This window comes from Miniopterus natalensis, chromosome 2, assembly GCF_054644295.1.
Source record: "Miniopterus natalensis isolate mMinNat1 chromosome 2, mMinNat1.hap1, whole genome shotgun sequence".
In the NCBI taxonomy this organism is placed as follows: Eukaryota; Metazoa; Chordata; class Mammalia; order Chiroptera; family Miniopteridae; genus Miniopterus; species Miniopterus natalensis.
In genome coordinates this window covers 396,372-680,639 of record NC_142082.1, presented here as the reverse complement: position 1 = coordinate 680,639, position 284,268 = coordinate 396,372, and the positions used below count along the sequence as shown (strand labels likewise).

At 54.7% G+C, this 284,268-nt stretch overlaps 5 protein-coding genes and 1 long non-coding RNA gene across 7 annotated transcripts; all 6 read right to left on the bottom strand.

Moving 5' to 3' along the window:
* Positions 1–42,990: 42,990 nt before the first annotated feature.
* On the bottom strand, positions 42,991–94,131 carry MYOM2 (myomesin 2). Its single transcript, XM_087813506.1, has 37 exons — positions 93,971–94,131; positions 83,452–83,570; positions 81,712–81,876; positions 80,162–80,300; positions 79,860–80,017; positions 79,296–79,388; positions 75,629–75,717; positions 75,496–75,546; positions 73,414–73,578; positions 72,697–72,858; positions 71,517–71,658; positions 69,231–69,430; positions 68,535–68,588; positions 67,695–67,822; positions 65,092–65,275; positions 64,153–64,327; positions 63,731–63,852; positions 63,095–63,282; positions 62,757–62,883; positions 60,917–61,095; positions 59,406–59,520; positions 58,381–58,537; positions 58,180–58,286; positions 57,822–57,866; positions 57,179–57,315; positions 56,069–56,213; positions 55,903–55,962; positions 54,073–54,140; positions 53,584–53,697; positions 53,054–53,141; positions 52,491–52,529; positions 49,638–49,743; positions 47,556–47,719; positions 47,050–47,086; positions 45,728–45,750; positions 44,430–44,485; positions 42,991–43,308 (listed from the first exon to the last, which is right to left on the bottom strand). Exons 2-37 carry the CDS (start codon positions 83,556–83,558, stop codon positions 42,991–42,993), a joined length of 4,407 nt encoding a protein of 1,468 aa, XP_087669632.1. The 5' UTR covers positions 83,559–83,570; positions 93,971–94,131.
* Positions 94,132–102,702: 8,571 nt separating this feature from the next.
* On the bottom strand, positions 102,703–105,091 carry KBTBD11 (kelch repeat and BTB domain containing 11). Its single transcript, XM_087814056.1, has one exon. The coding sequence runs from the start codon at positions 104,659–104,661 to the stop codon at positions 102,703–102,705; it is 1,959 nt and encodes a 652-aa protein (XP_087670182.1). The 5' UTR covers positions 104,662–105,091.
* A 21,945-nt stretch (positions 105,092–127,036) lies between these two features.
* ARHGEF10 (Rho guanine nucleotide exchange factor 10) lies at positions 127,037–175,902 on the bottom strand. Its single transcript, XM_087814055.1, has 28 exons — positions 173,446–175,902; positions 166,631–166,786; positions 165,495–165,773; positions 164,210–164,276; positions 163,681–163,757; positions 162,043–162,099; positions 161,550–161,713; positions 159,121–159,237; positions 156,361–156,475; positions 155,132–155,238; positions 153,085–153,162; positions 152,009–152,188; positions 151,755–151,871; positions 149,135–149,227; positions 148,483–148,653; positions 146,190–146,335; positions 145,526–145,686; positions 141,298–141,413; positions 140,582–140,709; positions 140,328–140,428; positions 138,903–139,024; positions 138,107–138,193; positions 136,307–136,527; positions 135,934–136,091; positions 133,851–133,993; positions 132,566–132,740; positions 130,491–130,613; positions 127,037–127,721 (listed from the first exon to the last, which is right to left on the bottom strand). The coding sequence occupies exons 1-28, from the start codon at positions 173,489–173,491 to the stop codon at positions 127,237–127,239; spliced, it is 3,990 nt and encodes a 1,329-aa protein (XP_087670181.1). The 5' UTR covers positions 173,492–175,902; the 3' UTR covers positions 127,037–127,236.
* Positions 175,903–185,968: 10,066 nt separating this feature from the next.
* On the bottom strand, positions 185,969–187,488 carry LOC148093616 (uncharacterized). The gene is made up of 3 exons (XR_015713707.1): positions 187,403–187,488; positions 186,723–186,924; positions 185,969–186,138 (listed from the first exon to the last, which is right to left on the bottom strand). It is a non-coding gene; the product is annotated as an uncharacterized LOC148093616 (long non-coding RNA).
* Positions 187,489–190,497: 3,009 nt separating this feature from the next.
* Positions 190,498–206,265, bottom strand: CLN8 (CLN8 transmembrane ER and ERGIC protein). Of its 2 annotated transcripts, none has more exons than XM_016219151.2 (3): positions 206,214–206,265; positions 197,891–198,555; positions 190,498–192,312 (listed from the first exon to the last, which is right to left on the bottom strand). In XM_016219151.2, the coding sequence occupies exons 2-3, from the start codon at positions 198,431–198,433 to the stop codon at positions 191,989–191,991; spliced, it is 867 nt and encodes a 288-aa protein (XP_016074637.1). In that variant the 5' UTR covers positions 198,434–198,555; positions 206,214–206,265; the 3' UTR covers positions 190,498–191,988. The 2 variants fall into 2 exon arrangements, with proteins under 2 accessions (XP_016074637.1, XP_087670180.1); XM_087814054.1 differs by lacking the exon at positions 206,214–206,265 and adding an exon at positions 205,595–205,684.
* Positions 206,266–224,684: 18,419 nt separating this feature from the next.
* DLGAP2 (DLG associated protein 2) lies at positions 224,685–283,457 on the bottom strand. Its single transcript, XM_016219137.2, has 12 exons — positions 283,392–283,457; positions 267,317–268,374; positions 262,324–262,535; positions 256,817–256,964; positions 256,480–256,699; positions 243,162–243,520; positions 242,085–242,126; positions 237,128–237,213; positions 234,923–235,332; positions 230,655–230,746; positions 225,831–225,983; positions 224,685–224,903 (listed from the first exon to the last, which is right to left on the bottom strand). Exons 2-12 carry the CDS (start codon positions 268,304–268,306, stop codon positions 224,685–224,687), a joined length of 2,931 nt encoding a protein of 976 aa, XP_016074623.1. The 5' UTR covers positions 268,307–268,374; positions 283,392–283,457.
* Between the last annotated feature and the right edge of the window lie 811 nt (positions 283,458–284,268).

Here is a 284,268-nt window from a genome sequence, read left to right as displayed (position 1 = left end):
GGTGACGTGAGACGGTGACGTGCTCGGGGTGGGGACTGTGGGCGCTTCCTCAGAGCAGCAAGTCCCGTCCATCTCAGGCGTCTCCTGAAGCACTCGGGGAGCAGCCGCCACATCACTGCGGAAGTCAGTCTGGACTAGTGACCGTGGTTTTCTGTTTTGTTGTTAAATGTTTTGGGGCGACGTCGGTCAACAGGATCATGTGGGTTTCAGGTGCACGTTTCTAGGGCACGTGATCTGTGTACTGTGCTGTGTGCCCACCACCCAAGGTCAAGTCTTCTTCCATCACCACATATTTGACCCCTTTACCAAGTTTTTTTTTTCTGAGTTTGGGTTTTTTGCACAGTTGGGTGGGGCCTGGAGTTGGGCTCCTGGGCCAGTCGCAGCTGAGGGAGCTCAGCCCTGGGAGCACCTGCCCAGGATGCAGGGAAACGGGTGCACCTTCCAGGCTCCGGTCCCTCACGCTCCCCGTGAGGCCTGTCTCCTTCGCTTGGGGCGCCCCCCCCCCCGGGCCCTCAGGTTGACCAGGAGTCCCCGCCTGCGCGCGTCCCTGGAGGTGGCCTCTCCTGCCTCCCCGTCAGGGGCGTCCTGAGGCGGGCGACGCACAGAAGCTCTGCTCCCTGTCAGTCAAATACGTACAAATACGTTCTCGGTACTTTCTAATTGTGTCGAGGAAATGTTTCCTAAACGGTTTGAGTGAGGTCAACACAATATCAATTATCCAAATCTCTTCTTTTTCCCCACAGAAATTCAGCACTTCCATCCAACATTTCACGGTGATCTGGCTTCAATATCTTCAAAAAATCAGTTTCCTCCTAATTAAGGGGATAATGCCGGCTCCCATTCAGATGCATTCTTAATGAGCAAACTAATTTAAGCACTCACGCTGCTCACGGTCTGTTTTCCTAGACACACGTAATTACCTGGGCCTTTTGTACCTGCCTCTCGGAGGCTGCTTGTCTCTTTAATTTACAATTTGATTTCCGTATAATTTGATATTCAACATTGCTCTGGCTGGCAGGAATATTTAAAATGAATTTGTATTGATTACACTGCTCCTCTGATAAGCAAACTTTAATTCGGTTCCAGAGTAGCAAGAGAATAAATTCCCCATCTTAATATCGCTTTATTTTGCCCTGGCCTGGTGGCTCCTTTTCAGGTGGACATCGCGCTGGGCTCAGAAGGACGGGCCGATCTGGGAACCAAAGAGCTCAGACTGGACACTGGGGGCATGGGGGGGAGCCCCTGAGGTGCCTGGTCACAAGGGCCTGGTCACCAGGAGTGTGGATGGTGGGGACAGGGCTCGAGGGGACCAGGCCCAGCCTCAAGGTAAACTGGCCACCAAGTCACTGCGACGCAGGCAGGTCCTCGGGACTCACCACGCGCTCTGCTCAGCGGCCAGTCTTCCGTGGCTGCTGCTCGGACCCCTGACAGGACAGGGCAAAGCTGGGCTCTCTCTGGAAGGCTGACCTTCCAGGTGGCCCAAGGCCGACTGTCTCACTCTCACCGGCTGGAGCACTGATAGCGATCGACCTATAAGAAGAACCACCGGGCTCATCAGAGTGGGATGCGGGAAAGCGTTTCCGATACGAGCCTTCGCTAAAAGCCTGAGTTCCAGACGGTGGGGGGCGGGGGGACCCACGGCTGCCAAGAGCTGAGGCTGGCTCAGGGTTGGAAATGGAGCCGCAGGGGGAGAGCTAGAATTTACTTACAAAACATACACAGAGGGGTGTGTATGAAACATATATACCACGTCTAACACACCTCATACCTTATCGACTGCATAGCATATATAGTAGGTATGGTGCTACATATAATTATACAATTTAGGATCGCCCTTTAACAGATGCAAAGTTTGGAAGAAAGAAATCTCAAATATTGAAGAACAAACTTCTGCAACACAAACCAGCGCAGGCTTCCCGTTACCTTTAACACATCCTCAGGCGATTCAGAAATTTACAACCTCCCCCCAAAAAGAATCCCATTGTTTTGAATTCCTGAGTAAGGACTTGGTTAATTTTGGTTGGAGCCGCCATGAGAACAGATACAGAAATATATTTCCTTCACTTATTTAGCAAATCCATCCATCTCGCCGTGTTTATTAATTAAGCCACCGTTTGAAACTCCCCACGAGAAGCAGTAGACTTCACTATTTCCTTTGCTTCGTGTCCACCACAGAAAATAATGGCCAGTCAGGCAGCCTCGGTGTCGAAACACAGCGTCGAGGAGAAGTCACGGCCTCACTCGTTAATCTCTCCGTCTGGGCAGCAACTACCCACTGACCTCTGCCTCTGTGACCAGCCCCGTGACTGGGGAGGGGGACCCAAAGGTGATCCAGCTGGTGGTCCCTGTCCTCATGGGGCTTATTACCCGGCAAAGGAAACAGGTGATGCTCAATCCCCATGAACACAAAGAGTGAACAGAAGTAGTTACAGATGAGCCTGTTTCAAAAGCTATCAACACTTCAGGGAAGCGGGGACTGGGCGCGTCCTGTGGAAGGAAGTTACGCCCGAGTGGACCGATTGGTGGCTCACAGACATCAGCTGGTGGAACCGAGTGGGCGGGAGAGAACGCTCCAGGCAGAGGCGGACACGGTGCAAAGGCCCTGGGGCAGGAGAGCGGGCCTCGGTGCATAGAATTTTTGGATGACGCTTAAAGAGAGAATTCCCAACAGCTCAGAAAAATTGTGAAAAAGAGATTAAAGGGGTACAACGGATGCCCCCCGGATTAAAGAATAAAACGTGTGGGAAGGATTTGGTGAAATGGGAAGCTCTACAGGAATGCCAAATCCTTCGACAAATACCTCCCGCTGTCTCTCGAGCCTGATGGGCTCCCAGGACCTCTCAGCCCTCCCTTGCCCACGCCACCGGCTCTCCACTCAAGGTAAGATTAGTCCTCCCCCCCGCCTCTGTGCTGGCCTTGGCCCGACCTCCAACACCACCCTCTGGGGAGACCCTGCAATGCTGCCCGTCATGTGCAGAATTACAGAGCATGAGGCATTTTTTCAGCGGGCGGACGAAACCCAAGAGGGGTGCGCCCGGTAGAACAGGGCGTGCGTCATACATGTCATTTAAAATTACCCACTACACACATTAAATCAGAAGGCCGGAACAGGGGAAATAACTCTAATAATATTTTTATTTAAGCCGCTGTGTCTAGAAATAATCGTTTCATTGTGCATTTAACCTGAAAACATTAATGAACTATTTTACAGTAGGTGTTGCACTAAGTCTTATAAATTCAGGGTGCATTTTACACCTACACAAAAATAACAAAAAGCAACATCTTCACCCCTGCAGGCAAATTGTTTTTTAATTATGCATCGCAGCGTGGAGGGGAGCCTCGGGGTCGTGTCTCCAGAAGCAAAACGCTCCGGCATAGCAGCCGCTCCGTGTGATTAAAATGCTGAGGAAGCGTGCGCGTGCTTTTACTGCCTAAGTCCCCGCCGCCCTTGACTGACTTACCTCTGAATCGCAGGGCGAAGGGAAGAGCAAAACCTGCCTAATTGTGTGCGACAGGGCGCGTCCGTAAATCTCATCAAAATTCACGAAAATAAAGTAAAAATCAGGAATCATTACTTTTTAAAAAGGTTATTCTGCTCAACGGGGCAACTTTAAACTGGAAAAGAGAAAGGAAGACCCAAAAAAGCTTTAACTTTTTAATATGAAGGAGACGGGAGGAGATATCAACAGACCTGGGACTGAGAGTCCACTGAGGTCTGACCAAGAGCCAGACAGATGGACCTGGGCGGAGCTAACTCTGCATAGACGCGTGAATCTAGGTGGGTCTACAGCTGATGATGGTGATGGTGATGATGGTGGTGATGATGGTGATGGTGGTGGTGATGATGGTGATGGTGATGGTGATGATGATGATGGTGATGGTGATGATGGCGATGATGGTGATGGTGATGGTGATGATTGTGATGATGGTGATAGTAATGGTGATGGTGATGATGGTGATGGTGATGATGATGATGATGGTGATGGTGATGGTGGTGATGGTGATGATGGTGATTGGCAGGTATAGAAAGAGAGGTGGACAGATGGATAAATAGATACATACACACTGTAGGCCTAGATAGGTCCAGATATCAAGAGCTATCAGGGTAGATCTATGTAGGGATCTAGATGATGACGGTGACAGGTACGTAAGTATAGGTGATAGATGATAGATAGATAGATAGATAGATAGATAGATAGATAGATAGATAGATAGATAGATAGATGATAGATAGATGATAGATAGATAGATAGATAGATAGATAGATAGATAGATAGACAGATAGATAGATATAGATGATAGATAGATAGATAGATATAGATAGATAGATAGATAGATAGATAGATAGATAGATAGATAGATGATAGATAGATGATAGATAGATAGATAGATAGATAGATATAGATATAGATATAGATATAGATATAGATATAGATATAGATATAGATATAGATATAGATATAGATAGATGATAGATACTATAGGTCTAGATATCAATAGCTATCTAACTATAGATAAGTCTAGATCTAGGTAGATGTTTAGATGAGAGGAAAAGAGGAAGAAAGAAAGAAAGACGTAAGGAGGGAAGAAGAAAGGAGGAAGGGAAGGGAAGGGGAGGGGAGGGGGGAAGGGGAGGGGAGGGGAGGGGAGGGGAGGGGAGGGGAGGGGAGGGGAGGGGAGGGGAGGGGAGGGGAGGGGAGGGGAGGGGAGGGGAGGGGAGGGGAGGGGAGGGGAGGGGAGGGGAGGGGAGGAACCAAACCCACCAGGCCGACCTGGGTGATCTCGATACAGAGCTCTGTCATCTAAACGTCACTGGCGTGCGGTTTTCAGGGTCCCCAAGATGGAAATCAAGAGGAACCACCAGAGAAATTCCCGGGCAGGTTTCATCGAGCTTGTGCTGGGGCACAGGGCACAGCTCGGAGGAAGGAAGGTCCTCGGCTGACCTGCCGGAGGCTCTGAGCTGCTTTCATGAGCTGGGACCTGGGGGCCTGGGAAGGGTCAGGGAGGGGATCTTCCACGTCAGGGTCAGGCCGCTGCCCCCCGTTGGATGCTCAGGGACTCTCTGCGCCTGGGCTGCGAGGAGGGTCGCTCACGCCCGCCGCCCGGGGAGGCCACGGGGCGGCCACACTCCGTCCGCGCACCTGTGGGACAGTGGTTTCAGCACCGGCAAGAAGATGGGCCGTTGGAAGGGAGGCGAGAATAACTAGTCACACTTTCCACGGGGAGCGAAGGGAGCGTTAGCTTTTCTAGGCATGTTTTTCTTCATGTATCAAACGGTCCAATTCAAACTATTACAGAACCGTCAGAGCTGAACTCCGAACACCGTTCTGCTAATTCCAACTCTAACTCCTTTCCCACTGCAGCTTTCTGCCCCCGACTTCACAGATAATAGTATATATAATATATAGTGTCTACAATGTTGAGACCTAAGTAAGAAACTCAACATAAAATCTTTGTATGGAGATGACGGAGCTGCCGTCCTCCCTCTCCTGTTCCCTGCCCACCCTGGGAAACCCAACGGAAGCCCATCCCTCCCTCATCCCTACGAAAAGTCAGTCCCTCCAGAAGTCGGTCCTGGGCCTTTGGGTCCAGGGGTGCCTTTCTCTCCTCTGCACCTGTGGGCTCTGACGTGTCACATCTGCTGTTGAACCTTCAACAGGTGTGTCCTCTTGTTTCTCACATGTTCACCTGGGCTCTTCAAGGAAAGTCTTAGCTCCTTGGGGACAGACAGGCTTTTTCTGTCACCCAAAAAAAACCCAAAAAACCCTTAAGCGTGATGGGGGACAGGCTCACAGCACATCTCAGGTTGGGGTTACATGGATGTCAGGTGACACACCTGTGCCTGCCAGCGTCCCGTCCGGCAGGTTTGGAGAGGACCTCGGCAGGCGGCGTCTGTGAAGGGGGGGCAGGCGTGGAAACCCTCCTGAATTCAGGAGCAGTAACAACGTAGCTCAGAAGCAGCAACAGACTCAAGAAGCAATTAGTCGCAACACTTCCCTGTGATTTATGAGCTAATTACAGGCTTGTAAAAATTCATTAACAAGTTCCATCAATTGTCTTTATTCCTTACGTCTGGATTACTTACACATACAAACTCGTGTTTACGGAAGGAAATGCAGACACTCTATCGCAGCTCCAAGCTGCAATCCAAATCGATGTTTGGAAGCCCACTGATATGGAAATTATACTTTAGTTTAAGGAGTTTTAGGAAACCGGTGCATTTGTTTTCCATGTATGCATTAGATTTCTATCAGAAATGCACTGTGATGTCATAGTTTGGTTCTCAAAGGGTGGAAACTTTACTCACTGAAGGTGGTGGTTACAGATTAAACGTTTGTGTTCCTCAAAACCCACGTTAAATCCTAACCCAGGTGGTGCTCACACTTGGAGGCAGGGCCTGTGGGAGGTGGGAGGCCTTGAGGGTGGAGCCCTCATGATGGGGTTAGCGCCCTTTTACCAGAGACCCCAGAGCTCCCCCTTGGGCCATGTCACGACACAGGGTGATGACCCCGATGTGAACAGGGGGAGGCTCCCACCAAACACCGAATCCCTGGGGCCTGGGCCTCAGCTCCAGACTGTGAGACAGAGACATCTGCTGTTACACCACCCGGTCCAAGCCGCTCTGTGACATGACCCGAAGGACAAGGCTGTGGTCAACAGGCTCGGGGCTGCTGCGGTCGGCGTGTGTCAGACCCAGGGCACCCCAGAGCACCCCAGGACACCCTCACCCTCGGCCAGTCCAGCCCTGGAGCTGAGCACCCATGACCTTGGCAGGGCCCTCTGCTGACCCCCCCTGACCCCCCTGACCCCTTCCTCCCAGTCATCAGAAGTCTATGGGGAGGGGTGGCCTCCCTGAGAACGTCACCCTCATTGTTCAGGGGGCGATGGGTGAAGGCAGCCACACGGACTGAGTTCTGCCAACTCATAAACTAGAATTTCGTTTCTGCCAGGGAAGCCGCGCATGGCGAGCCCTCGGCTGTCGACAGGAAATTAACACTGTGCCCTGACTGAGGGTCCTCAAGCCTGTCTCTCTGGCTTCTTCCTGACACCTTCGCTCTTAGGAAGCGTCGGAGCCAGAGCCAAGCTTGACAGTAAACGAAGCACCAATAACAGGTCACTGCCCAGCGTCCGCGGAAACACAGAGCTGCCCGGCCGGCGTGGCTCAGCGGCTGAGGGTCGACCCACAGACCAGGGGGTCACAGGTCGGCTCCGGGTCAGGGCACAGGCCTGGGCCTCCGGCTCGACCCCAGTAGGGGCATGTGGGAGGCCGCTGATGGATGTTTCCTCTCATCGATGTTTCCATCTCTCCCGCCCTCTCTCTCTAAAATCCATAAAAACATTTTTTAAAAATTCAGTGCTTATGGTGGAAGAGTGACGGCCATCCCGAAAACATCTGTCCTTCAGATAAACAAGCTGCAGGAACACACACCAACCAACAAAAAACTGGGCAGGTTTCCTGGCAAACACTGACTTAGAAAATGCAGTCGTCAAAGAAAATTTTAATTGCATTGGATTTCTCTGCTTTGTGTGGAAATCTGTGTTCCTTTATCCGAACAGGCCCATGTAGGCATTTCACGGCGTCAAGTTTTACTTCACAAAATAAAGGAAAACAGGAAGGGACCACAGGCCGGGTCTGAGTCCTGGACTCCAGCATCAAGATGAATCACATAAAACATTTGTTTCTGGAGCATCAGGTGGCGCATCCTACAAGGCCCCTGGCTTAGCAATTGTTTCCCTCCCCAATAAGCAGAGAGAGAGAACGACCCCCCACCCCACCCCGTTTCTCTCTCGGCCAGGACTGCCCGCGGGCGAGCTGCGGCCTCCCTCCCGGGTACAGCGGGTCTGTGTTTGTTTTGTTTAGTTTAATCCTCGCGCAGGGATATTTTTCCCGCTGCTTTTCAGACAGAGAGTGGAAGGGAGGGAGGGAGAGAGGAACATGGGTGTGAGAGACACGTCGACCGGTGGCCTCCCCACCCGGGGCAGGAAGTGAACCCGCAACCCAGGTGCGTGCCCCTGGCTGGGTATCGAACCGGAGACCCTTTGGTGCAAGGCTGATGCTCTAACCACTGAGCCACACCGGCCAGGGCACATGGGGGGCGGTTTCCATATGAACTGAACAGTCCTCAAAACCTGAGCTGATAGGACTGCAGGCTGGACGGAACAACCCTGTCCCGGTCCCTCGGTGCCGACTGCCACGCGCTCGGTTACTGCATCTCTTCAATAGCGGTCCACGCGGGCAAAGGCGCAGGAGTTTGTGGCCGAGCAAAGCGAAGTGTTTGTAAGGCTGGTGGCCTCACCGCCTGAAATTTCTACTCTAACAGACTCGAATGCTGACTCCTTTCCACCAGTTCCTGCCTGGTTACAGGTTATAGGGGCATGTTTTCCATTTCTTTCAAAAAACCGGGAAAATCATTTTGCTTTCTCAGTAAGTTTCTGTTTTCGATCAAGAACTTCATCACACCTGACGTGGAAATAGTACACCCCAACTTTTTATAATTTACCAAACGTTCCCTGAAAGGGCTAAATTCATAGCTTTTTTTTGGAGCCAGGTATATAGAGTTATTTTGTTTCCTCTCAAAAACAAAGGGCTTAATATTTTTTTCTCAAACTAATCAGTTTTGACCCTAAAAGCTTTTGTACCGTTAAAGCCCCAATACACCAACGCTGCAGAAATTGCAAACAAGCGAACAAAGCACCTGCAAACACCAGGCTCTGTCTGAGGAGCCCCAAGCAGCATTTTGTTCCACTGAACGTGGAGGTGGGCCCGTGGGCCTGTGGATCCGCAGTGGACGACTGTAACCTCAGCAGGTCTCAGCTGCTTTTTCTTGCATATCGGTTTCTCAAAGGAAAGGGAAATAGATTGTCTTGGACATAAAAACCGTCTTCTGAGAGAAGTGCTAATTAATCCAGCAAAACCATGGCTCTATAATGAGATCAATAAATGCTCTAACCCTCCAGACTCCGGATTAGATTGGTCCAATATTTCTTCGTTACATTGATGGGCCCTCCACCTCATGATCTTTAATCGATTACAAACCCTATTACTTATTTATGAACTCATATGGGATTTTACCCTTGATATACTTAGACGTGGCCTGTTTGCAGATTAGGAAAAGATTAATGTCTGCGCTTAAGTGTGACTATGAAATATTTATCTGCTAAACGTAACATTTTTAAAAGTCCTGGCTAACACAACACCCTGTCTCCAGGAACCCTCCAAACAGCCGTCCAGGGGCCGGACTTTGTCCATTGGGCAGCTTTTCCATTTTCGACATGTGGTTCCTCACTTTGTAGTAACAGGATTTATTTATTCGAGCCAATTGACGGGGGGAAGAGCGTGGACGGCCCAGCAGGAAGCGTCTTATGAGCCAGGCGTGAAACTGGCACGAATCCCTTACACTGGCATCCCCTTGGTCGGTCGGCCTGTGGCGTCCCCTGGGTGACCGGGATAAACAGCCCCTTCTTGACATGGCCCCATATTTGGAAACTGGACCAAGACTCTTTTGTAGCCGTGATCTCTTTCCACGTGCAGTTCCATCTGTTTGGCTAAATATCTTCACTCAGACTTTTTAATGGCTGGCAGGCTGGCCAGGAGTTTAGCTGAGATCTCCCAACAGTATTTATGGAAAGACAAAGGAACTGGAGTAGCTCACACAGGTTTGCAAAAGAAGGAAAAATGGGAGAGGAACCTCGCATTGATGCAGACACAGGAGAGCCCATGCCCACAGGGACTTGGGCATCGCCCAGAGTTTCCTCATAACCGTAGCGGGGTTTTCTCAGACTTAATTGCCTTCGACCTTCATTTTCTCATCAAATCAATATTGAAAAATTTAAATTTGAATTTAAAATTGAAATATAGACCCTGACCGGTGTTCTCCGTGGTTAGAGCATCGGCCCCCCCACAAAGGGTCACAGGTTCTATTCCCGATGAAGGGCACGTACCTGGGGTGCAGGTTCGATGATCCTGGGCCCTGGTCAGTGCTCCTGCAGGAGGCAACCAACTGACGTTTCTCTCCCTCCCTCCCTAAAAAATCATTGGGGGAAAAAGAATCATCCGCTTTGGGTGAGGGTTAACATAAAATTGAAATAGAGGCATGTTGAGTACTATTAATAATTCCCCAAAATAAGACATGGTGTTGGTGTTTCCTGTGCGCGCACACACACACACACACACACACACACACACGAGTCACAGACGCGTCCAGTGAACACCCAGCCGTGTGCACACCCGAGCGCGTGCGAGTCTCACGCACAGAGAGGCCACGCAGTGAACTGTGGATGGACTTGGAGGCGCGAGGTCAGAGCCGGGCCACGGCGTCGTTGAACATGATTTACCACCTGAAAAAACGGGCGCAGTCTCTCCCCCTAACTGACATGCTGTGAGCAATGATTTTAAAGATAACGCATGTTTTTTGCAAGTGATTCCCCGGATACTGTGTCCTATCGTCACCGTATTTATCGGTACGTGAACTTGATCCAATTCCTCTCTTGCTTGTACTTAATTCCCACTTGTTCTAGTCGTTAGATTCTGCAGTCGCGTAAGTGACTTAATCCTCCTTGGGCTTGGGTAACACAGCGAGTGGCTGAGGCGAAGGTTGATGGGACTGGTCGCCGAGACCGCTCGCAGGTAACCCTCGGCTCGCGCTCCCTTTGTGGGCTCATTATTTTCCAACGGTTTCAAACGTCACAGGCCGATTTAGTGCTTATTACATAGCCCTGGCCTCACGCTGACCGTAGAAACGCTGGGCCCGTCAGACCCATTGTTTTTATTGTATCAAAAGCTCATTAACAGAGCCGGAAAGCGGTTGCTCCGAAGCATCTTGTTATTGTTTATATTTTGCAGGATCCTTGATGGGGCGTCGCAGCTTCATCGAGGAGATGACGAGGGGATGACCTGGGAAGACGACTTTCGAGGAATCTCTGCATTTTAAAATTGGACGTCAGAAAGAGTAGCCACGGAGGGTCACCTTCTAAATGCCCTCACAGGTGCCCTTCCCCAGGTCGCTCACAACCGCGGTTTCTACCAAATGACCCCGAGCTTCTGGCTGCGGAGCTGGGAGGCTTTGGGAAGAACCAAATCGCCATCCGCAGAATCGCCCCCCACATTCAGGGTTTGGTGTTTTCCATCCACTTTCTGCACAAAAGACTTTCAGTGTCTTTCCCGGGTGCATCTTTGCCACCCTAGACACTCTGGTAGGAGGACTGCAGGGCTGTTCCCACCATGTCCTCCTGGCCTCCCGACTGTCAGCTTTGGTTCCTTCAGAAGCTGAACCGGCCGCCTCGTGCGTCCTGCGGATGAAGCGGGTCCTGGGAAGCAGCCGCCCAGCAGCGTGAAACGGGAACAGAGCCCGGGGTCTCCCATCCCTGCAGCCACCTCGGACCCGCCCTGCAGAGGCTCGGGCCACAGGTGTCCCCTCTGACGGCACCGTGAGGACTCTGGATCCAGCTGGATCGGCCGGCCGTCCTCCATCCGCTCTGAATCCTTGGAAACACACTCACTCCTTCTGTCCATTCTTGTGTTTCCTCCTGCTCAGGCAGGGCTTGGCGTTTCAGTCTGGAGTCTGAATCTTCGGGGCAGCAGACAGGAAACAAGCGCGGTTTCCAACCTGCGGTCTGGAGGCAGAACCCCTCCCTCTGGGAACCTCAGTCTTTGCTCCTAAGGCCTTCACCTGATTGGGTGAGGCCCACCCACAGGGCGAAGCGGAATCTGCTTTACTCAAAGGCATCTGAAAAATGTTAGTTACCTTCTAAGCAATAAAGTCTTTACAGCAACATCGAGACCAGTGTTTGAACAAGCCATGGGGCGCTGTAGCCAGCAAAACAGACCCATGAAATTGGTCAGCACACTTGCGTCTGCTCCCATCTGAGGCGATTCTCCTGGGGTTGTCCTTTCCTTTGGAAGATTCGGAACGTTATTTATCACGACCACATGGACCCGTAAGTCAGGCGGAGTGGGTGGCGCCTTCGAATTCCCCACCTGTTAAGTGCAGCATGCGCCGAACCACTCTGGGGTGAGGCAGAGCTCCTATTTTAATTCGACTCACGGGCCTGCACTAGAGTCGATATACTTAGTATTCATTTATCATTCCCCAAGGAGACAGGAAGAAAGGGGTCTAGGAGGAGCATAAATCACACCCCTAGATAACAGGGACCGAGGCGGGGTCTGGCACTGAGGGACTGTTTCTAGTTTTCAGGCCCTGCAGACGACCCGGCTCCCAGCACAGGTTTCGACGCTCGCGTTCTGCGTGGTCGGGTCACGTGACGTGCTCATCTCTCAAGTTTCTAAGCACAGAAAACAGTTTTTTTCTTTTCTTTCCCAACTCCTGAGAATACAAAGAGAAATCCTCTAACGGCTTCAAAGGTCCTGGAGCGAGATGGGGAGGGGAACCGGGGAACGGCGGGCGCTTTCGGAGATTTGCGTCCAGAAAGAAGGGTGATTGCATCGTGCGCGTGGAGAGAATCGCGTCCTTGCCGGGAAGCAGCTTATTTTATGCTTCTGTGTCCCAAGCGGAGGGATTGGGTTCTGACTGGCTCCGCGCTGCGTATCAGCGACACACACAAAACTCCTCACTGGGCCGTGTTTAAAAGCAAATAGGATTTGGTTCCTTTGAAATTATATATTTGATTTTTTAAATTTATGTATCTTTATTTGCACATTTGTCAGATGGATTTTCCAGTTATACTTTACGGGCTTGCTGTTTCGTGCTGGGAAAGGATTAGCGCCGTCAGCCCTGAGAGGGAAGGGCCCGTCCGCGTGACGTTTGAAGGCAACGCTTAGTGTGGATGCTTCGAGTTCATTCTATCAGAATAAATTATTATTAGCATCTGACATTTCAAACTTACAGTAACAGTCCCTCTTACTGATGCTATTTTGGGAAATCTGTCTGGAATGTGATTGCACGCACATAAAGGTCTGCTTTCACTCACTTTCCGGTAGGGGCTTCTCCCTCCGAAACACATGTTTCCATAAAACACACTGTTCACATTCTGAAATTCTGACCTTGAGTCTCAGCTGAGCCTGCTCTCCTAGGAAGTAAAAATTGTCACAAGAATCTTGCAGAAACTGAGGAACTTGGGGAACCAAATAAAAATATGAGCATTAAGCACAGGAAACAGTGTCGTGTCCAGAAAAAATGCACACGGTAGTTCCAGATGTTTTTATTAATGTAACACGGGTTTAAAATACGCTTTCAGTTCAGCATCTTAAACGCATGGGCCGCACTCTATCGAACAAACTGACAACAAAGAGGTTCTAAGTTTTGCTTCATAGAAATAAAATTGTACATCACAAAATTCAAAATAAAAGCCTCAAAAGAGATGTTAATTTGGGGGGAAGGGAAGGTGGGGTGGGAGGGACATTTTCCACTGACCTTCTAAGACCCCAGGCTTCAGAACCTACGAGGACACGCGATCAGGTTAAACCTCGCTAGCCTGACGCAATCATTATTCAAAGAGTGGAGAGACCATCTCTAAACTAACTCCCTAAGTTAGTGTCTGCTGCGGACAAGCCCGCTTGAAGGGGCTGTCTGAAATTTTCATACAAGAGGCCTGACTTTCCAGGTGATGCTTCAGGAGAGAAGGTGGTGCCTGGCACCTCCACCTGCAGGAAATACCCGCGGAAGGTGGGCTCTAAGACCGTCCAAGCTGTGCCGCAAGATGCCCATCGGCACCAAGCACTAAAGTTATTCGTGTGATAGGCTTATGGAAAATCCCTAATAAATGTTTAGGTTTATTAGAAATATTTTTGATAAAATTATCCCAATTCTACAGTGTCATTTCATATTCTATCGTGTAATGATGAGTCAGAATTTTTTCCCTTACAGGACTGACTAATATTCCACTCAATGCAACTGCACTCTGCCAATCCACCCACTCACCTGTGGACGGGCGCTGGGCTGCTTTCACATTTTAGCAATTGTGGCTCCTGCTGGGATTCCACGGGGAGGAGGGAAGGGGAGACCGTCCCCGGGGTGCGCCAAAGGCCGTAACAGGAGAGCTGTGGGGGCCCCGGGCGGTGGGCGTTCCCACAGGCCCGGCCTGACGCACTCACACCGGCAAAAGGCGGATGGGGCGAGGGTTTGCTGGGATCGAAAACCCTCAGGTTTACTGGGCAATGACCAACTAGCCGGCCGACCAAATGGGCAGCGGCGGTTAAGAGGGGAGCCTTCCTGCCTCAACACCGTGAACCCCCCATTCCCGCCACGGGCTGGTCCTCGCAGCCACACTCTGCCACCGAGGCTGGGTCCCACCACCAGAAGCTGAAGTAAAGGCATTGTCCTAACGTATCGGAACTCATCTTGTGTGTTTCTCAATCTACAACATCAAGGAAACAATGTGTCGGCCTCCACAACAAGACGATTATTTTTTTAATCACAGTATTTAAAGTCATTCTTTCTAAAATGTTCTCATTAAGAAGTTCATTATTAAAAATTAAGTATTTTTCCCTTTAGTAGGTTTTTCTTTTGTTCTATGCCATTTTCGATTATTTCAAGTTTTTGTTTTTAAACGTCTTTCTCATTAGATGAAGGGATAGCTCCTTTAATCTGTCCACCTCTGGTTTAATAAGCCAACCGCAAAGGCACGCGGGTTTTTCCAGAGGGTTTGAGGTCTGAGGACACCAATCATGAAATATGCATGGTGGAGTAGTTTTCAAAGAAGGGCCCAATCTGCATGCAAACTCCCATGCTGAAACTGTAACCGCCTAAATCAGATACAAAGTAATTCAGAAAGAAAAAAAATAGGACATAGCAAACCACAGAGACCTTTCCCAGGTAGCCTTCTGGGGCCCATGAATCAGCTCTAAAAATGAGCTCTCGGCTCCAGCGAGGCCCTGGGTGGAGGGCTCTGAACATCCTTTATGCCAAATGGGAAAACACACAGCCCAGTTCTAAGTTAGAGAAAGGAAGAAAAAGCACTTATTGCCTTGAAATGCTTTTTGGTTTGATTATAATTCAAAGCCAGCCTCTACGGTTACACTTTTTTTGGTTAGTGTAGCTTGTAGCTCAATCCTCAAATCCTCATTTTTTTGTACAAAAGTCAGGAAAATGGCCATTACTTGTCACAAACACATGTCCCCGTGGATGATGTCTGCCTGGCTTTCAAACTAAACTGCATAGCAAGTCCCCTTTCATTCAGGCTAATGATCGCCAGCAGTCTCAGCTGGAAAACAGAAACGTGATCTTGGCGTAGCAAAACCCCGGCCCTGAGCCTTGGCCCCGCCGGCCACATGCTCCGCCGCAGGCGACCTCGGCCCCGCGAATCTTAATCACTACATATGGCAGGTGCACCGACCGATGGACTCAAGATATCTACGTGAAATTAAAATTAAAACGGAAGACAGTCAATACTTTGCTGAGAAATTTAAAGCATCAGAATAAATGAAATTGTAGTAATATGGGGAAAATTTGCATTCACTCATTTGTTTAAACACCTTCAGATGCTCTGGCTCTTTTTGTTTGTTTTTTTGTTTTTGTTTGTTTGAAGGAACCTGCTCAGAACATCCCAGGACCGAGCCTCCTGCTCCTGTGACCACAGGATCTGTCCACACCAAGACCTCCCCTCTCCCTCCCAGCTCCGAACACACTGCACACGCCAGGGCCAAGCGTGCCCTGTGCCCACCCGCTCTCTCCCCTCCCGTCATAACAGGCCAAACCTTAGCCCTCGCTGGAACATGAGATCAAGTCCCACCGCCTCCTCCAGGGCCTCTGGGCCCTCCTGAGAGCCGCGTCCCCCTGCTCTGGGCTCTCCCGGCACTGGGTCCCCTGTCTCTCTGGGGACAAGCCCAGTCTCAAGTAGTGTGACAAATACCAGAGTCGCTCCACTCGCTGTCCTTTTCTGAATGTGTTTCCACAGGTACCTGGTGTGATTCCTCAGGATGCAACTTTAATTCAAGAGACCAAGTGAGATTTTGGGGGGAGGGATGGACTCTAGGGTGTGCTTCAAGGAGTGAGCCGAAAGGAAGTCAGGCCACCCCTTAGAACATAGGGATGAAATGGGGAGGTGACAACTCAGGGCAGAATGGGGGCGAGAGGAAGGTCCGTGGGAGTGGGAGGGAGAAGAGAGGACCCAGGTCAGCACTGAAACCCCAGGCTCTCCTGGTCCCATCGGCTACAGAGGACCTTGGTCTAATCCCGCAGTCTCCATGGCATCGCCCCTCCAAGCTGCTGTGACAGGAGCCCCTCTGCCTGGGACAAACAGCACCGTGGGTCCACTGCTCTGCCACGCGGCTCCCACGGCACATCGGCCTCACCCATCCCTGGGCTTCTGTCACCTGTTGACTCTGTCTCAGCTTCATGGAACCACCAAACACAGAGGCTTGTGTGCTGGCTGCCAGGTGTGACGGCCAATGACATCGCCAGGTGTGACAGCCAGGTGGCCTCACCAGGTGTGACAGCCAATGACATCGCCAGGTGTGACAGCCAGGTGGCCTCGCCAGGTGTGACAGCCAGGTGGCCTCGCCAGGTGTGACAGCCAATGACATCGCCAGGTGTGACAGCCAGGTGGCCTCGCCAGGTGTGACAGCCAGGTGGCCTCGCCAGGTGTGACAGCCAATGACATCGCCAGGTGTGACAGCCAGGTGGCCTCGCCAGGTGTGACAGCCAGGTGGCCTCGCCAGGTGTGACAGCCAATGACATCGCCAGGTGTGACAGCCAGGTGGCATCGCCAGGTGTGACAGCCAGGTGGCATCGCCAGGTGTGACAGCCAGGTGGCATCGCCAGGCGGGAGGCCACCACACAGCAGTTTTTTGTGCTGGAGCAGATTTCATTAGCTCTGCACTTGCTTTTCCTGCCACTGCCATCAATCAACCTAACCTTAGAGACCATGGAGTGCAGCTCCTTCGAAGCCTGTTCTTGCAGCCGGGACTTTATGCAAAGGCCGTGAAAATCAGCATCTCCCGGGATAAATACGGATCACGCGTCCCTACTTCACTCTGATTAGGTCCTAGTTGTATCAGGATAACTGTGCACATAAGTTTCAAATGCTCTTGGTTATTTAGAAGTATTGACCTAGAATTAGTGATAAGCAGAAATCAGCTAAAAAATATATAAGAACTGTCATACCCAGCAATTAAATGAGTCCACTGATAAGTAAATAAAAACATCGATACCCACCTACTGAAACAGTCACTCAGGTGCCTTTCTTGTTGACGCAGGTGGCCAGAGGGGCACAAATGAAAATCGTGTGTAGCCAACATACTATGCTTCGGGAAAGGGGGAAGCAAAACCTAATATTTTGTGATTTATGATTAAGAAGCTTGCCAGAACTCTCCCTCCTGTTTCTTTCAATATTTGAGCTACGTTTTAAGACTGTAAGTTCGACGTTTTGTTTCCTCTTCCGGTCGTCTTGCACGTGGCATAATTCTTGGGTACGGAAATTTAATGATGCGTCACGTCGAATTTCAATACTTATGTCCAGGTGTAAACAAAAGTGCCAATGAGGAAAATGTGAATGCGAATGGACCCAACGCTCCATCGAGAGGCGGCGGCGAGGAAGAGTCGGGGGACAGACGCGAGGGAATGTTACTCGGCCGTAAAAAGGGTGAAATCTGACCACTGGGGACGAACGGACGGACCTGGAGGGCCCTGTGCTGACGGACAGAGAAAGACAAGCCCCTGCGATCTCACTCTCACCTGGAACCCAGAACCCGGAGCAGACGCAGGGCAGCCGGAAGCGAGCTCGTAGGCACAGGGGCAGACGGCAGCCGCGGAGGGAGGGCTGGGTGACACCGTGGAGGGGCTGAGGGGCGCAGACGCCGGGTACAGAAGCGCCGGGGATGCCGAGCTCAGCGCAGGGAGACCCTCAATCAGAGCGTCACGACCACGGGTGGGGCCAAGACTTACTGGGGCTTAACGTGCGTCAGGCTTTGAGGGCCACCTGGCCCGGCCCTAGGCAGCCTGCTTCTCTCCCTCCCTGCGGGCCTGTCGGCGCCCGGCCTCCTCCCGCACCGAGCATCCCTCCCGCACAGCTACACGGTTTCGGGGGGCCATGGGCACGTGCTGGGGTCCCTCACAGGGCTGGGTCTGTTCTGCCCCCCCCGGTACCCAGCCCAGGGCCAGGCCCCGTGGGCACCCCATAAGTTCCCCCTGTGCCTGTGTCCCCGTGGAAAGAGTGGCTGGCGTGTTAGGGGCTGTGGCCTCCCTAGCTCTGGCGTGTCTGTCCCGCGTCCTGTGTTGTTGGAATGAAGCAGGGGCGCGTGGCTGGCGCCGGGAGCCCATTTGTCTCACTCACGCAGCCGTTGTTGAAAGTCTGTCTCTGTTCCCAGGAGCACAGGCAGGACCCATTTCCGACAGATTCCTCTCTGGGCTCTTTTGTGTTTTGTGCATAAGCAGATAAAGCCGGTCCCCTGCCAGCCGGTAGGTTCTCTGTTCCCTGGGCCCAGGTTTTAAATAACAAAGGGGGTGCAGGCCTGCGACCTTCACAGGGAAAACCCCGCCCGGGTCCATGAAACCAAAACCTCCGGCCGGGAGTCCGGCCAAGCCTCCCCTAATCGTTGCTAATTGTCGCTCTTTACGGTCCTCCGGCAGCTGGGAGCCGGCCTTGGACCCGGGCGCCCACTCAGCACCGGGTTTCAGCTGTAACCTCACCCCCTCTGGACACCGCAGCCGGGGACACAGCGCCCGGTGACAGATGTCCTCACGTCAGAAGTAGTTACCAAGTGCAGAAGGTGAGCGGGGGCTGGAGAGGGACAGAGCCCCGGGCTGTGCACCCCACGGCCCTGGCCCTCAGTGCTGAGAGCGGGAAACGTCCTCACGGTGACGACCGTCCTCGCTGGCGAGGACCATCCCCGTGTGAAACAGCAGCAGGATCCCTGGGCCTGTCGTCACAGAGACGCAGAGGAGAGGGGCCGCCCTCTCCCCCGGTGACGTCGGAAGGTGACGAGTGACCGTGCGGCTCCTCCCAGTGACTACAAAAAGCCTGATTAGGAAAAACGCAAACTGCTCTTCAGATGGCGTGACCCCGTCTCCTCTGAAACGGTTCGGAAATCCCCGAACTCTACACCACCAGCCTCATCACTGACCTTCGCAAGACTTGCCTTTCGATTCTGTGTCAGCTGGAAATGCAGCGAACGCGGAGCAGCACCTAACGACGGCACTCACAGCCCCCCAAGAACAATGGCCCGCGAGCGGGTGTCACCCCTGGGTCCCGCGCAGCATCGTCGCCGACGGCTGTCCCCGGGCCCTGAGGGACAGCGTGTCACAGCTCTCTCCAGGTCCGGGTGCTGAGGGTCATCATCACGTTTCATTCGTCACAGCGGCCTTGGGGGAGCAGTAATGCCCGAGGTTATCCTGGGGAGTATCTCACAGAATGTCGAGGTGGCCCCCGGACGGGGGGCTTGGGGGAGGCCGTATCGGCACCCGGGTCTCACCCCGTCACCACCCTGCACCGCAGCTGGTGGGTGGGGCAGTGACGTTTGGATCTCGGGCCCACAGACCCAGACGTGAGGCCTCAGACAAGCTGGTTAACCTCCATCAGCTCCTGTCGTCTGTAAACCGTGGTTAATTCCCGCCAGCAGGGCCGGCTTCGGGCGTGAGACCTGGGCCGTCCCCTCGGTCCATAGTCACCGAGAAGGACCCACACCTGGTTTAACGCCCGGCCGTCCCCATCTTGAGATTCTTCATTTCTGAACAAGGGCACCCCATTCCCATTTTTCAACGTACCCCTCAAATTAGGCTGCCAATTCTGCATCTTAACATTGTGGAGACTTAAGGCAACAGTGTTTCTTAGCATTTAATATACAGCCGGGCACTTAGAGTAATGCCTGCTACACAGCACATGGTAAATAAATGGAGATCTATTATCATTATTATTAATATTAATTATTATTATCATTATTTTAGGCAATTCCTGGGAGAAGCACATGACCCATGGGCAGCTGCCAGTGAGGCATGTGGAGAGTGACCCCTGGAGTGTCCTTCCCTGGCCAACCCCGGGCTTGGAGCGGTTCCTCTAAGACCCCGTGGTTGGCAGAACTGGGTGCCGGTATGAAGGCTTCCCCGGCTCAGCAGGGAAGGGATTAGATGTTTCGCTCCACAAAAGGCGTGAGCACCACCAGGCCGAGGCTTCCCACTGACCTCACTCCGCAGCAGGAGGTGCATTTCCTGAGGCGCCGGGGCACCCAGAACAGGACTCTGTGAAACAGGGCTCACCTTGCAGGTGGGAGGCCACCACCCACTCCACCCACTGCACCAGGCTGGGCTGCAAGGGGGGAGAACCCTCAGGGCCTCAGGGACCCCCGACTTTGTTCCTCGGAGCCACCAGCCTTGGGCACTGCCACGGGGGTCCCTGTCCCCTCGGCAGCCACTCTCGCCCAGTCTCTGTGTCCAGGGGAGGGAAGCCGGGAGGGCCCTGCTGCTCAGGTTATCAAAGGAAGGAGGCACTGTCTCTAGCACCTGCGTTTTCAGCATGGATGTGACTCGCCATCCATGGAGTTTGCTGCACCCGGGTGCCTGGCGGAGTTGAGGGTCCCCACAGTCTGAGGGTGGACGTGGTCGATGAGATGTGAGCCGAAACACGTATGTCCCAGAGAAGAGTCCACGCCCCGTTGGCAGGTGGCATAGCCCTGTAGCCGCAGCCAGGTGCCAGGTGGGGAGCCCTGACCTCAGGGTCCCAGCAGACGGGAGCAGGAGGGGGGGAACCTTCCCGTGGGACGGGTGACTTGGACTACACGTTATTATGACAACCCTGTCCATCCGGACGGAGCACACCACGCCCGCTGCCCAGAGAAAAGGGAGCTGTGTCCTGGTGCGGACCCAGGGGCGCTGAGGGCAGAGGCCCCAGGAAGCGACCACACCCTGGTCTGCAGGGCCCATCCTGACCAGGCGATTCCACAACTGCCTCCTTCGCGCTGGCCCAGAGGGACTCAGAAGACGCTTCTAGAAGCAGTGACAGACAGATAACTGTGATATTCGAGTCGCACACAGCGGCACCGTTCCGTTTTACCTGCAGGTGATTCTGTAGACGTCCCCCTTCGGGAACACGGAGGCGACAGCCTTGGCCTTCACCTTGTCCCACGGAAGGGAGGGGCGAACAGGCGGCGAGAGCACAGCCCGCTTCGGCTGAGGAGTTAGCAGCCACAGAACAAACCACGTACTTGTCCCCGGGTCCCAGCAGTCGATTCCACACGACGCTGTCCGTGAGGTGCTGGGCTCCCTGGAGGTGAGCTCGGAAACCTCCCGGAAGCATCACTGACCCACAATTAACACCCTTGATTTTGCTTAGATTGTCGTCAAAGAATGAGCTCTTTCTCAGAGGCCTATTTTAATAAATAAGGGGGAGAACATGTTTATTCCTGTACCTGCAGGAAGCAAAATTTTACTACGTGGGTCTCCTTCCCAGACACCCAAGTACCTCACACAGACACGTCTGAGCACCTGGGGTCTGTTACTGAGGTTCCTCGGGCTCCTGCCCAGACAAGGTAAGTTCCTCACCCTTAACCCCCGGGACAGAGCTGCATGAGTTAAGAGAATGTAAATAATTCTAGCAAGGGGCTCCGTGGAAAAAAAAAAGAGAGAGAGAAAGAGGGAGGGTGGGAGGGAGGGAGGGGGGTGGGAGGGAGGGAGGGAGGCAGGGAGGGAGGGAGGCAGGGAGGGAGGGGGGAGGGGGGAGGGAGCCTAAGTCCCTCTGGAGGCCCCCACCCCAAGGCCGAGCTGCGTGCCCGGGACCAGTGGAGCCACAGCGGCACCTAGTGGCGGAGTCGGCGGTTGCCGTGAGGCGGTGCTGAGCTCTGGGCAGGGCTGCGAGGGCAGGTCCCAGCCAAACAGCCCCGGGACCAACCAGGGGTGCACCTGGGGCTGCAGGGTGGCCTCTGGCCGCCCGCTCTGCCATTACAACTTCTGAATTATGTTCGCATTTAATGCTACAGCTTATTACTTGAATGCCCTTTCTCTAAAGCGGTAAGAAGTTTGCATTGTAATAACTCCCCTTCATCTGTAAGTGGGATGAAAGCCTCCTAGAGGGCTTGATACTCTAGAAGACGCTGCATCGATGTATCCTCCTGCGGTTACTTCTGCATATTTATATTAGAGCCCAAACACTGTATCGCAGATAAGAAGCCCCACAGCCAGCAGGTCTAATTATAAAATGTTACAGAAATACTTAAGTGCACAGCCTGATAATGCGAAAGGGTGTTTTGTCTTATCTTAAAAACAAAGTAGAAAAATGCCAGTCTGAGGTTATTTTGTGAATTGGGGGGGGGGGGGTTAAATGTCAGAAAAGACACAGTTTTTCAAGAAAGTATTCATATGTGTGTGAGCGTGTGTGTGTGAGAGCAAGTGAGCGTATACATGTATGTGTGAGTGTGTGGAGTGTGCATGCATGTGTGTGCATGTGTGTATATGCATGTGTTGTGTGCCTGCAGGGGAGATCAGGAGAAGGCGGAATGATATAGGACTATTTTGACTATAACAGGAAACCCTAATCAATTACTTAACCAAGATAATATGTCTTATTTATGTAAGTTTGTCTCTGCTATTGTTTGGTAAACTCCAACTGTAACTTGGCACTGAAATCCTGAATACGCAGAGGAAAGAACTGCGTCCAAATTTAATCAGGATGACAAGTGGTCCAACCCAGGGCGCAGAGGGGGCTCGGAGGTGGGCTGTGGGGTGGAGGGCAGAGCTGAGGGGCGAGGCTGGCTGATACAATCAGAGGCTGAACCTATTTCCACATTCAAAATTTTCTCTTACAGCTATGTTTTGAAGAACAGTTATTTAATATCTATAATGATAGCATTGCTTAGGTTGGGAGTTATTATTTAACCTAGAAAATTGTAAAAATATTACTAAGACTCTTACAGAAATATAAGAATGTCTAACTCTCTGGGAGTCTGTCATAGATACTTAATAACATTTGTAAAGGAAAACTTTTGTGTAAAAATATGCTATTGACAGTAGACACACACACACGGTCCCACTAGTAAATGTCCTAAGAAGTCTGCCCTCTTCACAACCTGGAACAGAGTAGGGCTGCCAACCAACCCGGGGGTCAAATCTGCATTTCCCATTTTCCGATCTCTGAAACGTCCGTCAGAAATGGAATAAAATGCAGCTGCAGGACTGTTTTCATCAGTAAGTTATGTCACGACAACACTCATCAAAAAGTCAGAATGCCTGAAAAAAAATAACTTAAACTTCCAGCTTTTGAAAAACGCTACATCTCACATGCATTTTTCTGTGATGACAACTATGCTGGGGCAAATGCTTCACCCCTTTTAATGAATAAATGTGCATCTAAAAATCCGTTAAGACAGCTGATCATAGTTAAACTCCCCGTTTTTCCGGCCCGTGTGCTCTGCACAGTTAATCCGGCTGCTGCGATGTTTGCCTGGGGCGACATCCACTTTCGTCGGAAACGTAACGATTCCATTCACACAGGCCCATCTGTTCCCAGCTGCTCACAGGCCAAACCTTGAACGCGGGGCCCTGTCGTTTCCTTACCCTCACATCCCCTGTCACAGACCCACAAAAAGTTCCGAGTCCACAGCCACGAATCAACTACCCTGTTTGCATCGATAATTGAAAGGAAACCGGGGGAAATGACACAAAAATAGTTTGTTTTTTTTGTTTTGTTTTGTTTTTTCTGATTATAAAAATAATAGATATTTATTGTAGAAAATAGTTTTAAAACTGAATATGGTTCCTTCCGGAGCCGACGCTCAGCCGAGCTGGTGAGATGGCGGCCTAACCAGACGTGCGAAATCCAACTGAAACATTAATCTGGTTTCAGAGGTTTGCTGGGCCCCAGGCTTAGTCTCAGTGACTTAAAAACAGGGACTGAGCCCTGGCCAGTGTCTCAGTGGTTAGAGCATACACACACCAAAGGGTCTCGGGTTCGATTCCTGGTCAAAGGCAGGTACCTGCGTTGCAGGTTCCATCCCTGGCCCCGGTCGAGGTGTGTGTGGGAGGCAACCAATGGATGTGTCTCTCCCCCCCCCCAACTCTCTCTAAAAAACATCAATAGAAAAAAATTATCCTTGGGCGATGATCACCAATAACAAAATGAGGGCTCGATGGTCACTCGAGCCCCGCTCCGGGCTGCAGTAACGGGGGACTCACCAGAGATTCTTATTTCTCTCAGTCCTGGAGGCGGAAGTCCAAGATCACGGCGTCGGCCGGGCTGGTTTCTCCCGAGGCCTCTCTCCTCCGCCCTGAGATGGCTGCCTGCCCCTGTGTCCTCACGGCTGTGCCTCTTATAAGGACACCATCCTACTGGATGAGGGCCCACCCTGAAGACCTCATTTAACCTTAATTATGTCTATAAAGGCTCTGTCTCCAAAAGCAGCCGCTTTGAGGGCTGGGGTTTCAGCACAGGGACTTGGGGAGGGTGGGGACACAACTGGGTCCCTAGCAGCAACTCTCTCGGGGGACCTGGCTTTCTGTGCCTCCCCTTCCCACCCGATTGTCCTGGTTACATGCTTGGTTCCATTCGGCAATGTGAGCACGGGGCCCCCCACCGGACCGAACCCCTTGAGAAGGACTCAGCACCTTGGAGGTGGGTCCCAGTCCCAGGGGATCCCCCCCGGAGCAGGAAACAAACGCTGTTGCTGTAAAGCACGGACTGTGGAGTGGACAGCAGGGGACCGAGGGAAACATCGGGGCAGGTGTGAGGCTATCAAGGAGGCTCACGTGGCCGAGACCAAAGCTGGAGCTTAGACGCTCGGCTGAGGAAGAGTTAAAAGCACACACAGCGAAAGGGCAGCCGTGCCCGTGTTGCTAATGTGCCGAGATACACACATTGTCCCGGCCAGCAGGCGATGCGCAGCCATTCTGACCCCTTTTTAAATTTTCTTTATTGTTGAAAGTATTACGGATGTCCCCCGTTTCTCCCCATTGACCCCCCTCCTCCTTGCTCCGGCCCCACCCCAGTCCCGCACGCACCATTGCCTGTGCCCATGGGTCATACACACATCCTTTGGCATCTGGAGGCAGATGCCAGTCTCACCCCCGGGCCCGCTGCGCTGTCGTTTGAAACTAGCTCTTCTGAGTCAGACCATCGGAATGCAGGCCTGTGCCCGGACAGTCAGGGTAAGGAATGCTGCTCAGGAACCCAAATGAGCTTATTTTAAAGAAATTCAGCAATTCCAAGAAGCCTCCCAGAGCACCCACTAAATAAAGGGCACTGTTCTCAGAGGTAGAACAAGTGACAGAGTTCACAGACCCCAGAGGGGTGAACATTCGGTGATTATCAGGAACCTGAATTCTTTCTTCAAAACATCTGCTGGCCCTCCAAGCACCTTCACATCCCTGGCTGAAGGGAGTGGAGAGACTGCGCCCTGAGCCGTTGCAGACTCGCTGGGGACACAGGGATGGTCAGCGATCACACTCCCCGCTCTGTGGTCGGCATTATGGCCTGTCCTCACCTCACAGAGGCGGCGTCAGCCTGCAAGGAGTCACTACGGCTCTGGGCACAGTCACCTGGTCCTTGCTGACCTCTGGGGTAAGGCTGGAACTGACCGCAGAGGCCCCAAGGCAGCCTTCCCCCTCGGGCCTGCCCAGGGAACAGGCTGCCTCATCAGGCGAGTCCAGAGGCTGCAGGGAGGGGGCAGCTCATTCCTCTGAGATCCTGCCGCCTCCCTGCCACCAGCATGTGCCTTTAACATTTTCAATAGGTTTGCAGAGTGTAATAAACACAAAATGGGACTGCGGTCATGTTTACTACAAACACATCATACAGCTGCGTACAATGGCACTTTGTTAAAAATCTACAGAAACATGGGAAGTGATCCCCAGGACAAGGAGTGAATTCCGGTCCAGGCAACAGTGTTGGGAAAGAAATTGTAACACACAGTAAGAGAGATTGCAGATGGTGTCCTACACAAGTGTGTGTGCACACGCACACATACACACAAACGCACGTCTACACACAAACACACAAACACGCACACATACACACAAACGCACGTGTACACACACAGAACACACAAACACGCACACATACACACAAACGCACATGTACACACAGAGCACACACATACACTCACACAAACACACATGTGTACACACATGTACGCACAAACACATGCACATCCATTTAATAAAAGTCTAACATTGTAAATACCTGCCCATGCAACCTTAGATGCAATAATAGTGGAAACAAGAACCACAAATGACAATTTCATAATGTTAAAGAAACCGAGCCTGACATTAATTGGTCACTTTCTCTGTTGAAGCTGCCTTCGAATGAGCACCAGCCCTGTCATTCTGAACCTCAGTGTTTCCGTAATTTGAAGAGAGAGAGTTGAAGGGTTTTTTCAACAACTGCTTTGTATTCTTATTAACAGTCAGTTAAGGAGACGGAATCCATTCCTGATCTGCCTGAATCTCTAGATATTTAGTCTCCGGTGAAGCTTTTCAAGCTGCTAAACAATCTAATTTGAAAGTGAAAAGATGAATTTATAACGTGGCTCCTATTATTCCAAATGAGAGCTAGGATCCTCTGTGCCATTTCATTCCATCTATAAAGCTCAGATCACTCCTAAAAAATACACCCACTTCTTAACCGGTTTACCTCTCAAAACATACATTTTCATGCATGAGCACACATGTGCGCACACATGCACATGCATGTATACATGTGTGTGCACTGCATGCATATAGTTGTGTGTGTTTTATGCATACACATACATGTGCGTGCACACATGCAGACAAGCACCCTGACACACATGAGCAGAGGCTCACACCACAGACACCTGGGCGTGTCCCAGCCCTGTTTCCCTGCATTTGTCCCAGTGGCAGCTGTGCTGCCCAGGTGGACAGAGACAACTGCCTGGTCCATCCACCATGCACAGGGAGGGAGGCAGGCCAGCTCCGAGCGGGGGCCACACCTGCCTGCCCACCAGCCACTGCAGCTAAAGACCATCCGAGCCAAGCAAGGAAGGCTTGGGTGTCAGGCCAGGTAAGAGATAGATACATAGATGATAGATGATAGATAGATAGATAGATAGATAGATAGATAGATAGATAGATAGATAGATAGATAGATAGATAGATAGATAGATAGATGATAGATAGATAGATGATAGATAGATAGATAGATGATAGATAGATAGATAGATAGATAGATAGATAGATAGATAGATAGATAGATAGATAGATAGATGGAGAAAGATGATAGATAGACAGATAGACAGACAGACAGGAGATGATAGATAGATAGATAGATAGATAGATAGATAGATAGATAGATGATAGATAGATAGATAGATAGATAGATAGATAGATAGATAGATAGATGATAGATAGATAGATGATAGATGATAGATAGATAGATAGATAGATAGATAGATAGATAGATAGATAGATAGATAGATACATAGATGATAGATAGATAGAGATAGATAGATTAGATAGATAGATAGATAGATAGATAGATAGATAGATAGATAGATAGATATAGATAATAGATAGATGGATAGATAGATGGGTAGATGGATAGACGGACGGACAGACAGACAGACAGACAGACAGACAGATAGATAGATAGATGACAGATAGACTACGGCAGCAACAGGACAGGGGCTGCACTCAGCTGCCTCCGGCCTTGCGGCTGAGCCAGAAGAGAAACTGAAGACCCAGCCAGCACCGTGTGCACGGTCTGCTCTCCATCACTGGGCCTCGTCCTGCAAACGTCTGTTCACAGGCAGTCCTTCCTTCCTCTCCCACGTGTGACACGTCTAGTTATGAGCACATGCATCATCCCAGTGGGCTGAGCAGCACGGTGAGAAACCAGTCGGGGCTGAGCGGGGACGGACCTTCGACGTGAGCCTCTGAGTCTGTGGTCCCTGCTCCTCCAGAGCCAGCCCTGCATCCGGCCATGTCTTTATTTACCTCTGAGCTTTCCTCCGCCACAACCTTTAATGAAACGCTCATCTCTCTAAGCTCGATGCTGGATTTCTGAATCCATGAAATCCTCTCCATCCCACAGGGATTATCAGGATCCACAAGTCTTGTCCGGTTTGGTTCAGGCCTTTATGTTTGGGCTGCGGCTTTAGGAATGATGTTGAGTGATACGTCCAGTCCCCACACCAGCCAGACAGCGGTATGTCTCCTGGCCAGTCAACCGCACACTGTAAGGTCTACGTTTATGGGGTGCAGTGTTTGCCCTGGCTGGTGTGGCTCTGTGGTTAGAGTGTCGGCCCAAGAATCGAAGGGTCCTGGGTTCAATTCCTGGTCAAGGGCACGTACCTGGGTTGCAGGTTGGATCCCTGGCCTTGGTCAGGGCACATGTGGGAGGCAACCAATCGATGAGTCTCTCTCCCTTCCACTCTCTCTAAACGCAATGGGAAAAAGCAAATATCCTCTGCTGAGGATTAACAACAAAAATTAAAAATAGGGTGCAGTGTTTGCTACAGCGACCACCATTGATACCAAAACACCAATGTGTTTCCATCCTGTAACTCAGAATAAATATGTGGGTGTCATACACTGAGGTCTCGGATGCAGATTCATTTCTGATTAAAATCTCAAAAAGGAATGGAAGCCTTTAGCGACACCTGCTGAAGTCCCGACTTGAGTCGGGAGATGCTGGAGCCGAGCCGGGTGATCCGACCCAACCACAGGGCTCCGAGGGGGAGCTGCCTTGGGACAGAAGGACAAGGTGACATTCCTGCAGCCACAGCTAAACCGTCTCCCAGGTTAGTCAAGGGATGAGGGGAGAGTCCCCTGAAGACAGGACCCGGCGTGACGAGCTCCCTCTTTGGGGTTCTGCTCTGGATGAGCAACTGCAGGTGTTTTATTTTCATTATTTTTATTCCTACGCAGAGAATTAATCTTTCTTTTTAACCAATTAAGCTAAGCTTCTTCATTGCAAGGAATCTCATTAAAATTAATGGTCTCATCCTGCTGGAATTTAATCTCGTTTTCTTTATTAAAATGTTTACGTGGTTAATGCCTTCGAGAAAGCTGAAAGGCAGAGTAATTCTCTCCCGTATCCTCCCCATCACCGGTGTTATTCTAATGTCTTTGTTGTGAAAAAGCACTTTTCCGTACTTCCCACATTGAGAAGTGTTACTACAGCTCACAGGCCTGAGGAAGTTCAAGCTGCAGAACATGGAACCCCGGCTCACAACGCGGTTCCCGTGGCATCGCCCAGTGCAAGCTGCCCAGGCGGGGCTGAGCGCCCAGGCCAGGGGCGGGGGCGTGGCCTGGCCGGAGTGGGCGGGGGCTTGGCGGCATGGGCGGGGCCTGGCCAGAGTGGGTGGGGCGGGGCTGCATGGGCGGGGCCTGGTCGGAGGGGGCGGGGCTGGTCGGAGGGGGCGGGGCCTGGCTGGAGTGGGCGGGGCCTGGCCCCGCAGAGCAGGGACCTCCAGGCCACAAAGCTGAACAAGGGACCAACCTTGACCACAGGCTCAGCGACCACGCTGTCAGCTCAGACTGTCACTCATTCGATTTCTCTCCTGCCTCCATAATCTGGCGTGAAATGACTTGTCGTTTCCCCCAAGTGTCCCTAAATCTTGGTCCCCATGGCATCTTCCCTCCTGCCGTCAGCACAGCCAGTAGGAGCTTTGCAGCCCGATGACACGGGGCACAGCCCCACCGTGGGACCCAGGCCAGCGTCCTCAGAGGACAGAAGCACACCCCTGGCCCCTCCCGCCTGCTCCCTGCTGACCTCCCCTCCCACACACCTGGCCACACTTGTCACCTGTCACACCACCCCCTCGTGATATCGGGTGTGAAGGAAGAGTCAGACCAGGACGATGACCACCCCTGAGGCTGGGGGAGTTATTTTAACTTCTCAAAGCTTCCCTTTCCTTATCGATACAATGGGGGCTCAAGCGGTATGACCACCGGATCACTGTGGAAATGAAATGAGATAATACATGGGAATAACTTAGCAGAGTCCTGAGCAGGTGCTGTAAGTGACAGGCAAACATTTAAAGCGGTGATAGCACAAAGGGTCTCCGGGGTCCGCACTCCTAGGTCCTGCCTGAGGCATCTCTTCCCCTCCGGCTGGGAGGGTCCGATGGCCGGTCCCCGCCTCTCCTACAGCGCTTTCCTCACCGACCACGGAGTAAGGGGACCTGAATCTCACTCTAGAACCAGCAGCACCCTCGGAGTGTGCGGCCTGGAAGCAGAGACACACCCACGTTACCTCGAAACAAGGCCAATGGATGTGTTGGCACAGGGCTCGTGTTGACTCAGCAAAACACCAAGCGTGAAAACATGGGGGGAGGAGTATATTTCAGGCTCATATTTTAAAAAGAAAAGGGTTTTTACACTGAAACACTGCGGAGTCGCCAGCATCAGATGTATCCTTTAAAAGGGAGAGTCAGTAAAAACCCCACCACCAGGCAAAGCGGGGATTAAACCACGCGCATCAGGACAAGTGGCGCTGAGGGGTGGCCCCTTGTCACAAGTTTCCCACATCATGGGGGGTTTTCTGGGAGGAGGGAGCAGCCTCTGGCTTTTCCCCCATCCCAGCTCCACTCCCCGTGGCTGCTCATTAGCTCCGAAAGGCTGCAGAGGAGAGGGAATCTGAGCCAGTCAATCTGGCTGCTTGTTAGTGGAGCTTGTCAAATGCTTGCTGGGTGGAAAGTTGAAATAAACGGGGAAAAGTCTTCCGAGCTGGATGGATTTCGTTTTCGGCAGCCATCCCGGCCCATTAGCATGGGTAATTGAGAGCCGGCTGCATTGATTCCCGGGTAAGCAGAAAGCCTGCAGGGAAATGAGAAGCTGATTCCTCTACATCTCCATTTAGACGCTGAGCAAGAGCATCCTCGGAAGCATTACGCTGCTTAATTCTGAGCAAACCAGAGTGGAAATGAGAAACGCTGATGAAGACATCTGATAGTTCATGATGAGGGGAGTCTCGGTTATCAGAGAACTGAAAGCAGGCAATTGTCCTGGTCTCGGGGAAGAGCCCCGGAGAAGCGGGATGCAATCTAACTAAGGAAATGCTGAAAGCAGAAATTAAGTGGGAGATTCATTTACATCTAATGTGCTATTCAGTAACACCCAATGTGTCAGGGCTCCGACTCTCCTCATGTCTCCCGGCCCACGGGTCAGAGCACTCGGAGAGTTAGGAGGGGCTGGGTCTGTGGATGAGATTCTGCATGGACCTGATAATTACTCTGAGTGACTTTGATGCCACTGAAGGGCATGTTCTTCTGTGTGATCGCACTAGTTTTTATCTTACAGGTGAGAGAATTCCACATGCACAGACATTTTACTCAAACTCTCCATATTGTTGGGAGAAGCAGATAGAATTCACACCTGTGGAACCTGGTGATTGTGGGGACAGGTGTCAGCATCACCTCACTTGACTCTCGAAATGACATGATAACGCAGGTTAAAAGGATCAGCTATTTCCACTTTATATGATACTGGTAAAATAAACTGGGCAAGTTTAGTATTTAAACATTTAGTATTTAAACATTCAACATTTTATTAAAAATGTTGAAACAACTTGCTGCTTCCCTACAATCTGGAGTACCGATGACTGAGCTGGGAATGGAGATCCTTGCAGACTCGGGACATAAGGCAGCATGGAATCGGCATCGTTTTTACAAATTATGCAACAGCGTTATCAAGGCAGCAGCCAGAGGCCCGTCCTTAGCGGGGACTGCAATGGAGAGACCTCCCACCTTGGCCCCTCTCTTCCCTAAGCCCAGCCCTCCTAGATTTAGAGGCGCCCCCTGCTGGCGGGTCCTCCACGGGGACTGCAATGGAGAGAGGTCACACCTTAGCTCTTCTCTTCCAGATGCCCCTCCCTTCCAGGCTCAGAGATGCCCTTGGGGGCAGGTCCTCACTTGGTTGGGACTTCCTCCAGCACCCGTGACAGATAACTGGGTGGAATTAGAGGGGGATCAATTGTGGGCCTGGCCTGGAAGGCTCGTCCCATCTTAGGAGAGATGTCCCAATTAGTCTGTAGGTGAATTGTAGCTGGATTCATAACCTTTCCAATCCATCGCAGGTTGGGAGTGGATAGTCTAACCTGGTGATTTTTTTCCCCCCTACTTAAGATCAGGTAAGCAAAAGAGACATTAGGGATGAAATGCTCCTGTAGTCCATCAGCTCAAGTTTGCCAGCTCAGTCGATAATGTATGCCTCAGGGCCAAATGAAAAGAGAGAAATTTTCAAGTTTTTATAGACTATCAAACTCCAAACTGTCAACAAGTCCTGATATGAATCTATTTTAATTTATGTGTTCTCTGAGCTGCTTAGCTTCCAAACTGTTGTACTTAAAGTAAAAAGGGGATGTGAGGCATATTGATGAAACAGCCTAAATAATTTGGAAACTTGAATGATTAGAAGCCAACTGCTGTTGGTAGGGAAAGCTGCCCACTCTACCTCCAGCCAATTACCTCCCCCCAATGCCAGGAGGGTATTCTCTTTTCCCCAGGAAATCACCAGAATCATGATGCTGCCATGGGTCCTGAACACAGGTGTTTCTTGTACTCAGTTAATTTTTTAGTGACACACATTAGAAAGCACAGGCTTGGCTCTTGACCACGGTCCACCTTCTCTGATCTCTCCATGATCAACCACAAGATGAACACACATTCTGTCTAGAGAGTCAGACAGACAGTCGGGTGTGCCTGGAGAACACAGACTGTCCAAGGAGAGGACAGCGGTCCCCGTTACTCATGGTGGTCTGTTCTGGGACATCCTCCCTAACACTGAATGAGTGAACTGGAGTCACTGCTTCCAGTACATGTAGGGTTAGGTCCTGTGAGCATCCAGTCGTGTTTCCATCAAGCACTCAATGCACAACCTGATTTTACATGTGTTTTTGTTAAAAGACACTTAATTTCACATATACTGTTGATTCATTCACATGCAACTCACCACTAACAACACTATGACTGATGCCGGAGGAAGGAAGCTTACCCACCACCCCCACCTTCTCTACAAGGTCTTCTTAGCCAATGAACACAAGTCAGCACGTGGTGCTGCGCTTGGGGGTGCTTCCAACAGCAAAGCAAAACACCAACAAAAACCACAGAAATTCACAAAAACTGGCACTAAATAGACCACGGAAGGCCATTTCTTCACAGAATGATCGGGAAGACAAGATGGCAGGGTGCCACCTTGCTCAATGCCAGCTGGGAACGGGCACGTTGGGCGACTCACATTTTTTGCCCCTCTTAGCGTGTCCACACATGGTCACAAAAATGCCAGGAGCATTGATTTCCATTTACAGATAATTTTACCCACTAGGCCAATGTGGAAGAGAAATTTTCAAACAATAAGAACCAACCATAAAAATAAGTCTAGACCTTATGTGAAGGCACTGCTAATGCAAAGATAAATTACAGGTAGGTAATTTCAAAACCTGCATATTATCCGTCACCCATAACATATTGAAAATACCTTCTGGGATATGCCTGGCAGCTGTTCAAACCTGAGGCCTGGATTGGCCCATGTACATTATTTAAACCATCCCTCCGTCCTAGATTCATTACTGTACTGGGCTAAGTAGGTAGACATGGGCCACCTGTTGGAAGTTGGGAGGTGGAAGGAAGTGAACAGTGGTCTCCACTCAAATATCACCTCCTCAGAGAAGCCTCCCAGACCACCTCATCTCAGGTCACCTCCCTCCACCCCACCTGTCCCCCTGGCCCTGTTTTTCTCTTCCTCTTGGCCCTTAAAAAAGAAAATTTTAAAAAGAAAAATCAAGTAGGATTTATTTTTGAGATGCAAGTTTAGTACAACATCCACAAATAAATTAATGCAACACATCACATAAACAAAACAAAGGCTAAAAATCATATGATCATATCAGTAGATGCAGGAAAAGCATTTGACAAAATTCAGCACCCATATTGTATTGAATTTATTGGGGTGACATTGGTTAATAAGATAAAAACTCTTAGCAAACTGGGAACAGAGGGATCATATCTCAACATAATAAAGGTCATATATGACAAACCTACAGCCAACATCATACTCAATGGGCAAAAACTAAAACCATTTCCTTTAAGACAGGGAACAAGACAGAGAAGTCCACTTTCACCACTCTTATCCAACATAGTACTGGAAGTCCTGGCCACAACCATTAGACAGGAAGAAAACATAAAAGGTATCCAAACTGGAAAGGAGGAAGTACAACTGTCATTATTTGCAGATGACATGATATTGTGCATAGAAAACCCTAAACACTCCACCAAAAAACTACTAGATTTAATAAATGAGTTCGGCAAGGTAGCAAGATACAAAATAAATATTCAGAAATCAGTTACATTTTTAGACACCAATAATAAACTATCAGGAAACTAATAAACAATACCATTTACAATTGCATCAAAATGAAATAAAATACCTGGGAACAAAATTTAACGCAGGATGTGAAAGACCTGTGCTTGGGATATTATAAGAAACTGAACCAAGACATTTAACTGGAAGCATATACCATGTTCATGGATTGGAAGCATTAACATCATTATAATGCCCACGCCACCCAAAGCCATCTACAGATCCAACGCAATTCCCATGAAGATACAGGCGGCATATTTCACAGAAGAAGAACAAATATTCCAAAAATGTATATGGAACAAAAAAAGACCCCGAAGAGCCACAGCCAAACAAAGAACAAAGTTGGAGGGATCACACTACCTGATATCAAATTGTACTACAAGGCCATAGTAATTGAAACAGCCTGAAACTGGCATAAAAAACAGGCATATAGATCAATGGAACACAACAGAGAGCCCAGAAGTAAACGCAGGCCTTTATGGTCAGTTAATATTTGACAAAGGAGGCAAGAGCATGCAATGGAGTAAAGACAGTCTCTTTGAGAAATCGTGCTTGGAAAACTGAAACTAGGCACCTTCTGACAAGAATAAACTCAAAGAGGATCAGAGACTTAAGTGTAAAATTCAAAATCATGATACTAGAAGAGAATAAGGGCAGTAAAATCTAACATCTCTCTCAGCGATATTTTTTCTGATATATCTCCACAGGCAACAGAAACAAAAGAAAAAAATACACAAATGGGACGACATCAAACTAAAAGCTTTTTGCACAGCGAAGGAGATCGTCCACAAAACAAAATGACAGCCCACTGAATGGGAGAAGGTATCTGCCAATGATACATCTGATAAGAAGTTAATATCCAAGTTTTATGAAAAACTCATACAACCAGACACCTGAAAACAAACAACCCAATTTAAAAAATGGGCAGAAAACCTGAATAGACACTTCTCCAAAGAGGACACCCAGATGGCCAGGAGGCATAGGAAAAGACGCTCAAGGTCACCAGTCATCAGAGAGGCCAATTAAAACCACAATGAGATACCACCTCACACCTGTCAGAATGACCGTCGTCAATTAAGTCCACAAACAAGTGCTGCCGAGGGTGTGGAGAAAGGGGACCCTGGGCCCTGCTGGGGGGAACGCAGACTGGTACAGCCACTGTGGAAAACAGTACGGAGGTTCCTCAAAAAATTAAAAATGGAGCTGCCTTATGACCTAGCGACTGTATTTTGTGAATATATCCTAAGAATTCAAAAGCACCGATCAGAAACAATACATGCACCCCTATGTTCATAGCTGTGTTAGTCACAACAGCCAAGATACGGAAACGGCCCACGTGCCCATCAGTAGACCAGCGGATTAAAAAGTCATGGCACATGTACACAATGGGATTCGACTCCGCCATAAATAAATAAGGAAATCTTACCTTTGTGGCAGCACGGATGGACCGGGAGGGTGTTACACTAAGTAAAATAAGTCACTCAGAAAAAGACAAGTACCCAGTGATCTCACTTATATGTGGAATCTAAAGACCATTATAAATGAACAAACAAAACAGAAGCAGACTCACAGACACAGAGAACAGGCAGATGGTTGCCGGAGGGGCGGGCGCTGGGCAGCCGGGTGAAGCAGGTGAAGGGGCTGAGCAGATGGGTAGCCATAAAATAGCCGCGGAAGGTAAAGTACAGCACAGGGATAGGGTCAGTCCTGCTGTGATAACCATGCCCGGTGCCAGGTGGGTCCTGGAAATATCAGGGGGACCGTTTTGTAAAAGTATATGATTATCTAACCAGTCTGTTGAACACCTGAAATTAATACAAAATACTATTGAATGAAACTATAATTAAAAAGTAAAAGTTAAACGAAGGCGGAAACCAGGAGGCCCAGCAAACCCAGGCAGCGTGGACTGCAAAGGTGTGTGGAGACCCACCTGTGGCCACTCCTGGGGTGGCTGTTCACTCCCTGCCACACGTGAAGGACCGTCGCACGGGCCTCGGGCTGGCACTGACGTGGGAGGCAGACCCCGGCCCGGCTCCTCAGGCCCGGGGCAGGTGCAGGCCTGGTCTTCTCAGCTCCAAACAAGCGTTACCCGGACATTGAAGACACGTGGAGCCCGTGAGGCCCTAACCAATCACGGCAGGAGAGGCGCGGGAACGGGGCCTGGGTCTTCGAGACCAGCAGTTCGGCAGTGCTCTCCAGTAACTGCCCGTGGAAGGCCAGGCTGAATGTAGCCAAGATCTAAAGTAAACAAGACAAAACAAAAAATAACCTTACTCGGTGCTGATGCTAAACCAAGGTGAGCAGATAACGGGCTGATAAAATCCTGAGTGAAAGGGAACTCAGAGGACCCAGCTCCTCACATCGACCCACAGCTGCAGGGGTGTGGGCTCAGCTGCCAGGACACTGGGGCCCGCCAGAGGCCACGGGAGGAGCGTGGTGTCCCCCAGCTCTGCGCACAGGGAGCTCACCTTGGGCTTTCTGAGGAGCTAAAACGATCCAGTTTGAAATCACCTCCTGTCTCCATGGTGATACGTCCGCTCACAGCCTTTCCCTCCCTTGGTCTGTGCAGCACCTTCCGGAGCTTTACCTGATCTGAGCCACAGAGAACTCACACTGGCCCTGGTCCTTTCGTAAAAACCTCCCGGTGAATTGGGGGGAGAACATTGTGCATTTTCAATGGTATTTCCTGCAGCTATCAGCCTGGATCTGCACACAGTAGGGACTCTGTCCATTTCTGCTGAATTGGATTCAGAAAACAACTATCATTTTTCTCCATCAACCTGGCTTCCCTGCATAATACTTCAATATCTCATCGCAAAAACAGCCTGTAAATACGAGGAGAAGTACCTTTGAGAATGTTAAAAATTCTTGAGGGGTAATTCATGGATGTTTCTGTAAATAACAGATGGGACGCTGTTCATACTTGGCTGGAATTACGGCTCCCCGATCGGCGTGATTTGTGGGGCTGTAATCCGGGCCTCCGATGAGTCACGTCGCCTGCGTTTTCCTGCAGGCTCCTCAGGCCCACACTCAGAAAGGAGCGTAAATCTCCCAGGAGCAGCGCGGCTCAGCTCGCTGCGGGTGACCGAGGCACCGCAGATGCATATTCATGGATAAAGAGTGATAAAGGGGGGACAGGGATAGAAGCTGCGTGCGGTCATCGAGGGGCTGCACCGTGGGGCCAGCGCTAACTGCGCAGGGCTGCTTCCCAAAGTCGCGTGTTGTTCTTCACTGACCCTCTGCCTGTTCTCTCCTCTGTCGGCTCCTTTTCTGAAAACCGTTACGCTCAGTCGCTCCTGAAGGACGGATTAGGATGATGAATCGTCACGAGTGCTCAGGACTACACGCACAGCACTTTTCCAGATACCTGCATGTTCTGCGTTTCCTTCCTTTGTTTATTTGTAACAAAATCCAGTCTTGTTATATGTACATTGTGTATCAAGTTTCTTTTCATTGCCACAGTGTATCTCAGACAACCCTGTCTTTTCATCACCAAATTTCTGTGCCTGCCCTCAACTTTACATCCATGGGTCCATTTGCATGGGCTGCATTTTTTCCTGCGTTTTTTCACTTGTCTCATCTCTTCCCCTCTGACCCTTAATCCACTGACATTTGCTGTCACTCCCACCCATCATGGACACGTGGGAGTGACAACCTGGCCTGTGCTCAGCTGCAGTGTTCTCCTCCCACCAGGATTACGTCCAATCACATTCCCACCTGCGCACGGGTACACTTTTGTGTAACGTTTGTATAAAGCCTTTTTGATCAATATTTTCTTATCAAAAACGGGATCCTTCTGTCCATAATTACCTTCGCTTTAGTCATTCAACAGTATTCTGTGGCTCTCCCACTAAATTGACTGGCAGAGTTTGAAGGCAAGCTTTAAAAAAAAATTTTTTTTTAATTTCAGAGAGAGGAAGGGAGACAGAAACATCGGTGATGAAAGAGAATCATCAATCTGCAGCCTCCTGCACGCCCCCTACTGGGGATCAAGCCCGAAACCCAGGTATGTGCCCTGACTGGGAATCGAACCCGGACCTCCTGGTTCCTGGTCGACGCTCGACCACTGAGCTATGCCAGCCAGGCTTGAAGGCACATTTTGAGGCTGTGTTTGCCCTTCCTGGTCAGTCGTTTCTAAAGGGCTCTTTGGGTCACAAGGTTATTCTGAACACCCTTGCTCCTGTAACCTTTCATAGGACCCTGTTTCTGAGGGATACAATCTCAGAAGTAGGTTGCTAGGTTACAGGGCATAAGTGTGTGTAATTTGGATAGAATGTGGAAACTCATTCTAAAAAGTAGTCTAACAATTTATATTTCTGGCAACAATGTACATATATTCCCCTTTCCCCATCTTCCTGTTAGTAGTGAGTCTAATTGCTGCTTAAAATCATTACCAGTTTGATGGGTATTAAATGATAGTTACTTTAACTGGAATTTTGCTGTCTACTTGAGATTTTGAACATTAGTTCATGTGTTGGATGGTCATTTGCTCTTCTGTAGCTAATTTGCCTATATTCCTACTTTGAGTTTTTGTTTGAATTTGTAAGGACTCCTTGTATGTGACATCTGTTAACCATTTGTATATCTGCTGTGTTGCAAATATCTTTCCATATCTATCCCCTTTTTTGACTGTTTATGGAATTTTTGTCATACTTCCACATTTCTTTCCAAGCTTTCATGTCTAATATTGTCTAAGGCAGTATCTCAAAACTCAAAGCAGTAATGATACTTTGGAAATTATTTTTAATCTTAGGAGCACAAGATTTGATTGATTATAATCCTTAGTTCGTGAAAGAGTCTAACTTTTGTTTCAAGAACAATCCTCTTATATTTACTTACTTAGGTATTTAGTGCATTGCTTTCCTATAATTTTATAACTTACCAATCCAATGTGCAAACAAGAGCCAGTCCATTGACAATAACTGCATCTCGGGGCAGGGTTGCCCTCTCCCATGTCCTGGAGGGGCAGGTGGACAGTCTCACGCTTAGTGTGACAGGCTGGATGGGAGCCCTGCGCCTAGTGGGTGTCCTTACAGACAGACTTCTTCACTGAAGTCTCTCCTCACCTTTTATAGTTTTTTTTTTTTTTTTAAATAAACACCAAGATGTCAGACTGTATCCACCAATATGCGCTAACTCGAATGTTGATCGGAGTGAGATTCATCATCTCCACTTAGATTAGACTGTGGGCTGCCCTTTCCTAAAATAAAAGATTTATAAATCATTTTAATGACATTTTAATCATTTCCTCCTGTTTCTTCATTCAGGGCATTAATTTGGGGGGACTTACAGGCAGTACTGACGGTTGCACGAACTTGAGCGGATTTTAACCCCGTTTTAAGCCCGTGGAAACTGAGTCCATTATGTGTCCTCTCTCGTCCCATTCATTATTTAACCACCACAACGGGGCAATTAAAACAAAAACCAGAGACCAGGAAAGTTTTCCACATTTGTTGCAACAAAGGGTGGGAGGCTGCCAATGACCCCTCCGCCAAACGTCCACTGTGAAGAAGGCTTTTTAAACATCCAGGACACCCAGGGCTCCCCTGAGACCCAGGCCCTTCCCGCTCATGCCTCCCTCTGGGCTGGAAATGGTCAAGGCCGTGACTTACTGCTTGAAAAATGGGTGAGGCCTCTGCGCCCGACATGCCCCTTTGAAACATGGCATATTTAAACCTACCCAGAATCAGCGTAGGCATAGATCACATAGTTTTATGACTTCACCAACGTAATAAGAGCCTTGTAATACCTCGCAAGGTATGTTTTATTCCTTCTAATGCGTATCACGCAAAGATTAAGGGGCCACATTACTGCCTTCAAAGTGAACTGCCGTTTCCTGGAAACAGTCGCTGGCCCGACCTGTCCTTGTCACCCCGGTCAGCGCGATGCTTTTAATAATCGTTGAGGGGTTTGCATCTGGAAGATGGATCTGGTGTGGCCTCGGGCCAGGCGCAGTCCCTGTTCTCTGAGCGCCACCTAGAGGCTGCACGGGCCTGAGCACCCACAGAACTGGCCGCCACCAGGAGTGACCCTGCCGTGAACCGTGGACTCCGGGCGGCGATGATGTCAGCAGGTTCATCCTTGGTAAAAAACGTCCCATCTTGTGGGGAGGTTGAGGTGGGGAGTCTGTGCCATGGGGGGGCAGGGGGATGTGGGAAATCTCTACCTTCCTCTGAATTTTGCTGTGACCCTGAAACTGCTCGAAAAACTAAAACCTACTAAAAAAAATTATATGACTTGAAGAAATGCAAAGCTATTTCATTCTTCACCATGAACCACAATTCTTAAACAAAATGGCTCTTTAAACTGAAAAATACGTGAGTTCTGTTTAACTCAATAAAGGTCAGAAAGAGAAAACCCCGGCCTTCCCGGCCCAGGCTGTGACTGGAAACCTGCTCCTCTCTGCCAAGACAGCAAACTCAGCTGACCTTCAGAGCAGGTGCAGGTCGTTTCAAATATTCCTGCTGACAGTCCTCACCTGCCCTGAAAACCTGCCCAGCTGGCTGTGCTTTTAGGGACATTTTAAATTTCAGGGTTTCTTTTATTACCTTAGGAAAATACAACACAATATCACAGAGTTCGAATTGGCCTCAATGAAAATATTTAGAATATTTAGAAAATATTCTAAACCAGCAATTTTCAACCATGTGCCGCAAGAATTTTTAAAACACACAACACCTGCCTGTGTAGTCAGGGCCACTGACCTCTTTCCCCTCAGATTGTCAAATAAAAAAAATGACAACAGCCAACACAACAATATCCGTCCCGTGTGATTGAATCAAAATCATACCTATCTTTCTGTCGGATCAGCAAAAAATACCTTTTTTGGTGTGCCGCAGAATTTTAGTAATTAGTTTATGCACCATGAGATGAAACAGGTTGAAAATCACTGCTCTGAACCATCAAAGCCCTTTCTGCCATATAGCAATGTGTTCAAGATAAAACCAAAATATTGAGATAGGATCCTTGTGCCAGAGGAATTTCAGCCTCTTTCCACAAAAGGAAGAAAACTCTGAAAGAAAGGATGTGCTGATTCTATATGTTATTTAAAATTTCACAGAGACCTTCCAGAGTCAGCCGAGTTTAAATTCTCCTCGGTGGCCACTGCAGTGATCACGCCTCGTGCGTGTTTCCTTTCCCTTTTAAATCCCTACTAATTCCTTAACACACTTAAAAAGAAACAGCCTTACGTCCGGTCCAGATGTCAGCATACGTGAACCTGGGGCTCAAGTTCCCCCACAACCCCATCAAAATACGACTCAACTGCGGAACAGCCATCACTCAGAACTGCCTGAGGTCTGGCTGAACCGAAATCCCGTGACCGAGGACACGCAGGGGCAGCCACACCGACGGGCGGGAGGGTGGAGACAGGGACCAGGCTGGCTCCACACCCACCTGCAGGGGTAAAAACCCGGAGGGACATCTCAGCTGCGGAGACCCCCCGAGGGGCGAGGGGGACCAGCCCTAGGCCAGCCCAGGTTCCAGAGCCAGGAAGAGACGTCCCCCCAACTTCCGATGTAAAAACCAGCGGGATAGAGGCCGAGCGACACGGAGGCTGCTGGTGCCCGGGCGGTTCCCCTTAAAGGGCCCGGGCGCTGACCGCAGACTCACTCCCTCTGAGCTCAGCCCTGGGGCAGCAGCTCGAAAGGAACCAGGGGCCCACGGGGAGGAGCTGAATTGTCTGGTATCGGGGTGCGAGCGGGAGGGCAGCTTTCTCCCGGGCAGAGAGAGCGGCAGAGGCCACTGTCACCACCGCCAAGCCAGCGTTAATGAAACGGTACAGGGTCTTCTTTAGGAAGAAGGGAAAAAAGATAAAAAATACGAATAAAATGGCAATGAATTCATACCTATCAACAATTGAATCTAAGAAACAAAATAAACGAACAATCGGGACAGAAGCAGACTGATTGATACAGAGAATATTTTGAAGGTTCCCGGGTGGGAGGGCGTTCGGGGGATGGGGACAGGTGGAGGGACTGAGCGGCCCAGGTTGGCTGTTACAGACCAGTCACGGATTCAGGGACAGCACAGGCAATGCCACTGTGATAGCTGGTGTCAGACACGAGATTCATCAGGATGGTCACTTAGTAAGTTACTTGGTGTCTAATCTGGGGTGTACGCCTGAGACTAATATAATATTGTATGTCAACTAATTGAAAAACTAAAAAATGGTTTTTAAAAAAAGAAAGAACATGGCCACCTATGCATTTCATTTCCCCCTCCCTGGCACTTTGGATCCAGGATGTGAGAACCGCTCGGTGTCCCCTCAGTCTGCACAGGTGCCCACCTTCCTGGGGACTGTCATTCTGTGGGTGCCTCCCCACCAGGTCCCATCGCCGGGTCACCAAGCCCTGAGGAGTCAAGCTTTGGGGGGGCCTCCCCCAGGCTCTCAGGCTGTAGGGCTCCCGGCCGCGACCCTGCACCATAATCGTAACTAATCGGGCGGGGTGGTGGACACAGTCAGGTAGGGCTGGTACCTAGCAGAACCACAAGTTGCCGCTTAACGTTTTATTAGTTGGAAGCAAGAGAAAGCAGAGTAACCAGGTAACACAGGTGTCAGAGTCTCCGGCCAGGATGCTGGAGCTGCAGGATCCTGTCAGCAGGGAGTCCAAGCCCAGGCGTGGGCAGGACGCTGCTCAGAACCCGGGGCTTTCCACCCCGATGGACCTAAACTAACGCTGAGCAAACACCAAAATTAAAAGCATAACGCAGGCGCCCTCTGCGGCCACATGTGGAGTCCCTCGGGCCGGGGCACGCACTGGGCGCGGCACACCGCACGCCTGGACCCCGGGCGCGGCCTTCACTGCGCCGGGCCGGAGGAGGAGGCGGGGATGAGCTTCGGCGTGGCCTGCTGGGGCGGCTGCACGTCCGGGATCGTCTCCCCGTGCTTGTACACGCTGACCGTGACGTCGATCTTCTCGCCCCCGTACTTGTTCTTGACGTTGATGCTGTACTTGCCCGAGTCCTCGGAGGTCACGCCCTTGATGCTCATGCTGACGAACTTGGCCTGCTCCACCTTCACGGAGAAGTGCTCGTTGAGCTCGAGGTCCTGGTCGTTCTTGAACCACACCACCTCGGGGTCGGGGTTGCCGAACACCGTGCAGGTCAGGTTCAAGGTCTGCGGGAGGGAAGGGGGGGGTGGAGAGGGGAGCGTGAGAAAGACAGAGGTCAGGCCCCTCTGAATGGCACTGACCCTCACATCATTGAGTCAACATGCTCTTTATATATGTAGGCACCCGCCACACACTGGGGTCCCCAAACAGCAGGATGCAAACAAGTGGAGTTTCATGCACCAGCTTCTGAGAAAAAACCAATGGTAATATCTTCTATTCATCCTCAGCTTAAACCCGGGGCCTACGCCAACTAAAGAATTTGAAGGTAATCAAATGTATCTACGTCTTACAGTCGATGTTTTTAGCATGTTTCTCAGTTTCCTTTATAGTCAGACTTGTGGACCCTCAGGCAAAGCCAGAGAACACACTGTCCTATAGCAAGTCGGACGCAGCAGCCATTGTGGACTCAGTGAAACACGCTTGAGCCTGAGTAAAGTCAACCCCTTCTGATTTCTCAATGACGCCTCTATCCTGAGCCCCAGGACTGTTCAGCCTCAGCTCTGGGCTTCCCTTAGCTGCTACAGAAAAGGCCTACACACTCTTGTATTTTGGCTTAATAAAGCTCTCTCCACTCTCTCTGCTCCGTGACACTGAGCTAGAGCTCCTGCAGCATCCAGAGGGGTGTGGGTTAGATGTCAGCAACTCCACCGGCAGGTGCCCAGTTAAAACTCCAGTGAGCAGCTTCCAGTACATATTCCAAAGTGGCCTTGGAGCTCGGAGAGAGATTTCTTTTCCATTTCACATTTGCAGAGGGTGGCTCCCACCTTCACACAGGCAGGTGTGTCCCGTGGCTATGGGTGTGGCCCCCCCATCCTTGGTTCATTCGTTATTCCCCTGACCAGCCAGGACCAAGGGCCTCAGGACCCAGTGGACACCCAGGCACAAGACCAACAGCCCCACAGCACCAACGTGTGCCTGGGGTCATGCAGGTGGTGTCTGTGGATTCAGAATATTAAACACAAGGGTTACCAGAGGCAGTGGGGACAAGTAGGATGTGAATAAGGAGCCCCAGTCGCCCAGAGGCTGAGTGACAAGGGCCCACTCCCCTGCTCCCTGTGCGGCCCCTCACTGGGGCTGTGTCCACTGCTGAGCCCAGGTGTCCCGGTGTCCGGCTGGCTGTCCTTACCTTGCCTTCCATTATGGTCACCACGTCAGGTAAGCCACCAATCACCTTGCCACGATCTGTAACAGGAAGGGACTCAGCTGAGAAAACCATCAACAAGGGTATTCCCCCTCCCGGCTCCTGGGAGCGGAGTGTGTACACAGCCCGTGCAGTGGAGGGCTGAGCATGCGTTGTGAGAGGCGTGTGAGCGGATACAGTGTATCCAGTGGAGGATGGAGCATGCGCAGGGAAGGCTGTGAGAGGCTCCAGACAAGCATGGGGTGTGAGTGGACACAGTGTATCCAGTGGAGGACAGAGCATGCGTAGGGAAGGCTGTGAGAGGCCCTGGAGGAGCATGGGGTGTGAGTGGACACAGTGTATCCAGTGGAGGACAGAGCATGCGTAGGGAAGGCTGTGAGAGGCCCTGGAGGAGCATGGGGTGTGAGTGGATACAGTGTATCCAGTGGAGGACAGAACATGCGCAGGGAAGGCTGTGAGAGGCACTAGAGGAGCATGGGGTTGAGCGGGGCTTTGAGGGCAGAGAAGGTGCACCCAGGGCTGAGCTGGGAAAACCAATCAGGCAGGGAAGGGGCCTCTCTGTGTGTCTGGAGAGTAGGATTGTGGAAGGGTGGTGTGTTATGTAGATACTATTTTCATTTCCTGTATATTATGATGTTTGACATCTTCAAAACCTCCCTGACTGGAGAGAGATGCCCCTCCCAGCCCAGCCGGGAGCACAGCTGGGCACCTAGGACCTGCCCATCAGCCATCCTGAGCCAGCCCTCCTCGCCCTGCCCCACACTCAGCAGGTGACACTCCTCCACCTGGGTCACCGGGTGCCAGGCAACCAGGGACCACACCCACAGCCCAAAGCCCCAGAATCGTTCAGTCCAGCCCTGAGTGTCCCCTGCCCCGCCTGCTGTTCTTGGGGAAAGCCCAGTGAAGGCCGTGGCCTACCTGCTCCCCAGCCCGTCTTCTGCCTCCTGACCCCACCCCCAGCCCAAGTGCTTCCCACACAGCCTGGCGTGTTTCTAGAACCTGCAAGTGTAATGAATGAACTGTGTTTCTGAGCCTCCTGTCTCCCCTCCTGTGGCCGCCCCTGACTGACCATCTCGTAAAACAACACAGGACAGGTGGGGGATGGCAGGAGGGATGAGGTGGGGGGAGGGGCAAGGCGCGGTAGGTGACAGGGTATATTGGCGGCATCAGGAGGGCAAGTGAGCATAGGCTCTGCCATTTATCATTCAATACCCAAGATTAATACCCTAAAGCAGGGCCCTCTGCCCTCCCACAACAATGAACAAGATGTTCCCTGTACTTACTCTTCTCTGCAAAAGCAGCTGCCCTGGAAACCCAGAGGGAGGGGAGAGAACAGAAAGAGAGTCATGAGAAAACGCCATGGACACCAGGCGTCCCGCAGGTGAAGGGTCAGCTGGGGGAAGTGGGGAGGACTGCTTTCTCTCAGGACACACCCAGCTCCAGGGACCACATCTCTGCATTTTCCCGATGCCCCCACCACCCATTCTCAGAGGGGGACGCCCTGTCCTTCAGCGGTTAAAACCCACAGAGGAGCTTAGCATTCAGACTCAGAGGCTGGAGAGATTTCTTTTTCCGCTAAATTCAGCAGATTGCACTGGAGAGCTTTAGAATTTTTCAAAATGTTGCTTTCTAATTTATCTTAGTCATGTGTTCATCCCTGCAACTGATATTTATTGAATAACCTAATTCAGGCCAATGACTTCTGTTTGGGATGCTCTGAAATTCAGACACACACTTAAAACCAGAAGTTATTTTTTCAATAGCTGCTCCAGAAATGGACTATTATTCAGCACTGAGAAGAAATGAGCTGTGAGGCCAGGAAAAGACATGGAGGAACCTGAAATGCACATGACTAAGTGACAGAAGCGGATCTGAAAAGGCTACACACTGTGTGACTCCAACTCTGACATCCTGGAAAGGACAGAACTATGGGGACAGTAAAAACATCAGTGGTGGTCAGGGTTGGGGTGAGGGGTGAACAGTTGGATCCCAGAGGATTTAGGGCAGTGAATCTACCCTGTGTGGTACTAGAATGATGGACACAGGTCATCACACATTTGTCCAAACCCACAGGATGCACAACACAGAGCGGCCCTGGTGTACACTGTGGACTCTGGTGATGATGACATGTCGGTGCAGGTTCATCAGTGGTGACGAATGTCCCATCTTGAGGAGTGTTGATGGTGGGGAGGCTGTTCCCGGGGAGGGGGGGATTTGCCTTTATCTCAGTTTTGCTGTGAAACTAAAAATGCTCTTTAAAAATAAAGTCTTAAGTAGAACCTAAACATATAACTTTTTGAAAAATTGCTCTTTGTGATGTGTTGCCATAATTATCACTATTTCAGAAATTCGTCATTTTAATCATTTAGACCAACCCAGGGTTATCACGACCCTAGGAAGTTAATCGACAGATTCACTTACAGTTCAGAAGAAGGCCTGCCCTGATCCACACAGACCTGCTTAAAGTGCCATTTTACCCCAGTTCCCAGGAAATGACAGGCCTCGGGTCACCCACGCGCCCAGCAATGTCCCCACACTCAGCAAAAATAACCACGAGGCCCCTGAAGCCCCGGCGCTAGAGCAGTAACCCATGAGCAAAGCTTACTTGAGCTGCTGGAATTCGGCAAGGGCTTCGTCGAAAGCTGGAAGGAAACATGTCAACATTACCAATGGTTTCAATGTGCTCGGCTTTTATCCACCAGCTCAGAGGCTCCGCGGGTGAATCTGCCTCACGGAAGCTGACAGGCAGCCAAGTGAACACACTGATTCTTCAGAAATGATTTCTCCAAGTGAAAAATCACCAGCCGGTGTGGCTCAGCGGTTGAGCATTGACCTAGGACCCAGGAGGTTGCCGGTTCGATTCCCTGTCAGGGCACACGCCCGGGTTGCAGGCTCCTTGATCCCCAGCAGGGGGCATGCAGGAGGCACCCGATCAATGATCTCTCTCATCACTGATGTTTCTCTCTCTCCCGCTCCCTTTCTCTCTCTGATATCAATAAAGACATAGTAAAAAGAAAGAAAGAAAATCACAGAGCCAGGCTGCTTCCCCCCAGCATTCTAAGGGGATCTCTACAGGCCAGATGCCTAGATGCTAAGGAACAACCATCTCACCTTGACCGGACAGGTCGAGCGAGCGCTGATGGTTGTCTTTTCCGTCAAAAATCTCAAAGGTGTATTTCCCTTTGTCTTTCTCTGTGGGCTCGCAGATCTGCAGCCAGGCCATCTCCTCGCTGCCTCCGATCCTCATGTGCTCGCTGGACGAGATCTTAGCATCTCTTTAGAAATAAAAAGCAACGGGAACATCCTTGAATTCAAAATCTCAGTGATCTGCATGGCACTTGTGGGGCAAGAGACTCGGGGGTGGATGGGAAACCTTGTCCGACTGGCCAGCGCTTCTGCCGCAACAATTTTCCTGGATATTAGTAATTTTCTTTTTCAATCCTCACCTGAGGATATTTTTCCCATTGCTTTTTAGAGAGAAGGGAGGGATGGAGGGGGAAGGAGAGAGAGAGAAACATTGATGTGAGAGGGGCACATCGATTGGTCGTCTCCTGCACGCGCCCTGGCCAGGGCCACAGATCAAAGCTGCCGCCCAGGTACGTGCCCTTGACTGGGAATCGACCCTGCGACCCTGTGGTGCACAGGACGGCACTCTACCTGCTGAGTCACACCCACTAGGGCTGGGTGCTAGTAATTTATTAACTACATCAGTAGCTCAGCTCTGAAAAGCTTCTAAAATTAAGCATGATACTTAGATTTTAAAGACACATTGTTATTTAATCTATGCTTCTTGGTCACAATATTATAGACTTTAAAATAAACGGTATGGCATTTTTTCCTTTAAAAATTTTTTTTTTATTGCATATGATCTAGCGATTGCACTTCTGGGTATAAACCCAGAGGAACTGAAAGCAGGGCCTCAAACAGACACGTGTGCACCATGGGCACAGCGGCACCATTCACAGCAGTCAGCAGGCGGAAATGACATAAATGTCGGTCAGTGATGGACAGACAAGCAAAACATGGTCCATCCACTCAGTGGAATGTCATTCAGCCTTAAGAAGGGAGGAGCCCAGCCTGGCTGGTGTGGCTCAGTGGTGGAGCATCAACTTAACAACCTGGAGGTCAGGGTTCGATTCCCCGTCAGGGCACATGGCTGGGTTGTGGGCTCGATCCCCAGCAGGGGGCGTGCAGGAGGCAGCTGATCGATGTTTCTCTCTCTGTCTCTCCCTTCCTCTTTCTCTCTAAAATCAATTAAAAATAAACACTGAGATGAAAGCCAGCTCTTGTCTTTCTCTCTTATGAAGACACCATGAAACTTCTCAGCAGTGGACCCTGCTGGTCTCCAGGGTCAGTACTTGGACACTGGAGGTCTGGCCCTTCGTAGATGACATATTAACTTCACCTCTGAGAACGAAACCCTCTCTCGGAAGAGCAGTTTTGCTGAGCTCCTGTTTGTCTGCTTCCAACTCACTCTGAACAGGTTCCAGCCCTCCTGTGAAGTGGCACGTTCCGCATGCCTGGGTACATTACTCAGCATCTTCACCCAGACACAGCGTCCTCGCTTATGCCCGCACCTCGGAAGATTCTCATCACCCTCTGCTGAGTCCATGTCACCCGTAACACAAAGCATGCTGGCTCCGCAGTAACGTCGGCAGCCGTTGCTTCCTCAGAAATTGGTCTCTCACCCTGACCAGTGGCTCAGCGGAGGGAGCATCAGCCCTGCACTGAAGGGTCGAGGACTGAATTCCAGGTCAGGGGCACGTCCCTGGGTTTCAGGTTCAATGTTCAACCCAGGGGGCGAGTGCAGGAGGCAACCAATTGATGTGCCTCTCTCACTGATGTTTCTCTCTATCTCTCTCCCCCTTCTCCCTCTCTCTCTACCTCCCTCCCATCCACTCTCTAAAGAGCAATGAAAATATATATATGTGTACATATTATTTTATTATATATATTATTAAATAATATATGTGTGTGTGTGTGTGTGTATAACCTTGGGTTAGAATTAACAAGAAAAAATTGGCCTCTGACCCCGTCAGGCATTCTGTACCTGCCTCTTCCCTTTTCTCCTTTAGCCATGCTGGTCCCCGGCCCCGAGCTGAAGCTGGTCATCATTTATTGGAACTATGGGGTCCGAGAGCACAGGCACTGCCCTCATCCACGGCACAGCCAGTCCACGGCTGCAGGACTTACTTGTGATACCAGTTCACCTTCATCTCCTCGGTGAAATATTTCATGAAACACTGCAGTCTGATTCCGTCTGGGGTGCAGAGTATCTTCAGAGGAGAAGCGGACATGCCTGCGGAGAGGGAGATATGCTTGGATCTATGAACCGCAGACTTGCCACGTTGGTGGGAGCCACATCAGTGGGAGCCACGGTGGTAGCCACGTCGGTGGGGGGCCACGTTGGTGGGAGCCACGCCGGTGGGAGCCAAGTCTGCAGAAAGGGTGCTATAGGCAGGTCCTTGCCCACCAGCCACAGACGTGATCCCACATCCACGCATTGCAGTCTGTCAGCCCCAGATCCTTCACACTTGTCCCATACCACAGTCATTCACTAAACAAGCATCTGCCACAGGAGAATTATTGGACAAACTCTGCTGAACACTGTAAGGAACACACCATTTTTTAAAAAGAATCAGCACCTGCCCCTTAGCAGCTCAGCCTGCGAGGAGGCGAAAGTGTGGGGATGGCTCTGTGACCCAGGAAGGGCTGTGTTCATTGATCCAGAACCCAGGATTGCAGAAAATCAGCAAACGGGACAAGGGAGCAGAAAGGACCCAGGAAGGGGCCAAGGAGACACAGGATAAGTCAGTAAAAACTGGGTAAGGGGGGAGGAGGCAGAAGAACCCACAAGCAAAAAGAAAAACCTCAGTGAGAACGTCCCCACTGAGTCTGGACTACGGACTAGACTGACCTGGTCTGATGGGGGCGGGTGGTTTGAGGGGGGTCAGGAGGCAGATCATAAACAAGCAGCCCATGATTACGGCTAAAGCTCTGAACTTGAACCAGGGACCGTACTGTGTCGAAAACTACAGAATTTGTATAAACTCATGGTATTCCCTCGTGTAGAAGATAATATTTCTATAATTGGCAAAAATGAAAGAAAACAATATGATGACACGCCATGGATGGGGTGTTGTGGAGAAGAGGCCTGTTAGCCCTCTACTCCACAACGTCGGAAAGCAACTGGAAATTTATATCGTGACTCGAAAATACTCATGGTATTTCTATATCATAGTACTTGTGGGAGCTCAGTCAAAGGAAATAATCCCAAATATTGAAAAAGCCTTTCTTTGCCCAAAGATGTGCGCTGTGTTGTTTTTTATGACAATGAAATGTTGTGCGTGTCTCACAGGGAGGAATTTTACTCCATGGTCCAGGGGTCCCAAGCGCAGGTTAGGGGCAGGGAAACGAATTAAACCAACAGCCACGGGGACACCCGGCCTCCCCTCCTCTTCTCTGTCCTGCTTTTCGTGGGCTCAAGGAAGACAGAGAAGGAGAGTTAAAGATAGAACCAGAGGAAGACGTGGCTGGGAACCCAGGGTGCTTGGCATGCCCGAGATTTGCTAGGAGCCAGGAACATAGCTGAAGCCCAAGGAGAGCAGCAGAAATGCCTTTTACAACCCTGTCTCCACCCTGCTCTCTATAGAATTTTGTCACGTGCGTTAAAATCGGAGGGGAGCCCGGCCAGGCGTGGCTCAGCGGTTGAGTGTCAACCTAGGATCCAGGCGATCGGGGTTCGATTCCCGGTCAGGGCACATGCCCGGGTTGTAGGCTCGATGTATGACTCTCTCATCATTGATGTTTCTCTCTCTCTCCCTCTCCTTTCCTCTCTCTGAAATCAACAAAGGTATATTTAAAAAAAAAAAAAAAAACTCGGAGGGGAAGAGAATGGACTGAGACCTGAGCTCCCAACCTGGCACCGAGAGCAGCCGACGACACACCTTAAACACAGAACTACAGAAATACGGTCGTCCAGCCAAAGGCCGATGGTGGGAAGTTCAGAGAACACGTGGAGCTGGTGGGCGATCAGGAGCCCAGAGGTTTCCCAGTCCAGCAGCGAGGAGGGAACAGCGTCCCGAAGAAACACAGAGGGACAGAGGGAACAAAATTCCAGAAAATTTCTCAGCACAAATGCACGAATCACGCCTGGCAGTTTCTCTCAATACAGAAGGGCGAGCCCTGCGAACGGGTTAAAATGTCCCCTCGGAGGCAGGCAGCTCCTTTCAGCCTGACAGCCAGTGGAGAATTGACCTTGTGGACCACAGAGAAGACAGGCCCACGGACTCACGTTCCAAGTAACCAGGTCACAAGCCTGAGCCCCAAGAGCGATGCCGACCAGGCCGACAGTAACCAGCAGGCCCGTTCCCACCGCCTGATTTTACATCGACTGCACCGTCATGGGGACTCACTGCAAGGGCTCAAGGAGCATTTCGACTTTTGCTAAACAGCATTTCACCAGGCAGAATTACGTGCGTGATGATGTCTTAGAAATGCAGGTCATGTGAAGAGGAGAGACTCCCGAGGCGTTAGAGGGGACGTGGGGCTCGGAGGGACCCAGGAGCTCAGCTGCCCCTCGACCCTGCGGGGAGTGAACTGAGCGGCTGAGATGACACCGCACAATTTTCATGACTCGCTTGTCGTGGGAACACCCCGTGGTCTCGTCTAAGATTCTGCAAAACCAGTGCTCCCCCAAACGTCCTGTCGGCTCCAGTTAAGGGGGATACCTCGCACTCGACGGCTCCTCCATCTGCTGTCTCCCTTTCAGCTCAGCATGGAAAGTGCAGAAACGCAAGGGGCCCAGTCACACGGGACGCGTGATGAACAAGCAAGGTTCATAAGACAGATTCTAAACACGATGCTGAAGAGCCCGGCAAACACCCTCGAGGGGCCGTCGGATAACCAACGGCTGTGCCGCTCCCTCTGGGCCCCTGCAGGACGGGCCCCTCGGTCCCCTTAACTCCCTGCAGGGCTGATGCCCATCCTGGGAAGCAGGGATGTTTGCCCCCAAAATGACTGGAAAATGGAAAGTCATTTACTCACCGCAGACTCTGCTCATCGCCAAAACCATGTCCTCGTACACTGAACGGAGAAAGCAGAGGCACCGTTACCGCCGCAATCTTATCAGAGAGCCCCCTCTTCGCCTCTAACTTGACACAGGAAACTGAGATGTTCGTTTGGGAAAGGACACATTGAAAGGGCCACATTTATCCATAAAAGGCTGGCGTGTGTCATAAATCCTCCCGGCCAACTCCCTTCTTAAACAAGGAACAAGAACATTTCGCTCAACAGACATCCAACAGTGCGACCAAATCGCTTCGTCGCGGTTTCGACCATTTTAATGGCATCGGAAATGGGGGGAAACGCGGCTGATGATCGTGGACCAACATGATATTTCACAGGAACCCAAAAATAATAGCCTAGGTTTTCCTAAAACACCGAAACAGCTTTGAATGTAGCGAAAGTACAAATCTATTTTCTTTTACTGTTGCTGCTAAAAAACAATGGGTCCGATAGCCAAGGACACAAATGAAGGGGCCAAAAGAAAGTCTCGTCCCGTTGGCAAAACGGATTCTCCTCGGCAGGACAAAGGAGGCCTCACTTACGTTTTCCCGACACCTCGAGGACAGACACGTCCTGACCTCTGTCGTCCTTCAGGGTGGCCTTGTACTCCCCGTGGTCCTTCTTCGACAACTACAAATAGAGCACATTCCGCAGGCAGCTAAAATCAACGTCACAATATAAAATGTAATACCCGCTGCCCGGCCAGCGTGGCTCAGCGGCTGAGCATCGACCTATGAGCCAGGAGACGGCAGTTCGGTTCCCGGTCGGGGCACAGGCCCAGTCCCGGGCTCGGTGCCCAGCAGGGGGTCTGCGGAGGCAGCCGATCAACGGCTCGCTCATCGTTGATGTTTCTCTCTCTTTCTCTCTCTCGCCCCTTTCCTGAACTCTCTGGAATCAATAAAAACGTATTTTAAAATGTTTTCAAAAAGAAAATGTAGTAGCCGCTAACACAGTCCCTTTGCAAACTGTGGAAACCTGGGATGCAAAGGGGGAGCTAAGGCGGCACCTACGAGCCGTGGGAAAGCCCCGTTCCGTGGCTCCTGCGTGGCTTCTCTGAAGCACCGCGACGCACCTTCGGTATGAGCAGCTCGCACACGCCCCTCTCCAGGTCGGGCAAAGTCTCCGTCTCGTACAGAGCATCATCCTTCAGCCATTTGAAGACTGTTTCTTTCTTGGTGTTTGCAACCTGGGAGACAGAAGCCTTAGGTTCAGTATGCGAATCACTCCAGCTCGTAAGAAAAAAGTCCCTTTCGGTTTTTAAATCACAGATCTTAAAAAGAACCCCCTTCTATTATAGACACTCAGAAAGAGGCTCATGGAAGAGCCGTCAGTCCTAACAATGGCAAACACGTTTCTAAGTTCCAGCTTCTAAAATAATTCAGCCCTCGCGCTGGCACCGAGACAACACTGAAAGTCTAAGAACCAGAACATTCCCGGGACCCAAGAGTCGCTCCGTCCGCCTGCACCTGACCCAACACCGTGCACCTCACCCTCCGGGCCTCCCTGGAGGCTCCCAGCCCCCAGAGAACAAGTCCCACCTTCTTGTTAGACCTGATCTCACCTTACAGACAAGGCGGACTTCACACTCCTCTGTAACATCCCAGTGCAGGTACTCGGCGAAATGAGGGCCTGAGGGGGGGGGGGAGAGGTTTTGAAAAGTAAAACAGAATAATATATATTATATATATAAGCACATGTATATGTATGTGTGTATGTATGTATATGTGTGTATGTGTATGTGTGTGTGTGTGTCTATTATGTATATTTGTGTGCATTTGGGGCAGAAGGAAAGAGCTGTTCGCTATGAACCGAGACAACTAGTTTCCAGGCTCTGAAGCCGACGTGTTGGGGGCTGACTCTCCGCTGGAGCCTGATTTCCGAGTGGAAACGCACCGTCTGGCCACTCTCCCGCCAACATCTCTTCTCCACTGCTCTTTAGAAAGGAGGAAATCGTATTTCTTTCCCCAAAGCATATGTTTAACTACAAGCAGATTTGGAAAGTATTTATCGATATCTTTCATATAAATATATTCTACAAAGTTAAAAGTCCATACTGGAGAAACGAGCGAAATAAATATTTTTTACTATTAAAAATAAAAATAAAAACAACAAAAATAAAAACGTCTTGGTGTTATATTTTATAATTCATATTCTAATATTTTCAAAAGGCATAGAGATTCCGTATAAAAAACCCCATTAAAAAATAAGCCCTTGGGTTATTTTTCAGGTTCTAAAATGTATCCATTTTACTTCGTATCTAGTGAGCGTGCATTTTTTAACACCATATATTTAAAATGTACTGTTTGCAGTTAAACAGTTAAAACATTTAAAAGCTGAAACATTCCCATGATTTTAAGCAAAACAGCACGTTCCTGGCCATTGGAATTGCTTCTGCTGCCCACACCTCAGAGCCTAACAATGGCCCCAACTCACCCACCTCTGTCCCTTTTCCTTTTTCGTCAAAATGCTGGGCCCCAGCTGGACGTTTGGGATGGACGCCCCCACCCCCCGCTGTAAAGTTGGTTCCCTGTTCCCGCCCCGTGCGGGAGGCAGCCGTCAGCGTGTCTCTCACATCAGTGTTTCTCTCCCCCCCCCTCCACTCTCTCTGAAAAGCAATGGAAATAATATCCTCGGGTGAAGATTAACAAAACAAAAAAATTTCTTATACAATAAATAAAAAATAAATAATAAAGCCCATCAGCTAAGCACTGAGCTCCACCTAGGACAGTGCTATGGATGCTACAAAAGATACAGGAGCTCAGGGTCGGATGCGCCAGAGGAGCCCGGGGGCGTCTCAGGGCGTCTTCAGGCATGAACCCCCATTCTGAACTCAGAGTGGGGGCCCTGGGAGGGCCAGACCACAAAGAGATGACCGTGTCGGCGAAAGGAAGAAATTAAATAAATGGGTCAGCGCGTCCAAAGCGCTGTCCTGGGCATGGAGGGAACAAATCTGGTTCCGCAGGAGGAGAGCCTCAGCCATCTCCCGGGCGGGTGGTCACCCGAGAGTTTTACGGGAAGACCACCTGCCAACAGAAGTGAGTGGGCAGGAGAACTGCCTCCCAGCCGCCCACAGAGGAGGCAAGTTAGTCAGCTGGCAGGCGGCACGGAGCCCGGCCAAGCTGGTCGCTCCCTGGGCCCAGACAGGCAGCAAATGTGGGCGCTGAACCGTAGGCTCTGGGGTTTTAAAGGTAGAAGAAAAAAAATCCAGATGAAATTAAGGAAAATGACAAAGAACAGGAAAGCTCCTGGATACCTAGAGACAAGAAGTGGTCTGGGTTCCGGCTCATGAAGCAGATTCAGTACCGGGCATGGCCCAGCGTTCGCTCTAACTAAACATCCAAGCCCTAAACCTCCGTGTTGTGCGCGTGCGGGCGAGCATGCGGACACCTACCCTGTTTCCTGAGGAATTCTTTTCTCTGGAACTCGGCCTCGTCCAGGACGGCCTTGAACGCTAAGTCCAACATGCAAGGGGGAGAGAGACGTGAGACACGTGTGCTCCTCTCTGCGGCAGCACCCGAGAGAAGTTCCTCCTACGGGCGTAACCCCGTCTCGCCTACCGTCTCCGATGAGCACCAGGGAGGACTGGTTTTTGGCTTTCCCGTCGTGAATCTGCACCGTGTAGGTCCCCTCGTTCTCGACAGTGAACTGATCCATCACCATCTCGATGATGCCGGTGGACTTGTCACACTTAATTTTGTGCGTCTGGAACCATAAAGGAAACAGATTCCACAGTGAACCTCCTTCCTCCAGGTTTCTCTCTGTCGTGGGCCCGTTCCTCCAATTCTACGTCTTAACGGATTGGGACACACGAAACCCAACAGGTCACATTTTAATCCCAACAGGCTTGGATTTAAGACTCCTGGTCTCTTATCTAACCCAGACCCGATCTCTGACCACGGCAGGAGGCCAGGGTCACCCACCTCTCCTTCATCTTCTCAACCTTCCGCCCCCCGATTTCTACACGTCAAACGGGGGCAGAAACACAGTCAGTGGTGACTGTGAGTGACCAGCAAAGCAAAGCCGGCCCTCTGCCGAGACAGGGCACCGCACAGATACACACAGGCACTCACACACACACACGCATATACACACACTCACACATGCCACACGCTCACAAACACTCATATACATACACACACACACATGCATATATACACACACATATACACACACATGCCACACACAAACACTCATATACACACACTCACACACACGCATATACACACACATATACACACACATGCCACACACAAACACTCATATACACACACTCACACACACGCATATACACACACTCACACATGCCACACACTCACAAACATATACATACACACACACACATGCATATATACACACATATACACACATGCCACACACAAACACTCATATACATACACACACACGCATATATACACACACATATACACACACGCCACACACAAACACTCATATACACACACTCACACACATGCATATATACACACACACATGCCACACACTCACAAACACTCACATACACACACACATGCATATATACACACACTTACACATATACACAAACACTCATACGCACGCACACACACGCAAAAATGCACGCATGTGCACACATGCACACACCCACACATTCGCACACACATACACACCCCCACACACACGGACGCACTCACCTCGCTGTCAGAGACTTCTCGGTCATTGATAACAAATCGGAAGCTGGCATCAGGTGACAACTGCTCTGCCTGCAGCCAGAAGCGGACTTGGCCCCGATCGAAAATCTCATAGGCCAGTTCCGACTTCAGCGGGATGGCTGCAGGGAGAAAGGAGACCGCGGTCGGTAACGTGCGAACCCGCGAGAAAGGAGGCTGCTCCTTGCGGGGAACATCCCTGCTGCTTATTAAACTCCCCAAGGACGTGAGGCCCAGGAGTAGTGACATCATTACGACGCCCCAAAGCAAGAAAGGCAGCCCTGGGCGGCCTGTGGTGCCTGGAGCCCGCGCTGAGGGTGCTCCGGGTGCTGGCAGGTGGCCTCCAGCCTTCTCGGTGGGCCCGCGACGCAGGGGGCGCCTTCTCTCCGTGTTCAGGGCGATTCAGCAACAGAGGCTCCCCTCGGACCAGCAGCCACACTGAACCCCAAATTCAAAGCACCCTCTACACAATGAAAATTTCTACAAGTTTCAGTCACAGTTGGTATTGGTTTTAAGTGAACGGGTGACAAGCCTGTGGGCTGGAGCAGGACATGGGGCCGCCCCTCCCCAGTGCCCCTGAGGGCCCCCCCACCCTGCGCAGCCTCGGGGCCGGGCCGGGCTCACTTACTGGGATTTTTTATCTCGTTGCTGAGCGCCATCAAACGTTCCAGCTCTACAAGGAAGAAAGTCGGGTCCTTGGTTCGTGTGTACGTTGCATCAATTTTAGACATTTGCTAATATTCTCCTTCCCAGTCGCCAGGCTACTGAAATGCAGCTACAACTTGGGGACTTTACCAGCAGGATGTGACCAGACTCCAGACCCCAGAGGTGGTTTAATTTCTACCGTAATTTTTGGCTGCTATAAACAGTCCCACCCCCAGCCTCCAGCAAAAGCCCTTTTCCTAAGCAAACAAGTTCCAACACGAGTGCCCGGCCCCGAAAGTGCCCTAAACCCGGCAAGGCCGCCTGCGTGCTACACGCATTACCTGCTTCATCCAGGACGAAGCTGGAGGACACTCCATCCGTGTCGCTCACGGACACCGAGTAGGTCCCCACGTCCCCTTTCTCCGGGTTCTTAAAGTACAGCTTGGAGCTGGGGGGGGGGGGGGGGAGGCAGGGGCGCGAATGGTTAGGGCCCGTCCGCTTTTCTAAGGGGGTCACACTGCCACCTGCCAAGCGCCACTTACTGGTCCCCGACTGTCTCGACCTGAAACTTCTCCGGGTCCGAAATCTCCTCGTAGGATTTGCACCACGTGAACTGGGAGGCGTCGGTCATCTCCGGGCAGTCGAAACTCAGGTAGATGTTGCCCTGCTCGTCGACGCCGGCGCTGACCTCCTTCGTGCCTGCGGGGCGAGGACCGAGGTGAGCGCGCGGGACTTAGGGACACGCTGTCCCGTGGGCGCTTCTCTCGGAGAGGGTGGCCCTGGGCGAGCCGACCGCGCGTCGAATCGTCAGCTTTGTTCACCATCCTCCTGGGACATTGCGGGGGGAAGAGCCGACCGCTCCAGGGGGCACACGGATGGGGGGGCTTTGGGTTTTGTTCCAAGTCATCGCATTTCTGCATTTTCGTTCATTTTCTTCTCGGCGTCCAGGACTCGTGGAGGGAACCCCTGGGGGCTGCCAGTCCAGCCATAAAGACCTTTGTCTCTCTGTGGTCACCCCTCACTCTCCTGGGGTCTCTCTGCGGTCACCCCTCACTCCCCTGGGGTCTCTCTGCGGTCACCCCTCACTCCCCTGGGGTCTCTCTGCGGTCACCCCTCACTCTCCTGGGGTCTCTCTGCGGTCACCCCTCACTCTCCTGGGGTCTCTCTGCGGTCACCCCTCACTCTCCTGGGGTCTCTCTGCGGTCACCCCTCACTCTCCTGGGGTCTCTCTGTGGTCACCCCTCACTCCCCTGGGGTCTCTCTGCGGTCACCCCTCACTCCCCTGGGGTCTCTCTGCGGTCACCCCTCACTCCCCTGGGGTGAGATAAAAGACCGCCAGCCCTTGTACACGCTGTTTTAGCCCCAATTAAAGGTCACGGGGACCTGCCCTGCCCTTGCCTGTCCCGGGGAGAGCCCTGGGCCATGAGAACTGGCTCCACCTCACTGCCCATCCCACTGCTTCAAAAACACGACAGGACACCGCTCGTCCACCCACCACGTGCCCGTCCACACTCGCGGCCAACCCTCGGGGTCCCCCCCCGCAGGGACGCCGTCCGGCCCGGCTCACCCGGCCTGGCCTCCAGCAGCACCGGCTCCGACGCGTCCGACGGCAGCCCCACGCCGCTGGCGTTCACGGCCCGCACGCGGAAGACGTAGCTCTTACCCTGGTGCAGGTCACGCACCTGGAAATGACGGGGAAACGTCACGCGGATAGACAGAGGATGAGTTTGTTACGTTCCGCGCTCTGTCAGGAACACGCCGCCTTTTTCTAAAAGGAAACAGTCCCCCAGCTGGAACCGCTGGGGGCGGTCGGCTAGAAAGCAGGACGGTTCCGGCCCAGCCTGGCCGCAGGAGCACGCGGTTTGCAACAATTGTTTTTAAGCCTCGCCTGAGGATATGATTTTATTGATTTTAGAGAGAGAGGGAGGGAAAGAGAGACAGAGACAAAGACAGAGAGAGAGAGAGAGCGGGGAGAACACCGATCAGTTGCCTCCCTTACGTGCCCCACTGGGAGCCGAGCCCACAACCATTCGGTGCCCAGGACCACATGCCGCCCAACTAAGCCACCTGGCAGGGCCACTGGTGACAGTTTGGATAATTTCTCTCTCTCTGTTCTTCGCCTATTTTAAAGCAGAATTAAAATCAGATCATCTAGTTTCTAACTTGGCGTTAGAATTACTTAACGTAATTCTATGCATGGAGCTAGATATCATTTTAAAGTGAATTTCACCTGTGCAAAACGTCCCCCCATTTGGACACATCAAAATTTGACGGATCTCGTTATATCTGTGTGGATAATCTGCATTGTAATCCACGTTGATAACCACAAATAAAACACACGTTTGCTAAATTCCTAAGGAATTGGTTTAGCTAGAATCTTGGAAGCCGATTTATTCATTCCAAAGAAGCTGACGTTGTTTCCTGTCATTGCCTGTTTCCAGGACGGTGGCCGCCAGTCACACCCAGTGGAGGTGCAGCCCCGAGCCCCACGCGGGTCAGGCTTGCGCTCAGTGGACACATGTCACCTCTCTGTCTGAGTCCCACTCAGAGCCCCCCCCAAAGGAAAAGTCCCAGCTGGGCCCTGAGCCGGGGAGACGGCCTCGCAGCGGTTGTCACAGGACCCCGGTGACTGGTCAGTTCAGGGGCTAAAATAGAAACATTTTGAGAGAGGAAAGAGCAATTTTCCCAAAACAATTCTGCCAAATGTGGTAAAACCGTGTACTTCTGTGTGCGTGTGTGTGTGTATGTGTGTGCGAGCATGCACACGTATGTGCGTGTTGTCAGGCAGACTTCATGGGATCCCAGGAACTCAGCTCAGCTCATTCAGTGTGGGGCCTGCGGTGGGAGCATAAATAACATCGACGCCCCCGCCCCGGGTGGAGCTGCAGACGACCCCGTGCACGGGCCGGTCTGAGTCCCGCTCACCCAGTGCCGTCCTCGTGGCGAGACTTCGCTCTGGAAGGAAACCAAGGTCGTCGCCACGGTGCCCACAGCCGGGCGTTGAAGTTCCCCAGCTGGCCTATGGCAGGGGTCCAGGCCCTGCTCCCAGAGGCAGGGGACAGCGAAGGGACCCCTCACCTTTAAGTAACGACTGGCCGTTGTCGCCTCGTTGACGGTGGTCCATTCTTCGGAGCCCTCTTCCTTACAGTCCACGAAGTACCCAGACACGGGGCTGCTGCCAGAATACACGGGGGCTTTCCACAGCAGGACCAGCGACGTGTCCCTGACCTCACAGAAGGTCAGGTCGTAGGTGGGACCTGAAACGGGGTCCGGTCAGTGCGCGTGCGTGCAGGGGCCACGCAGCGAGCTGTGGCGAGGTTGCTGTGTCCGAGCGGACGTCTCTGGCCATGGACAGCGCTGCGGCTCCCGGTCACGTGGGCAGTCCACCCTTTTTCCAGAGGGGCCGCTGAGCTCAGTGCCGGGAGCTGGGGGCAGAGTCTGGCTTAATGGTCCTGGGGTCCCACCGACCAGGCTTCAAGGTCCATGGGTGTCCTCAGGGTAACTCGCAAGTCCAGGTCGCCCACTCTGGGCCAGCGGGTACGTATCGTAGAGAGAAAGGTGCACAGCAAGGACAGGGCACTACCGTCCCCCACCCGCTGGGCAGGACGCCTGTCACCTGCCGCCTGCCTGCTACGCCTGGTGCTGCCACATTACCCTCAGCTCTGCTTTCTGACAACACCCGATGCCACCCCCAGGGCACAGGCTGGCCCCGGGTCCAGAGGGCGGGGGCGCCCCACCTGAGCCTACGTCGCCCTGCGTCTCTGCCTGTGGCTCGGCTACTGCGCATTAGGCCCTCAAACAGGCCCCAGGAGCTTTAGCAGCTTTTTCTTCCCCTGGCTTTTCTAAGGGGCAAAATCTAATTTCATTAAAACAAGTATCAAAAAATGGAAGAGACAGCCCCAGCTGGTGTGGCTCGTTCCTTGGGAGCATCGCCCGTATGCTGAAAGGTCGTGGGCTCGAGTCCTGGTCAAGGCACATGCCCAGGCCTCAGGTGAGGTCCCCCGACCAGGTCAGGGCGCATGCAGGAGGCAGACGATGGACGTTCCCCTCCCACATCAACCTCTCCCTCCCTGCCTCCCTTCCCCTCTCTAAAAACCAATGAACATGCCCTTTTTGAAGGTTTTTCAAAAAGGACTAGATGAAAAAGCAGGATAGTCTGGCCACAATATTGGAAAAAAGTGAATTTTTTAGCTGTTTCAGCCTCCACTTAGGTTTTTGTTCATGTTTTGTTTCTTTCAAAATATGGGCCTATCACCTACTAGGTCCCTGCTGGGCTAAATGCCAAGGAACCAAGGCCCACACTCGGGAATCTGTGAAAAAGGCTCTAAAACCTGGCGTCCCGAGTAAATGCAGATTAGCAACAGTTACCTGTTTTAGAACAAGGGGCCCAAGGCGCCCATGTGGCCTGAGAGGAGGGCACAGCGGGAGCCCTGACGTCACGCTCTGTCTTAGCCGGGGGCCCCCCACACGTCCCCTCTGGCATCTGGCCGCCTGTCTCTCTGTCCCTCCGGGAGAAGCAGCCTGGACCGGGAACCTCCAGGACGGCCCCAACTTTGGGAAGCCAGCCTCACGGTGAGGCAGGGGTCCCTTCAACGAGCTCTCTGGCCTCACACTTCAGAGCAAATCACTGTAGGCTTGTCACCTGCTATAGGCCTGTCACCTGCTATAGGCCTGTCACCTGCTAACCTGTCTGCACCCTGTCCGACCATAGCATGGACCAGCCTAACCTCAGCCATGCCCTGAGCCGGGCTCAGCAGACGGGCCCCCACACAGGAACGTGGCAGAACCCTGCTCACTGCCGAGACTGGTGGGGCTGCGCAGACACAGGGCTGGCGCCCGGGAAGCCACTTCCCAGGGTGTCCCCACGGCGCAAGGGGTGAGTGCACTAGGCCTGTGTCCAGGAGAAGCAGCCTCTTACCCGGCTCCGGCGCCGTCCAGGCCTCGCACTTGAAGAGCTCGCTAGGGTCCGAGGGCTGCCCGATGCCCACCAGGTTGGTGGCAGCGATTTTGAATTCGTATAATGAACCTTCAGTCAAGTCCTCCACCTGTTAGATGGCGACATGAATTAATACATGGAACAGAAGCCGCCTGACAGCCTGCTGATCTGTAGAATGACTACAAGGCTGAGAATTTTTAAGTCCATTTTTGTCTCTGGATTGAACTATCTGATGCCGCCAAGCTCTGGGTCACTGAACAAGGGCTGTGCCCACAACGGGATGTCACCCAGGCAAAGCTCAGCAAATCCCAAAAACCCACCGTCAGGATCCTCTCCTTGACGGGCGCAGCGTTGACCTCGTGCCAGTTCTTGTGCTGAGCCTCGCGCTTGTCCACGAAGTAGCCGAGGATGGCCGTGCCCCCGCTGAACCTGGGCACCTTCCAGCCGAGGGTCATGGAATGGCCGTCGCAGTTCAGGAGCGTGATCCCGTACGGGTGGGACGGGACGGCTGGGGGAAAGCCACAGAGTTACAGAAACATCTGAAATTCTCTGGGACCGTTTATCGAAGTTCCTTAAACTAAAAACAGCTCAAAAGGCCACCGATGCTGCTCTATTTCAGCCTCTGTTTTGAAAAGAGAGATCCATGCCCTATATAAAATATATGTAGCATATATTTTAATGTGCGTACATGAGCCAGGAAGCACATGTGCTAATATTTCCCGGTTTTAATTTGCATGTTATTAGCATATGGCTAATTAGCATATGGCTCCCTGTCCCACCGGCACGTCCCTGACAAGGAGCCAGTGCAGAGTTTCCCACAGAATCGCACGTTCCCTGTGGGACTGTGTGCTCTGCTCTCCTCCTCCGCGGCGTCACACGTGGCCGCACGAGCGTGTATCCACGCAGGTCACGCACCCTGCGCATAGGACAAAGAGCCGGCAGCCGGCGTCACTCACTGAGGGCAGCCTGCACCTTGATGGGGTCCGACTCCTGCGAGTTCTCGCTGGTCCCCACGGCATTGACCGCTTTCACGCGGAAGATGTACTGCTCTCCAGTCGTCAGGCCGTGCACCACGAACCTGGGGAAACGGGGGGCGCTGCTACCGGGTGTGGCCTTTCCCTCCGTCCTCAGGGAGAGATCATTTTGAATAGTCCCTAAAGCGTTTCGGGCAAGTGCACAGGAACTATCTCATCGACCTCAAACTCCCACATCCGTGCGTGGGGACAAGAAAACAGCCTCACCGTGTACAAACTCCCGGATTTGTGTCCACCCCGGAATAGGTTGCCTCTGCGCTCTGTGGTTCCTATTTCAGTTTTGCTTCTGTACTTTGCTCCCAGGCAGTGACCTGGGGCTCGGGAAGGCGGGGAGGGGGGCGCACCTGTTGTAGCCGATGGGCTTGTGGTTGCAGGGCTCCCAGACGTTGGATCCGGCCACGCAGCAGTCCACGTAGTAGCCCAGCAGGTCCTCTGCGTGCTTCGGCCTGTCCCACTCCACCACGACTGACGTCTTCGTGTCCCGAGATACAAGGACCCGGCCGGGAGCAGAAGGGGTGACTTTACAGGGAGACAACGTGGTCCATGGTCAGTGATGTCAGAGTTTCGGAAGATACACGGAGACCTGCAAGCCCCTCTGTCCACAGGGAATGGCAACCCAGGTTTGGGCCTTTAGATCAAACTTGGACGAACAGGAGGGAACAGGGAAGCGAGGGTGGGTGAACCACCAGAGGGCCCAGGGGTGCTCCCTGTCCTCTCTGTCTGCCCAAGGCCCTGCCTGCCTGCAAAAAGAAGGAGATGCGACCACAAAATCTCACCCATCCCTCCACCAGGACCACTGAAAGATCTTCGGTGACACATGCTTTGGCTAAGTGGGTGGTAACTATTTTGGAACGGAGAATTGCCGATTGTGAGGAAACGAGTCGCATTCCCGTCACCTTCATCAGACTCCGTGAGGAACTCAGGTTCGAATCAGGACTTGACCATGGATTTTCTCATCTAGCATTTGACATTTCAGAGAGGGAACCTCAGCCATACAGGCAAAAAACTCTAGTGTATCTAGGGTTGGGATTTCTATTTAAAGTGACCGTTGCCTAAAAGTATTTCTAACCCATTTATCAGTTTCATAAGAAGATAAAACTAGAGAAATGTTGAGAACTGACCAGAGCATGGCAGAGGGATCTTCTCCTGCCAAATGAACTTTTAAGGCTCCTTGACTTTTAACTCCTATGCCACATCAACGTTTTTATCAACGAAATAATGGTTATCCAGTTTCATCGTCTTCAGGGGCCCATCCTAAATTCCAGCCACTCGCCGTAACTCACCAATGGCGTCCTGGGCCTGAATGGGGGGAGTGATTTCCGACGGGTCGCTCAGGCCGTGTTTGTTTGCAGACAGAACTCGGAACACGTACGGTTTCCCCTCAGCAAGATCAAAGACGGCGTACCGAGGGGACCTCACAGCCGTCTGGGCATTGACCCGCTGCCAGCTGCCGCTCCCGACCATGGACTGCAGAGAGAACAGGGCAGTAATGGAGCCGACACCCTCAGCAAGCTGGAGGAAATGGTCCATTTTAGCTCACCCAGTTATATTTGGGGATGTCCATCCTGTACTCCGCACACGGGGCCATCAATAAATCTTTTCCAAATTTTATGAAAAGGGAATTTGAGAAGAAGGTACGAAATTATTTAAGGTTGAAAATGCTTACCAATAAAATTTTCACTTGAAAGGGAATAATTAAACCATAGAAAATGCAATAGAATCAATACATAGGTTGCAGTTTTAGTACAATGGAATGAACTGTAAACGGTTAAGGAATATAACTCAGCAGTTCACATTTGGTTTAAAACTGTTGCTATTTTGCAGCTACTTATAGTGGTAATAATGTGACAGTGGTAATAATCTCCATAACTAGTGATAGGGTGGATACATTGTAATACAGTCATACATTTAAAATGTAGCTTTTTAAGTTATTGTATAAAGATCTTTAATAGGATGAGAAGAATTGTATCATTTTGTTCAATGTAATAAAGGATGCAAATTGTATCCATGATATATCAAATATGTAAAAACCTATGGAGGAGAAGACATAAATATATACCATTTGTTAACAGTAACTATTTTATATGATGGGATTGTGGGTGGTTTTAATTTTATTCTATATAATGTCTCTGTATTTTCCAAATGTTCTATACTGCATGTTTGATTTTTACCATTGATAATTACTTTTAAAGTTCCAATTATATGTTTCATTCTTTTCCTATAGAGAAAATCCCCTTTTCAAAAGGAATTCTGAGGCAGTCAAAGCTGGGTGCAAGTCAGCCTGTAAAGGCTGCTAGATTCATGTTGGAAGAAGAGGTTTTCTCTCATTTTAGCAGAAGTAAAGTCACTTTCTTGGAGCTGACACAGGCATCCTTAGTAGGAGGCCTCCTTAGTAGAAAACACACCTGCCCAAGTGTGTTTTCTGGAGAGGGACAGCAGGGGCTGGAGGCAGGAGGTGGACACCTGGCTGGGTGACTAGAGGACAGGACCCTCTGTTAGAGGAGGGAGGACAGGGCATGAGTAGGAATAAACCCGAAGGGACTTAACTTACTGCCCAGCTCTCTCAGATGCCCAAGGAGAGCTGAGAACCTGACCATGCCCCTAGTGCTCATCACTCAAGCAGGGGCTAAGGGAAAGTGTGCAGGTCAGTACCTGCAGGGGTCTGCCCAGGGCACACCTCTGGGCCACATACAAGGCACTGCCCCCTTCGCCACCTGCAGAACGCTCAGTGGAAGCATCGGCCCGGACACTGAGCTCATGGTGTCCACATAGGAAGGACAGGCCCTGTGCTGATCCAGAGTCTGCCCAGAGCACAGGGCATCGGCTACAGTCTCTTGGATTTTCACAACACAAAACTGCACTTTATCACCCAAAATTCACAAGCTACCGCTCTCCTGTGGGACATGTGGTTACAGCCTCCAAGGAGCCTCGCCTCGCAGGTAATTGGGGAATGTCAGAGGGTCCCCACCTGTCCACAGTCAGAAAGTGTTCCTCCTTTTGTACATGCTGGCCATGCTTCATCTACATGTGTCACGTGTCACCGCACTACATACGCACTCATGGCCCATGTTATTTCCCATATGTGTGTTCTGTACATATGCATCATATATTACACGTAATATAACTCTGGTACCATAGAACCACAGTTACAGACTCACATGACTATAGAGGCTTTGCCAACTGCAGCCCAGAGCCCAACTGTGGTCACCGATCACCTGAGCAGGGACGACCTGAGCTTCTAGTGCAAAGGGACAGATCACAGTGAGACAGAATATGTGGCTTGTGGTAGGGATGTAAGTTTTGTTGGTTATGTATATGTGTGTGTGCATGTGTGTGTGTGCATGTGTGCATGTCTGTGTGTGTGTGTGCACATGCATGTATGTGCATGTTTGTGTGTGTGTGTTCCTGCATGTCCAGGGCTGCAACACATCAGGTATCTCTTTATCTGTCCAGAACTAAGACTGTCCAACCCTTGGCAGCCTGAAGTGTGGATCCCTCTACGAGGTCACCACCCACTGGCCACATGGCTTATGAACAACCAGAGACCAGTGGCAAATGGTCTCCCTGCTTCTCAGAGTCCTCAGGACTCAGAGCCCAGAGTGTTTTTAGTGGGAAGATTTAGTTCTGGCCTCCCTGCACGGCGGGGTCTCAGCCTGGTGACGGGATGGGACCGGCTCGCTCACATGGGTGGCGGCAGAGCCAGGGCCAGGACAGTTCCCAGAGGCCGATGTGAACTGGGTCAGCTGGCGCCTGTAGCTTCCTTCCTATAAATAAAGTGATGAGGACCCTGTGCTGGGGACCTGGTAGCTGCTCATCTCTAAGGCCCAGGGAGTGGCACAAAGTGACCACCACAAATCTCTCATCTCGGGGACCGAGAGCACGGTACCTTCTCGATGAAGTACGTCAGGGGCTCCTTGCCACGGGGAGAAGGGGGGTCCCAGCTGAGGACCACGTAGGTCCTGCTGATCTCTGAGGCGTGGACGTTGGTGGGCGGTCCCGGGATCTGCACGTCGCCTGGGGGAGGAATAGACTTGGTGAGAGCTGGGTGAGGCCGGGCCCCCCTCAGCTCAGCCGTCCTCAGAGCCCGTCCTCAGAGCCCATCCGCCAGGCAGATGGCCTCACGTCCACGTGGGGAAATTAGGTAAAGTAGACCACCCCGGCATTCCTGTTTCACTCATCCTCTAATTACAAGTCCAATTAAAATCCTTGGCCTTCTGACTAATTATGCTCGATTCTCCTCCTAGTAAATCGATCTCTCTGCGTACCTGTGAAAGGAACATTAGGTACTCTAAAATCTGATAGAGACGTTATTTGACAGGTACGACTCGATCCATTTAGTTAAATATTAGGAATAAAACTTCCGCTTACATAAATACTAAGTACTGTCCCAGGAATGGACAGTGTGAGGACAGAACCCGGCATCAGCCAGTCATCCAGCCGCGGGCTCCGTTTGGCCGCTTCTCTACCTGTCCCCAAAAGGACGCATCAGTGGACCCCAACTAAAAACAACAGTGTCCACAACCTGACCACATCTTGTTTCTTAGTGTCACTCCCTCAGTCTTTCTTGCTTTTTTTTTAACTTCTCTAGACTCTAAACTTGTAGAGTTGAACTACAGTTTTTATTTTTACCTGTACAAGTGTCCCTGTCGTGTGGGTGTTTTCCTCTCCCCGCCCCCTTCCTGCCCCTGATCACAACCCCAGACCCTGGGACGTAAGAGCGACTTACCTTCGAGGTCATCCTGGTAGATCACAATTTCTTTATCTCCCTCCAGGTGGACCGCTGTAGAGAGAAAAGTTGATGCTAAATTTGACATCCAAAGATTTCCTTAAAAATACACTGTTTCCCTCATTGCGCATGAGGCACGAATCACCTTCACAATGACGACTACACCATATTCACTCCCTCGAAGTGATCAGAGCTGATAGCCTGGAAATGGTCCGAATGACACTTAGTGCTTCTCGGCTCTTTGAATTGGACTCGAGAGACCGTGCAGGGAAGGGAAATACAGGGCTCGCCTGAGACCTAATTACGGGCCCAGACCCATTAAGGAATCGGCTCTGTGTGAAATGAAAATTCCAAAACAGAACGGCTTGGTTTCAACGCCTTCTAAGTCTCCTTGTGTGTTGAAATTATATCTTCAATGGACTAGGAAACGTCTAATTCTGCACCCAGTTCGCGGGGTTCCAGTGGAGAGCGTCAGGAAGGTGTACGCACTGAGGGATAAATCCCGAATCTCAGCCTGGCTCCCCTGCTCCCCGAGGGGCATTCCTGGGAGACCACAAAACACTGTGGCCCTTGCCGGCACCTAAGCCTGTCCTCAGGCTCGGATACCGCTGGAGGGAATGGAGAAAGGACATCTCACAATACGTACGGCCCCAAGCTCCCCGGCCGTAGCTGGGCCAGGAGAGCCCAGCCACCCACCTTGTAACCTTTTGAGGTCCACAGGGTCAAGGGCAGCCACGGCGTCCGAGATGCGGGACGGCCGGCTGACGCCGGCATTGTTGATCGCTCTCACGCGGAACACGTAGGACCGTCCCTCAAACAGCCCGGTCACGGGGTATTTGCAGATTTTCACGGGGGAGTCATTGCACTGAACCCAGTTGTTGGTTCCCACCTCACACCTTCCAACAGAAGAGAGCAGAGAACGGTGACTGCATCCATCTGATGAATATACGTGGGTGTCCACATGCTTACACACATATAATACATGTCGATTATAACAGGGAAGGGTCTCACATTGTTGAGATCGATGCCATCAAAATACTGGTTTACACAAGCAGCATAAATAAACTTTAAAAGACAGCTACTTAGAAAATATAATATATATTCCTGAGCCTCTAATTCATAGGCTAAGATCAATTCCTGACTCAAATACATTTAGGGAAAATCTCCTGCAAAAGTCGTTTCAGATCCATCCTCAGTAATTCTTTAATAACTCACGTCACAAAATCTCAGGTGCCCTCCTGCTACCCAGCCAGTCTGTTGCCAGGGCGGAGGGAGGGACCAGCCCTGGGCTCTGTGGCCCGAAGGTGGACCTGACCACTGGGCCAGAGCAGACTCCTCCTGGAGCTGACTCCCCACCCACTCCAGTAATGGTCAGACCCTTTCCAGCAGGCCTCTCTTGTGGAATTTGGAAGTCTTCTGAAAATATTAAGTCCTGCCCTGGCCAGTGTGTTTCAGTGGTTAGAGCATCGGCCCGCACACCAGAGGGTTGCAGGTTCGATTCCTGGTCAAGGGCATGTACCTGGGTTGCAGGTTCAATCCCATGTCCCAACTGGGGTGCGTGCAGGGGGCAACCAATCGATGAGTGTCTCTCACTCTGATGTTTCTCTCTCTCTTCTTTTCCCCCCTCTCTAAATATCAATGGAAATATATCCTCAGGTGGGAATTAACAAAAAAATAAAAATGAAAATATTAAGTCCTGACCAGAAATCTGGAAATGATGACCCTTCCCTTTTCAAAGGCTGAGATATTCAATACCAACACTTCACGTCAAAATCCCAGGAGAAAATAGCAAGTTGAGAAAATCAACTTTTCCAAGAAATTCAGCGTCCCGGTTGCATTGTCATTTTTAAAAGAATCCGCTCTCTTTTCTCCTAATTATGCAGAATTTCTGATGAAAGTTTCTGACCCACACGTGCCCACCAACTGCAGCCGAGCTCTGTGTTTCTATCTCCTTAGAGGGGTTATCACGTGAGAAGGTGCGTGAAGTCAGTTCCGCCAGACGGCTAAGAAAATGACCAAATGTTGGGGGAAACAGAAAACAGCTCTTGTTTTTTGCTTTTTTAATTTAAGATAAAAACCCTGAATGTTCTGCAGGTCCGGCTCCAGCGTGTCAAAATATTACCCTGACGTGAACATTTTAGCTACACAAGTAGCTTTATTGGGGTGAAAAGAACTTAACAGGATGCCCCCCCAAAAATCTGACTGATATTGTTTCTCAAATAACCATCTTATTTCACTGTGTTTTATGCATATAAAACCTTAAATTCCTACCCGGAGCCATCCACTTATAACCCAAGAGCTTGGACCCTCTGGCCTCACTCCTAACTTCGTTCTCTTTGGCTGTAATTTCTGTCCACGGTCGGCAAGTCTGTCTGAGGCACCGTCTCTGCCTGCGCCCTTCCCGGGCCTGAGAACCTCGTCGAGGGTGGAACAGGAAGACACAAACCTCCGTTGGGTTTAATGATCTACATTTAAGTAAATGTCACACAGAAAAACTCCCATATTATGTCGATATTTTTTACTGGGAAACAAGAAGAAAAGCCTATTTAATAGAGAACTAGCACAGGCAGGGCCCTGGGCGTGAGCGAGCCTGTGTTCTGGCCGCACGTCTCCTGCCCCGTGTCTCGTCCCCCAGGGGAGGGACAGGGCTGACCTGACTCCACCCAGCCAGGCCATTCCCAGCCTGGGCTGAACCCTCAGCAGGACCACGGACCCGGCTCAGAGGGCGTTTGGAGAAGCAGACGGATGTGACACCCGGTGCTGAACAGGCCACAGGGCTCCAACGACAACACAGACACCCAGTGTCTGCACAGGAAGCTTTTACCAATTGTCAGGAACATTAAATAACCACACGGCAAGTATCCAGAGCCCATCAACAACGGCGTCACGAGCTTGAGTCTGGGAAAATATCCAAATACGTCGCCCGTAACAATATCCATCTCAGGAACGTTTCCGTCCTGGGAGAACACAATGGACACTCACCGATCGATGAAATAGCCAATGACGGCGCCTTCGGTGGTCGTGTTGGGCGGCTTCCAGGTGACAATGACGTAATCTCGGTTTGCATCGTGGCACTGCACGTCCATGGGCGCCCCGGGAGCCCCTGTGACCAGCGGGTCAGCATCTGGGGGTGAGGGGGTGAGAGATGACCCATGATGAGAGTCGCTGGGGCGGGGACAGTTATAGCCTATTGACAACTGCTTCAAATCAGGCTCCCAGCTGCCCAACTGGACTCCAGTCTAATCCTCACGCCAATGACTCGACGATTCTGGGCTGTGCTGGGTCAGTGACAAGCAGTGCAAACATCTCTGTGAGTTTAACTCCAAACCTCTCTCCTCTATAACATGCTCAACTCTGAATTTTCATAATTGGATCCAAAACTGAAGTTCACTATCTCCCGATGCCACACCGTCACACAACGTCACACTCTCAAAAACTCACGGAAGAAACAAAACTAATAATGGGGCCCTTTTAGCACCTGGGAAACAGGGCCTTCGATGCTTTTCTATTTCAAAGTCCTTAGAAAATGTGAAGATTTCAATTTTTTTTTTCCAGTGAGCAGCTGTTTGGGGCCACCCTCCCTCCGCTCAATCATTTCCCGCAGTGAGGGTTTGCTTTGAAGTTTTTTTAGGTTTTTTTTAAAATATGTTTTTATTGATTTTTAGAAAGAGAGGAAGGGAGAGGAATAGAGTGAGACAGAAACAGCAATGAGAGAGGAGCACTGACCAGCGGCCTCCCGCACGCGCCCTACTGGGGCCGAGCCCACAATCAGGCCTGTGCCCTGACCGGGAATCGAACTCGAAACCTCCTGGTTCCCGGTTGATGCTCAACCACTGAGCCACACTGCCCAGGTTGTTCCGAAGTTTAAACTACAGAGGCAGTGAGACCCACAGGGCGGCACACAGAGCTTTCCATGTCCTTGTCTAAAATCGTGTCTGCTCAGAACCTCGGCTTGGACACAGCTTCTTGCCCCAGTCTCCTCAGCACATTAGAAGCTGAGGATTTCTGGACATGGAGCCAAATATGTTCACTTGCACTCACAACCCTCAGAAAGTAATGAGAACAGGTAAACGCCCCCCCCCCCCGCCGCCTTCATTTCCCTAAGGCCTCCCCCCCTGGACCCAGGTCCCCCATAACCGCACACAGCACAGGGCCCACCCACCTCTGACAAACAAGTAGGCGCTGTGGTCGCTGACGCCCCCTCTGGACACGATCCTCAGGGTGTAGAGACCTTCATCGTCTTTGTTCAGGTGGCTGAAGGACAGGGAGGCCTGACCCTCCCCGAAGAACATCTGTGTCCACTTGGACTCTTTCAGCAGCACATCTGGAAGGAAATGAAAACGGGTTCCAGGCACCGCCCGAGAGCGCGCACGTGGACCGTCCCCCCGGCTCCAGGGAGCCTGAGACCCGTTTACACAAAGAGCCCACAGGTGAGAGCAAGCGAGGCATCGACGGGAAAGCAGGGGCCGCAACATCAGCAAAGGTCCGTGCAGACAAGGAACGCGAGGCACGTCGAGTTTCGTTTCCCAGAGCAAACTGGGTTATGTCTGAAAACAGTGCCCAGCCCTCAGATGGCTGAGTGCCGTCCTGTGACCCTTTTTATCACACAGGGTCCCTCTTCACAGACCACAGAAATCTCTGATGACATTAATTCTGGGCCCTCCCTGTTAACCTCCCCATGTTCCCGGGTAAAGTTCAAGGTCAACGGCAGGCTCCACGTTCTCTCTGTCTCTCCCCTGGCTCTGCCACCGGCAGCTGCCTCAGTGGAAAGAGGAAAACCAGATTAACACTAAAGTTTACAACTCAGCTTGCCCACATGCGGCCAAGCGCACAGCGAGGGGGGCAGGGCACCCCAGGCCCGGGGCTGCCCGGCACTCACCGTCCCGGTACCACTCCACCCGCGGCTGCACGCGCTTCAGGTCTGGCGTCACCAGCAGCGTGCACTTGAGAGTGACAGTCTCGCCTTCTCTTCTGAAGGTGACCCCGAATTTCTCCAGAAACTGGACATCAAAGTGGGTGTAGGGAACCACAGACGACAAGGGCACTGCAGAGCGAATGGGACAGTCACAAGGAAGGGCACAGGGTTTCAGGCTCAGGGGCCCACCTCGGGCATCACTGCACGCAGGCCCTTCCTCCCAGGGACACTGGAGAACCGGCTGTGGCGTGGTCACCAATAAATGTCACTTATCATTGCCGAGAAAATGAACCAGCTGGGTCCAGAGGCATCAACCCCACTGAATCTCAAAAGTATAATGTCGGGGAGGGTAGGTTTCAGAAGGAAATCTGCAGTAATATTTTAAAACAAAGAAATCTGTGGTTTACAAATACGTGCACGTGGTAAGATTTCAGAAACTGCTGCAAACTTCAAGAGGATGGTTTCCTCTCAGGAGGACGGCCTGGGGTGGGGGGGGTAGGAGGGAGCTCAGGGCGTCTTTCCCTCCACAGTCAGTTCAATTCTTCAAGATCGACTGGGCCCCCTGAACTGTACACTCAGCAATGGTTAATTTTGTGACATACCAATTTTACTTCACTTAAAAGGTAACTAAGGCCCAGCTGGGGTGGTTCAGTGGTTCAGTGTCACCCCCCCTGCACCAAGAGGTCAGGGTTCGATTCCTGGTCGGGGCACAGGCCCGGGCTGTGGCTCGATCCCCAGTAGGGGGCGTGCAGGAGGCAGCCGATCAATGATTCTCTCTCATCAATGTTTCTCTCTCTCTCTCCCTCTCCTTTCCTCTCTCTAAAAATCAAAATTAAACGTATTTTTAAAACAACCAAAAAACCTTCCTTTAAAAATAAATAAATAAATAATAAAATGGTAACTGAGGCAAAATGGCAACATAGTTGCACTTGTTAGGTATGGGTGGTGAATACATGGGCATCTGTTATTTGTGATGTATACATTTCAGTATGTTGTAGATCCTTTGAAATGTTTATTTGGAAAGATAAAATTTTAACAAGCCCCAGGTGACTGCTGAGACCCGTTCCTGCTTCACCATGGGGACCATCCTCCGCACGACGCTCATCATCCTCGGGACACACCCTCGGTCTCCCTGCCCCCCCGTGTTGCCTTGAACTAGTCCCACCGGCCTGCTGGTGGTCCTGAGCGCCCCCAAGTGCTGGAGAGAAGCCCCTCCAATGAAATCCACACAGAAAGGACCAGAGTAAACTGCGCCCGGTGTCCTGTGGCTGCTGGAAGGCTGTCCCCACACTGCTGCAGCCGGTGCCTCGCGCTCCAACGCTTGGTTTGTAACACTGAGACCTCAACGCGGGCTAGAATCCAGGTTGCTACTGGGAGGTCAGCCAACCCTAACTGTCACCCCCAACCCTAAACAAGCCTCAGCGACAGCAAGGGCTCCGAGCCTTTCGCTTCCATCAGGCCAGCTCCTGGGCCTTGGGTCAAAAACCAGCCCCAGGACTGAGAGACGCTGCACTTGCCTCCCACAGGGCGACCGTGGCCACCTGGGAAACTGGGGTGCACCCAGCAACACGGGGCACTTCCGCCTGTGGAGGGGCTGGTGGAGGGAAAGGGAGCCATGGGGCCGTGAGTGACCAGCCAGAAGGCGGGGGTGCAGGCAGGTCCGTGTGTCGGGACACGGCCTGTGACGCCCAGGCCAGCCGGGCATCTGCTTCGTGTCTGTGCAGCTGCTCCTTACAAATGGGCACAAGACTTTGGGGAAATAGGAAAACTATCCTCAAACACAGAACTCGGCCACAGTCTGCATTCCCATCGAGGATTTGGATCCACGTTTTTTCTAATTCAAAATGTCAGGTTTCATCAGCACCTAAAAATACGGCATCACACAGAATTACATCAGCGCACACTGGCCAGCGGAAGACACGGGCCCAGAAACCTGGAGAGCCTCTCGGACTTAAAAAAAGATCTGACCTTTAGAAAATAATTTTGTAATTACATGCTATGTCACTATATAATTTTCTGCCCCAAAAGGAAAAAAACTCGACTTACACCCAATCGGGAGTCCCACGGAGTGGAGTGGCTCCTCCTCGCCCCGGAACCCTGTAAGACAGCAGGGTGAGCGTGGCCGAGAGGGTCAGAGGGCGCCGAGGCGTCCCCCCCGCCCCCGTGGGCGCTAACTCACTTCTCACCACCACCGCCGCGTTGGTGGACACCTGCCCGTGTACGTTCGTGGCCACCGCGGAGTACGTGGCAGTGTCGTCAAAGTTTGCCCTTGGAGAGAAAAAACAAGACCAGGTCCTAAACCCACTGTTGGCTGTTCTGTGAAGCCAGTGGCCTGATTTCAACACAAAGTCCTCGAAAGCCTCCCACGTGACCTTGAGCCTCTGTTCATAAAGATGAGTCTCAGGACAAGGCTGGCTCTGTCCCGGGACCAGGTATTTACAGACCTGGGTGAAGCCTGGCCTTGACTATGACTTTATAATAAATAGTATGTATTTCAAATACATCTATCGAGTACCTGCACCTCACTCAGGTGACTTTGGTGAGTAAATAAAACAATGCATTTGAAAATGCTTTGTAACTTTAGCCCGGCCGGCGTGGCTCAGCGGCTGAGCGTTGACCTAGGACCCAGGAGATCGCGGTTTGAGTCCCGGTCAGGGCACAGGCCTGGGTTTCGGGCTCGATCCCCAGCAGGGGGTGTGCAGGAGGCAGCCGGTCAATGACTCTCTCATCACTGATGTTTCTCTCTCTCTCATTCCCTTCCACTCTCTGACATCAATAAAAGCATATTTTTTAAAAAGGGAAGAAAAAAAAGAGAATGCTTCGTAACTTTAAGTGCTGTATGTAACCTCATATTATTCATTTAAACATGTCCACCAAATTCCTGGACTAAAAGTTCCTCCTCCGTGGCCTCCACTTCCCAACAGCACAGCACAGGTTTCTCAGAGTTCTGAGAACTGGAATTAATTGCTTCCATGGCTCCCGAGCTGGGGACTGCCGGAGGGGACCCGAGAGGGGGACAGTGGAAGGTGCCGTGAGCGGCTCACAGGGAGCCCAGGAGGAGCAGAACTGTCTGCCCTGCCAATGCCCCGGGAACGCTCCTCCCAGAGGATTTCAACCTTGCTTTTCACTTGACTCACTAATTAAGATTCCGCATTAAGATCAGGGAGACGACCTAACACTTCAGCACTGGTGAGCTCACCAATTAGCACCTGGTGCTTAGCAGGAGGACCAGCTGGGGAGAAGGCCCATCCTGCACCTGCAGCGGGAGCCTCCGGTGGCCGCCAGTGTTTTCACGCCCCTGTCCACGAGAGCGGGTCCTCAGCTCCCATTGGGTCTGTAGACAAGGCCAGAGCCCCCAAAACCTTAAGACCCACTAACTGACTGCAGGCGTCCCCGAGGCAGGTACACTGTGATGGAACAGCCAGACCCTCTGGTGACGCTCACTTTCGGCTCGCTGTCTGCATTTCTCCTTTGTAACTGTTGTGCATGATGTAAAATACTTCGGGATGGAGGTGGATGTGCAGATTATGAATAAATGTGCCTGCACATACCCTGGGGGGGCCCCACACACTGGGGCGGCCCCTGGGGTGGGAGAGTGGGTGGGGACGGGGGAAGGGCTGGGTGGACTTTGAGGACACTTTGCTCAACTAAGAACCTGCCCAGGGGACGATGTGGGGTCGGGGGCTCTGGCCACACACCTCTCCGTGTCCCTGTGAGACCCGTGCTCTCTCTCCCTCCCGAGGCCACACGAGCCTTTAGTTTCAGCTTCGAGAAACGGCAAGCAAGTGGTGACAGGCAAAGGGTCATGTTTCCTGTCTGGACATGTTCCCAGAACAGGCAGCGACAGTTCTTACAAACTTCCAGGGGGCACCTCGCACCCCAAAGCCTCCGCGTGCAATGCCCCAAACCAACTCCACAGGACAGAGGACTGACATTTCGACAATTGGAAAGGTGGGCAGACACATTTATGTGGCCCCAGACTTTCTCCTGGGCAGTCAGGCCCCATGTCCTCACATTGGACATTGGCACTGGATTTAAATTTTAACTCAAGTTGGAATTTGAATATCACTGTCTAAAAATAAAGTTCAGGAAGAGGGTGAGCCCGACAGTCCCTCTACAAGGGTGGGGCTGGGGTGGAGGGTGTTACATATAAAACACAGGAGACACTGTCCTCAGCAACTTCATCAAGATGTGAGAACAGTATTAAAATTCTTTGGAGAAACAGAGCTCAGACTGGGAGTCCCGAGAGTAAGTCTATGAGTTGCAGGGAACGGCGCCTATTTCAGCGAGAATCTGAGGGGCCCCGGGGGCGGGTCCCACAAGGCTCTCAGCACTTCAAGAATTTGGTGACAGTGGCCAAAGAACATTCATAGGGACACATGTCACTCCTGTAACAGGGGGAGAGGCTCATTCCTGAGCTGCACACCCGCCCCCACCCGGAGCCGCTCAGATCCAATGACAGGGACTCAGCACATCAGAACCGACAGCTGAGGGCAGCCTGGGTGTGGGTGCCCGGCTCCTTTTCTGAAGGATTTTCACGTTTCATCTCAAACATCCCAGTAGAGCCTAAACCATGCCGATGCAGATAAGAGTGCTGTTGAGAGAAGTTAGTCTCAGGAATCTCCTTTGCCCCAATTTCGGGAATGTTTGCAGACTGTGCAAAACCCCACTGCAGGTAGGGAGACCTGGGTCCGACCCTGCACCTACCGGGCCACCGGCTCATCACTATTCCAGAGGCCACACTGGCGTGAAGGCCACTCCTTCCATACTTGAGAAAGGGAAACAGCTTTTCCTCTTAAAACAATTATTAAAATACAGCTTGGCCCGGCAAGAGTGGCACAGTTGGTTGAGCATCGGCCCTTGAACCAAGACGTAGCCGGTTCGATTCCCGGTCAGGGCACGTGCCCGGGTTGTGGGCTCGATCCCCAGTAGGCGGAGTGCAGGAGGCAGCCAATCGATGACTCTCTCATCATTGATGTTTCTCTCTCTCCCTCTCCTTCCCTCTTTCTGAAATCAATATAGATATATTAAGAAAAAAGAGGGACAGGAGAACCTCACTTCTGTAAAATAAAAGTTGAAGTTTTGTGCGTTTATACATCTGTACTGTCAGGAAAAAGCAAACTGTATATACACCGGAGACTGACACTGGGTGTGAGAAATGGGGGTAATTTTTGTTTTCTTTTACTTACTTCCTACATTTTTTCCATTTGTTATGAGAGAAAAAATTAAGGTTCTACTTCTTTGACGAGTCTGAGCTTAGGGACTGTTGCTCAACCTGGTACATGACGCAACCCGGCTGCTAACCAGCTGTGAGCATGACCTTCTCCACTTCACAGCAGCCCCTGCAGCCGGGACACTGTCTTCCCTGAGATACGGATTCTCTTTGTTCCCAGACGGAGCTGAGATGAGCTAGTGAATTTACATCCCTCTGGCCTGACCACAAAGATGGAGACGGGAAGCTGGTGCCACTTAAACTAATTCAGACAGACCAGTAACATTACCTGGGATGCACGCCGACAGGGTGCGGCCCGACCTCGTGTCTGAATTGGATCTCAGGTTTGGGGCATCAACTGGCTGAGGCAGGTGCTGCCACCAGCCCTCACCTGTGGCTCTGCAGCATGAGCACGTGGCCCTCACCTGTGGCTCTGCGGCATGAGCACGTGGCCCTCACCTGTGGCTCTGAAGCTTGAGCACGTGGCCCTCACCTGTGGCTCTGAAGCTTGAGCACGTGGCCCTCACCTGTGGCTCTGCGGCATGAGCACGTGGCCCTCACCTGTGGCTCTGCGGCATGAGCACGTAACATGGCCCTCACCTATGGGTCTCCAGGGTGAGCACGTGGCCCTCACCTGTGGATCTCCAGCGTGTGGACGCCATACTTGCTCTCAATCCTGTACTTGCCGGGATCGGCCGCCTGGCTGATCAGGCTGCCGTCTTTGTACCTGAGTGAGGAGACACTCGTGTTAGTGAAGGGCAGCTTGGGTTGTGCCCCAGCCTTCCTTACCTATCGCCCTGCCTCCTCACGCATCACTCAGTGTCACAGGCAGTGGGCAAGGGAGGCGGCTGGGGGGACACCCAGAGCCACACCTGTCTGCCTGTGTGAGGACAGAGGAGCGCTTGCTGGATTCTGACTATTGGGCGCTGCTGCTTGACCTCGGAGAGGGTGCAGCAAAGGTCTCCAAGGACTCTGCTGGGAATTCAGGATCTATCCGTCCCATAAGGAAATAAATGGAACCAATGTAGGCCGGGTCCCCGACCAGCCTCCCCGGGCCTCGGCACAGCGGGGATGTGCAGGGAGAGCTCTGTGGGTCCAACCACCCAGGTCCTGACCGGGGGAAACCGGCCTGCTTGTCCCACCCAGGACAGCAGACCCGTGTCCCCAGGACTAAGAGCGGCCTGGAAGCCCCACTCACCACTGCACCACGGGCGTGGGGAAGCCCTGCACAGTGAAACACAGCTTCACGGACATCCTCTCCCAGACCGTGTGGGACCTCAGCCGCACCAGGATCTCGGGGGCTCGCCTCATCCGCTCCTCAACTGTGTGCCTCTCCCAGGACATCTGGTCCTCCATCTGTGCCCAGAAAGCAAGGACGGTCAGAGCATGGCAGGAGGGACACACTGTGGGCAAGCGAGGCTCTCTGCCACGAAGCCACCGGAGCGTTGTGGGGACGAACCCCAGCCCAGCCCCGGTCACCTCTCCAGGACACCCGCCTACCATCTGCTGGAGGGTGTATTTGTCCAGCTTCTCCCGGGCCTGTGCTCGGGCCATGTGCACACTGTCCTCCAGCTCCGCCAGCTCGCTGAGGAAACGCTCACGCTTGGCCTCTCCATATGCGGCCACCAGGGACTGGTACCTGCGGAAACGAAGGAGGGACGTGACTGTGGACACACTCGGGACAGGGCCTGGTCACCGAGGCTGGAGGCCGGGCGAGCTGTCCCCAGGACTGTCTTGCTGGGAGCCAGGAAAACAGGAGAAAAGCTCTGTCCCTTTGTCTTTCTTCCATGGTGCCACTGGAAGGTATTAATACTGCGCGTGAAGGGCAGGGAGGAGGTTTATAAGTAAAACAAAGACTTAAAAATAAAACTCCAGCTTCCCTTAGACAGTTACAGTCGCCTGGAGGCCCGAGAGCTCATTCGCTTTGGACAGTGACTGCGAGTAGCCCCATGTGACAGCTGCACCATTCCTGGTGTGTGATGGGCAGGAATCCCCTACAGGGGGAGGGTCCCAGTGACAAGCACAGGCCCTGGACAGGTCAGAGGACGAACTCCATAAAGACAGGACTCGTTGCTCCTCGTGTTCACCTGGCCTCGCACAGCAGCAGGTGCTCCAAGCGGACCACGTGGCCAAGAGCAAGTCATGGGCGCTCGCAGGACATGGTCTCCCGCTGATGGCAGAGAACAGTGTCGGGCGGCCTCGCCGGACGCAGCAGTGAGGGCTGGGACCCTGGGCCTGGGCTCGTTTACGGTCAGTAACAGGACAGTTGACAGGCCGAGCCCCTGAGCTATGTTCTACATGGCAACCTGGAAAAGCCACGTGTGTTCTGGGAGGCCACCACTTCTAGTGACTCCCAGGCTGAATTAAAGCCTTTAGGATTAACATTGACAGACAGGACGTAAGTCTGTATTCTAGAAAAATAAAAAGGCTGAAGTAAATCCCTCAGATTCATCCACCTGTAGGGGCAGAGAAATGAGGCCCACAGTCCTTCTGGCCTGATTGCCATCTTTGTGAGCCCCCAAAATTACCCCCCACTCATCCTGTCCCAGCTGCCCCATCTGAGCTTCCTGTCCCCCTCACCACTCATCCCCAGGTCCCCACACAACTAGGACACCCGCTGGGCCGCTCACCAGGAAAATGTCCCTGCCCTTCCCTCCTGCCCTTCAAGGCCCATCTCTTCAGCCATGGAGCCCACGGAGCCACCCCCGGCCTGGCCGCAGACCTGAGACCAACACCAGAGGCAACGTGCGTGAGGCGTGGGACCCCGGGCCACAGGTTCTCTGTAAAATGGAAGGGAAACTTCACTCCAATAGTTTTCTTGTCCGAATTGATGGAGACGATGGTAGAGAAAAGCAACGGACTAGAAAACTGGACCTTATGGCTTTGACTTCACGTGTTGCCTGACTGTCATCCCAGGTCCCTGATACCCAAGGCCCTACCCTCCTGACCTGTCCCCAGAGGGATGGGCTGTAACCCCACGACCCCTGCCCCCGGCAGGTGGTGCTGTGAGGCCGTGACCCCAGGCAGCCTGAGGGCGCACAGGCGCTTACCTTCTCTTGTTCTCATGCTCCCTCTCCTCCTGCTCGGAGCTCACCCTCTTGGCGCAGAGCCTGCAGACTGTCCCTGCCCGTGACAGCGATGTCTGGCTGGAAGCTGCCTGGGAAGACGACTTCTCAGTAAGCGACTGCTGGGAAGAGGCCTGGGATGAGGCCCGCCTTGGTAAACGTTGAGAAAATGAGGGGTGTTAGAAAACTAGGGGTACACATCATGACAGATGACACAATGTTCCTTCTATACACCACAAACCACCCTGGAAACATGCACATCCATGTACACAGTGCACACGTATGCAGGCTCATGTGTATGTGCACGCTTACCTATGTGCATGAAGTTACACAAATGTGTGCACACATGTGCATACTCACATGGGTCTATGCCTGTACCTATGCAAGTGTACATACATGCGTGCACAGGCACGCACCCCTGCGCACAGTGTGTGTAAACTTGCGTGCAGAGGCCTGCACACTGTGCATGCACACACATATGCATGTACACACACATATACATGTACACACACATATCATGTACACACATATGCACACACTCAAACCTACATCCCTCTGCGCCCAGCGCCCCTGACTGCAGGAGCCCACGCTCAGAGGGACAGTCACACACTGAGCTCCTCCCCCACCTGCCCTTCCCCTCAGGGTCAGCCTGTGTGTCCACAGCTCTGGCCCAACGCCAGGATTATATATATCCGAAGGGATCTGAAGCTCCCAGGGGCTGCTGGGCGGGGCTGTTGGGAGTGTTTGGCTTTGTTATGGGAATGGCAAGTAAACACAGGGACCTCAGGCGTTCCTAAATATAGGGTGCTGGTGACCTGTGCAAAACACCTAAGGCTGGAGCCCACTGGCCAGCAGCATCTTCATTCTCTGGCCCAACCTCCTAGTCAGCCCATGAAAGCGGCAGGTGTGCTGCCCACTGGGGTGTGAGCTGCGCCCCTGAGGACACTGGACTTAGAAACTCACAGGAGTTGTGACTTGACCTGAGCCTGTGACTCAGAGAATCAATTCACTTCTAGCTACATTTACTGTTAGCGCAGCAAAAATATTATTGACTCGGCTCCCACCAGTCTTACTTTGCCATCCCATAATTTCTCTGCCGCTGACATCTTTCCCATCACCCTCACTTTTTGGTGACTTTTTAGATTCCAGTTCTGGAAGATGCGTGAATAAGGGTTAGTCAAAGAGCACTTGCTAACGTGTGCCCCCTCCCCGATCTAACCTGGGGTCAGCGCCAGTCTACCAGGGTCTACCAGGATCTCTCAGGGTCTACCAGGATCTACTGGGGTCTACCAGGATCTACCGGAATCTATCAGGGTCTACCAGGATCTCTCAGGGTCTACCAGGATCTACCGGAATCTATCAGGGTCTACCAGGATCTCTCAGGGTCTACCAGGATCTACCAGGATCTACTGGGGTCTACCAGGATCTATCAGAGTCTACCAGGATCTACTGGGATCTACCAGAGTCTAGCAGGATCTACCAGGATCCACCAGGATCTAGCAGAGTCTACCAGGATGTGGAGCAGCACTCCATACATAGTCTGCTGCCCAGCTGCTCAGCCACACTCCCCTCTGGCATTGAAGATGGGCATCAGGGAGTACTGCCATCCCTGACCCCCCCAAACACATCACCCCAGGTTTCAGGGGACTGGTTAAAGCTTCCTGCCCCTAAATGCTGGGCATCCATAATCGAAGGTCTGAGTCTAATTGGTGAACTCCAACTTACTTTTTTGCCGTATATTCATCCAGGAGGTACCTTGTTTGAATATTACGATACGACTGGTCAAAGTGTTTGTGTCTCTTTTGATAGAAGGGCATGGTGACGAGCGACATCTTGGGGTTCGCCTACAAATAAAGAGTAACACACAGCACTGAGGACGTTTTCTAATGCAGTCCTGCAGTGTCCACCTAACACTGCGCACTGTTGCAAAAGGGAAAATCAGCTCCAATTAGCAAAGCACAAGGGGCCCCAGTGAACGACAGATTGTATAAGTGTGAATATTCTCAGACTAGGACTTCAGGTGCCTATCGAGTTCCCCAGGACCCGATTCCTTTGTTTTTGCTTCCATAAAACTAGAAGATTGGACTATGCATTTCATTTCATTGTCAACTCAACAAATATTTATAGAATACCTGGTTTGTGCGGGCAGTGAGAGCAACAAAGACAAAAATAATTAAAACACAGATTAGAGGAGTGAACACGCACTTAGAATACAAGAGCAGAGGGATACAAGGAGCTCTGGGAAGTGAGAAGGGGCACACGTCAGTGGGGAGGGGAGTCAGCAGAGGGCTGCTGCAGCCGGTGGCAGCTGAGAAGAGCCCTGGCGGGTGAGCAGGCGAACAGGCGGAGGTGGGCGGGAAGAAGGCGACCCATGAGCAAACCAGGGGCAGGAGCTCAGGAGATTTGAGGAGGCGTGAGGAAGGATCCCTCTGGAAAGACTGACCACACACAGACTTGCGTGTCTGCCTCAGGAGCTAGGAGTCACCCCGGCTCGAGAGGGGGCTCGAAAAAGGAATCGGCCTCCAAGACGCTTTCCGGACACTCCCGCCACTTTGGGACAGTTTCCTCTCTGAGGTGTCTCGACCGCACCTGCGCTAATGGAGGTTGGGTCCCATCACCACGGTGACTCGGGTCTCTGTTGACTTAACCTCCAATCTGCCCACATTTCTTGGCAAGAGGAAGGCCTCAAGTGCGGCCCAAGTTACAGGAGAAGATAAGCCGTCTTGACCAATCTGACCCGTGGCCGCCAGTACCCGGAAGAGGGTGGTCGCACACGCTGGGACCCGGGCTGCCCTGCGCGGGTGAAACGCTGGGCGAGGTCAGCACGGCTCAGAGCAATGGCTCACTCCCCTCACTGCAGTCACAGTGTCCGCTCCACACGTGACGGATGAAGCTCAGCTCGTGGCTATGGGCCCAGACGTCCCAACTCAGCCCATGAGGAGGGGCTCTCAGTGGCGATAGGGACCTAGAGCTGGAATCGGGGTTCGTGGTCACAGACTTCGTAGCTGTCTCCCCAGGACACTCTCCTGCACTCACCTGCCATCCTCTGCTCACTGAGGAAACATTATGTTGAGGATCACCCAGATCAGGGGTGATCGCAGCTCCGAGGGTCAAGGACTCAGCTCCACCCATTGGTCATTCCACAAATATTCAGAGCATGTTCTGTGTGCCAGCCCAGTGTGGACCACAGAGCCCCAGTGCCCTGAGGAGGGGGCATCTCAGAGAGTCCTTGCCCCAGGACAGGAGTGGGCTCAGAGCTCTGCGCCTCTGTCCCGGTGCCGATGCATCCTCAGTGCCTGCACTCACTCTGATCAATCTCATGCCCAAGTCAGACGCACAGCAGGACCAGCAACTTGAGCCCACCCCCAGGCCACGTATCTGTGCTCAGCCCCCTTCTCTCCACACCTCAAAGGCCCTCATGTGTCCAGACTGCCCAGTTGCCCTGACCACCCCAGTTGGGGTGACTAGCCCTCAGGAAAGTGTGCTCCATGGGGCTCAGCAGGTGCAGAGCAACAGCCCTGAAGCCACAAGGCCGTTAGGAGGGACCCCAGGGAGAACTGGACCCACACTCGCTGTGCTATGGACCAGTTACTCCAAAGAAAAGGGAGCAACAGGCCGAGCAACAGCCAGAATCCCCTCCACGTCTCCCAGGAGGGTCACCCTCTGACACGTGTCAAATGTCCTTCCCACATACACACCTCGAAACCATGGAAGCCGCCTTCCCTCACCCATAGTCTCTGGTGTGAGTGCCCCCGGGTGACAGGGCCTTGGGAGGCCTTGCTCCCAGCAGCAACCAGGGGGGCCCATCTGGCTCTCAGGCCTCAATTTGCTTTGCTGAGAAATGGGGGCTCCTGTTCCTTCAGCGGCAGCTATGTATGGATCTATGACCTGGATAACATATTGGAGGCAACACTCCGTGGCGAGCACCGATCACCCTCAAATACCAGCAACGGGGCAGAGGCATCCTAAGCACACAGGTGTGGGGTTCTCAGCAAACGGCAGCCAAGTTTACACGACTCGACAGTGACCAGTCTCAGTCTGTCCGGGTTTGAATCTCGCCCTCACCTGGGAGGACTCTGGTGGTGGGAACCACCAGCCAGGCGCTGGTTTGCCTGGGACCCTGACCCTGCCTGCCCGCCACTCCCACTGGTGTTTGTGGCAGGGAAGCGAAACATGAGTCTGTCCGTCCTCACGTCCGGACAGTGTGTCTGTGCCTCCCTCAGGCCTAACCCTTCCTGTGAATATCTGAGAGCCGTTTCTCATGTCACTGAGAAGGGGTTTTTTGTGTGTATTTTTTTAATTCTCACCTGAGGATATTTTTTTCCATAGATTTTTAGAGAGAGTAGAAGGGAGGGAGGGAGGGAAGGAGGGAGAGAGAGAGAGAAACATCGATGTGAGAGAGACACCTCGATCGGTTGCCTCCCGCTCGGGCCCCGACAGAGGCCAGGAATCGAGCCTGCAACCCAGGTACTTGCCCTTCACCTGATTCGAACCCAAGACCTTTCAGTCCAAGGGCTGATGCGCTCACCACTGAGCCAAACTCGCCAGGGCCCGAGGAGGGTTTTAATGTCTGAAAACATTTCCACTGCAACACATTCACTTCCATCTAAAGAAAGAAACTCCCGTCTGTGCCACGGGAGGTCACCAAGTCAGCAACACACCAGGTCAAGCTGTTCTCGAGGAACAGGAGGGTCAAGCTGGCACCGGCAGGTGGCCTGTCCCCCAGGGGACCAGGCCCTCGGTCCCCAGGACAGGGTTCCTCAGAGCTCACTCACGGGAACTACCTGCCCCAAAGGTGTCTCCAAACTACTTAACCCCAAAAGTAAAGATCACGGAGCACAAAATAATTCTTTTAAAATCTTCACCCGAAGATGTACTTTCATTGATTTTTAGAGAGGGGGAGGGAGGGAGGAAGACGGGTGCCTCTTGTTTGCTCCCTGACCAGGGTTCAAACCACAACCTAGGTATGTGGCCTGACAGGGAATCGAACCCGCAACCTTTAGGTGCCCAGGATGATTCTCAACCAACGGAGCCACCCGGTCAGGCCAGAAAAATTCTTAAATCATCACCCAGGAGGCTTGATGGCTGAATTCTGGCGGCTTATCCACAGCCCTCCTCCAAGTCACCTTCAGAAGCAGGCGCGAACGACCCAGGGGGCCCTTCAACCCCAGCTCCCTGAGCCGCCCCCAAGGGCCCGGCTTCCTGAGGCTTAACCGGTGGACTCTGACCACAAAAGGAGGCCTCAGGCAGCTTCATCCCAGGCCCCTTCCAAATCACAGAATTAAACCAGATCAACAGTTATAAAAATATTTCCTTCCAGGAGTTTTCCGCACAGATTTCCCGTGTTTCCCTGAGGAGGAGCCGTGGAGGTGACAGCCCCTCGTTCAGCCTCAGCTTCAGGTAAATCACTGAGTGGAGCCCAGACCCGGTCACTAAGGGTCTCCTTCACGTCACCTTTCTCCTCTGCTCAGCGGGAACAGCGCGGCAAGGAGGGAGGGGACGGGATGCCTCACCCCGCCCCGCACCCCGCGCCCCTTCCCTGCCGCCCCCTCCCGACCATGGGGCGCAGGGACCCCACCTGTCGGGCAGGGTTCTGAGAGCGTGACCAGGATGTTCCACCCGCGGCGGCACCGAGCTGACCCCTGCGGGCCGATCACACATCAGAGCACAGAAAACAGCCACGAGAACCTCCGTCCTGGGGGGACATGGAAACACCGACGAGAACTGTCCCCTTCCCCGCCCCCTCGACGCTGCATCTAGGCCCAGGACACACGACCCCAGCTCCCTGTTTTCTTAAGAAAATATCTGATTTCACTTCCCACTTTTCACCTCTGAACTCTCGTGACCGACCCTTTCCTTCTGAGACTCACGAAAATTTTGACATCAGTGCACTGATGGGGGACCTGAGGGGGGTTGCTCCAGAGTCGGGGTCCCCCCACGTGGTGCTGGGAGGGACCTGGGACACTGCCACAGGGAGACCATGACGACGGGAAATACAGACGGCGTCAGAATCTGTCCAAGAAACCAAACCTCAGACCTGGTTCCCGCCCTGAGGCCCGTCCACCCGGGCAGCCAGGGGCAGCCAGCGGTGCACCGGCATGTGCCCCCGGCCTCAGCTCCGGGGAGCACCGACCAGGAGAGGAAAGAAGGAAGGAAGCAACTCACCGCGCGGAAGGACAGTGGCTCAGGGCGGGAGGCGGCACTGCCCGGCTCCGGCTCCCCAGGAAGGCAGAGCCCGTCCCGGGCAGAGCCCGTCCCGCCCCCTTTATGGCCAAGGAGCTGCCATATATAGGCACGTGGCTACTCGCCCAGGCTGACACCGCACGTAAATCACAGCCTGGTCTCGGAGGAAACGGGTCCTGTTCTGGCTGGAAAAAAAAACCACATCGAAGAGGAAGCATCTCCAAGTGCCCAGGAAACTGCGAGGATCCCGCTGGTGTCCCAGAGAGAGAGGGCGGACGCGACCCCTTCACTCACTTTCAACACAAATTCTCGGGCTCGCTTTCAACCCTCTGAGCGACAGGCTCCGGGCACATACAGGGACACACCCAGATGAGCCTCTGTAACCACCTGACTCGGAAACGGGGGGTTCACCGTGGTTACCATGGCGACCAGGGGCCAGGGCACCGGGCTCTAAGGGGGGGGGGGCTGGCCTCTGTGGTTGGATTTTTGTCTGTTTGCTTTTAATTTCAACAACCACTCGAGCTTTCGCTGGGTTTCACCCTGGGGTGAATTAACAAGAGGCTGCAAGTCCAGTCGGCGAATTACGTCTTATTTATAGTCATTGCCACAGATGGACGCTGCGCCTGAACCCTCTCATAGTGGCAGGGTGTCCGTCCTTCTGCCCAGCACATGTCCAAATATAAATAACACAGGCCTGGGACGGCCGTGGGCTGGCACCGGGCGTGTGTGGCCCAGAGGAGGGGCCCAGGGAGGGCTGATCTCAGACTGCAGAGAACCGTCCCCACCGCAGCCTGCCACCCGGAGGCCAGCTGCCTCTCTGGGGCTCATTTTCCCATCTGTAAAACCTGCGCAGAACAACAATCTTGTAAGTTTGCTGCAAAAATTAGAGGAAATAATCTAATCATCTAAGTCCCTGGGAGCCTTAAAAAACCCCATGTGCCCGTATCTCAGTAACAGCCAGAGACCAGCAAAACAGGTCGATGGATAAGCCGATTAAATGTTATAAAGACAGCCCTGGCTGCGTGGCTCAGTGGCTGGAGTGTCAGCCATGCACCACAGGGTCTCGGGTTCAATTCCAGGTCAAGGGCACGTACCTGGGTTATAGGTTCCATCCCAGCCCCGTCGGGGCAAATGCGGGAGGGACCCGTCAATACGCTTCTTCCACATCGACGTTTCTCTCTCTCTCCCTCTCCTCCCCCTCCCTTCCACTCTCTCTGAAAATCAATGGAAAAAATATCCTCGGGTGAAGGTAAAAAAAAAAACCTGGCACACAAAACACTCCCAGTAGGCATCTGCCCACTGAACAAATAAAGCAAATGAGGAACTAATGCGCCTTCCTAAATGTTAGCAGAAACCTGGTGGTGATGACACTGACATTCATCCCAGACGCCCAGGTAACCAGGTTACTCAATGTCTCTGGAAAGGAGCCCAGAGTTTTTCCATGTTCTGTGAGTCCAAGCGTATCCCGGGAGACCTGGCAGCAGACCACAGCTCTGTGCCTGGCAGGGGTCACAAGGGCGTCTGTTTGGCATGACCTCCATGGACGCATCCACGAGGCAGGGTGCTGGGAGCCACGTGCCGGGGCCACGGGGACATGGAGCTCACACAGAGGTCAGCAGTGTCTCACTGACCCGCAGGTTCATCAGGACCAGATAGAGAACAACGAGGCTCCTAGCAAAGAGGAAACCCAGAGGCTCTGCCTCCCACATGTGAGGAGGAGAGGCTGGGTGGTTTATGGTTTGGAAAGCCAGCCACGGTTTCTTTTTTTTTAATTCTCACCTGAGGGTATTTTTTCAGAGAGAGTGGAAGGGAGAGAGACAGAGAGAAACATCGATGTGAGGGAGACGCAGCAATTGGTTGCCTGCGGAACACACCCCAACAGGGGGCAGGGGTTGAGCCTGCAACCCAGGTATGTGCCCTTGACTAGAATCGAACCCAGGACCCTTCAGTCCAAAGGCTGATGCTCTAACCACTGAGCCAAACCGGCTAAGGAACGATTTCTTCATCTTGATAAAAATTCAAAACGTGATGTGCCCCTCGATGCACAGCCATGGTTGTTTCAAACCCTAAGAACGGGCCAGGTGACCGAGTGAGGCCTGCTCAGTGGCCTGACTTTCTCCCACACTATCTGCCCCGGCGGCTGGAGATTCGCTCAGTGGCGGCGCGGGGTTCAGCCCGGTCCCTCCCTCACACAGTGCCTTGCACATTGTAAAAGTTCAATAAGTGCACTTTTTATCAATGTGGATGGATGGCTTTTGCCCTTGGGCTTCTATTTACAGGTTTCTGTTTACAGATATGCCCTAAATTAGTGGGCCATTTATCTCCACGATGTCGTTAAGCACTCACCGTGAGGCCAGAGGAGCTGAGGTCTGGCTGGCCCGAGCTCCCGTCAAGGGCACTGGCCTCAGGCCTGGGTGCATGTTTGCTAATCTGAGGCGGAAGCTGCGTGACCCGGCAGACCCTCTCCTACCGCCCTGGGCCTTGGCTTCCCCATTTGGAAAGTGAGAGTGGGATTAAAGGATTCTCCTGTAAGCCCCAATATGCTACGGTTTCAATCCTGGGTGACAGTCCCCAGGGAAGGGGCATTAATGCAGAGATCAGAGCTGCGGGCTCAGGACAGGACTGGGACTCAGGAATCAGAGACTGGCCGCCATGCCAAGAGGATTCCATTCTAAAAGTGCCTAATGGCTTCAAGATTAGGGTTGATGCCACAAGCCCTGTGCTGACAAGAATAGGTAGTGGCTGTAATGAAATAAAAATGGGTGGAAGGCACGGGGCAGTCAGTGGCAGGGTGCCCTGTCCTGTGACAGCCGTGGGCACATGCGAGGAGGCCGTGCAGGGAACACAAGATAGGACGAGAGCCAACCGGAGGAGGCCTCTCAGACTGGACAGAGCACCAGCTGCCGCCCTGCCCAGGCCCCTCTGTTCACCCTACACATGAGCAAACTGAGGCCCAAAGAGGGGGAAAAATGACCAAGGTCACATGGGTTTGCTATGCAGTGGGTTTGAACTAAAATTCAAAGTCTTTCCTTCTAGGCCTCGTAGTTTACCCTCCAGAGAAGGGCTGGATCCCCCAGGGGGGTATGGGGCCAGGTCAAGGTCAAGGTCAAGGTCAAGGCGAAGGCCAGGGTCCAGTTCAGTATGTGACTCAGGCCAAACGCCACTGGGGGGCGCAGCCAGGGTGAGTCACGGGCAGTGTAGTCACAGCCAGGTCTGTGGAGAGGTTGCTCCCGACAGGACACACGGCACATGGTTGAGGTCACGTTCTTACCAAGTACACGGAGGTCAGACAGGGTCAGCAGGATCAGTGTGGCTTCATCCACAGTTCTGGGCACAGATGTGCTGTCTCCCCGTTTCCAAGTGCCCGACACAGTGGGGAGTGGGGGCTCCGTGGCCAGACCTGGGCCCAGAGCTCGCCCTGCCTGTACCAGGGTGTTTGAACAGGCGAGGCAGGGGAACACTGACATCTCCCCAGGACGCAGGTCCCGAGTATGCCTGAGGTCAGGAGGAGCCTGGGTCTGATGTTCCTGGGCTTCCTGGAAAACCTGACATCGTGCCACCAGCTGCGGGCCCAGTTCCCCAGATACAACAAGAACCGTGGCGCCTCAGCCAGCTAACACAACAGTGCAGACGAATGAGGGCAGGCCCCTCCTGGCAGACAGCTGAGCTCTGAAGGCCCCTGGTTTAGGGGGATCACCCAGCTCTGCCAGCCCACTCGCCAGCCCCCTCTCAGGTGCCTGGGCTCCTTCACCCCTGGCTAGTCCAGCGGGACTGAGTTTCCTCCCCACGGTTCTATAGCAACTTGCAGGGGCTCCAAGCAGGGCCTCCGGCCCACTGACCGATTCCAAGGGCACCTGCCAATCCACAGGCAACCTGACTGGGGTTGTCAGACAGCAATGGGACAAAATGGGCATATACTTGGCGAGGACTGATAGTCGAGGCTGCATCTTTGTCACTCACTAGCTCAAGGACCTTGGATGAGGCACAGATCAGTTTCTATGCCAAAGAATATCCCACACCTGTCACGTTGAAATCCTCTGATCTTTCCTGCACCCCGGGTGGGCCTCTTACCCATGTGGGATCTTGTAACATCATGCCCTGCGCATTTGAAATACAACAGTCATTGAATTACACAGACCTTCTAAATCCCTTCACACGACAGCACAAACCTCGGTGTTAATATAGCCACCGACGTCATCAGTGTGGTGGAGACAGTTTTGACTCCTACGCTCTCCTGCAGAAGTTAGAGATGGGGGGACTCTGGACCACACGCTGAGAAGTCGTGTGTGAGTGTGTGTCAGTGTGTGTGTGTGTCAGTGTGTGCATGAGTGTGCGTGTGTGAGCGTGTGTGTGTGTGAGTGAGTGTGTATCAGTGTGTCAGTGTGTGAGCGTGTGTGTATGAGTATGTGTGTGTATGTGAGTGTGTTTGAGCGAGTGAGTGTGTGTGTGACTGTATGAGTGAGTGTGTGTGTGTGTGTGAGTGTGTTTGAGCGAGTGAGTGTGTGTGTGACTGTATGAGTGAGTGTGTGTGTGTGTGAGTGTGTATCAGTGTGTCAGTGTGTGAGCGTGTGTGAGTGTATGAGTATGTGTGTGTATGTGAGTGTGTTTGAGCGAGTGAGTGTGTGTGTGACTGTATGAGTGAGTGTGTGTGAGTATGTTTGAGCGAGTGACTGTGTGTGTGACTGTATGAGTGAGTGTGTTTGAGTGAGTGTGTGTGTGTGCGTGTGTGTGTGACTGTATGAGTGAGTGTGTTTGAGCGAGTGTGTGCGTGTGCGTGTGTCCCGGCCTCAGCTGGGAACCTTCGGGCTCTGGAACTCTGGTTCCCGAAGTGAGTATTCAGCTTCTGTCCACTAGAGGGCGCACCGAACCAGCCCACCCATCTCCGTCTTGAGGGGAAATCTGTCCATTGCTCCAAGAAGAAAGAAATTCAAAAGCTTTTCATAGGAGAGAGTGAAAGCTTATAAACAAATTAAAATAATTGTGCTACCAATACTTGTTTCAATTTTGACAAAAAATTATATTAATCTGAACTTGGCTCCAGCTCATCACAGTAAGTCATTTTATCTACCCAAAAACAGTGTCTCACTCCAAGCTGAGTGATGGCAGTTCAGTTATTTGTAACAACTCTTACATCAAAAATAAGTGTTCAACAATCTCAAGGTGTGTCTGCATGTGTGTGTGAATTGTGTGGACACACACTAGGATGGTTAACTGCACATGTCAACTTGGCTGGGCCGTGACACCCAGTCATTTGGTCAAAAACCAGTTAGGTCCTTCGGTGAAGGTATGTTTAGATGGGGAGTGACTGCCCATGGGTTCAGGGTTTCTTTATGGGGTATGAAGATTGCTAAAATTGTGTGAGGAGGTTGCACAACCCTGTAAATATACTAAAAACTACTGAATTGAGGACTTTAAACTGGTTAATTGTACAGTATGTGAATTATAACTCAATAAAACTATTATAGAGAGAAACCGTTAAATGTTGAAACAAGCAAAAGATAATCCTGAACATATCTACGGTAACAGAAAGACACAAAAAGAAACATCTAAGAATTTTTAAATAACTCAATAGAGCTTTTGGAGATAAAAATTAAATAACCAAAATCGAAAGCACATGGATAAGTTTAACTGCAGGTTTGGCACAGTTTAGGGACTGGAAAATATGTCAGAATAAATGATCCAGAGACAAAAACACTAAGAATGTAGAGAAAAAGTGTAAGTGCTATAAAAAGTGATGTAAGACAGTTTAACATACACTTTATGAGAGCAACCAGATGCAAACCATGAAGAGACAACAAAATTTTCCAGAACTGATTTAAAAAAACGCACACACAAAAAAACACCACAAGGCAGATTCCAGAATAAGAACAAATTCCAAGCAGGACAAATAAAGAGTCCACACCTGAACTGATCCTAAAGAAACTGCAGAAACCAAATACGAGTGAAATCCCGACAGAGGCGGAGGAATGAGTCTGAGAACCACAGCTGACCCCCGACAGCCATGGAGAACAGAAGCTTCTGGAGCGACACCCACATGAGCTGGAGGAAAGCACCTGCCCACCTGAAATTCCAGAGAATATGTCCAAGAACGGAGGCGATGTGCATGACTTTTCCCAAAGTAGGAACTGGGAGAGTTCACACCAGCATCTCAGACAAGGAAGCTGCTGCAACACAAAGAACCGAGACGTGATGCAGGAGACCTGCCCTATGCGAATGTGTGTTCATGAAATTCATGAGAATAAAGTATAATCGGGTGAATGGTTAAGACATTCACGTCCCACTGAGGTATTTGTCATCACCCACTCCCCTGGGATTCACCTCTTGTGTGGGACAGACTTACTTTAGGGAAACAAGGGAGATCTGTTCTGGGGACACACAGAAGGAACAGGTCTTACTTGGGGCCCAGTCCACCCAGGGCCTGTTTTTATACACAGTCCTGGAGTCAAATGGCTTTTACATTTGGCTTTTACATTTTTAAAGAGCTGTGAAAACAAAAGAAAATGAAAAAGAGCCAGTAATAAAGACCAGCAGGTGCCCAAACCCAAACTCTTTGCTGTCTGGCCCTTTACACAAAAAGTCTGCTGACCGCTGCTCTAGATGACCTGAAGCACAGGATGGTGTTGGTTTCCCTTCATTTTGTTTTGTTTCTGTTGCAGGTGCAAAAACTTTTTAATTCCAAGAGCAGTCCATTTTCCTCAGGCAAAGAAAATGTGGAGGAGTCTGGGGCAGGAGCTGACATACACGTAACAACCCAGGTCACTGGCAAGGGTGGCCTGCGGGTGCTCACCTTCCCTTGGGCCCCAGTCCGCACCCCAGCCCCATTGCCAGGCTTCCCTGCTGGCCGAGGGCCCCGCTCCTGCTGGACAGCACAGCTCTCAAATCCTGGGTCACCCCTGCACCAAGACACAGAAGCGTGCCATAGACGGAGGCGAGGCTCTGCTCTCTCCTTCCCCCGAGGGGAGTGGTGTGGACGGCCGTGCGGCCCAGGCAGGGCTCTGCTCTCTCCCGCCCTCGTGAGGTTGGCATGGACAGCCGTGCAGTGCTGCCAACCTTCAACACTGAGCTGCTCCTCAGGATAAATCTGAAAACCAACGACGTCCTGATGGCAGAACAGAATTAGTGAGTGTGAATTAACACTTGAAAAGTGAAAGTGACGTTTTTTAGAGGAAAATGCTTCTAAAACATTCGAAAGTGTAACAAGAGATATTATGCATTTGCTAGCTAATATGTAACACTGGCTTACAAAGTTACTCTATGCATAGGTAATATATAGGTGTGGCAACTTTGTAACAAACTTAGGGACATCCTGAACACTTCCCCCAGGAGGTAAGGATGCCACAGAAATACACTGAAGATTTGCCTCCTTACATGATTTGACATTTTAAAGACAAAGGTGTTGCCTTAATACAGATGAACACAGTCAGGTGTGGATGGGGCCAGGCTCTCTGCTAGGAATTTGCAGTTTCTGGTAAAATATTATCCACATTTCTGAAAAATTGACTGCCGGGCCCAGAGACAGCCGTGCAGGGAGCCCGTGGCTTGGGAGACCACGTGTGTTCCCTTGTTAAAGTGGCTCTGAATACATTCCAGGGGCTGGCATGAAAGAGGCCCGTCCTGTGTGAGATTGCTAATTCAAACATGTGTCACTGGGATTTAACCCATGTCACGGCCAGCATTACATCTGAAAATAAAAACGGCATTTCAATTCTTTAAATAACAAGCTTTTTCTGCATGTATGCTCAGCAAGTGATGTTAAATGTACATAGGAGGGATTAGAAAATAACTCAGGTGCCTGATTTAGTTCATAGTAGCTGTAACGTCTTGTAAAATGTTTGGGTACTTCCCTCATTCGAGGTCCTGAGGGCTTTCTTCCCACTGGGCCACGCAGTGTAGCGTTTCGTGTCCCCAGCAGATGGCGGCACTGGGGCGCACGGCACCCGACCCGAAGGGGCGGGGCGGGAGGTGGTGTGGTCTTCCGGGTCTTGGTGGGCCTGGGGGAGAAGAGAAATCAGACCACTTAGGGCAGGCGGGGTCTTCCCGGTGCCCACCCCCCTGGGCCACAGTCCGAATCCAGACCCAAAATGCATGGGCTGCAACAGGACTCAGGGCACGTTCCTCAAAGCGGCTTCTAGAAAGAGGATGTCGGGGCAGCCAGGCGGCTTGGCCCCGGACCCTCCCTGGTCTCTCACAGCATCTTCATCCCTGAAAGTCTGCTTATTTCCAGAAGACAGAGGTCACCATGTTCCTTGTCTTCTAGGAACACCGACTGGCCCTTCCTCTTCTGAGCCTGACACTCACCAGCCTCCATAGGCCCCCCAGGCACCTGCCAGCTGCCTCCAGCTGTGGTCACAGCCTGTGTCCACACAACCTCCAGGCAAGCTTTTCACGGTACAGGTGTCCAGAGGCGTGAAGCAAGGAGTGGTGAGTCCAGCCTGCACGGGGAGGCTCTCCTGGTAGCCACCTCTCAGGGGTCCCCAATGGCCCTGAGTGTAGCCTCCCAGCCCCGGCCCCTCCTCCAGCCCCCCTGCCGGCCAAGCAAACGATCCTCCCAGGCTGGTCCACCTCCCACACTCTCCCCAGAAACACGCCCAGCCCATAGCCGGGCTGGCCACCCTGGGGATGTGCCTGTCCCCACACCTGCCAGGCTCGTCCCTGGGGTGAGCTGTCCTGGGGCCCATCCCCCACCTGGCTGGGCACCACATTCCCCAGGAAGCCTCCCCTGATCCTCGGGCCCAGACGCAGCTCCATGCGAGACTGTATGGTCGCCTCGTGTCTGGGCCCCCGGGGGCTGTGGCTCTGCATCTTACCCCCACCCCCCAAACAGCCAGAACTCGACACTCACCGGGATAACGACTACTAACATGTTTATATTATCCATCCAAATCTCTGGTGCATTTAACCCCAAACACAGAAGCCCTGGAATAAATACATGACCAGTAATCAGACACAGGGTGGGGGCATCCATTCTTCAGGGCCAAGCATCAAAGAGCGACTTCTGTGACCCCGCTTAGAAGTGACTCACACTAGGCCTTCTTTTGAGAAGAATTCAGTGAGCGGCATCAAAGGAAACCGGTCCCCAAACCCACAGGAATTCCCAAGCCCGCGTCCCCCGCTGCAATGCCCTCCTCAGGCAGCAGGTGTCGCCGTGAGTTTTCCCGCTTGTTCCCTGGACACCCGCCAGCGGGAGCCAAGGAAACTGGAGGAAATTCAGACCCAGGCGAGGTCAGCAGAGAGAAAGGGCCTTTGTCTGCCCGAGCCGGGTTCCCACAGTCACCGTCACACACACAGGACAACAGACACTGTCCCTCTGTCCCTCCGTGTCCGCAGAGAGGGACCTGCGACCAGCAACATGGAGGGAAAACATCTGGACACAGCACTGGAAGGGGGAAAACATCTGTACAGACTCGGCCGGGGCGGTCGTGAGATCACGTACCCAGGTCCTTCCCAGGACAGGAAGCGGGGGACAGGAAAGCAGGAAAGGGGGACAAACAGCAGGAGGAAGGGCCAGGCCAGCTCCCTCCCAGCGGGACGGCCGTGAGCGGGGCCAGCGCTGAGCCACGGCCTCAGAGCGGGTTGTTCACTCCAGTGTCCGTGGTCCCTCGTGGGAGCAGCTTCCAGGCAGGGCTGCCCTTGTGGAAAGAAGGCACACCTGCCGATTAGCCCGGCCACACTGCCCCTGGCTCCCCTGCAGTCCCTTCCGGCCGGGGAGGGGACGCCACACACAGGTGCCACTTCAGGGTGCGTCTCCCACACCTGAGGGAACTGAGCTCAGAGCCGTGGAGGCGGCCTCATTGTCCGTGACTCACACCACGTTACCATGTGAATCACAGAATCACATTCTTACGTGTAAACACTTGTAAACAGCAACAGCTGTTGGGCAGCGGTTTAGCTGGAAGAGGAGCCTGACTCTTGACCTCACAATTCCCAGGAAGCCCGTCTGAAGGAAAACAGCGTTTCTAACTCAGACTTGGTATCGGGTTACTCGTGCACCACTCCCAGGGTCCTGCTGTAGCACCCACGGGAGCCACGGCCGCCGGCTCTGGCTCACAGCACACACTGACGCGATGCTGAAGTTGTGCTGAGGATGCGGCGGGTGTTGGGATATGCTAAGCATTTCTTTCTGGATGGTACATATGAGCCCAATTACTGCCCAAAGGTTAGAATTTCCAAACGGTCTACAGAGGCTGCAAAAAGCGCTCTCCAAATGCCCTAGAGAGTATCCCGTCAAATTTGCACAGAAAGAAGTGGCTTTAAGATTTGAATCTCACTGGCAGGCCAGACGGCAACTCCTAGCAGGACACTGAGTGTGAACATCAGGGGCTGCCAGGCCTAGTGTCGGGGCTGCTCAGGAGCTGCAAGGCCCAGGACGGGCAGTTAGATGCCCCTTGAGGGGTTGGGCGGCATCTCCCGGGTGCACAGGCTGGCCCCAGGAAGGGGCGTGCTGGGGAGGGAAGGGCCTCCGATGGCCCCAGAGCAGGGAGCGAGATGGAATCGTCATGGTGAGCAGGGCAAAGGGTAACAGCCTAGGATGGGCACCACCCGCAGGCCAAGGGGATGGGGCGGGGGGGGGGGGCGGACAGGGAGGGAGGGGGCAGAGGCGTGGATACACATCTCATAGGTATTCAGAGATCCCCCCCCCGACTTAAAAGTTGTCGCTGGAAGGACCCCCAGAAGTCATCAAAGTCCTCACTCACAGATGGGGGGCTCCAGCCCTTGCAGACAGTGCTGCCCAGGTGAGCACGTTGCCCAGGAGAGGACACCTCGCCTGGGGCTGTGCCGCGGAGCCGGAAAGAGACAAGTCACCCCACACAGAACTTCAGGAGCACTGGCATTTTCCAACAATTTATTTCATCTCGGCAGAAACAGACATACGACAGGTTTTACAGCATTGTGCCTGGATGTAAAAATGGAGCGTTAATAAATATAATCAGCCAGCCGGCCGGCGCCCTAAACAGCTGGGTTTGTCTAATAAGCGGCAACACTGCAGGACGCCTGGAGCCTCTGAGGACTTCAGCTCGAGTGAGGGCATTGAGCCGGCAGTGTCCGGTCACTCCAAAGCCACTCTCGAAGCTCATGGAAAGCGCCTGGCTGCGCGGTCGGGGCACCGTCCGGGGTGTGGGGTGTGGGGTGTGGAGAGGACTCTGCCACTGCCACAAACTCAGATGCAGCCGACACATGCACGATCCCTCCGAGCTCTTACCACCTCCTCGTGAATAACGGTAATGCAGAGAAAAGGGAAGGGCAAGGACATTCCCTTTTTAACACCAAAATGAAACACTGTGTAAGCCTGGAAGGCATCGAAAATAGGACACAAAGTAGCAGTTCACGTTCGCGCCACTGAGGTGTTACAACAGGTTAGGTCCTGAAACACGCCACTCGAGGAAGAGCCAAAAAACCCCAGGACAGTCCACTTCAAAATCCCTCAGAGGAAGTCACCCAAGAGGCCCAGAGGCTAAGCCGCTGCCACGAGAATTACTAAAGTGGCAGCCAGATGACTCGTTTTTTAAGTATCTGTATCAAAGTGGATACACGGGAAAGTTGTAACTAAGTAGCAAAAGGATTCCCACAGCACCCTCTCCTAAGGCCGGGGTGGGGAACCTTTTATCTGCTGAGGGCCATTTGCATATTTATAACATCATTCTGGGGCCATACAAAATTACCAACTTAAAAATTAGCCGGCTCTTTTTGGTCAAACATTTCATTAACTCACCCTAAGGTGATGGCTGGAACTGCTTCTCTTTGGTGAGGCCTCGACAGGGCCAGACCACATGATTTCGATGACCGCAGCCGGATGTTGCCCACCCATCCTAAAAGGAACTGGGAATGAAATCGCCAAGCTCCAGGCGCAGCGCTGGGGCCGCTCCCAAGACCAGGAACGAAAACAGAAAGGGAATGAAGATGTCTTCAGCCCGTCCCCTTGGGTTCCAAACGAACTGATCGACAATTCATAAGTCACTGCCTGTCAACAGCCGGAAAGCTCCTGCCCTCCTGTCCCCACCATCTCCCCTTGCAGGAGGGTGGGTGGATGTCATAAATGCATTCGTCTCATTTGACAACTGATCCAAGATCAGAAGTAATTTTGCACCGCTTTCCAAAACAGGGTTGGAGCTGGACTAAGAACATCCCACTGACCGTGGCCCACCCTTCCTGGACAGGGCTTGTTCCTATCTGTGTAATTGGTGCAAACCCTGTGGCTTCACCCCAGGAACTGCCCCAAAAAGCAAAATAAGCTGGTCCCTATGGCCTGTCGGGTGCTCTAGTATTCATTTGCTGTGATAGTCTATTTAGAAATACGGTCCATAATATCCTGTATCTTTTTGCTGACCCCCTGTGTGTCCTGTGCTTCATTTAACAGATTCCTGGGACCCTGAGAGTGCAGAAAATGGTGCCACACCCAGTGCAGGCATTTCCTTCCCTAAACGAAATGACTGGCGAAACTGGGAGTGTGACTGTGCAGCATTCACACCCGGCACCAGCACTTCCGCGGGGACCATCTCACTCTAGACGCCCCCTTTCAGCACCTGCTTTAAAACGGTCAACATCCTAGGAATGGTTTCCCAGTTACAGTCACAGTGATAACATTTTATGTTTGCTGTTGAAGGGATGAAAACATTAACCTGGTCCCATGTCCTATAAAAATGTCAGCATGAATAATAAAATTCCACAGAAATAGGCACGACATACAAAAGGTACGTTTAGTTAACAGAACATGACTTGCTTCCTTCTGCTCTATGTTCTCCCACTAGAGTCTCCGGTCTCCTCTGATAAAAGGCCAATGCACTCAGGCAACAGGAAGCCTGTTTCTTTCCTAAGATGACTGAACCATTTGCCAAGTTGTCTTCTTAGTTCATGAGCAACCATCAGGTCTCCTCGACTCTAACTGAGAATTATTCTGATCCTCAGGCACATGCATAACATTCACACAGGTCATTCCAAACACAGGTAACTGGTAACTCTCACAACCACAGACCCTTCACACAGCACAGCCCATTCCCCCACTGCCCCCCGACTGCCACAGAGGGGTGACCCCCACCACCGGGCAGCAGGTAAATACTGAGAAGCTAGCATGACGTCATCTGGTTGTGTCCCCGTAACTTTCAACGTGGCCCCTTCCTACCGTCAGCAAAAACAGACTAGATTCAGAGCCCTGGTCCCTTTGCTCTGGCTATGAGCATCTATTTCACCCTAAACTCTAAATAGACAGTAAGCCCTGTCTGCCGGTGTCTGAAACGTAAAAGGTTAAAACAAACGAGGAAGAGTCCGCTGATTTGTTTTTAATCCTTGTGCTCTGCCCAAGAGGCGAGCGACGTGTTGACTGTTAGAGTATTTTGAAATTCACAAATAGGAAAACGTAGCTTCCACCTGCTGAGCTGCATTACAAATATGTCACGTCCTCTCCTGCCCAGAGGCTTGTCACCCTGCCATGTGTTCTTGGAATGATGTTTTAAAAAACCCATTTCCTGCCCCCTGGCGTGGCTCCGTGGCTGAGCCACGACCCATGAACCAGGAGGTCACCGCTGGGTTCCAGGTCGGGGCACACCCGGGGTTGGGGACTCCATCCCCAGCAGGGGGCCTGCAGGAGGCAGCGATGGATGACTCTCATCACTGACGTTTCTCTCTCTCTCTCCCTCTCTCTGAAATCAATAAAAACCTATTTTTTAAAAATCCATTTCCCTCACCAGAATTACGTAATCCACACTTAAAACATCACGGGCGGTGGGTTCCTCGGCGCCTGCACGCTCCCCTTCAGCACTGTCAGTACCCGTGAGTTTAACCTTTGGGGCAGAACAACCCTTTCTCTGAGTCCATGATAAAACCGAGAAGTGACTGAGCACGTGTGTGGCTATCCAAGGTTAAAACAGGCCAGCACCCCTGGCAGCCGGCTTTTCCCCAAGACAGGCTCTCCAGTAAACATTCAGTCACCAAAGACCTAACATTCACATGACAGTAAATCATTACTCTATCACTGAACCTATTAACATGCTCTGACTTGGACATGTTAAAGCCACCCGAGCTGAACAGGGAGCTGGAGGCTTCCTGAGGCCTGTGTGCATCCGACCCATCCGTGGGGCCCGGGAGAGAGCAGAGAAAACGCGGCCACTGCTCATCGGACAACAGAGCCTATCGGTCACCGAAGGTATTTATTTACCTTTGGAGCTGAGCTAACCCAAACTTAAGCACAGGGTGGCAGGTCCGGTCCCTCTTTTACTTAGTTTGTGAGAAAGGGTTTGGAGCTTCAGTCATCAATTATCACTTTAACCCTCAAGCCCCATCAGGTGTGTCTTCCCCGGCTGCTCTGACCGAGCTCACCTTGGCCCCGGACCTTCCCAACTCGGGCCGGCTGCGCGCCTCCGGGTGAGCGAAGATGCCGCGGCGCTCCGCGCAGGGCGCCGGCGCACCCAGGACCTCGTGGGTGCCCCTTGGGAGCAGCCTGAATACATCGGGGGCCCATCCGCCCACCCCGAGGCGTCTTTAGATCATCGCGCCTCCCGGCCCCCATGTCTTTCCGCAAGGTTACCTATCCGCACACATCCTACATTTTAGCCATGGACCCCGTGAAGCAAAGTGAAGCGAGAAGGAATGCGTGGCAGGGAAGCGGCCCTGAAGACGGCGTTGCAAAAAGTCCTGGAGGCCCCCCGAAGCTTCTAACTGCCAAGCCTCGAAAAGCCGGCGACCGGCAGCCCACCCCGCGCCTCTCTCCCTCCCCTCCGCCGCTCCCAGTGGGAGCCTCGGCCCCAGAGGCCTCCCCTGCCCCGGGGCTGCCCGGGGAGACGCCCCGCGACCCCGCCGGCCCTACGCGGCGCCCTCCTCGCCTCTGTCCGGCTTCTCCGGCAGGTTGAGCACGAAGGGAAAGAGCGCGCCCCGCACGTCCAGGGGGCCGCCCAGCGCCTCGGCCTCGAAGCCGTCGCCCGCGCCCGCATCCGCGCCGACCTCGCCGTCCCGCGGGGGCACAAGGCGCCAGGTGCCCGCGCGGCTCACGCAGTAGATGCTGCGGCCCAGCGCCGCGCAGCGGAAGGGCTGCGGGCCCGACGGCGCGCCCGGGGGCCGCAGGAGCGCGGCGCAGCGGCTCCACCGCTTGGCCAGGCAGTGATACCGGAGCACGCTGACCCCGCCGGCCGGCCCGGCCGCCTGCGCGTCGCTGCGGCCCCCGCTCAGGTCGAAGCGGTAGATGAAGCCGTCCAGCGCCACCATGGCGGCCGAGCGCTCGCGGCTGCTGCTGCACGGACACTCCTGCCACTCGTCCCGCCGGGGGTCGTACTTGAGCAGGCGGTAGAAGAGCGAGCCCCCGGACACGTAGATCTCTCCGTTGCAGGTGGTGGCCTCGTGCGCCACGGCGAAGGCGCCCCGGGGCAGCGGGGCCACGGCGGCCCAGCGGTCGGCGCGCGGGTCGTAGCGCTCCACGCTGAGCAGGCACTCGCCGCCCACGGCGTACAGGTGGCCGTCCAGGGCCAGCAGCTGCAGCTGCGAGCGCGCCTGGCGCAGCGGCCGCACGGCGCTCCAGCGGTCCGTGGCCGGGTTGTAGCAGAAGACCTGGTCCGAGGGGCGCGCGCGGCCGTCGGGGCCCGCGGGCGCCACGCCGCCGGCCACGAAGAGGTAGTTGTAGAGCACGCAGAGGCCGCAGCCCCGCGCCGGCGCGCCCTCGGGCAGCCGCGTGAGCTCCGTCCACTCGCGCGTCGCCTCGTGCCAGCAGTAGACGGCGGCGTCCCCGCGGCCCTCCGCGTCCCCCGACGGGCTCTGCGGCCGGCTGCCCGCGCGCTCCCCGGCCGGCCCGAGCGCGGCCGCCAGCAGGTGGGCCCGGCCGGCGCGCAGGCGGCGGCGCAGCAGCAGGTCGCGCTCGGCGCCCGAGAGGCGCCCGAACACCGCGGGCTCGCGCAGCACCTCCAGGTAGTGGTCGCTCATGAAGCCGTAGGCGGCGTCGCGCAGCTCGGTCAGCCGCTGCCGCTTGGCCGCGCTCAGCACCTCCAGGCAGTTGGCGAGGCTCAGCTGCGGCGCCACGGCCTCGGTGGCGCGCTGCGCGGCGCAGGGCAGATGCAGGCGGCGCGCGCCCGCCACCACCTCGGCCGCGTTGTCCGGCCGCACGCCCGCCATGCGCCCGCTGTACGCGTAGGCCAGCAGCAGCCGCAGCGCCGCCCAGCCCACGCCCGTCACCCGCAGCACGTCGCGCGACGCGCGCGCGCGGAAGTAGTCGCTGCGCGCCGCCAGCACCGCCTTGTGCGCCCGCAGCCGGCGGCCGGACACCTCGATGACCAGGTCGGGCTCCCCGTGCGCCGGCCCGACGCCTGGGGGCACCGGCGGGGGATCTCCGGGCTCCTCCGGGGATGGGGGCTCCTCCCAGGACGCGGGCTCCTCCGGGGACGCGGGCTCCTCCAGGGAGGAGGGCTCCTCGGGCGACGCGGGGCTCGCGCCGCCGACCTCCCACTGCGTCTCCACCACCCGCGGGCCGCTGCGACGCGAGGGCGGGGAGGCCGCTGCGCCCTCCGCGGCGGACGCGCGGGACTGCGGCGGGGAGTCGTCCCCGGAGCTGAAGCACAGAGACGCGCTGAGGCTGCAGGGTGACTGCGCCTGGGACGCGGCGCCCTCCCCCGCGGCCGTGTCCGGCGGCTGCAGGCTGCCCTCTCCCGGAGCCTCGGGCGCGCCGACACCGCCCCCATCCTGGCCGCAAGCTCCCTGCGCCAAGGCCACCCTGGGATCTGGTCCGTGGCCGAGGTCATCCCCGGGGTACAGCACGCAGGGGGCCACCGGGTTCTCCATGGCAGCGCTGCCTCCACGTCAGGAGTCCACCATGACCTGGGCTACCCAAGGTCGATGGTTAGGCTGGGGCTTCTGGCCTCACGCGCCTCTCCTGGCGCGCAGTCTGATTTTACTCCTGTGTCCACACTCGGGGTTTTGCTCACGGGAAGCTCCCTCCCACCGCTCGCACCCTCCTCTCCTGGGAGGGGGGCGTGTCAGCGCAGGTGCACCCTGAGGACCTAGTGAACCTGCTAACGTTACCGGCTAGCCCTGTGCCCGGGTGTCTGTGGCTTAGTCTCCAGGCCCGGGTGGCGACGCCTCAGTCCGTGCCCAGGGCGGTTCTGGAGCAGGCCCTGCTCCCCTGGGGCGCCCTCGCTGCAGAACTGGGCTGTCAGGTACACGGACAAACCCGGGCGCGCGCTCCTGCGGCGTCAGCCTTCCTTCCTTTACATTCCATCCCCTCCTGCCCCCAGGGCCAGCGGATCTGAGACAGGTGTGTCAAACTTCAGAACCTTGATTTTAACTCCAGCTTTTATGAGGAGCCACCCCAGGGAGCTTTCCCTTTCTGCGGCTCCCATTTGTCATTCAGGTCATGAAAAGTCAGTGGAGAGTGTGTCTTCTGTCCTGGCATCAGCAGGGCTCCGGATGTGGCCGTCTCCCCGCTGTGCATGTGGGGGCCAGTCTGTAACTCACTCGCCAGGTGCGGGTTGGAAAAACAGAATCAGGCACAGGTCACTCATCAGTCAGGCCTTGCTCTGCGGCTTCCTCTGCGGAGTGTCAGGCGGTCCCACGTCACCCCTCACCGTCCTCTTGTCCCTGTTGGGAGGAGAGAGGATGTTTGAGTCTGCAGGCCTCAGGGTGGCTTGTCAGTGGCATCTGCCACACTTCCCTCCAGGACTCTCAGGTCATAGCAGTCAACTCGGTGGGGAAGGGAGGGGGACTATGACACTTCCTGCTGGACAGTGTGGTGACCAGATGTACAGAATAGCCAGGATTTTAAAAGGGCCCCTCACTCCCCTTCCTCTGATCTGGGGGCCTGTGAAGGTGAACTCAGTCCAGGGAGGGGGCCTTGAACACACAGGGCTCAACCTTATGACATGACAGAATTTGGGAGACAAAGCAGTCAGCTGCCAAGTCTCCTGTTTTCAGGAGACTCTGCATAAAATTAAGCACTTCAGTGGACAGCACGGTGGCCTGTGTAATGTTAATTTTATTACCATGTGGCACTGTTCCTGCAGTCTCTATCGATCCCTTATCTCAAACTCAGTTACAGCAGATATTTGGAGACATGTCCTGAGGACACCTCCCTACAGTTGGCCTCCAAGGTTCCCCCTCTAAGACCTGTTTGAACGGCTCATTCTTGGAATTAGGTGGCTGGAGGACCTCAGAGAAGCAAACCTCCAAAAAGCCCATCCATGTGCAGCAAAAGTCAAAGGAAACAAGCCAATAAAAAATAGAAGTAAACCCTGAAACCCAGAAGTACCTGGGAGGCAGATGTGAGAACCTGCCAATGAATTATAAAACGTCTTTCCTAAATTGGCAAAACCTTCCTGGAGGCTCCATAGCCGGAAAGAGGCACGGCAGTCTTGGAGAGGGCCCAGCTTACTCCAGCTTTCCACAGAGGAAAAAGGCAAGGAACACACCCCACGGCTCAGGCTCATGGTATCACACAAGATGCCCGTGCCTCTTAAATGAGATGAGGTGACAATTACCTTCCCTCAAATCTGCTGATTCTCTATTCTTCATGCTCAGGACTGGGGCCTGATCCCTGCAGATGCTCAGGGCTGAGCCTGTATTTATGTGTTTATCGGCCTGTCTGCTCCTCCTGCTACTATGTTACTAAAAAGCTCTCTGATTATTCTTAGAAATGAGTCTCAGAGCTGGAAATTGGACACTCAATGCACTCTCTGTCTCTACCAGACATCTTCAACAGTAACTTTGTGGCATATTTGCGATGTGGGAGGCACCATCTGAGGACCCGGGGGAGCACCCTGAGCGGTGAGAAATGCTGAGAAATGCTGAGAGTAACCTGAGCCGGGCCCCAGGGCCCCGGGTGGTGGGAGGCTGGCTGAGCTCACAGAACTGGCTGCTGTTTACTCAGCTGTGGGGCCACTGCAATGCTGTCTCCGCTCCCTCCCGCTTCCCCGTGGCCTCTCCACCTCCACGGAAAGGGAACAGAACACCGGCCCCCAGGAACGGAAAGTGATGACAAACTGGAAACCTGCGAAGGTCGTACAGGCAGAGTTCACTGGCACTGCCCCAAGGACTCAGCTGAGTCATTCAAGGGGCAGTAAAAATTAAGGCATTAACCTATCTTACCCCAAATACATATGAACCTTAGCGTCTGAAATAAAACCAGAGAACTGGCTCTTACCTGGCTCATCCTTTTAATGCTTCTGTACAAAGCAGAAGAATTTAGGCCTCAGGAAACTGGGGGGGGGGGGGGTGTTGTTTTGTCTGGGCCTGGAAAAGGGTCCCAGGACTTCAGTTCTTTCTTTGGCCTGACTCCTTAGAAAGCGCAAGAGCCCAAGTCCCGAGTTACCTTCCCACTGTCACAGACCAAACGTCGAGGCGGAGAGTGGAACGCGTTTCAATAGCTTGTTTGGCCCTAGCTGTTTTTGCTCAGTGGTTAGCGCATCGGCTTGCACACCGAAGGGTTGTGGGTTTGATTCCTGGTCAAGGGCATGTACCTGGGTTACAGGTTTGACCCCTGGCCCTGGTCAGGGTGCCTGCAGGAGGCAACAGATCCATGTGTCTTTCTCACGTCCATCTCTCTCTCCCTCCCACTCTTCCACTCTCTCTAAAAAAATCAATGGAAGAAAATATCCTCTGGTGAAGATTAACAAATAAATAAAAGCTTGTTTGGAACTCTGTGTTAAGAGCCCCACAGCATCAGTTTAAGGCCTAAAATAATCAGGCTAAGTGTATTCAGGGTGGGGAAAAAGCAGGTTCACAGTTGCGCATATGGAAATAATACAATAATAAATAATAACACAAGAATAAACTGTTCCGTGTACTCACAACTGTAAGCCTACTTTTGCCCACCCTGTGTTGGTTGGAGCTACAATGAAGCAGGAGCTTTGACTCTGATGAATGGACCTGAAGTGTCTACCATCCTCTGAGACATGTGCCCCTCGGCCTGGACAGTGTCACCTTTCTTGGGACTGGAGCTGGGGGTTTCCAAAGGGACTTACTGCCCATCGTGTGCTTGCTCTGGGGCCCGATGTTGCTGGGAGGCCATCAGGGGCTCTGTGCAGGGAGCCATCCTGGTGCCTGTGAAGTAACCCCATCGGCCAGAGGACTCCATCCTGACGGGTGAGGTGCTTCCCAGAGCAACCCTGTGAGTCCCTCACAACAGCAGGAGCAGAGTGAGCCCATCGTGGAAGGGCTGTGTCGGGTGCGGCTGGGCGGTCCCAGCAGGTTCCCTCTTGACTGTTCTTAGGACATATTTTAATAGGAACATGTTTTAATTCAATATAATGTATGGCTCATCTCTCCCTGAAGAATATCAGTTTCTTCTCAACATTATAAATACCTAAACAGTTTTGTTTTTCCATTATTTCACTGTTACTATGAAACAAAAAATAAGATTATATATGAGTTCCTAACATGGACATTATTTATGTAGTTAATGCAGATATTAGTTTATTTAAAATTAAAAATGCTTCCTTATACTAACACATGTTGCTAAAAGAATCTTCCTTTTGAATACTTAGCTTACTTTTTAAAAATATTTGTTAATAGACTTAGAAAACTTATCCAAACCTCCCCAGCAGGTGTGGCTCCTAAGGAATTCCTCCTGTGTGGCCCGAGTCATGCCCTCATGGTTATTTTTTAAATGTTTTTATTGTTTTGAGAGAAAGAAACATCAGTGATGAGTCATTGACCTGCCGCCTCCTTCACGCCCCCTACTGGGGATCAAGCCCCCAACCCGGGCATGTAAGGCCCAGGAACCGAACCAGCACCCTTTTGGTGCAGGGGACAACACCCGACCACTGAGCCACACTGGCCGGGCCCTCGTGTTTTTTTCATGTTCTTCCCCGGGCCCCACCTGTTGGATCCCACCTGTGCCACGCCCAGTGCCTGCCTTCCCCGGCACCAGAAAAATGCCAGTCACTCAGGAAGCAGCCTGTGAATTGTGAGGTTAATAAAACCTTACATATAAAAGTTATCCAGTCTTAGAAACTTGCAGAGAACCTCGGAATTTCTGTTTGACTAGAGAGTGAATCCTCTGCGGCTGTCCACGCAAATGTTTCTGAAGATTCATCTCTTCTTTGGGCCCATTTAAAACGAGGTGGCAGCTCCTGGGCGCAGGGGACTGCCGGGGGCAGGGGTGGGCCGGGTCGGTGGGTGGGCGGGAGGTGCCCGGCTGCAGCTGACCGAGCACATCCCAGGAAGCCAGCAATGTCCCCTCCGACCTGATTCACACGTCGGTTCTCTTCATGGTAATGGTGGAGTCTCCGGAGCACCAATAAAACGTGTGTGAATCCCACAGGCCACACTCGCCACCAGGAAGCGCGTCACAGAATAGTCTTCAAAGTGCGTCCCGTCCCCCCTGCAGTCCAGGCGCCGCAGCAGGTGCTGTGTGGGGCCCGAGGTGTGCAGGGGTGTCTGCAGGGCGTCCCAGTGGCCCTACAGCAGGAGATGCTGAGCGAGCGGAAGCATTTAGCCAACAGGGGCAGTGCAGGCCCCGGAGTTCAGAGGGCAGGGCCCCGAGGAGTGGCAGTTTGTCAGTAATTAAATGAATGAGCGATGTCCTCGTACAGATCACGTGATGCTGATGGGCCTATTCCAGCAGGTCACCGTCTGTAATTCTCAATCCATTTTTATGAAGGATGTCCCTGTGGTCTAACCCGGCCACACTGAGAAGGCGACAGCCAGCTCCGGCTTCTCAAGCTGTCCTCAGGTTACATCACACCAACACCCAGGCTCTGGCTCTGTGAGGTGCTGTGTTTATCAGCCCATCAGTGTGACAGGAAGTCGCTCGTCACACCATCCATCATCCTGGACTTGTCCGTGGCAGAGCCAGAAATGCAGCCACAGCCTGGGCCCCAGCACCCAGGCCCCAGCACCCAGGCCGCAACACACCCGCCACCTCCTGCCTCAGTAATGATCCGTCCTTACCAGACCTGACCCCAGGGAGGGGATACCCGCTGCATCCACGCCTTGGGGTGACTCTGGAGCTCCCAGCAGGTGGGTGGCAAGCAGGCTGTGACAGGTGACAGTCCTTGTGATGACACTTGGGTTAACCTGACTCTTTTAAAGTAAATCTGGTTTGTGCATCCACTGAAATCGAGCTGAATGTCCTCCCAACAACGGGAAGCTGGAGTCAAAAATGAGGCACCACGGGGGTAAAGAAATCCCACAATTCTTCACAGTTGTTCCATTTGCTAAGTTCCCGTGGATGCCCCAGTGCCGATAAGTAATTAATAACGTTCACTCTCTCATTCACTGAGGGGAGACACACTGAGCTCCTGCCTGGACCAGCAAGTGAGCTGTGGGCCAGCGTGCAGCGAGGACCTGCCCGGACCAGCTGGAGGGCAGACCGGGAACCCTGGTAGCTCTACTGGAAACACGACCTCGGGATCCAGAGAGATGGTGACAGGTCAGTAAGACCCTGAGACAGGAACACATGCTGACACCTGAGAGGAACGGGGGCCACAGGAGGACACACAGAGGACAGTGGAGGGGAGGCCTCAGTGGACACAAGCTGGACCAGCTCCCAAAACCGAGGGGCCAAGGGGCTCAGCACGTCTGGTCAGTCTCATTCTAGAAACACTGCCTGTGTCCTTTTGTACAAAACGAATTGGTTAAACTACGTTCGGACGGACTTCGTATCACCCACCACCAAAATGACCACACACATTACAGTAAATACACTAAGTAGTTCTACGTGTAACAATGTGAATAAATTTCATAAGCACAGTTTTGAATTTTTGAAGGTTTGCAGAAAGACACAATACAGTACATTTTAAACAGGAAATAAACTACATATTATTTATGGCAGTGTGGAAGAGGCGTGGATTCTGGTTAGTTAGGGAGGAGAGAGGGGCTTCCTTGGCTCTGCCCCATCTGGTTTCTTAAGAGATTTAAAACGTAAATGATACAATGATAACATGTATCAAATCTTACAGGGATACGCGAGTGTCTCCTTTTATTACATTCATGGTGTCTGAAATATTTTACAATGTACAACCTAAAGTGTTACTGCCTATGTTTAAACAGCTACCAGAATTTATCGTTAAACAGCTAATCTGGCCAATTGCTGAAAACTGGACACCACACAACCTTGAGTGTAAATAGCTCGAGTTGATCACCAGGCAGGGACACCCTACTTTATTCTCAGTGCCGGGGGGACGCACTAATTTACTCACCCTCTTCAGTCCCAGTCACACAGACCTGGCACATCTGCGTCCACACAGCCCACACACTGGACAGCCCGTGTCACGTCAGGACGGTGACACAGCCAGGTGTGGCTGGGTGCAAAACTAAAGGTTCGTGGTTTTATCCTGAGATGAATCCAAGGGAAGGTTATTTCCTGTCTTTGCAGATTCTTCCAGCATCTGAGTAAATGTGGTTTGCAGGTGACAGTCACCAACAGAGGGGTTTTATCACATTTTCCCCTTAAACGTGGGTTTGAAGTTAATGTCTGTGGCAAGTTCAGGACAAGAGAACTCACGTCGGTCTCACAAAGGGGGTTATTCTGAAAACAACACTCCCGCTTTGGCAAGTACCACAGCATGTCACCCGAGTTAAAACTCTAGGGAGGCTGTGACATCAGCGCGAGGTGACACGGGACGGGGACAGCACATCCCCTGCCGTGTCCGGTCTGAGGTTCCAGGAAGAGGCGAGGACTCTGAGACAGCCCTGCAGCCCCAGGGCCAGGTGGTGATGGGTCTGCGCCAGTCCTGGTCCACCCGGAATCACAGCCCAGCCTCGCTTTGTGACGGCTGCCCACAGCGTGTGCCTACCATATACACGTGGGCAGGTCCCTACGGGGGCACAGTCCACCTGAAGGCGGCCCTGCTGGAATGTGCTCTGGCAGCTGACCCTCCCTTTGGGGCTCCTGGGCAGCAGCCTGCGTGGCACAGCCCAGGAGCTCCTACAAAGGGCTTTAGATTTTAGAGACGCTTCCAAGGACACGGGGATGCACTTTGGACACCGCGCACAGCGTGGGAATGCGACACTTTCTCAAACTGCACCTGCCAGTCCCCTGAGGTCAAAAGCACATGATGGGGAATCGGTGACGTGTTGATTTTGGTCCCTTTGTCAAGCCCACACAGGAGACTTCTGCAGCAGTAAAAGAAGTGACGACAGTGGTGCGGACAAAGGTAGCAGACTCGGGAGCTGCACACTGAGGTCCCCTGCGAACTAAGACTTCATGAAGAAATAGTAACAACAGCCCTGGCCGGTGTGTTCAGTGGTTAGAGCGCAGGCCCATGCACCAAAGGGTCTCGGGTTCGGCCCCATCCAGGGCATGCACAGGTTGCAGGTTCAATCTCCGGCCCTGGTCAGTGAGCGCGCAGGAGGCAACCAATCAATGTGTCTCTCACACAAACATTTCTCTCTCCTCTCTCTCGCCCCCTCCCTCCCTCCCTCCCTTCCACTCTCTAGAAATCAATGGAAAAAATATCCTTGGTGAGGATTAACAAAAAAAAGAAACAGTAACAACAGCATGGAACAGTGGCACAGGAGTCATCCGCTTATGAAACATTGTATCCACATCATCCTCTGTGATGGTTCCCCTTTAAGACTCAGGAGGTCTCAGTACTGAAAAATTAATCCATGTCCCACATAATCCTTCAAGCCCTAAAGTATAAAGCTCCACCGATCTACATAAAAGAAACACCACAATTAATCAGGAATAAAAGTTACAGCAAGTTACACATTATGACACTACTCCAGGGGCGCTGCCTGGCCTCCCTGCAGCTCTCCAGTGTGCCCCGGTCCTCACCACAGGGCTTTTGCATGTGCTCTTCCTTGGAACTGCCCCACACGGCCCTCCCCACCCCCTCATCCTCAGATCTCAGCTCAAAACCCCTCTGCCAGAGGGTTTCACAGTTTTTCCTTCTTTCAGAGCCCTTGTCTCAGTTTATTACATGTGAATTAATGTGATTCTATGTTAATGTCCTTCGCCTTGTGAGAATCTAAGCTGCAAGGGGTGGGGACTGGGTCTGTTTTACTAGCCACTGTATCCCCTTCCCCAGGACCTCTGCCTGACCCCACATGCCAGAAGGAGATGAACGTTTAACCCGTCACATTGCAGAGGCAGACAGGAGCTTGGGTCTCAAGGCTCTGTTTGTTTCACTGCAACATCCCCTCTAGCAGGAGGGGGTTGTTGCAAATGGTAAGCTCCTAGAAGTTTCTGTTTTATTCCAAAAGTTACTGCGCATTCTTAATGATTTTGCAAACACATTCCAGGTACCAAGACTATGATTTTTAGCATAATTATAGTAATTTCACTAGAAAAACCTAAATTGAGGCCATGACAGAGACAATAATCCCCTGAGATCCAATGAAGGGCAGCTGTCACTGTAAGTCGCCAGCGAAAGACCTGCTTTCAAAATGACAGGGCCGGTTCCTGATCCAAAACTCACTCCAGCCCACGGCCAGACTTCCCCCGTGGGCCCAGCAGCAGCAGAGCTGCCTAAGTAGCTCCGGCCTCCTGCACAGCTATTATTACTGAGCAATTTGTGCTGCTGGCATTTAGCAAACAACTAAGCACAATCCCAGGCGGAGGCGTTTGCAGCGTGGAGAGCCTCTCTGTGTCGGTGTAGGACAAAGACACTGAACGTACACTTGAAGCTGAAAACAGCCCCCGTGTTCCCGTTGACAATGCTGCTGCTTTTTTTTTTTATTATTGATTTCAGAGAGAGGAAGGGAGGGGGAGAGAGAGAAACATCGATGAGAGAGAGTCATTGATCAGCTGCCTCTTGCACACCCCCTATTGGGGATCAAACCTGCAACCCAGGCATGTGCCCTGACCAGGAATCAAACTGTGACCTCCTGGTTCAACACTGCTTCTTGTACTGAAACGGGAACCAGATCAGAAGCCACGGGAACTGTCCTCACAGGTGTTCAGACACGAAGCCACGGCCTCACTGCCACACACCCAGGTCCTTCCATCCCCTCAGGTACAGGCAGAGTGCTGAGTGGGTGGAGGCAGGGCTCCCACTACGTGGACTCGGAAGGCCCCCAAGGCGGAGGGGGTCTCTAGCTCCACTCTAGATGGACAACATTCACCTCCCTTTCCCTTCTCCCACGGACAAGACTGCCTTCAACACTGCAAACGACATCTTTTCACTAGTTTTCACGCTATGCCTTCTAACAATTGTCTTGCGATGAACAGTAAAAGCTCAAAAGACTTTTGCCTCATTAAGTTTTTGTTTCGATATAAGCAGAATGCCTAGCACCACGGATGCGCAGCCCCCGGACTGGTCCTTGAGCACATCTGATGGCTCCTGGGGTTCAGCTTGGGGACAGGGATACTCTAACCAGGACACCGATAGCTTAGGAGGCAAGGCCCAGGGCACCCGGGCACCTATGCAGGCTTCCTAGTCAGAGGTAGAGAGACTGCTGCTGGGCGTGGGGCGGGGGTGGGGGATGGGCAGGAATTGACAATCTGAGGGTCACCTGCCTGTAGTGGGTTAAGCAGAAGTAAAGCTCATCACATTGGTTTGTTCTTTCCCCTTGGACTAGATATGGGAGAAGATGGCTGTGTAGGGACCTAAGAGGTGGTTAACTGGAGGGAGGCAGGGAGGGAGAAGGGGGGAGGAAGGGAGGGAGGGACTGACTTGTAGTTTCACTCACTCATGCATTCATTGGTTGATTCCTGTGCCCGCCCTGACCTGGGATCAAACCTGCAACCTCAGCCTATAAAGATGAAGCTCTAACCAACTGAGCAACCCGCCAGGGCCAATTTTTAAAACCTTCCTTGTGTTCCTGGTGCCTGTCAAGCCTGAGTGAGGGACCCGGAGGAAACCCTGCCCAGACCCGCCGCAAGAGGCTGGCCCCCAGCACGTGGGGGCGGAGGGGGCTGGAGAAACGCAGTTAAACTCCACGCCAGGCTCTCCGGGCGCCGGCGCTGGGCGCGCTGGTCACACGCGGGCTCAGTTCCAAGGCCGCCCCTTCCTCCCCACCCGGCCCCATCCCGGTGTCACGCACGTGCACACGCGCCACCGCATCGCCAAGGGCCGTCCGCGTGGTCGGTGGAGCAAAGGCTCCGAGGAAACAAAGCGTTCAGTTTGCGGGAGCCCAGAACCATGCGGGGGCAGCGGGAGGACCTGGGGTTCCGGGGGCGGGATGGAGAGCCCCCTGGGTGCCCGCGGGCACGGAGCCGGCTCCGCACAAACTCCAGCACGTTCCCACCGCCCCCCTGCCCCAAGCCCGGGAGGTGCCTGTCATCCCGCCTCCTGTGGCCCCACAGGCAGGGCCCAGGCAGCTGGGGACGAGCCCAACGCAGCCACGGCGCCCCGCGGCCTCCCCGGGACGCTCGGCGGAGCGCGGGGCGCGCCCGCCCGGCTGCGCTCAGAGGGACCGGCGCGGGGACCCGCCATCGGGGGCGGGACCGGCTGGCGGCCGCCGTGTGTCCTCGGAGGCGGTCACCGGGGGGCTCGCCGGCGTCTCGCACGCCTGCGGGCTGGCTGTCCCGCTCCCCGCGGGGGCGCACTGCGGGGAGGGGGCTCCAAGTGGGTGCACCCCATCCTCACGCGGTCGCCCAGGACGGAGGTCCACCCCCACCCCCGCGCGCGAGCCCCGCATCCCCCCGCGGGGCGGCCACCAGCGCCCGTCCGCGCCCTCCCCCCGCTCCCTCTCCCCGGTCCCCGAGTTCGGGGCGTCTCGCCGCGGCCTGGCCCCGGAGCCGCCCCTACCTGGCCGCTGGGCGCCTCCCCTCCGCCTGGCGCTCACGCGGGCCCGGGACGCGGCCCCTCGCGGGGTCCCGGCTGCGCGTGCGCGCGGCCCCCCCCCCCCCGACACCTGTGCGAGCGCCCGCCGTCCGCGCACCTGTGCGAGCGCCCGCGGGGCCTGGGCACGGCCCGCCCCCCGCGCCCCCCGCGCCCCCCGCGCCCCGCGCCCCCCGCACCTGGGAAGCGACCGCAGCAGGCCCAGGACTCACCCGCGCCGGTGGAGGCCCAGCCGCTGGGAGGAGCGCGAGGCGGCGCGGGGGGCGGGGGCGCGGGGGGCGGCTCCTGTGGAGAGCGCCGGCGCGGGCGAGGCGGGAGGGGGCGGGGAGGGGGAGGGAGGGGGAGGGAGGGGGCAGGGGAGGGGGAGGGAGGGGGCAGGGGAGGGGGAGGGAGGGGGAGGGAGGGGGAGGGGAGGGGGAGGGAGGGGGAGGGGAGGGGGAGGGGAGGGGGAGGGAGGGGAGGGGGAGGGGGAGGGAGGGGGAGGGAGGGGGCAGGGGAGGGGAGGGGGGGACGGGGGAGGAGAGGAGGGGGATGGGAGACGGGGAGAGGAGAGGGGGAGGGGGGGAGGGGGGAGGGGAGGGGGTGGGTGGTCCGCTCGCCGACCCCTCCCTGGGCTCCCAGGTCCCGCAGGAGAGCCTGGAGGCGGGAGGGCCCACGTGGGAGGCGCATCACCTGTGCACCGGGTCCCCGGACCTGCTCCCCTCGTGACTCCTGCGTGTGAACCCCCACCCACCGCGGAGAAACAGAAGGCCCTGCCCAAGGCCTCCCTCTTCTGCGTCCACAGAACTCCTCTGGGAAACCGGGAAATAATCAAATTCAGTGTTTATACAGTTTTGTAAAACTTGGGATGAGGCATTGTTGACAAATTCAGTGGATAAAAACCTACTGCCTGCAGCCCTGGCCTGCGTGGCTCAGCCGCTGGGTGCCCTCCCCGCACCTAAAGGTTGTGGTTGGATCCCAGGGGTGCACAGGCCAGGCTGGGGCTCCATCCCCAGCAGGGGGCTGCCGGAGGCAGCAATCAGTGTTTCCCTCTCACATCACTGATGTTTCTCTCTCCTCCCTTCCTCTCTCTAAAAATCTATCAAAATTTTTTAAAAACAAGTCTGTTGCTTACATCCGTATAGATTTCAGAATGAGAGAAAGACATTCGGAACACTGATGTGGACAACACTAGGAACTGGTTCTTGATTCTAGAAATGTGGCCTCCACACCTCCAGGGCCCTGCCGGGGACCACGGCCCCTCGGAACCTGGGTGGCGTGAAGAGCGGTGGCCCAGGACACGTCTGGATGACAAGTCACCTCTGAAACCCACTCGGCTGCTTCCCCCGGCTTCTGTTCTTAGGTTGGACCCCTGGCAGTAAACACAGTTTTTAAAGGTTTTGTACAAAATAATATTAGATTTCCACAGGCACGGGGAGCCAGAGCCTTGACTTTGTCTTTCTTTTCTTAAAGTTTGCTTTTCACAGTCTTTGCCAGGATGTCTGTACCAGAGCTGGACCCCTGAGAACATCCTGACGGATGTTTTTGTTCCGCTGCTGGGTGGAATATTCCACGTCAGACTTGGGTTCAAGGAGGCGGCAACGGAGCAACTATTGGGATATAGATTATATTTAATTATCAGTTAACTCCAGCAAAAACACATCTTTTGGAAGCTAAAATAATTCCTGTCTTGCTCCATTTTTAGTTTGTTCAATGTATCCCCCAAACGCTTAAAATCTCCTGGGACCTGTCAGCACACCTGCTTACCTTCCTCACTGGGACCAGCCCGCCCTGTACCAGCGACTTAAAAGGATCTGGGTGAAGTTTAAAGTCACTTCCCAGCCATGCCTCAGCCCACACTCCACATTTTCTTCAAGAGCCACTTTGGGTGGACCCACAGCCTCGCTGCATCTGCTTCTGCGCCCACCTCTGCAGGTGAGCCTCCCGGGCACTCGGCTGTCCCAGCCACAGGGGCTGGCCTGGCCTGGCCTGTCTTCTGTACCATTCTGCCAGCTTCCGGCGATGGGGAGAGAGGTCACAGTTAACTTTTCTTCCTGCTGGGTTTACAATCCTTGGCATTGACTAGGTTCTCAATAAAGATTTATTGATGGAATGAAAAAAATACGTGCGTTGCCCTGGCCAGCGTGGCTCAGTGGTTGGAGCACTGGCCAGCCCACTGAAGGGTCGAAGGGTCGATTCCTGGTCAAGGGCACATACCTGGGTTGCAGGTTCAATCTCCAGCCCTGGTCGGGGTGCATGTGGGAGGCAACCAGTTGATGTGTCTCTCTCGCATCGACTTTTCTCTCTCTCTCCCTTCCTCCCTCCCTTCCACTCTCTTTAAAAATCAATGGAAAAAATATCCTCAGGCGAAGATTAACAAAAATAAATAAATGAGTTCACTTAGGCCCTACACCAACCGTGTAGTAAGTCAGGAGTTGGGGCCCTGTCTGTGTTTAGACTGAAGGTGTTTCGTCCTTAAAGTGCCCTGTGGCCCCTACAGGGACCTCTGGGGTCCCTGGAACAGAGCCTGGGGGTAACCATGTCTGGGGGGGGAACCATCCTAAGTGTCAAATAACATCTGTTTCAAGAGCGTTTCAAGAGTAATAACATTTTACTATTTCAATTCTCCACTGACTTGAAGACATAAAAGAATATCACAGTGCAGGCCCTGGCCGGTTGGGCTCTGCGGTTAGAGCATCAGCCTGAGGACTGAAGGGCTGTGGGTTCGATTCTGGTCAAGGGCACATATCTCAGGTTGCAGGCTGGATCCATGGCCCTGGTTGGCGCATATGCAGGAGGCAACCAATCGAAGTGTCTCTCTCACATCACTGTTTCTCTTTCTCTCTGTCTCTCTCCCCCTCCCTTCCACATTCTCTAAAAAAATAAATGGAAAAAATATCCTGGCTATTAACAAACAAAAAAAAAGAATATTCCAAGTCAAACCTGTGCCTGCAAACATAGTGAACTGTAAGTGGGGGTGTGGTCGCACCCTCCCCATGAGGACCGAGGTGGTGTGTGCACATCACTTAGAGCGGGGGACCTCAGCCCCAGGGCAAGACAATGCCCGCGTCACGTCGGGTCCCATCACCGCTCCCCGGGGATGTGCAGCCGGTGTTTTACCTCAGCACATGGATCCCAGGTGTCCACCCAGTACTTAGATGCACAGGAGGGAGGTGGCTGGCCAGTCACGGTCCCTGGTTCTGAACCCTGTGGGAACAGACACTAAACACTGTGCTCCTATGTGTCCTAACGCCAAATACTGGGTAATAATTGCCCTGAAGCTTTTAATAGCCCACACGAGTTTCTGCTCCCCCTGCCTTCCAAAAAGCAGCAGTTAAATTCCAGTAGCTGTCAGGAATGGATCCAATTGCTACAAAGTACTCTCAGACTCTTGGCATGAAAAATTAATTAGAATTTCTGGGAGCTGGCGTTGGAGCAACACTCACTGCTGCACTTTAAACCTCTGTGTTTTGTGTGGAAGGAAAGCCGCCTTCCCCACAGCTCACCCCTTCAGGCTCCCCCCTCCGGCGCTGATGAACTTGGGGTGCACTTGCCTCTATTGTGAGCTGCTTTCCGAATACCCTGAAGCTCTTCCCTCTGTCTGAGCTGCCCCCAATGTCTCATAAGCCAGTGCTGAGAGCTTTGCGCTGGGAGAGCGCTCTGCTCCTTCGAGCTCTGAAACATCACTGATGACTGGCTGCCACTAGCACCTGTATGACCCTGTGCTCGTGGGTCACTGCAAACACCCCAGGCTGCCTCTGGGTGCAGATAAGGCTCCTGTGGGCCTGATTTGAATATTTAGAGACCTGCCTATAGCCAGAAGCCCGGCCCATGTTGTGAAGCAGCCCACGCACGCTCAGTGGCTGTGGCTCTGTGGGCGGAGGATGCCACGTGGACGGCATGCCCACCTCCTCTGGTCCTTCCTCACGTCCTCCGTGGACGTGTGGCTGCTGTGCACGTGCCTTCAGTGGCCTGAAGCTACCAGGAGGCAACACACTCTTGTCAAGGGAGCAAATATACGACCACCATGTGGCCAGTCCGTTTATTAGTGTTGATCTTAACAAACCTTCTTCGAAAAGAAATAAAAATAAAAATGTAATAGTTTTTAAACTATTTTCAAGGTATTTAAACTGTTTTCATAGTCGGGTCTAAATAACAAATCCTCAAAAGTATGAACTAACTAAGGACCCTGCAATCACACGGCACACTCTAGTTAACCCCAAGTTAAAGGTCCTTGTGAGCTGAATTGTGTCTTCTTCAGAGAGACTTGCTGGAGTCCCAACCGCAGGACCTCAGGATGTGCCCTTATCTGGAGAGGTGAAGTCGTTAGGGTGGCCCTAATTCAGTGCGACCGGTGTCCTTGTAAGAAGAGGAAAGTCAGGGACAGACACGCACAAGGAAGAGCCATGTGATGGCGGAGACAGACTGCCATGAGGTGGCCACAAGCCAAGGACGGCAAGGACACTGGCAAGGACGCCAGCAAAGAGCAGAGGCCAGAGAGACCAACGGTCTCCCCGGGGCCTTCAGAGGAGCTCTGCCCACGACACCCTGACCTCAGACCCGAGGCCTCCAGACTGAGAGAGAGATGTTCCCGCTGTCTGAAGCCCCTTGGCCCCGCCCTGTGCCCTTGGTTACAGCAGCCCTCCCGTGGCCTCGGTCACGGCAGCCCCTGTGGCCTCGGTCACGACAGCCCCCCCATGGCATCCAACATGGCAGCCCCCCCCGTGGCCTCCATCACAGCAGCCCCTGTGGCCTCGGTCACGACAGCCCCCCCTCCCGTGGCCTCCGTCACAGCAGCCCCTGTGGCCTCGGTCACGACAGCCCCCCCATGGCATCCAACATGGCAGCCCCCCCCGTGGCCTCCGTCACGGCAGCCCCAGCAAACCGCTGCAGAGCCTGTGCGTCTTTCCCGTCTAAGCCAAGCTTCCCAGACTACCTGCTGTGATGATCAGTTAGCTGTTTCCTTATTTTCAATCCATGAAAGTGAATTATTAGGCAAAGAAAAAATGTTTAAAACACACCAAGGACAAAGCAGTTCTCTTAGTATTAAGTTAGACAGATGTAAAATCATCCCGTGACCTCAGGTCAGGGCTGGCCGAGGCTGCAACACCTCGGGGAGCCCAGCTCCAAGGATGCCTGTCCCACGAAGGACACACAGCAGCAGCTGCTTGTCCCTGAGAAACCCCCGTGTCAGGGCCATGAAGGGACCACAGCACATGATGCGACTGAAATACCCCATACACGGTCTTTCCAAACAGTGTGTCACTCTGCAGTTAGGGGTGCACTTATGAAAAATTAGGGTTTTGAGGGGGTGAAATGTTTGTAAATGGGCTCTGAGCTACATCCAGCGAGTACACAGGGAAGCCTCCCAGCCTGCCGGCCACCTCCCTGTCCCCATCTACATGGTCCCCTCCTGCTGCTCCCTGGGCTCCAGACGCTGACATCAAACCTGGGTGGACGCCCCATCTGGGAGACCCAGCCCCGGATGTGAGGCTGCTCCTGGTTCTGCACCGCAGTTCTCCTGGGCTGGGCCTATGAGGACCCTGGGCCCACCCAGATAACCCAGGACGTCCTCTCATCTCAAGATCCTCAGTCTAGTCACATTTGTGAAGTCCCATATTTGGTGTCTGGGAACTAGGGTGAGGACACCTTTGGGGGTGGCATCCACCACAGAGTGGGGGTGCATCTGGTAAGCAGCCGAGCAGCACCCCAGACAGGTCGGGGAGAGACCTGCCTGACTCCCTCTGGTCTCCCCCCTCCCCACTGCCAGGGCAGGGCCCATCGCTGCAGGTGGCCACAGGTGGGCTCTGAAGCAGAGAAATACGAAGCAGCGAGAGGACTGTGGGTACCCACAGGAAGCACAGCCCGCAGGGTCCTGTGTGATGGACACAGGCCAGCGGGAAAGTGTCGACACGCCCGGCTGCCTCCTTTCTGAGCACAGCGACCTGCCTGGCACACAGGGACCTCCCACACGTTATTCTAGTCTACTCCTGTCACCTGGCGAGGTCCACCCAACTAACTTGCTCACAAAGGAGAAAATGGAGGTGCAACCGCAGGCCCGTGGGTCCCTGGGACCTGGGGGGAGCACCCTTGTCTGAGGAAGCCTGTCCCTGGAGGGGTTGGTGGGGGGTCTCTGTGACTGGGACGTGTGGAGGACCCACCCTCCTTCACCCCGGTGCCACCTGGGTGTGCTTTGCTGATCCCACCTGAGAGCAGGCCCAGGAACTGTCACCTGCCGCAGCGTCTCTCCCCCTGGCCCAGGGTGAATTTGCATCTCTCCTGGAGACACGCCTGGCCGCTCGGGCCGTGCCCTGCTCACCCCTGCTATCCCCAGTTCACGACGGAGACAGGACAGTTTATAATCAAATTACCATGTGGAGCAATAACCACACCGGCCCAGAAGGAAGCCCAGGTGTGTGGTAAATGGGAACATGGGCCCCTTCCGGTGCTCCAGCTCCCCTTGCACCCTGCGGGGACAGATGAAGGCCATCGGCAAGAGACGGTGAGACCCTGGGAGCCTGGCCAGCTCCTCAGTCAAGAAAACAGCCTTTTGATCTCACACAGCTTGTGCTCGGGGGACATCCCCCACCCCGTGTGCCTTGTTCTCTGTACCCTATAAAATCTTGTGCTGGGAAAGTCTGGATAGCGGCGAAACTGGCCAGCCGCCCCCCAGTATGGCCCCTCTGCAGACCCCGTGGGACTCAGCAGCTCAGCTTCATGGGTGGCAGCCAGTGCAGCAGGAAACATCACCGGTCTGCTGCCTCCAGTGCACACTTAAGTCATGATAAACCCGTCCTCACGGCCAGTTCTTTCTTTGAAATCCAAGAACAATATGCTGAGGTTTTCTGGGACCTCAGCAGCTTTCATAGCACCAGGACATCTGCAAAGAGCAGGACCCCATGCTCACACCCAGCAGGACCCAAGCAGCTGGCTTTTGGTGGAGGGAATGAGAGGAGGCCTCCCTTCCTGATGACCAGCGGGTGCTCCTGCCTCCATACTGACATTCGCGGCCGTCCTGTGCATAAGGGGTGCCCGCCAGCATCCCGGCCCCCACACTGGATGCTCAAGGAACTCATTAGTAGTGACAACCAGAAATGTCCCCGGGCACTGTAAATGTCCCCTTGGGGGAGTGAAAATTCCCGGGGTTGACAACCACCGAGCTAAAGACAGAGCAGGATCCCATATGTTAGCACCAAAAAAAACCCCCAAACGAAACAAAACAAAACCAAAGGACAAGCAGTTATTTTTAGATGAGTCTTCATCACTTACCTAACCAGGGCCCTGCACACAGTCTGTCCGGGCCTCACTTCTCATCCGGGTGCACGACCAGCACTCCTGCAGGTGCCAGGCTTTCTGGGTTGCTTCTCCGGTTACTGTCCCCTCACTTCCCGGGTCCCCAGGCTCTGCGCCCACCCACGGTATCCTAGGAGCCAGGGAAAGCCCAGGCGGGGACAGAGCAGAGGCACACGCCCACCTTCATCTCAGCTGCCCTCCCCACCCTCGGCCTGCACACAAACCCCCATGCTCTGGGCTCCTGCCTTCAGCCATCGAGCAGCATCCTGGGGCAGAAGATGGCATCTCTGTTCCCCTCACAAAGGCAGCTATGCCAGGCCTGGTGCTCACTCTCCCTGCAGGGGGCTCTTTGGAGCAGAATTAGACACCCCCAGATCTCAGAAGCAGACAGTCTGGTGCAAAATTTCCAGCCAGCAAACCACTCCCCCGTGCGCTGAGTGCTCAGTTGTCCCTGCGATTTAAATCAAGCTGCAGGAGCTCGGGGTTGCACAAGATCCCTGATTTCTGTGAGCACTTTCTATGTTTGCTTCGGCCCCTGTCTGGGCTCCAGAGATCATGGTTATGCAACCTGGCCAAGCCCCCAGTCGCCAGCAAAGGGCCCACGGCTTACCCTTCATTCCGTCATCCCAATTCTGGCAGGTTCCGCTGATGGACGTGGGCTGACTCCAGTTCCTCTTGCTGTCTCGGGAATGGACGGTCAGCGCTCCTGACCACAGTGGTCCCCACCAGCCACCTGCCTGGGAACCACCCGGGGATGCACACCCCAGTGCCCAGCAGCTGCCACTCCCTGGCAGAGTCGCCTTGGGCAAGACACCGGAACTCCGAGACCCGGTGTCCTCATCTGTGAAATGGGGAGACGAGGCACCCACCCCACAGGGTTGTCCTGGAAAAGCCAGCTGATGCGTCTTCCTTGCCCTTCCCAGGCAGGTGTGGAGGCGGCTGTGGGGAGGGGATGCCGGAGCGGCAGGAGTCCCGGTCCCTCCAATGCTCACAGTCACCCTTGATTTACAGGTGACAGAGATGATGGGATCCCATTTCCTGCCCACTCCGCACGTCCTTGTTAGGAGCAAATGGAAGTGGCACCCAGTTCAGGCCCCGATGGCAGGGAGGTGTGTGACCCCACCTCCAAGCACCCGGGTGGCACTTTCGCGCAATAGAGAGGCTACAGAGAAACCCCTGGGCCTTCATCCCAACAATAGCTGCCAGGTACCCAGAACACTCCAAGCTGCTTCTCAAGGGTTAATTCTTCCCACACTCATTGGACAGAGTCCCAGGGAGCAACCGAAGCCAGACCAAGGGCCCTGCCAGCTGCCTCCTGTCTTTTCCGCCCGAATAAACATGGTCCGAACAGGCCCTGCAGGGAGGGGCAAGGAGCCTGGAGGACTGTGTGTGACGTGTGCATGTGCGTGCATGTTCATGTGCTGTGTGCACGCATGTGAGTGTACATGTGTGCAGGGGTGTGAGCATGTGTGATCATCTGTGTGCCAGTGTGTGTGTGCATACGAGTGTGCAGGGGTGGGGAGAGTGTGGAGAAGTGACTCTCACCGGGACCAGCAGGGCCTGCGCCTAAATTAGAACCGTTCTGCTGGGTGTGGACGGGCATTTACTTTCAAATAGCGAAGTGCCTGGAAACCGTCCAGGAGAATGGTACATAATCGCTCGCTCGTTTTCTTAGGACAGTCACTCCGTTTTTAAGAGCGAGACTAAGGAAGTGGCTGCAGCCCCCACACACGGTGCTTCCCTCCACACCGCGCCCGATGCCTGACGGACGGGCCACCTCACGGCAGTGTCTCCACTGCTCAGCCCTTCACCATCAGAAATCCATCTGCATGAAGCACTTCCACCCACGTAAGGCCTGGAGGCCACAGCCCCGCAAGGTCAGCAGGGCTTCAACTGTGGCCATTTTACAGATGAAAAAACGGGGGCCACGAATTATCCCTCCTTCCTCAGGACTAAGGAATTCTCATCTAACCCAGTTTACAACAATAATGATTTACAGAAAAAGATACTTTAGGACGTGATACAGAAAATCAAATAAGATGGCTCCATTTGCAAAAATCCATTTCCATCAGCTTCTCAGAGCCAATGTGGACCCGCCCACTCAGACCTGGGCCCCTCAGACCTGGGCCCCGCTGGGTGTGAGGGGCAGAGCTTGGCCTGGCATCGCCCAGGGCAGGAGGGGAGCCAGTGAGCCAGGCCACGGTGGCACGGGCCACAGCAACACAGTCCTCCGTGGATGAGCATGTCTCTGAGCCACTGGGCAGAGGCTTCAATGAGGCCCAGCTCACTGCGCCTCCTGCTACCAGGAAGGGCCCGGGCTCTGCACAGGCTCCAGGCGAATGAAGGGACACTGCAGCCCCAGAGGGTCGCTATTGGTAGCACGGGCTCGGCAGGACTCCAGACACGCGTGCAGGTGGCGAGCCGCTGCTCCCTGAACGCAGGTCTCCGCGCTCAGCGGGCAGGTTCCTGACTCCCGCTCATTTATGCCGCAATGTCTTACTTGAGATCGTGACGCAGACCAGGAGACCCGCCGAGTGCCTCGGGCTAGGTAAAGAACATCCGAGCTGCTGGATGCCACCAGCGAACCACCGGCAGTGCCGCTGTTCTCATCAGGGGCTCGCTCCACGCCAAGGACCCCTTCTCTACTTTATATTCAACCCACTCGTCTCGTGGCGCCACCCAGAACAAACGCTGCTGAGGACACGAGTCTCCAAAGCGTCTCGGCTCCACTTCAGATTCCGAGCACGTGTCCCCCACACTGTGGGACTGTCTCTGGATTTACCGAAAACTCCCAAACCAGTCAGCGGCAACTCCGGGTTTGAAAGGACTCCAGGCCACCCCTTCCTCTCCAGAATTCGACTGCCCCTTTGTGTTTTTTCGGGGGGGGGGGGGGGGGACTCATAACATTGCAGTTTTAAATAAAAAGACTTTATTTATGAGATAAGATAGCAGCCAACAGTTTAGGACAGCCGGGGGGGAGTTCCTGTCACGTGAGGGCAAGACAAGCACCTTGGAGAATATTTGGCTGAGTCACAAAATTAGCATTTTTAGTCACCTGTAAAGTGCTAAGAAAGCTATTTCTGGTGAGTGCTGGGTGAGTTCTGTCACCACCCAGGAAGCAGAGCTGAGTTCACGGCGAGTGCAGGGATGCACTGGCCCCTTGCGACTGCAACACCCCCGCTGGCTGCAGGCGGCAGAAGCAAACTTGTGCAATGGCAGGCCCTTGGGTGGGGGGGCCTCTCTGTGCCTGTCCCACTCCCAGGAATGGCACAGCCACAGGCCCCGGGACCAGGAGTCACTCAGCATGCACCCTAGAAACAGCGTTCACGTCAACAGGTGCCAGAAACAGCATCAAGGAGTCAACGCACACTCGCTACGCATTTCCTGCGAGACGGAGACGTGTCCCGTCCATGCTACTGACGGGGAGAAAATCTGGCGTCGACGCCAGAGTCTGAATGTTGACAGGCACTGAGCATTTTGGTTCAAAGCAAACATTATTTATGAAATGTTACAGTTAATATATTCACTAAAGCATTAGCTGTTAATTTTTAATAGAAAAAATGCAATATAAAAATACTACTTTGTTAAAATATACAATACGCACATCGTCTCACTTTGGAAAACCCAGCTCACGTCAGAAAGCGAGAAACACCCTTGGACTGGTCCCTGTTACCTGCCTTTCTTCACGTCACAAATTCTACTCTGGAATTTAAAAGACATACAATATAAATAAAAGTAGTGAATCCGAATCCAGAAAGTTATTTTAAGAATTGTTAATAAATCCCTACGCCACTGAAGACGCTGTATTTTCCCGAGAGCTCTTAGCTCGCCAAGTCCCTAAGTGGCAGGCCCAGCAGGAGGCCTGGAGGGCTCAGCGCTGGCCCGGGCTGCGGTGGGAGGAGGCCTGGAGGGTCGAGCGCTGGCCCGGGCTGCGGGTGGGAGGAGGCCTGGAGGGCTCAGCGCTGGCCCGGGCTGCGGGTGGGAGGAGGCCTGGAGGGCTCAGCCCTGGCCCGGGTGGCGGGTGGGAGGAGGCCTGGAGGGTCGAGCGCTGGCCCGGGCTGCGGGTGGGAGGAGGCCTGGAGGGTCGAGCGCTGGCCTGGGCTGCGGGTGCGAGGAGGCCTGGAGGGTCGAGCGCTGGCCTGGGCTGCGGGTGCGAGGAGGCCTGGAGGGTCGAGCGCTAGCCCGGGCTGCGGGTGGGAGGAGGCCTGGAGGGCTCAGCGCTGGCGCTGGGCCGCGGCGGGCGGACCCCCAGAACCGCCCCTCGCGCAGCTGCTCCTCTCCCGCCTTCCCCACAAGCGTCGGCCCGGCTCTCGGCGTGAAGGAGGACGCAGGGCAGGGAACGCCACCGTCACGATATTGCACATTTCTTCCCCGAAGGCTGTTGTAAGTTGCCCCCGACCAGTGCGGACGGGGCCGGTCGTCACACGTGCGGCAGGGGGATCTGCCAGACCATGATGGAGGAGGCCAGCTCCTCGGGCCGCTGCTGCCGCGGCCGCCTGCCCACGCGCCGGTGACCCTGGCCTCCGCAGGCCACCAGCACCGAGCTGACCCTGGCCCTCCTGGCTCGCCGCCCTGGCCCGGGCGCGGTGCCCGGGTGCCGCAGGAGGTCGTAGATGATGCTGTCCTCGGACCTGTGCTCCAGGGACCCCGACGACGAAGACAAGTCGCTCTTGTGCGTCATAGAACCCAGCGAACCCCCCAGCCAGACGGCGTCGGGACTGCTGGGGCTCAGGCAGGGCCCGGCCCCCTCGCTGGGGGCCGCATCCTTCGGGTCCTCAGCCTGGGGGTCCGAGCCGGGGGGCGGGCTGTCCTGGGGCTTGTCCTTGTCTGCCTTGGGGACCCCGGTGGCCACGACCAGGAACTTGACGGGCCCGCTGTGGGCGTGGTAGGAGACCATGCCCCTCCCTGCAGGGAGAGAGGGCTCAGCTGTCGCCTGTGTGGGGCAGGGACACGGAAGCCACACAGGGTCCACCCGACCGTCTCCCACGTCCCAGTGACAAAATCCTGCAAAAACCCTAAAACCTGAATGACAGTCAAAATAAAAACAGCTTCTGAATTATATTCTCGTGGGCTTTTAGTTAATGCAAAGAAAGCTTTCAAAACGATGGTCTCGAATACAGCCTCAGCTCTAACACGGTCACGGTTCCTTCCCGGGCTCTGCACAGTGCCTTCTCCCTGCTCGAAGGAAACGCACTTTCCCTAAGTCTTGATTAAAAATTATGCATCTGAAATGTGTCAGTTTTAGCAACAAGGTGCCTAAACTTCCTGCCATTTTTCATAATGAAAAGGTTTTTGGGCTTAGGACACACTAATTCTAAGGTTTTATTTATTTTTTTAAATATGTCTTTATTGATTTCAGAGACAGGAAAGGAGAGGGAGAGAGAGAAACATCAATGATGAGAGAGTCATTGGTTGAGCCCGCAACCTGGGCATGTGCCCTGACCGGGAATCGAACCCTGATCACCTGGATCCTAGGTCGACGCTCAACCACTGAGCCACGCCCGGCCGGGCTAAGGTTTTAATTCTATGGGGACTCTTCAGTTTAAAGTGATGAGATTCATGTTCTCGGTCTTTCTGTGAAACACGGGCCCTGAACACTGACTTCCTAAGGCGGGTGGGTGCAGGTCCCCACAGTCCTGGGGGCGTCACAGGTGAGGTGGCTCAGCCCAGGAAGCACATCCCTGCCCAGCACGCACCCTTGGCTGAGATAGGCTCACGGGCCTCACCTACGTCCCACGTTGGCCAAAGCCGACGACTAACTACAGGGTCCTTGGCCGTGGAGAGATGTCATTCCTCACGGGACAGCTGGGAAATTCAGAACTCCCATACAGCGGGGCACGGGGGACGTGGTCGGGTGATGGCTGTGGGACAGACCTGACAGCCGGGGAAGGCACCTGAGCCTCACCTGGTGACTGAGCACAGGTGTTCCCTCCTCACCAGCGACACCATGCCCAACAGACACCCCTGGGGAACTGTGCCCACTCGAGGAGAGACACCACACCTACCACAGCACCTGGGGACGACTCAGCGGGTGGAGCACAGGATGCTGCCCAGCACAGACCGTGGACCAGCCACATGCACAAGGACGCAGCTCAGAAATCAGGCTGCAACTTGTATGAGGCAGTGACAGAAAATGCAAATACAGGCAACATTAAAACCTGCCTCAAGCCCGGCTGGCGTGGCTGAGCATCCCAGAGGCAGCCAGTTCGATGCCCGGTCAGGGCACACGCCAGGTTGCGGGCTCGATCCCCAGCAGGGGGCGTGCAGGAGGCAGCCGATCAACGTTTCTCTCTCGTCAATGTTTCTCTCTCTCCCTCTCCCTCCCACTCTCTCTAAAAATAAAAACATATTTTTTTAAGAAAAAAAAAAAAAGCTTGTTTCAAGGCACAAATAGAGCAAATTGGTGGACAGACCGAAATCGAGAGCAGCTGTGTGGCTGCAGGGACGGAGCACCGGGCAGGGCTGAGGTCAGCGGGGTCCCCCTGCCCCAACGCGGGGTGCAGGCGGCTGTCTCAGCACCGAGTGCGCTGTGCACATGGGCACAAGTCATGTACGAATAATGTGTAGATCGTAAGAAATGAGTGAACGAGACTGAGGTCCTTCATGCCGACATGTGGTCGTGCCTGCTGAGAACTCACCTAAATCACAGACCTCTTTACAACAGGCCCGTTCAAGCTGGGCAGGGACAGAAAGGGGTGCCTGGGTGACAGCTAAGCATTCAAGGTCGACATTAGCAAGAGACTCTAGAAATAGGCCCTTTCTGCACATTTTGGTGAGTTTTCTACAAATATGTTTTCCCTGAGATTTTTTTTTTTCCTGAATGGCCAATATTACATAAAATTTAAGATCTTGGTCTCACTTAACCTATATAATTAACATTTTTCCGTGATTCACACCTCTCCACACCCATTATTGTTACTGGGCCGCATTAAGATTCTGAAACAGCAACACGGCCATTTTCTCAAACATCTCCCCTAATTTAGACCATTTAGGCGGCTTCCTGTTTTGTGCTGTTAACCAGGAAGCGCTGTGCAAACACCTCTCTGCATTACGCCTCGTGCACAGCTCGGGCTGTTTCCCCTGACAGGTTCCTGAGTGGAAACCCGGCTCTGGACTCAGGAGCACTGTCAGGCTCGGGGTCGAAAAGCCGAGTTACTGTCGAAAAAGACGGAGCCCACGTGACTCCCGCCAGCACGTAAAAGCCGAGGGCGCTTGCATGGCCCGGGCTTCCCTCTTTACAACATAAAGTCCAAAAGGCGTTGTTCTTACTGAGGAAAACTGTATCCGGTCATAGAAACCAACAGGTGGCAAAAAAGGTGAATGGTTCTCCCTGGGCACGAACACAGAAATGGGGGCTCCAACGTGGAGAAATATTTAGAATACAAAATGTTACATACTATAACATACACTGAAACACGCTGTTATGTGTAATATATAAATACTATTACGTGTAACGATCCTACATAGTCTGTAATACTACAAACTATAATATATGTTCTATAATAAAGGAGAGAGAAACACAAGATCGTTCAAATTAATAGACACAGTCTTTACAGTACACTAAAAACCCCCAATAATTTAAATTGTTTAACTGCCAGGATGAGAAAGCGGGACACAGGCGAGGTGCTCGGCGAGGCCACGAGAGGGCCGAAAGCCAGGGAGGAGTCTGCTCACCTGTCACTTTGGGGATGCCCTGCAGGCGAGGGACGGGCAGGGCCACCACGAGTCCCAGGCTGGTGCCAACCATCAGCAGGCCATGGCAGACGAGCAGGCTGGTCACAGACAGCCGCTGTTGCCCTGCAGGGACAGACAGACAGTCTGAGGCCCGTGGGCCAGGTGCCCCATGTGCTGCCTGAAACTACGACAGACCTGGCCCCAGACAGCAAGACTCCCAGGGACCTGCATCACTGGAGCGCTAACCACGGCCTGCACGTCCGTCACCTGGATGAGAAAGACAGGACCAGACAACGGGAAGGTGCCCTGGGGCAGCCCCTGGGCAGATGCCTGGTGGGGCCCCATCAGCTCTGCCTCACGCGGGCTGGTACCTTCAGAGGTGAATCAAATGCCCTCGATTGTCTCTGCAAACATTTACTTCTGGGTGGTGCAGCGCCAGAGCCCCGAGGCGTATGCGCACACACATGCACGTGCACATACATCAGGCACAAACGAGCACGCGCACATACACGCACACACTTGGGCACATGCACCCAGGCACACACGTGCTTGGGCACTCACACATGAGCACATGTACACGGGCGCACACACACGTACACAAGCTGGTTCTGTGCCCGCAGGACACACCTTTGCAGATGACACAGTATGTATAAAACTTGACTATTTTCGTTCAGAAGTTCTTTTGAAAGTGATCTTCTATTCCTCATAAACGTGTCACCTGTTTGCGTGTAAACAGGATTTGACTTCTCACCATTCCCAGCTTTGACGTCTGTGCTACATGTTATGAGAATCTGGGAAACTCTGCTACGCCTGGAACTCACTGCCCCCACCCAGGACATAAATCAAAGGAAGCAGGCAGGTCAGGCTGCTGGTTAACACAGGGTTAACTGCTGGTTAACCAGCTGCTGGTTAACCCAGGACGGCAGCAGGAGCCCAGGGGACATGAGCCCACCTCGGGTTGTGTTCCCTAAGTCATAAACAACCTTGCATCTGGTTTAATTTGCTAAATTCCCCTAAGATATTATTGCTGGTATTGAGGGAAATTACACAATAGAAATGTTGACCTTTCGACTTGGTTACATCACCCCTGAAGACATTAGCTCAGGGGGACACTGAGGGCCGATTTAACACAAGGTCTCCGCACTTTCCCCTTAAACATGCCCTTCTCTAAACACTGGACGAGGCAGGACACAGCTGGACCCTGAGGTAACTTTCTGGGACTGTCTGGGGCCCGATGGAGCTCCTCCCGGGCAGTTCTGTTCTGACCCTTTGTGGCTGAGGCCAGACTGCTGAGCACAGGGCGGCGTCCACAACTGCCAGGGGCTTAGTGTGATGCAGGTCACGTCAGAGAGCACAATCCTCTGAGCACCGACTCCCACGGCGAGGGAAAGGCCAGCTCGGGTCACATGCCCCACGGGAGGCGGGTGTCAGCTGAGGAGGCACAGAGGCCCCCAGGTCACCTCCCAGAAAGGTGCCGGCTGTGTTCCCTGGCTGGGGAAGTCTCCATCGCTACGGCCCCTGGAGCTTTACCGTCCAGTGAGAGCTCACAGGACAGTTTCAGGTATTGTTGCCACACAGGTAACAACCCACGTGGGCAACCTCCAGACACCTCCCGACCGAGGTGCAGCCTCTGGGACCCTGGGAGCCCCGCCCAGTCTCCTGGTCCCCAGCTGCAGGGCCTCGCCCAGGGCCCAGCCTGTCAGGCTAAGGATGAGAAATCCTCTGCATCTGTGGCTATAAAATCTCACTTTAATTTGATTCTACACCAATCCAGAGTCACCTGACAAATACAATGTCCCTGCCTTGATGGAAGTGAGCGTGTGACACCGTGAGACCGGCTGAACTCCCATCTCTGCAACCCCCTATCCCGTCTCTGCACCTCCCCTCCACACTGCCCCCACCCCATCTCACTCACCCCCCTCTCACCCTCCCCTCACCTCTGCGCCCCCCCATCTCCACGCCCCCCATCTCCACATCGGGCCCCTCCCTGCACCCTCCCATTTCCGCCCACCCCCTCACCCTCCCCTCCTCTCCACGCCCTCCGCCCGCAGGCCCTCCTGCCCGTGCCCGGTCACCTGGCAGCATGTGGTGGACAGGCGTGGCTATGTTGATGTCCTGGAGATGTTTGAGGGTCTCCGTGTGGAACAGGCGCAGCGTGGACCCAGAGGTGAAGGCAACCCAAATGCCCACGCCAGCAACGGCCATGTGAGAGACCACCATGCCCTCCTCCTGGTGGGCCTCCAGCTGGCTCTGGGGGGCAAGGAGGAGCGATGGGCGGGCACGCGGGGCACTCGGGGCCAGGCTGCCGCGCAGTCTGCTGACACCCGCCCTCTGACCCGCGTGGAGCGCTGGGCCATGCAGGTGTCCTGCCTGAGACGTGTCCTGCTGGAGCCGGGGGCACGGACGGGGCTTTCTCAGGGCTCTCAGCCAGGGACCCTCACTCCAAAACCACAGACCCCAAGCAGGTGGGAAACACATTAGCGTCAAACGTTTCTTATTTTACCGCCCCTCCCACCCCAGCAGATCCCAGAGCCTCTGGAACTTCACATACTTTCCAGTTACCACGGCTGAGAAAGCTGCACTTCAAACGCCCTTGGCCCTGGGGGTTGCTGGCAAGAGGAGGGAGCAAGAGGAAAGTGGGAGCGAGCAGAGGGACACCCGAGAACCCCAAGTCGCTGCTGCCGAAGGAGACGACCCATGTCCCACCGTCCCTCTTCCAGCCCGAGCTGAGCGCTGCCCTGCCCTCCCCGAGTCAGCTGAGCGAGGGCTTGACCTCGGCTGGGCCCCAGTCATCAGATCTGTTAACTTGGTTTCTGTTTAACGAGTAGTAAGAATTCTCTTTCTACTGAGAACATTCCCTCTTAGTCACAGGCGAGGCGTGCAGCCTGTATTTCCCAGACCAAGTGATTTCTCAGGCCATGTATGGCCCGTGGGCCAGACGTTCCCCACCCCTGGTTTAAAAGAAGAGGGGCTGGCGCCTGGCATCCGCTCCCTTTTCCCACAGGGCAATCGTCTCCCCGCCCTTCCCTGAATAACCCATTTACCCCAGGGTCTGAGAGGCCACGTGCGTTGGACGCTAACCTCCCACGTGACCTTGGGGCCTGTATGTTCACACTGAGCACAGTCTTTCCAATAACAGTGAACATTACTCCCGGGGTCAGTGGCTAGTCAGGGGTTAGCGGAGTTTCCGAGGTAACCCTCTTCCTAAGCAAATCGGAGGGACCTTTCTCTCAGCCTCGGGCGGGGCTGCAAGTGTGCTGGGGCGGGAGGCGGACGGCCCTGACCTCCAGCCCTGGGAGGGGACCGGGACCCGTCCTGGGGGCACCTCCGCACTCGGCAAGGTCACTGCCAGCCGCTCACCTCCACGGCATGCGCCTCCATGCCGATGACGAAAACCTGACCTCCGGACGCCGCCCACAGGGTGTCCTCCGCCACCAGCAGGCTCCGGACCGGCAGCACGCCCAGCTTGATCACCTTCTGAGGCTCGCAGTCCCAGGACCCATCTGAAGAGGAAATATTTATTTTACTTCATTCACAGTCAGTGGTCCGCGCACAGGGGCCGGGGAAGGGGTCCCAGACCATCCTAAACAACAGACAACCACGGCGACGTCTGCAGCTGTGACACTCAGCGTGACTCTGGTGACTCGAGTTCCCCGAGCCCACCGTTTCCACCAGCAACCTGGTGACAAGGCACCGAGCCCCTGGTCAGCAGGCTGTCCCTTTCCCCCGCCCAACCTGGCGCATCCCGGACACAGCGTTCGCCCGAAGCCTCAGTTTCCTCCTCAGCAGAATGGGGACAACGTTGCCTCGAGGCTGTGGTGAGAATTTACCAGGCGACGGTGAGTTTAAGAAGCTCAGCGCAGCACCTGAGCTTTTGGTAAATAAATACCATTATTTACAATGATAAATATATAAAATGATTCTGTCATCATGGAAGGAATTGTACCCAAAACAACTCAGCAAGTTTTTAAATATCCTCATTTCAGCTTTTATTTAAAAATACCCCTTGGTATATGCACCATATTATGGGGAGGAAACGTCTCCACTGAAAATGAGGAACTTGCTCCGGTCCCGAAACGCAGGAAACAGCGAGCATTCTGGGTGGAAATATCGTCAGAGACGCACTGACGGGCTCCACGCTGTGCGTGCTGAGCCCACAGGCGGCGGGAGCGTAAAGCACCATCTAACGCAAGACCCGACGCACCTTTAAAAGGGGCTGAGGGCTTCTGTGGGTCATTAACATCAACTCCTCAATTGCAGACTCACCATCACCTAAGCCATCAGGCCTGAGAACGGAACTGAAGGCTAATCTGCGTCGCCTCCGCTCCCCATGAGGGCAGGCGGCCCCGGTTCCCTCTCTTCCTAGCTCTGGGCCTTTCACCCAAACCCATCTGAGGATAGTGGCGAGACTGAGATGAGGGATCTGAAGACAGACGAGCTGCGCCGTTTATGAGGCTTTTAGGCTGGGACCTGACGTTAATAAAATGCTTTTCCAGACCCGCTCCCCAGGTGTTGCTTTTCCTGCACAGCGCAGGTAAGACCCTCCGCCTGCAACAAGGTCACCTCTCAATTTACTGTGGTCTGGACCCAACTCATGATCAGGGACGGTCTCCCCGAGGAGCTGAGGTTGAAGGTCAAAGGTCAAGGGCACAACAGCCTTCCAGGCACAGGGACCAGCTGGCAGGAGATAACTCCTTGGGTGGGAACAGGCTTGTGTGTTTGAACGACAGACAGAAGCCACATGCCTGGGGCAGAGGGACCAGGAGAAGAGGCAGGTGGCTCTGGAGGGTGGGGAGGTGTCACTGCAGCTCCTGGGGGGCAGGGATGGGATCTCACTCTGGGCACGTGGAATGGGACTGGGTGCTCATGACGGAGGTGGGAGGGGACAGGAGTGGGACTGGGTGCTCACGATGGAGGTGGGAGGGGACAGGACCTGTGACGGAGAAGAGTCAGAGCAAGACACAGAGACAGGAATCAAGAGCATCCCGTGGGCATGGAGGTCACTGGCTGGGGTGAGAGAGGGCCGCTGGGAGCAGTAGGTGCTGTGAACACCCCACAGACAGCTGGATGTGGGAGGGGGCAGGAGGGTAGGCCAGGGCTGTTCTGTGAATGGGCCCCACTTGCCTGCTGCAGCCCTAACCCCAGCAGAGTGCTGTGGGGAGGGGCCTGTGGGAGGTGACAGGGTTAGGTGACGTCATGACGGTGGGGCCACGATGGGACTGGTGCCCTTTTCTGAACAGGAGGAGAACAGAGCCCCGGCCACCACATGAGGTCACGGGGAGAAGGCGTTAACTGCAGGTAGGAAGCAGCCTCACCAGACCCTGTACCTGGGGCACCCTGGCCTCAGGCTCCCAGCCCCAGAACCCTGAGAGGGCGTGTCTGTGGGTTAGGGAGAGTCTGTGGTGGGGGCTGTGGCAGTGACCCACCCACATGGCCCCTTCACCTTGTGCCCTGGCGTAGACGGCCACGGCCCCATCGACCAGGCCAGCATACAGGCCGCGTGGTGTGCAGGCCAAGCTCATGACCGTGGCCTTGTCAGGGGTGAAGAACTGCTGTAGCCGCACTTTCTTGGCATCAGGGCTGCTTTTGTAGATGGAGATGCTGGAAGAGAACGGTGAGCTGTGGACACACCTGCCCCTGCGTGCGGGGACCCGGCGCCGCTGCTGTAACCGCAGCCTCTCCACGGATGCCCACCCCGCTCCTTCTAGAAACTCGAGCTCAAAGATTTGACCACTTTGACCTTTTACTTGCATTTTAAGGGGAAAGCTGGGGCTGTAAAGAAGCCAGCCCTTCCTATGTCCTGGGCCAGGACCTACCTTCCCTCCTCGGTCCCCAGGCAGACGGTGGGGATGCCCAGCGTGCTCCCAGCGGTGGTCCCGGGCTCCGTGACAGGGCCAGGCTCCGGGCTCCGCTCTGCAGGGATGTGCACCATGCAGAGGATGCGGGATTCCACGTTGAAGCACTCAATGACTTTGGGGTTGGAGTTGTGGAAAGAGACGATGGCAATCTGGCCCATCTGGCTGGTGCAGCTTCCGATCTGAGCCAGGGGGTCAGGAGGGGGAAAGGAGAGCGTGATGCGTCCATGCAGGTGGAAACGGGCACTGTCCGCGAGGACCAGAGCCAAGTTCACGTTGACAGATGGAGCAGTGTTTACACAATCTGCTAACAGAGTCCCCTTTTCCACGCTAACTAGGTGTGTGTTTTCTCTTAATTTTGATAGCAAGGACAGAGTTTTGATTTTTTTTTTAAAGTCACATTTTATGTGCATTAAAAGTCATATGCCTTGTCCTATACAATGGTATTCACACACCACGTAAAGTCTTACAAAGCAGATGAATATCAGTTTCAGGTAATGTCACACTAGAGTTTACCAGGCATTAGACCTAAGAAAACTGCTTCAAGAGAGGAGGCGGTAAGAATGCCCCAGGTGGGCCGAAGGGTCTAATGGGAAGCCCTACACTGACCTGCTGCCGGGCCCCGTGATCCCAACCTCCCGTTTGCTGGAGCCCTTGAGACACTCAGCAAAGTCCACTTCCCAATTTAAACTTAATTGCTTTTTAAGTGGGAAAGAGTCAGGTCTTGCTAATAGAGTTAACAGGAAAGGGAGCCGCCGGGTTAGGGTGTGTCCATCTTCACAGATGGTCCTTCCTTTCGGCTGGTTGTGGAAACCTTGTGACACCTTCGATATTCTGTGTTTTCCCTGTGACAAAGGAGCTTCCTGCTTCAACAGCCTGTCAGGGGAAGGAAGACAAACCACAGCCCCGCTCTGGGGACAGGGCTGGGGGTGGCCGTGACCAGGAGAGGAAGCAGGCACCACTTACAGGCCAATTAACAAAAAAATTCCTCCCTTAAAATTCTCAAACCCTGAGGGCAATACGCCTGTCACTTCATTCCAGCTGGCAGGGGAGTTATCAGGTAATCAGGCTGGTCCTCTGGGCCCAGCAGGAGCCCTGCCGAGAGGCAGGACACTGGGGGTTCCAGGGACGGGTCCTCAGGGAGGGGCGCTTCCTGGGGGCCTTCAGGGAGACAGACAGGACACCTCAACACACACCATGTGAGGAATTCCTCTGGTTTGCACCAACCAGAAATGTCCGCTGCCATTGCGGCATAACTCAGACGTGTATTTTATTTGGAACAAGTTCACTTTAACTGCTAAGTTTCCGTGTAAAAAGCCAGCCAGGTCTTGGAAAGGTGGGGCATGGACCCATGTGACTGAACCACCCAAATTGAAGAAACAGATAAGTTATGCTCATATTAGTTAAGTTGGTTGTTGGTTGTCTTTGGACTGAATTTAATCTGGCAAAGTTTTAGAGGAGAAAGAAAGAGAAAAACATTTTAATTCTTGAGAATCTGCATCTTTTGCATACGTGAGGAAGCACCCTGTCACGGCCCACGGCTTCCATGTTTATAAACACGTAACCAGGGACACACTGGCAGCTGCAACACTGTTGCACATCCAGGTCAAAACCGGGGACACACTGGCAGCTGCAACACTGTTGCACATCCAGGTCAAAACCGGGGACACACTGGCAGCTGCAACATTGTTGCACGTCCGGGTCTGCGATTTCCTGTCCCTCTAACCACAGGCTGCATGGAAATAGGTGGAGGCGTCTTACCCACAGGGAGCCCTGGGCTGCGGCTGTCGGGTCCGGCAGGCCCACCGGCCCTGGGTGGGGCTCAGGGTTGTAAGCGGCACATTCGATCTAAGGGGAAGAGAGCTAATCGTTAAACTGTGACAAGGAGGCACCAATGTCATGTCTTAAACGAATGACAGGCTCTGTCCGACATCTGATCAGAGAAGCCCCAGGTTGCTAGTTATCCAGCAATGAAACTGGGGAAGACTAAGGTCTGAGTCTCAGAAATTAACTTTTTAGAAGCAAACTCCTGTGAGCTGCTTTAGTCTTTAGTATTTTATGTCCAGACCCTGGTGCCCACTGGGAAGGGGTCAGGGCCTGTGTCCCAGGCGGGCTTGGCTCCTGGACGGAGGTGGCCAAGCCCCATCCCATTCCCACCCACTGCCTCTCCCTCAGGAAGGGTCCCCCCCCAGCCTCTGGGTGTGGGTGTCGCCAGGGACCAAGTAAGAAATAACATTTCTCTGGTTCCTCACAGACACACCGCACGCCTGAGCCCACGCTGGAGGGGCCCGCACTCCACGCAAACGCGAGGCCTCCCACGAATGCTGCCACATACGGGGGCGACGCTGACGGTGTGATGTGCGCCCTCTTCCCGCAAATGCCCAGCACCTGGCCCCATGAGGCAGAGGGGGTGGCCTCACACCACAGGGATCCTGGGTGAGCTCCAAACACGGACCCTAGAGCAGGAGCGGGCGCGCTGACCGGGGACCCAGCGCTGGACGCCGCCCCTTGCTAGTCATTCACTCCCCGCGCCAGACAAGGACCACCCGCCCGTCACCTTGAACTCCTGCTGCTTGGCCACCGTCACCGGCATGTGTCCCACGAGGAGGGGGTGTCTCTCCTTTTTAATCTGGTTTCCATCGTCCTCCACGCAGAACCAGCCCAGGTGGTTGTCCTCCCCTGTCGCGTCGGGAAAGGGGCCAGGGCGGCAGTGAGACAGGGTCGGGGGAACAACTTACCCTGTTCCTGCAACAGGGACCCCCTTCCCTCCAGACGGGCTGCCCGGAAGCTGCCCTGCCTGAGGCCGCACCACGGCCCCCTGTGGCCCCCATGGCCTCACCACAGGAACACCCAGGGCTTTGTTATTCTTGTTCATTTTTTTAAAGCAACTGAGATGTTTAAGTTCAGGGATACAGTGAGAAAAGTCCTTTAACACAGACTGAGGTTCCACCACCGAGTGAGCCGTTGGCTCTCAATGGGGACCTGGGAATCCATGGAGAAAAGCGGCGAACTTTCAGGCTCAGCCCGCTCTGCAGAGCGACTATCCGCTGTTTGCTGGGTCACCCTGCGCCTGGCTGGCCAACCCTCAACTGTTCAGGGAGAGAGGAAGGAGCTGGGTCGCCGTCTGCTCCCACGGGCACAGCCCAACACAGGCCCGTCCACAGCCACGGCAGCCGAGCACGGCTCCCACAGCCACTTCTCTTTTGCACTTTATTTTCAGTTAATCTTTTAGTATCGGTGAACGTAACTGCATCTGAAAGAATTCTACACGTGCACACGCCCCCCAGCCCGTGTTCTGAGTAACAGATCTGTGTGTGTGAATCGTGTAAGTGCGCACACCAATACATTTCAACAGTCAGTCTCATATACAGGGTGCGGCAGAAGGAGGTTTACAGTTATTTGTATGGAAAATAATACAGTAATAACAACAGGAATATATTCTGTTTCCTGTACTCACAACTGTAAACCTACTTTTGCTCTGCCCTGTATATATCAAAAAAGGCCAGGCTAATGGACACAGGAGCAAGAAAATCATGATAAAGCTGCACCTGTCCCTGCTGGACAGGTCAGTCCCACCTGCATTTCCACTCACAGGTGAGGGTGACAGAGTGGAGGCTGAGATGGACCCCGATGTTCCTGCCGTGGGGACTCAGACCGGACGGGACCCAGGGCTGGGCTCCTGGCTTGGGGCCATTACCTGTGCTGAGCAATCTCAGCTGACGTGAATGTTTTGTTACAGTAACAGTGAGGGCTTTTTCCCCCGCACCCCCTAAATTATAAACCGCCGATCGATGCCTTGTGCGGGATTTATTTCCCTGTGTAAAAGCGTCTCAGGGGAATGGAGACCACGGTCAAGTCCACCTCCCCAGCCTGACTCTACCTCTTGGGCATCTATTTCGTCATGAGGCAGGGAACTCAGAGGCCTGGGAAACGCACAGGCCCTGCTTGGACGCGTCTCATCCGGGGAACGTGCAGCCCTTACCGAGCGCGAGCTTGGCCATCTGCAGGCTGCTGAGCCAGGACTCCTTGATGGCCGGCGTGAAGGTGCTGAACACGGCCGTAAAGAAGGTGGGCCGCCCAGACCTGCAGGAGAACGGAGAGCTCACGTCACAAGTGAGACCCAAGCCCACGAATCCCACGTGCCTGTCCGACGGTCAGCAGCCAAGACATGTGATGCGACCAGGACCGCGTCCGGGCCGGGGCCGGGGCCGAGGCAGCTCTGTGGTGGGCACTCACTTGTCCTGCTTGCCCGGGAGCTGCAGCTGAACCCGGCAGCCATCGGCCGCGCGGATCTCCTCCCCCTTCCTCAGGATGAGCCTCTGCAGCCCCGACGTCCAGTCGTGCGCAACGGCCTGGTTCAAGTTCTAGAAGGAACATGCAGCACATTTTGTTTTTATTTTATGTGTGTGTTTTTTTTTGGTTAATCGTCGCCTGAGGGTATTTTTTCCATTGACTTTTAGAGAGAGTGGAAGGGAGGGAGGAGGGGGAGAGGGAGAGACAGACATCGATGTGAGAGACACACTGACTGACTGCCTCCCACACGCACCCTGGCCAGGGCCAGGGCATCAAACCTGCAACCCAGGTTCTGCCCTTGACCAGGAATCAAACCCTCGACCCGTCAGTGCTCTGACACTCTAACCGCTGAGTGAGGGGGACCGGGGGGCTGCAGGGAGCGAGGCTGTCTCACCGGACACTCGTGTCTGATGCGGAGAAAGGGACCCAGGGGTCAGGCCACAGGACGGTGCTGAGCCGCTTCCACAACGGACCCAACACTCGGGTCTGGGAAGGGACAGAAAGTCACACTGACATTGTCCACCCGTCCAAACCCGGGGAGAGACAACCTGCTCGTGTCTGACCGTGGCCGTGACGTGGTCTTGTACCACGTACGGTACCACGTGCTGCAGCCAGTTAGAAACAACCAGAACCTGCAGCCGAGCGGCTCCGGCGGTTACCTGGTAGTGTCCCCGCAGGTCCCCAACGAGCTGCGCGATCTGACCGACCACATTGAGGTCGTGAAGCAGGTTCTGCAGGTCCTGGTACAGCTGCCCGGGCCCCACGTGGACTCTGTCTGCAAAACACGCACACGGAGGCGGCGGTCTGAGGCCACACTCACGCCAGTGCCCGGGGAACCGGACATGAAACATAAACTCCAGTTAGGTTTGAGTTTTAAAAAGTAAATATTTTCAAGTATTTAGAAATTTTAACTTTTCTCTTTATTTTGAAATAGTTTTAGATTTACAGAGGAGAATTTGCCCTCCCCGACGTTCGAGTCCCCCAGACCTCTGCCCCTCCGGCCACCATGGAAACCGCGTTCACGGGCGCCGTGAGCCCATCAGCACGTCCCCACTGCCGTCCACTCAGGCTCCTCAGCTCCTGAGCTGTGGCTTCTCCGCCTGAAGCCCCGTCTAGGTCAGTTCCTCGGCCCGTCTCTGTCTTTCGTGACCTTGCTGTGTTTGAAGGACGCCGGTGAGTTTTTGAGAACATCTCACGATCTGGGTTTGTCATCTCTAGTGTGTTTTAGACGTTGCAGCTGCCGTTGCTGCTACTAAGAAGTATCTTAGTTTAACGTTTAACCTGAGCCGAACTTCTAGCAACCGGGTCATCCAACATCAGGAGGTGTCCCCAGGGATCCTTCTCTGAAGTCGAACAAATAAAGGCAGAAGGATGGAGCGGGGCCCGCGGTGGGTGGGCGAGGGCAGCCCAGCAACGGCTCCGGGGAGCCGCCCTGCCAGGCTCACATCGTCCCCCCGCCAGCGATGGGCACGGGGTGAGGACACGGCCTGGGCCACACGTGGACACGGTGGCACCTGAGCTCAGAGCGACACCCGTGCACAGAGTCGGCCCGTCCTCTCGTCCACTTTCCAGGGAAATGCGCTGCCCGAGGCCACGGACTCCAGGTCCAGGCAGGAGAGGGGACCCATTAGGGTGAGCACAGCACCCGTTTCCTGATGGTTGTGTCTCCTCGGGTCTGGCTCATGGCCTTCGCCATGTGCGCGAACACAGCTGGCAGAGCACCGTTCATCACACACACGCCGCGTCCGCTGAGTTTGTCAGCAAAAGTAATGTAATTTTTTTGAAATATGTTTTTACTGATTGTACAGAGAAAGGGAGGGGGAGGGAGAGAAACATCCTTGATGAGTCATCGATCGGCTGCCTCCTGCCCGCCCCCTGCTGGGCATCGAGGAGCCTGCAACCCGGGCATGTGCCCTGACCCAGAATCGAACGCGACCTCCTGGCTCCTGGGTTGACGCCCAACCACTGAGCCACGCCGGCCAGGCGCTAAAAATATTTTAAATTATGAACATGCTGCGAAGTAAAAGTCAAAGCTGAAGTTGGTCACAGAAGCCCTGGGACGGCTGTCGAAGGCACTGCCGTCAATGGCCTAAAATCCTGACGACTGTGGACGGTGGACGGGACCACGCTTGACCATGGGGCCGGTCCCATCCTCAGTGTACGGAGCACGTGTGCTAACAGGAGGACACGGGCGTGTCCAGTGTCAGTATCCCAGACCTGTGTGTCCGCAGACACTGGAGGCTTCGCTGCAGAGCAAGGAAACGTTTTATTCTGCCAGAACCACGGGTTAGAGACGGGATCCGGTGGACGCAGACGCTCAGCCGCCTGGTTTTCTTCACTGAAGGAGACAATCCTACGATTCTTACGTCTCAGGTGTTTTCACAAAAGAAGGAGAAGACTGTCTCCGTGATTGTGTGTCAACTTTTTCTTTCCTTAACAGTATATAACTTAACTGTTTATAAGTAAATGTTTATAGTTTAAAACGTTTTTAGCTAATAACACAAATATGTGCTTTTATACTTTCAATGGCAAACTACTCAGTGAACACGGCCTCGTGATAAAATTACACGTGCGATGTTAACTTTTAGTGATTTGCCCACCTCTGTTCTTTATTTTTAAAATTATCACAGGGTAAAAGCAACCCAGTTACTTTTGGTGCTTGAGTTTGGAAATATTTCCTCTTGCTGCTAAACTTCCCTGGGTGTGAGCCACACGTGACGGAGAAAACACCGAGGTTAAGCCAGCGTCTTGAAGGAACAGCCACGTGGGGCAGCTGAGTCAGAGGCGCCGGGTCCGTGGGGTGTTTTCCCGGTTGGGCTCCACCCTCAGACGAGCTTCATCAAGAGTGTGTTGGGGACACAAGCAAGTAGGAAACGGCCACGTGCGTTGTCGGATGAACGAAGACCACGTCCACGAGACACATGGGTGTCCCCAACTCAGGTTACACGACACGCCCAGAGGTGAGCGTTTTCCCAAATGTTACTCAGGGTTTAGGAAAGAATTTCCTCTTCTGGCCAAATGTACCTAAGGAGCAAATCTGTGAATGAAAGCTTCTGTTGAGAGATGTCCAGCCCGAGTCCAGCATCCAGCATGCTGAGTGACGCCCCCGTCCCTGTGCTAACACGGTCGCCCCACTTCCACAGGCGCCTCCAGGTTCATTGTCACAAGTTCCCATCTCCTTGGAAACCCCTGCTGCTGAGGAAACACGCGGGGCTGTCAGCCGGATGGAATCCTGGTGGCAGACAAGGGACGACTGTGCGCCCGGGGACTCCTGCTCGGGCGCCCGGCCGCGGGGCGACCGGGTCCTGGGAAATCTCAGGGCCCCAGCCAGGCTCCCACAGACAGTATTGAGGAGGCTGAGCGTGTCCCGGGTGGGGAGGGGCCAGCGCTGGGCTGAATGTGAAGCCCGCGGGGGGGGGGGGGGACACAAGGCAGGCCTGCCCCCCATCCGGCAGGCCCCAGGCCTCGAGCGAGCGCTCCGTTCCCGAGGTCTGTGTTTTAATTTAGGAAAGTTTGACGTGTTAAAAGGAGAAAATTTATTTCTAACGGAGGGAGAACTCAGAAGGGGACTGTCCGAGACCCTCCACAGAACATGAACCTCCAAGCAGGAATCTCGGGCCGGCCACGTGCACGCGGCTCTCGATATGCAGCCAAGAATATCAGAGGTTCCGCGAGCCCCTGGGACTCCCAGGAGACACCTGGAGTCACCCGGGAAACCAGCGTGATGCCCGCACCCCTGGGTGCTGCTCCAACCAGACTTCCAGGTGAACAGCACACAGCCCCTCCATCCAGGGCGACCAGGGGACAGAGCCTCCTTCCATCCCGAGGCCCTTGCATTGTAAGTCTGCCCGGAAAAGGGCCGCACATTTCGGATCACTGAAGTGTTACTGCTGGCGACGCTCCCGAAAAGTGAGACGCTGGCTCTACACCCAGATCCCAGACGCGGGGCTGTCACCAGCCACAGGCTTCTGAAGCAGCTTCGTATTTTAAAACCACAGCGACCGCCTCTCTGCCTCCCCTTGGGGAGGCCCGGGGCTGGGTTCTGCCGTCACGGCTCAGCCTCCCCGTGCCGAGCTCACTTCTCTTTAAGAACCAGTCTCCTCTCTCCCACGTCACACCTGCTCTTTTTAATTCCCTGTGCTGTTTTCTTTGTTACTTGTGTTCATTTTGGGGGGATCTAAGCTCTTATGGGAAGTCCCCCCGCTCTCTGCCCTCCCCCACTTGCCGGGAGACCTGCCCAAGTCTGTTCCAGGGAAACTGCTCTCATGTCTCCCTCCTGGGGCCTCCTGCTCAGAGGCAGACAGTGGATAAAACTCAGCCTGGTTTCACTTGGATAAAAAAAAGGGGGAAAAGTCACGGTCACTATGCTAAGTTCAAAATCTGCCGTCTAAAGGCCCTTTAGGAATCCTGCCCGTGAATGTGACGCGACCGTTGAAGCGTTTCCGAGCATGTGGCCCCCTCCCCCCTTCCTCTCACTTTACCTCGTGATGTTCACAGCCAGGGCCACCCCCGGGCTGGAGAGGGACCGTGCGCTGGCCTCAGCAGAGCTGGCCTGAGACCAGACGTGCTGGGCATCAAGTCAGCACCACGCGGGGGCGAGAGCCCGTGTCCTGTCTGCCGCGGGAAACGCAGCACTGAGCCAGGATGGGGGGACGGGAGTGGCCCAGATGCCGGGTGCTTCCCCGTGAACCCAGGGGTGCCCACTGCCCACTCCAGGGCATGTCCAAAGGTCAGCACCTGATCCAGCAGGTCAGCCTGTCCACCCGCCTACGCTGACACCGGTGTCACCCACACATCTACCCGACGGGCTCTGCTTATACTCAGAGGCCGTTCTGTCCGAGGCCACGCCGCCCACGACAGCAAGCACACCAGTAACACGTCACTCACGTGGCTTCGCGTTGGCCACGACGGCCAGGCTCTCGGGGGGGTGCTCGGCCGCGCCCTCGGTGTTGCCGTACTCTATGACCGCCACGTGGCCCAGCGGCACGCTCCACTTCAGCAGGTGCCTCTGGCCGGCCGAGAGCAGTGCGTGGCCGTCCTGGGAGGTGCTGCAACGACAACGTGAGCGACGACGTGAAGCCACGAGGCACCCCCAGATTCTCCAGGGAACCCCGGAGCTGTGGACCCCTCACGCCTCTGGCTGCCTCGGGAACGGGGACCACCCGCTGCAGGAGGCCTCTGATGAGATACGTGGGAGGAGCTCTGTCCTCTGTGTGCTCGAGAGAGCCCGGGAGGACGTGAAACGACAAACCTCCCAGGGAGCTTTCGGGGACCACGCCGACCGCGGCCTGGTGGCTGAGCGGACGCCAAGCGCCCTGCGCCTGCTGACAGGGAAACCCCGTGTGGGGACAGTGGTTCTCTGAGGCTTCAGGTGGGTCAACCCTAAAACTCCTTCTCCACTCCCGGGAGCAGCGCAGCCTGTTGGGTTCGCACGTGTTTCCCCCCCGCGGGGGGGTTACTGAGCTTTGCGCACGGGCGGCTGGGACTGAGCGAGAGTCGGCGAGGCCGCTCGCCGCTGAGAAGGGAGCTGGTGGGGCCGACGCGTCCTTACCGGGCGCCGACCGTGACGCACAGCAGCACGTCGTTCAGCATGAACAGCCGCCGCTCTTTGGTTTTGACGACTTCTCCGCGGTCGTTGTACACGGTCTCTATCATATCGTCCGACCGGACGAGGCGTCGGCTTCCGCTGCTGAGAAGCTGAACAACCAAAGTCACGCTGACCCAGCTGCCACGGCCGCGTCGATCAGAGTAAAAGACGAGAAGAGCCCACGACACGCAGGCGGCACCGAAATTTCACGGCGTCTCCTTAGGAGACCCACACGCTCCCGGTCACACAAGCACCGGGGAGCTCAGGAGGCAGCTTGTTTAAACTAGAAGTTTCACAGACGGGGTTTCAGTCACTAAACAGTGGCAGGAACCTGATTCCCGGAGGACACACGTCTGAGGCTCAGAAACACGACTCTGCAAACAAGGGCTTCACCTGCCATCACCTGTCACCTGCCGTCACCTGCCGTCACCTGTCACCTGCCGTCACCTGCCGTCACCTGCTATCACCTGTCACCTACCGTCGCCTGCCGTCACCTGCCATCACCTGTCACCTGCCATCACCTGCCGTCACCTGCTGTCACCTGTCGCCTGCCATCACCTGCCGTCACCTGCTGTCACCTGTCACCTGCCGTCACCTGCTGTCACCTGTCACCTACCGTCGCCTGCCGTCACCTGTCACCTGCCATCACCTGCCGTCACCTGCTGTCACCTACCGTCGCCTGCCGTCGCCTGTCACCTGCTATCACCTGTCACCTGCCGTCACCTGTCATCACCTGCCGTCACCTGTCACCTACCATCGCCTGCCATCACCTGCCATCACCTGCCACCTGCCATCACCTGCCGTCACCTGCTGTCACCTGTCACCTGCCATCGCCTGCCATCACCTGCCATCACCTGTCACCTGCCATCACCTGCCGTCACCTGCCGTCACCTGTCACCTGCCATCGCCTGCCATCACCTGCCATCACCTGTCACCTGCCATCACCTGCCGTCACCTGCTGTCACCTGTCACCTACCATCGCCTGCCATCACCTGCCATCACCTGTCACCTGCCATCACCTGCCGTCACCTGCTGTCACCTGTCACCTGCCATCGCCTGCCGTCACCTGCGGTCTCCTGTCACCCATCTATTCCCTCTCCTCACATGACCTCGAATAACTGCTCCTTTCCCCCTGGACTCACCCTGCGGCCGCCCCGCCACCCCCCACGTCCACCCCCATGTCCGCGGGCAGGCTGCAGTGAAAGTGGTTAGCCTGTCGTTTCGCTCTCCCACGCGCAGCACAGCTAAGTCAGCACCTCAGCCCCTTTCGGGGCCTCGTTTTATGTCACGGGGCCCACAGAGCACTGGGGTCCCCGGGGAAGGTGCCTGTGTTCATCGGGTGCCTCACAGACACGTCAGACTCACGGAAACGAGTCAGCCCTGGGAAGTCGGGGCCCTCGGCATGGACGGTCTCCCCTCCTGTTACCACACCGGCCGCCGGGCCCCCTGACTGGCTCGCAGGAAGGCGCCAGCCCACCGTTCACGGGCCCTGAGCTTGCCGCGCCACGCGGCTTTCAACACTCAAGGGCCACAGGGAAGCACAATTTTAAACAACAGCGACTGTCTGCTTAGAAAAATTCCTACATGTCATCTAGAGACTCAAAACTGGCCTGTGCTTAAAACTTACGGCAATAAAGTTCCTAAGAGTCAGATCACTGAAGGTCCCATATGGTGGGAAATTACTCCTACTGACAAAAACAAAGTGGTTTGGCAATAGTAAGTATTATATGTAATTATTTAACACGGCTCAATAAATTAACCTCCCGTGGGCCAGGGTAAAGCTACAGATCCGATGTCATCACAGGAAACGATTCTGTGATGTGACGCTGGACAGTCCTGGGAGGGGCCCCCTCCGCTCCCCTCTGCACCCGGGACACAGCGGAGCCCATGCAAGGCCGATACAAATAAATAAAAAACTTAAACTATGTGCATCGTGCTTCACCTGTGAGTAAAATGAAACGCATTCGAAAGCACACGTGAGCGGAAAGAGTTGCTCTTCACCTTTTTGGGGGTCCCAGGTCCCCTTGAGGACCCGATGAGCCCGTGACCCCGTTTCTGAGGACACACAGACGCTGCGGCTGAAGCAGCGCCCGGGGTCAGGGACGTGCCCGTGGCTCTCCATCGGCGCCCAGGTAAGAACCCGGCCGGGGAGCTTTCCTTAGTCCCGAAGGTTAGTAGCGAGCGGCCGAAACAGTGACGGCTGGTTAGTAAAAGCAGAAGCCATCTCGGCGCAGACGTGAGTAAAATCTCCGTCCACCTTGTTCAGGTATCGCTCGTTCACGGCTTTTGCCATTTGCTTGATTTCACAGCGTTGATCGGCGTCTCTCTTTCTCTCGTTTAACTTCTCTGCCAACGTCTCGAGCTCCGTCAGCGCCATCTGCAGGGGCAGCCTGTCGGGGTGTCCTCGGGGCGTGTTCTTCAGCATGTCCTTCAGGGGAACGAGGCAGAACGGGGGGTGACTGCCCGTGTGGGGGACGAGGGTCGTCAGCACCCCCAGGCTTCCAGCCCAGCAGCCACATCTCCCACGTTGCCCACGAGGGTGACACTGGCATCGCTGCCACTGCGGAAGAATGGACCCCTCGGAACAGCCGCACTGGGGTTCACGGGGCACAGCCACAGCCTTTCTTCCTGTGGCGAGATCCCCCCGCACCCGGGCCTGGCCTGGGGAACGTGCCCCGAGGTAGTCAAAGAACTAACTGTCTAACTCTTAGCTGGCGTCCGTCCTCCCCTCGCCACGGCCTGTGACCACCTCCTTCCTGCCACTTCTCGCCCCGCGGACGCCAACGGCGCCGGCACAAACCAACCGCTCGGGAAGGACTTGGCATCGGAGCAAATAAAACACAATTTCTGGATATTTTGACTTTAGGAAGAATACAGCTTTTGTTACTAATACCCAGGGGTCGGGGTACCTGGAGCAGCAGGATGAACTGTGGGAACCTCTGGATGGGCCTGGTCATCAGGCTATAGAGCGTGACCCGGTCGGAGCTGGACTCCTGGCTTTGCTGCGGAGAGAGGCGGGTCCCACTCACCTCCCGGCAGCGTGACCTCGCCCAGCGCTGCCCAGCCCACAGACGGCCTTCGGACCCAGCTAACGCCCCTGGAGGACCTGCACCCGAGTCTGCAGGCATTTCACCCACGGGCTTCAGGAACATCACACCTCCCGTCCCTCAGGTCACCTCCCGTCCCCTAAAATCCCCCTCTTATCCCCTCAGATCCCCCTCCCGTCCCCTAAAATCCCCCTCTTACCCCTCAGATCCCCCTCCCGTCCCCTAAAATCCCCCTCTTATCCCCTCAGATCCCCCTCCCGTCCCCTAAAATCCCCCTTATCCCCTCAGATCCCCCTCCCGTCCCCTAAAATCCCCCTCTTATCCCCTCAGATCCCCCTCCCGTCCCCTAAAATCCCCCTCTTACCCCTCAGATCCCCCTCCCGTCCCCTAAAATCCCCCTCTTACCCCTCAGATCCCCCTCCCGTCCCCTAAAATCCCCCTCTTATCCCCTCAGATCCCCCTCCCGTCCCCTAAAATCCCCCTCTTACCCCTCAGATCCCCCTCCCGTCCCCTAAAATCCCCCTCTTATCCCCTCAGATCCCCCTCCCGTCCCCTAAAATCCCCCTCTTATCCCCTCAGATCCACCTCCTGTCCCCTAAAATCCCCCTCTTATCCCCTCAGATCCCCCTCCCGTCCCCTAAAATCCCCCTCTTATCCCCTCAGATCCACCTCCCGTCCCCTAAAATCACCCTCTTATCCCCTCAGATCCACCTCCCGTCCCATAAAATCCCCCTCTTACCCCTCAGATCCCCCTCCCGTCCCATAAAATCCCCCTTGTATCCTCTCAGATCCACCTCCTGTCCCCTAAAATCCCCCTCGTATCCCCTCAGATCCACCTCCTATCCCCTAAAATCCCCCTTGTATCCCCTCAGATACACCTCCTGTCCCCTAAAATCCCCCTCGTATCCCCTCAGATCCCCTCAGATCCCCCTCCTGTGCCTGAGGTGCCCTCACGTCCCCTGGTCCACAGAGCATCTGGCCGGTTTCTGAGCCGGAACCTCCGGCCGGCCGACTCCGTGTGCTAAGAGCTCTCTGACTGCTCGGCAGCCTCGTCCGTTTGTGAGTCTGTCTCAGTAACCTAAGGACCAAGCTCCTTCCTGAGGTTCTGCAGCCACGGGGGAGGCACAGGGATGGAGAACAGTCCACAGGTTCCCGAGCTGGAGCTGAAGGGCCGGGAGGCCGCCGAGCCAGCACCGCGGAGTCTCTGTGGTGTCACCGCTCATCCTGCCCACGTGGGGCAGAACCCGGCTCTCAGCTGAGCTCTGGGCGGGGAGAGTCACGGGACTGTCCCCGATGTCGTGTTCCGGCCAAGCGACCCCAGGAGAGGCTCCGGGAGAATCACCGTGTTTTCTTTCCCGAGAGAAAGACATCAGAGGACCTCAGCTCTGCAAAGCTGGGGTAGGTTTAATCTCCCAGAAACCCAGCCTGGCCACCCACCCTGTTCCTGCAGCGTGGGAGCCCGCGTGAGATGAGAAAGGAGGGCGAGGGAGATATTTCGGCTCAACTAAAGCCTTGTGGTCGGCGAGAATGTCTCCCCACATCGCTCACCACAGGAGGCAGGAGTTTCCAAGAGTCCAATTCAGTAGCAGGAACAAACTTCGGTCTACGGTTTTACGAGGCAAAGTGAGCCTCACGGAAATGAGACCCGGCCCAGTGGACGGCCACAGTGTTTGAAGGGGAATTTAACTTGGTTCAACGTACAGTGAGCTCTCCTGTCACGTCTACGTCCCAGTCTGGGGCAGGGGGGCCTGCTGCTGCTCAGATCTCACACGTCCACAGCCATCTGGGGTCCTGGGCATGCCTTCCCTGCCGGACGTCCCCGAGCAGGGGCCTCCCGCCTGACAGCAGCCGGCCCGGGCGCCTCCTCGTGGGCTGCTCAGGATCTGACCCAGGGCCACAGGCAGCTCCATCCCTCCCAGCGCTACCTCTGGGGTCCAACATCCCGCCTCCGGGGCCGACCTTAACTTTCCACCTGGTCATGCCGCCAACCGCACACTGTCAAGGTTGGGCACGTAAAGGTTATTTTTAAAAGCTATGTTACTGCCCAGCAGCGTGGCTCAGTAGTTGAGCATCAGCCTACGATCCAGGAGATCGAGGTTCAAGTCCCGGTCAGGGCACGTGCCCGGGCTGTGGGCTCGATCCCCAGTCGGGGGCCTGCAGGAGGCAGCCGGTCAGGGACTCTCACCATTGATGTTTCTATCTCCCTCTTCTCCCTCTCCCTTCCTCTCCCTGAAATCAATAAAGACATATTAAAAAAATTAAAAAATAAAAATAAAAGCTATGTTACCCCTAAAAATTCACCTTCACTGTTTGCACTGATCCAATACCCAGGGTGCTGTTGGTGCCACAATCTTTACAACGCATCACACTGCACACTCAGCGGCGAGGTTGTGTGAAGTTTTATCATCAAGTACTGCGACATGGGATCTGTTTTCAGAGATGTTAAAACCCAAAAGGGGGGGGGGGGGGGGAAGCTTCTTACCTTTAGAAATTCCAGAAACGCGGGCTTCGTGGAGCAAGTTTTCTTGAGGATGGCCACGGCCGTGCTGAAGTTGTTCACATACTCGCTGTAGGCGTCCAGCACCATGGACTTGGAAAACTGGAACCAGAGACATGAAAGGTGTGAGCGACGCGGGGTCCACAGGGGTCCCGTCCCAGCTCAAATAATCGCAAACAGCCTCAGTCACTGGGATGTTTCACGAGATGAACTTCACGACGGGGCCGCCGCTCACTCACAGAGGCCACGAAGACGTCGCCGATCATCTCCACGGAGTCCCACTCGGCCACGCGGCTGGCCAGCGCCATCTGGAACAGGCGGTGGCACTGCAGGACCTCCCGGAGCCGGTGGAAGACCACCTTCAGCTTCCGGTCGCTCAGCACCCGCGGCTCCATCTCCGCCAGCGGCCGCTCGTACTGCTGGGGAGGGAGAAGACAGCGGGAAACGTGGAGAAACTGACTGCGTGAGTCACACTCACCCCAACACACACCACTGGTCTTATTTCCTAGATTAAAAGACATTTATTAACATGCTCCTATAGATGGGAACCGTCTCAGCAGCCTGAAGTGTTTTATTTTTCAGTGATTACGTCAGATTTAAAGGTAGAGATGAAAGAGCCCTTGGTAACCAGGTTGGCTGTAAATGACAAGTAGGTCTCACCAGTCTGAACGGTGAGGGTCAGGACTGGCCTGCGGACATTCTCTGCACATACATTTGTCCAGACGAGCACCGGGCACCAGGCGCCTCAGTGGCAGGTCAGCGCCCTGTGCCCGAGGGGAGCAGCCCGTGTCCTGGGAGACGTGACAAGAATGCTCACTACTCACCACGCTGATTCGCTTGTGCCTGACTTTCTTCTGTAAAGAGTGTGTGTGTGTGAGGGGGGGGGAATCCCCACCAAAGGATATTTTTTCCACTGATTTTTCTTAGAGTGGAGGGAAAGGGGCAGGTGGGGGGAGAGGAGGGAGAGAGGCATCAATGTGAGAGAAACAGCGACCGGTTGCCTCCTGCACGCACCCCGACCAGGGCCAGAGACTGAGCCTGTAACCCAGGTACATTCCCTCGACCAGAATCAAACCCAAGACCCTTCGGTACACAGGCTGGTGCTCTTACCACTGAGCCACACTGGCCAGGGCTTTTCTGTAAATTTTTTATTGACATCACTGGACTTTGGGCCTCCATATACAGGCACAATATTTAAATTCTTTTGAAAATTCTGCAAAACTGAGTATTTTATGACTCATATATGTATAACAACAACATGTGTGTGGGAAGGTCAGTGAAGCGTGTGTACATTCCAGGGCAGGGTGCTCGGTACCTCCAGGATCCGCGTGAGGGCGTCCACGTAGTTCTTCTCACTGTCCACAATCGAACCCAGAATATATCTTCTGACCACCTGTTGGAATTTGAAAATACAACGATAAGAACTTCATACAGATAAATGTCACTTCTATTTGAGGCTCATTGGTAAAGAATTTTTTTGTTTTCAAGATAGTAGGTAAATGAAGCCTCCAGGGGCCTCTAAAACATTTTAAATGGTGTGTTAACTAACTAGCATTACGGGCACAAAGCATGCTTCTCCTGCTGCTACAGTTGTATCAATCTTTAAACCTCAAGTTATAAACTGTAGCAACAGCAGGACCCGTGGAACCACAGCACTGATAACAAATCGATTCATCCACTGAGGCAACAATAACGAGAGAAGTAACTACCTGTTATTTACATGCCCAACACTGAATTACATGTTTTGTGTGTAAATAGCTCATCCTGACTCAAAGAAGCTATTGGCAGCACCTGTCTAATAAAATCACTGTTCCAAATTTACAGAAAAATTGTGGTCCTGGAAGGTGAGGACCACAATTTTTTTGCGACGATCTCTGACCAGGCAGAGATGCACCCTCAGGGCGGAGAACATGGTGAGCAAATTGCCAATGTCATTTCCAGGTGCAGAGCTCACTGCAACCTGAGACACCGCGTTTTAAACACCGACACCGGTTTTTGGTCCAGGTTTCACCACTGAAGTTCATACGAGCACGAGCTTCTGGCCCTAAGATGCCTGTTAAAGTCAGTGAGGATACTAGGCTCTGCCATCGAGCCTAAACAGTTTGGCAGTTATTTTTGCCAGTAAGTGGAAAACAGAGCATAAAGTCACAATCAGGCTGGTTCTAACCCACAGGCACACACGTGCCCACACACACTCACACGCCCCAGCCTGCACCCCAGGCAAGGGCACACCCCTCGCAGAGGCCACGGCGCCACCTAGTGGCAGGAACAGCACCTCCCGCAGGAAGTGCCTCCAGTTAACAGCCAGAGCGACAGGGCTACAGACCGTTATTGACAAGGGAGCGGATTTTCCTTTACACAGAGGACTAATCAATTCACAAAATTAAGACCAAAATCAACCCTCTGAATACTTGAGGAAAGTGATATGCTTAAGAAAGGAGGGCTGTGTCTGGGATTAGAGCCCGAGCACGTGAGCCCATCAGCCCAGGCCAGCACCCGCGCCCCGCGTCACCCTGGCTGGGTCACAACCCAGTCCCGCCATAGACCATCCCTTGGAATGGGAGTTAGACCCCAGGGCTGAGCCACCTCCCAACATGGCAGAGGGTCAAATCTAGGCCAGCCTTCCCCCACCGTTCAGATCCCAGACATTACCTCAAGTCTTGAAGGGAGACTATTTGGGGTCTAATCTAGGAATTATATTTATTTTTCTAAAGTCCTGAGATAATCCTAATGTAATCAATCCAAGGAACTGGAATTGGTATAAGACAATTTAATAAAAATGCAGAAATAAAACCAATGAAGTCTCCCACACACGTTACACACCCGCACACGGTCTCTGTAAAACCATCCCATCATTACGAACCAGGGTAAGTAACTCCCACAGAATGTAAGTCCCCACATTTCTCAGAGTTACACTGGGAGTGACACTCAAAATATTTAAGGACCAGCCCAGCCAGGCGTGGCTCAGCAGTTGAGCGTCAACCTAGGATCCAGGCGATCGGGGTTCAATTCCCAGTCAGGGCACATGCCCGGGTTGCGGGCTCGATCAATGACTCTGTTATCATTGATGTTTCTGTCTCTCTCTCTCCCTCTCCTGTCCTCTCTCTGAAATCAATAAAGATATATTTTTTTAAAAAAAGAAATCAAAATATTTAAGGACCAGAATGTCTGAACCCAGAGTCCTGCCTCTTACCAGGGTCCCGTGGGCCTCTGCGGCGCTAACCCTGTACCTGCCGGACCAGGAGGCCGGGGGAGGAGCCGGTGGCCGGGAGCAGGGATGGCAGGTGTGGAAACATTCAGACACCAAATGACAGCTAAACTGCACCGGTAACTGGCACCCAAGGACCTGCCCAGCATCTTACCTGGTGCTGAGAGAGGCCTTCGGGCATCGGGGTGAAGACAGCCTCCGGGTGCCTGCAGTCCACGTCGATGAACAAGCTCTGCTCCTCTTCGAGACCAGGCCTATGATCTGCAAAGAGTTGAGACGCATGGGTGTGACGGGGCAGTGTCTCCCGACATCGCAGCAGTGAAATCAGCTGGCAGTCGGGGCTCGGGCACCTCTCCCAGGTCTCCGCGTTCACTCCCACCAGCGACGACCGAGGAGAAACGTCCGCACCCCGAGACACCCCTCCCACGAGAGCAGTGCTTGTGGTTTTTAAATTTTTCAGTCCTTGAAATTTGACTTCAAAGGGCAGAGGTGTCATTTGAATGCCTGGACGGTAAACTAGAAATTATTTCCATTTTAATCTATAAAATATCACAACCAACCCTGGCCAGGTGGCTCAGTTGGTCGAGTGTGGTCCTTACACTAAAGGGTCGCAGGTTCAATTCCTGGACCAGGTGCGTGAGGGAGGCAACTGATCAGTGTTTCTCACATCGAAGTTCCTCTCTCTCCCTCTTCCTTCCTCTCTCTAAAATAAAAAAAAACGTATCCTTGGGTGAGGATTAAAAATAGTAAGTAAAAATCAAATCAAATCTCACAACCAGAAACAAGGAGTGGTGACGGAAAGGAACTGAGAGCCAGGGACACTTGGGGGACTTCCCGGGCTTCCTGACCATCTGCCTGCCCCTCCACAGGCCTGAAAAAAGCACAAGTCCCCAAATCAGAAAGTTTAGGCCAAAACTAGGTTCTTCTTTACAAACTTAGAGCTAAATAAACTAACGATTCCACAAAACAGCTGGAACCAGAAAATACTGGACGTGGGCCCGTGTCCCAGCCCTGCACCCTGGGCCCTGCCCACAGGGCGCCCCTCCCTGGGCACCAGGTCCCTGGAGACTGTGGGGGGGGCGACGGGAGGGAGAGCAGCGGGTGAAGGCCCCTTGGGGTGGGAGGATGGGAGCACTGCCGCCCAGGGCTCCGAGCGGACAACAATGAGAGGTAAGTCCGCTCCCTGAGAGTTCACGCCACTTTCTGCCGCTGGGAGCGTCCCCGTGAGCAGGTCCCCACCGCTCAGAGCCCGGCCCTCAGCTCACAAAGCCCCCGCCGGAGGCTGGCACAGGCAGAGCGAGGGCCTGCTCAGGGTTCGGGAACTGCCCGCCAGCTTCGTGGCGGCACAGCGGGGCCACCTGCGCGGGACTGCGAGCCGCACACCTTGAGAAATGAAGGACTTGGTCCTGATGAAGCAGCGTCCTCGCTTCACGGCGGCCTTGGTCTTCTCCAGGCCGTCCCGGGTGCCCTCCTTGGCAGCCTTCATGAGCTTCTGCATCTGGGAAAGGCGAGAGCGTGAGGAGGGGGCATGCGGTACAAATCCACCGGCCGCGTTTCATTTGTTTTAAAAGGACACTGTCGAGGAGTCTGGTCTTGAAAAGGCGCCTGGAACTGGCTGTTGGACTGGGGAGCACTTTCCTGGCTGGTGTGAGTCATGTGTGTGGTTTGGGGCTGTTCTGGGGGGATTTTTTTTTTTAAAAAAAGGGAAAAACAAACTTTACCTACAGACCCCTTCTTTGACATGGTTATAAAACTTCCTGCAACATTTAAAACTCAGTCTTACTTTTATTAGAATTACTGACAAACACAGACGGCTTTGCAGACCTGGCAGGTGGAGATGCAGAAGCCCACAGGTGGTAAATGGCACATCCTGGGAAAGGGCAGACCTGACCAGACACCTGCCCTGCCCAGCAGCCCTGGACGCCCCAGTGTCCACCTGAGGAGCATGGAGCCAAGTCGGGGCTCACAGGGCCCCTACCGCACGGAGCACCTGCACCCATTCGAATGGCAAGAAGGAACTAAGTGACTGGAGACAGAGGGACAGGCAGGGACAACCGAGGGCAGGACCAGAGCCATCTCCACTCCTCTGCAGACACAGTCACACAGACCACTCCCCTGACCTGCACTTCAATGACCGGTTTCCTCAAGCCACAGCCCCAGGCTGGCCATCAAAAGCATTTGATTCTTTAAAGGTTCAATGTCTGAGGTGCTGGCCATTGGGAACCAGTGTTTCTTCCAGAGATGGCCTCGTAGGAGACAATCCAGTCCCTTCAAGGAGACCTCTCCAACCTTGGCCACCCCCATCTGAGCAGAGAGAGGTTCTGGTACCTCCGCTGGCTCCCCTGCCGGCTCTTTCCTCCCGGCTCCGCCTGACCTCCTGCCGGCACCCAGGACGGGACTGAGGGCCCCCGCCGTGCACTGTGCAGGGTGTTGCCCACCAATGGCCCTGCTGCTGGTGCAGCAGCCTGAGTGCGGAGCAGCTGGCATTTCGCATCCGCCAGGGCTGCAGCTGTGCCTGCGGGTTCGGGTTCGGGTGTGGGTGTGAGCAGTTTGCTCCCGCTGTCCCCTGGGGAGCAGCGTCCAGGTGATGTCACACACTGTAGCTCCAGCCCTTTATTTCCCTTTACCTAAGGAACTTCCCAAAAATGTCCACCAAGACCACGCTCAACTCACTGAAACCAAACCACGTCAGCTCCCAGTGAGACCCACCCAGTTCCGTCAGCGCAGGACCACCCTGTGCAACCTCATCAACACTGCAGCCACCCAGGCTCCGTGGATCCTGCATCCCTCCAACCCAAACCGTGCATCCTGAGGACCGGCACACCCCTGCCATCCTGCGGCCTCCCTTCTCCACGGCCCTGCCATTGCCTCCCCAACCCCAGACCCATGTTCTCTCTTCCCCCAGACCTGGCAGCTACGCCTCCTCTCGTCCTAGGCCCACAGTCTGAGGCTCACCCCAGGGGAAGGGGCCAAGACGCTGGGCCCAGGGACTGAAGGGGGACACAGAGCAGCCAAGAGGACAAGAAGCCGCTCCGTGTCTGGCCAGAGGAGGGCGTTGCCAGCTGGCCCTCAAGCACTTGCCCACATCACTCAGGCTGCCCAAGCACCCACATCCCTTGGCCCTGCCACTTCCGACCATCCACCTGCCCCAGGCTGCTCACAGGAGCTGGTCTCCTCCACATGCTCCCGACGGCTGCACTCTGGGCTGCCTGGAAAACCCAGAGGACCCCGGATTAGCCTAGGGATGGACCCTCTGCCCAGATATTGACCCTGAACTGAGCAAAACACACTGACTCGGGGGCTCTGCTCCTGCCCCAGCGCCCAGAGCACAGACACTCTGGCACAGAGCAGCAGGAGGTGTTTCTACACAGGTGTCTACTGCCAGGTAAGCACCACTCGACACACAGGCGCAGGTCGTGGGACATGAGAAGGAAAGACCCAAGTGAAGGAAGCTTCAGGTGACAGTGGCCTAAGGAACAGTGTGGAACGGGTCATTGGGGAGAAAAAGGGACATCTGTAACATTTTAAACAATAATAAAATTAAAAACAAAAACAAAAAACCACATTGCAAGGAACTGGCCATCACCACATCCAAACCCAGCAGTTCTCACATTTCCGGTCTCGGGACCCCTTTCTGCTCATGAAAATGATGGGGACCCCAGCGAGTCACCGTTACCTAGGTTTTATTTATCTGTATTTACTGCATGGTGAGTTAAAATGGAGAAAAATTTTGAATATTTTTAATTAATATTCATTGAAAAGTAATAATAAACCTATTATGTTATCCTAGCTAACACATTTAGGAAAAATTATTGTATTTTCCAAAGCAAAAAAAAAACAGGTGTCCTTCTGTGCATGTTAAGCACCCTCCCCGCGTCTGGGCTACGACGGCTGGATCTGCCTCCGACCGGCTGTGATGTCACAGAGGAGGAGCCTCCGGAAAGGCCTCTGCCCGTGAGAGAGGACAGGAGGAAAGGCAAATGACAGCGGGAGTGACAGGAGCCTGCCCCGAGCATCTGGGTGGGGCCCCGAAGCCCCTAGGCCGACTCCGAGAACCAGGCTCTAGTGAGTGTGGCCGAGCGGAGCCCGTGTCTGGGCCTTGGACACGCTTGGTCGACGCAGCGGGGGAGGGACCCACACTACCTGCAGCTCCTGCTTCTGCTTTAGCTGCTGAATCTCTACCGCGCCCACTGTGCTGGCCACCAACGCCCTCATCTTTGCCTCATAGTGCGCCTTTAACCGGGCCAGGTCACGGGACAGCTGAGCACAGAGAGACACAATCTTTTCACAAAATGCACTTTTGGTACTTCAGACAAACTCACATTGAAAGGGCTTGGGGAGCCTCTGGGAAGTGGCTGCAGGCTCCCGGGAGCCGCACAACCGTGCACACGAGCCCCCTTCCTATCCCTACTCTCGGAAATAAACACCAGTGAGTAAAACAGCATCAAGACAGACGCAACTTGCCCGGCCGGGCGTGGCTCAGCGGTTGAGCGTCGACCTAGGATCCAGGGATCAAGGTTCGATTCCCGGTCAGGGCACATGCCCGGGTTGTGAGCTCGATCAATGACTCTCTCATCATTGATGTTTCTACATCTCTCTCTCCCTCTCCTGTCCTCTTCCTGAAGTCAATAAAGATATATTTAAAAAAAAAAAAAAAAAAGATAGACGAAACTTTAGGTGAGCCAGACAGGAGACTTTTCTATGCCAAACAAGTGCAAATGCACAAAAAACCTGTGTCCAATCATTCCTTCCATTCTGATAAAATTTAAATGATCAAATATGTAAAATGTGCATGAAATTACTCCCGTGTGTCATCACCAAAGCAAAAGGAACTTGAACTTGGGAGGGTGGCACAATTGGGGGCAGCCAGAGGGGCCTGTAAGTCTCCGCACGGACACAACCTCCTCCCCGGCTGGGGGGCAGAAGTGAAATCTCATCGTGTGACCACAATGTGCGTCCAAGGCATGGAGACCAGGCCCCACTCCTCGGGTGAATGTTCCCCACGTCCACCACGACAGGGACACAGGAAGTGGTGCTTGATGAAAATGTGAGGCGGTTCCTGAGTTGACTCTCCAAGAACTTGGTGTTAGTTTGTAGTTTTTACAAGCTGAACTCTTCAACTAGGAAACCAGTGCTCCTGTGGCCTCTCCATCCTGAACACCGTTTCCCACCCCATCCCAGGATGCTGCCATGGCAACGAGCTCCTGGTCAGCTTGTGCTGGACTCACTCTGGTTTCTAGCGGTGAAGCTGCTGCACCAGCCGACATGCTCACTGGTCATTGCCGGTGGGTTGTCCGGGGACAGGGTCCATTTGGACGGCCCACAGACTCCTCAGGGGCCCAACCCCGACCCAGCCTGGTTTGTGCTATAATCAACCAGGCTGGAGACAAAATTTAAGGGTGTTTTGTCCACTCTTCTAACACTGAATACTCCATCCTGCTGAAACTGGACGCCAAAGCATTACTTTCAAATCTCAGTTTAAACCCAGGGTGTTGGGCTTGGCTGTACTGAGTCAAGTACGACTGTAGCCTCACTCCCTGGCTGAGGCTCAGCTGTGACGATCCTGGTGACGGAAGAGATCGATCTAAGTTCCTGGGAGAGGCCTGAGTGACACTGAGCAGTCAGGATGTCCCCACAGGTGGCAGACTGTGCTTGAGGCTCATGAACCAAGTTTGCAGAACAGGAGATGCTAAGCAACCATAAGAACCTATAAGCCACAGGCACCCGGAGGCTACCGCCAAGAGTATGTGGGTCTGGTTCCTGGGGGGGCAGGTGAAGTCTATTTACCAATTCTGTCCTGATGATGAGGCATCAGGTCACAGGCTGCATCTGTCACCACAGAGAGGTCACAGGCTGCATCTGTCCCCGCCGTCAGGTCACGAGCTGCATCTCAACCTCCCCGGAAGGTGCACGAGTGCACTGACCTTACTGCAGACATCAGTACAAACCGCCCCTTCTGAAAACAGCCAAAACCCCGACAAGAGCATACGTGGCACAGCCAGTCACCACGAAACCTGGGACCCCTCTCGGCTGATCGGCCTCAGCCACGCACAGCCCAGTTCCAGAATCCACGCTCCAACTTCTGGTCCCCGTGGGACCTGCGGGTCAGTGTCACCCACACCCTCCCTTCAGGCGTCGCCGCGGGGCAGGTCGGGGCTTCTGTCCTTCACGTCACCTGTTGCGTGTCCTGTTCCACAGCTTCCCGCTCATGGTGGGAACCTGAAGTTCTCACCACCTCAAAGAACAGCCGGCCGCTCACGTCTGGGCAGACCTGACGCCAGCGCCAGTGTGCAGAGCGGGTTACATGCACACAACACACGTGACTCAGAGAACGGCCACTTACTTCCTCACAATACTCAGGAGAGAAGCTTTCCTGGGACCTCGGGGCGACTTTGTAACAATTTAATCCCCGCCCCCGCCGTGGCGCCGCGACGTGAAACACGGGGCGCCGTCTCTGCTACTTGCCTCAGGCTACGTACCAGCATCTTCAAAACGCTTATGAAACGTGACCTGCGCCGACATCACACCTGATGGCCCTGGTTCTGCGTCTGCGGCGGCGGCCGGTCACTCACCTGCTTCCTGTGGCTGCTGCGCAGGAAGGACCGGGGGACCCCATTCCTGCTCTCGGGGTCGCTCTGCTCTTCGTAACTTTCAAACTCACTGGAACTCCATCCGTACTCCATGGAGCTGTTTCCACCTTCATCTCCGTTCTCAACGTCGTCGTAAATCATCTCATCTGATGCACAAAGGCCAGAGAGAGGTCAGGAGCGTGACCTCTCAGTGCCCATCCTTTCCTGCTTGTCTGTCATTTCACCACATGGCGGGGGGAGCCTCGCAGAAAAGCGGGGGGCAGGGCAGCCTCAGGCCTGCCCCCTGGAAGGATGTTAGGTGGGACCTGGGGACTTGGAGGTGAGACCTAGGGCTTCACAGAGACGCTGTAACACCCACAGAGCACGGGTGTAACACACAGGGCCACGGGGAGTGCGCACACGGGGAGCATTTTCACACCCGCGGGAGAGACTGCCAAGCTGAGTCTCCCAACACTCAATTCAGACAAAATCGAACCTGGTTCAGAGTCTGAATTCTCTCTCGGGACGTCATCATAAATGGCTTCTTCTGGATCTGGAAAGAAAGGAGGGGAAATTTTTAAAAATGACCAAGACCAGTGAGTGCGACTCCCACGTGACGGGGCCGTGGTCTCCTGAGGGGCTCGCCTGCGAGGCCAGTGACGGCCCCTCCCAAGCCCGAGCCTCACTCTCAGGGCAGGGCCCTCTCTCCACTCTATGTGGACTTGCTGTGAAATAGCCCCAACAGGAGCCTGATGGTTCCCGGTCAGTTCATTCCACTATTTTATGCTCAGTTGCATGTCTCCATGTGGCTCTTTTACAAACATTAAGTTTATGAAGTTAATGTGCCCTGACAGAGGAAAACACCAGGTGGCTTGCAGAGTGTCAGAAATAACGGGGTGGCTCAGGTGCTGCTCTGTGACGAGAGACACTATGAATACGCCGATGACGCAATGTCCCTGCCCCTGGACGCGAAAGGCAGCCGCCTGCAGGCCCAGCGATGGCGGACTTTCAGGACAATTTCTCAAACGGTGTTATGTGGAACATTTGTTTCCTTAAATGAAAGTAGGAGGGTCCTCCGTGGGCAAAACCCTCGAGTACGCTGCACCGGGCCACGGCGGAGAGCGGCGACGGAACCTGAGACTCATCTGAACGTTGGCGAGGGCTCCATGCTTACTACGCCATCTTCCCACGTGAAACCCACGAGGGCCACAGGGTTCCAAGAAAGAAAACGAGGTAAATACAGGGAACTGTCCCTCTGACCTCAAGCCACAGTTACCATCGCACACAACGGGCGGGGGAGGTGTGTGTGCAAATTCAGGAGCACCCGAATATCGCTGACTACACCCCCAAAAGTATCTCTGTCCTGTTAGGTAATGTGAGGGCTGGAGCCTGCAGAGTTTACTTACAAATACAGTTATTCCAGTTCACTGTCATCTGAGTAACAAAAATGAGCAGGGCGGGAAATTCAGCTAAATTTACTTTGGAAACGAAATTGCTATAGAACGACCCAATAATTTACTCCTGCAACAATCCTGACTTAACACCCTGCCCCCAGCAGAATCAGCTACTCTCGCTGAGCTCCTTGTTGGACAACGTCGAGATTAAAACCAGGATGAAACACCCCAGGGGTAACTTAGCAGCTGGGAGACAGCTAAGCTGGCTGCAAGTCAATTAAATAAAAGTTACACAGGGATTAGTGAGCTCGTGGGCAACAAAGGGTGATTAGAAAAGCACCTTCGCTTTTCCTTTGAAAATTAAAACACACGTAACTCTAGCCAAAATCCGCTGCACACTCTAACCCACCCATGGCACAGGTCTGGGGTGCCCTCGGGCCACGGGTGGCTGCACCCCCACCCCGGGAAAGGCACCAGGTCTGGGGAAGGGGCTGTGTCAGCGTCTCCATGGCCACTGCTGGCTGTGGGCGAGACCAAAGTCTCAGTCCCTGAGCCCCCAGCTGCTTAACAGCTGCTCGGAGCAGCAGCCGGGAGGCGATGCGCTGGGGTGGAGAGAGCGCGGGGACTGCCGGGCAGGAGCTGGGGCTGCCGAGCTGCACCCGACACCAGGTGAGTGATGTGAGTTAGAGCGCTCGGCCCTGACACGCGTGTGAGGCCAATCAGCAGAGCTGGCAGCTTACTCTCCATCCAGGCGGTGTTGGCGGGATCTGCCACCCAGCGGGCCAGGGCACTGTCTTCGGCATGGACCCGATCCTCACTGCAGGAGAGCAAACGGTGAGTCACCCCACTGACAGCCCCTCCAGTCACTCAGCTGCCGAATGTCCCCAAACTACACAGATGCCAATTCTGTACTTTCCCGGACAGGACTGCGGGCTCTCCCCACATCAAAGGGCCTTCACGGTGCTGAGGCCCACGGGGCGTCCTCAGTTCTGTGTGGTGTGGACTCATCCCTTGTTTTTCACACAGGATAACACTAGCATCCTGCAGAGTCCTGGTGTCAGGAGGACCTGGGCCCGGGCCACTCAGGGGCCCTGGGCGAGAAGGCAGAGAGCATGGGAGCGAGAAGGTGAGGGGCCAGGGAGCGGGCCGGGGGTCAGCGCCTCGGCGCACCTGGCCGGTCAGCGCCTCGGCGCACCTGGGCACCACTGCACTCAGTGCTCCAGAGAACAGTCACGGACTCAGAAAACCCTATAAAATCCACACAGGTACCTGTTTGCTGGGTCCTCAGAACTTAAGGAATTAAACTGGCCGTCTTCTGCTACTTCTGGTATTTCCGCTAAGAAAGAAAAGAATTTATATTACTCGATGCCTGATAAAAAGGTTTAGGAAGTTGGTTCTCATCCTTAAAATGATTTCCTACTTTGTTTCTTATAGATGAGAGGCTCATCTTCACATAAAGATGATGAAGTGATGGACTCAAGGTCCTTTATTCCAAACGGGATGACAGTAAAGAGTAAAATCCAAAGGTCTGTGGAAGAGCCAGAGATAAAACGACCCCCAGATAGGTCTTGGACTTAACAAGGACCTTCATACTCTCCCCACTTTCTTACATTTTCACAGGAAATTACAACTGTGATATATTTGAAAGTGCGTCTACATGGCAACCTCAGAAGATTTTCAAGGGAGAAATACTTAAGTTTGTGATATTGGACAATCAAACTTTACGCTGCTCACGTGAGCGCACAGCCACACGCACACAGCCACACATGCGTGCATGCACACACGCCTATACACGCTCATGCACACATACATACAGAACCACACACATGCGCATGCACACACACACACACACACACACTTGTGCACACACGAAGTCCGTGTCACACGTCCGGTGAGAGCGCAGGACAAAGGCCTCGGTGCCCGCTCACTATTACTTGCTATACCGGCAACGCTGACTAAAAAGCCTTTTAAAAGGAGTTTATCTTATGCTAAGAAACCGTCGTGACCCCTTCAGGCTGCTGGACAGCTGAGGCAGGTACAGGAGGCTTGGAGACTTCACCACAGAAACGTCCAGGGCCCACTAAGCAGTAAGACACCCGTTCGCAGTAGCGGGACATGCCGGGTGGTGCACAGGGACCTCAGGGTGTTACCTCGACAGTTCTCAAGGCCCCTGAACTAGGCAACCTCCCAAGATCACACACCAGGCTCAGAGGAAAGGTGCTGGGGAGACACAGCCTCCGGGCTCCTCAGCTCCCACGAATGAAGGCATGAGCCAGGAAGACCGACCCAAAGGGCCTGCTGCTCAGGGGTCAGTGGATGACGCCGGAGCGTCAGAGGTGACTGTTTAGGAAAAGGCATGATCGACGTCCCCAAAGGAACAAGACCTGGGAGCGCCTGGCGGGCACGGCGGGGACAGGGCAAGTCCAGGTCAGGCTCCGCTTGAAAATGCCCCGAACAAGGAGCTCTGAGCGCTCTCGGCTGTGGCCCGCCCCGGGAGAGACGCCTGGGCTCATCTCCCACCTGCGGGCGGGGGCGGGTGCGCGGCAGGGCCTACCTGCCTCCTCCGGGGACGCGGGGCGCACAACGACGGGGCTGGAGTAGGCCGGCAGCAGGGCAGGCAGGCCGGAGGGCACAGCGTAGCCGCAGGGCACAGGCACCGAGTACCCGCTGGGAACGTGCAGGCTCACGCCCTCCTCCTCAGCCTCGGGGTCCGGGGGCGCGGGCGGGTCCTCCTGGAAGGGCGTGATGTCGATGACGGAGTAGGGGTTCACTCTAGCCGGGACCCCGAGTTTGGTCGGTTCCGCCGGCACACCCATGTCGGCCCCGTCTTCCCCTCCTGGAGGCAAACGCAGCATCAGGCCTACGGCCCAGCAGGGGGCCCGACCCCACCCCGTCAGCCCTGGGCTCCCGGGGGGTCCCGACCTCAGGGCCTGGGTGGGGTGTGCGGGGAACTCCCGACTCCAGGGAGGGGGAACTTGGGGCGGGTGGGCACCCACGGCCTGGCAGCTCCCAGGACGGCTCAGCCGAGGCCGTGAGTGAGCAGAGCCGCCGGAGGTTGGGACCGTTAGCTACCCGAGGCCGCTGTTACCGACGAGGCAACGCAAGGGCGGTCGGCCAGTCCACGAAGTGGGTAACACAGCCAGTTCCCCTCCCAACGCCGAAATATACGCTCCCGCGGGTAGTTCATCCTAACACACTAGTTTAAAACTATTTCATGGTCTGCAGTGAAACACAGCTGAGGCCGTTTTATTAGAAACCAGGAACACCTGTTCCCTCCAAATTATAAAAGGCGGTAAGTGCACGGGACTGAAAGCCACAGAAACGGCACAAGTTAAAAGAAACTCGGGCCCGGCCGGGCGTGGCTCAGCGGTTGAGCGTCGACCTAGGACCCAGGCGATCGGGGTTCGATTCCCGGTCAGGGCACAGGCCCGGGTTGCAGACTCGATCAATGACTCTCTCACCATTGATGTTTCTATCTCTCTCTCTACCTCCTTTCCTCTCTCTGAAATCAATAGATATATTAAAAAAAAAAAAAAAGAAAAAGAAACTCGGCCACGTTTATGTGAAGTCGCTTCAGCTCCCACCGAATTGCAGGAACGGCACAACCCTCGCTCGGGACGACCCCTTCCCGGCAGGTGCCCCCCGGCAGGACGCTGAGAGTGGGTCTGTGGGGGGCTCCCTGAGACTCACCTGAGCCGGTGGAGGCGGCGTCGGTGCCCGTGTGCCCGGCCTCAGGGGTGCCCGGGGCCCCTCTGTCTGCCTCCGGGGCCTCGTCTCCACTGTCAAAATCAAACTGTTCTCCCTCCTCCTCTTCGTTATTGTTCGTATCGTATTTCACTTCATTTCCTGCAGGTTAAGACAACAGACACTACAGCGTTAACACCTATTAGCAGCAAGACCTTTCCACACCCCTGAACAAAGCGGCAAAGCGGGCGCGGGAAGGGCAGCGAGCTGTGCCAAAGGCCGCTCGGCGCGAGCAGGCCGCCCGCTGCGCCGCGGGAGCCCTTTCCCCGGGCCGGGCCGGGCCGGGCCGGGCCGGGGGGTCGGGGGCCTCGATGTCCTCTCGCAGGACCCACAGCTCAGTGTGAAAAGGAGGGAGAGCGCTTCCCACACCCGAGGCACAAACACGTGGGCCCCGAGAGCCGGGGAAGCTCCGGCCCCAGGCGAGCGTCGAACCGCAGGGGGGAGGGCACTTAAAATTACTTTGTTGAAGATTATTCAACAACAGGCAAAGAAGTTCTGACAAATTAACATGTTTTTAAACTTGTCTTTTCACACATTTAATAGGAGATAACAGATACTGGGGGAGACGGGGAGACGTGGACCGTGGCGCCCCACTGGTGGGGGTGGAAAACGTGGCCGCCGCCATGGACACCAGTGTGGTGACGACACAGAATCACCATTCGACCCACGTCCCACCCCTGAGAGGGGGACCCGGACAGCCCTGCTCCCAGGACCCGAGGGGCAGCACCCCGAGTGCGGTCGACGGGGGGGATAAACGTGTCCCTCCACACCGCGGAACATCATTCAGCCCCGCAAGGAAGGAAGCTCGGACCCTGCTGCCGCTCAGACGGGCTCCGAGGACACCGCCCAGCCACGTGGCAGCGCAGGACGGACGCCGTGACTCCCCTCACCTGAGTCCCTGGAGTCCCTGGGTTCACAGGGACAGAGCCGAGGGCCCTGCCGGAGCTGGGGGTGGGGGAGTTGGCTGGGGGGCTGCTTCATGGGGATGGAGTTTCAGTTTGGGGAGGGGGAAAGCTCTGGAGGTGGTGGTGGTGACGGCGACACAGCAATGTGACCGTGCCTAATGCCGCTGAATGCTCACAGAAAAATTACCACGTGCTCTTCTACATTTTGCTCATTTCCTGCAACGAGCGCACTTCTCGTCCGCTGCGCTGCTCCGGGTGTAAGAGCACGTCCTCCGTGGCAGCCTCACCTCAGTGGAGCAGGCTCATCCTCGGACGCTCATATTTCACTAAAACACGAAACCGCCCACTCCCTAGAAGCTGGAAGAGGAGGTCTGTTCCGTAATCCTGGATTTCAGCCTCACCAAGTAAGAAGCAAACCTGGGCGAGGGAGCCACGTCCCCTCTCCCCGCGGCCGACTCGGGGACTTTCCAACCAGCCCCGCTGCGTCCCGAACGGCAGGGAAGCCGCATGTCTGGGAAGACACTTTGGGCTCTACCGTTAAGCAGTCATTTTACTCACTAAATAAACTGGTGAGCGCGTTAGAGCAGCTCATCCCATCAACGGAAGAATAGGAGCTTCCGGAACACTTTCCAAGTACCACCGTCATCATCTCCTTGAGTTCACGCCGCCAGATAAATGTGACAGGGAAACAATGCCAGTTAATTACCTGACCAACGTAGAAAGTGCCTGTTCTGACTGGGATACGGGCACCGGTTCAAACCGGAGCCTGACTCGGAGCCACGGCCGCTCCCCGGTCAGACTGGCCTTCGGAAGTTACGTCTCCAGCAATGAGGTCACACACCTTGAGGTGATTTCTATGAAACTTGTTGCTTAAAAAAATAAAGCTTTAAAACATGTGGCGCAGCTCAGCCGGGCGTGGCTCAGCGGTTGAGCGTCGACCTAGGATCCAGGCGATCAGGGTTCGGTTCCCAGTCAGGGCACAAGCCCAGGTTGCGGGCTCGACCCCCAGTCGGGGGCATGCAGGAGGCAGCCGATCAATGACTCTCTCATCATTGGTGTTTCTGTCTCTCTCTCTCCTTCTCCCTTCCTCTCTCTGAAATCAATAAAGGCTTTTTTTTTTTTTTTTTTTTTGAATAAATAAAACATGTGGCACAAAACAGGCTCCTAAATACTTGTGAGGGGACGCAACGAAGCCTGAACTTCAGGACCTAAAACACAAGCTCCCTCATGAAGGGAACAGTGACTGTGTCCAGTGTCCTCGGGTCTGTACAGGGACGGGCAGGTGCCCTCCTCCCCTTCCCCCCAAAATGGGGACAGCAACCCTGCCAAGGAACTCTGGGGGTCACACCTGGGAGGGCACACGCTACTGAGGACAGGTGTCCACTTGCCACTGGTCACGCAGCCCTCGGGGCGAGACTGGCCTGCCAGCCATTCCCCACGGGATAGTGTGCAGAATGGGCGAGTGAGGGATCAGCAGATGAGTGGCTTCAAACATTTTCCCACCAAGCACACTCATTTTCCCCCCAATAGAACTGAAGAAGAATCCCAATCAGCAGAATGAAATAAAAGCAATGAAGAAATTCCTCCAAAGGGTTAAGTCTTAAACTGAGCAGCCAGGCACAGTGCCTGAGGTGCTCAGGTACCTGGACAGCCTGGGTGATGCTCAGACAGTGACTTCAGAAGCTGTGGGCAGCGCCTCTCCGCCCTGCCAGCGTGTTTCATACACCCCGGAGCGTGATGCACATCACAGCTGCGTCCTAGAATTCAGTCCCAGAAAATAAGCTGCCTCTCTGCACCCATGTCCTGGCGGCGACACCCCAAGAGCTAGACTGTGCCCGCCCATGCTGACTTCCCAGGCTCCCGCCATGGCATACGCCCTGTGGGGCTCTGAGCCCCGGGAGGCCGGCGTGACAAAGGAACTCAAGTCTACAGAGACGCTGTGCCTAGTCTTCCACACTGAGCCTCGCGGGCCTGAATCTCAGAGAACACAGCCCCCGTGAACACACCCCGCCAGGCTCCCTCTCCTGTGCCTGGGAGACGGGGTCTAGACTGAGACTCACGCTCACCTAAAAATAAGAGGCCTTCCAAAGTGAGAGGCAACGGCGTTTATTTCACATCAATAAGAACAGCTATACGGGAAGCACCGATTCAGGCAGGAGCCCAACCATGTTCTGATGAGGAGACAAAGGCGATGGGTATTTATGAGGCGGGGAAGGGGGCAGTGCCATCCAGAGCAGGAAGGCGTTGCTATGGGCGCAGATAGCAGGACACAGTGACGCTGACTCTAAACATTGTTTCTCATTCTCGGTCCAGTAACCATCTGTCCAATACTCGTCATCTCTGCTTTCTTGTTACCTTGGCCAGCAGTTCTATGGGACACAATGTTGCCGTGGGTCCAACCCAAAGGTTACTTTCCCGAGTTCTAACCTCCCAAGGTTTGAGGCATCAGACCTGCAGGGCAGTTCCCCTGGGACAGCAGCTCCAGCTCCACGTTAAAATGACTCCACTCATATTATTATCTACACAATGTATTTAGTCGTTGTTTTTAATAGAACTTCATTTTTTAGAGCAGTTCTAGGTTCCCAGCAAAACTGAGATAAAGGCACAGAGATTTCCCACATCCCTTTGCCCCCGACATGCACAGCCTTCCCCATTGGCAACACCCCACCAGGTGGGACATTTGTCACCACTGATGGATCTGCACTGACATGTCATCCTCACCCAGAGTCCACAGTGTACATCAGGGTCGCTCCGTGTTGTACATCCTGTGGGCTTGGACAATTGTACAATGACCTGTGTCCATCACGATAGTACCACACAGAGTAGATCCACTGCCCTAAACCCTCTGGGCTCCTCCTGTTCATCCCTCCCCCCAACCCCATGGCAACCACTGATCTGTCACCTGTCTCCGCAGTTTTGTCCTTTCCAGGATGTCACAGAGTTGGAGTCACACAGTGTGTAGCCTTTCAGACTGGCTTTTGCCACTTAGTCACATGCATTTCAGGTTCCTCCACATCTTTTAATGGCTTCATAGCTCATTTCTCTTTAGTGCTGAATAATATTCCATTGCCCAGATGGACCACAGTTTGTTTATCCATCACTTACTGAAGGACATCTTGGTAGCTTCCAAGTTTGGGCAGTTATGAATAAAGCTGCTATGAACGTCCATATGCAGGCTATTGTGTGACATCAGTTTTCAGCTCATTTGGGTAAACACCACGATGTGTGATTGCTGGGTCATTGGTAAGAGGATGTGATGTTTAGTTTTCAAAGAAACTAAACTGCCCCCCAAAGACGTGGCACCATTCTGCATTCCCACCAGCTGCGAGGGAGCCGGGCGTAACTCCCAGGGTGACAGGGCCCTGACACTGTGCAGCCACCCTAACGGGTGGGGTCCAGTAGCTCAGCCCACTTGCTCTCACCGAAGTGCTATCTGAGGGACCGGCTGGCCCTGGGCCCGGGATGGAGAGCTGGCAGCGGGGCTCAGGGGTGAGGGACAGGCCACCCTCCCTGTGTGCAGACAACCCGCCAGAACTGCTCAAACCCACTAATAGCCTTTAGAGACACGCAGCAGGTTCACATAGTGAGAACGGAATAAGAGAATCTTATGTTTAAGTTCAGAGATAAAAGTTACACATTTTGTTCCTGAGGCCTAAAAGGCAATAGTTAATTATAATATGAAAGTTTTATCCAAGACAGGATGTTTCTCTTACTTCTGATTAAGGCTGTTCTTCATTCTTTTATTGTTTAAAACAAAACAAAGAAGTAGGACTGTAAGAGGCGGCAGCTGCCCACGGCTCCTCCAACAAGGGGCTGCTCACAGCCTTTCCCGGTCTCCTCCTGGCTCTGGGTGTCACTGGGTGGCAGGTGCCTGTGCTGAACGGAGCCGTCTCCCAGAACAATGCCCCCCCGAAGGCCACTCCCTGGGGCTCGGCTCCCCTCCCGCTGCCGTCCTCACCTGGGTCTGCGCTCCCTGCTGAGTTACAGGTGTGTGGTGACTGCTTGCCCGGGTACCAGCATTACATGGAGTGACACACACAGCAACGGGACAGAACTGAGAGCCGGAAATAAACCTCTCAGATGTGACACTTCAAAGGTGCCCCCAGAGGGCAAGCAGCCCCCACAGCACACTGAGCAAGGAAGAGCTGGGGCAGATGTGAATGCCATTCGCCTGCCGCTTCTGCGGCCTCCAGCCCCGCCACATGCTCCCCACGGGTCTCAGAGCTCACGCAGCAGTGGGAGGGTCCAGGCCCCAGAGCTGTGCTTGGGGAAGTCACTGGCAAGATTGCAGGAGGACACAAGGTCCAAGTGTTGTTTGGGCATCACCGCGTTCGATGGGGTGGACGGTGGAAGCAGTGGTGGTCTGCCTCACTTTCAATTATAACAATCAAGGTCAGATCTGGCCCAGAAACCCTCACAGCAGCAACATGCGCAGGGATGAAACCTGAGGCAAGGACACACACAGCACAAACCCTCACGAGGCCCCACAGTACATCCAGGCCCCACAGGTGTCCAGGCCCCACAGGCTGCCCAGGCCCCACAGGTGTCCAGGCCCCACAGGCCATGGCCCACACAGGTGAGCTGACCACCATGCCCTGGAAGCAGAAAGCGCAGAGCCTGGCCTCCCTCCCTTGGGACAGCTGGGCTCCCTGCAGGAGGCATCGCTCACTTGGGTCCCACTGGCTTGGGTCTCACCTCACACCCACATGGACCCTGGTCACTCCACATCTACATGGACCCTGGTCGTCTCACACCCACACAGGCCCCGGTTGGGGACGTGTCGCAGAGACTGTCAACATGTAATCACGTCACTGCTGTTTCTAGGGGCCCTCACCACGGTCCTCACTCTCTGGTCTGTCACTCCTCCTGCCTCAGAGTCCCAGGAGGGGACAGCATCTCTCCCCTCTTACCGCTGGAGCTTCCCTCTGTCCCAAACACAGGCCAAACCTGCAGATGCCCCTGAGTTGCTTCCAGACCCCACAGTGACGAGGGTCATGACAGAGTGAGTGGTTATTTTTCTGCTGGGGGAGGGTCTGGCCTCCAGTTTGTAAAAAACACATCGGTGAAGCGCATGCAGTGAGCCTCCCATCCCAGAGCCTCGGGTCTGCAGAGGACAGACAGCTGTCTGCACATGTGGCCCGGCCGACACTCGGGTGACAGGAAACCCAGGAGCAGGCCCTGGGGAGAGCTGGGGAGCCCACTTTTCCCCATAGGTGTGTGCAGCCAAGCCCCTCCCTCAGTCCTCGTATGAAGCAGCTGAACAGAGAAGGTGGGAGTCCCGAGGAAGGAAGCAAAAATGGAAACCTCCTGACCTGCAGGGGCCTGGAGAGGCCGCAGGCAGGAGCTCGGCCAGTTGGGGACGCCTAGGTCAAGTCTCTACCCTAGGACGGCCGCCCTTCCTCACCAACCCCTCCACTCGGGCTTTTGGGGGGACAGCGAGGGCTCAGGCAGGACATCCTCAAAGTGAGGGGCACCAGAGCTCCATATCCACAGGGTCTTCGGTCAGACCCTGCCCTTCTGGATGAGGGGCCCATCCCAGTCACAGCCCAGGTGCCAGCAGCTTAATGATTCCAAGAGCATGAAGTCCCTGTGAAAAAAGCTCATCACCCTCACAATCACTGCCACTGTCACCATCACCATCACTGTCACCGCCTCAGTCACTATCACTGCCACAGTCACCATCATCATCACTGTCACAATCACCGTCAGTCACCACCAGCACCACAGTCACGATCACCGTCACGATCACCGTCACTATCACTGTCACCATTACTGCCCAAGTCACCATCACCGTCACTATCACTGTCACCATCACCATCACCCACTCAGACACCTCCAGCAAGGCATGGTCCTTACCTTCTGCACTGGGGGCAGGAGGGACAGGCGGCTCCAGTGGGTCCATGATGCGGCTCCGGAAGCCTCGGCCCTGGGCAGCCCTGCGGGAGGAGAGAGGCTCTCAGGGGCAGGTGGGGGAGCTGCCCTCAGCCCATGGGGAGCCCCAGGGACAGTGCCTGGGGGAGACGCTGGTTCCCAGTCACAGATGCAACGAAAGAGCTCAGCGCCTACTAGTCACAAGGACGGGAAAACCTCCCATAAATAACCTGGAGCAAAACCCGACAGAGTCCCGTGTCTGCCTTCATTGAGCGCAGCCAGGGCTCGACTTCTGCCACTGTGTCCATGCCGGACCCTCCCCGCCCAGCACCCAGGTCTCCTCTCTCCCTCCAGACCACAGGCTGAGGGGACAGGAACAGGGGGGTACGCGTGTGTCCTCCTCTTCCTCCAGCCAACACTTCAGGGTCTGAGTGAAGAACTGATTGTCCAGGATTAAGACCAAGGCTGGCCGCTCTCTTAAACTGATCTCTGTACGTCTGCTCTGTTTTCTCTCTTTTCTGCATTTCTCGTTTCCCCACGTGCTCGCAGGGCAACCGAGTCAGAGCACGTGTGTGACACCAGCTATATCATGACAAGGTGGGTCCCTCGCTGCTGTCACGGAGACCAGCGGTTCCCTGTTTCCAGGGCTACACCTGCCTCGGCTCCCAGCAGAGCAATGGGGTGAACAGCACAGTCTGCTCTGGAAGCCACACCGTGCAGGGCAAACACCTTCCCAGATCTCCAGAGATCCCGGGTGGGTCACACAGTGGGGAAAGCACAGACATCTCAGCCCTCACTCCACCCGCCACAGGCCTGCCTCGGCCAGAGGCCCGTCTACAGTTCCCTCCTTGCACAAGAGGGGCAGGCTCTGGAGTCCTGAGCCACACACCTGGATGCCAGCCACCCCTCGAGTTGCGGTCACCTAGTTAACTGGAGGCCCGCTAGTTTGGCACTTACAGAGGGCACAGCACACGCTGCTTCAAGTCCCAGGGAGCTGGGAGGCCCTCTGGGATCAGCCACCGAGGGACAGAGCGATCCCATTCCACTCTGCCTGCCGCTCAGCACTCACCTGGCCCATCACCCAGCAGCTGCCTGACCTGACTGGGAGGGCCAGGCTCAGACCTGCTTGCAGGGTGAGTAAGGCGGCACACGGGATTCTTTCCACCACAGCTCAGCACCTAGACCTAGAGCAAAGGTCCTCTGGCCTCTGAAACACGCTCATTGTGAATTCTCGAATCCCTGGGCCGAGCCCACACAGACCCCACAGGAACTCCATCCTGTCAGCTCAGCATGCGCCCAGCACTCTCAGGCCGAAGTAAGGCAGAGCCTGGCCGATGCGCCTCCTGTGCCTCCTGGCGCTGGAACCTGACTACATCCTTCCAACCCCAGCCTGCAGCTTCCTTCGCATTAGCGCAAATACTCCTATTCCAATTCACTCTCTCAGGGTCCTGGCCATCAGAAACCTGGCTGGAGTCCCTACTCTTCCTGTCAGGGAAATAAGGCAAATAACAGACCAAAACAGTAACTGTGCACAGCACTTCCATCAACACAAAATTCCTCGGCCTCTCTTGTCTAGTCAGCTTTCGTTGTCCACACCAGGAGCACAGGAGTTCGAAAATCATGCACGTAATTGACACTGGGGTCTGAACGTCCACATTGCTTTCTTTAAAATAGCAGCCTGTGCCCTGGAGGCGCTGAGGCCTCCTGCACAGTTATCAGTGTACAGAGAATTCATTCCTTTGTTTTCCTCATAAATTCCCCAGAATCCCGAGTGACTCACTGAGTTGAGATCCTGAGCTTAGACTGTGCCGCCAAGGGGCAGCCCAGTGGGGGGCCAGCGGCCGGCTCATCTCCAGGAGCACAGCCCGTCACTCAGGCCTGACACGACTGGAGGCGCGGCCGTGCCCACGCCCCCTTTTCCACGGCCACGGCAGGCCTGTGGCAGCAGGAAAAGGCATTTTACTTTAGAAGGTCATTTCTAGTACCAGAAAGTGGTTCGTGGAAGAGAAAAGCTTTAAACCTAAAAAAAAAAATTTTTAATATTTTAAAAAGTCTTTTACACATTCTTAACTAAAAATATAAAACACGCACAACCCACAGGCGGCCCCTTCTATCAGCAGGTGTGCGCTCCTGCAGTGACAGAGAGAAGAGCAGGGAGCAGAATGGCACTCGTGCCTGGGCCTGGCCGTTCTTATGAAATGAGGGGTCATTTTGAAAATTCACATACAGACGCAAATAAAGACGGGACACAAAGCTCTAGGCCTGGCCACTGTGGAAAGGCTGACCTGGGATTTGGGAGAGGAGACTGTGAGGGGTGTGATGGGAGGGGCTGGCGGCAGGTGAGAGGGTCCTTGGCCAGCTATGCACCCGCTCCTCACCTGTCCCCGGGCAGGGCCACTCACGGCCACCCCGTGACAGGAAGCACAGCCACCCTCTGGATCTGGCCCAGCTCCACCCCCTGCAGACCGAAATCATGGCCTCATCTCTGGGACCCTGCCAAGTTTCCCTAGACCTGGAACTCCCCTCTCTCCTGCAAAGCTCCCAGAGCATCCCCTCTCATCCTTCCAAAATTACACTTCCAGGAGGCATACCGGAGGGCTGGAATCCCCCTCAGGCATGCGTCACACCTGCGTTCCCGCCTGTCCCATTCCGCTCCCCTTACCTTTCTACCTGTGCAAACTGCAATGTGTGAACTGAACACTCATGTGCTCACTATCTCGAGATTGGGGTTTTTCACTGCGGCATTTTCACGAAGACTCGTGCGATAAAAGAATAATGTATTAGACAACAGGGTTTCTAGATTTTTACAATAACGTTTTCCAAAACGATTCGCAGAGCAGTCTGGCCAAAATAACTGCGTTTTCATTCTGCTCTAACTTACGCAGAACATTTTTAGGTTAGGAGCCTTTTCATACAGTTGCCTTCCAGCAATTTTTCCAGGAAACCGAAGTTCTGTGAGATAACGGGTGTGAGGGGCACAGCCCGAACTCAATCGGGGCTCCGAGGCGCAGCGCTGAGCCCCAGCAGGGGGCCTCTGTCCAGAATTCCCAAAGCCTCTCCCCTAATTTCACCACAGAAACAAAACACTCCGGAGAAAATGTGCATCTCGAAATATCAACGTGATGAAATTGGTAAAACTAGAAAGTCAGCCAGTCTCATACCACAAAAAGCTGTTCCGAGTAACTTTGGATTTTACTTCTTCCATAACTGTCTGGACTCCTCCGATGGAGCACCAATCAGCTGGGCAACAGCAGCTGCAACCAATGACTGACCGAGGGGTCGCCAGGGTCTACACCTGACCATACGGTCGCTGTGCACCTGCCTGCAGGTAATGGCCGCTAAATAACATCCCAGGGCCGAGCGAGCAAACGCGGCGAGCGCGCAGGAGGCAAATTATATTTTAAAATACACCAAGTTCATCTCACCTTTCTTTTCTAATACGAGTTATTTCCTATAAAAGAGGTGTTCAAAATATATTTTAGGCAGTAAAGGAGCCGTGAAAATGTTACCTCTTCCCACGTTCTACCTGGAGGGACACTGAGCGGCCCCCGCAGGAAACGCGGCTCTGCCGGCCGCCGCCAGGTGAGGCCTTTCCCTCCAGCAGCCGCGGCACCAAACGCGCCAGCCGCCGCCCGCGGACACTGGCGTCCCAGTAAAAGCCAGGCCGTGCGCTCAGACTCCTGCTCCAGCACCTGGGGTCCCACAGAGGGAGAGGGTCCGGGCGGGGAGAGGTCAGCGCCTGCTGACCAGCGAGTGGCCGCCCACCTGCTTCGGCCTCTGCGGCGGAGGCGGTTCCCCGGAGGGAGACCCGCACGGGTTTCTCGGGTGGGAATTACCTCCCCCTACAGCGGACCTTCGCCCTCACAGGGAAAGACAAACGACCGCTCCCCACGAAAACACCCAGCTCCCCCCACGCAGCTTCAGCCGGCTGGGTTTCTCCAGCCGCCAGCCCCGCCCAGGGGTCCCGACCGCCCGTCCCCGACAGTCCTCGGAGCCTCGGCCCCATCCCCGCGGTCCCCGGGGCCGAGGGCACCCGCTGAAAACCGGGGTGGGCGCCCAGGGCCTCACCCATCACCCGCACTGCGCCCACGAGACAGGGGCCACCAGATGAAGCCGGGGGGCTGCTCGCGGCCCCGTTAACCGCAGTCTGTGGTGGGAACAGGGGTCACCACGCTAAAGTTGGGGGGATGCCCCGGGCACGCGGTCACCAGGCAAGAGACGCGCGCTTCCCCGCCTCCCGGCGCCCGCACTTACCCCGCCGGGGACCCCCGCCGCCGGCCCTCCGAGCGCCCCTCTCCCCGCCCCGCGGCCGCCGCCGGGAGGCGCTCCGCCCGGCCCGGGGGGGCGGCTCCGCCCCCACGTCGTGATTAGCCGGCCCGGGCGGGGCCAGGAGCCCATTGGCTGGAGCGCCTGCCGTTCCGCGGCCGCGCCCCGCCCTCGCGCCAGCGCATTCCTGAGAGGCCACGTGGCCGCCGGCTCACCACCCCCCACCCCCGCCCAACGCCCGGCCGGGCCGCGCAGGCGTGGGCGGGGGGCGCGGGACCGACCCCCCCGCATCCGCCCTGCCCTCCCGGGCCGGCCCTGCCCTGCCCCCGGGGCGGTCCTGGCTCCTGGGAAGGTCAGCTGCCCTCAGGCCCGCCAAGCCCTGGGCCTTTGGAAATGCACTGATTTCACACATTCCCGAGGCAATTTTTAAGGCTCGCTGGAGCCAGAAGCTCATTTCCCGGGAACCTTCCCAGTGAACGTCAGTTGCAGCATTCCGGGGCCTGGAAGAGCCCGGAGGCGACGCAGCGGGAGGCAGAGCCTCACCGTCCAGCCCCGCCGCCCCCCGTCTGGTGCACGGGCGGACCCCAGGCCTGAAAGCCTCTTTGCCCGCCCCCAGGTGGGTGACTGTGAGCAGGTGCGGGGATCTGCACGGAAGCAGCGGTCCAGGGCCAGGATGCTCACGGAGGCCGCCCTTCTGTGCCCTGGAGCCTTTATTTAGTTTATAATTAAAAAGGAAACAAAATATTGTCTAATTACTACTAAAAGGAGAACCGTCAGACAAAGCATCTTTAACAACAATACAGAGAAACCAAAAAAGGACGTTTGCCTGTTCCCTGGTCAACACGGGGGATGTGTCAGCGATGCAGCAGCCCTGCCCCCACCTCTCCGCATCTTCAAGTGACGTGAAGGCGGGACTGCCTGATCCTCACTTGTCTCATACAATAAATACAAAATAGCTAAATGTCGCAAAGCCGACTCCAACATTCAGCAAATAAATCACAGTAAGGCAACGGTTTAGCCACGTTTATTATTAGCGTATGCTCCTTTCATGGAAATGGACTGAGCTACTTTTAAATGCTGCTTTAGACCTATCTTACAACCCACTGCAAAGCTACTAGAGCATGAATCAGTTAGAAAAATATGTCCTCCCCCCCTGGCTGGTTTTGCTCAGTGGTTAGAGCTCGGCCCTCAGGCCAAGGGTTGCAGGTTTCACTCCCAAACTCCCTGTACATGAGGAAGGCAACCAATGGATGTGTCTCTCTCATGTCAGTGTTTCTCTCCCCCTCCTCCCTCCCTCCCTTCCACTCTCTAAAAATCAATGGAAAAAATATCCTCATGTGAGGATTTAAAAAAAAACAAGATCTTTAACATCAGAAAAAATGTTTTAGTCTCTATTCCAATGGTTCTTTGAGTATTTTATTTTAAGGTCTTCTACTCAGTTATCCTAATGGGCACGGCCAAGAGAGGTGACTACGAGGCAGACGGCATTCATTCTCGTGGGCCACACAGGACCACCCTGATACTTGCTAAGTTTTCTGGTCAAGTCGGCAGAAATAAGGAGGAAATACATGCAGTACCAGGTATGAATTAAGCAAGGGATTTGGACTCAGTTTGGGGATCCTATTTTGGCTTCTGAGACTTCCAAAGTCCTATGCAACTCATACGAATCCCTGAGCTTCCATCTAACCATCTAGAAAACGTGACTAGTAATATCTGGATCACAGGTGAGTTTACACAAGAGACCTACACGACTACCCCGTGTCACGGTGTCTGGCACGGGCGCCTGCTCAGGGAGCCAAGTGATAATTTGGGTCCATCTTTCTTCTCTCCTTTTCAGAAGAAAGAAAACATATTGAATCAGTGTTTCTCATAGATGGTCCACAAGTTTGTTTTCGAAAACTTAAGCTCTAGAAGCTGCTATTGTGTCATTTTTTTACCAAGAAATTGTGTTGTTTTTGGCCCTGTGGGGACCATCATGTGGCACCATCATAGCTAGAAGTACAGAGTGTGACTCCCACATTCCCACATGGCCACAGGACCCCTAAGCTCGGGGCTGCCAGGAAGGACAGTGGGTGGAACTACAGGGCAATGCCGCCAGGTGGGCTGGCGCACAAGGACTCTGAGTCAAGACTCAGATCCCTCCAGTGCATCCTGTGCTCGTCACAGCTACGTCTCCATCCTCTGTGAGCCCGGATGTGGGAAGGTTGGGAATTTCCATTCTGATTCCCTCCCTGACCCATGAGACCCTGAGAAAACTTAGGTTCAATTTTCAAGCATTTAGGGGCTTTCTGGTTTTCTTTTTATTGTGACTATGGCTTGATTCTAGACAATCTGGTGAGCCTGATCCAGTCCCTCAAAAGTCTTCCCTGAAAAAGTTCTGCCTGTGGAAGGCAGATCACCTGGAGCCTAAGAACTCTGCCTCCGCTCCTCACCTGCCCCCCTCCTCTCGGGCTCCCCTCCTCCTGCTCATGGCCTCCCCTCCTAACAGCCCCCTCATGGTCTGCCTCCCAAATTTCAGACCTCCTAGTTAGCCCCCACACCCCATTAACCAATTCATTGCAATAAATCTGTGTTTCCTAGTGGTTGCGTTTCTCTGAGCCCCTGGCTGGTAGCCACACCCACAGACCCTGTCACTAGAATTGAGGTAACACCCGTGGAGAGAGCCCGGCTCACAGATGTGCAGACTCACTGGACCATATTGTCCACATTGAGCACAGCAGACTTTGGGGCCTGACCTCGGGTTCAGGTCCCTGCTGAGCGATCAGCAGAGCGACCTTGGACAGGTTTTGACCTTGGACAGGTCACATCTTCACTAGGCCTTGAGTTCTCATGTGTAAACAGGATCTATGACTGTCCCAGCACACGTGTTGGGGTGTGGGGGTGCGGTGAGCATGTGCTGAGGACAAGCACCTGCCTGGCACTTCACCCAAGGCAGCGGTTTAAGTGTCTGCTCACAGTTATGCCGGTGGTCAAATGACTAGTCAACAGGGGACCTCGCCCCAGTGCCACCTGGCCAAGGTCCCAAGTGAACCTGGGGATGGCAGACATTACTCCAGAGTCACTGGGACAGTGCTGGTGACCACGGGGTCTGCACCTCAGCCCAGACCCACCAGTCTGTCCCTGCATGAATGACCAGTGCAGTGTGTCTATGGAGGGAGGCATCAACCCAGCCCAGGTTCCTGGACTGAACTAGAGGAGCTGGGGGGGGGGGGGGGGTCCACCAGGAAGCAGTGGACAGGGACAGGAGCTCACTCCAAGTCCGGAGCACGGAGGCTGCTCTCCTGGCCGCCTTTCTCTGCTTGCCCCAAACATTCCTGCTCCCCTCACCCGTCCACGCCCCTTGGATGGAGGGTGTCGAGCCGGCCAAAGGGACATGTGCAGGGAAGGGGAAGGAAAAGCAAAGGCGATAAGGGGGGGGGGGGGTCCTGCCAGCAGGGCAGCCACACTGTTGCAGCTCAGACAGGCTGCAGTCCAGTGGGGGAGGAGGCATTGTCCCAGCCCCACACAGGGACCCTTTTGTTCAGAGCACTTGCAACAACAATGGACCTGTTTTCTCGCTCTGCTCCTTCTCGGTGGGGTGGGCAGAGGAGGGGGAGGTCTCAGAAGGGAAGGCCGCTCGGGGTCTGAGGAGACCAGCACAGTGCAGGGCGGGGCGGGGTGAATGAGCCGCCTGAAGTTACATGGTGGGCGTGTGGGCTCCTCTGGGCCCAGCAGGCTGAGCACGCAGGGTGCAGGGCGACCAGAAGGGCTGTTTCTGTCTCCACACCGAATGGACCACACAACCGCCCCCCACTCCTCCTGCCCTCCCGCCCTCTGTCCTACCCACACCACCTCTCCTCCGAGGGACCGGGACCCGAGCCTGGGAGGGAATGTCAAAGGGACAGAGGGCCAGGACCCTGAAGAGTGATCTAGAAGGTTCTTTCCTGCTTCGGCCACAAGCTCTAATTTCAGGGCCTTGGAGCAAGGGGGTCCTCAGCACCTGACAGTCGGGAGGGTGCTGTGATCCAGGGACACCAAAGGGAGCCCCCCCCAGCGTGTGTGCGGAGGCAGCTGGGGCTCCCCATGAGCGAGGACGGCTGGAGCCGCACAGAGGCTGGGCAGTGGGCCTTGGCCACGCCATCCTCTAAGGATCCTCAGGAAGGGCGCCAGGAGGCAGGGAAGGGAGGGAAGGGTGGCCCTGAGGGAGGGCGTGAGCCGGAGGGACAGGGGCTGAGACCAAGGTGGCCGCGGCAGCCTGACCCCCAATGGGGAGCACGTTTTCTTTGGTACATTTTGTCCCCTCAGTAGTTGCTCCAACCTTGGCCCATCCCACCAGTCTGACCCTCAGCTTCCCTGTCCCGTCTCCTTCCCGCTTTATCTATAAAAACTGATGCCCAGGGTGCCCCCACCCTGCCCACCGCCAGGACAGCCTGCAGGCCCGAGCTCCCGTCTCAGGGGCAGAGTCCGCTCCGCCCTGGCCCCGGGCAGGCGTGTGCACGGCTCTGCTGGACTTGGCCTTCGCCTTCGCCGTCCACCCGGTTCCCTAGACCAGGGGGCGCTGCTGCCGGGCCGGAGCCCGCGCGTCGCTGCAGGCGGGGGTCACAGCCCCCCCCGCGGGTCACAGCCCCCCCCCGCGGGTCACAGCCCTCCCCCCGCGGGTCACAGCCCCCCCCGCGGGTCACAGCCCCCCCGCGGGTCACAGCCCCCCCCCGCGGGTCACAGCCCCCCCGCGGGTCACAGCCCCCCCGCGGGTCACAGCCCCCCCCGCGGGTCACAGCCACCCCCGCGGGTCACAGCCCCCCCCCGCGGGTCACAGCCCCCCCCCCGCGCCCCCGGGGCCTTCGCGGGAACCCGGGGACAGGCTTCTGCAGCCCCGCCCCCGGGCCCTGCGCCCACCCGCGACAGCCCGCTCACCCCCGCACTCGGCTCCTGAGGCCCGCGGGACCGGGGTGGCCGGGGTGCGCCTGTCCCCGTGAGGCGGCCCCGGGGGCTCCGGGTCGGGGTGGGGACGAGCAACCGCGGCGGGGAGGGGGCTCCGTGAAACCCCGCAGCGCGGGCCTAGGGCTGCAGCAGCCTCCACGTGGGGAGGCCTCGCACCCAGCTCCGCGCGGACAGAAGCTGCGCCGACCCTCGCGGCCTCGCCCTGCTCGTCTCCTGCTCCGGCGGATCACCCGCGCCCGCCCGCGCCACCTGCGCCCGCCCGCGCCCGCCCGCGCCCACCTGCGCCACCTGCACCCGCCGCGCGGCCTCTAAGCCGGGAGACCAGGTGCGGCCCGGACCCGCCGACGGGGAGGGCGGGCCGGGCCCTGCGGGCGGGCGAGCGGCCCGGGGCCAGCGGGCCTGAGGGGCGCCCCCCCTGGCTGTACACAGCGCCCCTTTCCTAAAGGGGGTCAGTCCGTGCCTCTATAATTTTCATTTTTTGTCAAAGCAAGAAGTAAATACTTCAGAACCGTTAATGTATAAATAAAGTGAGTGAAGTGGTCCTCGTGGTAAGAAATAGTTTAATTTCATTTAAACAAAACGTCACCCGCTTCCACCTTCCCAGAGGCGCCGCTTCGCCGGCCGCGGGACGGGCTCGGTCCTCGCTCGGACGCCGGCGGCGGGACCAGGCGGACAGAGGCGCGGGAGTCGCGCTGCGCGGGCCGCCCCTCCCCGCAGACCCCCCCGCGGGCCCCGCAGTCCGCCCGAGCGGGCCTGGGCTCCGCTCCGTCCAGGCCCCGAGGCCCGGTCGCGCCGTCCTCCCTGCGGCTGCCCCGAGACCCTTCCTCCGGAGCCGGCGGCCGGGACGACTCCCCGGCGCAGGGCAGGGAGCGGACGCGCGTGGGGTCCGGGCAGACTCTGCCCACCCCCACCCAGGCCCCGCCTGCCGCGGGTGTGCACGCCCCGCACAGAGTCGGATCCGCAGCCGAGCCTGTCCCGCGGCGGGGACACCTTCCGGGACGCACCGTCCTCGGTGCGGGGCCGCGGCGGGACTGAGCTCCGACTGGGCGGGGCCGGGCCTGACCGAGTTCCCCCCGCCGTCCAGGATCCCTAAGGACGCCCTTGGGGTTGCTACGGGGCGGGGACCCAGGCCCCGCCCTCCCCGCCGGCCCCGCCCTCCCCGCCTCTGCTCCCTCGGGCTCGTGACTCTTTCCGTCAGCCCTCGGCTCTTTCCGTCAGCCCTCGGCTCTTTCCGTCAGCCCTCGGCTCTTTCCGTACACATCACTCGGCTCTTCCCGACGATCCTCGGCCTTTTCCGTCCCGTCGGCCCCCCCCCCGCATAGCCGGAGCCCCCCCTCGCCGCGCCCCCGCATCCGCGCGCAGCTCGGACACGCACCACCTGCGGGTCCACCCGAGTTCTTCCCGTGGCACCTGGACTCCTGGCCTGGCCCGGGAAGCTCCCGGCGCATCCGGGATGTGACCTCAGCCACAGCTGCCCCGTCGCTGACCCAGGGACAGTACAGCTCAGACGCGCTCCGCGCTCCCCGGGGCCGGTTGCGGTCAGGGTCACAGAGTTAGGGGTGAACCCCAGCGACTCCCGCTTGACCCCCACCCCGTCCTGCGCGGGATGCCACGTGCTGCGCCTGAGCTGGGCTCATCACCCCCCCAAGCGCGCCGGCCCCCGGGGCGGCCTCGGAGTTCAGCCCCAGGGCCCCTCGCGCCCAACGGCCCGCGTGCCCGCCGGAGACCTGTGCCCCCGCTGACCCGCCTGACCCGCACCCGCGGCCCGCGCCCGCCCCGCAGCCTGCTCAGCCCCGCGCCCCTCCTCCCCCCCGCGCCCGCTCGGACGCAGGCCCGCCTGCATTCTCGGGGGGCTGCCTTCTCGGGGGACTCTGCATTCTCGGGGGGACTCTGCCTTCTTGGGGGGGCTGCGTTCTCGGAGGACTCTGCATTCTCGGGGGGCTGCTTTTTCGGGGGACTCTGCATTCTCAGGGGGACTCTGCATTCTCAGGGGGCTGCGTTCTTGGGGGACTCTGCATTCCTAGGGGGACTCTGCGTTCTCGGGGGGCTGCGTTCTTGGGCGACTCTGCATTCCCAGGGGGACTCTGCATTTTGGGGGGAACTCTGCTGCACAGGGGAGGCTGGACTGGGGGTGGGTGCTGGTCCCACCCAGCACTGTTTCCCGCCTTCTCCTCACACCCAGAGCATTGTCCTCAGTGTCGGATGCTGCGGTAACTTCTGAGCACGTCCCGTTGGCTAGACCACGACCTACTCTCTAGATGAAAATCTGCTCCGGGCAGCGGCGGGGCTGGGGGCTGGAGAGCAGAGCCTGTCCTGCCCCGTCCTCCGTCCTGCTCCATCTGCCCCATCCCGCTCCGTACTGCCCTGTCCTGCTCCATCTGCCCCGTCCTGCTCCATCTGCCCCATCCTGCTCCGTACTGCCCTGTCCTGCTCCATCTGCCCCGTCCTGCTCCGTACTGCCCTGTCCTGCTCCATCTGCCCCGTCCTGCCCCGTCCTGCTCCATCTGCCCCGTCCTGCTCCATCTGCCCCATCCTGCTCCGTACTGCCCTGTCCTGCTCCATCTGCCCCATCCTGCTCCGTACTGCCCTGTCCTGCTCCATCTGCCCCGTCCTGCCCCGTCCTGCTCCATCTGCCCCGTCCTGCTCCATCTGCCCCGTCCTGCCCCGTCCTGCCCTGTCCTGCCCCGTCCTGCTCCATCTGCCCCGTCCTGCCCCGTCCTGCCCCATCCTGCTCCATCTGCCCCGTCCTGCCCCATCCTGCCCTGTCCCCAGGCCTCCCACAAACCCTGCAACAAGGGCCCCGGGGCCACATGCAGACGAAGAGGCTGAGGACGGACGTGCCCTTCAGACCTGGAGCCAGCATTTCAACCTGCGATGTCTGTGGTTTTAAACGAGCCTGTTAGACGCGTGGACAGTCATTCCCTTAGGGGACCCGGGCGGGGGGCCTGCCAGGTCGCTCCCGGAGGGAAAACAGGCCTCATCGAGGGGACACAGACGGTGGCTTTCTCCAGCACTTTCACTTACTGAATGACCCAGCACGTGGCGTTTTATGATATTCAGAACCAGCAAAATAAAACATAATTTTCCATTGGCCAACATAAATTTCCCAAGGAAATTACAATGATCGTACCTTCGCTTTGACCTCCTAGTGCGAAGTGAAATGCACATACTGTACAGAGAAGTCACTCATAAGCCAGCAACCAGGGCGACCGTGAGAACCTCGCCGCACGCAGAGGCCGAGCCCGGCCGTCGGGCCCCCTCCCTCTCCCCACGGGGAATGAGTCTTGTTTTACTTGCGAGCGAACCCACAGGCTCACCTCACCTCATGTTCCGAGGACGCCCCAGAGCGAGATGAGACCAACCCGCTATTTTTATAGGAAATTCCCTTCGGCCCGAATGCAGAATAGTTTCCATTTCTGAGCCGATGCCTGTTTCCAGTTCCCGTCTGGACTTCACACCGGAAGTTTCCTCACACGCCCGTCGGCCCAGCGCCTGGGAAACGGTATTTCATTGAGGGACTGGGTTAGGTGCAGTATCCAATGTCAGAGCTGAGACGTCGGCTGTGTCAACAGGATAAAATAACGGGGACCGAGCAGCTGGGGTAAACGCGGCCGACTGAGCCCAGTTCACTCCCGCTCCCTCCTGGAGCCTGGCTAAACGGTTTGTTTAAACTTTAACCGGGCAGAGAGGGTAAACCCTCCAACCAGAGACACAGAGACGGGAGAAAACCAGGCGCAGCAGCGAGCGGGGCAGCTGGGGGGCCTGCGGCAGGGGCCGCGAAGCAGCCAGAGGCAGGTGAGGGGCAGGCTCAGGGGAGCGACAGGAAGGCAGGAGGAGCCGGCAGGGCCTGGGGAGCTCAGGTGCCAGGATGCCCACCGGGTCTCAGGAAGCGGGCTGGCGGTGAGCCCGAGACAGGCGGGTTGTTGACAGTGAACCAATCCTCAGGTCGCCCAGACCCCTGCACACCCCGGAGAGCGGAGAACGGGCCACGCCCACCCCAGGGAAGCTGGGGACCGTCAGAGCAGGTGAGGGACTGACCTTGGGGATGGAGACTGACCTTGGGGATGGAGACTGACCTTGGGGAGGAGCGTTCTCTGCCCTCCTGGGGACTCAGGGGCCAGACAGTGACAGGCCGTTCAGGAGGGTCGCCTGTCCGGAGACACAAGATGAGCTGAAGGTGACTGTTTCAGGGAGCGGCCCGGGGGGCAGCAGGGTCCCCATTTTCTCGCTGAGCCCACAGAGTGACTTGACTTGTAAAGGCCGCTGAGGATACGTTACCTTGGAAAGAAATACAAAACTAAGTAAACAGAAAGCAACAGAGTCTGCCCAGCACACAAACCAGTAACAGCAAAGGTGAGTTCAAGGGATCTCAGGAGAGTTCCCCGAGGGATTCAGGATCACCTCGCAGACCCTGGACTGGTGGCTTTACCAACGATCCATCACCCAGTATATCTATAATATTATATCATAATACAGTCTATGTCATAATGAAATGCATTTCCTCCGTCCACGCTCCACAGGGTCACTTTTAGAGGACGTGTAATCATCTCATTATGGCAAACAGACAGCCTCAATTTGAAAAAGTAAACTCGGGGCGGTCGGGAAGCCAGGCTGAGTGGGTGAGGCCTGTCTCCTGTAAGGCTTTTCCCCCTCAGCCTCGGAGCCTCGCCAAGGCAGCCTCTTCCCTCCAGCCCCGGGACCTCAGTGTGAACCTGCGTTGCGTGACTTTAGGTCCCTCCGTCCCTGAGACGCTGACCCTCTGGAGTGAGCACTGCTGTCCCCGTAAAGTCCGAAGTCAAGTGGAAGCTTCGATTTCTCGCATGGAGCCCTTCGGTTCTGGGGGGTGGGCGCCGGGCTGGGCTTGGGGGCAAGGAAGTGGGCGTGAGACACGCTCTCCTCGCAGGCTGGCTCTTTGGTAGTAAGAGCAGGTTTCCATCGGGGGACGTGCGTGGAGAGCAGTCGAGCCGCCCTTGCTGGCTCCAGTGTCCCGGTCAGTCTCATTTTTTTGGAATTGGTTGGTTTTCTTTAATTGACTTGAGAGAGGAAGGGAGGGGGAGAGAGGGAGAGAGAGAAACATCAATGATGAGAGAGAGTCATTGATCGGCTGCCTCCTGCACGCCCCCGACGGGGGAGGGAGCCCACAACCCGGGCATGTGCCCTCCTGGCTCACAGGTCGACACTCAGCCACTGAGCCACACAGGCCAGGCAAGGTCGGCCTCGCTTTATATCTCCTCCCGGGTGACAGGGTCAGCATGCTCTTCCCATCCTGTTTGATATGACGTCTCCCTCTGTGACCGGCACCCCAATGCGCCACCACTAGAAAACCACTGATGGAAAACTGGGTCTCGGGGTCTGGACTCGCTGGGCATCCAGCCAGTCTGAGGTAGGATCAGGCAGCTCCTTACCAAATATAGTGCATGTTTTCCAGTTGTTAGTTTTCCAAACTCCTTCCTTCCTTCCTGTCTGCAGCACTTCCTGAGTGGAGGGGGCGGGAGGCCTGGCACCCACCTGGTCGCCTGCCCGGAACCTGGCCCCCACCACTGTCTCCTGGGAGTGCTGGCGTCCAAGGCAGGGCGGGCACCGGGGTCACGAACTGCCAGGCCTCCCGTGTCACAGGGAGAAACACAGCACCTGCAGCAAGGAGGCGGCTACACAGAAGTGAAACAACTGGCTGCTGGCAGAGATGGGACTTGTCACCAGATCTCCTAACTAATTGCCGGTGGGTGACCCCACAGCAGACAGACCTGCAGGTGGAAGGAGCTGGTCCCAGGAATGAGCTAACCTGTGGGGGGCTCACCTGAGGTCGGACCTGTAAGTGACTTGTTACATCCTCAGGAGGCCCTTTACTGATGACACAGCTTTGTCTCATATCTATCATTCCTGCCATTTGTCTGTCTGTGCCTGGCTGAGGGCAGAAGGCCACGGAGTTCGGAGTGAGTCCACCAGCACCGAACATAGCCAGTGACGGGAGGTCTGAGGTCCAGGGGCTGCCTGGGCCACACGCCAGTCGGTGGTATTTGTAACTTAGGGAGCTGAGTGTCCTTTTTGTCCCCAGGTTTCCTGTGTTCAAGGTCCATGGGACTGACCGTACTACTAGAGACATGATCTCCTTTCCCTGCCAGTAGTTTCAGCGAAAGCTGCTAATTTCATATGGAGACACACATGCCCATGGTTGGTTTGCTTTCTGAGCTCTGACAAAACGGGGTAATTCTGATATTGTGAGTAACCTGTGAGGCCTGAGCTCTGGAAAGGATTCAAAGACACTCAGACATGTGGCTCCTTATCTAACAGTGAGACCCTCTCCCTTCCCTCACCACCCCAGCTAATCAAGCGTAACAACATTCCTCAAACGGGCACTCTCCCCAGGGCCTAATCTCAGGGCTCACCCTGCCCAGGCCCCACTGCAGAACAGCAGCCAGTCAGCACCAGGCCCCTGGAACCTCCCCCAGGGACCTGGGAAAGGCGCTCTGGGTTCAGAGGTCAGGACCCTTGCAGTGATGGGCATCTGGACTGCACCAGCCGGGCCACATGCAGATGTCAGAGAAGGGCAGGGACTCCAGTGTCCTGGCAGGCATGCAGAGCTCCCGGGGGCCTGTGCCTGCAGGGCGGCCTGGTGGGCAGAGGGCAGTGGCCGCCCCTGCAGCTGGCTCTCCCAGGTGAGGCCCCAGCTCTGCCCCACTGGCAGGGTGATCTTGTTCAGGGGACAGGTGGGTTCTATGTTACATGACACACATTAGGTCAGTTGAGCAAACTCACATCTTTCAAAGGGGCTGGTGCCCGTTAGGAAGCAGGTTTCCATGAGCAAGCCCGACCGTGGGAGTCAGTAGTTGGGATCCAGGGAGCAGGACTGGGAGTTGGGGACACGGCCATCCTTCGGTCAAGAAGGGACAGTCTCTCCTGGACCTGACTCTAACCAGGCTCCCCAAATGCTCGACCAATGAGGCCCTGACTCGCGGTGAGTGGTGTCCTTCACTGTTCAGCCTTAGCCAGGTTCCTGCTAAGCCACTTCAGCCAGAATCCCCCACCCGCCCCACCTGGCCCCCTTCAATCAGATCAGGTTGCTCCTCCCCTCCTTCCCCAGATGAGGTCTGTTCCCCCATCTGCCCCCAGCTGGCATCCTTTAGGCCGGCTCAGCAGGAACCCTGCTATGCTCTGCCCCATCCCCCCCCCAATTCAAATCTTGACTCCTAACCCCAAGGTGTGGGCAGGCCCCACCTCTGCACCTCCTGTGAGCGCCCCCAGCCTTGTTCCTGAAGCAGTGTGTGTGGGGGGGGGCATTTCTAACCCCGACTACCATCCTCGAGCGGGAGGCTGAAAGCTGCCCAAACCTCGAACCCCGAACCTCGTGTGAGGATAGCGGGGAAGGCATCTGACCTCAGTCAACACACAGACAAGTGAGCAGAGTCAGGAACTGGGAGTCTTTACGACTCCACAGCACAAGGGCAGGTGTCCCGGGATCTTCCCGTCTTGTGGAGACCCCAGCGCGTCTGTGGCGGGAACCTCCCAGGCCAGCCTCTGCCCTCAGCAGACGTGAGTCACAGGCCAGGCGGCCGCAGCGCACTCCGGGCGCCTGGGGGACGGCTGGTGCCCCAATTCTGCTGTTGGGCTGCGGCTCCAGAGTGTCACCCACACGTGCCGGCTCCTCTCCTGTCCCCTGCAGCCCTCGTCCACACCCCTGCACTGAGGTACTGGGGGGCACAGTCGGTCCCGGTGAAGGTCAGGTAAAAACCGAGCTGAATGTTTCACACCCTACACGGACTCGTGAGCACACGGAGGTTCACCATCACTTGTGTGTCAGGGACAGAGTGTTCGCGGAGACGGGAACGGCACTGAGACAAGAGCCGACACCTCTTGGGGTCTGTAAACACCGGTTACTTTATTTCACTTTGTTAGATGTCTGCCACCTCTCTCTGCTTCCACAGGAACAGGACCGGCAGGCCGTGGGCGGGGAGGGGCACACTGCGGCTTAGTCGCCGCAGCAGGGGCCCGATCCTCTGGGTACTGTTAGGGTTTAACTCACATCTTAAGATGCGATAAGTAGGGTTACGTGATCAATAAAGTCAGAGCACTGGCAATCACAACACACGATCCTGAGGGTCCCGTGTACGTAACAGCCCCAGGTCCCAAACGATTTCACCACCGACAGACACATGTCCTTCAAAGGTGCTTTCGATAAAAATAAAGTTTTGATTTTAACTGCACACTTGTGACAAGAATAAAATGTTGTGCATCTGTGTGGGGGGTGCAAAGTCCACCCAGGCACAGCAGTGATGCCGATGGCCCCTGGGGCTTGACACCGGACAGCTGAGGGAAGCAGGGTGGAGCCCACGGCTGCAGGAGCTTCAGGGCGGCGGCCCAGCAGCTGAGGGCAGGGCCTGCCCCACAGCTGCAGGGAGAGCGGTCACTACCTGTCTTGAAATCTAGAGAAAACCAACCAAGGACTTGGGGTCTAATTTGGGCACCTGTTGGCAACTCGGTCAATTTGAAAAGGCTCTGAAATCTAGACAATTCTGATTACTAACTATCTTCCTTGTTTTGTCAACTGGGCCACACAATGTGAATACATAATTCTTGTTTTATAGCTTCCTTGATAAAAACCTGCAAGCCTTTGGGTCACCCACCCCACATTCGCTCTGCCGGGCGACCTCCAAGGTGGTGGTTCCCACACGGCGTCTTTACACCGCCGCGCCACTAGGTGGCACCGCTTCGCGCCGATCTGAAATTTCACGCCCTGGGAGACTTGAACGATGTACCAGGTCGCCTTCTTTTCTGCCTTGGGGCAATTCTTCTCAGCTGAGAGGACAGCCACCTGTTGAAGGTGTAGCCCGGAAAAATCCCTGCCCACTGGGCCACACTAGCAGGTGGCATTTCTAATAGGAAGTCACTTCAGTCCAGGCAGCCCTCGCAGACCTGGCAGGTGGGGTTCCTGACGACAGCAACAGGTGGGCATGGAAATACAGGAGTCGTAACCCTTCTGCTGGGGAGACACCGCCCGCGTTTGCAGAAAACGCCACATCTGTGCAGCACAGCAAAGCCGAAGGTGAGGAAACCCGGGCTGTCTGCTTTCAGGCACAGCCCTGCCTCCACCCCATTCCTCTCAGGACGAGCAGCCCACCCGGGCGAGCTCCCAGGACCATAACAGACAAGGAAACCAGTATGGAAAAGCTTTGTTCCTGAAGGCAAATCACGTCTTAGAGACACTCGGTGGTGACTTGGGAATTAATACTAACAACCACCAAGTCAGTCTCTTAGGAACAGCGCTCGGCGCGCAGGACCCACGGCCCCCTCGCCGTGACGTCAGCACTAGGGGCGCCAGGAGGCCAGCTGTGTGCTCCCCAGAGGCTACTGCCCCTTCCTTGAGGGCACCTGGCCGTTGGCCCTGTGGGGAGCGCTGCTCCGGGGTGGTGGCTGCCCAAAGTTCCAGTCCACGGGGTTGAGCAGCTGCTGTGTCTTCTTATGGGTCCAGTACGGGTTCAGCACCAGCGTGAGGAGGCTCATGCCGAAGAGGAAGAGCGCCAGGTGTGGCGGGTACAGGCTGTGGAGCAGGCCGTCCCAGTGCTGGATGCAGACCCACCACATGTGGTAGGTGAGGACCATGCGGCAGTGGAACATGTGGATCATGAGCCACTGGTTCACCTTCCAGAACAGAGAGTCGGACCAGCCCACCTACAGGGACACAACACAGGCAGTCAGCGCGGCAAGTCCCCAGGAGTGCACAGAGCCACGGCCAGGCAGGGCTCCCTCCCCATCCTGCCCGGGTGAGGCTCGGGAGGAAGGCCCTCAGCGCAGCACCAACGCAGGGGCCCCCTGTGCCGAGCACACTCAGCCTTTCTGCACACTGAGTAGGACCAGAGCTCGCTCAGTAGCACCGGAAGCTGCTGCTGGTCCTGTTGACGGAGCCCCCAGACCTCACCTGGGAGAAAGTCTCAGGAGAGAGACATTCAGGAGGAGACACAGCTCCTGGTCTATGTGCTTTTGGTACTTTTACCCCGGGAGCCCTTGGACAAAATGAACTTGCCTTAAAATTATTCTAAATTCACATTTAAACTAGTTTCCAACAGTTGTAGCTAAAATTGCAAAGGGAACATGAAGACGGCCCATACCTGAACCCCTCAGCTCTGACGGCCACACCTCACTGGCCCCCTTGGTGCTCGTGCCAAGACCCCCAGGCGGCCTCCCAGAAACACAGGGCGCTGAGTCTGCCCGACTGAGCTCATGATAAAACACGAGAGGCCTGCGCTGAGTCCCAGCTCCTGGTGGATCGGAACCACAGGCTTCCTGCGGACCCTGCACTGAAGGGTGACACAGCCCACACAGCACAGCATCCGGGTTGGAGGGGACAGACCTGGAAGATGGAGGAACTCGGACCAGGAGGGCCCTTGTCCCTCAGTCTGACGGTGACATGAGGGGGGAACACAGCCCACACGAGCACCTGCGGCCTCCACCTGTCCCCTCACCTGCAGACAGAGGCCCACTGGGCTGTCTAGGTTGTGCTCACACTGCACTCAGCTCTCAGCAGGGGTCATGTCCACCCGGCTTGCTGACCAGCCTGCCACCTGCCTCGCTCTCCCAAGTGCCCAGTTTGGGTGAGAAATAGGTCACTCTGCCAAGCAGCTCCATCACCAGGTCCAAGGGCAGCCAGCGAGGAGGGCATTGAGCTCTGGCACACAGGCTGGCAGTGGCCAGTGAGGCCCAGATTCAGGTGACACAGCACCTGTGTGCCACTGCCCTGGGCCTCTGCTCCACTGGGCAGGTGACTCTGGGTTACAGCCGTGTTTCACAAGCAGCCAAAACTGCACGTGGGCTCCCAAGTGGCGTGGGCACAGTCCCGGGCACTGCTGGCCCTGGTGATGTAAGAGCAGGACAGGTGCCAGGCAGTGACTGGGCTCTTCTTCTCTACTTCAAATGGAGCAGGCACTTCATGAAAATCTCTGCATGTCCATGTCCGTGGCATCTATAGGGACACGTGACTACTCAACACATTGTTAGTTCCAGGCGTACGAATCATTTGGTATTTGTACACAGATGTTCCTCAACCTACAGTGGGGTCACACCCCGGAAACTCCCCCGAAGTTGAAAATGCATTTAATACACCTAACCTACCGATATCATAGCTTAGCCTGGCCCACCTTGAACATGCTCTGAACACGACATCCAAACACCTGACAGCGAGGTGCCCCGCACCCCCTGAAGCCTAAGCCGCAGACCAGCCGCTTTGTAGAACAGTGGCCACAGTGAGTCTAGGGATCAGCCGCCACCATGCGCAGTTACCGTGTTGTGATGAGAACTTGTAAGTCACATGACTTAAGTTACATGTTAACTAACTTATTTCACAACTGGAAGTTTGTGCCTGTGCCCACCTTCACCCACACTGCCCGCTCCCCACCCCTCCCTCTGGCAAACCCCAATCTGTTCTCGTGTCTAAAGTTTCCTTTTGTAGATTCCACATATAAGTGAGATCGTGTGGTCCTTGTGTTTCTGTGTCTGACTTTCATGTAGCGTAATATTCTCCAGGTCCATCCATGCTGTTGCAAATGGCAGGATTTCCTTCCTTTTATGGCCGAGTAATATTCCATTACACAACACACGTGTGCCACACCTTCTCCATCCACTCACGTATCAGTGGACACTCAGGCTGCTTCCATATCTTGGCTACTCTACATAATGCTGCAGTGAACATGGTGTTCTGAGTTAGTGTTTTTGATTTTTTTAGATAAATACCCAGCTGTGGAATTGCTGGATCCCATGGTAGTTATGGTTTTAATTTTCTGAGGAACCTCCCCACACTGTCCACTGCACCGTCTGCACCCCCAGCAGGGCACAGGCCCCTTCCTCCCCCACACGTGCTCTCCTGTGTTTTTGGTAACGGCCGTGCTGACAGGTGGGGTGATGTCCCACTGTGTTCTGGTTTGACTTCCCTGATGACCAGGGGTGGTGAGCATAGCTTTTATGTTTCCCGTGTGCATGTGAAGTGACCTCTAATGCAGAGGAACCGAAGGGTCTTGAGTAAAAGGGGCACATTATGCTCTTTGATGGGAAAACGTCAAAAAGACTCTGCAGCTGCCCCCGAGTTCACCTGGAGCTTTAGTCCACTTAAGAGAATACATTCGTACTTTTATCAACTGAACCAATTAACTGATGCTCAACTGGTATAGTAGATACACAGGAACAGACCAGTGGGTCTGGAAAGAGCTGAGAACTGCATGCACCTTACTCAACAGCGAAACAACAGGCAGAAATAAACGAGGTGGCGCCAGTGCAAACAGCAGGTCAACAGCCCAACGTGCAGACAAGTAAACATGGGGAGCCCACCTGGCGGCCGGGCAGGCAGAGGAGGGCGGACCGTGGGTCTCCCCACCTTACTGAAAAATAATTCTCAAATAGTTACATATCAATGTTTAAAAGAAAACCACAAAAATACGGGGGAAAGCCATGGGGAGACAGTTGCAGAATCCCTGTGTGGGGAGGGGCCTGCCAGGCCCACACCAGTGAGAACTGACAGACTTCACACACAACAAAGTTTCTGAACAATAAAAGAAAGTTAAAAGGATGCACAGGGAGATATTTGACAGATGACAAAGGCTCCTTTAAAGATTTTACAAATTACCAAAAATAAATCCCACACAATAAAGGGGAACCTGTGAAAGGAAAAACAAGCAAAGCAACTTGTAAACGACGTCAACACGGAACAAAGCTCACTCGGCAATAAGAATACCACTGCGTGTAATCTGTTTATAAGCGACGTCAAATTGCATGTGAGGGGGAAACCCCGGGACGAGCCATTCCTGTGCCGGGGCCCCACCTAGGCGGCACGGCCGTAGGGTGTCGCCTGGCAGTCCCGGTGTCTGCTGACTTGTGGGTACTGCATTGAGGGGTGTAAGGAGCAGACACGTGGGGAGCCCTCCGTCCGTCCCGCACGGACAGCATCCTCACACGCTTCGAGAAAGCAGGAAATGTCCAGCCCGAAGCCGGCTCTCTGGTCACCCCCGAGCCTCCCAGCAGCCCCTCCGTCCTGCGGAGCGGGCGGCCAGCAGGGGGCGCTGTCCCCTCCTCCGGCTCCAGAAGCGCCGCGGTCAGGAAAACACACCTGACATTACACAGGATCACCCGAGGCCTGGAGAGACAGAACGATCACTTCTTTCTTTTTAAAAAACAACTTCTACCAAAAAATTTCAAGATAACTAATAATCTATTTTCTCAAAACCCAGGACTTAATCTCCCAGCATGTGTGTCCTGTGGGTTTTGGCTGAGGTCCGGTCCCCACAGCTGTCAGCACGTGGGCTGAGCGGCTCTTCCTCCCTCACATGAAACCACAAACGGCCACATGGACACGGGAAAGAAGGGAGCTGGAGACACACTTCCTGACTCAACTGTGCTACAAAACTACAGCAAACAAAACTGCACGTCCCGACAGACAGGCAGACGTGCAGGCCAGTGAGGCTGAGCCGAGAGCCCAGGAATGAATCCACACACACGGCTGGTCGATAACTGAGCATAAAGGAGACAAGATGGTCGTGGGGAAGGACAGTCCCTTCAGTTACCGGTGCTGGGAAAACCGGACAGCCACATGCCAAAGAACAAAGCTGAGCCCGAGCCTCACACCACACACAGCGGTCGTGGATCGAAGGCTTAGACGTAAGACCCAAACTGTAAAACTCCCAGAAGAAAACAGAAAAAAACGTTTCATGAAATTGGTCTTGGCTAGGATTTCGAGTCCATGACACCAAGACCACAGGCAACAGAAACAGACGTCAAGGTTGGGACGACAGGAAAGGAAAGCATCCTCTCGGCAAAGGGAACAGTAGGCTGAGCAGGACACCCGCAAAGCGGGAGAAAATATTTGCAAATCACTTATCTGATAAGAAAGTAATCAGCATACATAACAAACTCAAAACTCAATAGTAAGAAAGCAAAGAACCTGATAAAAAGGTGGGCTAAGGACTTGAATAGACAGTTTTCCAAAGAACGGCCAATAGTGTCTGAAAAAGTATTCAGTGCCACCAGTGACCGGGGAAGTCACCTCCGACCACAGAGACCTCCCCTCACACCGTCAGGTGCTTCGTGGGAAAGACAGACGTGCTGGTGGGATGGGGAGAAGCCGGGCCCCGACTGTTGGTGGGAATGAGAAACGGTGCGGCCACAGTGGGAGACTGTGGGGTTCATTTTCTAAAAACAGAGCTGGGATCTGATCCCGCGGTTCCACTCGTGGCTCCTGGGGGACGCGGGCTCAGTGGCAGCTGCTCGGGCCCCACTCTGCCGCCACCTCCTGGGCTCTCCTGACGCATGAGCACCTGGGAAACGGAGCCGCCAGACGGCTGCAGCTGAGACTGTCGCAGGGTCATTGGCCCGTGTCCGTCGTAAAATGGACATTTCTACGTCCACATTTACTTGGGCAGCTGGCAGGATCCAGTGAAGCCCACCCTGGAGCACCCTGGGGACCCAGATCAGGTGCCAAGTGAAGGCAAGGCCACTGTGCCCCCGCCAGCTCCCGCCTCCTCGGATGAACCTGGTCGGTCAACACTGATCTGTGGCAGGTGAGGTTCTCCACCTATGGACACAACACATTCCACACCGTTGCGGGGACCTCCGTCCAGGAGTCCATCGGGGCTAAAGGGCTTTTCCTAAAAAATGGAGTAATTTTGACTTGGTTAAGAGATTTTAGATGAGACTTTTAGAACCCCAGTGAGGTCCGGCGGTTCCCAGGAATGGAGGGAGGGGCGCGGGGAAGGCACAGTCAGGAGGCCCCAAGTTCCCTCACACAGGGGCGTAGGTCTGGAGAGCGGCGCACAGCCTCACACCCGCATCAACTGTGCGCGTCGAAACTGGTCAAGAGGCAGGCCCGTGCTACACAGAAAGCAACGTAACGTAAAGTTTAAGATATCTAAGCAGACATATATATCACTTTGACTTTTTTAGAAAGCATTTGAAAGGAAGGAAAAACTATACTTTCTGGGGCTCACAAATGCCACCCAGAGTCAAGATCTGCTGAATCTTCTCTGCTCTGAGGCTGGAAGCCTTAACGATGTGTTTAAAAAAAATAAAATGTAATTCAAACCAAGATGAGCTTGTGGCTGACACCGTCTGCAGTCAGCCTGCTGACGGCTTCACGGCCCACAGAGAGCCCGCGACTCGAGCCCACGACACAGGCCCGCAAGATGGACACGCACCCGTGAGACGCTCTCCCCAGCGGCTCAGCTTCCGCGGGGTGGGGGGCAGAAACTGCACGTCCGACAGGCACACTCACCTTCAGGAGCATCCAGGACACGCAGGTGAAGGGCGTGCTCATCTCCAGGAGCAGGGTGGTCATGCCTAGGTAGTGGCCAGCTTGGAGGTTGAACACTAACCCCAGAAACCCCAGGAAGGCAAAGAGGTGGTGGAGAACCAGAAACGGGTCGAAGGTCCGGAAGAGCACGTTGGACAGGTGCAGGGCTGTGTTCTCGAAGAAGAAGAAGCCCGTGGCCGTGGCGATGTGAAACCAGGACCAGCTCTGCTGGGCGTGTGCTTTGTCGGCCTGCAGGACGGGGTCCACCAGCAGCGTCCACAGGCCTGCGGCTGTGCTCTGGACCCCAAACACAGCCCGCGTGGCCGCCAGGTTCCAGAAGACCTTCTCCTTGGCCACCAGGGAACGGTACGTGACGTTCAGGGAGGAGGAGAGCTGGTGGCACACCACGAAGACGCCCAGGTAGAAGACAAAGCCAGCAACCACCAGCGTCGAGCGGATCTTCCATGAGGCATAGTCCAGGTCAAAGATGCTCTCCGATGTCCCTCTGTCACTCGCGAGGCTCATGGTCCTGTTCTATGTCACAGGTGCACCGTGGCCAACACAGGGCTCTGGGGCCCCACACTGCGTCCTGTCCAAGAAAGAGTGGGGGCAGCCGTCTCTCGGACCTTCATGTAACCGTCTTCAATCTGAGGAAGAAAAAGATAATTCACTTTATGTTGACTAAGCTGCAGCCAGGACACAACTCCAGGCCCACACATTATAATAAAGAGCATTTTACAGTTATCTACTGGATCCTTAGGCCTATGTGCAGATAGGTGACCACAGCAAGAAGACATTCTCTGTTGGATTTGAGAAAGAAAGTCAAGTGAGCCGTGAGAGGTGCGGCCGAGAACAGGAGGCAGAAGCCGCTCTGAGGCCAGTTGGTCCAGGACGCCTCCCACCTCATGGAGGCATCGGTCACACGTTCACGTTCCAGGGATGCACACACCAGAATGCAAGCCCGTCACTGCCAGAACCGGGACAAGAACATCGCAGGCGCCCCGTCTGTGGGGCCACGTTTCCGGCACAGGCTACGGGCAGACAGTGGCCGGCCACGCCTGGGTTCAGGTCCCCGCGGCCCCACGGCCAGGCTCCGGCTTCCTCAGTGGAAAGCTGTGTGTGAGCACCAAGGAGGCACCGTGTCCGGGACTGAACGAGGCCTGGCTCACAGAAGGCATTCACGCGCATCAGCGCGGCCACTCAGATGTCCCCACGGATGGCAGGAAGAGGTTAAGTCCTCGGTCCCGTCTGCTCACCTGCAAACGGTATGGGTTCCACTCTCAGTGTCCCGTCTGCAGGGAGTGCGCTGACCAGGCCGAGAAGGGCGAGGCCACCATGCACTGCTCCCGTCCTCAGACAAAGGGTCAGACACAGCTTCATCCCCAGCAGGGGGAATGTAGGAGGCAGCCGATGGAAGTTTCTCATTGATGTTTCTCTCTCCCTCTCCCTTCCCCCCTCTCTCTTTAAAAAATACCAGTAAAAACATTATTTTTTAAAAAATTGGCAACATCGCCCAGTTTTGCTCAGTGGTTAGAGCGTCGGCCCGTGGACTGAAGGGACCCGGGTTCGATTCCAGTCAAGGACATGCACCTGGGTTGCAGGCTCGATCCCTGGCCCTGGTCAGGGTGCGAGCAGGAGGCAGCCAATCGGTGTCTCTCTCACATCGATGTTTCTCTCTCTCTCTCCCTTCCACTTCTCTGAAAAGCAATGGAAAAAAAATTCCCAGGTGAGGGTTGGAAAAACAAAAAAAAGACATTTGTACATCCTGATAACTAAAGGCAAGAGCCCCGCCATCAACTGAAACCACGGAGGCGTTTTCACTGCTGTTCTGGTAAAGTCAGGACTTTAGTGCCGGCCGCCACCCAGGGGGAGGCCAGGCAGCAGTCCTTCTGTGGAGAGTAAGAATAAATATGTACAGAGCAGAGAAATTCCCAGTTATGTGACCTTTGTGTAATAAAAACTTGTTTAAAGTTTTTTAAAAAGGGAGTTACTCTGTACACAGACCAGGTCTGACACCAGATTAAGAGGCTGGCAAGAGCTCTTGGCTCTGGGCGTGGGTGTGTGTAATGTTTTCCTGCACGTTATGATGTCTGACATTTTCAACCCCCCCTGGCTGAAGAGAATGCCCCCCAGCCCAGCCGGGAGCACCCCTGGCACTCCTGGGACCTGCCCACCAGCCACGCGGAGCCAGTTCTCCCGGCCCTGCCCTGCACCCAGCAGGCAACACTCCTCACCGGGGTCACCACAGCCAGGAAACCAGGGACCATACCTGCAGCCCAAAGCCCCCAGGGCTGTTCAGTCTGCCAACCTCAAGGGTCCCCTGCCCTGTCTGCGTTTCCGGGGAAAGCCCAGTAAAGGGCGTGGCCTCACTCCTGCCTCTCGAGCCCGAGCTCCCCCTGTGGTCTGCTGCCATCCTGCCTGGGACCTGAGGGTGCAATGAACTGTCTCCCTGTGGCTGTGCCCCACTGACCATCCCACAGAGGAACGCCGAGCAGCCTGCTTGTGCAACGCGCCACCTCCCAACCCCCGGGTGGCACCACATCCCAACCCCCCGGGTGAGCACTGGGTGTGCATAGGGGAGGCGACCTCCAGGGAAGTGAATGCGGGAGGGAGACGGGCTCTCCGCACGCACGGGGTAGAGAGGAAGCCTCACCACCGAGAGAGGGCCCCCCCAGGACCCCTTAGAAGGCTGCCCTGCTCAAGACTGTAGACTAAGCTCAACACGGGCTCCTCCTAAAGTTTCTTGTTCTCTTCCCCAAGCTGGTCATGAGGTTGGGCTAGTTCCCATTTCGCCACGATTACATTAATACGCTCTTGGCCAAGCCACCGGCTTCTGTGGAGCCTCTGCCTTCGAGTAGGGGAGGCCCTGTGGCCGGAGAGCTGACCAAACAAAGAACTAAGTCCGCCCACGGAAGGGCTCAGTACAGGAAGGCTCGGTCCGGGTGGGCGGGCTCCAGGAACCGGGACCAAAGGATCAAGAATAGTCCGTCTCCGTGGGCTTGGATCTTGGTTCTGCTATTTAGGAGCTAAGATAACAAGTTTCTCACCACACTGGGCCCAAGTGTCTGCCCGAGGGAATGAAAGTATAAACACAGGCCGCCAGCGGGGTACTGGTCACCCATATGAAGCACCTGCTCTGTGCCAGGTGCATTCAACTAGGTCATTTTATCTCTATAAACACGCAATACCATGTTTCCATTTACACACAGAGCTCAGGCTGTTATTTGCGCCAAATCAAAAAGCTCTTTCCGTGGGGGTGTGGACTGTGGTATGATGGGGACCGCGGAGCCCTCTCCTGGTGCCCACTGAACCCTGGCAGAGGTGCTGTCTTCCCTGTGTTCTCCAGGCCTGTGGAATGTGCCCATGGGCCACCTCCAGGCATTCTGCCTTCATGCCCTGGACTGGGGACCAGGTTTGGGTGTTTTTTGGGCGCCCAGGTGCCCCTAGGCTGGTGCAAAATCCCTGAACTGGCAGAACCTCCAGTCGTGCCCTAGATGTTGAATCCTATGACTCGAATGGGGATGATTCCGTCTCTCCCCTCCTCCAGGCCAGCATAACTGAAAGATGGTGCGTAAGGGTCTTTCTCTGTGCTTCAGGTTGCTCTCGATGTGAGCTGGGCGCCAAAGCAAACCCAAACCCTGACCATCCTGCAGAGAACCGGGGAAACGGGCCTCCACCAGCCCCTCTTTCCCATCTCCCCTCCTGACCCCCCAGCTCCCCATCCTGCAGAACAAGAGAGTAGGGCCCTGAGGACAAGAGCAGAGGGTCTGGGGGGTCTGGGGGGGCTGAGCATACCGCCTGCTGGGTGAGGGAACTGGAAGAGCAGAGGCTGCAAAGCAAGGAACCACTGACCAAGGCTCCCGGGAACAGGGACCCCAGTGACCGAACCATGAGCTCGACGGTCTGATGGTGCGACACCTGAGACAAGGCCAGGAGGGACAGGGACAGGGTGCAGTGACAAGGCCCAAATAGGGAGCGCCAGGGAGGGCAGCGGGACCCGGTGCCAGCCCTCCAGGCGAGTGGCAGAACTGGCTCCAAGGACTCAGAAACCCAGGAAAAAACGCCATCCTTCCAAATTTATACCACTGAAAACCCCGAGATTGGCTTCCAGGTCCTCAAGCCTTGTAGGTACCTTTCTGAAGATGGTGTCACATCTAAAGAACTGCAGACAGCCCGGCCGGGCGTGGCTCAGCGGTTGAGCACCGACCCAGGATCCAGGCGATCGGGGTTCGATTCCCGGTCAGGGCACATGCCCGGGTTGCAGGCTCGATCCCCAGTCGGGGGCATGCGGGAGGCAGCCGATCATGACCCTCTCATCATTGATGTTTCTCTCTCTCTCCCTCTCCCTTCCTCTCTATGAAATCAATAAAGACATATTTAAAAAAATTTAAAAAATACAGAACTGCAGGCAGCTTAGGGTGAAAGAGACACAGGGAGCAGAGCTGAGGACACACCCTCTGGGCTGGGCAGGGTGCTGCCAATTAGACAACTGGGAACAACTTGCTATAAATACTTGTTACCCCTTCAAATTCTGAAACTGCTCCTGAGCTCTGATCCTTCCTCAAAACCTCCTGCATCTGCTCCTGCACAGCTGCACACACAGCTGCACACCCTGCGTCTCCGGGCAAACTGGTGCTGTGCTGCGGGTCTCTCTGGGCCTGGTTAGCACCCCTGCCGGGGGTGCACACGCCAGGTGAAGCACCCGAGCCACCAGGGAACAAGGCCAGGAGGCACGGATCTGCAGCCCCCCGGCCCTCCAGGGTCACGGCTGCCCCTCTGCACCGCCCAGTGCTGCTGGGACCCGCGTCCCAGGATCGCACCCACGGAAGTGCACCTGGGTCATTCTGAAAAGACCAAGCTCCACGTCTTCCTCTTACCGGCTACTTGCCCCGACCACATCCCTCTCATCTTAAATGACACAGGGGACACGGGTCACCTCCATGCTCACCTCACCTGAAGACCCAGACTTACGGGCTTCCGCGTGGTGCCTGAAGCCTGAGGGTCATGCAGAGTGGAAGTCACCGCTCCCTTCCCAGGAACACTGGGGACCCAGCAGCAGGGCCTCACCTGGTTCTTCCCGTGCCAAGACTGCAAAGCCCACGCACGGAGCCCCTTCCCTCAGCAGCTGAGGAGCCACAGCGGAGAGGGAAGTGAAAATGGCGGGGGGGAGAAAATCCCGTCCCGGGCTCCCCGCAGGCCTTCGTTTTCTGTGGGAGGTTTCTATCTACAAACCTCATTCCATTCTTTCTGTCGTGAGGTTTGGCGGCTTAAGCGGTTCTCCTGCACTGGGCCAGGCATTTTTACGTTAGTGTTAGTTCTAGTCCCGCAGTGTGACAGGCAGCTGGGTCTCCAGGACGGGACGCGGCCACCGTGACCCTTCCTCTTGGTCTGACACACGCCTAGGAGTTCACCGGGGGCACTATCGCTATGGATACCAGCATTTTAAGTACGGTTAATACAACTGATTCCAAACTTGGAAATGAAGCCAAAAACAGGAAAGAAGGTCGTGTGCTTTATGTCCCACTAGGCTATTGTGTAACAACCCCCACGGATCATCTGACTTGCTGGGGGACGGCTGACGCCATCTCCCGGGGAGGGGGGCCCAGACAGTCTGTGAGTTACCGAGGAGGCGATGAGGAGACCCCGGCTCTTGTCTTCTTGAGGGAAAGATTTCAATCAAGAGACAAAGTTTAGAAAAGAAAGCAAGAATTTATCGACTGCAGCTGAAATATACTTAGGTCAGTGAAACTAGGAAGGACATAGAAGCAACAGGAGGGCCTGGGCTGGGCTGCTCTGGGAAGTCAGAGAAAAGGGGGGAAAGGGGGGCTTGGGAGGCAGGTTCAGGGGGTTGGCCCAGGACAAGCTGCCCATTGCTCCCCTGCTTGCAAGTCTCATGGGGTCTCTTAGAGGTTAGGGGACACGGGGCTGGGGGGGGGGGGGGAGTGAATGGTACTCCAGCGCTCCCTGGAGGAGAGGGCACTGGGACCTTCATTTCCAGGGGTTTTAAAGGCTGGGCGAGGTCTTAGGGGCCGGTCGATAGAATATTTGGTACATCCGCTATTTGCTGATGCACCAAAATGAGGTTTATTCTCTTAACTTCATTTCTCCTTGGGTGTGGTTAGCAAACGGCACTAATTGGATTTCTGTTATCTGCCGCCCCCCCCCCCCCCCCCCCCCCCCCCCGGGGGATTTAAGCTATTTACCCTCTTGCTGGGGCAGAAAAGTGAAAACCATTTACTGTGTTCTTGGTTTAGGGAAGATAGGATTTACTAGATGGTTGCAAACAGCTGTTTAACTGTCTCATTTTCCCTATTCTGCTGGTCCTGGAATTTTCCTGGCCTTTACTATGCTGTGGAGTCAGAGGTTGACCTATGTGTGCAACACCGACAAGGTGCCACAATTTCCTTCCCACCCAGGAGAAGAGGGAACCCCCGCAGGCTGCTCCCCTGGGCCCGCGTTGCATCTAACCCAGCCCTCATCTCAGCATTTCTCTCATTCACTCTTTCTCTCTCTGTTTTGTTAATTCTCACAAGACGATATTTTTTCCATTGATTTTTTTTTTACTGGGAGGGGGAGGGGGAGAGAGAGAGAAACTTCAATGCGAGAGACACATTGATTGGTTGCCACCTGCACACACCCTGACCCGCAAACCAGGTAGGTGCCCTTGACCTGGAATGGAACCTGCCACCCTCTGGTGCGCCAGCGGACACTAACCACTGAGCCAAGGGCCAGGGCTCCTTCTCTTTGGAAGGACCTGCTCTGCCATCCTTCATCCAGGAGCCAAATGTAATCTGACAGGAGCTCACTGTTGGCCTAGACATTATGTTTCCAACATCCCCAGAATCAAACTTTAACAGCTTGTAACAAAATTTCTTCCCAAATCAAAAGATACATGCTCGGCGAACAGAATTCAGAAAACAAAAACAAGGCTACAAAACAAACATAAGATCCTGTAACCCTCCTACCCAGCTCAAAGCACTATTACTGTTTTTTGGTGCCTGCCGGGTCCATTGTTTTACTAAACACGAACTTTAACTTTTTTCATAAAAAGGGTCGAGCGTGTGCGCCGCCTGGACCCCGTCCAGGTCCCGTCCCGCGCCCGCGCTCCTGGGGTGCAGGGCTCCCCTGGGCCGGGACCCGCGGAGGCCGGGCCGTCGTTTCTCACCGGTGCCCGGGTCGGTCGCCGCTTTCTCACCGCCACACACGTTCCGCAGCCACCGTCTAACGTCTCCGAGACCAGACGCCCTGTCGGTCTGCATTTTAGCTCCAAAGGTCCGGGACGCGACATGCGCAGCGAGAACTCCCCGAGCCGCAGTTTCCCTTAAGGGGAGCTGGGGCTGCCCCACCGGGGGCGAGGGGCCGAGACTGTCCCTCCGCCCAGCATGCGGCCGCTCCGGGGGGCCCAGCCCCGGGCACCCCGACCCAGCCAACCCCGGACCCAGACCCCGCGGCCCGGAGCCCCATGATCCGGACCTTTCGACCCCGGACCCCCGCCCCTCTGCAGACCAGCGGCCGTGCGCCCCAGGAGAGGCCGCGGCTCGCGCAGGACGGGGTCCGCCTGCGTTGCGCCCCCAGATCGCGGGGCTCGCGGGGCAGGAGGTGCTCCCGACGGGGCCCCGGCGCGAACCACTCTCACCCCCGCCGCCCCGCGCGCCCCGACCCCGGACCCCGCGCGCCCGGCCTCACCTGCCCGGCGCCCCCTCACGCGCGCGCCTCCGCAGACCGACGCCGTCTGCACGACTGCGGCCCGCGCCCCGCACCTGTCAACAGCCCGGGCCCGCGCCCCGCCCTCGCCGACGGCCGCCATCCCGACCAGGCGCAGAGGCGGACGCGCAGGCGCAGCACCGGGGGCGGGGCCGGGCGCTACCACCGAGCGGGCGGGGGTGCGGGCCGAACCACCGAGGGGGCCCGGGGGGGTGCGGGCGGCGGGGCCGCCCGAGGGGCGGCGGGGCGGGGCTGGGGGTGCGCCGGCCTCGGGTCCCAGCCTCTCTCCAGAGCGCACAGCCCGGCCCGGGCGGACCAGTAACAACGCGGGGCTCGCGTGCACAGGCTCTCCGGGGCCCCCCAGGAGCGCGGCCCCGGGAGGCCTCCGCTCACCGCCCCCACCCAGGGCCGGGGCAGACCTGCTGACACCCCAGTGACGCCCCTGAGCTCCCCGGGAGTTCCCCAGGCCCCCTGGAGCCCGCGGCGGCGCTGCACCCGGGCTGCGCTGGCCTCGTGGGGACCTGGGTCCCAGCTGGTGCAACCCGCAGCCCCGGGTAAACGCAGGGGCAACCCCGGCCGCCAAGCCCTGGAAGCATCTGACCTTCAAAGCGCGAGTTTCACTTCCCCAGGACCCTGTGACCTCGGGCAAACGATCCCGTCTCCCAGGCCCCGCTTCTGCGCGGCCCGGCGAGGGCGCAGCCTGCCCGCCCCGCGGCCGCGCGTGCGGGGCCCCGGGAGAATCGCAGAGCCCGGCGGGCGGCGGTCCCGAGCGTGTCCGGGGACCCCGGTCCCTCTCGGGCAGGACCCGGGCGCGGGGCCCCGCCTCCGCCGGCCTGTGGTCCCAGGCTCCCAGGCGCGTCCCCTCACCCCCACGCACGGGTCCGCACCCGCCGTCCCCGAGTCCCCACCGGGCCTCTCGGAATCCGCACGCACCCGTGGAGCGCGCCAGGCGCCGACTCGGAGCACGGCCCACGCGGGGCGGCAGCGCCGTCAGCGCGCGTGGCTTAATTTTTAAAAAGGACTTAATTGTGAGTTAAGGTCGTGAAACAGCTTTATAAACTGTGAGCCAGGTTGACAAGGACAGTTGTCCCCGTTCCCCATGAGGAGAGGTCTGGAGTGGGAGGCAGGGGCGGAGGTTTACTGGCTTGCCCCCCCCTCCCTGCCAACAGAGGGTGGGGGTGAGGCCCTGGAGGCCTGGCAGCCTGGCAGCCTGGCACGGGCTGGGCTGTGATGGGCAGTGTGGAAGGCCAGGCCGGGGAGAGCGGGGAGCCTCACCCCTTTGCAGAGAAAACGTGGTTTTGGAGTCAGACGGGGCTCAGGCCCTGAGGCAGGACCTGGGCGATGACCCCGGGCAGCTGGACCTGGGTCAGCGCTCAGGCTTTCTGGGCCCTTCCCAGTTGAGGCGCAGACGCCCCGCTGGCCTGGGGGGGGGGGGGGGCTGCGTCACTGAGCAGAGCCCTGGCCCAGGGAATGCCGCCCTGAAGTCTCTCTTCTCTTTAAGGCAGTCACCACCCCTGGGCATTTTATAGTTTTCTGTCTTCGTTTTAGTCACTTATTTTTTTGTCTTCTGATTTTAAAATGTAAGGTGTGTGAGAGTCCGACTTGGTTTTGTTCAGTCGTCCGCCCCCTGAGTCCCTGTGCTAAGAGAGAGCCCCACGTACCCCTGGGGACCAATACACATGACCCTCCTCTGCCCCTCCTGCACCCACCCCCCGGGGCCTCCTGGGGCTGCAAACAGTTCACTGAACTGACTTTAAAATGTGCCAGCCCCTGAGGCCGTGTTTTGTGCTCCCCTCCCTGAGATGTGGTGAAGATAGCCAGGTCTTGCCTGCCTCTGGGGAAGCTGCAGAGACGGGATAAGAGGTTTAACTTGTGAACGCCCTTTGCCCTTCGAAAGTGAAGTGTCAGAAAATGACTGTATCTCCCCAGCCCCTGGGGAAGAGGCTCACCTTCACCCGGAGATGAGCTGTTTCTCCCGTGACTCCCTGAGGCTGAGCTTGCACCTTGACCCTAAGGATTGTAGGAACCTGAGGTGGGAACATAAGAAGCCGGGAAAATTCCTTGGCAAGTGGAATGGGGAAACTGAGGCAGGCAGCTGAACAAACTGGCCTCCCAATTTACAGCCTCCCAAGATAAAGAAGGTCTCCAGGGCAGAAAGCCCTGGGTGCCTAGCAACGGGCAAAAGTGGCACCGACCTCGCCCCCAGGCTGGCCTTTCCTCTCCTAGCGCATCACTGGTTTCCCATCCCCCTGACCTTTCCTCCCTGGAGACCATCACACCTGGGCGTCGGTTGTAATTCAGCACCAGGCCCAAAAGAGCAGCAAAATCAGGTGGAGGAGGCCAGGACCAGCTGCAACCACTCTGGCACTGACCAGTCAGTGGAGACCATGACCCTGACTGGACACCTGGAAAACCGATGAAGCCTCCCCTAAGATCTCCCCGTAAAGGTCCCAGCCCGAGTTCTTGCTCCAGGGAGCAGGCCCATGCCTCCCCACCCCCGCATCTCCTAAACAATAAGGGACCCCAGGACACTTGCAACCGGGGAGCAATGGGCGGCAGCGGCTCATCCGGGGCTACCCCCCTGAACCTGTCCCCAAGGTTCCTTTTCTCTGACTCTGCAGAGAGCTGACAGCGGCCCCACCCTGGCTCACCTCTTTCCCATGAGTTTTCTAGAAAGACAAACAGCCCTGCCTAGGCTCTCTCCTGGCTCTATCCTAGGCCCTTCCTTGTTTCACTGTCCCAGCTTTAACGAACATACCCTCAAAATCACCTGGGCTCGTTTTGTGACGTATTTCCTGCACAAGGTCAAGAGCCCACGTACTATAGGCCATGGAGGCAGACCCGCTCTGGGCCTATCCCCTTCCCGGTGACAAACGCTCAGAATGACACTGTGCCAGCAGTGGTCACAGTTCCCGTCCATTCTCACTCTCCGTGCAGGGCTGCCACAGGTCTGCCCACAAACAAGGAGCTGAGCTGAGAAGAACCAGTAACTGGTTCCGTCGGACACGTGGTGCCCTCTCAGCCTGGATGAAAATACTCAAGGGTTGTCTCTGCTCTCTGCCATCTTTAAAGCACAGCAATGAAAACAATCATCGTAAAAAACACAGGTGTCGCTGGTTGGTGAGAACCCAGGTGGAAATGAGAAGCCTGACTCCTGCTCGTCTCCAGGGAGGCACCAGGTGTCTGACCTGGCCACCGTCTCCTCCATCCCTCCACCACGGCTCTCACCGCCTCCTCCTCCAGCCCTTTCGGTAAGTGCGCACCTCACAGGTGGCTCTGGCACTCTTTCAGGCACTCTTACCCCTCTTTCGTAGACAAGTCACCAAGGTAAGGGCTGGTAAGCAACTGTCCAGCTCCCCACCCCTGCAGAAGAAGCTGAGCTTCCAAACACAACCCCACGAGGGCCTCGGACAAAGATGACTGAAGTGGACTTTTTAGCGGATGTGGCGAGGGAGCTTTAACATTCTGTTTTTTCCTGACCATATCAGTCATGCATGCTCATTGTTTGCTGAATCAAGAAAAAGACACATTTTTAAAAGATTAGCAGAAGTGTGGCAAGATTTCTTCTCCTCTGCCCCATTTCTTTCTAAGAACTAAGCAGATTACTGAGTCCCAGAGAGGGAGGAGAGGGTGTCACTGGGCAGAGAGCATCCTTCCTGGGATGGGCATTCCTCTCACGGTTCTTCCAGAAAACAGACTGAAGCAGAGGACCAAGTTCACACTCAGGGGACAAGGGATCAGAAACGCTGCATTCCCTGCTGTCAGGCCCCCACCAACCCTGCCTGAGAACGCCCCGCCCCGACCCTGACCCCACTCCAGCTGGCCCCTCAGCCTCCAGGCCCAACCCTGGCCCTGAACTTTTGGGGCTAGTCCCCCACCCTGGATATCTACCTGATCAAACCCCAAATCCCCCACCCCCATGCTATTACGCTTCCCAAGAATGCTGCCGGGTTGGTCTGGCAAGCATGCCCCTGGCCTCAATGTTTGTTCCTAGCAATTAGCCAGTCACTCGGCCCTCCAAGCACACCAGCTGCTGGGCTGTGGATCCCTGCTGGCGCTCACTGTATTCTCTCCCGACTGTTCACCTCTGTGTGGCCCCCTGAATAAAGTCTACCTTATAGTTCTTTTTTTTTTTTTTAATATATCTTTATTGATTTCAGAAAGAGGAAGGGAGAGGGAGAGAGAGATAGAAACATCAATGATGAGGGAGTCATTGATCGGCTGCCTCCTGCACACACCCGACTGGGGATCGAGCCCACAACCCAGGCATGTGATCTCCTAGATCCTAGGCCAACGCTCAGCCACTGAGCCATGTCATGAATCATATTTTCTTTAACAACTGTGTCAAGATTACAGCTGTTTAGAAAGAAACATAGTTGTCAGAAAAATGTATCTTCTCAGAATCATTCTTGCTTAAGTGAGTTCATTGTGTCCATTTTTTTTTTTTTTTAAAGGCTATTCTGAACCATGGGGCCTCTAAGATTCTTAGGATGTGGGGAAGGGCTCTGAACTGGGCTCTTGACATTCTCTTTCCTGCTAGGGTTTTACTGCTACTGGCTTGGTGACCTCACCAAGGGTTGATGAACCTCTCTGAGCCACAAACATAAAATGATGAGATTGGTCTCTAGAGTCTCTTCCAGCATCAAAGCTCTCTGATCTCCAGGTGCTCTGGGCTCAAAGTGACCACCTTGGCCAAAGTTTCCACTAGTGGCCGTAATTATGTGGGAACAGGAAGAATCTTTGAATCTCTGTGGGCCTTATTAGCATAACAACCAGCCTTGATAAAATTATGTTGGCTCAAGGGCCACAAAACCCAAGGTCACCTGGCCCAGCTCCTCCTGGGGGCTGTCTGACCATCCGCTTTTCACAGCTGGTGGGGGTGGAGCTTGAGATGCTGCCAGTGTGTCAGAAGCCAGGCTGTGCCCACAACAAAGAAAGGTCTGCTGTGAGGAGGCAGAGAAACCCTTGTGGAGCAAAAAGACTCCCTCCCAATCACAACCTAAAGTTCCAGGGAGAGGCCACGCTCTGAGCAGGCTTCCCCCTCAAAACAGGCCGGTCCGGTTCCGTCTCCACAATGGACCAAGTGGCATCCAAGTGACCTGAAGCACAACTTGGAGAAATGCCTGACTCATTCCACAGAAACGGCACCCTCACCCTTGGTTCATTCCTCGGCCCTGTCACTATTTTGGGAGAAATACAGGCTCAAAACAGACCCTTCTGCCGAGCACAGCACATAGTGAGAACCCTGAATCACACACAGCCGCGCGTGAAGAACAATGAAATCTTGTGAGGTACAACGTCATGTGGAAGGTGCAAGGTGGTAGGTCCCACAGGAACACACTGGGTCGGCAGATTTTCGAAACTGCCAAAGAAAAACTTACCTGAGAGCTCCCTTTCCAGTTTTCCTCCCGAGCAACCGCAAGGAGTTCAGATTTCAAGACAGGACGTGAAACTTCAGATCAGCTCCCCAGGAACCACAGGCAGCAGCCAGGAAACATTTCCAGTCCTCATTCTGGCCCTTTAACGAAACTCAGTGAAGACAGTCACCGAGGAGCTGGACTCCGATGCCCAGTAGCTCCCCGAGGTGGGAGGGACCCAGCACCCAGACTTCCCTCTCCTCCCCACCGGTGGCTGGAGCTTACTCAGGTGTAATAATCACTGGGTAGGCATCCAGGGCATTGCAAGCCAGTTCTGACTCACGCCACACGAGCAGGGTGAGGCACCCTGTTCCGCAGGAGGCCCACGGGCTCTGATGTCCGCCGTCACACCGGATGTGAGGCAGGTGAGATGCACCCTGTTACCACCCAGGGGTAGACCTGTGACTGCACAAGTCGTTAGAGCTCGAGAGGTGGAGAGACCACCAGGCGAGACAGGACTGTGGAGATCCAGGTGAGCAAGCTGTCCTGACCAGGGAAAGGCCACAGCAGTGTGACATCAGGTCACGCCGCTCTGTAGATTACGAGCCCCATTTCCAGAACAAAAGTGCAAACGTTTGCTTTATTTCTGCACATGGGCAATGAGGTTTCATGTTCATTTCACCAATAACTACAAACCACGGAAATCAATTTGCTTCTGACCTCCAGCAACTGGGTGCAGAATTCTTGTTAGTACACAAGTTACTTAAAGAAAATGAAAGGTTCTGTGCTTGTGTTTACAACTACCAAGAAGAGAGACCGAGATGAATCTTAAGGTGGTTACTACAATTTGGAGAAAATGTTATACCCTCGGATGTAAAGCTTTTGTTTACATGTTGTGTTTCATAAACACAGAAGTTGCTGAGAAAGACATTTGCCACTTTATCAAAATGGTGCCCAAAGCTGATGGCCTGATATTTCCAGGGCTTCTTTCCTTTTCTTTTCTTTGTAAAAATATGTTTTTATTGATTTTAGAGAGAGAGGAAGGGAGAGGAGAGAGAAACATCCATTGCTGCCTCCTGCACGCCCCCTACTGGGGATCCAGCTCACAGCCCAGGCATGTGCCCTGACCGGGAGTCCAACTGGTGACCTCTTGGTGCCTGGGATGACTCTCAACCACTGGGCCACACCAGCTGGGCTCAGGCCTCATTTTCTGAAACAGAGAATGAAATTATCAGACCCGTCCCCCAAGGCTTACTAAGAAACAGCCAGACAGCCATCTCCTAAGGGAACAGCCTCCCCAGCTCACAGTCCCCTGCCTGGTGCTGGGACCTGGTGGCCGTGTACCTGCCACCACAAGACCTCCATCCTGCCCCCAGGAGGTGGAGGAGCTCCCAAAAGTCGTCTGTACCCTCCCTCGGAGCAGTCTTGTAGTTGCCAGAAGGGGTGCTGCCTGGTTCGTGAATTGCTTCATAAAGCCAATGAGATCTTCACATTTACTCTGTTGAATTTTGTTCTTTAACAGCCGGGAGGTGTACTGTTCTCTGTGGGCCCAATGGAGGCAGCAGAGATGTGACTTGGGTCAGGAGCCTGGGGCGGGGGGGGGAGAATGGGGCTGGCAGGGGCCTCAGGAATGCCCTGCACACTTTATTGTTGGGGGGAGGGGTTCCCACATGTTCAGGCAGAAAGCACTTGGGGTGAGTCACAGAAAACAGGTCTCCCTACAGTGTCCTGTAACTTTAGACACGGTCCGGAACTGTACTGTCCTTTCCTGCAGATTTGCCTCCGTCTCCAATTTCCCTGAAATTTCTCTTCATTTGAGGAGAAAGGTTCAGTCGGGAGAAAGCTAGAGCAGAAAGTCCTTGGATAGGACTTCGATGAGAGGAGTATTTTCAGGAACTTGCCTCCAGACAGAGTTTTGGGTGGTGCTCAGACTCAAGGCACAAGGCCGCCTGGGGCAGGGGCCGGGGTGGGTAAGGCTTACATTCCAGTGCGGAGGATCTGGGTCCTGTGCAGGCAGAGTTCATCTAGTTATGGGACCTCTGGGTGTGAAAAGTGTAAGGGACGGACAAACTGGAAAGTCCCTGGGATTCCTGCTCTGGATCCGTGCACTGGGCAGGAGGGAGGGAGTCGTGGCCCAGCTGGGAGACTCCAGAATTCTGATGGTGGCAGCTGAGTCCACACCCAGGATGCCATCACCCATGAAAAATGTTTGGAACCACAGAGGTCAGGCTGCTGACTTTGTCTTTGTTTGCAGAGAGCATCTGGTTGGGGACAGTTCTCTGTAATGTTACATCACAAACTCTGGCCATCTGTTCAGAGTTCAGAAGTGGGAAGACTCCAGTCTGAACAATGCAGGGGATGCGCTGTAGCTAACAATACTGTTCGAATTCTTGAAGGTTACTAAGAGAGCAGATCTTATAAGTCTCATCACAAGAAAAAAATCTGTAACTGTGTTTGGTGGTCATTTCACAATATACACAAGTATCAGATCACTGTGTTGTACACCTGGAATGAATACAATGTTGCATATCAGCTATACCTCAATTAAAAAAATTAATTCAGGAGGAGCATTTTATCCATGTTAATTTCTTATCAGTGTTGTATTTTGGAGCTGACTCTGCCTCAGGGTTTAGAATCATGATTGAACTTGAACTTGATTTAAGGGTTACAGTCATGGTTGAACTTGTTCCCAGCACCTCCCGCTCATGTCTATACAGGAAATACTTTTTGTCCTGAAAAAGATGAGCAGATGGTTTCCTTGTCTAAGTCACTGCGTCTTTCCTCTGAGGTTTACCTGGTGCTTCCGTGTGCCAGGCTCAGAGCCATGGGAGGCTATCTGGCTTTTCTTGAGGTCACTCCTGCACTTTGCCCACGTGTTCCGGGTCCCATGGTAGATGCCGAGATGATGGCAAACTGCCACGTGGCATGCAACTTAATGCTGAAGGTGCTTCCATGCCTCCCAATGCCTACAGGATCCTGGCGAGGGGTCCCTGGGGGTCCCTGCTCTATCTCCCGCATCTGCTCCATGAGGTCTCCCTCTGGACATGCCAGGTGGGCCTCTGCTCCCTGCCTTACTGTTGATCTTCACACTTGTGTTTGACCTTTGCTCATGCCCCTGTCCCTCCTGGGGTCCCTGTGGGTCATCAGGACCCAGTCACCAGGCTGCTTTGTGTTGTGTCATCTGAGAGGAGCCCTCTCTGTCCTTGTCTGGCCAGGCCCCGCTCCCTTGGGGTCCTCAGTGCCTTTTATGTCACTGTCTGTGCCCTAACCTCAGCACTGGTCATTATTTATGAAAACTACTCAGTTGTCCTCCCCCTGTGGTGACTGCATGGTCAGCTTAGCTCAGGTGGGACTGAGTCTCTTAGAGTCCCCTCCCCGATGGTCCCAAGTACTCTGGGAGGGAAGGGAAATGGGGATTTCATTTCCCCATGACCCATACGGTGTTGTGGAAAATTCCCCAGAATGGGCACACATCTGGGTCTGACTTACCTGTGGGGTCCACACGGCCCGGGACATGGCCTCATCCTCAGCCACGCTGGTCACCTCTTGCTGTTGGCGCAACAGAAGTGATCGGACATTCACGGGAATGGAGACTCCTCTGTCCCCTGCCCAGTGATGGCTGGTAAATATTTGGCACACAAGAAACAGTTGGTTAGAGGCAACACATATTGGTTGCTTTGGACTAAGGCTCAAAGAGAAAAGATTAGTCACTTCCTGCTCTGTGTGTCCTATTTCTTTGTTATTGATGCTGCATAGACTGTTTCTGAGTCAGAGCCTGTTAGTTCAGAAAGGAATTTCTTGTTACAGAACATAATGATGTTTCCATGGTTAGCAGGGCAACCGTAATTTTGTGGCAGCTTGTATCAAACTGCTCATATTTTGAAACATAGTGTCGGTTTTCTAGTCCCTGTTTAATCAACATCCTTGAACAGAAATTGGTTTGTGAGAATCGGTTGACTTCCCCGTCAGTTGGTTTACGATCAGTGATCAGTGTGTGAGGACTATTCGTGGTTGTGGGTGCTGCCCCCTGGGGGAAGGTCTTTGTGCTCCAACGCTCTTCTCTGGGCCTCTACTTGGGTGAAGCCAAAAATATCCCTAGGCAACTATAAGAAATGATTTCCTGTAGAAACAAGCTGCTTCTGAAGTCCCTCAGCCACTTGCAGCCCCTTGTTAATGCATAAATTCCAAAAGACTTGCTGGGTACCAATTGCTTAATTCAAATGAAGGCTTCCTGTCCAACTTCATGGTGATAGGAGGTGGCTGTTCTGAGTGACTGTGTATGCAGGGGACTGCTGGTCCCCCCAGGCTCCCAGTCCCATCTCATCAGAGACACCTGGGGGTATCTCACGGGGCAGTCACACAATTGAGGTCAGGGGTGTGTCAGCCTCTGGAGTCTTGGCTTGTTTGGATTATCTTAGAAAACCAACTTCTCTTATTAGAGTGAGACACTGGAAATATTTCATAAGTTTTTACAAAACTGCAGGTCAAACATCCTTAGTGAGCACAGTCCCCAAAGGTTGGACATGGAGAATGCAGGGGGGCTCTAGAGAAGGTCAAAATTAATTAGCATTAGGTCCTCGTGTTAATAAGACAGTCGCCTGCCAATGGCAGCAGCTCTGTGCAGGGAGCCCCTCTTGTCTTTTGGGGGCTGCCAGCCCTTGGTCAGCTGACCCGAGGGCCTTTGAGGGCCTGGCCTCCCTTCACGAGGCTCAGTCACAGTGACCCCCACCACACTGGACACAACCATAACTACTGGGGGAATGCTGGCTCAGGAGTCATGGGGGCAGTGGGTTTGAAACAGAAAAGCAACATTGAGACAGAGTCTAAGAAAAATTTTGGGATGGTTCCCACTCAGCAGGGCACCTAGTACATGTGGTAGGTAGTTAGACAGACATGAGCAGAGCAATGATGGGCCAGGTACAGATGGTCACCAGAGTGGAAAGTCCTGAGTGCCTGGCAAAGGACAGTTGTAGGGTGGGACCTTGCCCCCAGGTTGGCCTTCCCTCCCCTAGCATATCGCTGGTCATACGGTTTGGACCCCCTGACCTTTCCTCTCTAGAGATAACACATAGGCCTCAGTTGTAGTTCAGCTCCAGGCCCAGAAAAGCAACAAAACCAGCCACCGCTGACCTCAGGACCAGCTGCATTGGATAACGCCTCCCACCCTGGCACCGACCAATCCATCAGTGGAGACCACAACCCTGAAAGGACACACCTGGAAAGCAGCTGAATATTCTATTGAGATCTTCCCCTGGGAACTCTCCTAAAAATTCCACCCTGAAAATCCTTTGGACGACGCCCCAGCATGCTCTCCCTTCCCTGGAGCATGCCCCTGCCTTTCCCCTCCAACCCCCTCCTTTCCCCCAGGCAGGTTACCATCACCTTCCTCACTCCCAAGCTCCACGGGCCCTTCCTTTGCCTCTATAACTTGTTCCCTCAACCCTTTTCTCCTAGGAATCACTTCTTCTACCTCTGTGATTTTATAAATAAATGTTCTCTTACAGTTTGAGTCTTGGCTCTGAATTCTTTCCTAGCTGAACCCAGGTCCAGTCTGACCCCACCGTCTAACACCTGGTGCCGTTCCTGCCGCCTACAGCAGTATCTCTATAGTTTCAGGACAAAAACTTACCACTGCTGGGAGAGATGTCCTCTGACCTCAGGTGGTTCTGTTGTGAGAGACAGATGGGGACAGGGTGGCAGGGACCCTGGAGAAAGGACAGGAAAGACTGAGGGGACCTCAGAGAGAAGGCTCCAAGCAGCCACGTCCCCCAGGGCTTCTCCGCACAGGGCTGCCTGTCACGGAGGATGCTGGGCCCAGGACACACGCAGAGGTGTGTGGGTTTGGAATGTGGTCTGCGTGGTCTGACTCTCTGCTTTGCAAAGTGTTGTTGGTATGAAGTTAGATCTTTCATACTCTGAAGTGTGGAAGACCAGAGTGATGTAATGAGGTCGTTTGGAAGTGGGTTTCCATTGACTAGGTGGGTGTCCCTCTGACCGCTCAGGGGACACCCACCTAGTCAATTTAAACCACAGCAATTGTGCACAAAGCACTCCCATGAGTCAGGGTGCTGTCGCCCGATGGATGCCGGGGCTCACAGTCGGTCTTCTCGGCTTTGCCTCTTTCCGAGACAACACCTGTGCCTTGCTCTCCTTCCCGAAGAGGCAGGTAGCAACTCTCTGTATGTATTAAGTGATACTAACTTAAACTCAAAATGAGACCAGGAGCAGACCTCCTCCAGTGTCCTAGTTCTAAAAGGGGACTCATCTAAAATGTCAAATATGGAAGGCAAGCTGCAAACACCCAACCTACTGCTCCCGACTTTTTCTAATGTTGCTTCTGTTTGAATGTTGTTTTTAATTCACAGCCGATCTGGGGTGAATTTTGATTTACAGGAAAATGGGGAAGTGAAGACAGAGTTCTCACGTCTCTCTTGCCCCACCCTGGACTGAGGTGGCCCCTTTGTCACCACATTGAAAACAAACACCAACTCACTGTCTCTGGACTTTTACTGACCCCTGGATCAAAGCACCGAGTTTTCGAGGCAAGTCCAAGTAATTTAAAGCTCTCACTGAAGGATTATGGGATTAAAAAGAAAATATACACAATTTTCCTTTTGCTGGTTGTGTTATAGAAGGAAATGGGGTCAGCGGGAAACTGACATGTTAGCTACATGTCTCAGTTACTCAGAAGTGGTTTATCCTAACTGAGCACCTTACAATTCATCGTTGTTAGTGAGTTAAATGGGAAGGATTCGTAAACAGGGTCGGTCTCTGGAGCAGTCCTTACACGGTGTCCGTGAACCTCAGCAGGAATCCCCAGCTGACTGGGTAACTCACTCGGGAGAAATTAGGACACAGACACTCACTGGAGACTTTTCTTCACCTTGCATCTTGTCTGCTCCCCTCAGGGAGCAGGTGGGGGGAAGCACAGGGAGGTCACCCTGACGGCCACAGGCAGTGATGGCCATGGGTCCTGATGACCACGCAGGGCCATGACTTTGCGGTGTCCTTCCTGAAGACCTCCGGCATGCTTCCCCGGGGGGCTGGAGGGAGAGACAGGAAAGGGAACTGCCTACAGTGACAGTCGTGACAGCTCAGGGACAGGTGGAGAGAAGGCGGTGGAGGCCATGGGAAAGCAGAAATTTCCAACTGAGGAGAAAAATGCACAGGCACAAGCGAAGGGGTCAACTGCCCAAGCAGGGCAGTGAGCAGCCCCGGGGCACACCCAGGACACGGCTCAGAAAGCTGCTGGGCCAGTCGCCAGGTCCCTGGCCTGGGCTCCTGCTGGCAGGCACTGAGCCTGCCTTGCCTGGACCTGGGTGTGTGGACACATCGGACTGATTCCCCGACAGTGTCTCTTCTCATTGCTACTCAAGAGAGTCTGGAACAGCCATTAGCTAAATACCGCAGTATTTATTAAACTCATTTAATCTATGCCATTTTGCATACAAAGGAAATCGTAGCCTTAATAAAGGTCCATTTCTTCTTAGTAGAGAGAAACTGAGGCTATTTCAACAATGAAATAGATAATGGAGGAAAGGTGCCACTGCTTCCCCGATAAAACTCTTTGGTCTGTACAGTTTTTCTTAGTTTAAAATAACACGAGAATTCACTCCAATAAAAAGTAAACATTACTTTCTCATAAAATTTAATCAAACTATTTACAGGAGGTGGACAAGCGCAGTAGAGGCCGCGAGGGGCGTGGCCTCAGGGCGTGGCCTCAGGGCGTGGCCTCGGGGCGTGGCCTCGGGGGGCGTGGCCTCGGGGGTGTGGCTGCGGAGGGGCGCGGACGGATCGTGAGCGTGTTTTCCCCTAAGTGTCCGCGGGAGAGGGACAGTCAGGAAGGAAAGAAACGCAAATAACTCGACCCTTAAATTCCTTAAAGTAACGACCCAGGTCCTGGCGAGAAGGAAAAGCAGGAAGCGGGAGCCTGGGGCGCGGGGGGCCCGCCGCCCGCTCGGACCGGCGCCCCGTGAGCCGCGGGCAGAGCCGACCCGAAGGGCGGGAGGGGTTGCGCCCCCGGGCAGGTCGGTGCGCGCCCCGAGAGCCCCGCGCGCCGCTCGCCCTCCGCCGATGGGCTTTCATCGGTTACATAGTATAGACAGTTACTTAGATACTTTGTTTCCTTTTGAGCTTGAAACAGCCGGCTTCCCGGTTCCGACCTTCCTTGAATCCCGCCGGAGGCGTCTCGCTCGGTCCTCAGGCCGCCCCCGGGCGTTGGCACCTGACCCGCGAGGGCCGGGGCCCGAGGGCGCGGCTCAGTCTGCGGACCGCGGGTGGACGCGGCCCGGGACCCGCCCCTCGGGGCCGCCCGTCGGGGTCCAGCCCATCGGCCGCGAGGCGCAGGGCGGGGCGCGCAGAGCCCTTCTCGAGGGACATGGGCGCAGTGTTGGGACGGGCGGGGCGGGGTCGCGGGGGGGGGGGGTCGCGGGGAGCGGGGCGTCGTCAGGCACTGGACGGCCTCGGTGCTCCCCTGGGCCAGCTGTCCCCTCGTGGCCACCGCGGTCTCCTCGGAAGAGGGACATTTGTACCGACGTTTGCACGAAGCCCGGCACCGTCCGTCCTTCCCTCGCGTGGGGGCGCGGACGCTGGGGCCCCCGAGACCTTGGGGTTTGGAAGAAGCACCCATGAAGAGGAGTCACGTAGGACCTAAGAGGAGGGAGGTAAACCCGGGTCCCTCCGTCTGTTTGTACAAAATCACGTAAGAAGCAGTGTTGTCGGTAAGTACCATCTCCTCTGCAGAGAAGCCACCTGTCTAGCGTTTAGATGGAGACTTGGAATAATGTAGGTTAATGCTGGATAGAAACGCCGGGTCAGGGCAGCAGTGCAGACAGGGCCCGCGCGTGTCCGTGGGAGGGCGGGAGGCGACCTTTCGGGGTCCCCGGGACCCTCCGCATCCCTTTAGCCTGCGCTCCGCTCACTCTCCGTTTCCTCTCTGGTGCAGCTGAGCCCTAGCCGCGGGGAAAACGTTGCCTGATTCGGGCTGGCACCTGCTTCCTGCTGGTGGAAGCGTCAGAAACACTTGAAATCTCAGCCAGAAAAAATGGAGAAAGGCTCCGAGGTGGTTTCTTCACCTCCACACCTCTGCGACCTTCGTCTGCGGTTGGCTGTGGCTGGGACCCACTCCGAGGATCGCCCGTGCCCGCCGTCCCGAGTCCGAGAGGTTTATGGCCTGACTTGACCTTGCGTCTGCCCCGCGGAGGCCGAGTCTGGGATGGGGACCCCTCACCTGTAACCACCTCCTTTTCCCAGGTGCTCACTGACGTCACTGATCTTCATGCTACGGGGTGGAAACTGGAGACGGGAGGCAGAGACGTGGAGCCTGCTGCTGATGTACAACCAGAAGTGGTGGTTTCACCGCCGTCTAGAGATTTCTGGGCATCTCATGGGTTTTCAACTCCTTCTGCAGCCACTGTGCTGACGGGCATTCAGCCTGACGCGGAAAAGGCCCCGCGGCCCCAGCCTTCTGTTCACTGCCCACCATTCATGGCAACCGTCAGCGCAGTGAAAGTCAGGGGACGAGCCTCTGGCCGAGAAGGTGCAGGTCTGATGCCACCTCAGGCGCCAGCCGAGGCCTCTGCTCCCCCAGGACCTTACGCCTGTGGTCTTCTCTCTTACTTTCACGGGTTGGAGCCCTGGGTCCCACCCAAACTTCCAAACAGCGCTAACAAATGTGCAGATAAAAACAAGCAAAGCCCTCAGCGGGTTCCGAGGGGTACGGCGTGAATGCTACCAGAGGGGTGTGTTAAATTTCAGTGAAAAGGAAAAAAGGGGAACAGAGGCTGTGGGGACAGGAGCACCCATGGGAAATGGAGAACTGAGCCACTTAGGCAGTTTCTGGGGCCCTGATTCTACATTCGTGGCCAGGACATTCCACTTCTCAGAAGGGGGCCAGAGGCAGGACCCAGGCAACACGCTCACATTCATGGGGACAGATCAGATCCTGCCTGTGGGGGTCCTGCTGCCCCCACTCCATGGCACACGGACGCCTAAGCACCCACAGAGGCCTAAGCTGACGCAGACGTGGCACGTGAGACCCTCTGGGCATTCGGAGGTTCTGGGAACCTGTCAGAACTCTGAAGAGGGCTGCTGGTGCTGCCAGCAAAGTGCAGGTCAGACACGGCTGTGTCCCCCTGAAAGTGGGCCAGTGTCCTCCAGGTGCTCGGCCACACCCCCAGCCACATCCCCGGCCACGGGGCCGGTCTGATTGATCCAGTCACTGCCCATAGAAAGAGACTTTCTGATGAAGAGCATTCTCCCTCTCTCCCCTCCCTATTTGGCCACCAAAGTGTTGGCCAAACCAGAGCCTGTCCGAGATGCACATTCAGGGGTCACCAAATGTCCCAGTAGAAGTCCATCCTGGGGGAGCAGGGGTGCCCACAGGGCCTGACAAATGTAGGAGACAGGAGCGAACACCTAAGTAACTAAAGTAACAGAAAGAGTGGCAGCTCAGTGTGGGCTGAGAAAGGCAAGAATCGGGGCAGAAGGAGCCCCAGACCCCAAGAGGAACTGTCGCCCAAGCATCGCAAGGCTGGAATCTCGCAGTCTGCTCAGCATGAACCTGGCCACGTCCAAACGGGCTGGCACTGGGATTCCCTCTACTTTTTGGGTCCCCGAGTTTGTGGCTATTTTTTTTTTAAAGAGGGAAGTTCAATGTAATCAGGCCCCCCCCCCCCCCCAATAATAGATGGTTCTGTTTAACCTGCAAGTCTTTAGTATCGATCTTGAGGTGAAAACATTGACCACACTCCCTTCTAAACAAAAATGTAAGTTTTGGGTACCATGTAGCAGTTTGATTTCTTACACACTCTTCTAGGTTGGGCTCTAACCTGCCGAGGGGAGGTGGGTGCCAATTGTCTCCGAGACCAACCACCTTACATTCGACACAGGGTCACAGACGGAGTGGGGACGAATCACCGTCAACAAGCGACACTCTGTTCCCGGGTTTTGCTAAACTTCAGGACCCTGTTGGTTCTACTTTTGATGCTGGGAGTTGAGGGAAGCCTTCGGCTTGTTGGCAGCTCCCGGCTGTGGGAGGGTTTCTAAGTAGCACTTGAGTTTGAACATTTGCCGGCCGTGTCCTTAGGGACTGCAGGCCTGTGAGCCCAGAGGACGCCGCCCTCCTTTACGATCATGTTCGTGGAACATGGTGCATTATCCTTCTCAACCATATCCTCACATTTATGTATCATCTCACATTAAAGTTATATTTTTAATGTGGTAAAATGACCACTGTAGAGCTCTGCCTCAGGTGCCTGCTGGAAATAAATCAGCTTGACTGATTAACACAAGTATGCTAAACAGTTTTATTTTTCTTTACATATAAATACGTAAACATGGCTTATCTCTGCATTCATGAGGGGATGTCAGCGTGTGAGAACTGAACATATTGCACTTGGTCACGTCCCGTGAGCAGGTAACATTCCATGGGGTCCAGCGTCTGCGCGGCCGTTCCACAGCCTTCTTTGGGACTCGGTGGACCGAACCGGTCCCTCCACGTCCCCCACTTCAAATCAGTGGCCTCTGCCACATCCCGTGGTAGGTTAATTTGCTCACCTAGGGGTGGTTTAGGCCAAGACTTTGGGGGATTTTAAGATAAAAATGAGCATACAAAACATAAAAAATTAATCCAAATCCAGTGAATACGTTCATCCAAGTCAGGATTAGAGAGTCTGGGATCCAAAATAAATAACTATTGTCTCATTCTATAATTTGTCGTTGAGGGTTCTGTACAAGTTCAAGGACGTGAGAGGAGACCCACCAGCTGCCAGGGGGCACACGTGTGCGCCGGCTGGCGTGCACGTAATTCTCACGCCTCCACCGGGGCTCTACATCGCTCTGCTCTCTGTGGCTCTTTCTAGAGAGCGGTTCATCCTAAATAGCACATTTTTAAAGTCTAAAGTGCCAATACTTGCAAATACATGTGTCTGTAACATAGGTTAGTGAGTATAGAAGAAGCGTTGTTATTGTGCACTACTCTGGATTTAGATATTTATTTAGGTAGAAAAATGCTTTGACACTCCAGGGAAATAGGGTTCATTATAGAAGAATATTTCAGGGAAATGTTTTTTTTTGTTTTTTTGTTTTTTGCATTTTTCAAGGATATACATTCGTACTGATTTTTGCTTCCAAATATATTTTAAGGCTGTTTGGTAAAATATATACCAGATATGAGGTTCAATTTACAGGGTGGTGTTCTTACAGGGAATTTCTTAACTACTGAGCTTAAAAAAAGTAAAACTTTGAAGCCAGACATGCTTTAGTATCTACCACTGTGCTCCGAGGAAGCCCATGCTTGGTGGGATGGAGACGGGGCCTGCAGGCTTGCCGGGGGCCGGCCGCTTCCTCACTGCGCTCGGGCAGGGCACCCGGTGCGAGAGGGCCGGGCGCGGCTTAAAGTGCACGTCACAGGCGGGACACAGTGCTACAGCAGGGGGCCGGGAGGCGGCTCCGCCGTGGCCGAGCCCTGCCCGAAGCAGCCCACGGAAGACGGAAGATGTGGCGTCGGTGCAAACATCTGTCGTGGCTGAAATCCCGCGTTGGCCGTGAGGGACAGGGAGGACTGAGCGTGGGATCCAATGGAGCAATCTGATGGGCGCTTCCTCCGGTCATGGTGTCTGAATTTACGCCAACAAAGCCTTTTCTTCAGTCCGTCCTGTTGCTCTCGGAGGCCACTCAGACCCGTGAAAACCGGTCACCAGAGTCCCCGGCTGGAGGTCGCCCGGTGCGACCTTTCCCGTGGCGTCTAAACCGGGCGGGAATGACCCCGGACCTCAGCGGTGCCGCGCAGCACGGGGCAGGCCGGAGGCGCACAAGCGTAAACCGCGAATCTGAGACGTGCCGCTCACATTCACATTCGAATTCCTTAAACCTTTTACAACATCACAACTGTTGTTTTAAACAAGCAAACTTTGTTTTTTTTTTAAGGGTACCCTGAAGAGTCACCTGACAGCTGTGTGAGAATATATATACACATCTATAAAAAAAACCACAGGTAGCATGAACGGTGAAACTGAAAGACAGACCGGCGTGTGGTGAGTTACGAGGGAAGGAGGGGCTCTGGGAGGGGGCCGCCTGCTCCCTCGGCACCCCCTGGGTGAAGGGACATTTCACTCACATTCTGATGGTGCTGGACCCTCCCCAGGGTCGGACCTGAACCTCTGGGTTATGGAGAAGCAAGTGGCAGGGAGTTTGGTGGCAGGAGAGACGACGTCTCGTTACCATAAACTTGGCACAAGGAACTGAGAGGTGGGTCAGCGGGTACTGGGGGAGCAGCCCCAGGCCGGGGGGGGGGTCTCCCCTGCACTTCAGGCTGTGTGCCTGCCGAGGGGGTCTAGTGCCTCCAGGGAGAGGGGGAGATGAACCCGTTTGTACCTGTGTGTTGTTCTTGCCTCTATCTCACAATTTATAAAAATAGAAATAACAAAATGTGAGCTGGGTCCCATCTCCAGAGGTGTGTCTTGCTCTCCCAAGAGCAGAGTGGACCAGTTCGGGGTCCCCACGCCCGCCCATCGCCGCTGACTGCGAGCCAGACCATCCGGTCGATAAAAAAGAAGGCGTCCCGGCAGCGAGCTTGGCAGGCTCTGGGAACCACCGGCGCCCAGAACGCACGGCGAGGGTGGAGACACGCAACAAGGTGACAGGGAGGGGACCACCTGTGCAGGTGTCTGCTGAGAGGACAGGGCGAGGGCGGGTGGTGTCGCCGCCTGGGGTCCCTAGAGCCGGGTCTGGGCCTCGGGGATGTAGATCTCGATGCTGTCGGCCCGCTCGCTGGCCGAGTTCTGGCGGAAGGACGCGGCCCGCTTGGCAGCCAGCAGGCGTCTCCGGGCTTCTTGCCGCTGCCGGTCGGGCAGGTCCAGGGACTTCTCTCTTGTGATGGGAAACTTCCCTTTGGGGGGCTTCTTTGGTATTGGAGGGGGGACCTTCCGTTCTTCCTGAAAAGTATCACACAGTTGTGGGCGTCAGGGGGTCACCCGGCCATGAACTTGGGAGTGTGTGAGTCACGGTCACACAAACTGGCTTTCCCTCTAATTACCTAGACACCCCCTCAGCTACGTGCCCGTCGCCACTGCCCCAGAGTCTGCCGAATTTATTTCCTTTACCATTTTATTTTAGGAATGTCGGTCTAGAAAAATCTAGATGTGATTTGCTCAGAACGTCTCTGAAGGGGTTAGGAAGCCAGTGTGCTTGTTGCTAATTCACACCTGTCTGTGAGCCCTACCAGAGATGCTACGGGAGAAATAAAACTGCAGGGTTCAAATTTAGTGGGGACATTTCAGCCTATTTTAAGGCTGAAGGAAGTTTACATAACCAAAGTATCGATAAAGTTCAAAGTGTCTTGTTTTCAACTGCAGATGTACAATTAGGAAGTTTCTCTGTGTAGGAGACAGACATTGAGACCCTGTGGGAAATCCTCTTAGTACGACCCAGAGAAGTTGGATGAAAATAATTCAGAGGATAGATCCCTATGAGAAACGGGACTAGATCCGTCCGTCATTTTTGGTGTCTTCTCTGAATTGTCCGTGACCAAGAGATGCAATAGGAGAGAATGTTACTACCAAAGGCCATTGACTTGAATTGCACCCCAGGTTGTATGTGCACACACACACGCACATGTACACACACACGCATGCACACATGCAAACGTGTATACACTCACCTGCACACACAGGTGCATGCACACACAGGTGCATGCACACACATGCATGCACACACACGTGTACACACAAACATGCACACACACACACTTGACCCTGCACTGCTAACCAGAGACCTAGAGACACACTGTGTTTGGAGCAGACCAGTGCAGGCAGAGCCTGCAGGGCGGCTTGTGGGGGGATGGCCTTCAGGGGCACACTCACCTTTCTCTCCAGAGACTCTGTCATCTTCCAGTCGTTGAGCTTCAGCTGCTGCAGCTCATCGAACTTCATGCTGACGTCCTCGACCGAGAGCTGGAGCATGTCCCAGTAGCCTGCCAGGTCCTGGGAGGTGGGTCTGGGCATGGCGCTGGGGTCCTGAGAATTCACAGCAGATTTAGAGCCAGAGCTGGCAGGGGTTGGGGGGGGTCTTTGGGGGAGCAGACTAGGGAGAAGCCGAATTCCAATTAGACACAAATATTCACGAGGGCCCAGTTTACACAAGTATTTGCTGACAGTTTAAAATCTGAAAAGGCTACACACTGTGTGACTCCAACTCTGTGGCATCCTGGAAAAGACAGAAATATGGGGACAGTGACAGATCAGTGGTTGCCATGGGGGTGGGTAGAGGGGCGAACAGGCGGAGCCCAGAGGGTTTAGGGCAGTGACTCTACCCTGTGTGGTCCTAGAATGATGGACACAGGTCATCACACATTTGTCCAAACCCACAGGATGCACAACACAGAGCGACCCTGATGTACACTGTGGGCTCTGGTGAGGATGACATGTCAGTGCAGGTCCATCAGAGGTGACAAATGTCCCACCTGGTGATGGTGGGGAGGCTGTGCATGGGGCGGGGGGTAGAGATGTGGGAAATCTGTGCCTTTATCTCAATTTAACTATGAATCTAAAACTGATCCAAAAAATAAAGTCTATTAAAAACATATATTGTTCATTGTATCGGCTCATTGTTTCATGCTGAACATGCTTCCTTAGAACCTGGGAATGGTGGCAAATAGTAAACTGTTCACGTGCTCGACACTTCACAGAAGCCACAGGGCCGTGGTTTTGGTGGGAAGACTGGTGCCTGCTCAGGGGCTACAGGGTCTGCCCAGACCTCGGAGGCCATGACCAGGGCAGCTGTCCCTCAGCTCTGACGGCAACGACAGCCGACAAATGTACCTTAGCGCCCACGCTGAGAGGACCAGCAACTAAATCACATGAGGGAACGAGATGATCTCTCGGCTGGTTCTCTGCACTTAGGAGGGGCGGGTGGTGCCCCCAGAGCCACCGAAGGCAGCTGTGGGCCGAGTGTGGCCCCACGTCCTGTTTATTTCTCCACACAGTGCCTGATGGACAGAGATTTAGTGGGTGTCTTCATTTAAAATTAGGCAACTTCCCTCCATCACAGGGCTGGCTGCTGGGCCATTCCACCCTCACAGCCCTGGCCAAGAACCACGGCCATGGCCACCTCTCTGGCCCCGCAGCCCCACATCCCCAGGCTGCTGCTCGCTGGGCACCTGGCCTGCCTGTGGGTGTGTGAGTTTGCAAGCCCTGGGTGAAGGGTTTAGGACGGCTGGCGAGCGGTTCCCTGATCGGGGAGGGCCTGTCTCATTACACAGTCAGAGGAATTCCGGGTGGGTAAATATTTATCTGAACTGGCTTGATACGTGCAATTTTCAGCTTTCTCTAAGTCACTCACATTAAGCACAACGGGAACTTCAATTTGGTTTGGTTTAAACTTCCTTTAACCTGGTCTCAGTCTGTGTGGGTGGCTGGAACAGAAATAGCAAGACCAGACTCAGAAACAACAGGCCTGGACTCCCCTCCACCTGGAGGCCGAAGCCGGGGCTGAAGGTGGGCAGGGTCCAAGTCTCGGGGGGCCTCTCTTCCTGGGCTGCAAGAGGCGTTTCCCCCTTTTCACCTGGGTCCTCACAGGGCAGGCGGGGGAGGAAGCTGGGTCCCTTTCATGGGGACACAGATCTCATCACTGGGCTCCACCCTCATGACCCGGTGAACCCCCAAAGCCCCTCCTCCTGACTCGGTCACCCTGGGGGTGAGGACTGCAGCCTGTGAATTTGGGGACGCAGACATTTGGTCGACAGCAACCTGGTTTGATATCCGTGTCAGAATGTTCAGTTTCGACCCCAGCCCCTTTCTGCAGAAAGCAGCCTGGCGGCAGCTGTGGGGACAGTGAGTCTGAGGGTAGGAACCTGCCCGGTGACTGTCCGTTTCCTGGGTGGGAGGCTGTTCCAGGACTGACCCACCAGGGGGCACCCTCGGCCCGTCAAAGCCCAGGAGCTGCCGCAGGTTGCACCCGGTCCCCTCACTCCCAAGTCAGCTGGGCCTCTGCTGGGAAGGGGCCCACGGCAGCCTTGCCCGTCTCCGCGATGGCAGCCTGTGGATCGACCCCCGCGGGCCCGGGAAGGCTCCCTGCCAAGGACGCGCTGTCCTCATCAGAGTCTCTGGGGAGCCTGCCGTGCCCTCCTGACGTCAGGGCGCCAGGAAGGTCCTCTGGCTGTAGGGTTGGGACAGTGCCGGCCGCTGCTCCTGGCAGGTCCCAGGCATCGATGGCTGGGCCCCAGTCGTGCCTGCGGTCCAGGCGCAGTCCCCCCGAGGGCGGGCACCTGTCTCTACTGTCACTGCCCCGGGCTGAGGAAGCACCGTCCTCTGAGCTCCCTGGGAGCAGAGGCTGGGCTGTGTCGTAAGGGGCACCGCCAGGGCCTGGGGGAGGGGTGCATCTGTGCCCACCGCTCATTCGGATCCCCCGGTGCGTTTATATGTTCCTATAAATGTCACGGGTGCCAGGCCCTGCCCCTTCCCCAGCAAAACCAAACTCGGCTGCGTGTCCTTGTGAAACTGCAGCCACACGGGGCCTCACAGCTCCCTGCTCTGACAGCAGGGCCCCTGACGTGGACTTGATGCCCCCAGCTCCCCCGTCTCTCTCCGAGCCAGCGGTGCTGAGAGGGGCTGGGCGGCCCCGCGGGCACACACAGGACTGTGGATGGCTCCAAACGTCGAGTGAGACCCAGTGGGTCTGAGGCCACTCCAGGTTTCTACCGAGCCGCCCGGGACCGAGCTGCGGGTCCGAGGAGCGCACGTGTCGCCCACAACTCCACGGGCAGACTCTTCTCGTTGTTGTCTGGACCCAGACCCCTCCCAGGATCATCGGCACAGTCATCATGTGATGAGTGACCTGCACACCGGTTCCCTTGAAGAACATTTGCTCCCTTCAGCACATCCTAAACATTGGGCAGGTTCGGGCTTTTTTCTAGGGTCATTTATTTGACTTAAAACTAGTTACTGACCCTAAAGCTCCCAGCAAGTAGCAATGTTGGTACCAAGGCCGTGGCTTGAAGACCCAGGCAGCTGCCTGCAGCTGAGCACCTCTCCCCAGCCAGGCGGCCTCAGACTCCCCTCAACTCCCCAGCAATTGCTTCAGGGTTTTTTTAATTTGTTTTGTTTTGTCTAATCCCGAGAGACACCAACAGGAAGGGAAGCAGCCACACCAGATATTCCAAAACGCAAAAGGATTTTTTAAGGTTAACATAAAATGTAATCAGACATGTATAAGAGGCATTGAAAATATCAGGATGGATGCTTTTTAAGTCTAATATTAGATGCTCCGGAAGAGAAAACATGACCGTTTTATAAGCTAGAACAGTGGGCCTCTGCGACAGGGAGGGGCCTTGGACAGTGTATCCCCAAGACAGTGACGGGAGCTCACCCCACGCAGGGTGGTGGCACCAAGCTCTTTAACGCCCAGTCACCCTCTACAGATGATTAAGCAGATCTGACAGAGGCGAGAGTGCGCCCGGTAAACATGACAACACCGTTGCTGCAGCGACACGTGTCTTTCAGGGAACTCCGGGCTCCCTGCTCCCCCTGTTAAACGCTGACGGTAACTTCATGCCTCAACAAGAGGGTGGTAATTTCATGGTGAACTTTAACAGGGTTAATTGGAAAATATCAGAGGAAACATACTTTTAAATGGTCCTAATTAAAAGGGATGAATTGCCAACTCTGGGTGCTATGCTCCCTTTGATGCTTAAGAGCATGTGTTAGATTCAGTCTCCTTGCAAATTAAAGAACCAAAGCAGCCAAGCCACCTAGCAGGCTGCTCGGGAGCTGAGCAGCGACTGTCTGCACTTCAGTGGAAGTGTTTGTCTGGAAGAAATCAACACATGGAGTATAGAACGGCCTATGAAGTGACGCGAATACTAGTCAGCTGTTCCTCCAAATAGTATTGAGTATTTTTAGTCAGATAAGGAAATGTGAACACATGCACACAGACACACACACATGTACTTATACATCGATGTGTAAATAAGCACACATGTATTTATATGTATAATTATGTTTGCAAGTTGAAATACTTATATTTATATATAAATAAGCATACACATAAATATTAATATATAAATAAGTATATATATGTATGTTTGTTTATAAATAGAAATGCTTATATATTTGTATGTATATAAGCATACATACATATAAATATTCCCATATAAATAAGTATATATAAACATATATTAATATGCATATATATAAATATATGGTTTTTCTTTCCCTCCGATTTTCAGGAGCATCAGAACGAAGTTTAGTATTAACTAGTCTAGATCAACGGTAGGTTCATTTCACTCCTGACTAAAATATAAAGCCCAAGTTATTCCTAAATCTCTCTAGTCCCTGTCAATGTGGCTGTTGGTGTGTTGTGGTCAGGCTGCCTCATCTCATGGCCTTCGCCTGTGGCATTTGCCTTAACAGCCGCTCACGTTTTCCTTTCCTCAGGCTCAGGGCAGGCAGCCCAAGTGCGAAGGCGACAGGGACCCCCGGCTCCCGCAGGCCCCGACCCTCTCCCACCAACACCCTGTGGGGCACCCTCGGGGCCTTGGCTGCCCCGCTAAACCGTCCAAAGCCAGGCAGTGCCCTCTCTTCACTCAACAGTCTGCAAACTCACAGGCGTCTTCACAAACGAGGCAGCGGAGAGCCTGTGAAGGACGGGCACCGAGCCCGCCAGGCGCCAGGTCGGCCGGGTCCACTCACCATGTTCTGTTGGCAGAGCCAGTAAAACTGCTGGAACTTCTGGGACATGAGCAGCTGGGCACTCCCCACGGCGCTCCTGATCTTGCCGAGGACTGTTCACGACAGACAAGCGGGAAGAAAGCCCATCAATCAGGAAGCCCCGGGGAGTCCGTCCTACAGAGTCAGCCGTCCTGTTACCTCAGACTCAGACTCGGCATTTACTGCTCGGACTTGTCCCCGGAGTAAATGCTTTTCAGCTCCTGATTCACGAGGGAAACGCAAAGATGACCACGTGTAGCCCTGGCCGGTGTGGCTCAGTGGTTAGAGCGTCGGCCTGTGGACCTCAGGGTCTTGGCATGTACCTGGGTTGCAGGTTCGATCCCCGCCCCGCCCCCCCCCCGGCCCCCGGGGAACATGCGGGAGGCAACCCATCGATGTTTCTTTCTCTCTCCCCCCTTCCCTCCTTCCCTCCCTCCCTTCCACTCTCTCTAAAAAAAAAAATCAATGGAAAAAATATCCTTGGGTGCGAATTAACAACAAAAGAGAGTGGAATGTGTAACACTTTGGCAGCCTTGCGGCCTTAAAAAGAAGCTGAACAGTAGGTCGTCCTGCACGTTGCTACCTGGGCCCTTGGTCCAGTCCCAGGGGTTCCCGCCCCGCCTCCATCCTGCCACCTCCCTGGTGGGATCTGTGGGCAGCAGGAGGGAGGGGTCAGGGGAGGCAGCGGGGAGCCCCAAAGGGGATGGGGTGGAGGTGAGGGAGGTGCTGCGGCAGGGTTCAGGCGCCCCAGGGGGAAGGTGGGGCCACAGCCATCCTGGGAGGGGCCACTTCCTACTTGGTTCGCATTTTAATCCTCCGGGGCTCTGGTCTTGCTGCGGCCCAGGACAGGGATTACCTTTGATTTTAAAACATGTAGTTTTAAAATACTGAATTTCCACCTGTAAACCCCTATCGCCTGCAGGCTGACGAAGACATTTAGAGAACCCGCTTTAATCGAGTTCTTGCTGCAGGAATATACAGAAGTGACAAACATGCTCACTGCTCATGGAGCCCAGGCGTCCTCGGATGGAATTAGAAAGTCAGGCAGTTTTACACGATTGGGAGATTTAAACCCTCATAGTCCCATCTCCTGAAAATGCCACTCAACAGGGGTTTTGGTCTAAAAGGCCTCAGCGTATGACCTTTGGCACCACGTGGGCAGATGGCAGCTTCTTGGTGCTTGTTTAACATAGTGAAGTGACCATCGGGGGTAACTGATCACCGCTGGGGAGGGACAGTGACTGTCGAGGACGGTGCCCGAGGACTGGACGGTGCACAGTGGGAGGCTCTGCGGCTCAACCGAGGGGACGATTGTCTCAACTTCCTGGCTTCCCGTGGTTGCCAAGAATTTGCAGTGAAAATTCAATTGATTTTCTTCCAGGATACTTCCCTGGTTTTGTCAGAGCTGAGACAGGTTCTTCCGAGCGAGCGCTGCAGATAAGGACCAGCGCCCATCAGAATGCGACTGCGACTGTGACTGTGCAAAGGACCCGGGCGACCTGCCTCGGGTGTGGGAGAAACCGACTGGCTCCGGGCTCCTCCGATTTACTTCCCAGGCGGCTCCCACCTTCCCTGCTTCCATCTAAATGCACCTGAGGTCTCAGGACAACATTCACACCGCTCGTCTCTTGGATTTTGAACTGGGTTTTTGTGGAATTTGCAGGTAGTTTGATGCGATCCCCTCTGCTCTGGGATTCCTGCAGTGATTTGGGGGTCACTGTCTCCTCAAATCTCCCTTCAAGGTCTCGAGCTGAAGGAGGTCCACATTTTCTGGGGGAGAGATGTGTCGCTGCTGGAATTCAGGAGGCAGCGCTGTCCCTCAGGCTGCGGCCGCCGCGGTGGACACAGTGCTGACCTGCCCAGAACCACCCTCACTGTCACCTTCTCTGTTGATCCGGGACATCCTGGGCGAACTGCAGACACAGGCCCGTGTCCTGCTCGCCCCCCACTTAGGACGTGGCCTGTGCATTCACCGGTCACCGGGGCTGTGTGCTCTCCACTCTCCCTGTGGCCGCGACAGTCTGTGCGCCGGCCCTGCCCCCACCCGGAGGTCGTGGCCGCTCCACACAGAGCGGGGAGCCCCTGGCTGTGTGAATGTGCCCAGTGAGCCTGGGCCCCTCCCTGGCTCTCCCGGACGAGGGTATCACTGAAGCCTCCCAGCTCTCCAAGTCCGTGGTTATTTAGATTATTAACTGTTCAGGGCAGAGTTGTTTTGAGGCAAGAGAACTTCCCAAGACCTCTGGAGAGACCTCACCATGGAGTTCATCGTGTGCGTCCCTGCAAATAAGATCGCTGTGGCTTTGGAATGATTTTTTTATTTCAGAAGACATCTTACTTTGGGGGGGTTTCACTTTATGTCAGTTACTCACTTGGTTTAACATAATTAATACTAAAAAATCCCTAACCCTCCACAGCGATCTACGTCTGTGTTAACAGTAGGAAGCCTGCAGAACTGTGACCTCACTCACGCTGGCATTTATTTGGGCTCACGGTTGTTTTATTAACCACAGAGGACTGAGTGACTCTAAATTCACTCAATCAGTTCAGGGAACTGTGATTATAAAATTATAGTTTTTGGGGGAAAATTATTCCATTTAATGCAAATTTCAACAGTCGGACCTCATAATTTTGGTTTCACAAGCCATTTAATTTCATCTTTACTTTCTGAAGGTGTCATAACCAATAACCCTGTATCTGTTCTTAAAATTAGGCCTAGACTCAAGAGCTACCTTACCTTTTAAAAATCACTAGAGAAATATCTAAACTTGATTACTAGGCACGCAGAAGAGCTACACAATACGTGTGTGTTGTCGTTAATTTTCACCTGAGGACATTTCCCACTGCTTTCCAGAGAGTGGAAGGGGGAGGGAGAGGAACATCGATGGGTTGCTTCCCGCACGCACCCCGAGTGGGGCTGGGGACTGAGCCTGCAACAGGTACATGCCCGTGACCGGGAATTAAACCCGAGGCCCCTTGGTTCATGGGCCGATGCTCTAACCGCGGGGCCGCACCAGCCAGGGCGTGTTGTCATTTTGTTCACAAGAAGATCCAGATAGCGGCCAACTTGAGAAATTAAGAAAATCCCCAAAGGTATCACGTGGGTCGCTTCTTTGTCTTTGTGTCCGAGGCTAAGGGCAACAGAGTCGCATTTAGTTATTAAAGAGCAGTGGGAAGGGACCCACGGGAAATCGAACTTAGCAGGTGTCTGTACAGGAGGAGTGCACAGGCCACGGCCCTGCCCCCCTGTGGGCAGAAGGACGCCCCGGGGTTCGGAGGCTGCGACCAGGTGAATGTCCTTGGTTACGGGACCACCCAGGTCTTCCCGCCCCGACCTCTGGGCGGCAGGGGCTTTGTGCCAGACACTGTCCGGGCACTGCTGGCGGATAATAAATCCATCAGATGTGATGACCTTGTTCACGGAGCTGCGGATCTCACATGACAGCTGACGGCAGAGCTTCGGGGAAGCTTGGGGCCGCCCTGTCCTTTGAGAAATGCGTGTCCCCAAGGGCTGGACACTGAGCCACCAGGGTTGGAGCAGATCTGTGCTGCCCACAGCTGGGCAGGAGTCACACGGAGGCCTGGTCACCCCGGGGTCGGACAGCCAGGAGCACCTGTCACCTCCCTGACCGACGGACTTTCCTCAGCAACAACTTTTGTTTGGCATAAAGCTAAAGCTATTCATTTTTATTTTTATTTTCTTATATGTTTTCAGAGAGAGGGAGAGCGAGAGAGAAACATCAATGATGAGAGAGAAACCTCAATCGGCTGCCTCCTGCACGCCTCCTACTGGGGGTCGAGCCCGCAACCCGGGTATGAGCCTGACCGGGAATCGAACCGGGATCTCCAGGTTCGCAGGTTCACGGTCAAGCACTGAGCCACACCAGCCGGGCAAAGCCCTTTCTTACACACTCGGGAAGGCAACAATCTAGAAAACGGCGGGAAAGCTCCAGGCCATGTTGCTGGGGGATCTCAGGGGCTGGACCGAGGCTCTGAGACAGAGGATGTGCCAAGAACTCCGCCAGGACCACCGGCCAGGCTACCTGACAGACAGAACGGGGCCCTTGGGTGCCTCAGCGTCGTTTCTGTCCACTTACCTGCGGTTTCCTTTCCTGGGACTCGGAGGGGGTGAGGGTGGGGGCTCACCACCCTCACTCACACCGTGTCAGGGAACTCCCCACCCCCCGTCCACACGGTCCCTGGCCTGGGCCTACGAGAGGCCAGCAACGGGCCAGCCCAGGCCGAGCGCTTACTTTCCTCGGCGAGGTCGTTGTCCTCCGCCTCCCTCTCCATCTCCTTGCACCAGCCTTCCATCCTCTGCGTCTCCGTGTGCAGCAGCTTCAGGAACCAGGAGCCGTCCCGGCGGCAGGGCGACATCCTCCCGCTCTCCGTGGCCTCCGGCTCCAGCCAGGGCTCGGGCGGCGGCAGGTTCGCCGTGTCCGCAGGCGCCCGGTAGTCCTCTCGGTAGCTGAAGAGCCCCTGGGTGCGCACTGTCCTCACCGCCCCGTACTGCGTGGGCGTGCTGGGCTCCGAGTGCCGCTGGAAGGAGGAGCCGAACTGCAGGCCCTTGTCCTCCGTGGCCACGTGTCCCGGGAAGCCCTCCAGCTCCAGGTCGGCCTGCACGGCCGCCGTCACGCTGTTGGAGCGCTTGAAACGCCCGTGTCTGCAGAGGGGGGAGGAAGGTGGGGGTTTCTGAGATGAGGTGGAGCCACCAGGCCCAAGCACAGCTGAGAACAAACCCTGACCACAGCGCTAACGACTCGGGAAGATCCCCGCTCACCTGCATCACTGACCTCTGTTCCCTCGGTGGGACAACACTCGACTTTGCAAATGTGAACCTCTGACACCTACCTAAGTCTCAGTGTCTAGACGACACCCGAAGATTTAGGTTTCCTGGGACACATGAGGGTCCCTGGACTCCAAGAGACGCAACCCCCCAGTGGCTTCCCTTATGTGGGGACGCCTGTCGCCTGCTGATCTGTGGCCATGCCCCACGTCACATGTCAGGGCACAGGTGTCTACTCCCGTCTGAACAGCCAAGCATCTTGCCCACTGAGTCCTTCATTCCCCGCATGAACACGAATTATGACCTCAGCAGGGCGTCACCATCTCCACACACCTGCTAGCAAGGTGACCAGCAGGAACGGGCTCAGCATCGGAGCTCAGGTGCTGATGGCTGAGAGCTGTGGTCGTCTGCACATGCAAACTGCACCCCAGCTGTACATCTGGCTCCCCACCCACGGGTGCCACAGACAGCACAGCTGTGACTGCAGCTGGGGAGTGGATCTGTCACTTACTATGCTCGAGGCAAAGGGGTTGAGATCCAGCTGCTGCTGGGGACGGAAGGCAGAGGGCTGGGTCCCAGGAGCAGAAGAGTCCATGTGCTGAGGGGTCTTCTGGGAACCTGGGAGGCCTTTACTTTCTGGTCTGAATTTCTTTGCAGTGAAAATCTTATACCAACTAGGTGTGGACTGAAGCTCAAGATGCCGTGGTGATTAGAATGGGTTTCATAGCCCTGGCCAGGCGGCTCAGTTGGTTGGAGCATGGCCCTGCACACGGGAAGGCTGCAGGTTCAATTCCCCATCAGGGAACAGAACCAGCTTGTGAGTTCAATGCCCGGTCAGGCACGTTCTGGAGGCAACCAATAGATGTTGCTCATATCACTGTTTCTCCTTCTCTCTCCCTTCCTCTCTCTAAAATCAATAAAAAGAGAAAGCTTTTTAAAAAATGGGTTTTTATAAAATTTACAAGATATACTATTCTAAATATAAAACAGCCAGCATAGCTCAGTAGTTGAGCACCAACCTAGGAACCAAAAGGTCACAGTTCGATTCCCGGTCAGAACACGTGCCCGGGCTGTGGGCTCGACCCCCAGCAGGGGGCGTTGCAGGAGGCAGCCGATCAATGAGTCTCATCATCAATGCTTCTCTCTCTCTCTCTCCCCCTTCCTCTCTCTGAATCAGTAAAAACATCTGAAAAATAACGACCCTGCCCTGGCTTAAAGATAATGCCCAGGTGATGGACACCCTGTCCTCCGGAGTTGGAGGCAGCTCTTTCTAAGTGATGCAGTCACCATACAGCTGAGGTCCCTCTGTCTTGGTCCTGTCTCCCTGGGTCTTTCTTTTCACCCTGACCTTGTCAGGTGAGGCAACACGCGCCTGCTTCACCTGGGCCTGTTTTCCCTCTGGGTAATGCGCCAAGTCCCCGCTGTCAGCCCGTCTGCTCCCACAGACGCTAAACTGCTCCAGGGACAGTCACTCCCCTGCCTTTTGCAGAAACAAGGCTCGGGCGGACCCTAATTCATACTCAGATGGTGGGAACAGACAGGCGAAAATATATGACCCTGTTCCCACCAACGGCATGAATCGCTGACGGTCGGCCTGACCGGACGCCGGCGACCGTGCTCCCAACCAGCTGCTGCTGCTCGGAAGCGCCAGGTGTCCCGAGGGGCGAGTTACCGCTTGGCATCCTCCACCTGCACGCCGACCGAGTGGTACTCCCGCAGGCCGCGGCTCTCCGTGTCCGAGTCGGTGGCGGTTTCCACCTAATTCAACACAGAACATCTCGTTTTAGAACGGAGACGCAGGACCCTGCCAGGGACGGTCTTCCTGCGTGTGCTCACTGGCTGTGATTCATTACAGTCTGTTTAAGTAACGAGTAAAACCACGGGGGGGGGGGGCACCCAGGTTGGTGCCTATGCTGCTGCTACAACGTTTCAGCACATCCTATGTAACCGCTTGAACTCGGCTCCCAGGTTGGTGCCTATGCTGCTGCTACAATGTTTCAGCACATCCTATGTAACCGCTTGAACTCGGCTCCCAGGTTGGTGCCTATGCTGCTGCTACAATGTTTCAGCACAACTATGTAACCGCTTGAACTCGGGTCTTTTCGATGTAGGCAAGGAACACCGCTTGGTTCCACTCAGGCAAAAAATAGGCTTTGCAGGGCTACGTTACCGCAGGACATAAAGGCTCTTATCACACCCTACAGTGAAAGCACAGCGTAGACCAGGTAGAGCTGATGACAGAGAAGCGATTTAATAAACTGTATGGCGTCTGCGTCCAACACACACGGAGAAGCCAGGCAGGCACAGGCGCACGGGGCAGGTGCCGGCCTCTCCCACACGCGGCTGCGTCACAGTGGCTCAGAGGACCGCGTCCGGCAGGCGACGTCAGCACAGGACAGAAACCGAGCATTCACACGGGACCCTCACGCTGCTGCCTTCACCAAAAAGCCTCCCGAGACCCACAGAGCATCCTAACGGTCACCAGTGGTGTGACGTGGACACGGGGGGGGGGGAGGGAGGGATCCCAGCCCAGCACATTTTATAAAAATAAAACAGTAAAACCCCAACACTCTCAGCGTGAAAAGCCTGCGAAACAGAGGTCAGTTTGTTTACTCACAAGTAGCATCCCAGCTCCTCAACCGTCCCTTTTCTTTCTCACAAGAAATACTACTTATTGCATCCATGGGACTTTGACCCCCAACCCAAAATGTCATAACTAAGTTGTAAAACACATCTTTTCTTAAAAATATTAGTGATTACTATAAGGGAAGATACAAACCATTGAGCACAGAATTACAACTCTCTCCTGTGAGTTATGAGAGAGAAGGGGCAGCTACTTAACAAGCGTGGTCGCGACTTGCGAGATTGCTGGAGGCTGAGCCCCGGCCCCTGGGGGAGACTCGATCGGGGGGCGCACAGAGGCGATGACACCAATAGCTGGTGTTTTACACTCACTGTGCACCCGGCACTGTGCTAAGAGCATCACACACACGTAGCCCACATAGTACCCGCTGTTGTGTCGAGCAGCATAGCACTGACCGGTGGAGGAATCAGAGAAGGTGAGTGACTTGCCCAGGGGTGCACAGCTCGTGGGGGCAGAGCCAGGACTCACGCCTGGATCTGTCCGATGGCAGAGACTCGCTCTGCACTGACCCTCTGTGGCCAGAATCAACCTGTGCCATGGAGAATGGTCAGGCGCACCCCGTTTTTGTTGGTCTAATTCTGAAAACATGCAAGGGAGTCACGCCTCGTTGGCAGGTGTTCTGACAGATGAGAGAGGAGGCAGGAGAGGACCGTCCTGGGTGAGAATCCTCTCGCTGCTCTTAGTATCGTTTCTCCTGGTTTTGGGGGGTCCCGGCTTAGATGAATCTGTTTCTTACTCATGCTGGGTGTATTTAGGACACTATCTGGGGCAGTGTGGATGGAGCTGCCCGGCCCTGTCACAGTGTGTGGCTGCATTTCATGGAAAGAACCCGATCTGTTCACTCATCTTCCGTGGAGGGACGGCGGGTTCCTCCTGGTGACGCTGCTGCTGCTGTGAGGCCAGGGCTGCGTGTGCGCCCACAGCTCCCGCGCGTCCATTCCCGGCCGGTGGCGGCCGGGCAAAGGCCCAGCATGGTGCAGTTTGGGTAGATAGTGTCCAACTGGACAGATACACGATATGGGGGGATCGGTCCACACGGGCACTTTCCGAGAGAGGTTTGTAAGGAAAGAACACTAACGTTTATCGTAAGTGCTCAGATGTGCCTCCCTGATTCCATCAGGATTCCAGTCTAGAGGAGTCACCGTAGGTTCTGACAGACGTGCGGGGCATTTGTCGTAGGATTATTCATAAGGTGGGACACGGGGACGACCGGGGACAGCAGAGGGCGGGCAGAGTGACGTGCCCGAGAGGAGACCGTGGCCATAACACGAGGGGTGTTTATGACATGGTGTGGACAGAACACTGAAACCACGCAGACAGACACACCCACAGACACCCAGAGGATGTCCAGGCCCCTCGGGACCCAGCACCCTTCCCTCCCTCCCCCGGCTGTTGTCAGAGGGGCTCCTGAGCACACGCCTGGTGACAAATGGGGGGGAGGACAGAACTGAGCATGACACATTTAAGAAATAGGAGTTTGGTGGCTGGTGTGTGTGTGTACATGTGTGTGCATGTGTGTGTATGTATGTGCATGTGTGCATGTGTATGTGCATCTGTGTGCATGTGTATGTGCACATGTGCATGCTGGGGGCAGGCCCAGTGTGCCCTGGCCCTGTCTCCTGTGTGGCCCTGTCTGCAGGAAGTCAGGACCCATGAGCTGCCCGCCATCTGAGCCCGGGTTTCTGAGGGACCTGGGAGGGATCCTGGCAGGACCGGCAGCAGCCAGCCTGGTCCGAGCCCCGGCTGCAGCACTGTGCTTGCAAAGCTGACCTCATTCACGCTCTGCCTCCTCCAGCTCGAACGCAGTCGGGCAGGTATGGCTCTATAGGGTCACCGTGTGTCCCTCAGGCGCCTATTCTAAGTCCCAGCCCTGAGGCCACGAGACGCTCACAGCTCCGCACAGCGCTATGGCCAGCGGTGTGGGGCTCGGCTCCAGCTGACCATCCAACTTGGATTCCTGGGTAAACCAAGTCTTCAGGGAGGACACTGAGCCAAACAGTGACACAGCTTCCCCAGGTGCCCCCGTGTGCCCACCCCCTGTGGAATCACAGGGCCTGCCCCCTGCTCAAAGGGGGGAACAGAGGCAGGTGCCCTGAAGGTTCCTGGATATTCGCTCCAACGCAGGACCCGGGCACAGTCAACACTTTCAAGTCTCATAAACACACACAGACACACACACAAAGGAAAAGGAAAAATTGCAATAACAGAAAAACACACACGAAAACAAAACCAACACAAAGAAAACCGTTAATGTAACTGTGACGAGAGAGGGGAGGAGAGGAGGGTGGGCAGGGTCTCGGGAGGACAGGCCCCGGCCCTGCTGCACCTTAGAAAGGGTCCGGCAGCCACGGCCCAGCCCTGCAGACCCAGAGCAGGAGGGGAAGGTCCCCGGACGAACAGGCACCGAGGCCACCAGGACCCTGCCCGCGGTAGCTCCCCAGGGCCTGGGCCCATGGGAGGTGTGAGCGGCTGTGTGAACTCTATCCAGCCAGAGGGACACTGACTGGACGTGAAGATTCTCCACCAGGAGTGCAGATGACACTCCCCCAGTTTCCCGGTCAGCCCTGCTCTGGGGAGGGGGGTCTTCGGTTGGGGGTGTCACCCGCCCGGCGTAGGTGGAGCGTGTCGAAAGCCCCAGCCTGTCTCTACCGGCCGCTGGACAGAGCGACGCCCGCTCAGAGCACCAGCCCTGGGGACACAGGGCACATTACCCTCCTCCCGCTCCTCTCCTTGGGAAGCAGAGGGGACAGTGGGGGGCAGGATTCCACCCTCCTGGCCATGTGCCCTTGGGCAAGTCACTCACCCCCAAGCCTCAGTTTCCCCGTGACACCGCCTGGCACATGGGGCCATGGTGGGAGGGGGGCATGTGGTGGGCCTGGGGCTCCGTGACGTGTCGTCACCGTGGTTACTTTGACCTGGGCGACGGCAGTGACGTCCCAGCCATTGTCCCAGCCCCGCCCGCCCCACAGCGGCCTTTCACCCGACCAGTCGCCCCTTTTCCGCCACTTTGTTCTCTGCTCTCTGCTTGGCGTCTACACTCATCTGTTTTCATCTTGGGCTCGTTTCTTTACCTTAACCCTCGACTTTCTGTGACAATGTTTCCTCTTGGCTTTTTAATGCCCTTAGTCCGACCATCGCCACGTTACGAGCTCACGTGGACTGTGCGCTTTTCTTACTGCCGGAGGAAGTCTGATCCGACGTACACGTGCACCCTCGTGTTTAACGCCCCCCACCCCCAGCCCGCCCCCCACGTCCCAGTCCAGTCTCCGTCCACTCACTCATCCAACACTGACCGCGCACGCGCTGTGTGCCAGGCACTGTGCTGGGCGCTGGGTGGGGCCGAGGCGGAGGTACCGCGGCTGCTGCGGAGACGCAGTCTCGGGGGATGGCGCCCAGAAAGGCGTCTAGGGAGGGTGGCCCTGTGAGCTGAGTGAGTGGGTGGAGCGGGGGTGGGTGGGGCATGGGCGAGGGAAGGTGTCGGGGGGCTCCTGGGGTGACATGGGGGTGGGAGTGGTACCCGGACAACCTGTGTTAGTTTCTGAAATGTGTTCCCAGGACTGTCAGGTGACGTCAGAGCTGCGCGTGTGCGGAAGGTGATGCCACCTTCTCGTGGGCGGTGGGCAGGTGGGGAGAGAGTGGGAGGGTGGCTGGTGGGAAGGGCGAGGTTGCAGGGTCGCCCAGGAACGGGAAGCCCCCTGGTCAATTTGGGGACCTTGAGAGTCTTCTCTCGAGACACGGCTCAGGGCCCCTGGGTGCCCGTGGGCTACACGGTGGCAGCAGACAGTCACCGGGTGGTGTGAGCCCCTTTGTCCTGATAAACGGGGCCCATCTACACACGGGGCGCCGGGCCCTGCACGCGCGGGGCTCCCAGCACAGTGCCTGGCACCTAGCGTCAGGACAGAGAGGTGACAGAGCAGTTGTATGGAATCCAGAAAGGGAGGTAAACAGAGTTCATGCGAACTGGCTGTGAGCGCGTGGTACTTACATCTGACCTTGGGTATGGCTGGCGCTCGGGGAACTCAGAGTCCTAAACAAAACAACGAACCACAGTGTGGGGACCCAGCCTGCAGGGCGGCCGCGGGGCTCCCCAGCCTGCTCCCGTCCCGGACGCCCAGAGCGCCCTTGCTCGTGGGCCACGGCTCTGTGCCCTCCTCCCCGGGCCGTGAAGCACCCGATTTCTAAACCGTCTGCCGGGCTCGTTGCTGAGCAGGGAGCGAGGGGAAGTCAGAGCAGAGCCCCGTCTGCAGGGGGTGAGGTGAGAATGCTGCCTGGTCACGTCACAGGGCGAGGGAGGGGACTGTCACCGGGGCAGATGGGGGGACGTTTCCTCAGTGTGAGCTGCGGCCGTGGAGCCCCTGGGCTGGGACACGAGTAGAAGGTGGCTGCCACGTCTGCACTGCACCCGCCCCCTCCAAGCACTCGAATGGACGCCCTGGACACAATTAGGAGCAGGCGGCAGAAGGGAGGGAGACGGCAGGGCCACCTGCTCAGAGGCCCAGGAGGGCGCAGCCAGGTCTGCGTCTTGGGCTGGCATTGGGGCCCTGGTGGTCTGAAACCACAGGATGTGGCACTGGTGGCGACGCTAAAGCCCCAGTGTGTCCCACGTCTGCTGCAGCAGTGCCCTGGGCGACCCACACGTGAGTGACGTGAGCACCTGGGTCAGAGCCAAAGGCCTGTCTCTTTGCCTTGTGTTCCCAATGCCTCCCCCACTTGGCTGTTTGGCCACAAGGCTAAAAAGCTTTGAAAAAACAATTTCAACAAAAAAAATTCCTTCTTAAGCATCAAAATGACCGAATTCCTCGCTCTCTAAGCAGCCAATGGCCCCCAGACAATGCCCTGGGGAGGTGGGAAGGGGAGGGGACCTTCGGTCAGCAGGGTGGGCCTGGGTTAGGGACAGAGTCACCCTGGGATGGCCGTGTCTATGCACTTGCAGGCTGCCAATAGGGACGAAGACCCGTCTGGCATCCCCGGCCTCAGAGGCCACGGCTCTGCTAGGGACCAGGGCACTGGCCTGGCCAAGTCTTGTCTACCTATGTGCATTCCTGAGGCAGTGAGCGGCTACCTGGATCCCGATGGAGGAGCGCCGGCCCCTGAGGAACTCCTCGGCTTTGGACGCCAGGATGGCCTTATCGCTGGTCCGCCCCAGGCCGCCCAGGCCGCCCTGGCCCTCTGCGGCGTGGCGCTGGGCGGCGGCTGTCTCCAGGGCCAGGTTCAGGGCCTTGTTGCTGTCCAGACTGTCCGTGGAGTTGTAGAGGCCACGGCCGTCCTGGGGCCACGGGGACATCCTCTGGGCGCGGCTGTCCTGGTAGGCATCCTGCGTGGACTCGGTGCTGCTCTGGGCCGTTACTGAGATCAGAGGCTTGGAGGTGGTCCGCGGGGGCACCGGCGGCGGTGTTTTTTTGTAGTTTGTATAGGAGACGGCTGTAAGAGACACGAAAGTCCCACGTCAACAAAAGCGCATTTCCCGCCTCCCCCTGCATGGGAATCGGCCGACAGTCCCTGTCCACGTGCTCACTCCCAGTGACCCATCAGGCATGTCCACCCCCAACGTCCAGCCTGAGAAAATGAGATCAACACAGAAAAAGCTGCGCGATCAGAGTCCGTCTACACGGGTATTTTCAACAGCGAGAAGTTACAAATACGTGAAATCCGCGAGAAATCCGCGATGGCCACGGCGTTCCGTGACTCCTGAGGCAGTAGGAACAAGGGCAACCTCACGGTGACTTCCAGGCAGGCCATGGTGTCGCAGGGAAATGCTCACTTTACGACCCATTAAAAAGCAGGAAATAGCAGGTTCCATCGAGACTAAGATGGAAAAGAGCGGAACTGAAGCCGGTCAACCGCGGTCCTCACCGCACAGGGCTGAGTGTTTCCTCTCAGTTCTCTGTGTCGCTTGCAAACGCTAATAATGAACAGGTATTTTTCTTAAATTTTTGTTGTTGTTAATCCTCACATGAGGATATTTTTTCCATTGATTTTTAGAGAGTGGAAGAGAGAAGGCGGGAGGTTGGGAGAGAGAAACATGGATGTGAGAGACGCACGTCGATCGGTTGCCTCTCGTATACGCCCTGACCGGGGTTGGGGGATCGAACCTGCAACCCAGGTACGTGCCCTTGACCAAGAATCGAACCCAGGACCCTTCGCTGCACAGGCAGATGCTCCAACTACTGAGCAACACCGGCCAGAGTGAGAATAATAGGTTTTATACAAGTTCAAGAAAGAAACAGAATTAGACACACACACAACTTCCAGGCACCGACCCGACTCCCTCTCACATGGGATGTGGAAGCCGAGATGGGATTTGTATCTGAAGGTGTCAGACGGGCATTTAACACGCACTCTGCATGTCCCCAGGTCACTCGCAGGGCCCGTGTGCATATGACACGGGCCTGTTCATAGCACAACCACCAATCACTTTTATGTTCCTGGTTAACAGAATGTTTTCGACTTTTACAATTTAAACATGAAGTCAAGCATCAGTCCTGAGTAAATAACTGCAGTGGCCCGGCCGGCGTGGCTCAGCGGTTGAGCATCGACCTAGGATCCAGGAGATCAGGGCACATGCCCGGGTTGCGGGTTTGATCTCCAGTTGGGGGCATACAGGAGGCAGCCGATCAATGACTCTCTCATCACTGATGTTTCTCTCTCTCTCTCCCTCCCTGTCTCTTCCTTTCTATGAAATCAATAAAGATATATTAAAAAAAAACAAAACTGCAGTAGATCACATGTTTCAGAAAAAGAACACAACTTGGAGACAGGATCTTTTAAGAAACTAAAGTGAATCAGTGCATCCATTCATTCATTCATCATCCATCCATCCCTCATTCATCATCCATCCATCATCCACCCATCACTCATTTATCATCCACCCATCACTCATTCATCATCCATCCCTCATCCATCCATCACCCACCCATCACTCATTCATCATCCATCCATCCCTCATCCATCCATCACCCACCCATAATTCATTCATCATCCTTCCTTCATTCATTCATCATTATCACTTGGCCCCTCTCCTGACACACGTGTGTTGGCGCCTCCGGCCCTGGGGGACAGGGCTGTGTATTCCCAATGACTCGCTGCAGTGAGGACAGAGGCTGGAAACACAGCACAGAAAGAATAAAAAATGATCATTTGATCGTGTTAATTTGCTGCCATGGACTAAAATAAGCAATTTAAAAAATCATTTTACACATTCAAGAGAAACATTCAATTATTCAGTTGAGCAGTTTGGGAGAAAGTAATTGTCTTCATTCTGCGGATGTGAAGACACAGCTAAAAGTATGAGTTAGAGGCTGTGCCATCCATCATTTTCTACATGTGCGTCAGGCACACACTAAATGCAGTTGAAAAATTTAAATTTAATTTAGCAACAGAATTCTACTGAAGTTTGTACATCTTCAAAGAGCAGACGAATCAATGAAGACAGGTTTCTAAACATCGCATTAGGTTTATTTAACTATGAGTGATTTTTGAAATAAAAAATTAAATGGTTACTTAATATCTAAGGTAGCTGAAGCCCTGACTAATCTATTTTTATTTTTATTATGTGAGCCCAGACATAAACATCCTCTTGGCTGTAGTGCCTCCATCGATTTCCTCGCCGTGTGTACAGCGCTGCGAAGATCCCCGGTGGTTTTCCCAGTGGCTTCCTACTTAAAGGGAGAGAGATTAAAACACACCTGCGTGTTTTCCAATCAAATTACTGAGTTAGTTTGGATTCTGCGTGCGTCTCAGAGACCAGGTGAGCTGGCGAGAGTCGCCCCGAGATAAGGGAGTGAGAGGGGAGCAGCTCGCCGGGGGCCTGAGGGAATCGGCCGCCGTCCCAGCAGCAGAGGTCCCTGCCCGACTGGCGGAAGGAGCCGCGCACGGACCACCTGTCAGCAAGGTTTCCGTAGAAATTGTACGAAACGAAAGTGGAGATGCTGGGAGGACATTTTGCTCAGGTGGGTGAGTCCTGCTGTTGCAGCAGAACAGAGGCCTGGGTGAGGCGCAAGGCGTCCCCTCCCGTGGCTGTGGCACTGAGCTCACGTCACCAGGACCCCTCCCGAGGAAGCCGCTCAAGGCCCCGAGTGAAAGCACTGCAGGCGGGAAGGCGCAGCTGCAACACCGTGGGGGACACCGTGGGGGGGACACTGTGGGGGGGACACTGTGGGGGGACACTGTGGGAGGGGACACTATGGGGGAGACACTGTGGGAGGGGACACTATGGGGGGGACTGTGGGGGGACACTGTGGGAGGGGACACTATGGGGGGGCACTGTGGGGGGGCGCTGAGGGGACACTATGGGGGGGACACTGTGGGGGGGACACTGGGAGGGGACACTATGGGGGACACTGTGGGAGAACACTGGGGAGGACACTGGGGGGAAATTATGGGGGGGACACTGTGGGGGGGACACTGCGGGGACACTATGGGGGGGACACTGTGGGAGAACACTATGGGGAGGACACTGTGGGGGGAAATTAGGGGGGACACTATGGGGGGACACCGTGGGGACACTGTGGGGAAGACACTGTGGGAGAACACTATGGGGAGGACACTGTGGGGGGAAACTAGGGGGGGACACTGGGGGGGACACTGTGGGGGGCCCAGTATGGGGGGACATTGCAGGGGGCACTGTCCCCAAACATGAATTCATCTCTATCACATGCACAAGGAGACATTCTACACCCCACTTCCAACAGCAGAGCGACAGCCAAATCTCAGTGACCCAAACTTCTAAATAGCCAAACACCTAAACTATAATTAAAACAGTGTCTCGCCCTGGTTGGTGTGGCTCAGTGGTTAGAGCATTGCCCCCCCCCCCCCCCCCAGGGTCGCAGGTTCGATTCCCAGTCAAGGGCACGTACCTGGGCTCTGGTCGGGTGCGTGCGGGAGGCGACCCGGTGACGTGTCTCTCTCGTCCATGTTTCTCTCTCCCTCCCTCCCTCCCTCTAAAAATTTTTTGTGACTTCAGGGAAATGGCAGTGCGCAGGCCTGTGGGGTGGGATTTCTGTGTCCTGTTCCGCTTATACCTACGTTTTGAGGCTGCCATTAATTAAAGTGTCGGTTCTTCTACTCTCTTTAAAAAAATCAATGGAAAAAATATCCCCAGTGAGGATTAACAACAAAGAAAACAAACAAAACCCCGTTTCTCGGCTGACGGGCGGCACCGGCGATGCGACCTTGGGGGCTGCAGCTGCGCCACATTCCCGACACCCCAGAGCGTTCCCACGGCGTGGAGTCTGCGCCAGGGCGTGTCCGCCTATCCGCCCACTGACGGCAGGAAGCGAACGGCCTTGACCATAAGGACGTGCCTGAGGGTCTTCGCGGGGACGGGTTAGCACCTCTGCTGAGGGCGGCCTTGGAGAAACACGTTTTACTTAATTGGGATGAGCTGACTTGACTGGGACGGAATGAACAGCTGTCCCGTCCTTACTTCTGCGGGACTGTGAGCCGTCTCGGCGCGAATATGTCGTTACCTCCAATACGCCCTCATTACCACCCACACCTGGACGCCGCTGAATTCAGTCCTCGGGAGTCGTTGGCACGCCAGAAAGGAAATTCAGAAATTAGCCTTCTACCATCTGAAGCACAAATACGCAATCAAGATAAAACACATTCTGAACGGCAAGCGTCGGGTTCTGCTGAACGCGGCAGGCACGCGGAAGCCCCGTTGCACTCCCTTAATCAGGGCTTCAAAGACACCAGCATAAAAGGAGGGACAGTAATCAAGCCGCGGGCGTCCAAACGAGGGCCTGGATCCTGGAGACACCCGGCTTTGAAGGCAGCAGATTCAGCAGGAAAGATGAAAGCCATTTTGACACTTTAATTAACGTCAGTCTCAAAACATAAGTGTAAACGGAACGGGACACAGAAGTCCCACCCCACAGGCGTGCACACTACCATTTCCCCAAAGTTACAAAAAATGACGCGGGCGGCCCGAGTTCTGGGCCGGCACCGGTGGGTCAGCAGCGGGGACGTCGATTTCAAACGCGTTAATTAGCAAGAAATGAGAGTCTAGCCAGCATTTAACATCTCGTAGACACTCCCTGTCTTCATTTTAATTTTTAAAATCCTCCCCCGAGGATGTTTTTGCCATTGCTTTTCAGAGAGCGCGGAAGGGGGGTAGAGAGAGAGAAACGTTGATGTGAGAGGGACACACCCACCGGCTGCCTCCTGCGAGTGCCCTGACCGAGTCTGCACAGAGGTACGTGCCCTTGTCCCGAATCACACCCTGGACCCTTCAGCCTGTGGGCCGAGCCTCTAACCACTGAACAGACTGGCCAGGGCCTGTCTTCATTTTAAATATTAAAAAACTTGCATCACACAATGAGAATGTGGGCTTTCTGCAGAAAAACTGAGAAAGGACCGACTTTTAATGACACGAAGAGTCAGGAAAGTGTCTGAGAGCAGAATATTCGAAGGGCCAGGCGCTAATCAGGTGACGACAGAGACCCATTAGCAGCGACGCCCCCGGAGGTTATGAGGGTGAGATGCGGGGGTGAAACGGGAATTCGAGGTGTAGCTCCCGTCCCGCTCCCTGTTCTATAGGACACGACTCTGTCCTGTCTCCGAGAATGCGACGCTTTAAACTTAGATGAAAACGTTTTTGAAAAGAGTAATTTTTTCCAGTGGAAACGGTGACCGACCAACAGCAGTGACACCACTGGGTGGCACCTGGGTACCGACGAACGTTCTTGGAGAAGCTGCACCGTGTGGCAGGCGGCACTCGGCACATGCTGTGAACATGTGCGTGTAGTTTCATTCAGGACACTTAATGGTGCGTGAAGTCTATAGAAAGTTGCATCGGAATTATATTTTTACTATAAAAATCTGGGGGGAGGTAATTGTTGGGGGGTGCTTGGCGTGGTGACGAAATTGTTGACTCTCATGTCTGCCCACGGCGGATGGTGGTGTGTGGCTGTCGACGACCTGGGTTAGTACAGGCAGAATTACCACCGTCTCTTTTCTCAAGGGAAAAGGACCTTCCATGGACACAGTGAGTAAAATAATAAAGCCAGGGCTCCTCGAAGGGTAAAAACAGTACATAACTTCCGATCGATTTCCTCTCACAGATGCTCCACGAACTCAGCCTAAATCTTGTCCATTTCACCCATAAAGTCCCATAAAAATTGGAGCCGGGTGCTATGGCTCATGACTGAGCGCTGATCTGTGAACCCGGAGGTCAGGGTTCGATTCCCGGTCAGGGCACATGCCCGGGTTGTGGGCTGGATCCCGTCGGGGGCGTGCAGGAGGCGGCCGATCGATGAGTCTCATCATTGATGTTTCTGTCTCTCTCCCTCCCTCCCTTTCTCCCTTCCTCTAAAATCAATAAAAAATAGTAAAAAAAAAAGTTGGAAGTCCACAAACCCATAATACGGACGCCATAGGAATAATCTCAGGTAACAGGAAGGGAAATACAGTCACTGATCCCCCACAACAAGGACCAAGCACTGAGACAGCCGACAGCTGCCCGGGCTGACGTCGGCTGTGACGAGACGTCAGAGCTCCGGCCAGGCCCCTCCGCGCTCGCTCAGAGCCCGCTGGGATCAACACGCCCACAGGTCTGTGCTGACCAAGCAGACACCCCCTCGTGTGGCCAGGAAGCCGGTGGCCACACGGGAAGTGCGGTGGGCGGGGGCTCTGCCGGACTCGAGACTATTCTGGCTCCACCGTGAGGAGCCCTGGGCCTGCAGGCACCTGCCACCATCGCAAAAGGGGCCGACCGCTGCTCCCCAACGAAGCTCAGACCCAGCACGAGGCACACACGCTGTGTGAATGCAGAGTTACTGTTCACCCCGCTTGGCGCTCGTCACCGAACTGTGTCTGCCTCAAATCCCCGTCGAGATGGGGCCGCCCAGCACCTCGGCCGCGGGCTCCCCGCAACCCTCTGTAGCTCCGGGGACTCGGTCCCGAGGCAAAGGGCAAAAGACATGCCAGAGGCAAGGCTGGGGACCTCGGGGTGACTCGTCCCACAGCAGGGCCTTGCTGAGAACACAGGGAGGACGGCATGTGGACCAAAGTGCCAGCTGCCGGCCACCCCCAGGTACCAGCACCTCGTGGTTCGATTGAAGGGCACGGCTACAGCCTTCCCTTTCTCGAGGGAGCAGAAGAGTTTTTTTCAATGTTCTCAGAATATTTCATAATTGCATGAATTGAAATAATTTGTCTTACTTTCATGCTTTCTAAACTAACGTGTTGTAAGGAGTACAAGCCACAGATCCCTGGCTTTGAAGGCATGTTTATGGGACCATGTGAGTAAATACAAATAGGAGTTTAATTCTCTGCCACAGCCTAAAGGTTTTGGCATCTAATATCCACATATCTTTAAAAGAGACGTATATTTTAAAGGGAAATGAAGCCCAGACAGCGTGGCTCAGAGGTTGAGCATCGACCTAGGATCCAGGAGGTCAGGGTTCGATTCCCGGTCGGGGCACATGCCCGGGTCGGGGCTCGATCCCCAGCAGGGGCCTGCAGGAGGCAGCCCATCATCATTGATGTTTCTCCCCCCTCCCTTCCTCCCTCTGAAATCAATAAAGATATGTATTTTTTAAAAAAGGATATGAAAATTAATTTTTGGGGGTAGTATGTTCTTTGGAACTTGTCCCTCAGAGAGTGGGAGGGAGGAATTCATGTTGGACGAGACTATGTAGGGGACGAGTGAATCCGTGAAGGCTTCCTGGAGGAAGTGATGGCAGCTGCACCTGAATTTGGTTTTGCGTCACTGGAGTGAACTTGAATTTATTACAAGGATGAGCTTTACGTGCCTGGAAGAGGAGTGGTCCCAGGCTTCTGTCTGTCCGATCCTACATCAATGCTCCTCTCGGGGAGTCCCAGAGGAGGCCTCATTCGCGCACTCAAACAGCATTTATTGAAATCCTATTATGGTAGGAACAATAATGCCCTCCCCCAAGTCCACGTCCTAATCTCTGGTACCTGTGACTGTGTCACCTTACAGGGCAAAGGCCCTTTGCTGATGTGATTAAAATTCAAGCAAATTCATTAAAATTCAAGGAACAATAATGCCCTCCCCCCAAGTCACGTGAGTGGGCCCCATGTCATCCCCAGGGCCCTGTATAAGGAAGGGAGGTAGGTAGGAGTCAGAGGGCAGGTGAGGGTGGGACCAGGCGAGAGTCCTGTGCCTGGAGCTGAGGAGGGTGAACTCCCGAGGCCTCAGGTTATCCTGGAAACTGGAAACTATCATGTCCCCTTGAGAGACAAGTTGCTCCAGACGTACAAACAAAACGGAAATGAGTTACGGCTGTTTGCCCTGTTGGATTTTCCCTCTGTTTTAACGACTTCTTGAATCAGCTGTGACACATGCTGAGAACATTCCTGACCTGGAGCAAAATCATTATAATCTAATTTTCTAGCATTTTCCTCCACGATATCAATAGCACTCCCTCCCTTGAAAAATTGGGTGAAACGCCTGTTTAGACAAGTAGGCGACGCACCTGATAAGTCATATCCCGGGGGAGGAAGCCATGTGTGAAATGAAAGCTAGATGTTCTCAAAACCACTTCGTTTAAAGAGAGGACACTAATCAATGCTAGTGTTTCCCATAAGGGACGGGACGGTGGGGTGGGGGGGGGTGCATCGCTGAGCAGTGGACGCCTGCAGATGAGATTAAGGGACACGGTTTCCGCTGAGTCACCTCGGGCTCCAGGGGCTGCCTGGCCAAGGGCAGGGAGCTCGAGACCCCAGGCAAGCAAATCCACCAGCAGCAGCCGCCCGCGGGGGTTTGAAATACAGGGTGTCCCCCAAAATATACACACACTGTGACAGCTGGCAGGTCAATTTTGAAACGGAAATGCATTTTAATCAACACTGTCTTTATGATTATTCAAAGTGTGTTTAGGCACTTTCTTGGGACACCCTATAGCTGCTCAACACATATTCCTGAATTCTTCACAGACCTCCCACGCACATATTTTAATATTTAACTATTGCTAGATGAATATTAAGATTATATATTTGCATTTTATACAAGGGGAGGTGACCTAGTAACATTAACTTGTTTTTCAGGCATACAAAAAGGAGCATTTAAATAAATCCTATTTTTCAAGATAATCACTGTGACTGTTTTCAAAAACAACTTTTTGGAATTATTTTCAAGAGATAGCTTTAGAAACAAAATTAGTTTGTCAGAATAATCTTTCTCTCTCCACACAAAATTACTGACGTCCCGTCTGCCTCCGCGGCAGGAAGCCCCGAATCAGGTCGGACGCTCAGCCGTGCTCACCAGCGGGCGTCTGCGTCCTGGGGGGTTCGACGGTCTCTCCATACGTGTGTCTTTCTGCTTTTTCAGACAGCAACTTGAAATTTCTTTGGTATTTGCCACACTCTTATTAAATAGACTATGGCCGCATGCCTTCTCAGTTCTATTTAGGAAGGAAGTATTGTAAATACCTAACAGACGGCGCTCAGAGTAAAACAAGGACAGGGAAGGTTCATGACCCACCTGCTTGGACGTGTCCTCCTGGTGGCACATGTCCCACCACAGCCGACGCCCCTAGAGTTTCCACCTCTCTCATTTGACTCCCGGACCGTCCTCACCTCCGGCGGCCCCCTCGACTCGATAACTAGCCCAGGGTCCAATAGAAACTTTGAAGAGAAGCATCTTGTGTGATTTATTTGGTACGTACACTTTGGGGATATAAAAGTGCACTGGGTAAATCATGTGCACATAAATTAGAGATTTAGTCTCAGCTCCCCACTGTTTTTTTTTAAATATATCTTTATTGATTTCAGAGAGAGGAAGGGAGAGGGAGAGAGAAACATCAATGACGAGAGTCACTGATCAGCTGCCTCCTGCAGGCCCTCAACTGGGGATCGAGCCGGCAACCCGGGCGTGTGCCCTGACCGGGAATCGAACCCTGACCTTCTGAATCCTAGAGGTTGATGCTCAACCGCTGAGCCACACCGGCCAGGCCCCCCTGGTTCTTGTGTCACCTGTATGATCTGTTTATTTTTATTCTGCCCGTAATGACAGCTTGAAGGTGATCGATCGTGTTCCACGGGGCGGTCACCCTCAGAGCATTTCTGAAGACGTGAGATGGTTTGACTGTCCCTCACCCATAAGATACACGCCACAGATGCTGGTAAAAGTACCAGTGATGACCTTGAAGTGCTTTTCAATCCAATGACGGTGAAGCTCATCACTTCCCGAGTTTCTAATCTGAGCTTTTCACATCTCTTTTTATTCTTTTAATTTTTTTGTTAGTCTTCACCTGAGGATATTTTTTCCACTGATTTTTAGAGAGAGTGGGAGGGAGGGAGGGGGGAGAGCAAGTGAGAGAAACATCGGTTGGTTGCCTCCTGCACATGCTCCAGCCTGGGCAGGGGACTGAACCTGCAACCCAGGTGGGTGCCCTTGGACGGGAATTGAGACCCTTGGGTGTGCAGGCCGATGCTCTATCCACTGAGCACACCAGCCAGGGCTCTTTTTTCACATTTCTTTTCCTGGAAGGGCAGGGGTGGTCCATGCCTTCCCCGAGGGGAAAAAACAAAAGGAACAGGACAGCCCAGAGGACACCACGGCTCAGCCCTTTCACCCACGACCCCCTGATCGTGCTGTGATAATATCCACAGCCCTGCAGACCCCTCGGGACAGGTCTTGGCACTGCCCTCCGCGCCCCCATGGAGCCGGGCTTCAGAGCGGAGCACCCGGGGTCGAGGCTGCAAGGCTCGGCCGTCAGCATCACAGAGCCTCCCGTCAGGGGCCAAGAAGTGCACAAAAACACCACCTCTGGGAACACATCCTAAGACGCCCAAAACACGAACCGGAAAGAATTTATGCGCCCCTGTGTTCACAGCGGCGCTGTTTACAACAGCTAAGGCCTGGAAACAGCCCTGGTCGGTGTGGCTTCGTGGTTAGAGCACCGACCTCCACATCAAAGGGTCTTGGGTTCGATTCCCTGGCAAAGACACGTGCCTGGGCTGCAGGCTCGATCCCCAGCCCCGGTCAGGGTCTGTGCAGAGGGAACCGATCGATGTGTCTCTCCCACATCGATGTTTCTCTTCTCTCTCCCTCAAAATCAATGGAAAAAATATCCTCAGAGGATTAACAATAACCACCAAAAACCTGGGAACAGCCCCAGTGCCCAGCAGTAGACAAGGGGATAAAACACGGTGGGACATTCACGCCATGGAAAACGACGCGGCTGGAAAAAGGAAGACAATCTCTCACTGTGAGTCAGCATGGAGGGACCTGGTAAGTGAAATAAGCCAGTGAGAGGAAGGCAAGGACCCCACGGTCCCACTCACATGTGGAATCCAATGAACAAAATAAACTGATGAAGAAACCAGATCGAGAGACACAGACGCTTGGCCCGGACGGAGGGATCTCAGGGGAAGGCGGGGGTCGGGGGAAGAGGGGAAGAGATTAAGCAGAGGACTTACATGCATCTAGGCACAGACCATGGGCACAGCCGATAGTTCAGGGAAGGCCTGGGGGAGGGGCAAGAGTGGGGGGGACAAAGGGGGGGAAAGGGACACCTGCAATACTTTCAACAATAAAGATAAATTAAAGAAAAAAAGATCACCGAGGACCCATGGCCTCTTTGAAAACCAGAGGTTAGGCTACTGGATGAATCGGCCACAGCTCCTCATTCCCTCGGATACCCCAGAAAAGCCAACTTGCTAAGACCTTGGAGGGACAACATGCTGGACAGGGTCTGGGTCCTGGCTACTCCTTCGGCCGTCTCTGGACTGCACATCGGTCAGGGTGCTTCCTCTAAGAGGCCGGTTAGTGCTGGTTTACCAGCGGCATGCAGTCTGCAATTTGTAATTCCACGTAACCTCCCCCAGGTCTCCCGAAAGCCGTTAGCATGCAAGGAGAAAGCTCTGTTTCTGGCCCGGCCAGTGTGGCTCAGTGGTTGAGCATCTACCTAGGAACCAGGAGGTCAGGGTTCGATTCCCAGTCAGGGCAGATGCCCGAGTTGTGGGCTCGATCCCCAGCAGGGGCCGTGCAGGAGGCAGCCGATCAATGACTCTCTCGTCATTGATGTTTCTCTCTCTCTCCCCCTTCCCCTCTCTCTAAAAAATCAATAAAAACATTTTTTTAAAAAAGCTCCATTTCTGGTACAGGACACCCCCTTCCCGGACCCTGCCTGTCCCTTCCCCCACTCCGGTTCTTGGTGCTAGAAATCAAACCCACATTCGCCCCAGTTCCTCCCAGAGCTGCCCTTAGCTCCTCTGACAGGTCGCGGGACCCAGGTCCCACGGCACCCGGGTCACCTCGCTCCTGCGCTCGGCTGGCTGCTGAGCGGCCAGCTCGGCTGTCACGTGCAGCTGGGGGAATTTTATGGCCGGCTCTGCTTTATGGCTCCTCCAGACCATGGATATTCATCGCGTCAGAGAAATACGACAGTGCGGAGAAATATTAGGCCGTGCTGTTTAGCTCGGGTGGTAAATTTTCAGGGGTGGATGTGGCTGCCGTAAGGACGGAAGGAAGCGGTGACATTGAACCGGCAGAGCCCAAAGACGACAGAGAATTTGCATTAACGATCGGTTCGCTGGCAGCCGTGAATCACAGTTATGGATTCGCTTACCCAGAGACCAAGATTTGGGCTGGATGTGGCCACGGAGAAGCCCAGGCGTCGCTGTGCATCCAAGGGCTTCGCTCAATCCATTCAGCTCCGACATTTAAAAAGCAATCACCTGCTAAATATCAGGGCTCACATTTTTTCCCCATACAAAACTTTTATATTTTATTATCTTTTTAAAATGTTTTTATTGATTTTAGAGAGAGGAAGGGAGAGGGAGAGAGAGAGAAACATCAACATCAGCTGCCTCCTGGGGATCGAGCCCACAACCAGGGCGCGTGCCCTGACTGGGAATCAAACTGTGACCTCCGGGTACACGAGACGGTGCCCAGCCAGCTGAGCCACACCAGCCAGGAATACTTACTTACTTTTAAAAACTTTGATAATTATGGATTTCATTCTAAAAAAACAAAGGTTGGCCGGCCAGCATAGCTCAGCAGTTGGGCATCGACCTAGGATCCAAGAGATTGTGGTTCGATTCCCGCTCCGGACACATGCCCGGGTTGTGGGCTTGATCCCCAGCCGGGGGCATGCAGGAGGCAGCCGATCAATGACTCTCATCACTGATGTTTCTCTCTCTCTCTCTCTCCCCCTTCCTCTCTTTGAAATCAGTAAAGAAATATTTAAAAAAATTAAAAAATTAAAAAAAGAAAGGTTACCTGTGAAAGAAATGTTTCAAAACACCACCGCAAATGTGACAATGTTACAAATGTAATTTGGAATAGTTACCAAACACTGGAGACTAAATCACACCTGCGCTCAGGGTGCGCCCTGCTCCTTCCGGGGCGAAGGACCTTCGCGCACCTGTGTGTTTTCCACCAGGACGGTCAGAAAGGGCGTCCTTACCTGCTGTGGACCTGACAGTGGAGGTGACGTTGGAGGGTGTCAGTGCGGGAATACATTCATCATCTTGGGAGTAACCAGCTTGAATGGCGCGAAGGTAGCTGTGACTCCGCGTCCGGAAGCACCCGGGGAGGTCCAGGGCATCCATGGCCTGAGACTCCACCTCGCTGAAGACGGACTCACACACGGACTCGAACTGCCCATTGACCTCGGCCTCGCTCATCTGGAACAGGCAAGAGCGTGGTCGGTGGCGAGACCCACCAGGGTCTCTGGCCAGGCCCCACCTGACCTGGCTTTAGAGACTGGCCCCAGGGACGGAGGGGCGGACAGTGGGTCCCACCTGGCTCACGCAGCTGGCCTGGCTCAGCATGCTGAGAGCTCTCATGTAGCTCTGGTTCCGGGAGCGAAACTTGGGGGAGTTGTAGTTGGCAGAGGGGTCCAGGCCGTGACCTGCAGGCCCGTCGCTGGCCGCTTGCAGGTAGCTCTGGCTACAGGAAAGAAATAAGAGGAAAGGCGTTGCACGGACATCACTGAAGGGACAGCGGGCAGGTTAGGAACCGACGCGGAGAGGCCGCTGTAAAGTCCCCAGCCCCCGACTGTCTGTCGACGGATACCTTCGCCTCATGCAAACATTCCCAAGGCTCACACAAATGTGAATTTCATCCAAAGTAATAGGGAGGCTATTTGCAAAATTGCTTTGAATCTTGACATTTTATGGCCAGGTAGGAAATTAGGATCACTCCACATTTTTTTAAGAAAGTGCTGAAAATGAACTCGGCTCCTGAGCTGAAGCCAGAAACCTATGAAAATCTCATAAAAACAATGTTTGCTTTAGGCAACGTTATCTGCTCAGAAAAATAAAAGGCTTGCCTTCGGCCTTAACGTGTGCAAAGTGTCTGGACGGTGCACCTTGGGCAGAGAGGAAGAGCCGACCGAGAAATTAATTCTGCTTTATCATCATTATGACCTTCTCTCCCAAACTCCCCGGAAAACCGATTCTCTCCGGTCTCCCTGCTATTTGGTAAAATGTTAAAAGTGTGGGGAGACGTGAGGGTGTCTGGCAGCTGGAACGTCAGAGTAGCTTAAATTTCCGGCACGTGGAACCTCCTGCCAAGTTTTGCTGACAATCTTTCCACAGTGGAAACACCGAATGAGGTCACTGCGCAGGCCTGTGTATAAATATCAGGTCACCGATTCTGACTCCAGTTAGAAGCTATTATTTGGGACACACGGAGGGACCTGGAGAGCATTACGCTGAGTGAAATGAGCCAGGCACAGAAAGACAAGCATGGGACAGGCTGAGGGATCTCAGAGGAAAGGCAGAGGCGGGAGATAAACCGAAGAACTTAATGCACCTGTGCAAAGCCCAAGGACAGACAATAGCGAGGTGAAGGCCTGGGGCGGGGTGGGTACTGGGTGGTGGGGGCCATGGGGGGAAGGGGAACATCTGTAATACTGTCAACAATAAAGATACTTTAATGTATGTTCCTTGCTATTCAAAGTAAATTCTTGATGTAATTTGTTTTTTTCTGTGACTTACATCTTTCCTTAAAAATGGGACAGTGGAGGAAAAACTGGGCTGGATTTTAAATTCTGACCAAGCACAGCCCATTTATATTTATTTATTTATTGTTAATCCCTCACCTGAGGCTATTTTTTCCATTGATTTTTAGAGAGAGTGGAAGGACCGGAGGGAGGGAGGGAGACACAGAGGAAGAAACATTGATGTGAAGAGACACATCGATCGATTGCCTCCTGAGTGCACCCCAACCCGGGCTGGGGATCGAACCTGCAACCCAGCTACGTGCCCTTGACGTGGAGTCAAACCCACGACCCTTTGGTGTGAGGGCCGATGCTCTGACCACTGAGTCACTCTGGCCAGGGCAAAGCCCGTTTATTATAGATTCAAAGTCACTTATTCTGCAAAATATTAATATTTTTATATATTAATAGAATATAATTTAGTTTTAAAACCAGGTGTATCCCGCATTCCAGCTGCTACCTGCCTTCCCTCCACTCGAAAAGACAAAAGGAAGTCGAGGAGAAAGCAGCGTTAAGCTTTACGCTGGTCCTGCTCTGGCAGGTCGGGAGGGCGATGGCTCCTTGTCCGCTGTGGTCAGGGCTGCCCTCCCTGGTGCGTGGCACCTGACGGGCCCCTGGCCTCCCTCCAGGACCGTCCCTCGCTGTTCCCCAGAACTTAGCCCATAGGAGTCCCCTATCATTTGAAATTTCCTTTAAGCCCCTCGGTTATTCCCCCAAAATGATAATTCCTACTTGAGCAGCCCGGCTGTCAGGGGTTGAAATGTATTTTCATGTGTAGACGTGGTGGGAGCTCAGAAAAATTTAAAAGGAAACCGTAAAAGGATTTCTAGAAAAAGACAAAAACATCGCCCCCCCATTTTTCCCCTTTCAAATGACGTGGGCCTCGGGGCGCCCTGTGCATTGCGAGGCCCTCGCGTCCCCCGGAGGCTGCAGGAGAGAGTGGCTGTGGAGCAGAGAAGCTGCTCCCCGGAGGCTGCGTTCCCCGCCCGTCTGCACGCGGGAGGCTCGCCGGCTGCGCTGTGGGCTCACAAACCTCTCCCGTGACTCAGCTCATGGAAAACAGGTTTACGTAACACATGTGCCGCCCCAGCCTCTGCCCACAGCTGCTGACACAAGTAAATAACCCGAGAACCCAGGCACCAGCCGTCCCCTTGCCCGTCGCCTCAGGCAGGTGGGAGATTTTCGTGGGTCAGATGAAGGAGAAACATAAGACTGAATGTGTAATTCCAAACACGGGGCATCTTTCTTTTTTAACTATTTTTAAAAATTGATTTTTAGAGGGCGGAAGGGAGCGGGAGAGGGAGAAGCTTCGACCGGCTGCCTCCTGCCCGGCCCCCACTGGAGGTCGAGCCCACAGCCCGGGCACCCGCCCTGAGCGGGGATGGAACCAGCGACCTTTTTGGTGCCTGGGACGAAGTCCAACCCACTGAGCCACACTGGCCAGAGGGGAGCGGGTGGGAAACGGGGTGAAGAGGGATTAAGGGGTATGAACTGGCGGTTACAGAACAGTCGTGGGGCGTAAAGCACAGCACAGGGAGCGCAGTCGGTAATATCGTAATAACTGTGGATGGTGCCAGGTGGGGACTGGAAGTATCGACGGGAGCACTTTGTAAAGTATGTGATTCTCTAACCACCATGCTCTGCACCTGAAAATAATACAAAATAATTCTGAATATAAACTGTAATTAAAAATGAAAGCACTAACCATAAAAGGGTATTTAAATACTGCTTTGAAAAGCGATCGTTTTAGATAAATTAAGACCATGTATGTTTCTAAAAGGAATAAAAAGTGGTATTTTAAAAACCCCCACAAAAGTGCAGAAAAGAAAGTCGTGGGAACAAAAGCTGGAGCTACACTTGGGACCCTTCATCGTCTGAAACACTTTCCCTCCCGAAAGAGCATTCAGCTGAAGATCGAAGGACAAAACAGGCCTAAGGACATAAAGGGAAAAACTGTCCAGAGAGGCGACGAAGGAGCCAACAGGAAACAACGGAAACTGCAAGAACGTTCGGCGGCAGGAGCCGGTTCCCCAATCTGGCCTCACGCCTCTCGGGCTTCACCCGTCCCCCTCTGCAGGCAGCCCCAGCTCGACAGCCTGCGCGGCCTGGGCCTGCGTGGTTCCCCCGACGCGCAGCCCACAGGGACCCTCTGAGGCCTGCATTTCCTGAGCATGGGCGGGCTCTGGAGACGAATGGAGTGGCCACGACTCCTGGGAAGGGCCCGTGTTGGGGGTGAGCCTTGCTGGCTGCCGCGACAGGAGTCACCAGCTGTCTTCAGAGGATGGTCTTTCTCAGGTCGTGTCCTGTCACACGTCCAGGGAGATGAGCCACGGGCCCGTCCCAGCAGAATCCTCACAGCGCTCAGTGGGACAGCGCCCGGTTGGGTTGGGAGAGACCTGGGGCCCAGCGCCAGGGGCCACCCGCACCCCTGGTCCCTGCCTCCCATCCAGACGGTGCACCTCTGACAAGAGGCACTTTCCGCCCCCTGGAGCCCAGGAGGTCGGGCTCATCACCGGAGTTGCAAATGCACCGCCTGGCAGCTGGCAACAGGGTCACCAAAACCCGCAGAGAAAACTGCCCCCGGCCCTCCAGCCCCAGTGACCGGTGGGGTGGCAGTGGGAGCTGCGGCGGGAGACACCCCCTCCGCGGAGCACAGGGCGGCCGCAGCCGAGCCGTGTGCACTTCAGCTGCGAGACGTTTCCAAGGGCCAGCATCTGGTCCTTTCCCACTGAATTTATTGGGGAGCATATGGCCTTCTTGATGGAGATACAAGAATCTAAGGAAGTGGAGACTGAATCGCTTTACACACGTCCTTTAGATGGATGACCTCTAATTTTAGAATCCTTAAGAACGGTTATTTCACGGGTGCTCTTAATGCTCCTTCATTTATTACGTTGATTAGCAATTGTCCCTGACGAGTGGCTCACGGAGCTCAGTTTTCTTCATCGTTCATTGTGTACGCGGCACAGAGGGCCCGGCACCGAGGAGACACAAGGATGGCGACAAATGTGGCGCATGCCCCCCCCCGTGTGAGCAGGGCACAGGGAAGCAAGCGGGCGGCCGGCAGAGGGGAGCACGGGCTGGGGAGCTGCAGGGGCCCCGCCCTCCGGGAGGCGCTGTGCTCAGCACCGTGTGCACAGGCAGGGGAGCAGCGTCACAGAAACAAGGCCTGGCCCGAGCGTCACTGACCCGCGAGCGTTACGACCACCAGCTCCTGTGTGATGTCAGCAAGGCACTGACCGGACAGTTCACCCTGCTGTCGACCTTCACACCCAACAGCTGACCGTTCTCCTGGGAGACGGGGCAGTTCTCCCACGAGCACCCGCACCCAGCGGCGGGGACCACGCGGACCAGGCCGACCAGCCTGACGCTGAGGAGAGTCCTGGGAATCACCGACTTACCAGACAGTCGTCTCTGTCTGCATTTGGAAATTAAATTTATCAATAACGTATCTTTGGGCAAACATACAAAACATATGCTGTTATATTTGTAAATCAGCCCATTTCCTGTCCTCAACCTAAAAATTATTCCCTAAAAATGCACTTATGAAGTTACGGTAAAAAAAATGCCCTATTATGATTCACACACACACTCACACACACACGCACACGCACGCACACACACGCTCACACACACACGCTCACACACGCTCACACACACACGCTCACACACACACGCTCACACACACGCTCACACACACTCACACACACACACACGCACGCACACACATGCTCACACACACTCACACACACGCACACTCACACACACACGCACGCACACACGCTCACACACACTCACACGCACACACACTCACACACACACACGCACACACACACGCACACTCACACACACACGCACGCACACACATGCTCACACACACTCACACGCTCACACACACTCTCACACACACACTCACACACACGCTCACACACACACTCACACACACTCACACGCACACACACTCACACACACACACACGCACACACACACACGCACACTCACACACACTCACAAGCATGCTCCTGATGAAAATACCAGGAATGACGGATGGACCACTGGTTAGGACAGCTGCTTTAAAATGAAAGCTGAGGTAGAAACCGCCCAAGCCTCTCTCCTTAATTACTACGTAATAAGTAAATAACCAAAGGCCCGACTTGTTCTAAGAGACCTTGCAAACCGATGGCCATAGTCTAAGGGTTTTAACTCAGAAACTGCTTAGTCGAGGCCGCTGGCCGCGGTCGGGCGCGTTGGGAGGGGGAGGCCCGAGGCGAGGCGCTCGGGGGAGAAGGCGCGTCGGGGTCTTACGTTTGCAGCCCTCCCAGCGGCCTCTGTCCCAGGGATTTGAGCAAGGGCTCCGGCCGCAGGGCCACCGTGGGCGACGTCTTGGGGCTGGAGTCGGACTCCCCGCTCTCGTCGTCGCCCATGGCCTTGATGTAGCTGCCGCTCCGCATCCTCCTGCAGGGGATCTCGTCCTCCTTGCCCCCAGGCGGGTACCCTGCCCACTCGTCCGGCGGCACCTGCAGGGGAGAGACGGGCACACCTGCGTCAGTCGTCCGTCCGAGCCCAAGCCCGGCTCTCTCGGGAACAAGCTCCCCAGGGCCCGAGGGCAGGGCCCGATGGTCAGACGCACAGACGGTGCCTCGCAGGGCAGCCCTGATGGGACGTAACCATGGAGTGATTCTTTCTTCTCCTACAGGAGCGACAGAGAACGTGATGGAAAAAGTGAGGGTGTCAGGAAAGTGACATGAGGAAACCCCGTGACCTCAGCACCTGGAAAAACCACAGATAACGTTTAGATTAATTTCCTCCCAGGACTGAAGGGGTGAAAATTTGAGAGAACTGAGACTAAAAGGGCTGCCGGTGCGGAGCAAGAGGAAGCGGGAGAGGAGGGCAGTGCCCACGCCAGGCTGCAGGCCCAGGGGGAACGGAGCCCCTGGGCACCTTGTATATTCCCTGCAGGGCCCCACTTGAAATGCCCGCTCGGGCTTTTGTGCCCCGTGTCCAGTCTGGGTGCAGGCTGAGCCTCAGACCCGGTCACGCAGGTTGACGTCTTGGCCCTTGCCCCCCCCACGGGGAACTGCGTGGAGGGACGTGGTTTCTGTGGCAGCCAGGCAGGGTCTGCGTCGTCTGAGCAGATGAGATCCCGTTGACGCCGCTCCGGTCGCCTCCGGACCCCGAGTCCAGTCAGCCTGGCCGGGGAAGCGCCTGTGTTCATTTATTTCCGTGTTTTATTTTTCCTCTGAGCCACTGTTCAGGTGCCCAGTTCATTTTCTTAGGGTCACACCCCTCCCGTCTCACCCCTTTAAACCCCAGCCGCCGCCCAGCCAGCGTGGCTCAGTGGTTGAGCATCGACCTATGAACCTGGAGGTCGGGGTTCGATTCCTGGTCAGGGCACAAGCCCGGGGTGCGGCTCGATCCCCAGCAGGGGATCATTGACGTTTCTCTCTCTCCCTCTCCTTTCCTCTCTCTCTGATGCCAATAAAAACATATTTTAAAAAAAAGCAAAAATCCCCAGCAGTGGATGGAGCAGAAGCCGGGGGGACCGAGCACACATCGCACGGCCGAGGCTGGGTCATGCGGGGACCCCACCGGGACAGAGCGAACACTCAGGGAAAAACACTCCGTCGGCGCCGTCCCAGGTTAGGTCCACCGCGCGCATCTCCACAGGGGCAGAGCCCCCCCCCCGTGCCCACATGACAGTGTCACTGCCCGACTGTCCTCCCCCGGGCTGGGTGGCCACCGCCCACCTTCCTTTCCCCAGAAGCCACTGCCCGGGCGACCTGCGGGGCTCTGTGCCCCCGAGCTCGGCTGCGACGTGCCCACCCGCTCAGCGTGGCATTCACTGAAGGCTGACCTTCGAAGCTCTGTCCACTGACGGAGAAAATTCGAAAACAAGAGCTTTCTCAGAGAACAAATGGATCACATTTCCCTTCACTCGCCCGGTGTCTGCTCCGACCTCAACAACACAGAGTCTTCCTCTGACGGTAACTCCGTGTTCAGTACAAGGTGAGACTGAAAAACAGCCCCGTGTTCAGCTCCAACTCGCTCTCGTTTGGGGTGAAAGGCGGCGCAGAACGCGAGCATCTGCTTCCCCCCCCTTGGGTGAAACCCTCCCTGTAGGTCACAGGACAAAGCCCTCGGTGCACAGCCCCTGTCGGTAAAGCCGGGTCTGCACGCGAGGCCCCTAGTCCCTCGAGGAGTTTCACGCAGTCCACGTGCGGGGACATCTGTGCCTGAGCCTCTCAGACGTGCTGGACCTCAGCTCCCGCGAACCCGACACCGGCACAGACTGCCGGGGAGACGTGAGCGGGTCGGCTGCTCAGGGTCACGAGTCTTCTCACGCGGGACCCGCGGTGACCACGAGGACAGGGAAGGATGGAACCGCCGAGCTGCGTCGGGGATGCGGTGGCTTCACGGAGACGCCGAGGTGGGAGGGACAGGAACCGGCTGCTGGAAGAGACGAGCCCCCTGAGGAGCGCGTGTCCTCGCGGGTCCCAGGGCTCAGGGAGCCAGCACCACCCCGGGGACACCACAGCACCCGCCACACCAGCAGTGCCTCCCACCGGGGGGCAGCCCGGGCTCTGCTCGTTCAGAGACTGAGGCTGGTGTCCAGGACAGCTGTCCCTGAGGTGGCCTGTCTGGGGCCAGGCCTACGTCTGGGAACCTGCAGGGCCTCAGAGGAACGGAGGTGACAGGTGGGTTTGCCGGGGACAAGGTGACCGTCCTCCCTGCTCACCTGGGCCTCCGAGCCCCGTGGTTTCACTCCAGGAGCTTGGGCTTTAAGGTGGGTCCACTGAGTCACAGCTGTCACGGGATCGGGTCACAACCTGTCATTGTTTAGATGCTGCCATGTAAAGGCCGAGTGTTCTGAAGTCTGGGGACGTCACAGCTGGTCACAGCTCAGCCAAGCCCTCTCGCCCACACCGCTGACGCCCCATCGTGTCCGAGGGGCAGGGACCAGAAGAGGAGGGGAAGGTGTGACCCAGCCTCACGGGCTAGCCGAGGAGGACGTCAGTGAACGTGACGCGTTTAGTGACCACACAGCGCACACGGAGAAACCACGGGCATGGGAGCCAGAGGGCCGGTGGGCAGTGACGCCACGGGGAGGCCAGAGCAGGTGGCAGTGATGCCACGGGGAGGTCAGGGCAGGTGGCAGTGATGCCACGGGGAGGCCAGGGCAGGTGGGCAGTGACGCCACCAGGAGGCCAGGGCCGGTGGGCAGTGACGCCACGGGGAGGCCAGGGCCGGTGGGCAGTGATGCCACGGGGAGGCCAGGGCAGGTGGCAGTGATGCCACGGGGAGGCCAGGGCAGCCGGGCCCAGACAGCAGGACAGTCAACAAGTGGACAAGGTCCTAAGCTCCACCCCAAAGTCACAGGAGGAGGTCGGGGAGGAGGGAGAAGACGCAGAGGAGGGACCTGCAGATTTTCAACATCAACCCAGCCCCATGGGCTCCCCGTCTGTGTCTGGACTCAAACTGGTAAAAAGAAACTGTGACAATCAGGGAATGTGAATACTCGCTGGACCCGAAACCACTGGAGTTGATGTCAGTTTTCACGTTGGTAACGGCACTGCGGAGACGTTTCAGGGGGGCCCTCACCCCCCGGGCGGGTCCTTGAGGACAAGTGCAGAGTATTTATTGGTCTTCAGGGGACTTGCGTGGGCGCAGCCTGAATGGGCAGGTGTGTGAGGTGCCGACGGACAGTGCAGCCAGGTGTTGGCTGGTCCTGAAGCTGCGTGGGGAGTGCATGGGGTTCGTTGCATTACACCCTGTTATTTTCCTTTTTTAAAAAAATATGTTTTTGTTGATTTCAGAGAGGAAGGGAGAGGGAGAGGGAGAGATCCACTGGCTGCCACCCGCCTGCCCCCTTCCGGGGACGGAGCCCACAGCCCGGCAAGTGCCCTGACCAGGAACTGGACTGGTGGCCCCTTGGTTCCTGGGCTGAGCGCACCTTTTTATAGGATTAGATTTTCCATAATTAAAACATCAGAAAGGGCCGCTGGAGGGCAGGGAAGAGGGTGTTACAAAGGAGGGCGGACAGAGGAGGCCTCGGTGGGGCCCTTCGCGGGTGTGAGGCCGGCAGCCGTGGCCGGTGGGTTCGCCGTGCTGAGTGTCCTCTCGGAGGCCCCCAGGGACAGGCAGAGGGGCGGGAATTCTGCTCTGTCGGTGACCGTGAAGGGCCTGCTGCTGCTGGCAACGTGCTGGTGAGCATTTTATGTCTGCACATTACTAGGACTCGCCAACCACCCGCAAAATCTACGCCCCTCACGTTGCTATAAAAATACCCACTTGTCTCTGAATAAACCTGCCCGTGAAAGCAGCTGGGTTAGCGTTTCCTCGATAAGCAGCACCACCGGGTTCTGGACGATGGCCCCTGACTCCTGAGGCCGCTCGGTTAGTGATCTGCTCCGATAACTGACGCCGGTGACTCAGGCGGCACCCGGCCGGCGGCTCGTCCTGTGAGGGTCCCTCCCCCAGCCTGCGACCTGCGGCCTGCGCCCAGCACGGTCAGGAAGGGGGTGTGACTGTGGATGGAGAACAAGCTACACAAACGCTGGAGAAAAACACAGACCCTCCGGCTCTGCTAATGACAGTTAACAGATGCAAGTACTCACAGAGGCACCCATGGGCGCCTCCCGGGCCGACGCTCCCCCACACACTCAGCGGTTGACGCGATCTGGAGGCAGAGTGAGAGGGAAACACGTAAACCAGAGATTCGCGATGCTCTGCCTCTCCCCACCCACGATCGTCGTCCATCTGTTCTCGCCCTTGGTGAATTCATTCACCTGCACCCCAGAGGCACAGGGGCGTTTCCCAAAATCGCGCCTAACGATGCCATGGTCGGGTGGGGCCAGTGAACCCACTCAAGCCGCAGGCCCGCTTCCACGGGGCTACTTTATGTTTGTTTTTTCAAATTGCGTTTTAGAGAGAGAGGCAGAGAGAGGGATACACGGAGAGAACACCATCGACCGGCCGCCTCCTGCCTGCACGCCCCCTACTGGGGATCGAGCCCACAAGCCGGGCACGTGCCCTGAGCAGGAATCGAACCGCTGACCTTTTGGTTCCTGGGTTGACCCTCGACCCCTGGGCCACGCCTGCCGGGCCCACCAGCCACTTCTGAACGAGAAGACGTTACCTGGGCTAAAACACCGTGATGCTAAATCCTGCAGCCGAGAGGCATCAGAGGGAGGACCCATCGCCCGCGTTCGAGGGGAGGACCGGGCTGCCCAGCGGGTGCCCCCGGGAGAGGCTGCCGCAGAGACCTCGGTGCCCGTGGTGGCCTGGCCCGAGACCTTACCTGGAGGTAGTGGCACGGCCTCAGGGCCGGCTTGATCTCCTGGTGCACCAGCGGCTTGTCCAGGTTCAGGGAGCTCTTGCGATACGCCTCCTTGGCCTGGCTCACGGTCAGCGTGGACCAGGAGCTCCGCTTCATGTACTTGGCGTCGGGCGTCAGGGACAGGCCCTCGCAGGCCGAGCACTTGACGTCGTTGTTGCTCCTGGACGTCTTCAGGGAGAGGTCCCCGAAGGGGCCCGGCAGCGGCTCGGGGTAGCAGTGGGACAGGCGGTCCGCCAGGGGCCGGCTGGCCACGCTGGGGGCGCGGCAGGTGCTGTCGCTGTCCAGGTTGTCGTCGGAGCTCCACCAGCTGCTCAGGCCCGACCTGTGCTTGCTCTCGGGCTTCCGCTCCTTGCTCTTGCTCCGCCTGCTGTGCTTGGCGTGGTGGCCGTGGTGGTGGTCCTCCGCCCGGCCCTCGCCCTTGGTCCCGTTGACGTGGCCCTTGGAGGAGCCCTCCAAGGAGTGGGACTTGGTGAAGAGCTTCTGCACGGAGTGGACGAGGTGCCGTATCCGGCCCGGGCTCTCGCCCCGCTGCTCCGCGGCGGCCGACGTCCGCTGGTACTGCAGGGTGTGGAACCCGTCCCGGTGCAGGGGCAGCTGCTTCTCGAACTGGTCCAGGAGGTTGGCGGGGATGCGGTTGGCCTTGGCGCCCGCGTGGGGCGCGGCGCAGTCGTCCCTGGCGTCGTAGTGGGAGCTGTAGTGCATCCTGGGGAAGGTGCTGCTGGACACGTGCCCGCCCAGCACCACGGGCACCATCACGCACTCGGAGTGCACGGAGCTGCGGGGCGAGCAGCGGTGGTGGTCCGCCGGGCAGCCGTCCGCGGGGCTCAGCAGGTAGGGCGGCCGCGGGTCCGGCCCGTGGCGCAGGTGCTCGCAGTCGTCGGGCGGGGCCAGGCCGCAGGTGTGGGCGGAACACAGCGGGGCTTGGCTCCGGCTCCCCGGGAACCCTTTCATGTTCCTGGGGGCGGGGGAGTATCTTTCCTCATCGAAGTGCTGAGCGGGAGACCACGAGTACTGCTGGTCTGTGGAGGAAACAGAAGCGTCGTGTGAGACTCGGTGGAAACGGCGGCAGAAAACGAACGGCTTGACACCCCAGGCACGAACTGTATGCAGCGGCCAGCGGTCCCTCTCGGTCTGGGCACGCACGCGGGCGGCACATTCTTACACATCAACTGCTCCAAACTACAAGAATCTCAGGAAAAATAAACTGGTATTCCCCAATACGGCTTTGTTTGTTTATTGTTTGTTAATCCGCGCACGAGGCTATAGTCTCTCTTGATTGTTTTAGAGAGAGTGGGAGGGAGGGGGAGAGAGGCGTCGGTGGAGAGGCAGGCCGGTTGCCTCCCACACGCACCCCACCTGGGGCCGAGGATCGAACCTGAAACCCAGGTGGGTGCCCTTGACTGGAAATCAAACCCACCGCCCTTCAGGGCCAGGCCGATGCTCTAACACTGAGAACACTGGCCAGGGACCAAATACTGTTTTACAACGACAACTATGCAGTGTCTCCTAGATGCATCAGGTCCCGTGAAAGCAAGGTTTTGTGGTATTAAGCAAATGAACAGTTTGAGGGGAAAAATGAGTTACATTTGATTACCTGAGTATTACATGCATGTACAGTAGGTAATATGCATATAATATTCTACATGGGAAATAACAGGCTCTGTCAGTGTGTGCTGTGCACAGGCAGACTGTCTGTATCATGTAATAGTCACCGCAATGCCCATCTACGGTGCGCAGATGATGTCACTCTGTATCTATCATGCGCATAGATATTACATCACATGCACACAACAGGACCCCTGCAGGACACACAGGCACAAGAACCTGATTCGGCAGGAAAAGGGGTGGGCGGAGCCCGGGAGCCCAGGAGAGGCCTCAGGACTGCGCCTGGGGGGAGGCCGTGGCCCAGCCCCGTCCCCTTTGGGAACGGCACAGAGCTGTCTCCTTGGGGAAATGGAGACCAGTTGGCTCCGTTGACCACGGCCCGTCCCCCAGAACTCAGAGCCACCCACCCGGACCCCACAGCGACCTGCAGGCAAACACCCGAGGAGACGGTGGGAAACGGGAAAGAAGCTCAGAGACACGCAGCTTCCACCCGGTAATTCGCAGCCCAGCCCTCAGTCGCTGACACAGGAGACACCACTCGCCAAGAACATTCGCCAGGTCTGAGGTCTGGGTGCACATGTCCCAGGTCAGACACGGGAATATCCTACAGGGACGGGACATCCACTCCGATCCCGGAGGAGTCAGGGGCAGGACCTCCCGCAGCTGGGAGCAGAGAATGTCAACATGTTCTGGGGATCCCAGTGGGCTGGGAGCGGGCTCGGGGGCTGCCTCACCCTGCGGGCAGCAGGGCACCTTCCTGCCCACGCTCACAACGAGCAGGTGAGGGATCAATGACGCCCTTAACTCCGAGGAGAGCGCCACTGTTTTACGGCTCAAGGTGTGTCACGGTCTCTGGGAGCGACTCTCCCGTAATAGCTGTTCCGGGCCTTCCTTTTTCAACAGCCCAATTATAACCGGAGCCCTTTAATCTATCAGGAGGGGGCATTTTAGGTTATGTTATGTTTTAACATAATTAAAAGCAAGTTTTCAAAGGAAATTCTACATTCAGCTGGCGAACAGCAGCACCGCGTGCACATGGCCACGTCCTCCCGTTACCTCCTGCTTTACCCTCCCGTGAATGTCAATCTTCCTGCACATTAGAAAGGGGGCCCTCGGCCGGTCGCTCACGTCTCCTGTCCTGCCTAAGGCTTGGCCTCGAAGCCTGTGACGGATGCCGTTACATAGAAGCACACAGTCAAAGACACAGCTTTAAAGGAAACAAATTAAACCCGATTATGTGACTTGTGGATACACAGTCTCATTTCCGCCACCCAGGGTGGTTTCCTGACGGACGCAGGAACTTATGTGTTAACTCTTAAGGTAACTGCAGCAGCCCTGACGGCGACGATGACACACTGTGAACGCTGGTGGCACAGACACGCGTAACCAGGCCTGGGCTGCAGGATTTCTGTGTGTGTAACAAATAATAACACTCAGGGGGAAGCACTTTCTCCTTGTGAAGCCGCGAGAACACACGTAAACATGGACAGCGTCTTGCTTTCCAATTCCCAGCGAGTCATTACTCACTAATGTCACCTTGAATTCAAGCCGGAAGGGAGGGCGCATTTTACTGCGGGTTTCGTGGGACGCTGGCCTCCCCATCCTGAGAGGACTGTGCCGAGTGTGGAAATAAAACCGTACAGTCCAGCTGGTGTGTGTGGTGTGCCGGCTGCGGGGGGGCGCCTGTCACAGGCTTCGCCTTCCCCACGCCCTGCAGGAGGCAGCGTGGTCCCCTCTGCCGGCTCGGGAAACGGGCTGGAGGGCGCGTGGGGTGTGGGTGCTGAGGTCCTTGCACGCAAGGAGACGCACAGACATGCAGACACACACGTGCCCAGGCACACACACACGCACACACTCGGTGTCAGGGCTGCCCTGGACCCCACATCCAGCTCCAGGCTGCTGATAAATGGGGGACGGTGGCGTGTGGGGCCCCAGGTGCTCTTTCCAGTTACACCAGATGGTGGCTGCAAACCAGCACTAGTCTGAGCCCACCAGGCTGGGTGAACCCTGAGGGCACCGTGGAGCCACACCCCCACCCACCCTTGGAGAGGAGACGTGGCAGGGATGGCACTGGCCGACCTACCCACTGCGGGCACCTGGGTGTCCCTCCCTGCCCAGGAGAGCAGTCTTGTCTCCCTCTGCCTGAAGCCCACGTAACCCATGTTACCCACCTGCCTGCCTTTCATCGGATTTTATCTGCCCCTGGGGGGGTGGCGGGCAGTCCCTCCACCTGTGTCGTGTGCTCATGATCCACCTTAAAAAGAAAATCCTTGGTGGACGCCTGGTGAACTAAAAGTAAAAAAGAAACCCAAACAAGACAAAACCAAGCAAGAACTTCACAAAGTGGACTGTGAGCTATCATGTATTTTTCCCAAACTAGTTAAATTTACTAACATTTGTTCAGAAATTCAGTGGGAACTTGCAAAATTGTCCAATGGTCCTGGCTGGTCTTTTGCATCACCCTGGCTCCACCCTTTCTCTGCGGCTCCCTCCGTCCGTCTGTCCATCCGTCTGCCGGGCCTTCCCGGTCCTGCCCCGCCCCTGCCCCGCCCACCAGGGCAGCACCTGCAGCTGCCCCCTCACCACTGCCCACGCCCAGCGCCCACCTCACCAGTCAGGCCCTCGCAGCACAGGGCAGGGGAAACGAGGAGGAAGCTCATGTGAACCTGCCCGTCTTACCTTGAAGCTACGAGAGACACGCCCGTATGTCAGGAGCATCTATGTGAAGCCAGAGTAAAAACAATTTTCTCAAAACTTTAACACAAAAGAGTTAATGGTTTGTATGCTGACAACTACAAAACGTTGAAAGAAATTAGTGATGCTCTAGCTGAATGGAAAAGTGGCCCATGTTCATGGAAGACAACATGGGCCAGGGCACGTCCCCGCGTGCTTTAGGGTCAGCGGAGGGCCTGTGCAGTGGGGTTTAGAAGCGGGGTGTCTGCGTCTACGGCTCCTGTCTCTACCCACCACACGTGCGGCTGAAGCGTCTCGGCTTCGCTCCGGCTGCCGTGAGGCTCAGAGGCAGATCTGGGCTCGGCTTTAGGGTCCTCACAACATCTCGGGTGTCCGTGTCCCTTGTCTTTGCCCTTTGCTCCTGTTTACATTTCTGGGACCATGACTCAGATGGACACATCATCAGTATGTTTCACATTATTTCTGTTACTCACTGTTACATTGTTACAAAACGAGACAAAGTATAAGTTAGTAAATGAATTAACTTTCACCAGCCCAGCCAATGATATTCAAGCCCTGCAGTGAGGGGCTGACAGCTGTTTAACCTCCGGCCGGGACGGCCCTGAGGAGCGCAGGCAGGCGATGGTGTGCTCCGGGCACCGGGGGACCCCACGCACCTTGTCAGCATTTCTCACGGACGTAACCCAGCCCGGCCGGGACCTCACCAGCATCCTCTCCCTCATCTAGCCAAGGCGTTGGCTTTACTTGCCGGGTTATACACAGAGTCACCCGGGAGTATTTCTAGGACAGGCCCTGCGTCCCCCAGACGCAGCAAGACTGGCCGCCCCTCTGTCCATGCCGGTGGCTGCCCACGGGCCGTGTTCCGCGTGCTGACCCTTCATGTCCATCCCGGTGCCTCCCACCAGCTCCCTAAGCTCTGCAATCACCTGGCACTCAGCAGACACCCTGAGCTAGAGCACAGGCCTCATGTCTGGTGGGGAATGCACACACACGGGTTGGACGTGAGCACCGGGCTGGCCGGGCTCAGCTGGAAGACCCCACAGGGCTAGGAGCTGTCTTCATAGCCTCTCCCCAGTTCTCAGGCCGGAGCCGCTCAGAGTAATGAAGAGCTAGCTCCTGAGCCCTCTGAAGTGAGGTTCTGTAGGGGGCCCCCCACAGCTTCCACACAGGGAGCTCCGGGTCCACTTCAGTTCACAGGACCTGCTGTGCTTTCAGTCACTTCCTCTGCCTTTTTCTCTAAACGTTCTCTTAAATTCTGTTACCAAATGATGGCCCCAGAGGGCGAAACCCTTCAAGTCCGAGTGGTTTCACCCCCGTTTCAGAGGCACCGCTGGTTCCACACAGGCTCAGACAGCTCTGACTCCCGAGGGGACGGCTTGGGCGGGGCCGGCTGTCCTGCCCCCTCGGGACTCTCATCCGGCTGTGTGGACACTGAGGTAGGCCATCAAAGCCATGAGGCTGCTCTTCCAACCTCAGGACGCACCCAGAGGGACTCTGTCTGGGTCAGGTGACAGGTGCTTGTTTCTCTCTTTCAGGGTCATGGGCTCACAGGAGGTGACAGCCCCTGGCAGGGGTCCCAACGGCGGCTGCCTGCCTGTCTCCTCCCGGCACTGGCCCCTCCTCTCCCAGGACCTGCTAGTAGGTTTCTTTCTTACTCCCATTGGCTCCGCCTATATCCAAGTTCCAATTTAAAAGACAAACGGCAGAGCTGTTTAGAATAATGTGAGCAGAAGGAAGCCGGGTTTCTGAATTCAGGTGCTCAACTCGGCAGCTCCATTTCAGAATTTCATTATATTTCCGATTGAGCATGGAGGGTGAGCACATTTGCAACTTAATTGCACTTAATTATCCAATGATTTCTTATTTATGGGCTAAATAAATAGCTTTAAAGCAGATCTTCAGTCTATCGTTTTAAAAAAATGGCTTGCAAAGTGTAAAGGAGCCTGCCGGGGTGTAAACCTGATCCAGTTAGAGTCATTCGGCTGCGGCACCCTGTCTCCAAAGTCTCTTTCTCCTGGATCTCCTTTGATACAAGTCAAGAGGCTCCTTAATGTAAATCAATATATCTTTTTTTTACCTTTTACATTATTTTTTAAAAGGTTTTTTTATTGATTTTTAGAGAGAGAGGAAGGGAGAGGGAGAGAGAGAAACACTGATCGGCTGCCTCCCGCAAGCCCCCGGCTGGGGATCGAGCCTGTGACCCGGGCCTGGGCCCCGACCGGGAAGGGAACGGTCGGTGTCTGGGACGAAGCCCAACCAACTGAGCCACACGGGCCAGGGCACCTTTTCCAGAATTTTTGCTGATTACCTTATATTTTTGCTTTGAAAAAAGTTTATAACCTGTCAGAAATGTGTTGCTGATTCCTAAATGGAGATACCAGAGTCCAGCAGAAGAAAGTTTGCTTTAAAATATTTGATTTTTGAGAGTTATTTCATAAGCAAATATAATTTTGAAATCGGAATTCACAGTCATTTTTTAACACTTCCTCGCTTTATAAACCTGAATGAACTTTTATGAAAATTAAAGGGCATCATCCTAATACCAAAGCCAGGCCGAGGAAAGGGAACCAGAGACCAGGCATTTCCATCATGAACACACGTCGACAAAATATCAGCCAATGGAACCAAACCGCGTGGCGCTGACCTCAGGAGGGCGGGACTGACTGGACAGTGAGCCCAATTAATGCCATCACCACGGCAACGGGCCGGGCAGAATCGCAGGAGCCGGTCAACAGATGCAGAGAAGGATCTGGCAAAAACCAAACCCATTTATGGTAAAAAGTCTAAGCAAAAAGGAATAGAGGGAAGTTCCACAACTTGAGGCAAAGGCATTGACCGAAAACCTACAGGTACTTAATAGTGAGGCGCCAGATGCTCCGAGAGGAAACGAGGCGAGGATGCCCCCCCTCCTACCTGAGATCTTGCTGGAAGCTCTGGCTGATACAAGACAAGAGAGGGAAGCAAAAGCCGTGCAGATCGGGAAAGAGAGAAAATGCTTGCTGTTCACAGGGGACATAATATTCTACATAGAGAACCCCAAAGAATCAATCAATTCCTGGAAATGAGGGTGCGGGATTCAAGGGCAGTGCGCAAAAGGGAACTGCTTTCTTAGAGCCCGGCAAGGAGCAACCAGATTTTGAAATTAAACACACAAAACCATTCACACCGACTCCATAAAGGGAAACAGCTAGGTGTAACCTAATAAAATACGTACAAGGCCGACCTATCATAAATCTCTCATGAAACCAAAGGTGTAAAACATAAAAAGATGCTCCATGTTCACATACAGGAAGACTCAATACGGCCAAATTCCCAGCCCGACCTACAGACCCAGCGCAGCTGCTCGCGGGCAGTGACAGATTCCACAGCTTATGGTGAAGAAAGTGCCCGAGAGCCAACAGTATTGAAGGGGACCAATGGGGGGGATTCCCTGACCTCCAGTCTGGCTGTGAAGCCACAGACGCCGAGGCAGCGTTATTGGAGAAAAGACGGACAGCTAGGCAATGAAAGAGAGTCGAGCCCAGAAGCAGATCTACGTCAAGATGGTCAGCTGACAAAGAAGAACCAGCGATTCAGTGGAGCAAGGACAGTGCTTCTGGTTTTGTTTTGTTTTGGTTAAATAATGCTGGAATAGCTAGACATCTGCATGTAAAAAAATAAAACTGCATCTGGATACAGACCTTGCACCTTTCATAAAAAATTACCTAAAATGGAACCACACACGTAAATGTAAAGTGAGAAACTACAAAGTCCTCAGGAGGTAGCAGAGGAGATGATCCAGGGTCCTTGTATTTGAGTGAGTTTTTGGGTAGAATACCAAAAGCATGATCCACGAAAGTAAAAACAGACAGGCTTAACTAAAATTAAAAACTTACCATAATTCCCCAAACTTGGAGGCGGCCAAGATGCCCTATAGATGACAGGTAAGTACACGGTGGTCCATCCAGACAACGGAATATTATTCAGAGCCAACAGGAAAGGAGCTCTCAGGCCATGAAAAGATGCGGAGGAACCTGAAGTGCATGTGCCTAAGTGACAGGAGCCAACCTGAAAGGGCCACGCAGTGACGACCCCTGTCCTTTCCAGCGTCGTTTGTGTCTGGCCCTCTCCTCGCTTTGCCGGGTCCCTCACCTCATTCAGACCTTGTTAGAATTTTCTCCGTGTCACTGTCCCTGCAGGGTTTTGAGCCCGTGTCCTCCGGAGGCGGTGGGCCCTCACCTTCCCTGTCCGTCACCCGGTTCTTCCACATCAGAGGGTCCTCAGCTACGTCCCCAGTGCTCGGGGCTCCGTCTGGCCGTCTGCATCAGCGTCTGCACTGCCCTGCGGGCCCCAGGAGCGTATGTGCCCGAGGGGCTCTGACCTGGAGGCCGACCTGCTAAATACAGATTCCCGTTGCTGTGGTCACTGACCACTGACCACTGACCACGGCCGCAGAGTTTGTGCCTCACCTTCCCACCTTCAAAACGGGATGAGAAAAGGGGATTTGACTCTGGGTGGTGAGCACACAATGCAATACACAGCCGATGTGTCAGAGTTGTACACTCGAAACCTCTAATTTTATTAACTGATGTCACTTCAATACATTGAATAAAACAAAAACAACCAACCAACCAAGATGGGATGAGAGCAACCCGCCAGGACAAGCACAGAGCGTCAAACGGTCCGAACTCAGACCTGCCTGTCCCGCGGCAGACGACTCGCGCCCCCCCGACCCACATCTCAGTGTGGATGCTATTAATGGTGCGTCCCGTTATGTTCTCCTACTCAGCATAAGTTATTTTCACACCGCTCCCGCAATACGGTGCGACCAAACTTTTATAAAATGTCACTGAGTTGTAAAAATGGAGCTTAAAGGGCCCTCGCAGATCCTGTGCTGCGAGTAAGAGAGTGGGAGACACGTACATGATATTTAAAAATACCCGGCGGTTAGGCTTAGCCTCACTTAGTAGGACACGGGCTGTGTCTGGGAAGATCGGCATAAGAAAAAGAAATGAACTTCAGCCCAGGCAGGGCAAGGACATTTTCTCTGGAGAGAATCTCATTTCTGACTCATTGCAGACCCTTGTCACCTGCAGATCCACCGCCCCTTCCTCGCGTCTAACCGGGGACCCTCCTCGCTGCTCCTGGCCGGGCACCCACAGGGTCTGCCTCGGGTGCCTGCACAGCCGTCCCGCAGGGCGGTGCCCCGACGCGTCGCCGTTAACACAAATCTAAGTGACCGGCATGGCCTAAAAGAACCAAGGATTTTGAGAGAAGATGTAGAATTATTTGCATCTTACAGTTCAATATCTACGTAGTGTTTTGCACAGAGCAGTAAATGCTGGAACGAGAGAATGGACGGGTAAGTGAGCGATTGAATGGACAGGCGAATACATAACTGAACAGATGGATGGATGGGTGAGCGAGCGAGTGGATGGGTCTCCGAGCTCCATAGCTACCACCTGCAACGTTAGAGGCTGTGCTGTATTTATCAGGATGTAATGACAGGGAAGCTGGATGAAGGTGCGCAGGACCGTGGTTCTATTTCTGAAACTTCCTGTGAATCTATAATTACTTATTAAAAGGTGCTCCCTCTGGGCCTGAGAAATGGAGTGTAATTAGGGAGCTTTCACTGAGGAAGGCGGGAGCTCCCAGGGGGGTTGGCACAGCCAGAGGGCCTTGGTGAAGTCTCGCCTCCACTTCTGGGTTCAAAAGTTCCCTCTTGTCAGGATCCAGTCCTTTCTGTCTCCGGGAGGCTGGGGCTGGGAGACTGTGAGACCGGTGTGTACACAGACGGCTGGTGCTGGTGACGGCAAAAGGCCCAGGTGACAACACATGTCCTTACCCCTCCCCACCCAGTCCTGCTGTTGGGATGGAAAAGGCAGACACCTGCTCCTCTGTGGAGCTCCCGACGGCTGGGCCGGGCCACGCGCACCCTCCTGTCCCGACTGCCTGAGATGCCAATACGAGCACGTGGAGAGAGCCATCGCAAGGGGAAGCCAGAGTAGAAAACTGGGTTCAGGCTTTTCTTCGTCTGGTTAATCTCAGGTTAACAAGCATAAGACAGTGCAGCTTGCTGCGGTCTGCACTCCATGGACACAGCAGCGAGCTCATGTGCACCTGCATCGCAAGCAGCTGGAGTTTCCAGAATCTGCTCGGCTTGACCAGTGGCTGCACAACTGTTTTTAATTATTAATCTCCGTTGTGGGTGTTTCATGGTCTTGTCAGGTCGCTGTGATTTGCTGGCTTTACTCAGGAGTGTGCGGTGAGGCACCTGGGGACCCGAGGGTGTTTGGGGCTGTGACTTGCCCCTACTAGAGACCTGGTCTCTGCGGTCTCGCTCCCGCAGCCTCCGAGACCCCTTCTTCTGCACCTGGATTCACCAGCATCCTCCGGTGATGATCACATGAAGACAAGCACCATAAAAGCTAACACTTGTCACTTGTTGTGATAAACCCTCTAAGGCCTGGTGCTATCAGGTCTAGTCACCTTAATAATCCCAAGAGGTAGGAGGCAGTCTTATTACCCACCCAGTTTCTTTTTTAAAAAGTATTTGAGAGAGAGGAAGGGAGCAAGAGAAACATTGATCGGTTGTGCACCCTCCCCCCCCCCGGGAAGGGCCCCGATGGGGCACTGAACCCGCAACCTAGGTATGTGCCCTGAACCAGGAATCGAACCCACAACTTCTTGGTGATGGGATCACATCCAACCAACTGACCCACCCGGACAGGGCTTAATAAGCGAGGAAAAAGGGGCTCATGGAAATTAGGCAAATTGCCCGGCTCCCACGCAGGCGGGGGTCCGCCCTCAGAGCCTGGCCGTGGCGTCTGAAGTGGGTCGTTGCACAACACAAGATGCATTTACACAGGAACCTAACACACACACACGCATAACCCCTCTCCTGTGCGCTGCACTTTGACATTTTTATTATGTACATTCTATACATTCCCGTCCTTTCCTTTTTTCATTCGACAATTGCTGGCAGTGACTCAGGAACTCGAATTCCCAGCCCACTGAGTTGCAACCGCAGTTTAAACATCAGTGTCATGTAAACAAACGATTAGACAGCGAAACGAACAGAATCACTTACTGGATGAGAAGGTGCGTTAAACGGACTGCGTCTTCTGTTATTAAACACGCCTATCACCGGCTTTCCTTCCCTCCGCAGCCTGCTTCCGCCCGAGACCACTTAGTGTAAAAACCATCATTTACCCATTTCAGAAGCCGCCAGCCTCCCTCGCGGCTGCTGGAGAAGTGTCATCTCGAGAGGGCTGCTCTGGAAGGAGGAAGAAAGAGCTCGTGTGTTGTTCAAGTCTGCGTGTGCGAGTGTGTGTGTGAGTGTGTGTGTGATTGTATGTGTGTGTATGTGTCTGAGTGCGAGTGTGTATGTTTATGTGTGTATGTGTGAGATTGTATGTCTGAGTGTCTGTGTGTCTGTGTGTGTGACTGTATGTATGAGTATGTGTGTGTATATGTGTGTGAGATTGTATGTGTATGGCTGTGTGTATATTTGTGTGTATATTTGTGTGTGCGTATGTGTGTGAGATTGTACGTGTGTGAGATTGTACGTGTGTGTGAGTGTATGAGTGTGAGATGGTATGTGTGTGAGATTGTATACGTGTGTGAGATGGTATGTGTATGTGTGTATATGTGTCAGATTGTATACGTAAGTGTATGAGTGTGTATATTTATGTGTGAGATTGTATGTGTGTGTATGTTTATGTATGTGTGTGTGTGTGTGAATGTTTATGTGAGTGTGTACGTGTATGAGTGTGTGTATGTACAAACATACCTGGAAATATCGTGCTTCTGTATCCAGAGGCCCTGGTGCCCTTGCCCTCCACCTGGTGAGGACTCGGCGAGAAGCCGCCTCAGGAACCAGGAAGGGGCCTTGGCAGGACCCACCTGCGGCACTGTGACCTTGGGGGTTCCACCCTCCGGAATGTCAGGAATAAATTGCTATTATTTACACGCCCCCCAGCCTGGGGCATTCTGTCATCGCAGTCAAGCAGTTGAGGACAACCACGTGGTGCACGGGGGCATAAAGGAATTAATAAAATTTCACTGTTCGGGGAGGGCACCCGCCCAGGGAAAGGGGCTGTAACTTATCGGGCGGCCATCCAGCTCAGCAACTGTGCACGCTAAAAACCGGTATTTACAAGAAAAGGGAGGGAATGTGGTCAACAAATTTAAATAAAAAATCCCAAGATCCTAATTGAGTAACTTGAAAACTAATTTTGTTTGTGTAGAAATAAAGTTTTAACTTGACACTGTCAAAATAAAACACATCTTTTGGAACGTTCTCTTGACTAACTGGCATTGAACCTTCCCTGGAGGCCAGCCCTTCCCCTTCTCTGCAGCAGGGTGATGACTTAGTTGGGTGTCACCTGCTGGGCAGGAGTCCTCCACCTGCTGGGCGGGAAACATGTGAATGTCCTGTAGGACCAGGAGGTGAAGGAGAAGCAAAGAGGGTGCTGGAGGAAGGGAGGGTGCGGGGCGCAGGGATGGCTCCTGCTAGGATGTAGTGAATGAATACAATGTTACTGCCAGACAGACACAGCACAGTGAATGAATACAATGTTACTGCCCAGACACACACAGCACAGCACTTGGCCCACAATTTCCAGCAACTTCTAGAAATTTACCTCAAGGAAATAAGTGTGGTTGGCCATCAAGTTACAAACTTGCATGTCTAGACCTGGCCAGTGTTGCTCAGTGGTTGGAGTGTGGGCCTGTGCACCAAAGGGTCTTGGGTTTGATCCTTGGTCCCGGTTGGGGCTTATGCAGGAGGCAGCCAATTGATCTGTCTCTCTCACATCCATGTTTCTCTCTCTCCCTTCCTCTCTCTCTAAAAATCAATAAAAAAATATCCTCAGGTGAGGATTAATAACAAAAACCACACACGCAACAAACAAAAAAAAAACCGGTTACATGCCTACAAGATGGCCAGGGGTGGTTATAAGAGGACACAAAAAATAAATTTCTAAAAGGGAGTTCTTTTAAAATAAGTTAGTGCCATAACTATTATGAGGCCTGCAAGCAGTCAAGCGGTGGGCAGACCTGAAATGATGCCGAGTGAACATTTAAAATCATTTCCACCACACACCTGCCTGCCCCGAAGAAGGCTCTGAGTGTCCCTGGGTATTATTGTAATAAGAAGGCATTTTAAAAATTACACTGCATTCATTTTCTCACTGCTGTGTGTCATATAATATGTGCCTAATAGTCTTTGATCGATCATTTAATTTGCCTTTTTCTCATTTCAATTTGCAATTGATTTACCACTGCAAACTCGGGTCCACGTAACAGTCTCATAAATGCTTGGAAATGGCCAGCTCATTACCTCGGATTTAAATGTAACTTTCAAGAGAACAAAGAAGAGCCTTTCTTAGAAATAGCATCTAAAATGAGCCAATGTCACCAAAAGATCACTGGTAGAGGGGTTTAATTTTAGGGTGTCTGAAGGTCTTTCGTCAGAACATTTCTTCATCAAAAACTAGGTTTTCCTCTTCCACTGAGGTCTTTTGAATGTGCTGCATTAATCCGCTTTTATCCCCGACGTCAGGTTAATTTAACAGAAACCTTCTTTATCTCCCTACTCCATGGCCATTTCCTCAGCATACAATTACATTCAGGCGTTTTATCATCGGAGCTGCGGAGAAAGCAAATACCCTTAAATGTAGTGGGCACAGGATGGGCACGGCTGCGATACTCTGATTCCCAAAAAGGAAGCCTCTTCAGACTGCTTCCTGGTGACGACTCCGGGACACAGCTGCTTTTTTTTTTTTTTTTAAATCCTCACCAAGGATATTTTTTCCATTGCTTTTGAGAGAGTGTGTGTGGGGGAAACATTGATGTGAGACGGACACATGGACTGGTTGCCTCCGGCACTCTCCCGACCAGGGCTGGGGATGAGCCTGCAACCAGGTATGTGCCCTTGACGGGAACCCAGGACCCTTCAGTCCTCAGGCCGATGCTCTAACCACTGAGCAAACCCAGCCAGGGCAGGGACGCAGCTTCACGGAGGGAACCAGTCAGTGCGAACTTGTTCCAACGGGGCAGCTGCATCTCCTAATAGGAGAGAAATAACCGACTCGCCTGTTTCCAAGGGAGGAGAGGCTTGTTTCGAATGGCAACTTAGACGTAAACTTCTAACCCAATCAGAGTGGATGACACACTGTCATTTTTTCAGAACTGTCCCTGTTTTCATAATTTCAAATTGAAAAGCACACGTTTTTGGTTTCTGATTTTCTCTAAAAGTTATCATGGCTTTATACAAACGGACTCCTCCAATTTTCAATATTAACCTTTTAGCCAGTCCAATGGGCAACAGATTCGCTGGCTAAAATCTGAAATAAATTAAGAAAATTCAAATTTATAATATAAATCAACTTAGGACCTACAGTGCAGCCCTAAGTGGCGTCGGTGGCCCAGGACAGGGAGCTGGGACTCTCTCAGGCAAGTGAGTCACCGATGATACGGTGTCTTTTCCTACTTTCGGTCCGACGCTGCGCTTATCCAATGTGTCACAGGGTTGGCAGATCCACCCCTTTTTATGTAAACACGAGTCCATGTCAGGTGACGAGCGCCAAATACAGCCCACCTTTCCTGGGTCAGCGCAGCATAAAAACAAGATCTCCACGCGGCTCTCGCAGCCCTGGGAAAATACGACACCACAGGAATTCGGGGGTCCCCTGGGAGAAAGGACCTGGCTGTGCTCAGCCTCCACCCCACGGCGTCCGCTGGGCTTGGGAAAGTAATCAGCTGTTTGATGTCAAGTCAAAGAGCCACGTGAAAAAATGCCAATGAAAGAACTTTCACTTCCTGAGATTCACTCAGTGAGGTTGAGACACGAAGGAGATAGGAGAGGCGTCATTTGCATCTGCAGACACGCACCAGAGACGTTAACTGTAAGGACAGAAAGCAGGCCTTGCCTTTTCTTTGCTGTGGTCATCCCCAATTTATGAGAAGCACCTGGTAATTAAACCCTGAGATTGTGGGTTCATCTGTTCAAACTGGGGGACAAGGTGAGCTACTCTCAAGCTCCATTCCCGCGTCCTGCTCCACTGCTGTTCTCACAGCTTCAGGATAAGTTGTTCCTTATGCCTCCCCCCCCCCCCCAACGAGCCTCTTTTGAACTCCGTAACTTGTCCTAAGCTTGTCTGACAGGTTTGGGAAAAATACTGATAAGACGCGTCCCTGGGAAGTCTGCCGGATGCCTCCAGGAAAGCAAGCAAACTAACTTTTCAGGACAGAACCTGGTATCTGCTCAACTTGGAGACAACCCAGGCCCCTCCCTTCCTCGTTGCTTAGCAACAGCAACTGCTCGGTCCAAGTGCAGCCGCCCAGCTGAGCTGACCAGCAACGCGCCCGCCGTCCTCCCTTGGAAAGTAACCGCTTCCTCTCTGCATCTCTTCTCTCCGCTGTGAATTCTGTCACAGCTCGTGTCATTGGCCAACCCTAACGTTAATAACCTGCCTCAATAACTAATAATAATAATAATAATAATAATCATCTGAGGTAATAATTAACCCATGATGACCCAGGGAAACGCGTTCCCACCAGAACTTTCCATGTTTATAAACTACTGTGTGTTTTTTTAAATTTCACCTTTTACTGAGGTCTCATCAGGACACTGAAGTCAGACATATGCATAAACCTGTCAGTGGAAACGGTCACAGGGACAGGCGTGCGGACGGCCCGCAGCCCGGGTCTGTGGTCACCGCCTGTGCGTGACCAGGGCTGGCCTGCTCCTTACCCAGATCGTCCTCTGCCGGCCCCGGGAAGCTGATGCCCGGCTGGACCAGGTCCCCGGCCTCCTCCTCTGCAAAGAGAGAAACAAAGTCACAGTTTAGTGTGTGTCCTGTGGGACCGAGTCACCACGATGCACAGACCCGGGAGACGCGGGCGTATTTGATCAAATGTCGCTGCCCAGAGCTGCGTTCTGTGCCCTTCCCGTGAGGACAGCCCTGTTACCCACACAGGCAGGTGCCCACGCAGGTGCCCATCAGGCAGGGCGGCCAGGTGCTTCCACCTCCACCTCCGGTTAGCGTCAGGTTTCTTAGGCTTGTCGGCATCAGGACAGAGCTCCACAGACTCCCCAGGCTACTGTCTGCCTGCTGCCTGCGGCTGGTCGGGTCCTGGGGAGCATCGCACCCCCGGTGAGGACTGTGCTCCCACGGACATTTGCTAGTTGCATTAAATACAGTGAGCCGCGCCGGAGCCTCAGACGGGTCCGTCCATCCCAGCACCGTGACCAAGCCCACGCGCATGGCCACCGCCTGCCATTTCCCTAAGTTTACAGAAAGGGAGCCGGGGCCGACCGGGGGGGCGCAGAGGACGCGGGTCACCCCTCATGCAAACTTGTGGCCAAATCCCCCTCACAGGTTCCCTCAGTCGCTGCTTTAAAAAATACGTGATATATTATATATATATATATCTTTTAATTCTCACCGAAGGATATTTTTTCCATTGATTTTTAGAGAAAGTGGGAGGGAGGGGGAGGGAGAGAGAAACATCCATGTGAGAGAGACACATGTTTGGCTGCCTCCTGCATGTGCCCCGGCCAGGGCCAGGGATGGACCCTGCAACCCAGGGAATCGAACCTGAGACCCTTCAGTCTGAGGGCTGACGCT

What these genes read in the sequence shown, in the direction of transcription:
- MYOM2 (XM_087813506.1), bottom strand. Translation starts at nt 83,558, where the DNA reads ATGTCGCTCGTCACCATGCCCTTCTATCAAAAGAGACACAAACACTTT. An exon ending in CTACCAGGATGACCTCGAAG is followed by an intron (nt 67,823 to 68,534) that starts GTAAGTCGCTCT and finishes TTCCTCCCCCAG; the next exon opens with GCGACGTGCAGATCCCGGGA. An exon ending in CCTGGTGCTCATCGGAGACG is followed by an intron (nt 55,963 to 56,068) that starts GTAGGCGAGACG and finishes TGTTGGACTTAG; the next exon opens with CGTTCAAGGCCGTCCTGGAC.
- KBTBD11 (XM_087814056.1), bottom strand. Translation starts at nt 104,661, where the DNA reads ATGGAGAACCCGGTGGCCCCCTGCGTGCTGTACCCCGGGGATGACCTC.
- ARHGEF10 (XM_087814055.1), bottom strand. Translation starts at nt 173,491, where the DNA reads ATGGACCCACTGGAGCCGCCTGTCCCTCCTGCCCCCAGTGCAGAAG. An exon ending in GAATTCAGACTCTGAACCAG is followed by an intron (nt 161,714 to 162,042) that starts GTTCGATTTTGT and finishes TTTGTGCATCAG; the next exon opens with ATGAGATGATTTACGACGAC. An exon ending in CGTTTCTGGAATTTCTAAAG is followed by an intron (nt 149,228 to 151,754) that starts GTAAGAAGCTTC and finishes CTCTCTCCGCAG; the next exon opens with CAAAGCCAGGAGTCCAGCTC.
- CLN8 (XM_016219151.2), bottom strand. Translation starts at nt 198,433, where the DNA reads ATGAGCCTCGCGAGTGACAGAGGGACATCGGAGAGCATCTTTGACCTG. An exon ending in TGTCCTGGATGCTCCTGAAG is followed by an intron (nt 192,313 to 197,890) that starts GTGAGTGTGCCT and finishes GTGTCCCTGTAG; the next exon opens with GTGGGCTGGTCCGACTCTCT.
- DLGAP2 (XM_016219137.2), bottom strand. Translation starts at nt 268,306, where the DNA reads ATGAAAGGGTTCCCGGGGAGCCGGAGCCAAGCCCCGCTGTGTTCCGCC. An exon ending in AGCCATACCCAAGGTCAGAT is followed by an intron (nt 237,214 to 242,084) that starts GTAAGTACCACG and finishes GTGTTGAATTAG; the next exon opens with GTGGAAACCGCCACCGACTC. An exon ending in GGCTCTGCCAACAGAACATG is followed by an intron (nt 225,984 to 230,654) that starts GTGAGTGGACCC and finishes GTGAATTCTCAG; the next exon opens with GACCCCAGCGCCATGCCCAG.